The following is a 251,482-nucleotide window of genomic DNA, read 5'->3' as shown; positions in this document are numbered from 1 at the left end:
CTATGGGTGAGATATATGAAGGATCGATATGGAGGTTTAGTAGTATCAGGCTGTGTGCGTTGATACCACTTCTCCACCATGTATAAATGTGGGGTTGGGTGGTAAATAAAAGGGGTGCTATGTGCCCCTGTTATTATTGGCGCTACTATCTATAAGATAGCGCGCCGATATGCTAGGCAATGTATGAACAGTGGTACTGACCATTCAGACGGCTGCAGCTGTCGTTGCCCTATCGCCACAGCAGGGACGGCACTGGCCTTGGTGCCTGCTGGGCTCTGGGCTGCACATGAGCTCTTGCGATGCCTGCGAGATCTGGCACATGCCCTGTGGAGCCGTCCGGGAGGTGAGACAGCGCATTAACACTATGCTGATGCTCTGTGGGCCCGATACAGCAAGGATCACAACTGCGATTATGCACACAATCGGCCGATTGTACCGTTCTGCGTATGCAGTGCGCATGCATGAACCAGCCACTGCGATTGGGACTGCGATCGCAGTAAATACGCAGACACATCACAGTGTGATTGACAGGAAGTACCGTTTGGGGGTGGTGAAGAAAGGGGGTGGTCTGGGAAACGCAGGCGTGCCAGTGCGTTTAAACGTCATTGCAGGGGCGTGTATAAATTATCCACTGCGATGCCATACGCAGCTTGTGTACTCAGCGTGTGACGAGGTTAGCAATTCTTGAGTAAGGTCAGAGCTTGTGCAAGTGCGTGAGGCTGCGATGGTTTTGCAGTCTTGCTAGGCATTACGGATGTGTGTAAGGTAAGATGGGCACCCTTATGTAGTGCTGCAACCACAGCGATCGCAGAGAATGAGCATAATTGCTATTGCATTGGAAGTTGCGATCCGTACTGAATCAGGCCCTCTGTCAGGGATCACCGGAGGAGGGAGTTTTCACTCAGTAAAGAGGCGAAGCAGTCAGAGCAATAGAGGCATGATCCATGGCGCTATAACACATCTCCCCTATGTATCTTGCCTTTTTTTCACAAAATTATGTATAAATTGCAGTAGCTGCATAATTGTATCTATGTACTAAGGGATCTATTTAAAAAAGGAGTTAAAGCGGCATTAAAACATCACCACTTTTTGCTTCCCTTTTATTTCTATATTTCGATTTTTTTTAGGTGCCGGGACAGACCTAGACCCGTATTCAATTTGAAGCGTTAAGTCCGGATCCGCGTTAAGTTACCGCCCATGACGTCATTATCGCCTGTTTTGGTTTTACCCTGTATTCAATTTGAAAGACTTTCCGCCTAGGCGGAAAATCAATGCAATGTAATAGGCGGTAAATATCGCCTATGAATAGCAGGCTGAAAAAAGTGCAGAATTGGGATTTTGGGGTGCAACGTTGCGGGAACCCCCGTGCAGCCTTCAGACAGTCCCCCAAAGGTAATCTGTGTCAAAAAAATTTAAAAAAAACTTAAGCACACCCCAAAAAATTACTTTGAAAAAGGGGGCAAAAAAAAATGTTGGGGTACAAACTTAAAAACTAGCGAACATGACTCTGGGGGGGTCCCCAAGTATGCCCCAGGTGTTTTTTTGATTGCAGGTGTTTGCGGCAGGTGGATTTTTCACAATTTTTTCAACTTCACTTTTTCAACTTTAAATATGCTGACCCCCATTTTGAAGTACCCCAAATTTACTGGGATAAGTTATTTTCTGGAAAAAATACTCCTAAATACTATTCTGCATCAGGTATAGACAAACGCTATTTAGCAGCTATTGAGCCCATTTAAAAACACCAAATACCTTCAGCAAGCCAAATCGGGGGATACCATAGTGAACCCCCATGTCAGAGCATCATTTGGGGGGGTGACAGGCTGATTTCCCCAAAAATGACTACTTTCCGCTTGTTACAGTATCGCCGGGAGCCGTTTATGCGTACTTTGAAATTGAATACGGGGTAAAGCGTGCACGCGCGCTATACTTTAACGCCTACAAAACAGGCGAAGTCGGCATTAACTCCGGGCCGCGTTAAGTTAACACGGTTCGGATCAAATTGAATACGGCTCCTAGTGGTAAAGATCTGTCTTGTGAAGGAGATAATAGAGCACAGTGCGTCTTTCGCCTTTGTGAAAGATGGCATCTACCCTGTGCACATGCGCCTCCCGACCAAAGTGTCCTGGGAGTGCAATGCAGTATGGGAGAGAGCAGGAAAAGAACAGACTCTTCCTACTTATCTCCCCTGAGGACGCACATAACGCCACGCTGAAATGCGTTATGTTACAGAGAGAAGCTTAGTTTCTCTCATATTATAAAATAAATTTTTTGCACAGCCTCCATTTAAACCAAATGAGTTATTTCTCCCAACTTTTCTTTTTTCTAAATAGTGACAAACAAAAGTAGAAGCTTTCTCCAGCAAAAATTATGAAGAAAAGCCTTTATTTTATGTACTACTGTAAATAGACCCTTAATAGCCTAATGCTGGATATTTCACAGAAATATCCTGCAAAAGACTAATTAGCCCTGCAAACCGCAGTCCCAATTATTTTCAATAAGGACTACAGTCTGATCATTGGCATATAATGGATGCAGGGTGTGCAATGCACTCGGGCCCCTGGGTACAGGGGGGCCCACACTGCACCCATAATTATACTTACCTCTTTGGTAGTACAGTACAACAGAAACTGAGAAAATGGTGCTGCAGACATTTACCAGGTGTTTTGCACATGTGCTGTCAAGTAGTTTATCTGGGATCGTGGCATGGGGGTCATGTACCCGTAGACCTGCGTATGTGCAGTAGATTCTAGCACAAAGCCAGAGGCTACTGCATTGCCAGAGAGGAGGGGGGCCCGCACGGAGCCTGCCCAAGGGCCCACTCCTCTCTTAAACCGCCTCTGAGTCTGTATCCTATGTACCAAACTCTAAAAAGCAAAGCTTTTCAGAGTTTGGATCCATTGGGTCAAACTCCGCTCTGGGCTAAACCACAGCCTCTGTCCGGCTCTGGAAACTGACACTGTGTGCAATGTCAGATTCTCAGGAGGAGTCTTTCAAAAAATTGTGCCTGACAACCTGGTGGTCTAGGGAGGGATTAATGAAGGGAAGGCCTCATAGAGGGCCTACCTGTCCAGTGGTAGAGGGTGCAGTGAGGAGCTTCATTAGCTCTTTCTACTTCAGGGTCCATAGGGTATCCACAGGATACCTTGGGGTATAGGTGTGACGTCAGTCGCAGGGCACCAAAGAGTTAAGCTTTCAGCCTCCCAGGATGCACTAGGTCCCCCTCCTATACCCCGCCCCCGGGCCAAGGCACCTCAGTTTAGTTTGGTGCCCGGCCGGCGTCGGGTGCACCTGTCGGAGTGGGGGCTAGAAGAGCCCCTGAAGCTTTCTTCAGTGCAGCTGTGGCTGCACATCTGGATGTACAGCATGGACAGTCAGTCCTGACGTCCATGCTGTCTTCCCTACACCCCCGCCGGTACCAGAACGCCGGTACCGATCCGGGGATGCTGGTGAGCATCTGGGGTCACAGCTAGCGGTGACCCCAGATGTTCCGGACCATGGCCGGATCCAAGGGGGACAAAGGTAAGCAGCGGGGTCCCGCGGTGGGTCCCCGCTGGTCACATGGTCCTAAGTCCCCAGGCAGGGGGCTCCCTGGGGACTGGCTGCAGCGTGGAGCCAGGTACTGAACCTGCGCTTTCCACTACCCCCTGGGACAGCGGACCGCAGCAGCGCTGCGGCGTCCCAGGGGTTAAATGCATGCCAGGGGAGCGCGCCTTCCCTGTCTCACAGCCGGCGCCTCCCCCGCTGCACACAGCCCTCTCTGCACTGTGCTGACTGGTCCTGTGTCAGCGCTCCTCCCCCAGGCCAGCTTCTCTCTGCTCCTCGGCGGCCATCTTCTCTGCAACGCATGGTGAACGCTGCTGGAAGCCTGGAAGGAAGCATCGTGGTCTGGGTCCCCCCGCATACCTCTCCTCCGCTGTGGCTCAGGTCTGTGTATGCAGCGCTGTGTCCTACAAGGCCCTGTGTCTGTGTAGTTGAGTGATCAGCGCTGTTAGTGCAGGAATTGTTATTTCTCTGCATTGTATGTGACTGTGCTAGCGCTGCTGCCTGTAACTTTATCTTCTCAAAACTGTCAGCTTTATTACTGTCCCTGTTCTTTCTGCTAAAGCCCTTGCAGTGCGGTGCTGCAGGGTGGTCTCTCACCTATTTAATACTTAATTGGTGAGAGAGGTCACATACGTGGTGCCATCATGTCTGAAAGTGATTTTCCCCTCCGGCTACAGTGTACCACGTGCAAAGTACCGTTAGCGGAGGGGGAGGGTAGCGCGGAGGGCCTTTGCCGGCAGTGTTTGTCCATGGCGCGGCCTATTACGGTTACAGCACCGGTACAGGAGCCGCCCTGGGCTTGTTTCGCTCAGGCGTTAACAGCTTTAGTGGGCCAGTTTGCTCCGCAGCCCGCGTTTACTCCGATGGGTTTGTCCCAGCAGTCTGTGGTGTCGTCACCCATGCAGGGGTTCCCACGACAATTGGTGGTACCCCACACTCTCCCTATTTCCCCGCTCCCGGGTTCTCAGGAGCCAGCGTGGGTTAACTCCCTGACGAGTTCTGTACAGCACTTGTCGGATGTGTTGCAAGGAGAGTCTGTGATGCGGCCTCATAAAAGGCCGGTGGCGTCTCTGTCCGCTCCTTATGAGGATGACGAAGGGACGTCTGATGATGGGGAGATTCTTAATCCTTACGATCAGGAACCTCTTCATACTAAGGACGCTGATGCTAAGTCCAAAGTATATATTCCTGGACTTATTCGGGCGGTCCGCACAGCCTTGGTGATTGAGGACGAAGTTCCCCCAGCGGCTAAATCTAAGTGTGCCTTTTTCAAAGATGTGAAGGGCGATGCCACAGTCTTTCCTCTTTCGGGTCAGTTGGTGGACCATTTAGAGGAGGCGTGGAAACAACCTGGCAAAAGATACCAGCCGCAGAGACGCCTGGCGGTGGCTTATCCGTTCGCGGATAATTATTTTGCTAAGTGGGAATCCCCTCCACAGGTGGATTCTCACGTGACCCGTCTTGTCCGTAGTGCCACATTGCCGATGCCATCCATGTCCTCCCTTAAGGATGCTACGGACCGCAAGGTAGAAATCTGCCTGAAGTCCGCTTATTCCCTTGCAGGGGGGGCAGCACGGCCGGCTATGGCCATTTGCTGGGTTGCCAGAGCGATGGAGCGCTGGGCGGATTCATTAGAGGCTTCTTTTGAATCCGACTGTCCGGCCGAACAGGCGGAGTTGATTGGCAATCTACGTGATTCGACCACCTACATCAACGAGGCGGCTCTAGACATTAGTACTCTGGTGTCTAGAATTTCTTCAGCAGCGGTAGCTGCTCGTCGCACCTTGTGGCTGCGATCCTGGAAGGCGGACGCAGATTCCAAGAAAGGTCTGGAAGCGTTGCCGTTTACCGGAGAAGTTCTCTTCGGTCCGGATCTGGATAAGATTGTGGCCACGCTGGCGGCAGCCAAATCTGCTTGTCTCCCGTCGGCCGCTGCTCCTTCTGGTTCTGGACCATCATCCTTTCGGTCATCTAGGGCCCAGGGCAGGCCCAAACCACAGTCGTTTCCTCGACAGGCTGGCCCTAAGAAATCGGTCAAGCCCCGGAAACAGGCATGGAGTACCAGACGTCCGGCCCCCAAGCCAGATGACAAGCCTGCGGCCTGACGGTCCGGGCCTCCCTTTGGGGGATCCCAGGGTGGGAGGCCGCCTGCTGCAGTTCTCCCGGTGTTGGTCGTTCACTACGACAGACACTTGGGTTCTGGAGGTGGTCTCCCACGGGTACGCCCTCTCCTTCCGGCACAGACCCCCGGCTCGATTCTTCACCACGGGTCTACCATCAGACCGGAACAAGGCTACGGAGCTGCGGAAGGTATTGCACACTATGCTCCAGGCTGGAGTTATAGTGCCTGTTCCATTCTCCCAGAGGGGCCAGGGTTTCTATTCAAATCTATTTTTGGTACAGAAACCCAATGGGTCATATCGTCCGATTCTCAACCTCAAAGCACTCAACAAGTCTTTGCGGGTCCCGAAGTTTCGGATGGAGACCCTACGGTCCATCATTCTGGCGCTGGAACCTGGGGACTACATGGTGTCATTGGACATACAGGACGCTTACCTGCATGTCCCTATTCTTTTGCGCCATCAAGAGTTCCTTCGGTTTGCAATCCGCAGCGACCACTTCCAGTTTCGGGCGTTACCTTTTGGCCTGGCGACAGCACCACGTGTTTTCACCAAGGTGATGGCGGTCATGGCGGCTTCTCTGCGGCTGCAAGGAGTCCGCATGTTGCCGTACTTGGACGACCTGTTATTGGTGGCAGGATCTCCAGAGCTCCTGTTACACCACTTGGACCTGACCATTGCACTGCTGCAAGGGCACGGCTGGCTAATCAACTGGCAGAAGTCCACTCTAATCCCGTCTCGGAGGATTCTGCATCTTGGAGCCTTATTGGACTCGGGACAGCAAAGGATCTTCGTGACGGAGGACAAGATCTCTGCTTTACAGTCAAGGGTGCGCAGTTGTCTGCACAGCCGCCGGGTGTCCTTACACTCGGCGATGAGGTTACTGGGCTCCATGGTGTCGGTGTTCGACATGGTGGAATACGCCCAGTTTCACTCCAGACCTCTGCAGCACCTGATCCTGTCCAAGTGGAACGGGCTGCCTCAGTCTCTGAAGTTCCAGACGATTGTGCTCACCCCGGAGGTTCGCCTGTCCTTTGCGTGGTGGTTAAAGACGACCCACCTCAACAAGGGACGTCCGTTCTGGGTTCCAAATTGGGTCCTGTTGACAACGGACGCCAGTCTTCAGGGCTGGGGAGCAGTTTCGGGTCCACACTTGTTCCAGGGCAGGTGGACACCGACAGAAGCGGAGCTTCCAATAAATATCTTGGAACTCCGTGCGGTCTTCAATACTCTCCTACAGGCACAGCGGTTTCTCCAGGGTCACCCGGTGCAGGTCCAGTCGGACAACGCTACCACCGTGGCCTACATAAACAGGCAAGGAGGAACTCGCAGTCGGCCGGCTCTCGTAGAGGTCTCTCGGATCCTGGTTTGGGCGGAGCGCAATCTTCCGGCCATATCAGCGGTCTTCATCCCGGGAGTGCTAAATTGGGAGGCGGACTTTCTAAGTCGCCAGGACGTTCATCCAGGGGAATGGTCCCTGCACCTGGACGTTTTTCAACTACTGGTGGACAGGTGGGGTCTTCCAGAAATCGACCTCATGGCGTCCCGGCACAACAACAAGTTGCCGGTGTACAGGTCTCGCACAAGAGACGAAGGGGCGTCTCTGGTGGATGCTCTGTCCGTCCGGTGGACGTTCCGGTTCGCATACCTGTTCCCTCCGGTCTCCCTTCTTCCACGGGTAATCCGGAAATTCAAACAGGAAGGAGGGACGCTCCTGTTGATAGCTCCCGCGTGGCCCAGACGGCACTGGTTCTCAGACCTTCAGGGTCTGTCCGTGGACAGTCCTCTGCGGTTGCCGCTACGACCGGACCTTCTGTCTCAGGGTCCTTGCCTTCACCCGGACCTGACTCGGCTGTCTTTGACGGTGTGGCTGTTGAGACGGCCATGCTGAGGTCCCGGGGGTTTTCCAGCTCTGTGGTGCGTACCATGTTACGAGCTCGGAAACCGTCTTCCGCGAGCATATACCATAGCGTGTGGCATACGTTCTTCCAGTGGTGTCGACCGAGGGGTTATGCACCGCGGGAGTTTCGTCTGTCTCGGATTCTCGCCTTCCTGCAAGCGGGACTAGATCATGGGCTTCGCCTTGCTTCTTTGAAGGTACAGGTTTCGGCCCTATCTGTCTGGTTTCACCGTAGGATTGCTACAATCCCGGATGTGCGCACCTTTATGCAAGGTGTTCTCCGTATTCAGCCGCCCTTTGTTCCACCTGTGGCGCCTTGGGATTTGGCTGTGGTCCTGAGGGCTCTCCAAGGACCGCCGTTTGAACCACTGGGCTCAGTGGATATTAAATGGCTAACAGCTAAGACTGTTTTCCTTCTGGCCATTGCTTCGGCCAGACGTGTTTCTGAGTTAGGGGCTCTTTCTTGTAGACCCCCTTTCTTGGTTTTTCATGGGAACAGGGCAGTGCTCCGCACTCGGCCCGAGTTTCTTCCCAAAGTTGTTTCCCAGTTTCATGTTAACGAGGAAATAGTTGTTCCGGCCTTTAACTCACTGGGTCTTTCCGTGGGTGAGGCCTCTTTGGATGTTGTGCGGGCCTTAAGGACTTATGTTGACCGCACTTCTTCGTTTAGGAAGTCGGACGCTTTGTTTGTCCTCTATGGCTTCCGTAAAAAGGGTTGGCCTGCTTCAAAGCAAACTTTGGCAGCCTGGATCCGTATGGCTATTTCTGAAGCTTATCTTCATGAAGGTCCCTCCTTCTCTGAAGGCTCATTCCACTAGGTCTGTGGGTCCTTCGTGGGCAGCTCGACGTGGTGCCTCGGCAGTTCAGATATGCAAGGCTGCTACGTGGTCTTCTGTCCATACCTTCGTGAGGTATTACAGGTTTGACACCTTCGCCTCTCAGGATGCTTCCTTCGGGCGGCGGATTCTCCTTTCTGCACAGGAGCGTCCCCACCCTTAAAGGATACTGCTTTGGGACATCCCCAAGGTATCCTGTGGATACCCTATGGACCCTGAAGTAGAAAATATGAGATATGGTAAGAACTTACCCTTGTTATCTCTATTTCTACGAAGTCCATAGGGTTCCACAGGACTCCCGCCCTGTCGCACCTGCGCTGCAGATGGGCTTTGCTCTGGTCACCGGTTTTCCATCTCCCTCTGGTGAGAATGTGATTCTTGTATGTGTCCAGATCTTTGTTCTCTCTCTTCCTTCTCCTCCTCCGGCCTATGGCTTGGTAACTAACTGAGGTGCCTTGGCCCGGGGGCGGGGTATAGGAGGGGGACCTAGTGCATCCTGGGAGGCTGAAAGCTTAACTCTTTGGTGCCCTGCGACTGACGTCACACCTATACCCCAAGGTATCCTGTGGAACCCTATGGACTTCGTAGAAATAGAGATAACAAGGGTAAGTTCTTACCATATCTCATATTTTTACTTTCCCATCACTGCAGCACTCTCCGGTCCTCAGCCGCATTCGACGCCGCTGCTGGAGCTCTTTTCTCTTGAGCCCGGAGTCTTCTGGTTTCTGCAGTGGCTCTGGAGCTCTTCTCTCTTGAGCCTGGCTTCATCTGGCCTCTTCCGCAGCCACTGGAGCTCTTCGCATGATGTCCTCGTCCTTCGCCTGCCACCGCCGAACTGACATCAGATGCCGCGGGTGGAGCCAGCCACGGCAAGGCGAGCTGCGATTTGCCAGCGGCGGCTGCTTTCTATTGGCTGCCAGTCCGTGAACTGTGCTCGGTGCACGGCCGGCGCCAAATTCAATTTGTCGCCGCTCTTTATTGGCTGGTGGTCAGCAAGCTGCACCCAGCTCTCACCCGACGCCAAATGTCACACGCTCCTTGTCCGTGACTGGCGCTCGGAACAGACACAAGGTCCCAGCGCCGACCACTGATGTGTGCCGCTGGCCGGGACACATCTCATCAGACTGCAGGACTTCCGGCGCTGGGATCAAACACTTTATCCCCCCCCCCCTGCGGGCCTGTCAGAAGGCGCCCACTACGACAGGGACTGATATGAATGGCCACATATTCACTGTAAAGAACTGCAGAATATGTGTGCACTATATAAATAACTGGTAAATAAATAAACATTACACTGCACATAGTGCCCTTGATTCACATTACACCACATAGTAGTGTCCCTTATTCACATTATGACACACAGTAGTGCCCTTTTACACAATGCCCACAGTAGTAGTGCTTTTACACATAATGCCCACAGTAGTAGTGCCCTCTACACATAATGCCCAGAGTACTGTCCCTTAAACACATAATGCCCACAGTAGTAGTGCCCCTTACTCATAATGCTCACAGTTGTAGTGCCCTTTACACATAATGCCCACAGTAGTAGTGCACCTTATACAATGCCCACAGTAAGTAGTGCCCCTTATACAATGCCCACAGTAGTAGTGCCCCTTATACAATGCCCACAGTAGTAGTGCCACTTACACATAATGCCCACAGTAGCAGTGCTCTTTACACATAATGCCCACAATAGTAGTGCCCCTTGTGTAATGCCCACAGTAGAATTGACCCTTATACAATGCCCACAATAGTAGTGCTTCTTATACAGATGTGTCCATATACATCTTACTTCATTACGAGTTAAACAGCCCTTCTAGTCGCGTGATGCCGTGACGTAACTAGGTAGCTCTGAGCGTCTTTTTTGTGTGACTTTTTACCTTCAAATGCATCAGCGATGCGAATAGGACGCACTGATTACATTGATATGCGGCATGTGTGCGTATCTGTGCGCGAAATGCTACGTTACAGGGTCATAACTGCTGACACTATAATGTAGCATTTCGCATGCAGATTCACCGGCAGTCGCACACAGAATATAGGCATGCCGCATATAATTTTAATCAATAGAAGCTGCTTGTGCGTTCTACCCACATCGTTGTGCGCATACGACACATTAGAAGGTAATAATTTGCATGAAAAAATGGTCTGCACTACCGAGTTGAACGGCGCTCATAAGTTATGTGTAACGCGACTTGTAGCGTACGGAGGTAAGAATATGTGGACACATCTGTACATAATGCCCACAGTAGTAGTGCCCCTTATACAATACCCACAACAGTAGTGTCACTTACACATAATGCCCACCGTAGTAGTGCCCCTTATACAATACCCACAGTAGTGCCCCTTCTGCAATTCCTACAGTAGTAGTGCCCCTTATACAATGCCCACTATAGTAGTATCCCTTACACATAATGCCCACAGTAGTAGTGCCCCTTATAAAGAGCCGGCCCTAACCAATGGCTGGTGCCCCCTAGCAGATAATCCCACCACACTACACTCTACAGACACTCTCCCCCACCTCATCATACATGATACTCAGTTTTCACTTACCTTTTAGGTGTTCTTTCCTTTACTTTTTTTCTCTTCTTTCTTTGTTTAGGAGTCTGGAAGGTGATGGGGCAGGAGGTGACAGGGGCTGGAAGCAGAGCAAGGTGATGGAGGAAGGTGATGGTGCCTGGCAATGAAGGAAGGTGACGGGAGGCTTCTGGGCTGAGGATGGTGATGAGAGGCTGAATTTGAGGAAGGTGATGTGGGGCTGATGACTAAGGATGGCTGGCTGCAGACACCATTCCCCTTACCCCTGAGGCATCCACAGCACTATCATCAAGAAGACCTTGCACAAAAGACGGAAGACAAGAACTACAGCCTGAGAGACAGTGTGGTAAGCCATAGCGTATTTTTACTTTATTTAAAGGCTGGCATATATTTCAGTGTATATATATATATATATATATATATATATATATATATATGTTAATATAGTTTGGTACGTTTTATTTTCAACGTTTCGGGGTTACATTCCCTTCATCAGGATACACACACGGGACGGGAGGCGCAGGGGGGGGGGGTAAAACATATTCTTGCACCTGGGCCCACCACTCTCAAGTTCCGACACTGGGGGGAGGCATTACATGTATGTGGCATAATGCAATATAAAGGGCATTACATGTGTGGCATAATGTATTAGGCATTACATGTGTGTGGCATAATACATTATAAAGGGCATTACATGTGTGGCATAATACATTATAAAGGGCATTACATGTGTGTGGCATAATATATTATAAAATGCATTACATGTGTGACATAATATATTAGAAAGGGCATTACTTGTGTGTGGCATAATATATTAGAAAGGGCATTACTTGTGTGTGGCATAATACATTATAAAGGGCATTACATGTGTGTGGCATAATATATTATAAAATGCATTACATGTGTGACATAATATATTAGAAAGGGCATTACTTGTGTGTGGCATAATATATTAGAAAGGGCATTACTTGTGTGTGGCATAATACATTATAAAGGGCATTACATGTGTGTGGCATAATATATTATAAAATGCATTACATGTGTGACATGATATATTAGAAAGGGCATTACTTGTGTGTGGCATAATATATTAGAAAGGGCATTACTTGTGTGTGGCATAATGTATTAGAAAGGGCATTACTGATTTTGCTCCCTCCCTTTTACCAACTGTCCCTGTCACCCAGTGCTATCACCCTCTCCATGTCATCACCCTCTCCCCGTCACCTACTGCTGTCACCCTCTCCCTGTCATCACCCTCTACCTGTCACCTACTGCTGTCACCCTCTCCCTGTCTTCACCCTCTACCTGTCACCTACTGCTGTCACCCTCTCCCTGTCTTCGCCCTCTACCTGTCACCTACTGCTGTCACCCTCTCCTTGTCTTCACCCTCTACCTGTCACCTACTGAGGTCACCCTCTCCGTCTTCACCCTCTACCTGTCACCTACTGCTGTCACCCTCTCCCTGTCTTCACCCTCTACCTGTCACCTACTGCTGTCACCCTCTCCCTGTTACCAAATGCTGTCACTCTCTCCCTGTCTTCACTCTCTACCTGTCACCTACTGCTGTCACCCTCTCCCTGTCATCACCCTCTACCTGTCACCTACCGCTGTCACCCTCTCCCTGTTACCAACTGCTGTCACTCTCACCCTGCTGTCATCCTATCCCTGTCACCAATTGCTGTCACCCTCTACCTTTCATCAATCATTGCTGTCACCCTCACCCACTGCTGTCACTCTCTCCGTTACCCAGTGCTATCACCCTCTCCCTGTCATCACCTCTTTCCCTGTGACCATCTCCCTGTCGTCACCCTCTCACCACCCTCCCTGTTACCCACTGATGTCACTCCCTCCCTGTTACCAACTACTGTCACGCTCTCCCTGTCACCCAGTGCTGTCACCCTCTCCATGTCGTCACCCAGTGCTGTCATCCTCTCACTGTCACCAAGTGCTGTCACCCTCTCCCTGTTGTCCCCCAGTGCTGTCATCCTCTCCCTGTCGTCACCCAGTGCTGTCATCCTCTCACTGCCACCAAGTACTGTCACCCTCTCCCTGTCGTCACCCGTCAAAAATCCCCGCTGTGCAGGTAAAGGCTGTGCAATTAGATAGCCTTTTTCTATCGCCGAAAAGTCAGGATTATTTCACAAGGGGCGGCAAAATTTATATCCGCTTACCAAAAAAATTAGGCTCGGGCCGGCCCTGAGTGCAGCATGGTTTCACCAAGATGATCAGTTGAGAGAGATATCTCTCTCTATTCCCAACTCTGAATCAGGCCCATAATGCCCACAGTAGTAGTGCTCTTTACACATAATGCCCACAGTAGTAGTGCCCCTTATACAGTGCCCACAGTAGTAATGTCCCTTATACAAGGCCCACAGTAGTAGTGCCCGTTATACAGTGCCCACAGTAGTAGTGCCTCTTACACATAATACCCACAGTAGTAGTGCCCTTTACACATAATGCCCACAGTAGTGGTGCTCTTTACACATTATGAACACAGTAGTAGTGTCTCTTAAGCTTAATGCCTAGCGTAGTAGTGCTCTTTACACATAATGACCACAGTAGTAATGCTCTTTACACATAATGCCCACAGTAGTAGTGCCACTTACGCTTAATGCCTATAGTAGTGCCCTTTACACATAATGCCCACAGTAGTAGTGCCCCTTGTGCAATGCCCACAGTAGAATTGACCCTTATACAATGCCCACAATATACAATGCCCACAATATACAGATATGTCCATATACATCTTACTTCATTACGAGTTAAACAGCCCTTCTAGTCGCGTGATGCCATGGCATAACTAGGTAGCGCTGAGTGTCTTTCTGTGTGACTTTTTACCTTCAAATGCATCAGCGATGCGAATAGGAAGCACAAGTAGTTTCTGCTGATTAAAATGATATGCGGCATGTGTGTATATCTGTGTGCGAAATGCTACGTTACAGGGTCATAACTGCTAACACTATAATGTAGCATTTTGCATGCAGATACACCCACAGTCGTACACAGAATATAGGCATACCGCATATCATTTTAATCAACAGAAGCTGCTTGTGCGTTCTGTTCACATCGCTGTGCGCATACGACACATTTGAAGGTAATAATTTGCATAAAAAGATGGTTTGCACTACCGAGTTGAATGGCGCTCATAAGTTATGTGTAACGCGACTTGTAGCATACGGAGGTAAGAATATAAGTGGACAAATCTGTACATAATGCCCAGAGTAGTAGTGCCCCTTAAACAATGCCCACAATAGTAGTGTCCCTTACACATAATGCCCACAGTAGTAGTGCCCCTAATACAATACCCACAATAGTGCCCCTTCTGCAATTCCCACAGTAGCAGTGCCCCTTATGCAATGTCCACAGTAGTAGTGCCCCTCAGTGCCAGATTAATGTCCACATGGGCCTGGAACTGACATTTTTGAAGGGCCTATTGGTGTGACTAGTGATGGGGGGGCAGTGCTTGTGGGCAGTATCGTAACAAGGTACCACTGCACCACTGTGTTGCCTGCACTGGCGCCAGCTCCAGTAAGTAGAGCCCTGGACCCTGAGGCAGATTTGTTGTAGTGCTAGTGGCTGCAGGGTGCCGTTCCAGGGGGTTGGGTACGGAATGCCGGTGCTCGGAATCCCGGGGATCATAATCCTGACGCAGGCATCCCGACAGGGTTATAATACCGACACTTGTTGGTTAGTATTCTAAAGGTGCCTACACACATAGGAATATTTTACACGATTTGGCCGATTTCGACGAATCGTGACGACAAATCGTGTAAAAAATGCCCAAATTGTGAATGTCCACTCACGATCGCGATGCCAATGCGCGTCTCCACTCGTCGTATATTGCATCTTCAGATCTGCCATGCTGTAGGGCAGATTTGCCAATCCAGGACACGATGTGGTGCCGATCATGAGTACTTTTTACTCACGATGTATCTCACGATTCATCGTACGTCGCATATTTTGAATGACAGAGCCCTGTACACGCCCATTCACCATCTTGTGCAGCATCGTGGATAGAAGGAGAAGGACGCACGATTGAGCCTGCACACATGAAGTCTGGATTTCTGCACTTTGGTGAGTATTGGTACAGTATTGATGCAACCCCACTGCCCACCAATGTGTGCCACCCACCTACCCACCAATGTGTGCCACCCACCTATAAATGCATGACCCAGCCACCACCCGCCAAAATGAGGCGGGCGGTGGCTGGGTCATGCATTAACCTCCCATGTCCACCAATGTGTGCCACCCACCTACCCACCAATGTGTGCCACCCACCTACCCACCAATGTGTGCCACCCACCTATAAATGCATGACCCAGCCACCGTCCGCCGAAATGAGGTGGGCGGTGACTGGGTCATGCATTAACCTCCCATGTCCACGAATGTGTGCCACCCACCTACCCACCAGTGTTTGCCACCCACCTATAAATGCATGACCCAGCCACTGCCCGATGATGAAATGAGGCGGGCGTTGGCTGGGTCATGTATTAACCTCCCATGTCCACCAATGTGTGCCACCCACCTACCCACTCACTGCCCACCAATGTCAAGGGCCACCTAATAAATACCTATAAAATATGAAAACACTACAAATATATTAAAATTTTATAAACAAATATATTACACCAAGATAAATACATTGCAACAACATAAACAATTCTATTACAACAACATAAAATATATTTCAACAGCATAAACAAATATATGACCTTTGTTTATGTTGCTGTAATATATTTGTTTATGATGTAATATAACACCATAAACAAATGTATTGCAAGAACATAAACAAATACATTGCAACAACATAAACAAATCTATTACATCAACGTAAACAAATATATTCAAAATCTGTAAAAAAACATATAAAATACAATTAAAAACAAATGAAAATCCTGTAAAAAAAACATATTACAATACAATTAAAAACACATTACATTCCTGTAGAAAAAAACACATATTAAAATACAATTAAAACACATTAAAATCCTGTAAAAAAAACCATATTAAAACATCCTTAAAACTGTACAAATAAACATTAAAAATCACAAAATAATCCAGAACCTGCGTACGGTCTAGATCAAGGAGAAGAAGAAAGTGGACGATTCAAACAGTAGAATGCGTAAAATGGATGACCCAACAAAGATAAATTTCCAAAGGCTCGTGTATGAGCTATTAATAAGGTCACTAAATAGTAATTTACATGGGTCAACTTACATTACAGACCCACTTCTGTATTCACCTGCCCCAACCGCCTCTGTGAGGCCCCCCCAGCCCAGTTGGAGGTTACTCCCCCACCCAGTACCTCACCCACAAGCCAGACTATTTATACAGCTCTGCTGGAAGCAGAGGATGATTTGCCCCGTTATTTGTAAATGTTAGGTATTTTTTTGCATTATTGTTGCCTGTACTATCACCAAAGTTTATCACTCCCAATAGGTGCTGTATGGTATTCGGTGGTGATGACGCTGATTGGACAAGGTCACTACACACATGGCGCAAGTACAGATTGATGGAAGCCGGGGCCACAATCTGTACTTGTGCCATGTGTGTATTGGCCTGTTCAAACTGGCGTCTGACCCACCATATAACATACAGCAGCCTACTTATAGGGATTGATAAAATTTGGTGATAATGCTGTTTTCTACATTTTATATACATAATGTAAAATAGATATATTTAAAAAAAAACTAAATTTTTTTAAATTTAATACTGTGTAGTGTTGTTGGCACAGTCTTGTTTATGCAGCCTTATTGGCTGTCAACAGAGTTATATAAAGAGTAAAAAAAATCACCCCAAAAAATAAAAACTTTTTTCTTTCACAAGAAACAAATGTGTAGTGTTTTTTTTTCTTACCTTGCAATACTGGTACTGCGGCACTTTAACAATAGCCTTGCAGGTCTCTGGGATGATGACACCCAATGCGATACTCTCTGTATGATAGGTCAGTCGCTGCGATGCTCTCTGTATGATATGTCAGTCGCTGCCATGCTCTCTGTATAATATGTCAGTCGCTGCGATGCTCTGTATATGTCTGTCACTGCGATGCTGTGTATGATATGTCAGTCACTGCCATGCTCTTTGTACGATGTGTCAGTCACTGCGATGCTCTGTGTATGATATGTCAGTCGCTGCGATGCTTTGTGTATGATATGTCAGTCACTGTGATGCTCTGTGTATGATATTCGCTGTTCACAAAATATATCTATATGATATGTAAGTCTCTGCGATGCTGTCTGTATGATATATCAGTCACTGCCATGCTTTCTGTATGATCTGTCAGTCACTGCCATGCTCTCTGTATGATATATCAGTCACTGCGATGCTCTCTATATGATATGTCAGTCGCTCACTGTGATGTGATGCTCTCTGGACCTGATTCAGACCCGCTCGCTAGATGCGTTCACTCGCTAGATGCGTATGCAAATTCTGCAAGGCAGGCGATCGCACGGCAAGGCATTAGCACGTCCACTATGTCTTGGTGTGCGATCTCTTTGTGTATGCAGACTCCCGCCAGCCTGCCTTAAGACGCCCACTTGCGCACGTCATCTCCAGGAAGTGTATGCAACCATCGAGTGCATACGCAGCACTTGTAGTTGACCATACCTTACCGCCCTGATGTGAGCGTTTTCTCACACTTTTGAAACTCGACCAATGTAATAGAGACCGAGAACATACAAACTCGCATGTTTTTTGGAGACAAAAAACTCTTATGATTTAAACTCTCATCCAGATGTTTTCCTATTTTGAAGATACAACTCGACGATTGTAGACAGATGTTACTGCTAAACTCTCACATTTTCTAAACTCTATTACATTTGTCCCAATGTGTTTTTTTCCAGTGGCAGCCAGTGCATGTGTTTTTTTCCCGTGGGGGACAATGGGGGTCATTCAGACCCGGTCGTTAGCGCTGATGCGCTCGGACCGGGTCGATGGCCCCCTACAGAGCATGCGCACGACGGCCCCGGCGTGCGCATGCGCGAGACCTGCTACGACCGACAGCGCCGGTCCTAGCGGGTCTCGATCCAAAGGGGGCGAGCTGTCGATGTTGATTGACAGCTCGCCCCGTTTGGAAGGCGGGCCGTGGGGGTGGCAGCCCAAACGGGGGCGTTCCCATGGGAACAGTGGAGAGCTTCCAGCTCAGACAGAGCCGAAAGCTCTCCGGGGCTTACGACAAGGGAGACCCTACCCTAGGGTCTCGTCGTTAGCCCCGATGGTCTTGACCATCGCGACCATCACCTTAGGCGGTTGTAAGGCTGTGGGTGTTAACCCACAGCCTTACCACAGCAAAGGAGGACGTCTTGAAAATTCAAGACGTCCTCCCCTCATTCAGACCGACCGCACGCTCTGTGCGACCGGCTCTGAATGAGGTCCAATGTGTATGTTTTTCTCCCGTGGGGGACAATGTGTATGTTTTTCTCCCGTGGGGGACAATGTGTATGTTTTTCTCCCGTGGGGGACAATGTGTATGTTTTTCTCCCGTGGGGGACAATGTGTATTTTTTTCCCGTGGGGGACAATGTGTGTGCTTTTCTCCCGTGGGGGACAATGTGTATGTTTTTCTCCCGTGGGGGACAATGTGTATGTTTTTCTCCTGTGGGGGACAATGTGTGTGTTTTTTTCCCAAGTGTTAATTGGCTCAGTGTTAACCCTCAGTCTCCACCTGTCTGAGACATTATCCTTCTTGGGGGCTGATTCAATTGTTTTCTCGCGCCCGCCACTAGATGTAAAAATAAGTAAAACAACCCACCATGGAGAGCAATATCTTTAAAAAGATACGTATAATATTAAAGTCTGTAGAATGTAGGAATCCACAGAAGTTCAAATGCCAAAGTAAATTTTGGTAGAAAGATAACCTCAAAAACAAAAAAATAATGAAATAGAATATAGTGTAATTCTATATGACAATAAACAATCAATGACATATAACATATAGGGGTAAAATTACTACAGTGAGAGTTTTTAGAAGTGAGTTTTAAAAGTGATGTTGCCCATAGCAACCAATCAGATTCTAGTTATTATCTTGTAGGAGGTGCTAGTTAAATGGTAAGTAGAATCTGATTGGTTGTTATGGGCAACATCACTTTAAAAACTCTCACTTTAGTAAATTTACCCCATAGACTCTTACCATATCTCTGAAATCTCCAAGCATGTCAAAAAAATTCTGGGCCTGATTCAGAGCTGCTCGTAAGCGGCCGCTCGTTCGCTCCGAGCGATGTTCGCACATCTGCGCATGCGTATGGGTTGTAATGCGCATGCGCCAACCAGTCAGTGCGGTCGGAAATCGTGTGCTCGCAAAATAGCGAATGCCTGCTAATTTGAGTGACAGGATGAGGCGTTTGTGGGTGGTAACAGGGGAAGTTGCTTGAAAACGGGGAGTGGAGATCCGAACGCAGGCGTGCCAAACTGTCAAAACGGGCGTTTTAAGGGTGTGCATAATTAACAAAGCAGCGTCATCGACCACGTCACTTGGTTGTCTTTTAGCCTGAACTGCTCACATGATTGCGGTAGGAAAATGCTACCACAAGAATAGCGAGCAGTTCATACGCCTTTCGATGTACTCGATTAATCTAATAAATAGCGGAGATGATGTATGATGCGAGCGGCCAGGGGGCGTCTTTACAAAATAGCGAGCGCATGTTTCGTTTGCTCGTTCAGACATAGAGGCGTCAACAGACCGCAAAGTGCGAGCGCTCTATTTAAATATCCAGCCCCTTTTTCTGAACGAGCGAGCGTAAATAGTGTCCGGCTCTGAATCAGGCCCTCTGTCTGGTCAAAGAAGTCAGATATATTCTGCAGGAGACCTCCAGTAAGATTCATCACATCAACCTCATGAGAAATGAAAAACCATCATGGTGCAGTATAACGGAAAGGTGGACAAATGTATTTTTTTACCTAAAAAAGGCCTGATTCAGAGATGGATGCTAATGCCGCCAATGCTGCAAATTTGTACACAGCGCCTGTGCATAAATATTCAAATGCGGCAGTCGGGATTTATATCGAGATGTCCACTGGCTTAAACGACTGCATACAAAGATGCAACATTGGTCGTAGATCAGTTGATAACCCTATGGTTACGCAGAATGGCCGCGGGAACCGAGACACCAGAGTGGTAGTGATATGCATGTGTTTGAGCCGCCACGCCCCCTCATTACCACCCACAAATGGACCCTCCCTTTTAATCAGTTTGCGAATAAATCCTCACTGTGAGCGGGAACAGTAATGTAAGTGCAGTGTGCATCAGCCACAACGTGTATGTGCAGAACTGGTCTTGTGACTTTGGTCACAGTGCCCCAAAAGGTGCAGCATGATTGACATGTTGCTGGTGTTTTGGGGCATCCTGTGGCATACTTTCTGACTTTGGCAATTCTGAACCTGGGAGAGGAGGAAACAAGTGGGTGGAATGGGGCAGAGCACTGCTATACGCATCGTGACCTCTCCCCCTTGATGGTTTGCTGGTATTAATGGTTTTATTTGGGCGGAACATGGCTGAGCAACACGAATGATGTCATCGCAGACCCCCTGCCCCCAGAGATGGTTTGCTGTCATTAATGTCTTTTCAATGCTGGGAACAGGGCCACGATGACATGATCTAGAGTGAATCACATCATCATCACCTACATCTTGCCCACAACATAGTCAGTCGGCGGGATACGGGAGATTTGTCCACTTTACCAGGATCTAATAGACTCTCCCCCAATTTCGGAAGTTTCCTAAAAATTTTCAGAGAGTGGGCAAGTATGACCTGAGGGTTACTCAGAAGTCCGATGTTCATGCAGTTGATCTGATACTGCGTCTACGGAATGCAACAGATCACAGAAACCGGCAGTGGGCAGCTTTTTACTTAAGATGCCTCCTGCAGCTTTTGCATATTTTAGCACAGCCACTGCATACAAAGGCACAATGGCTGTGCCAATATCGTAAATCTCTGATCAGGCCCTATATCTGAGCAATTGACTTATGAGGGCATCCAATTAGACGAGGAGGTTGCAATGGCAATGTTGCATTACCCTACACTAGACTATGATTTCCTAGTAGCAGCTTTAGAGTCATGCACTGCCAAGCTATCAACAGAAATTGTACGAGCCAAGCTACCTGATGAAACTAATGCTGAGAATTCCATTCTGTTGTACAGGGGTATGAAACCTTAAAAGGTCCAAGCTCAAAAGCTTTAAATGTCACAAAATGGGACATAATGCCTCGGAATGTAATGCAAGTAAACCAAGTAGTATTTCATCATTCAACTGTGTTAGAAAGAATGATTTAGCATTGAATGCAACAGACAGTCACTGCAAAGATTGCTGGTACATGGACTTAGGAGCCACAAGGCACTTCAGTTATAATGAAAGTTGGTTCAAGTCACGAAAGCCATGTGAACCTGTAAACGTTAGGGGAATAGGAGATGAAGTGCCTGATTCAGAGGTGGATGCAGTGTCGATGTCAGAAGCAAGTGGCTGATATTTTCAGTGTGTGCATTTGTCTAAGCCGCACTGCGCATGCGTCCCAGTGGTTACTGTAGTAACCTGCAGAATGCATTGGGATGCAGAGAAAGGCAATTTTAGTTGACGTTCCTGGGTGGTAACAGGAGTGGCTAGCCAGATGCAGGAGTGTCTTGGTCAACAACTGCAACTTTTTCTGTAGTTGCAGTGGCCATGTTTAGACAGACAATGGTGTGCTCGATGTGTAACCGATGATGTGTCTCAATAGGCAAAGCAGCAGATTAGCGATACAGCCTGTTGACATCGCTGTACGAATCCCATCGGCTACATCATTAGCAAAAAGACACTAGTGTAAATTTACTAAAAGTAAATTTTGGGTCGATTTTTATGTCTATTAAAGTCACCTTAAGATGCTTATTTGCAAATATTCGATTTAGTTTTTTAGTTCCATTTAGAAAACAAATGCAATTTGAGTCAGTTTTGGGATTTCTAAATGCATTCAATTTTGTGATCCATTTCAAAATAGATTGCAAATAGATCTAAAATAACGAAGCTTAAATCATCTTTAAAAAAAAAAAAAAAGCATACCACTATGATATGTATGCTTCTTAGGGGTTAAAATTAAAAATGTAAAAAAAAAACCAGTGTGTGGTCCTTTTAGCCTGATGTGGTCATGGAAAATTACAGCGTGGTGATCCTCCTATTTTCGTTATCTAGCACCAGGCTGAACCAGCCAGCACATTAATGCCACAGCAGGAGGACACCCAACGTGGGGCCCTTCTGCTGTGGCCGCAACTAGGGGGGAGGCTAGAGGTGCATGTGCACCGGAATGCAGGGGGTGAAAAAGGGCTGACCTGACTCACGGTGGCTGCAGATTGAGAAAACGGGCATCCAAAAATGTCCGCCGCCTAAGAGGAGACAGATCCTAGAGGTCCTTACTGGACCTCTAATGTCTGTCTCCTCCTTGGCGGCGGCCATTTTTGGATGGCCATTTTCAGCAGATTCCATGTGGACTAGCCGTCCGCATTGACTTTGCTGAAAACGGCCATCCAAAAATGGCCGCCGCCGAGGAGGAGACAGACACTAGAGGTCCTGCATCTTCTCCCGTGAAACCCCCTGGCAATGAGCATAAATTCCCTGGCAACGAGCATGAAACCCCCTGGCACCGAGCATGAAAGCCCAGACAAGAAGCATGAAACCCCCTGGCAATGAGCATAAACCCCATGGCAACAAGCATGTAACCCCTGGCAACTAGCATAAACCCCATAGAAATGAGCATGAAACCCCCTGGCAAGGAGCATGAAACCCCCTGGCAAGGAGCATGAAACACCCTGGCAACGAGCATAAACCCCATGGCAACGAGCATGTAACCCCCGGCAACGAGCATAAACCCCATAGAAATGAGCATGAAACCCCCTGGCAACATGCATGAAAGTGCAGACAAGGAGCATGAAACCTCCTGGCAATGAGCATAAACCCCATGGCAACGAGCATGTAACCCCTGGCAATGAGCATTAACCTCATAGCAATGAGCATGAAACCCACTGGCAACGAGCATGAAACCCCCTGGCAACGAGCATAAACCCCCTGGCAACGAGCATGTAATTTTAAAATAATTAGAAGCCTTACTGTGGGGCATAAAATGGTGTCGGGCAAATATGTAAGTGGCACTTTGGTAATAGGCATTACAGTGTGTGGCATAATGTGTAATGGGCATTATGGTATGTGGAATAATGTAAGTCACTATACCAGGGACATTTGACTAGTCCACTGCCTTATGGAGGAGCAAGGACAAAATCCAGGTATGGGAAGGGAGGGGGCGCAAAATTGTTGCCTTGCACCGGGTGACAGATATCCTAGTTTCGCCCCCCCTGCTTCTACCGAAGCATTATGCAGCCCAAAACTGGTCACCCTGGGCTGGCAATCCTAAGAAAGTGCCCCCCCTCCCAAAAAAAAAAAAGGGTCCCCCCTCCCGAACATTAACTGCAGGGCCGGTGCAAGATATCTGGGTGCACTAGGCAACATTTCACCCATCACCCCTGCTCCATCCAATTTATACTATGCCACATAATAGTGATGCTAATTTATAAAATGTCACACAGCAAGCCCCAAAATCATACTGTGCCTCATAACACTGCCCCAAACTCATAATGTTATGTTCTACATATACAGTATGCCACACAGCTGTACCCCCAATTAATAATTATTCTACACATCAATGCCTCCAATGCATAATATGCCACACGCTTATGCCCCAATACATAATATGCCACACATTTGTGCCCCCAATACATATGCCACACAGCTGTGCATCAAAGTTATTGTTTGCCACACAGCCATGAATTATGCCAAACAATGCCCCTAGTACTTATGCCACACATGTGCCCCAAATTCTTATATGCTATAAAGCAGTGCCCCCAATACATTATGCCACACATCCAATCCCCAGTATATTTATGACACACATCTGTGTTCCAATATATGTCAGTACCCATTCCCCCCCCCCCACATACACACTCAACCTGCCACAGGGCCGGATTAAGGTCTGTGGTGGCCCCTGGCAACAAACTTGTGGGGGCCCCTATATACCACCGTTTCTCATCACCCTAGGATTTTTTTTTCTTTCTATTCACCTTAATGCCCTTCTTGCAATGCCCACTGTAGAAGTTCCCCTTAGGCAATGTCCCCAGTAATGGTCCCCCCTATGCAGTGCCCCTTGTAGAAGTTCTCCCTATGCAGTGCCCCCTGTAGTAGTCCTCCCTATGCAGTGCCCCCTGTAGTAGTCCTCCCTATGCAGTGCCCCCTGTAGTAGTGCTTCTTATGCAGTGCCCCCAGTATTGGTCTTCCCTATGCAGTGCCCCTTATATAATGCCCACAGTAGTGGTCCCTCCTATACAGTGCCCCCAGTAGTTGTCCCCCCTATGCATTGCCCCCAGTAGTAGTCCACCCCTATACAGTGCCCCCAGTAGTAATCTCCCCTATGCAGTGTCCTTTATATAGTGCCCCCAGTAGTAGTCCCCTCATGCTCTGCCCCCAGTAGTAGTAGTCCCCTATACAGTGCCCCAATAGTCCCCCCATGCTCTGCCCCCCAGTAGTAGTCCCTTATACAGTGCCCCCAGTAGTAGTTCCCCCCCATGCTCTGCCTTCAGTAGTAGTCCTCCCCTTACAGTGCCCCAGTAGTAGTCCCCCCATGCTCTGCCCCCAGTAGTCCCCCCCTATACAGTGCCCCCACTAGTAGTCCCCCATGTTCTGCCCCCAGTAGTAGTCCCCCAGTATACAGTGTCCCCAGTAGTAGCCCCCGCTATGCATTGCCCCTAGTAGCACCCCCCCCCTATACAGTGCCCTCATGAAGTGGCCCCCCTATCAGGGATGCCTGTAGCGCTCCCCCCTATGCAGTGACAGTGCTGCCCCACACGCACAAAAAAAAAAATAAAATCTTACCTGAATCCCCGCTCCTGACGCGAGTCCCGGCTCTTCTGTTGCACAGATGGGAGAGACGTCAACGTCATGACGTCTCTCCCATCATCACCAGCTGCGGGGGGGGAGCCGGAAGGCGGAGCTCATGAGTAAGCTCCAGCCGGTTCCCTCAGCTGACGAAGCAGCCAATGAGAGTCTGTGTGACTCTCATCGGCTGCTATAACATACACACAGCTGCCGGCGGCTGTGTGTATGTCACTGTGTAGTGTGGCTGCGCTCACTGCGCGGTCTACACTACACTACACTAGCGGAGGGGACACTAGCGGTGGGCACAGACAGCGCACCGCTGCTAGTGGGGGCCTCTCCGTGTGTGGGGGCCCAGGGACGACCGCCCCTGTCGCCCCCCCCCCCCTTAATCCGGCCCTGCCCTGCCAGCACTCATTAAACCTACACACACATAGGGGCATATCCAATTAGCCGCGGGATTTCATTTGCGGCTAATTGACAGGCAAAAGTCCTGCAACGCGGGGTTTAGCTATTCAATTAAATAGCTATTTCCCTGTGTCATTAGACCAGGACTCCCGCGCGAGAACACACTGATTCCGCGAGAACTGCAAGGCCTCATGCTGATTTTACCTCGCACCTACATGAGGTGCGAGGTAAAGTCAATCAGCGGGGACTTGCGCGCAGGGTTTCAGGAACTCCCGCGCGTGGAATCCCCACTAATTGAAACCCCGCAGCTAATTGGATATGCCCCATAGACCAACCCTGTCAGGATTCAATAAAACCACCTTCACACACACTAAACCAACCTGTCTGGGACTAAAAGAGACATCCTTTTTTTGTGTGGACTCAGCGGTGCCCTCCAGTGGCAGACGCCCCAGACAGCCGCCTAAAGCTGCCTAATGGTAGCACCGGCCCTGGGTGGACGCAGGGGTAATTAATTATCTATATAATAATATTGTTCTTCACAATGGAACTACAGGTACCAGCCAGCTTACCATTTGTAGAACTAAAAGTGCCAGCAGGCCGGGGGCACCTGTACCCCCACTGCGAAAAAAATATTTAATAAACCAGAGTACTCACACTCCGAATATTGTACGTCTTTATGCATGCTTCCAAGTTGCACTGCACATGTGTCCCAGTGGTTACTGCTGCAGCCCGAAAAAAGAAAAAGGCATTTCAGTGGGTGTTTCTAGGTGGTAACGGGGGTGACTTGCCAGTCGTGGGGGTTTGTTGCACTGTTTTTGGCAGCCATGTTCAGACGGAGATTCTGCGCCCCCATAGGGCTGGCGTAATGTTTGATGGAGCGACCGATGGTGTTTTCATATTCTCCACCATTATCAGACCTTGACACTTTTATTCTTTAACCTGCCTGGGGGTAACACTAGACTCTTGTATTCTGCAATTTTACTGGTAACTTTAATTTTAGTTTTCAGGAAGTATATGTATGTCATCATAGCATCATCTATAAGTGTCATGAAGTAACAGTTTCCACTCATTGACTCCATCTCCATTGGTCCACACACATCCATGTGCATTATTTCCAATGGTGCTTTAGCTCTGGATGCTGACTTTGACTTTTTTTTCCCTGTCATACTCTAAGCACTAAGAACACTGACAATCAGAACCGTAATAATAATCTCTTCAATATAACATGTCAAGATACCCGAGTCCACGGCAGCTTCTCCCAAGTGCTAGCATTTTTCAAATTTACAGCAAGAATCACCAGCTCTGGATGGTCTCCAGAGCTGAGACCATCCTCAAGATTCTCAGCCAGTGGCCGAGAGCCTTTGGCGTTGGGTCGGAGTCCTCAATGAGTAGAACCGATTTAACGGCCCTGACCAAAGCCTCCACGTCCATCAGAGATAGCGACTCCACATGTACAGGGGAAGCCTCTCCATCTGAGGTGACTGAAACACTAGCTTTGTGGTCAGAGGAAACATCTGAGTCAGACATGGCTGCCAATAAGGGAGTAGAACTGTGTCATCTGGATGGTCTACGTTTGGACATCATATCCCTGTCCAGCAACTGCATCAATCCCTGCACCGACTGCATAAAGGATTGCATCTAAGAGGGTTCCACACCAAACTGCTGGTGGTGAGGGGCGAGGTATGCAGGAGAGGGAGCCGGAGCACGCTGGGAAAAATTTTACTTTTTTTTTTTTTAAATAATCTTTGATTGGCCCTTTTTTTAATGAGATATTTAGTATTTAAAAAAAAAACAACATGAAAATCAGGGGTTCCTGTCACAGACTAAATGCAATGCATCCCACACCCATGCAGGCTGCTGCATGAACATTTGTTCTACCTGCTGAAAGCAATATAAATTGCTTTATTCTGGCTGACTGACCCCCCTCTTCTCCGTCATAAAGCAGCTGTCAGGGTCTGAGTGTTTCTGAAGTCATTGGCATCCTCCAGGATGCGGGTACTGCTGCTCAGCTCCTCCAGTCCACATAGCTTTTCTTCACAGGAATGCCGCAGAGGGAGCGAGCGCATGCGGCATGACGTGACGTCGCATTCAAACAAGGAATGTAAGAGTAGATATGGCCCTCCCGGTTCGGCGCAGGCAATGCAGGACACATAACCTGTTGCTGATCGTGCGGACGCTAATTATATTAATCAATATGGCGGATTGGCGATCAGGCTAATGGGTGGTCCGGTGCACCCCTGGACCAGCCCTTAGTTTTGCCTATGCTAACATAACACCCAGAGCTATTTTTCTGTAAAAATAGATTCAGTAACAGTGGGTGAAGCTAGTGGGGGTGGGGCTATAGAAAACAATTACGTAAATATAGTTGCTCATTGGTCTGTTTGTTTGTCTGTTAGGTTATGCATTCGGACACTCCTGCACCGTTGGGGTGAAACAAATGTGAAGTGGTCCAGTTGGATCCTGGCCAGGTTTTAGGGGGGTTAGGGTCCCGGTCGGACCTCCCGTTGGTGTATGCTGGGCAGAACTTTTACCCAGGGAGCTTGTTCTGAGCCTTCCACTGGATGGATTTGGATGGAAATTTTAGAGTGGTAACATTGGATCTCAGAAGACATATAAGGTGGTTGAGGTCCCGGTTGGACCTCCCGTTGGTGTACGCTGGGCAGATCTGGACCTTCCACTGGATGGATTTGGATTAAAACTTCATAGAGGGGGGGTGGCAGTTGGTCTGGGATGCCTAACTTAATAACTGGCAAAACTTTGACCCGGGGAGTCTCTTCTGGGCCTTCCACTGGATGGATTTGGATAAAAACTTCATCGGGGGAGGCAATTGGTCTGAGATGCCTAACTTACTAATGTGAAGATTCAAACCCAGGCAATGGTGGGTGTTTCAGCTAGTATATTATATATACATATATAGGGATGTGGTTGACATCCCGGCGGTCAGGATGCCAGCACTCAGAATACCAGCGCCAGAATCCCAATGGTAAATGTTAGGGTTAGGCGGAGGTTTAGGTCTAAGGTTAGTCACTAGGGGGAGGGTTAGGGCTAGGCTGCGGGTTTTTAGGCTGGTTGGGGGGTTAGGGTTAGGCTACGGGAAAAGTGGGTTAGGGTTAGGCTACTTACCTTTGTTGGGCATCGGGATTCTGACTGTCAGGATGCTGCTGTCTGTATTCTGTCCGCCGGGCATCCTGACCGCCTGGATCCCATACCCAACCTCATATACAAAAAAAAAAATACAAAAAAAAATATATATATATAAAAGCGAAAATTTGCCCTTCTGTCTTTCTATACAAATCCACAGTTTACAAGCCAAGATTGTGGAATTTTACATACGAGTGTATTAAAACACGGCGTAGGCAACTAAAAAACTTTGAAATCGAAATGAATTAAATACGTTTTTATACGCAGAAAACGGAGTCGCTGTAGATGGTCATCCTGGTATCAGAGCAACAGAAGCTCTTAACCGTGTTTACACTGTACAGCCGACAAATTTTGAATGCTTCTATCTCCCCATCAAATATCAGGATTGCATGGGACAGATCAGCAGGATTACACAGTGCAATTGGCAGATTTGCACAGCAGGATACCAGGATTGCACATTTCAGTTTAGCAGGATCCAGGATTGCACAGTGCAGATTAGCAGGATTGCCCAGCACGATAACAGGATTGCACAGTGCAGGTTTAGCAGGATTACGCAGCAGGATAGCACCATGCAGATTTAGCAGGAGTACACAGCAGAAAAACAGAATTTCATAGTGCAGGTTTAGTAGGCTTACCCAGCAGGATAGAACAGTGCAGATTTAGCAGTAGTATGCAGCAGAAAAACAGAATTGCACAATGCAGATTAGCAGGACTGCCCTATATGATATCAGGACTGCACAGAGCATGTTTTAGTGGAATTGCCCAGCAGGGTAACAGGATAGCACAAGATTCACTATGAAGCACACATTAACAAGCAGCCAAAGTACTGAGGCCTCTAGGAGGAAACGACTTCATGCGCTAGCTGTCGGTCATAATGGGCAAGAAGTGTCAGTCAGCTGAGTTGTCTCTTCTGTTCAAAAAGATACTTATGGGTATTCTATTAACCAAAAATGAAAAAAGAATGGAAAAGCGAAAATTTGTCCTTCTGTCTTTCTATACAAATCCACAGTTTACAAGCCAAGATCGTGAAATTTTACATACAGGCGTATTAAAACACGGCGGAGGCAACTAAAAAAATGTGAAATCGAAATTAATTACTGTTCATTTTTAATTACTTAAAAAAAACACTTTTTGCATAGCATTCGCCCTCTACAGGTCAGGTACGGAATTAGAAAAAGATTTAGCTTATCTACTATTTTTTCACGGCATATGGGTAGGGCCTCAGAGCAAGCGTTTTGTGTTGTCATGTTTTGTCATGATCTTAATGTTTATTATCAAAGAGAGCTTTAGCAGGTTTTGCCAGCATTCTCAGCTCTCTGACTATACCAAATTATGCAACAACATTGACTTCTTTCTTCGAACTGTGTCAAAATGATGACTTTTCAAGGACCCTGCTGTAGTGTGAGCTGCCAAAATATTACACATGGAATGCTTCTCGAAAAGTTTTTATGTGCAGAAAACAGGGAGTTGCTGTAGATGGTCATCCTGGTATCAGGGCAACAGAAGCTCTTGGCCGTGTTTGCACTGTACATCCGACGAATTTTGAATGCTTCTATCTCCGAAATTTGCTTTACACCATTACAGGTCCTACTTCCTTCGAAGACCTTAGGACTGTTGATGGGGAAGTTTGTCACACTTTGGTTGGTTGGAGGATAATGTGTAAACAAACATTCTTAAAATCCTGGGCAACGCTGGGTACTCCAGCTAGTATATTTTTATATATATATATATATATATATACATACACATATATATATATATATATATATACACATATATATATTATATATATAGTATTAAAAAATAAGGCACTCAAAAGAAACTTTAAAATAAAACTTATCTTATGGAAAATACATTTTGGCCCAGGATATTACATCATAGTTAATGAGAGGTTCAGTAGCTGAGTTCCTGCTGAAAAATAGCAGTGATAATACCCAATGAGGATTAGGAGGGTAATAATCAGAGGTTAAGGGAGAATGGCTTCCTAAACCCACAGAAGTGTTTGCTTTCAGAAGTATCTCACCCTCTGAATATAGCAGTGGTGTAATGAGAAAGCTGAACAAGTGGGACAGCCTTATTCCTATTACACAGTGCTTGTTATATTCTGCAGGACAATTTGTGGTATTTGAATCTTTGGATTGAGTCCTTCTTGCACTTATTTGGTCTATGACAATGTTTCACAAACCCAGACCTCAGTCAGTTTGATTTAACCACCTGTGCTGAAGCAGGGATATCCCTAGTGAGTGGGCCATGAGGCCAGGTTTGGTAAAAACTGATCTAGTAGTATTTATTTAAGTGATAAATTGGTACACTTGCCAGTCTCTGCTTTCTCCCCTCCTGTGATAAATATGATACCACATTTCTACAGAAGGCTACTGATTTGTTCAGCTTTGTTGACTGTTCTGGTCTTTCGCCTTGGAGGAATCAGCTACAGATAATCAGTTTGGACTTGTCTTTCTGATGGAGGGTTTGAAGCCACTGGCTGTGCATAAGCTACCTATGGCACATGGCAGTCAGGAACATGCATGGGCAGTCATGGGGGACGGTCACTGTAACAAATCTTCACAAAGAATATTTGATTTGGTTCTGTGTAAGTTGGATCAGCCAATAATATGTATATAGAAACACCATACTATTCCTTTAAACTGGGACAATCATAAATTGTACAGGTGTAATTCATGTGTGTCCCAGTTTAAAGGGATAATATAGTAAGCCCATATATAGGTGGTTTGTGGATTAATGAACTAAGGCCCTCATTCAGAGCCGTACGCTCTGAGCAGAGCGCACGCTCTGAATGAGGGCCGGGCTCCATTTTCATGGAGCGTCCTCCTGGACGCTTGTATAGCTGTGGGTCACCACCCACAGGCTATACGAGCGTGCTTTGTGATGGCCGCGATGGTCGAGACCATCGCGACCATCGAAATTGCGAGCCGGAGCCTGCGGTTGAGGTTTTCAACCGCAAGCTCCGGAGTGATTTTGGCTCTATCAGAGCCAAAATCACTCCCACTGACATCACTAGTGATGTCAGTGGGCCGGCTTCTGACGGGAGGCGTTCCCGTGGGAACGCCCCCGTCAGGGAGGCACGCCCCCGGCACGCCCACCAAAGGGGGCGTGCTGTCAATCAACATTGACAGCACGCCCCCTTTGATCGGACACAACGAGCGAAGGACTTTCCTTCGCTCGTCGCGTCTGGCGCATGCGCACGACGGAGCTCCCTCCGTCGTGCGCATGCTCAGTGCATAACATCGACCCACTTGCGAGCGGACAGCCGCTCGCGAGTGGGTCTGAATCAGGCCCTAAGAGTTTATAAAAGTATTTCACAGTATTTTACTATAATGCTGCTGCCACTTTTGACTCATTTACGTTATAATGAGCTTGTGCAGGAGCTCCAATATTACCATTATCTCAGTGCCATTAGATAGGTACGCATGAGCCAGAAGATTTAGATTTTAAATAGTTCAAAACTAGCTCATATCAAACAAAGAAACATGACTGTAATAGGAGCTAGCAATCTAATTCAAAGAACCTAGCAGTGCATACCTAGCAGTGAGGAAGCTTGAGGTACTGCAACATGTGGGTATAGAATGTCGACACCCACATGCTGTAAGGTGAGATGGGAGTGGGGGAAGGACTATATTATACACTCCCAGTGAATAGACCCCTCACTCTCTCTGCAACTACACACAGATACACCCCTGGCTATTCAAGGTACTCTGTATTAACCTTTTGTCACAAGCTGCTGCGTTGCAAACGCAGGACGAGGTGAACACAGGGCGATCGTTCGCTGAACTCCTCTTACCAGCTGTTCATCATCCCTGGCCCGATCTGGATTGGCTCCTGTGGCTATTTCCTACTAGTGCAAAGGCTGCTCTAATGCCGGTGATAGAGTTTTTGTGTTTCTGGTTCTGGCATTGTCTCCTGTTATCAAGTCGAGCTCCAGTTCTCCTGTCTATATTGTTATACTGCGGTTTGTGTCATCCAGGTGGCACAGTTCGCATACCATCTACCTGCTGTTTGTGTCATCTATGCGGCATGGTCTGCATACCTGTCCTCTGCCGTTCTTGTCTTCCAGGCAGCACGGACAGCACTATGTGTCCAAGAGTGCACAGTCCTGCGTACGCTGCTTGTGTCAACCGGGAAGCACAGGCCGCACTCCAGCGTCAGCTGCTTATGTCAACCCGGCGGCACAGGCCGCACTACAGCGTCCAAAGTATGCAATCCTGCGTACCAATGCCTGTCTCTCTTCTGTGGCAGTAGACCTTCATCTGCCGCATCTAGCCAAGTCATACTAGCCCTCAAGGCTGCTGCACAGCCCAAAGGCCATGTCTTGTCCTATGGCCCACAGGCCACAGCAAGCCAAGACATACCAGCCCTCAAGGCTACTACACGGCCCAAAGACCGCATCTTGTCCTACGGCCCACAGGCCACAGCAAGCCAAGACATACCAGCCCTCAAGGCTGCTGCACAGCCCAAAGACCGCATCTTGTCCTACGGCCCACAGGCCACAGCTAGCCAAGGCATACCAGCCCTCAAGGTTGCTGCACGGCCCAAAAGCCGCACCATGTCTAGGGGCCTACAGGCCCATCAAGCCAAGGCATATCAGCTCTCAAAGCTGCTTCACGGCCACATCTAGTCAAGACATACCAGCCCTCAAGGCTGTTGCTGGACTAATACCCTCAAGAGTCACACATCTGCTACCAAATAACTATCTCTGTAATAACTCTTGCCATGAGGCTCCACCCCATCCCCCACCCATAGCAACACAAAGACACCATCATGGCTACCTTGCCATAAGGCTCCACCCCACCCCCCATACATAGCAACACAAAGACACCATCATGGCTACCTTGCCGTGAGGCACCACCCCACCCCCCACACATAGCAACAAAAAACACACTAATATTTATCTATTTTCTCTCACTATATCCTATACACCACACTTGCTACACACACATGCTTCACATATACACATCCATACACAAATAATTGTTTTCTCTGATAGATTGCCATCCACAATGTATCTATAGATTATCTCGCTGGAAGTGCAAGAGAACATTTATCCCTTAATTATACATACAGTACATCATATCCCCGTACACACACGCATGTACACTTCTCACACTACTTTCAGCCGTGTGCCTTCTTTATCTCACATTCTTATACACACGTACACAGAGAAGAGCAAAATTATGTAATACTTGCCTACACCTTTCTTACTTACACACACATATATATATATATATATATATATATATATATATATATATATATATATATAATCTGCACGTACACCAAGAAGAAGGATTAAATAGAATCTGCATTGATGTTTATTTAGCAACTGCATGGGGTAATTCATTACTGGGATTAAAGTTAGAAATTCACTTCTGAGTTATTTACTGTATACTGTATTATCTCTTTGTATTATTCGCATGTAAACCATCTATTAACTTGCAATTCCCGTTTATGGAGTAAAATTATTTTTATATCATGTACATGGTCTTTAGATAACAGTATGATTTCAAGGTTTAATTAATATGCAATAATACATTATGTTTAAGATAATTAGGTGACTTGATAGATTTGTCATGGGATATTTGGGCGGTTTCGGCCCAGTAAAAGCTTTCATGTTTATCTCACATGGAGCTTTGGTTGTTATGCCTAGCATAACAATGGCAACCCTCTGTCTGGGTTTTCATGATAAGAGATGGAAAAAGTAAGAAGACTGCATGAAAAATGAATAAAGTAATCTAGGGGGTCACAGATTGTATAGCTGTGGGTGACCACCCACAGCTATAGCTAGCGGCCAGGAACATGGTCGCGATGGTCAAGACCATCGCGACCATCGGGCTTGCGACGAGACCCTTGTGGTAGGGTCTCGTTGCCGCAAGCCCTGGAGTGCTTTCAGCTCCTATCAGAGCCGAGAGCACTCCCACTGACATCACTTGTGATGTCAGTGGGGCCGGCCCCAGACGGTAGGCGTTCCCATGGGAACACCTCCGTCTGGGCAGCCACGCCCCCGGCATGCCCACCAAAGGGGGCGTGCTGTCACTCAACATCGACAGCACGCCCCCTTTGTAGCGAGACCCGGAGCGACGGCTTGCCCGTCGCTATCCGGGTCTCGCGCATACGCACAACGGAGCCGCCTCCGTCGTGCGCATGCGCACTGGGCCAACATCGACAAGCTTGGTTAAAGGCAGTTGCACTGCTGTTAGGTTTGCAAGTTGGATTCATAAAGTACTGTGGGCCTGATTCAGAACCGCTCGCGAGCGAAGGACGCTCGCAAGCGGGTCGATGGTGGCCGAATGCACATGACGGAGGGAGCTCCGTCGTGCGCATGCGCGAGACCCGGCGAGCGACGAGGAATACGTCGCTCGGGGTCTCGCACCAAAGGGGGCGTGCTGTCGATGGTGACTGACAGCACGCCCCCCTTGGTGGGCGTGCCGGGGGCGTGGCTGCCAGACGGAGGCGTTCTCATGGGAACGCCTACCGTCTGGGGCCAGCCCCACTGACATCAGTAGTGATGTCAGTGGGAGTGATTTTGGCTCTGATAGAGCCAAAATCACTCCAGGGCTTGTGGCAGCGAGACCCTACCGCAGGGTCCCGTCGCAAGCCCGATGGTCGCGATGGTCTTGACCATCGAGACCATCATCATGGACGCTCGCATAAGCTGTGGGTGGTAACCCACAGCTATGCGAGCGTCCAAGAGGCTGCTCCATTTTTAGGGAGGATTGTTCTGATTCAGAGCGAGCGCTCTGGTCAGAGCGTTCGGCTCTGAATCAGGCCCTATTTTCTGTGATTATGAGACAGCAGAGACACTAAAAATCACTATGGCCCCTATTTGCTGCAATCCTAAATGCAGTTGTAGTGTGATATTTTCAACAGAATTCGCATTGCGAAGTTAGGAAACAGCACATGGATGTGATAATAAATTAAATGAAGCTCTGTCCCTGCGAATCCCGTCTGCACAATTCTCTCTATTTTACGGAAAAAATGTGCACCACCACACCCCGCGCAATCGCCTTCCTCCCCTCCTAACTTTGCTGATCGGTGCTCTGGTCAGCTGGTCTCCGGGCTCCTGCACTGTGACCCTGGTCAGCTGATGTATGCAGCAGCTGACCATGGTCACAGTGCAGGAGCCCAGAGACCAGCTGACCGAAGCCCCAGAGGACCTCACCGGAGCACTGATCACCGGTCCCTGGATGCAGGCATTTTATTTTTACAGTAATCAGCTTGTGGTCTATTTAGACCACAAAGCTGATCACAGGGGGCCGGCTCTGCCTGTCAGAGTAGAGCAGGAGTCGGGGAACTGAGGAAACCCTGGATAACGCCATCTGAAGGTGGAGTTATTATCACAGGGCTTCCTCTGGTATTTTTTCACAATATATTTTTAGTAAATCTGGGCAGATCACATTTCCCATTACAAGCATGGAAAATGTGATCTGTTTACTAAAAATATGTGATAATTAGGGTTTGGAGTAGAATTTTGCAAATTCTACTCCAGTTGCCCTTTAGTAAATTCATTCGATACTAAAATAATGTGAAAAGGGTTTAAACACCCGTTTCACATTTTTTTAAATGTAAAAATAATGGCCCTGATTCAGAGCTCGCTCTGAATCAGGGCCCACCTCCATAAATATGGAGCGTCCTCCTGGACGCTCGTATAGCTGTGGGTCACCACCCACAGCTATACGAGCGTGCAGGATGATGGTCGCGATGGTCTTGACCATCGCCAGTGCGAGCAGAAGCCTGCGGTTGAGTTTTTCAACCGCAAGGCCAGGAGTGATTTTGGCTCTATCAGAGCCAAAATCACTCCCACTGACATCACTAGTGATGTCAGTGGGGCCGGCTTCTGACGGTAGGTGTTCCCTTGGGAATGCCTCCGTCTGGCAGGCACGCCCCCGGCACGCCCACCAAAGGGGGCGTGCTGTCAATCAACATCGACAGCACGCCCCCTTTGATCAGACACAACGAGCGAAGGAAAGTCCTTCGCTCGTCGCGTCTCGCGCATGCGCACGACGGAGCTCCCTCCGTCGTGCGCATGCGCAGTGCACACCATCGACCCACTTGCGAGCGGACAGCCGTTCGCGAGTGGGTCTGAATCAGGCCCAATGTTTATAAATATGCCCCTATATCAGAAAGAAGTGACCAGGAAAGAAACCTATAATGCTGGAGAGAAAAATGTCAAGTACACTCCATTGGCTGACCCGCATAAAATCATTGTACCTCCACTTCACATTAAGTTGGGCCTAATAAAGAATTTTGTGAAGCCCTGGATAAAGAAGGCCAGACTTTCAGTTATCTGAAGAAAACTTTTCCAGAAGTTAAGTGAAGCAAAGCTAAAAGAAGGCATATTTGTTGGCCCGAAATAAGGAAACTGCTTACGGATTAAATATTTAATGCTAAATTGATGGAACTGGGGGCCTGATTCAGACCCGCTCGCGAGCAGGTCGATGTTGGTCCAGTGCGCATGCGCACATCGGAGGCGGCTCCTTCGTGCGCATGCGCGAGACCCGGATAGCGACAGGCAAGCCGTCGCTCCAGGTCTCGCTACAAAGGGACAAAAATGGCAGCTGCTCAATCAATCTAGCAGTACTAATCAGGTGCATGAAAGGGAGGGGTCAGACTAAGTAGAAAAAGGAGGGGGATTTAACCCCCTATTGTACCTCAGCACACTGAATAATACCTGCAACAATATATGAAGACTATATGGTCATAGAAATTCAGAGATATTAGTTGCATGCATTTGCAAATACATGGGAGGCTGCTGGGCCACGTCACGGCTTCTCTGTTACCAGCAGTCCCTAACACTAAGGGGTTCACGTCCGGGGTGCAGTGCACCCCAAAAAACGTCCAGCCCAGGACCCCCCCAGGGCATCACACGAAAATGGAAAAAGAGTGACAGTGCAGTGTAAAGTATAGCTGTGTGTGAGTAATCATTAAGTGTGGAATGAGAGGTTAAAATATATGTGAAAAAATACATGAATAATAAACAAACATAAAAGGTGATGTGAAAAGCAACTATGTGTATTAAGTGGTGATGCCCTGAGGAGGCCCAGCCAGACCAGTCCCAGGGGCCCTACGCCCAAACGCTCACCCCAAATGTAAAATATACCAATTATAAGGCCTCATGATAAAGGCACATATATAATTTTGTCAAATGTAAGGCCTCATGATAAAGGCACATACATAAATGCATCCAAATTGAGAGCCAGCTTACCTGGGAGTCACCCCTGGGAACTCCAACTAGCACTACTAGAACCAGCATGCCCTACTAATGCTGGCTCCTTCATGCAACTCATAACAAACAAACAAAAATGGCAGCTGCTCAATCAATCTAGCAGTACTAATCAGGTGCATGAAAGGGAGGGATCAGACTAAGTAGAAAAAGGAGGGGGATTTAACCCCCTATTGTACCTCAGCACACTGAATAATACCTGCAACAATATATGAAGACTATATGGTCATAGAAATTCAGAGATATTAGTTGCATGCATTTGCAAATACATGGGAGGCTGCTGGGCCACGTCACGGCTTCTCTGTTACCAGCAGTCCCTAACACTAAGGGGTTCACGTCCGGGGCGCAGTGCACCCCAAAAAACGTACATTTGGGGTGAGCGTTTGGGCGTAGGGCCCCTGGGACTGGTCTGGCTGGGCCTCCTCAGGGCATCACCACTTAATACACATAGTTGCTTTTCACATCACCTTTTATGTTTGTTTATTATTCATGTATTTTTTCACATATATTTTAACCTCTCATTCCACACTTAATGATTACTCACACACAGCTATACTTTACACTGCACTGTCACTCTTTTTCCATTTTCGTGTGATGCCCTGGGGGGTCCTGGGCTGGACGTTTTTTGGGGTGCACTGCGCCCCGGACGTGAACCCCTTAGTGTTAGGGACTGCTGGTAACAGAGAAGCCGTGACGTGGCCCAGCAGCCTCCCATGTATTTGCAAATGCATGCAACTAATATCTCTGAATTTCTATGACCATATAGTCTTCATATATTGTTGCAGGTATTATTCAGTGTGCTGAGGTACAATAGGGGGTTAAATCCCCCTCCTTTTTCTACTCGCTACAAAGGGGGCTTGCTGTCGATGTTGAGTGACAGCACGCCCCCTTTGGTGGGCGGGCCGGGGGCGTGACTGCCCAGACAGAGGCATTCCCATGGGAACGCCTACCGTCTAGGGCCGGCCCCAGAGCAAGAAGTCCACTGGGACTTGCGGCAACGAGACCGTACCACGAGGGACTCGACGCAAGTCCGATGGTCTTGACCATCGCTACCATCATCCTGGCCGCTCGCATTAGCTGTGGGTGGTCACCCACGGCTATGCGAGCAGCCAGGAGGCCGCTCTAAAAATACAATAGGCGGGCACTGATTCAGAGCGAGCGCTCTGAAAGAGCGTCCGGCTCTGAATCAGGCCCTGAGTCTGGTGCTTGGTCCTCTTTCAATGCTGCTGTTCATAGATTCTAAGGAAACAGAAAATAGATCAACTAGATGTCCATCATGAATGACCTATTGCAGTGGTTTTCAAACTTGGTCCTCAGTTAATTTTTTTCCAGGTCACCCAGAAGGTGCACAGGTGTATTCATTACTCACTGATATATTTTAAAACATCTACAGGTGGAGCTAATTATTTCACTTGTGATTCTGTGAGGAGACCTGGAAATATGGACTGTTTGGGGCCCTGAGGACCGACTTTGAGAACCTGTGACCTATTGGACAACTACAAGAATATGGGATGTAGAATGTCACTTAAAATTAACTTTTTCCCTGACAACCTGGATTAGTGTAAAGGGCCCCATACATCAGCGATGGATTGCCGCGATCCTGCGATGCTGCAACCCAGCATTGCAGGATCGCAGAAATCCAACATGCTAGATTTTCACGCTTTGACGATCACGCTCAACAAATGATCGTGATTGTTTAAATCGGGGACATTTAACATGTAAAATTTTAGCGATCCTGTGACGGATCGCTGAACATCGATGGTGGGCGGTCGGCGTTTCCACCCGGAAGATCGGCATTTCCGATTGCATTGCTACATCGTGACAATCTGTCGCAGATGTATGGGCACCTTAAGTGAAGAACGGGGAATGTTTTCACCAAGACATAATGACAATGGAGCATTGCTACCAACGACGCTGAGACCCTGCAATGATGTGGGACTACTGCTGGAGACCAATGGGACACATTACAAACGGAAAGCGTCAACATCCTATTTCTCTAAAGCAAAGTGACTTTACATTTTATCTTTTATTAACAATTACATTAAGGCTAATTTGGACTGTTAAGAGTTTCTGAAACTTAGTTTCTGCAGTTTTTAAGCGTTTAGTTTTATTAGTATTTTATAAATGAATACAATGAGAATATTTAAATGCTATAGATTAATAAAAATTTTAATTATCTTACTTTTTTCAGATATAGCTATTACCGCTTTTGTTATTTGTGTGTATCGAATATATGTGAAGTGATTGAGAAAATCTGATTTTTTCCACTGAATTCAGCATCCCTAAATTAGATAGAAACACATATTCACATGCCAAATGCAGAGAATGTTTTACATTTTGTCGAATAGTGTTGTAATTTCCTCCCAAACACCAGCTTATTTTTCCAACCGGCAAACTAGTAGGCTGTTTGGAACATTATTATCCTGGTATATAGGCAGCATATGGAGGACATGTATTATTGCTGCACTTAGGAGCTGATTCAGACCCGCTCTCTAAGAAGCGTTCGCACGCAGCCAGCCGATGTTTGCATTCTGCGCATATGTACGCATCGCAATGCGCATGTGCGAACCACTGCAAGAGATCGGGAAGCGTTCGCTCGCCCAGCATAGACAGCCCAGCTGATTGAGTGGCAGGTCAAGCCGTTTGTGGGTGGTGACAGGGGCAGGCCACTAGAGACGGGGGAGTGGAGGTGCAAACGCAGGTGTGCCTATGTGTCTCAACGCTGTTTCAGAGGCGTGCATAATTAACATTCATCGTCATAGTACACGTCACCTGGTTGAAATACACACTGAAGTGATCGCAGTGCTTGCGGCAGGGTATAGTCAACCTCAAGCGCTGCGATCGCATCCGATGGTGCTCGATGTAACAATGGTTTCATGCACTTCCAGGATATGATGTGCGCAAGTGGGCGTCTTATGAATGGTTGGTGGGCTTCTGCATACACAAAGTGATTGCACGCCAAGACTTAGTGGGCATGCCAATGCCTTGCTGGGCGTGCACAGGATTTGCATACGCTGGGTGTGAGCGAACGGGTCTGAATGAGCTCCTTAATTTACTGCTAAACCTCTTCCTTATCGAAGGAAAAGCAGGAAGAGAGAAAATGGCGCATGAGTGAGGATATTGGAGTGGCTGCTTTGTCAGGTACTGCTGGACTCTCTACACATGCCAATATGGAAAGGTATATTTCCCCTTCAGTATTAGTGACATGGAGTGAGGACGGAAATGCGTTTCCATGCCCATACAGTCCACAAAAAAAAAAAACTTGTCCCCTTGCAGTCTCGCTTCGCTCATCACAGGTTTATATTCCCCCTCTATATCCACGTGGATAATAGGGAAAGACTTTGGACAGTAACTGATTACATCAGGGTACAAAAACTGAAGGGGATATATGCACTTCCATACCAATATGTGAACAAAGATCAGAAACAAAAGTTTGCTTATTGATTTTTATTAATAGCTAAATGATTCCCATCACCATAAAACAGTACGGCAGCAACAAAATCGCTAGCGGTTTGCTCTACATTATCTGCTTCCATACATATGTATACTGGATGTAAGGGTGACATAAAGCTTGTTATAGCGCATCTGACACCACTACATTGTACATCTCCCCCTAAATGCTTACAGCTGATTACAAGCTCATGGCCCCAAAATTATAAATTAATTAAAAAAAAAAACAAATTGGATCAATATGCAACATGTCAATAGATGTTGGAAGACTACCAATCCCGACAGAATGAACTAGTACATGATCTGAGGCTGAGCTTACATCTACACCCCTCTGCTGGTGGCCTGAAACATAAACATTCCCGGAACCCTGTACAAAACCCGGTTATTGGCGCCAACGTTTCTCTTTCTATAATAAAATCCACTTCCGCCAGCACATACACCTGATATACATCTCTGCCAGCACATACACCTGATATACATCTCTGCCAGCACATATACCTGATCTCTGCCAGTAGTACCGGTATAATAAACCAACAACAACACGGTGAATATTAAAGTTGGGCAACATCAGGCACAAACCCCGCCCCCTAAGATATAATCACGCGTGACGTCATTTCCTTGCGCCGTGAGACTACACAGCTTTCAAAATGCCTTTGTTGAATGACATCACATCTAATATGGCGCCGTCCACGGAAGAGCCCACGCTTGCAGCACCTGCCGGTTACACAGGTAATATAATGAGGACAGTTATCGGTTTTAGCTCTGATTACTGTACATCAGTACCAGAGGTGTTCTCACATCAGTCTCCTCTCCTGTTTGTTTTATTGGACGTAGGTTATTGTTAGCAAAATGGAACTTCTGGTGGAGCAGTGGTAAAATGTGTTTCATTCGTATCGTGAACTATACGTATATAAAAGTTTATGGTGATCTAATTCCACCTGGAGAGTGTGAATTAAATGATACCTAAGTTAGAATGGAAGACATGGGGGTAGATGTACGAAGCCCAGAAGCGGTATCGGCGCACGTGTGAAGGGGCAATAAGGGGAAGAAGTGCAATCAGTGCACGTTATAAGTGCTGATACCACTTCTCCCCAATGTATTATTGAGGGGTTCTGTGTTACATTACAGGGGCGCTGCTATCTACAAGCTAGCAGCTCCAATGTGCAGTGCAATGCACTGACCGTTCCAACAGCTGCAGATATCGATAGCTACAGCTGATGTTGCCCTGACACCACAGCAGGGACAGCACTGTCCCTGCACCGGCGGCTGCCGGCACTGGGCTGCATGCAAGATTTTGCGATGCTTGCGAGATCCCACACATGCACATTGGAGCCGGCACTAGGCTGATACGCTGTGTGCTCAGGCAGAGATCGCCGGAGGGGGGGGGGAGTTTTCACTCCCCCACTCCAGCAAGTGAGATGTTCATACATATCATCAGTGCTTCCTGCTTCGCCTCGGTAAAGAGGTTTAAGCAGGAATAGGTATAGCGGCACGATCCATTCTGCTATAAGATATCTACCCCAGTGGCACTAATAGTTCATACATTGCCCAGCATATCAGCACTGCATATAACGCCCCTGTCATTTAACAGCGGAACCCACTTTAATACATGGGGGAAAAGTGGTATCAGCGCACATAACGTGTGCTGATAACACTCCTCTCCCATGTCGCCAGGTAATACACCTGCACCAATGTTCTTCAGCAGGTAGGCAGTGCTGGTTTTGCTCATGGGAAGGTGGAAGTGATTAATTCAACAACAGGATATTGGGGAATCAGGCTAATTGTCCTAAATGGCATGTCAAACCAAATATGGGTATGGAACAGGAGGAACTCTGTTAAAAGCACCCACTAATCCCTTGTTCATTTTAATTGTCTTAAAGGTGGTCTGATTTCAGGTTACAAGAGGCACCTGTGTAACAAGTACCGATTTGTCATGTTGGCTTATGAGCTCTGTAAGCCTTCTAAAATTGCATTGCATTGTAAATGTTGTGTCAATACTATGAATTACATATTTATACTTGCTTCCAATGCAATAATTGAAACTTGAAGGATAAAAATCCAGTACAATATATTCAGCTTTGTAATTAACTACACAAATCCTTATTTCCTTATTTAGCCATCCCAGTAAAGTTCTCAGAAGAGCAGAAGGCGCACCACTGCTTGTATGCGAAACAGTACAAAGCTAGAGGGGAACTGGATAAAACACATCCACAGAACCGTACACTATTTGTAATAAACATTCCAGCATACTTGACAGAGGTGAGAATTTAGAGCTATGTTGATTATTGTCTTTATATGACATACTAGTTTTCATTCTAGGCTTTATTTAGAGCAGAGTGCTGATAACTGAGGAGGGCACATTTACATTTTTAAGATAAATATAGCTAAAGCTATACAATGCACAGCACATATATTAACCCATGCAGTTATTATACACATATGTGCCCCTATTGTATTATATAACCCCACATACATATAGGACACCCATATAACACTCCGTATCTGTACCACAAGAAATATATGTTCAGTCTAGTTTAAAGAGAAGCTGTGTCATAATAATAATCATAATAGTATTAATAGTGTCCTTGCTTGCTGTAGCTGGTATAATCTTTAGGATTTTTAAAACAGAAAAGTTTGGCAAAGGGTTAAATTATATCAATAGTTCCCCTTTTCCGAAGGGGAGGGGTGACACAGGTCATTAGGATCACTGCAAAAGACTGTTCCACTGGGGAAATAAGCAGTTTATACTCACTGCTTACCCCATTCTTTTATATTCACACTTTCTCTGAGTGCCGTGTTATATAAGCAGTCGCTGTAGTACTATTATATACGGTCCTTCCTCTGGGATGCTGTTTGGCCAGGGCAATGTCTCATAGACACTGTGGGGGCGATTCAATTGTTTACATGGTTGCTATTTTTTTAAGGCGCCCGACGGACCAGTTCAATTGTTGCTCTGTCTGGACGAGATAGCCGCCGCCGCCGCCGCCGGCATGTCTGTTTGCACCCTCAGGAGGGTGCGAGCAAAAATATGTGATAAACTTGTGGTTAGGGTACCCTAACCAGGACTTTAGACGGGTTTAGTAGTTTTACACGTCTATATCCGGTCTAATAGGCCGTGAAGATGGTGATAATTAATGGGCGCCCCGAACAATTGAATTGCAACACTGGGCGCCCATGAAGTATCGCCGTCCAAACAACAATTTAATCGCCCCCTGTCAGACACTTTCAGAGGGGCGGAGAATAAACACAACATTGTAACCTGTGCTGTGCTCCGTCTTCTATATTCCCTTCTTGCAGTGCTATGTTTATCGCAGAAGTTCATGTAATAGAATCCTGCTCAAGAAAAGCGCAGGGCACATTCTTATATTTACAAAAACGAGCAGAGCATGTCGCCTGAACACCAAAATTGTGAAATTGAAGTTTAATCTGAACAGTACTGTGAAAAAACACTACACTGGTGACACATCATACAGTGAAATTTAAGCAAATATTCACAGTTTTATGATAGTTGAATTGTCCTTGTCTTTTGACTTCTGTATTCTTCTAGAAAGAGTTATCTAGAATTTTCAGTCACTATGGCCACGTGCAATCTGTGGAATTGGTTGATAAACCAGGTCCATCGGTAAAAGACCATAAAGTGGTGTCAAAATACTTTCATCGGAAAGCACCAAAGGTAAGGCTAATAAAATCTTCATATTTATATTAAACGTACATTTTATTGAATATATAGACACCGTAAAACAAAAGAAGTAAGAGGGGATTTGTAAATTTCTGTCGAGGTAGGTTAAGGTAATGCTAACTGCAAACTGCTTTGGGTGGGGGTGGTGACAGGAAGAGTCAGACAGCAAAGAACAGAGCTTGGAGAGTAGGAAGACAGAGTTGGAGAAGTTAGACATGTCATAGAGGTAGGAAAAAGCAAAGGCCAATGGAACAGCCATCGTGGTGGGTGGGGGATGACTTCCACTGAGAGGTAAGGTGTTTGAAAGTGGTATATGTGCACATGGATGTAGAAGTTCTAGAGAATAAAAGTGGGCCAGCAAGATGGCAGAGTTGCTGAGGAAGAGTAATGAGGGACCAGAAAGGGAGGAATCGATACCCGCTATGTGGAGATGACGTGAACCTCAAATGAAGAGGATAAAGAATTAAGGGGGATAACAGTGTAGACCTCAGCGGGTTAATGGCAGAGACCATGTTTGTGAGTGCTGACAGAAGTAAAAGGATAGGTCTGGAGAAGGCTTGTGTGCCTGGAGGTGGCAGATAGTGCAGGCACCGTGTCAGAGAGGACAGCAGTTGTCTGAAATGGGATGGCATATTGCAGTCACTGGTTGTTGAGGGGTACCAATGCAAGTTTGAGCATGGTTGACACAGTCAGCAGCAAGTCATGTAGGAGGCCTGGCATCCTGGATGTCTTGTCATAAGCCACAGTCTATGTTGTCTGTACTCCAAGATAGCCATAGGGAAAGCAAAGGATTGCTGGGGCTGAATGGGCAAAAGGGCTACAGGCAGTAGGTGGAAGAAGGCCTGGGAGACAGGACACCAGGGCAGTTCAGGATATGTCAACACATCTAGGATGACTAAGCCAAAGCCACAGTGTAAATTGTGGTTGCGAACTCACCTTGCGGCTGGTGGGCTGTAGAGCGCACCTGAGCTTCACTGGTGATCCAGTGTCCCTGTGGAGAGCTCACTAGGCACACCCACTGAGTGCAGCAGAAGGAAATCCTTAAGCTACGTAGTTAAATGCTTCACACAAAAGATAGTTTAATTCATGATCTAATTAATACAAAACAAAAAAGTAGACTAAACCAAGTATTATTTTAGGAGGAAAAACAGGTTTTTGTTTGAATGAATGGTGGAGAGATCACACTTTGTGAAGTTTATAGTTCTGGACAGTGTCATAAAAATCAATATATAGTATTCTGGCACTTCTAAAAATTATTGCATCCCGCTTACCATAAATAATGTATTCCACACTTTAAACATAGACAAAGCACGTCAAATGGTAAACAATGGCGCTGTAATGATAACAAATATATAATAAAAGTCCAAACAGCTTGAAAATCCCTTCTGGTTCATTCTTCAGCAGCAGCCCTCTTGGTAATTATACTTACAAAGTGTAATGGAGCATACACACGGTCAGATTTGTCAGATCTGTCAGATGAACGATTTTACCAAAGATATGAACGATTTTTGACTGCATTAAAATGAATGGAATCGTCCAAGTCTGACTGCAAACACATCAGATGTCAGATATCGTTGATTCAGCTTGGTTCACAAGGCTGCAATCGCACGCACGCACCCGGCCGCTGCAAATGAATGCAATCGCAGCACTATACAAAGCCGCCCACCACATTATCAAGTCGCCCACGTCCCTTTACTTTCGCAATGCCTTCGCAAGTGTGCAAATTCATCGGACCCATACGAACTGTTGGGGTTGATCATGACTTCACTCACAAATTGTTAAACTTCCTGTTGGTATTTACAGCTCAGGCTGCGTATGCTGCTGCAGGGGCTTAATTATGCACGCCCTGTAACAGAGTTCAAACGCACAGGCACACCTGCGTTCGCCCGACCACCCCAAATGATCACTTCCTGTCAATCACTGTGTCATGGGATTGCGTGCTTACAGTGATCGATTCCCGATTGCATCGGTCGGTTCGCGCACGGCGATGCAGGCGCAGAATGCAAATATCGGCCAACTGCGTGCGAAAGCAGCGAAAGCAGCCTTGCGAACCAACCTGAATCAGGCCCATAATACCAAGAGGGTTTCTGCTATGATGTTGTTTATTTTTGAAGATTAATCCAGAACGGATTTTCTCAATGTCTGGACTTTTTTATGTTATGCTTGTTATTATTACAGCGCCATTGTTTACCATGTTATGTGCTTTGTAGATTTGCACAATGGGAATGATTCAGAGATGGACTCAGTGTGGATCGGTGCTGCGACTTTGTACACAGTAGATCTGAGTATATATGCTAATGCAGCAGGTGGCGTCTTTGTAAAAGGACGCCCACTGCTGGCTTCCACAGATCCAGTGACTATCTCCAAAGACACAGCTCGGATCCACTGCGTGAACATCGGCCAGCCATCTGACATCTGAGTTAGTGTTACCGTTAGGTTTTAGCGGGGCGCCGCGCCCTGCCCTATTTCTAAAGGGCAAAAAAACACCCTTCCCTGTGGCCCAGCGCCCCGCTGAAACAGCCTGTGGTTGCTGTCCCCACCCGCGGGCCGCAGTTTCCCGCGGGTGGGGGAAAACAGGTGTAGCGGTCACCTCCAGTGAATGGATGCCGGGTGCATGTGCCCAGCATTCAATCACACTGAAAGCAGCGCTTGGGGAAGCCCAGCATGTCCGTAAGTGCCGGGCACGCCCCCAAAGTGACGTAGAGGGGACGTGTCTAAAGACACGCCACCTTTTCATTGGCCAATCCCCCTTTTTTGGGTGTGCGCGGCCCTTCCTGGCGCTGGACCTAGAGTGAACACTATGAGTAACCCTCAGGTTACTCAGTATATCCAGCAAACTGCGCCACAGGGCCAATGAAACTGTGACCGAGGACGCAGCCATGGGCTTCGGCACACCAAGAAACTGGGCCAACTCACCACCAGTTTTTCCCCGCCCCCAAATGGCTGCAAGCTGTCACCCGATGTCTGCAGCCGCTACGTCCAACGTCACAGGACCAGATCTGAAAATCGAATTACCGTCCACCTCTGGATCAAACCCAGTGTGCCTACTGCGTACAAAGATTTTTCGACCTGTGTACACTTCTAGCTTGTGAAGGTGTCTCTTTAAGGTGGAGTGAGTGAAGTGTTCTGGGAAGACTATCAAAGTCCACAGTTGCATATGCATATTATGCATTGTGCTCTGAAATTAACTCCTTTTTTTTTTTTTGTTCATGTATTTTGGAACTGGTTTTCATGTCCTGTAAAAATGTTTTTTTCTTCATGTCCTTGACAAAGGTCTTTTTCAAGTTATTTATTCATTGCTATGTGAATGCATGGTAGCCTATTTAAAATGCTGAAATTGTAAATGCTGTATTCAGAGGTTAGAAGTCTATGGTGTGATCCATGTTTTTGAAATTTAAGCTGTTTAGTTTTAATGCTTTTTTCTTCTTCAGGGTCCACAGGGTTGACCTTGGGGTATAGCTGGATCTGGATCCACGGGCACCACACAGTTAAAGCACTGGGTCCATCCTCTATATCCCGCCCCCCGAGGCACAGGCAGCTCAGTTTAAGTTGGTGCCCGGCCGGAGTCGGGTCGCCGTTAGCGCAGGGGGGCTGATTAGCAGCCCCTAAGCTTATTTTATTTTAAGAGTTTTAATTTTATTTTATTTCTTTTTTAACTCTTCAGAGCGGCAGCGTCTGACTGTCCATTGGACGTCCAAGCTGCCGCTCCTACACCACGCCGGCGCCGCAACGCCAGTACAGATCTGGGGTTCGCGGCGGGACCCCAGAGTCTGTACTAGCTGGGCTCTGAAGGAATCCCAGGACTGCTGCCGGATCGCCGGGGAACAGGTAAGATCGCTGAGCACCGCTCCGAGGGTAAATGCAGTCTCTTGCCTTCAGTCTCTGGGGACAGACCGGAGGTGCTAGCAGTGTCGGCGGGCTCTCCCTCTCAGGAGGCATAACCCGCGTGTCCACTAGACCACCAGGGAGTTATGACGGCAGCGGGAGCTGGCGTCCCGGGGGTTAATTGCTAGTCAGGGGGGGCAGCCTTCCCTGTCTAGCGGCTCCTCCCCTCTGCTCAGCGCGCCTTTACGCTCGGGTCTGGCGTCACTGAGCTGCTTCCTCCTTCGGCCACTCCTCCTCTGAGGTCTCCGGTGGCCATCTTCCCTGGCGCAGACCTCTCCATGCAAGTGTGTGGACCGGTCCCCCTGTGTACCCCTCCCCTGCTAGGACAGTGTACACAGCACTATAAGCTCTCCCAGACACTGAATCTGGGCAGGTTGATTGTAGTGTAAAGGTGCAGTGAGTATTGAACAACTTTCTACATTGTATGTGACTTTTGCTAGTGCTGTCTGTGCTTTATTTCTAAATACTGTCAGTCTATTCCTATCCCTTTCCTTCTCTACGGCCCTAGCAGGTGTGTGTGGGAAGGGCTTTTCTCTGATCTAACTTATATAATCTGTAGTATTTGTGAGGTCTGTTACATACAGTTGCGTGCTACACAGTACCATATGTGAACCTGTGTGTTGCATGCTTGTGGGTGTGCCAGGAGTGAATCACTGGACTTCCCAATAGTGTCGAGATATATCTGTGTGTATGTGTGTGTGTGTGTGTGTGTGTGTGTATGTATATATATGTATATATATATATATATATATATGTATGTATATATATAAATTTCTGTTCTCCTGCAGACGCTGTGTCGCAGGGGTGAACAAGGAGGATTTATCACAGGATGGACTGTGTGTGAGGTGCCATCAGTTACCTGGTTCCTCTAACCCCCCAAATTCTGGACAGGACCCTCCTTGGGCGGTATTTTCTCAGGTGCTGACATCCATCGCGGACCATCTGGCGGTCCCGGCTGCTCTCCCCCATATGGGGTTACACCATCCAGCCATCCTCCCCTCTCAGGTTATAACGCAATTATTTCAGTCTTCCCCTGGGCCTTAGACTATTAGTCCATATACGGGGTTACCTGTATAAATTCAGTCTCCTCCAGTGACTCAGCAGTCCGTCATTCCCTTTCAGGGACTCCCTCAAGTGGGTCAACCACCTTGGGTGGATGTGTTCTCCAGTTCAGTCCAGAGTTTGGCGGCTTCATCCTCAGCCTTTCAAACTATGCTACAGAGTGACAAGCCTCAGAAGGCGTCTTAAACGCCCTGTTATGTCGTCTCAGTCTACGCAACTGTCAGACTCTTATGCGTCCTCGGATGATGGGGAATTGCCTGAGGACTCCGACTCGGATTTCCCTGTCCGGGAATTGGAGACTAAATCTTCCATTAATGTGCCGGCTTTGGTAAGGGCGGTGCGATCCATTCTTGATGTAGAGGATGACGCACCGGCCCCTAAATCCCAATACCCAAATTTCAAACAGGCAAAAGTGACTTCGGCTGTTTTTCCTCTATCTGATCAGCTGACTGATCATATGGCGGAGGCCTGGCAGTCACCTAGTAAAAGGTTCCAGCAGCAGAAACGTTTAGTGTCTAGTTATCCGTTTCCTGCAAGTAATTGCAAAAAGTAGGAAACTCCGGCTTTGGTGGATTCTCATGTTACTCGCTTAATCAAGAGTACTACCTTGCCTATGCCTTCCATTTCATCCCTAAAGGATCCCACAGACAGGAAGGTGGAGACTTGTTTAAAATCAATCTAGTCTCTCTCAGGGGAGTTGGCCATCACGTCCATGGCCATCTCTTGGGTGGCTAAAGCCATTGAGAGCTGGGTCAATGTACTGGAAGATACCTTTTTTGAGGAAGCTCCGGAGGTTCAGAGAGCTTTAGTGAGTCAGATGAAGGATGCCGCTTCCTATATTGGCAAAGCGGCTTTGGTTGCTAGTCTTCTGACGCCAGAGTATTGGCTGCAGCTGTGTCTGCTCGCCGGTCTTTGTGGCTACGATCCTGGAGAGCAGATGCGGATTCCAAGAAAGGCCTGGAGACCTTGCCCTTTAATGGAGAGATATTGTTTGGCCCAGACCTGGACAAAATTGTAGATACCCTGGCAAAGTCTAAGTCAGCTTTTCTACCATCGGCGGCTGCGCCTTCTAAGGCTAGGACCTCTGCTTTTAGGTCCTTTCGAACTCAGGGGAAGTCCAAGGGTCAGTCCTTCCTGAGGCAGTCAGCAACCAAGGCTGCCCCTAAACCAAAGAAGCAGGCCTGGAGCGCTAGACGCCCTGCTCCCAAGCTGGAGGGTAAACCTTCAGCCTGATGGAACGGGCCTCCCTCTGGGGGATCCTAGAGTGGGAGGCCGACTTCTTCAATTCGCCCAGTGCTGGTGCACTACCACCACGGATGCTTGGGTACGAGAAGTGGTCTCTGAGTGGTACGCCCTTTCCTTTCGTCACAGACCTCCCCACCAGTTCTTCTGCACAAGTCCTTCTCTGGACGAGACCAACGCCTTGCAGATCCAGGGAGCCATAGAGTCCTTGCTGAAAGCAGGGGTCATTGTTCCAGTTCCACTTTCTCAACGCGGGATGTGTTACTACTCTTCTCCTGTTTCTGGTTCAGACACCCAATGGGTCTCATCGGCCTATACTCAACCTAAAGTCGCTGAACAAGTTCCTCAGAGTGCCCAAATTCAGGATGGAAACTTTACATTCCATCATTCTGGCTATGGAACCGGGGTCTGGGATGCCTACCTCCATGTTCCTATAGCGCCTTCACACCAGCGGTATCTGCGGTTTGCTATACGTCAGCACCACTTCCAATTTCAGGCTCTGCCCTTTGGCCTCTCCAAGGGTATTCACCCAAATTATGGCTGTCATGGCTGCCCATCTGCGGAGCCACGTATCTCGACTACCTCCTATTGCTAGCAAGCTCTCCGGAGGTACTTCTACAACATCTGCACCTGACTATCATTTGCCTGCAAGTGCACAGGTGGCTGATAAACTGGAAAAAGTCCTCCCTGATTCCGTCACAAAGGATGGTTCATTTGGGAGCCCTTCTGGATTCTCGTCAGCAAAGGATCGTCCTGACTCCGGAAAATCTTTCCTCCCTACAACTACGAGTACGCAGTTGCCTGAGGAGTTGTCAGGTGTCTGTCTGTTCACTCGGCTATGAGGGTTCTAGGATCCATGGTGTCGGCGTTCGACACGGTGGAGTATGCCCAGTTCCATTCCAGGCCCCTGCAGGTTACCACACCGGATCCGGACTCGGATGCTGGTGCTGTCTCTGGAGGTGCGCCTGTCGCTAGCTTGGTGGCTTCAGACATCTCATCTCACCAAGGGTCGCCCCTTTTGGATCCCGGACTGGGTTCTGCTCATGACAGATGCCAGTTTCCGGGGTTGGGGTGCAGTGACTGGTCCACTTTCATTTCAGGACCGTTGGAATGTGGAAGAGGCAGTTCTCCCGATCAGCTCTCTGGAACTTCGGGCCGTGTACAGGGCCTTCCATTTGTTGGGTCACGCTCTTCGAGGAAGGGCTGTGCAAGTTCAGTCCAACGCCACCACGGTGACTTACATCAACCATCAAGGGGGGGCTCGCAGTCGAGCAGCGATGTCAGAGGTGTCATGCATCCTGTCTTGGGCGGCGTGCCACCTTCCGGCCATCTCTGCAGTCTTCATCCCAGGAGTCCTCAATTGGGAGGCGGACTTCCTCAGCCGTCATGACGTGTATGTCGGGGAATGGTCGCTTCAGCCAGAGGTGTTTCAACTACTTGTGGACAAGTAGGGACTGCCGGAGGTGGACCTCATGGCCACCCGACACAATCACAAGTTGTCCGTGTACGGGTTCAGGACAAGAGATGCCGACGCAAGCCTGGTGGACGCGTTGTCGGTGAAATGGACCTTTCAGTTGGCGTATCTATTTCCTCCGATATCCCTACTTCATCGGGTCCTTCGGAAATTCGAACAGGACAGCGGCACGCTTCTTCTGGTGGCTCCGACTTGGCCCAGACGTCCTTGGTACTCCGATCTTCGGAGCCTCTCCATCGACGCTCCGTTACTTCTACCTCATCATCGGAACCTGTTGTTTCAAGGTCCCTGCCTTTACCTGGATCTGGGTCATCTGTCTTTGACGGCGTAGCTCTTGAGACATCCGTCTTAAGGTCCCGAGGTTTTTCCAGCTCAGTCATCAGCACGATGCTGCAGACGTGTAAGCCTGCTCCCGCCAGGATTTACCACAGAGTATGGCATACTTATTTTCAGTGGTGTGAGTCAAGAAACTACGATCCTCAGGTGTTTTCTAGGATTTAGCGTTCCTTCAGTCTGGTTTGGACCTAGCCTTACGCCTAGCTGCTTTGAAAGTTCATGTGTCTGCACTATCTGTGTGGTTGCAGCGTAGGATAGCTCAACTGCCAGATGTCCACACATTTTTCCAAGGTGTTCTCAGGATTCAGCCTCCTTTTGTTCCTCCGGTGGCTCCTTGGGATTTGGCGGTAGTACTTCGGGCCCTTCAGAGTACTCCATTTGAACCGCTAGAGTCGGTGGAACTCAAGTGGTTGACTGTTAAGACTATTTATCTCCTGGCGATTGCTTCGGCCAGGAGAGTGTGAGAATTGGGGGTGCTTTCCTGTCGTCCTCCATTTCTGATATTTCACCAGGACAAGGACGGTGCTTCGCACTTGTCTGGGTTTTTTTCTTAAGGTGGTTTCTAAATTCCACATTAATCAGGAAATTGTTGTGCTGGCCTTTCAGACACCTGACCTCTCGGTTGGTGAGGCCTCCTTGGATGTGGTCCGGGCTCTCCGAATTTATGTGGACCGGACTAGTTCCATTCGGAATTCGGATTCCTTATCCTCTTTGGATTTCACAGGAGGGGTTGGCCTGCCAACAAGCAAACTGTGGCAAAATGGCTTAGTTTGGCTATTTCTGACTATGCTTGCCTGATCCAGCCTCTGTCAAGGCTCATTCTACTCAGTCTGTGGGCCCCTCATGGGCAGCTAGCCGTGGCGCCTCGGCTGTTCAGCTGTGTAAGGCGGCCACGTGGTCTTCCGTCCAGACCTTACTGAGGTTCTCTATGCTTTTGCCACCTTCGCCTCTCAGGATGCTTCCTTCGGGCTCTCAATTCAGCACAGGAGCATCCCCGTCCTTAGTTGGACTGCTTTGGGACATCCCCAAGGTCAACCCTGTGGACCCCCTATGGACCCTGAAGAAGAAAATGAGAGATATGGTAAGAACTTACCTTTATCTCTCTTTCTTCAAAGTCCACAGGACGCCCGCCCAGACGCACCTGGCTTCATATGGGCTGTGTGGCTGGTCACCGGTTTTTCGTCTCCCTTTCTGTGAGTATGGTTCTTGTGTGTTCCAGTCTTCCTTCGCTCTGTTTTTCCGCCTCTGGCCTCGGCTACTTACAAACTGAGGTGCCTGTGGCTCAGGGGCGGGTATAGAGGAGGATGGACCCAGTGCATCCTGGGAGCTAAAGCTTTAACTGCGTGGTGCCCGTGGATCCAGATCCAGCTATACCCCGTCAACCCTGTGGACCCTATGGACTTTGAAGAAAGAGAGGTAAATTCTTACCATATCTCTCATTTTCAGGCGTTAACAAATGCAATAAAAGCTCTTTACATGTCACTGGGAGATCTGAAAGTGATAAAATAAGGCAACCAATTATCCAGAAACTATATGTACCACTTTAAGACTGAAACTTAACAGAAGTAACCAAATAAACTCCATGTTTGTTTTAAATGATTACAGTATGTACATCTGAAACCAGCTTTCACAGTTAAAACAAAACCAACAGTAAATTCAATAATTATAAAATGATATGTCAAGCCATATTAATTTATTGTAATTTTTTTTTTTTTTTAACAGGGCTTTAAAGTGGCCTACATAGTGTTTAAAAATGCATCTAGAATTCAAGCGTTTCAGTCTATGAAAGTCCAGACACCGTTGGTTATTTCAGGAAAAGACCATTTAGTAAAAACTGGCATACATAGTGAGTTTGTTCTTTTTACTTCTTCAGTGTGAAAATTACATTATTGTTCTTTCTTTCTTTTCAAGTAGTGAATTACATCATCCGTCTATGGTTCAAACATGAGAATGCAAAGCCAAGAAAAAAGTTAATCTATTGTAGCTCAAAACCATGCTCTGATTGCTTAGTCATGGCAGAGTATCTGAAGCTATGTCTGATGGCAGAATCCCTAGTATCCTCATATTTACCAAGTAGCCCCATATGTCTCTCTAGATATTTTATTAGATCTATCTTTTTCAGGCTCAGTGGCAGCCCTGACATATGGTTTTAATCCTTGGTCAACTGAGTATAGACAGGAAAAAGTTTACAACCCCCTGAAGTTATATTGTGTGACCTTTCATTTCATTTCCTAACCCTTCAGCTGAACAATTTAGGGGTTTTGTTGGAGTAGACTTACCTGGTGCAGAGGATATGGGTGGCCCCGTTGTTGCTTCCAGGCAGACTGCCCACTTGGGTATAGGGTAGCTCCTGGGGACAGTTCTCTGCTACTGGAAGTAGTAGACACGGCCTGAATCAGCAAAGACTGCTGATGCAATCGCGCACGCAGGTCTGCTGCAAAAATATACTAAGGCTTGCAATTGCAAAGCACTCACACGGACAACATGCAGATGTCCACTTCCCCTCTCTTACATCCGTAATACCTTTGCAAACCTCCTCAAACATCGATTACCATTGACCCCTCACGCAGAATTACAGCATCAACGACCTTACTTATAAATTGCTAACCTCGTTGCATGCAGTGAGTACTCAAGCTGCGTATGCAGTCGCAGAGGCTAAATTATGCACGCCCATGCAACGGTGTACAAATAGACAGGTACTCCTGTGTTTTTCCGACCACCCACCCCTGTCACCACCCCCAAACGCTCACTGCTTGTCACTCATACTGTGAAGGCTCTATGTGGTCTCTGTGATTGCAGTGGTACCTTCAAGCACGCACACAGCGATGCATGCGTAATACGCAACAATCGTCCGTCTGCGTATACTTTAGCAATAGCGATCCTTACTGAATCGGGCCCACAGTACAGTAAGTAGATATAACAAGCTTGTGCTATGCAGGTTACTCCAACCCTTGGAGCTTGAAGTTATCCCAGTCCATTCCAACTCTGAGAGGGTCCTCCTCTTTCTGTTGAGATCTGATCTTGCCACCAGTCAAGAGACTTTCTGATGTTCTGTATCAGTCTTAGGACATTGATACAAACGTTTCTGGCTTGCAATACTACTGTCTGAGTACCTCCTAGATACCGATCTCTCAAATGACAACTTGCCCATAAGATAATACCTATGACAGAGGAAAACCTTCATAAGGGCGCATCTGCACAAAAATGCAATACAAGGTTATTGAGTGAAAAGGAATTGAGACTTCATGCAAACATATTGGCGGGGAGAGCAGCGTGATGTGCAATACAACAGTTTGAACTTCCATTACAGCAAAACACATAAAGGTCTTTTTAGATGCCAGGATGGTCGTAGCCTTCATAAAATGACAAGGAGGTTCAAAAGCATGATGATAAAGATAACAAGAATGATGATAAAGTTATCTTTAACTTCATGTAGAAGGAAAGATTAAGTTGTCTCATTACCTCAGTTGATATCAGATCCACCCAGAATGGGAATTGCACTAAAAGACGTTTAAGCATTTTTTTTTAGGATTTTTCAGATAGCCCTGATTGAGAAATCAGAATACCAAATTGGAAACATTCTACTCCCTGTGATTGAACTTTATGTGCTGTAGGTGGCGATGGACTCGATTTACTAAAATGAGCTGGTCCCACAGGACGCGACAAGCTGCAGCCTGTAGAATGTCTGGGTCTATATCGCAGCCAGTGTTGCTGGACAAGAGATGTAACCTTTTCCACTGAATGGTGATTGATGGACAATGTTACATGCAGTCTCTGCTGAGCCTTTCACGGCTCAGTAGACTTCGGGCTCTCTAGCTGCCTTTTACTGCAAATAGCGGTCTGCTGCTTGTTTTACCTGCAGGGCGATTCTCCTGCTGATGCACGGAACAGCTACACGATTTCAAACAACAAACTTTGCAAAAAAAACAGGATTTTAGTGGGTCTTAAGTTATAGGGTAAGGCATTGCTACTAAGCAATTACATTTTCATATAACCACTATTTCTTAACAGACCAGTTTAAAAGGAAAACATTTAAAAGCATGTGATGCACGGGACTCATAGAAAATAATTATTCACTGCCGCTGTTATGTGCCACCAGACTTGTCAGACATTCCTAATCTGTTCTGACACTATAGAAAAAGAGAAAAATACAGTTAGACCTTTTATCCAGACAATTTATGACAATATTCATCCAAGCTCTGAAGAAAATAAGAAGAAGTGATTTGGACAGATAGACCACCTTCAGAGTATATGGTTTTGTTTCTGAAAGAACTCAGTGACAAATTCAACAAGGCGTTTCACTGGAAGTATTCTGCCACCTCACATGGCAAGGGTGTGGTTGATGGCATAGGAGGAAGAGCCAAATCAATTGTGAGGAAACGGTAATGAGCAAAAAGGCCAATGCCCCTATTGTGCAATCTGCAGAACTTGTGAAGTCATTGATGCCAGCCACAAGAGTCTTATACATTGGTGAAAAAGACATTCCACGTAATGATGAGATCTGGAAACATGCAAGTTACATGGAACTAAGGGCCTGATTCAGAGCCGCTCGTAAGTGGCCGCTCGTTCGTTCCTACCGATGTTCGCAGAACTGCGCATGCGTACGGATTTTAATACGCATGCGTGAACCTGTCAGTGCGGCCAAAAATCGTGTGCTCGCTAAATAGCGAATGCCTGCTATTTTGAGTGACAGAATGAGGCGTTTGTGGGTGGTAACAGGGGAAGGTGCTTGAAAACGGGGAGTGGAGATCCAAACACAGGCGTGCTTAAAGGTCAAAACGGGCATTTTAAGGGTGTGCATAATTAACAAAGCAGCGTCATTGACCACGTCACTTGGTGGTTTTATAGTCAGAACTACTCGCATGATTGTGGTAGGAAAAACCAACCACAAGAATAGCGAGCAGTTCAGACGCCTTTTGATGTACTCGATTAATCTAATAAATAGCGGACATGACGTATGATGCGAGCGGCCAGGGGGCGTTTTTTTCAAAATTACGTTAGCATGTTTTGTTCGCTCGTTCAGACAAAGAGGCGTGAACAGACCGCAAAGAGCGAACGGTTCATTTAAATAGCCAGCCCCTTTTTCTGAACGAGCGAGCGCAAATAGCGTCCGGCTCTGAATCAGGCCCTAAATGCACACCAAGTAAAGAAGTACAGGTGTATGCAAATGCAGTTTCATCCAATAATGAATTTCAATTTCAAGTCACTGAAAATGAAATTGATAAAGGAAACTGTTTGTTGGTAACTTACAATGGACAGCAGTATTCTGGGGAGGTGACACAGGTTATTGGGTCTGAAGTTGAAGTTTCAGTAATGATTCAGCACAGTAGAACTAAACAGTGGAAATGGCCAACACAGGATTATAAGGTGTTTTACACCCAGGACAACATTGTAAGAAATACAGCCTCCAGAAGTTGCCTATGCAAGAGGGTATTACTACTTCCCAGATTTAGGTTGATTTGTGTGATGCACGGGACATTTCTGTTTTTCTCTATTTTAGAGCAAAGCTAAACAATTATCTTAATTTGTACATGGATTTTAGTTACATATTCAGACTACAAAGATGAGCTGTGGTGGTTTTATTTTGTGATGATTATTAGTACAGTATGAAAATGTTGCCTTTCGCAGTGATGCATGGGGCGGAGCTACTTAGCATATTTAAATGTTAATATTTCTGTGCATATTTAAGCTATATGGCAGATTTCATATTTAATTTGAAAATACCGCATATTGGGTAGAGTGAACAAAGATAAGGTACTTCCAAACAGTTGCAATTTACAGAACAGTGTGCTATGAAAACTTTGTTATAATTATGATTTGTAACTTCTACATTGGTGTAATGAAAAACCTAAATCTAATCTAAAATGTAGCTTAGGCTGGGTACACACCTAAAGATTTTCTGTCCAACTAGTTGATTGGTTGGAATATAAATCTGGTAAGGAATGGGAGTAACTGATGATCAGCAATTTACTTCTAAATGCCAGAAAACAGATGAAAATGGTCGTCAGACAAGTTTGTTAAATGTTTGAACTAAACAGTTTGTTCAAACAGTTTTTGTCCTTTTTCCGGCGTTTGTGAGCAAATTGCTGATTGTCATTTGCATTCATACGCAGGGCCGTAGGGAGGGTGGTGCGGCCGGTGCCTCCGCACAGGGCGGAATCCTTCCAGGGTCAACGGCCACACAATTTCCGGCTCCGGAGGTCTGTAGGAGTTGACCTCCTGCAGTCGTGCGCGGCGCACCAAGAAAGCCAGCTGGAGGTCCCGTCCACCCTCCTCCCCCTGTATGGAAAGGTAAGCGCTCAGGGGGAGGAGGGGGGCGGGAAGGGAGCGAGAGGGGCGGCAGTGCTGCACAGGGCGCACTGCCGTTCAGCTATGGCACTGTTCATACATTACCAGATTTTCATTCCAACCAATCAACTAGTTGGATGGTTGGACAGAAAGTCTTTCGGTGTGTGTACCCAGCCATATGGTGCATACACACGGTCAGATCTATCAGACGAACGATTAACTACAAACGATGAACGATTTGACAAACTATTTCATGAACTACGAACTATTTTTGACAGTATTAAAATGAATGAAAATCAACCAAATCTGACTGCAAACACATCAAATGTACGATATCATTATCTGACAAATGGGAACGCGCATCGTTCATCATTGCATGGACACATGTCAGATTTGTTTCAGATATGAACGATTGAACGATTTTTAACATTATTGTACAAATCTGAAGGAAAATCTGACTGTGTGTAGTTTCTTATACTTTGGAATGTGTCCATTTAATAAATATAAACAAATTGCTGGTTAGTGAAATTTTATTTTTTGTAGTTTCTGTTCACTTTCTGGAGAATCGCTCTACATCTGGTTAATGAAGAGTCACGCTGGGGCAGTGGCGGATCCGGTCGATGGCGCACCCCAGCCAGTTTACAACAGAGTGGCTGCAATGACATCAGTATGGCCATTGCCCTTTCCCCTCACAGCAGTACAGTGGCTGTGCCTTGCCCTCACCTCTCCTACTATAATGGGTTTGGCTGATGGAACTTAGGGATCTAGTGTATTTTAACAGAATTTATTTAAATGGAGTAAACGCTAGGGTGGAGGGAGGGGTTTCAGGATCTGAGTTTGCTACCAGCCATTGGCGACATGTTTTTGTATTTTAGAAAAAAAACGTACTTCTGCCGAAGCAAGTTCTAGGGAGCGGTATGGTCAAATCGGGTTTTCTGGAAACCAGTGGCATATACAGTAAGGTGCATAAATATTGGGACATTGACAGAATTTTCTAATCACCTGATTTGGATGTAATTACCCTTAAATTAAATCTGAAAGTCTGCAGTTAAAGCACATCTTGTTTGTTTCATTTCAAAACCATTGTGGTGAATAGAGGCCAAAATATGAAAATTCTGTCAATGTCCCAATATTTATGCACCTGACTGTAGATGCGTCCTCATACATCTAGCCTCCATACGCCCCGCAGCGCGACTTGCCTGACGTGAGGCACCATGTCCCATGCTACTCTGCTAGTGTTGAGGGTCTTATTTTGCCAAAAAATGCGTCTTAAGTCGCAATGTGATGCGGCTAGGATGCACCAGCAGACTGGGCTGATTAATTTGATATGGCACTTGTTATGTGAGATTGCACACGGTGCCCCTTCTTTCTTAAACCACCAATGTCGGAAACTTATCACCGGAACAGGCCAGTACGTGTTGGGTTAAAGCAGGGGTGGGCAATAAGCGGCCCTCCAGCTGTTGTTGAACTACAAATCCCAGCATACCTTGCAACAGTTTTGGCATGGCCAAATAGCAAAACTGTGGCAGGGCATGCTGGGAAGTGGAGTTCTACAACAACTGTGGGGGGCCACTTATTGCCCACCCCTAGGTAAAAAGGGTTGGCACAGGTGTGCTCTTTGGCCCAGGAAGAGCATGCTGGATGACTGTTATGCTGGGTACACAAAATGTGTATCCAGCACGATATCACCGGCGACGGGACCCTGCATGCGTCAAGTGCATACACACTTGCCAATTCTGGGTCTGACGGGTGGGGTTGCCTGCCATGCAGCATGGCATTGTTAGCGACATCCCCTGTCGGCCCTGCAGTAGGGTCAACGGGCGATGTTGCTAGTGACCCATGGGAGCGCGCATATTATAGTTACACACTAGACTATGAATCCGATATGATGTTCTGATCCGCGGGATCGGACGACATATCGTCTCTTGTGTACTTGGCTTCCGGCTGTAACTCATACAAATCTATTCCTGCCTTCAGGCACTCACAACAGACCAATGTAGATGAATAGAAGTCTGACACACTGTAGAGGACAGATAAAGACTGCATGGCCCATACATTTTATTGTGTATGACAGCTACAAAGCATTTGTCTCCTCCACTGCTAGTGCTCCAGCTGACAAGACACAGCACAGATGGATGAAGAACAGTGTGGTGGTGGGGACTAATAATGTAACTCATAAGTTAAATTACACATTTGTAATGGGTGGGAGCGGGTTACATTTATTGTAAGTGTGGATGTAGGGGGCTTTCTGAGGTGTATATACGGGGTATGTGGAGGATTCTGATTGCAATAATTGGGCATGTATAGGACATAAAAAAGGTAATTGTGGGGAGGTCTGAGGTGCATTACATTGGGACCCAGAAAAAGTGAGCTAGAACCCCTTTTTTTTTTAATGGTGAACACATAATTATGAACTTGGCGCGAACATTGTACGTGTCACTGATACTCAAAAGCAGAAGGAATAGACGTTTTAACAACCTTGTAAATTCAAATATAAAAAAGGAATGTAGCAGAAGTTATAGTAGGGCCTTGCATGTCATGGTTTGCAGTAGCAAATCCTAGAACAACCATAGCAGCTACCTCTTTGACTGAACCTTCTATATTGGGATAGTCCTGCACCCAAATCGAGGTAGCCGTCTCTTATTGTATGGATATTTCTATATTCGTGCAAATTCAAACTGATAAAAGCACCAAATACTAGGATACCTGAAATACTGAACTGACTTGCAGATCGGTCTTGCCTTAGTACGTTTAAAGTAATGATATCGGCACTTATTGTATTATTGGATACAAAATTATTTATAGATCTAGCCAAGAGATTATTTCAAAAGAATTTGCTCTTGTATAAAACCTTTTGTGGCACCTTGGGATCGCATTATTGTTTTAGAACTGTTAACATTATAGGTTTTGAACTGCTAGATAAAGTATGATTCAAGTGGTCTACACTCAGAGTAATAATCTTGGTAGCAATATGCCAGAAAAGTGGGTGAAGTTCATGCTTCATGGTGCAATGAACCATTTCTGAACGTACACTGATATAAAGTCGTGCTGCAAACAAACCTTTTGCCTAAAGTAGTGTCCAAGTTTCAGATCACCAAAAAAATTGTACTTCCGGCCTTGTGTCCAGAATAAATAAGAGGGAAGAAAAATTGTGTACATTTCATCTGGTTAGATAAATATCTTTTAGAGCAAAAAATGCCAGAGAAACATTCGCTTTGTACTTCTTGAAGGTCCACCTCAGGTTTAAGGTCATTACGAAAAGTCCCTAGCAAGATTGATCAGTGAAGTCATCTCACAGGCTTATAAGTGGTAAGGATGTGAGATGCCAGAGATATTGTAAGAGATTGCATTGTACAAGAGCAGCGAGACCACCTGGATTCATAGGGCATAAATGTTAGCAGGTGATCTTTGCAAATCAGCTGGGTAGTCATTGCTTCATATAGTTTCCAGACATCCACTAGATGTGATTACATCAGAAGGCCCTCAGCTTGGAAAAAAATAGTTCAAGGAGTAGGCACAAGAACAAACTAAAATTTTTGTGGGCTGTCTCCTCCCCCTCTAATGCCCATAGTGCAAAACACCTGTTCCTTTTTTTTTGTGTCCAGGGAGTGGGCACCACTTTTAATAAAATGCTGAGTTATTTTGTTTTAGATGTTGGCAGATCATCCTTTGCAACTGCCCATCAAAACCAGATTTACTCAGTCAGCCATGGCCTGTTATTCCATTAGGACTCTGTTGGCTTTGACGCCATAGCTGTTAAAGCCATGATCCACCAAGTGTAGGGCCTCTCTAATTGGGTCATTCAGGCCATGATAAAGGCCAGAAAGCCATCCTCTGCTGCAAATTACAATCGCGTTTGGAGGATTTATATCTGGTGTGAATGGAAGCGCGTCCATACTTATGAATTCAACTTGGCTGTTATTCCTGCAGGAAGGCTTGGACAGTGGGTTGAAACTATGTACTCCGAAAGTTCAGGTTTTGATCCTTTTGAGTCTTTTTCCAAAGCAAGTTGGCTGCCATCCTTCAAGTTCATACTTTTTTTTTCAGGGTGTGCTTCATGTGAAACCAAGCTTTGATCCTATGGTTGTTCTGTGGGATCTCAATTTGATCCTGTCTGCACATCAAAAGCCGCATTTTGAACCTTAGGATGTTGTGAATCTCAACTTTCTGACCAGGAAAGCTTCTATTTTGCTGGCCACTTCATCTGCCAGACAAGTCTTGGAGTTGGCGGGTTTTTCTTACAGGTCACCATTTTTCCCGTCTTTCATCAAGACAGGGCAGACCTTCTTTTCAGCCAAAGGTGGTCTCTTTGCTTCATCTTAACAAGGATTTTGCGATTCCTGCTCTGAGTGATGACTTGTCTTCTGGCAGCAGGGATGCTCTGGGTCTTCTTTATGTTGTTAGAGCCTTGATCTACGTGGAAAGATTTGCGGTATATGGTAATATGGACAACCCCCATGGTGCTCTATGATGCACACAAGAGCGGTTGCTGTGTATTCAGATGAATAATGGTGACCATGTTTCGAGGTGGGTCCCAATCCAGATAGCCAGGAGGCCAATTCTACTAGATTGGAGAGAAGCACCTCTTGTCACGGTGCCTCTGTTGAGCAATTATGCAAGGCAGCCACCTGGTCCTCAAGCCATACTATTACAAAATTCTACAAATGTTATGTGTTTGTAGCAGAGACACCAGTTTTGGGCATAAAGTTTTGTCAGCAGTTGTCCCTAAGGGGGCATCTTTGGAATGTCCCCTTGGTATCCAGTTTGCCCCATATTGGATGTCAGAGAAAATAGGATTTTTGGTACTCGCTGGTAATTCCGTTTCTCTTAATATATCTGGGGAAATCTGCGCTTCCTCCCTTTCTGTGTTACTCTGTTTTCACTCTGTTGATTGAGTGTTCTTGGTATGTGTGTTATCTTGATCTCCTATGGGCTTAAATCAAAATTGAGATACTTTGTACATTAGGATGTAGAGGGGGAGGAGGCAGACCATAAACAAATTTAGTTTGTTCTTGTGCCTGCTCCTTGAAGAGTGCCCTCTACACCCCATGGTATCTCCAAGATGGATTAAGAGAAACAGATTTAACTATGAGTACCAAACATCCTATTTTTTTGCAGGAATTGATCTGTGCTTCATAGGTTGACTTTGATTGCTTTTGTACATCCCATACGTCAGGGCTGACATGTCTGAAAAAATAATTAAGCAATTTATATTATCCGATAGTTGTTTATATTATCTGATAGTTGAAGACAATAAGGGAAAGAGTTGTGCTGCATACCTTCTGCGAGGTATCAACTTTTGTCTACTTAGCTGATCAAGGATTAACCTATACATCAGGTTGCAAAAGAGTGCTTCAAAGTAATGAACTTTAAACCTATTTTTAATGTATCTGGCGTTAATACCCCCTGAATCTGCCTGAGGGAACCGGTATGAAATACCGCCGGGCGGCCTGGCCGACAAAAGCAGAGTTCCCGGCAGCGGAAGCCCGACAGCGCTGGAAATTCCGATCGTCGCTAAGGTAAGTATAAACTAACCTAACCCCCTAACCACCCTTAGGGGTGCCTAACCCTAACCCCCCCCTTCCCCCGCTGCCTAAACTAAGTCCCCCGGGGGCGTGCCTAACCCTCCCGGGGGGGTACCTAACCACCCCGCAGCTGTCTGCTCGCGGCGCCCGGCATCCCTTTGATTGGGATGCCGGGCGCCTGTCTCCCGGCGTAGGGGGAATGACAGGCGTCTAGATATAGACGCTCGGCATTTCACCCTCGCCGGGATATGACAGTCGGGAAGCCAGCTGTCGGTATTAAGGCAGCCGGTTTCCCGATTGTATACCTGCCTGAGGTACATATACCACTAATTCATAAGCCCTGTCTTAACTATATTAGGATATGGATGCTTTTGTCTTACAATCGTATATAAGAAACTAAGCGCTGGAAGGAGTATCTCTTCAATCGCCACTAAATCAGCCGTTAATAGGTAGCCAACCCAGTACTAAAAACAAAGAAAAACTTATACAGCGATGTAGTGGTGAGAAAATGTGTTACAGAATCATTGAATAAGAAGTCTTATTTATTTAAAAAGCAATAGATATCTATATTAGCATCCTACTCAAAAAGAGCAGCTTATTGATATACATGTAGTGATCTTATATATCCTGGATATCCATTTTACAAATGAAATTAGTAAATAATTATATCCAATAATTCCAAGGCTAATATTGTATTTTAATAGTTCTTTTTCAAGCCCACTGTTGTAGGAAACCATGTATATTGTATGTACACATATAATGTCCAGGTCAGCCAATATAATCAAGCCGATTAAAAGAACATCTATTATAATTTTGTGTATAATCACATATATGTAGGGACTAACGGGGCATCTGTATAGATTATATTTGTGGCTCCGATAATTACACCACTTCTCTTGGAAAGTTTGTCCCCACAAATATAGAAAATTGCAGAAATAAATGAAAGTTAATTTGCTAATACAGTCGGCTTGCGACCCGCCATGTACTTCAATGCAGTCACTCACCGCTGGTATCCAAGAACTGTGGTATATTGTGGGGGCCGGCGGAGCTGGCTTGCGACCTGCCAAATGTGGCTTCGATGCGGTTGCACCCCATCCCTTCTGGTGCTGGATCCCTATTGAGCGGGGTATAATAAATATTTAGCAATCTGACGGCATAGCAGTTAATGTCCTCCGGGACAGTAGCGCACAAGTTTGTTCCTCACAAACGTCTTTGAAGAAAAGTATCCAAGGATGTAGCAAAATAATAACAGGTTATCCTTTGTAACTAATCATGGAGCAAAAAGAACTGTGGCCTCCCGAGCAGACCTCCTGACGTGTTTCTTTCGATGAGCCGGAATTTTTCAAAGGAAATAGGTACATGCTGGGTACCTTTCAGATAGTACTTATATGTGTTCCTTGATTGATTTAATGATTATTATTGGATATAATTATTTACTAATTTCATTTGTAAAATGGATATCCAGAATATATAAGATCACTACATGTATATCAATAAGCTGCTCTTTTTCAGTAGGATGCTAATATACAGTAGATACCTACAGTAAGTGGATTTTTTTTTTTAGAATTTTTAAATAAATAAGACTTCTTAGTCAATGATTGTGTAACATATTTTTTCCCCACTATAGCGCTGTATAAGTTTTTATATGCATTTTGTCTTACACCTTATAGTAACCAAACTATTCTTTGATTACATTTTGTGCCAAAATAAATCTGTATTTTACCCTGATTATTTTTCCTCAGAGTGGATAGAAGATTACAAGGAGTCTCTCAGTGACGTTGTAGAGCTCCAAGCTGAAATCGATCAATATATGCAGGAATTCGATAAGCGAGTGGCACAGGTAAGTCAGTTGTTCATAAATCATTTTCTTCAAAGTAGCAAAAACACACACAAAGATCCCCCGGGGGTAAAGAAAAAAAATATGAATTATATAATTAATAAAATATTAATATGTTATAAAAAATACTAATAAATAAAAGTGATAGTTCTGAATAAGGACTAGTGATAAGTTCCTAAATGACTTCCAAGAAAAATATTAATAAATACTAAAGCTGTGGTAATAAAAAAAAATATTACTGATATGCCACAAAAATGAAATGTTATCTAGACACATTTAAGTACAAATCCAATAGCCATGCTGCAGAAATGGTCATTAATCATTGAATTAATAGGACAGTATCCAAAGTGTTCAAAAAGCGGCCATGGAGATAAATATGCTATGCTATGCTGTGCTGTCATTTAAGAACAGTTCTTGGGGAATACAAGTCCCAAGGAATGGTGCACTCGACTGTAACAATGATTAAATCTGGACTACTATAATGGGATGTGTTGTATATTACCAGACGAGTCTCCGCCTCTTTAGACAGTTCCCAGGTCCAGTGCATGGCACAGTGCTCGGGAATCCCCACTGCTGCTAGCAGATATGGTGAGTCACTCTAGCATTGTTGTATACAAACAGAGTGCTCCAATGCCGGCTATGAGATTTTATATGCCAATGGAACTCTACAGCTATCGAACTGTAGAAACTTAGAAGTGTGCCCAAAACCTTAGATACGTTTCGCCCCCTAAACATGTAAGTTTTATTTAAGAGCTGTAGAATATGCATCCGGTCTAAGATACCATTCTATTTATACATTGTAAACATTCAGAGGGTGTATATATAATGTATTCCCTACTGGAAATAAAAAGGATATTAGAGATTGCTCTAGTCATTTTTAATTCTCTTGCCTTTGACGCAGATTCAATTAATCAGCTATGCATGTTAACTGATCTAAGCTGATTTCTACTCGCAACCTGTGGTTGTGGAATACCTTATTTTAGAACAGTGGATCATTTATATCCTTATGTATCTAATGACAAAGAGTTACATCGAGTTTCAAATACTTTTTAAAATTTCCCAACACACAGGTTAAGGATCAAAGGTGCACAGTATCAAAATAGAAATTATAATAAAAAGGCTGCTTCACGCTGATAGGTGAGATTCTCAATGAAGACTTCATGGAAGTGGTAAAATCTTTTCACACATTTGTAAATCGATAAACACCAGCATGTGTTGTAGCACCTCTCACACCTGCCACAGTGCCTTTGGGATGTCCAGTATACCATGATGATGATAGAGGTTAATAAAAATTAGGTTACATTTTCTTTCTAGGCGTACTGTTAGGAACCGAGTACAGCTAACAAAAAGCACTTTTCTCTCCTGGATAGAAAGAGGAAAAAGAAAAGGAAGAAGAAGGGGTGCCAGATGAGGATGGCTGGGTAACGGTGACTAGGAAAGGACGCCGTCCAGGTTTAGCACGGACAGAAACGGTGAATCTTCGGCTGGCGGAAAAAGAAAAAAAGAAAAGAGCCCAGAAGGAACTATTGAACTTCTATGCCTGGCAACACCGTAACAGCAAGAAAGAACGTACGTGTTTATCAGGGTTTCTATGCTCTGCCCTGTCTAAGGCCTTTCTGAATGGGAATGTTGTCTTTCTTACCATCTATGAATATGTTGCTCTTCTTTATAGAGCAATAGAATAGTGCAGTGGTTCTCAGGACCCCACACAGGTCCCCCAGCAGGAGCACAGGTGTATTCATTACTCACTGACGTTTTAAAAGATTCACAGGTGGAGCTAATTATTTCACTTGTGATTCTGTGAGGAGACCTGGAAAAAAAAGCACTGTTTGGGGTCCTGAGGACCGAGTTTGAGAACCTGTGGAATAGTGCAAAACTATTGCTTAGTAATTTAATTAACTTTTGAACCAGTCATCCTAGTTATTAGTGTGCGCTGGCAACATATATATACAACAGCCAATAATTCCTATGCACGCATGTGTATACAGCCAGTGGGCAACTGTAGGGAAACTGATTATGTACATATTCCAAGTCTGCAGGTAGAATGATACAGATTGTATGTTCATGACATTTTATCAGAGATTAGGGGGTCGTTTCAGTTAGGTGCGAGTGGGGCGAAGTGCTCATCCAACATCATGGAAACATCTGCAGCAGCAGCACCTCATCTCACTCCGGCTTGCCAGATTTTTGTATGCAGCCCTATGGAGCTGTGAACATCAATTAATGAGTCTGGGGCTACCATAAGTGTGGCTTATTGCCGCACTTACACTGTGAGCCATCTTGTGTATATGTCATTTCAAATTGTCAGTTTGCAATGGCCAATGTGTAAAGGAAATTCTGGAGCTCTTCCAGAAAGTTTCCCACAAAAAACCCTGTTAAATTAATTTAAAAAGAGTCTGTCCAGTCTGTGTTGTAGCTTACAGTAACCAATTAGCTGTTTTTCTAGTTTAGAAAATGAAATGTAGCAAGTGTGTACATAGCATAGAGGGATAACTTACCTTCATACCTTATCCTTCATGCTGCAGCTGGTAATATCTCACACTTTTTATACTCGGCCAATGTAATAGAGTCCAAGGATGTGCAAACTCATCCAGATGTTTTCCCACTTTGAAGATAAAACTTGACCAATGTGAGAGTTTACTGCTAAATTCTCACATTTTCTAAACTCTCACCCTATTACATTTGGCCCCATATGTTTAACTGCACATATATCCGAGCAGTATTCTAGCTCAACATCCCTCACTTTCCTGTGCACCACTATGCAGTGAGGTAAAATTGGTGATGTTGGTGTTTCTTTCAGACAGCATATCAACAAGATTTCAATCCACCCCACGGAATGTAGAGTAAACAGATATCTGTAGTGTGGGTACATTTTTATTTGTAAAGGTTGAGTTTCCCACTTCCAAAATGCTTGGGCCCAGGGGTATTTTGGATAACTGAATATTCCGTAGTTTGGAATATTTGCATACCATGATGAAATATCCTGGGAATAGGACCCCAATATACACACACAATGCATTTATGTGTTATATACACCTTATACACACAGCTTGCAGATAATTTTACACAATATATTCAATAATTTTGTGGCTCAAACAAAGTTTTGAGTACAGAAATAAAATTAATTTGTTTCATATACACCTTATACACACAGCCTATAGGTCATTTTATACAATATGTCATAATTTCTGCCTTAGACAAAGTTTGTGTACATTGAACCATCAAAAATCAAAGGTTTCTTTATCTCAGTCATGCCAAAAAAAATCCGTATTTCGGAATATTCCGTATTTCAGAATATTTGGATATGGGAGACTCAACCTGTACCAACATTTTGGTCTGCTAATAGATTTTCTCCAAGAGTCAGTGTCCGAAGAAAATGCCACTGTTCATTTTTATTCCACACAAGATTTGTGGGGGAAAAAAATTATTCACATCTGTTGGAACTTAAGTATAGGGGGTAAATTTACTAAAGTGAGAGTTTTTAAAAGTGATGTTGCCCATAGCAAGCAATCAGATTCTAGCTATTATCTTCTAGGAGGTGCTAGTTAAATGTTAAGTAGAATCTGATTGGTTGCTATGGGCAACATCACTTTTAAAACTCACTTCTAAAAACTGTCACTTTAGTAAATTTACCCCTAAATCTACTTTTTGATTTGACCTTGAATGGGCAGTAAACTTATTGCTTCTGTGCATTATCTGAATGGATGTTACCATGGCAAATAACACACCTATATAAATAGTAGCAGTCAGTTTTCATGCAGCAGGAGTGTTTGCGTTTCTACCTACCACAACAAACTAATACTGAAAAATGAAATTCCAAATCCTAGCTGTGCACGCCTGAAATCGGCATATTTTCAAGATATACATTTTTAATATTGATGCACTTACTTACCTTTCGTGATTGAGAGAAATGTTCCCAGTGTATAATTATCTAAGAGGAACAGCGTTGTAAATAAGGTAATTTAAAAAAAATATTATTATAGTAGGGACTAATTATCCTGTCTCTAGAACAAGAAATGATATACAGAAAACAGCTAGTTGAATTTTCTGGTCTTTTTGCAGATCTTGCTGAGCTACGTAAGAAGTTTGAAGAGGATAAGCAGAAGATTGCACTGATGCGAGCTCAGAGGAAGTTCCGCCCTTACTGAAGGACGACTGGCAAAAAATGTTACTGGACACTGTATTCAGCCTGTCATGAATACTATACAAACTGCTGATAGGGCCAAGAGGCCAATAACAACATTGATCTAATTGTTGATGCTGGAGATGTTATAGAAACTTTTAAAGCTTCTACAAAATAACATTTGGTTGTAATTAAATCCTGTTTCTAAAACTACTTCTTGTTTCACAAACTTACTTTTTGTCCAGAGCTCTTAACTTTGTGTCTAGGACATTTGGCTTCACAACCCAATTTAAGTTTTCATTAATAATTTACTTTAAATAGTGCCTACAATACCTATAGTATTGCTTAAATACAGTCTGCTGACTTTTTATTGGTTGTACACAGCATGTTTTGTGTCCCCAGCTATAGTTTTAAAAATGTTTGTACTGTCCCTCCATCTGGGACTCTCCTTCCATTTCCTACCTATTGAATGGCCCACAGCAATGTGTGTGTACCAGAACAGGGGAAAGCCAGCGTTAATCATTGCTTTATTTCACCAAAATATAAATAGTTTTTAATACCAGTGAATGCAGATATTTCATCATTGACCATTTGGAAGCTTTTTTTACTTTCCTACAAAATTATTATAAACAATAATTACAGATATTGAATCAATAATTGAGTAATAAACAACCAACATATTTTTAAGTGTTGTATTTTTGTGTCATAGGGCCAAGTATAAAATCTTTCTCTGTTAATAAAATACTACATATACAAAAAAAGAATGGCATTTCAGAATTGCAGACCACTTGTAGACTAAGATGATGCTGTACATGCACATGTTAAAGTTGCGAGTGAATATATGGTCTGTCAGACAGGCAGTCACTGACTATCTTGAAAATCTTCTCTGGCTCATTCAAGTGAACAAAGTGATTCCCATCCACCACAGTAGATTGAAAACGCTGAAAAGAAATACATGGAGTAAAGTAATAGGACTGCTACAACTAATAGTTCCTTTTACAAGCATAGTGGTATTAATAACTAATAGTGTACATGGCTTCATAGGACTTTAGGCTTTAAATATCTGTGGAAGGAGACAGGTATGACGTTTTAAAATGAACATAAAGTTTTGCATTTGTCTGTCGCAATAAGTACTGCCATGTCTTTGTACATTTAATAACACGGCAACAGGCTCAATATTCTTTTAATATTAACAATCTTGAAGTAAAAGATGATCGGGATAATGTGTGGAATTACCTCCAAGTTTTCTTTGAATCCAAGTATTAAAGCCTGTCCCATATCTGTATAAACTCCTCGCATTAAATCAGCTGCCATTCCTTCATTAGCCCTGTAATAACAGAATGTTCAGGTTACTTTAAAGGTTCCTATACAACACCGTGCAGCTTATCGGACAGATGGTATGATAGTACTTATCTGATACAACTTGCTCCAAGGGGCAGATTTACTAAAGTGTCTAAAACAAATAAGTGGTGGTGTTGCCCATAAGAAACCAATCAGATTCTAGCCTTCATTTCTGTCTTGCATTATAGAAAATAGAAGGATTGGCTGCTATGGGTAACACCATCACTTTTCTGTCTTAGAAGCTTTAGTAAATGTACCCTCAATTCTCCACAAGTTCCTGATGACTAAAATACACAACGGATGAGTTAGTACACATTACAAACGGTTCTACTATCATGTTACATGTTTTTCTGTTAGTAAAAAATGGTTACATTTTCTGCTATGTCCTAAAATTCTTGTGAATTGGGAGAAAGGATATCTGAATATATATTATTTCATGCAGTAACAGAATGGAGTTTTCCTTATGACTAACTGACTTGAGAACGAGAACACTGTGTACTAGATTTGTAATGTATATATTGATAAACCAGACTGGCATGTGCACATGTAATGTTAGGTACACACTTGTCCAATCCACTGCAGATCAGACTGCTTATACAATCCCACTGCAGACCTGCTCGCAGACTCTACATCCAATCCTCGCTACTCGCTTGTCCAATTTCTCAAAGATCTCCAAACTGTAGCTGCTGAAAAAAATGCATTAGACTGTGGAGGAAAGGGGATTTATTAATGAGGAATTTAATTATAATAGTGAAGAGGGGGAGGTTGGGAATTAATAACCTGATTATTGGATGGGAACCGGATTTCAGGTTTCCAAAAAAAAAACAACATACAATGGCGTGGGGTTCCCCTGACACCGGGGCATAACCAGCCCCGGGCTCTTTGAGTTAGTCCTGGTTCAAAAAAATACAGGGACCAAAACATGTAATTTGAACCAGCACCAGGCTCCACTAGCAGGGGGGGGTAATGCCACAGCCATGGGACAGACTTGACTGGGTCCCCAGCCCAAAGCATTCATTCCCCCCCTAAGTAGTCAGCTCAGGGCTGGGATTCCTGGGGAAGTGGGGACCCCTCAATACAGGGGATTCCCCTCTCCATGGCACCCAAGGCCAGGGCTGAAGCCTGGGTCTATCCCCGACACCCCTGGGCTGTGAGTGATGAGTTGATAGTCCATTAGTAACAGTGTAATACTGGTATTGTCTTTTAGAGGTGGAAATACAGGTCCCAGCAAGCCTCCCCTGCATGCTGGTACTTGGGAGAACCACTAGTACCAGAAAGCGGGGCATTAAGGGCTTGCTGGTACCTATAGTACCCCTGTAAAAGAAATCTTAAAAACAAAACACTGAATGTTTTAATAATTTATTTTGCTGCACCTTCACCTGGGGAGAGGCGGCCTTTAAGCTCTTTTGCATGGCCGCCACCCATCCAGGACTTCCCCGGCATCTTTGATCTTCAGGAGTTCTTCTTCGCTCCTCCTCTGCAGTCAGACTGACACTCGCTGCCTTGCGCTGGTTTATATAAGCCAGCATATAGGGGTGGGGTGATGATGCAGCCATTTTGAATTTAAAAAAATGGCACCGCGCTGCCATTTTTGAAATGGGAAGTTGCGCCGTCGCCCGCTGACTAACTCTGCAAGGTAATTACTTAGCAACCTCCCGCTCCGCTGCCATGCCAAACGCCCGTCCCAGGATCTCACCGGATGGTGTGTTGGGCTACCAGGACCGGAGATCAGTCGCCAGCTCCAGTCTCCACAGCCTACAATATTGGTCACCTGGTCGGCAGTCAGGTCTTCTCATTTTTAAACATGCTTAAAAACTAGAAGACCCAGACAGGTGACCAGGATCTGGTCTGTGGATCTGTCGGCATAGGGTACACACTTGTCTAATGTCGGGCAGACTCGTCGGATCTCCCGAAGATTGGACAAGTGTGTACCCAGCTTAAGGGTTGTACAGGAAGGTAAGAGAAGGGAAACAAACCACCTGCAACACAGCTGCAAGAAGCCACACCCTGGGGGAGATGTATTATAGTGGTACGGATTGCGTTGCTATAGCTCTTCCTCCTTCGCCTCTTTACCGAGTGGGGGATTGAAAATTCCCCCCTCTAGCTATTCCTACCAGAGTGCATCAGCCTAGTGTGCTGTGTCTTACCTTGCCCAGCACATAACCACACACATTAATACATGGGAAAAAGCTGTATCTGCAGCACATAATGTGTGCAGATATTGCTTAACCCAGTAACGGAGTATCATACATCTACCCCTATATCTGCTGTGAGTTCATGTTATCTTCCATCTCATGCACCTGCATTCTATGTTGTGTCCCCAACTGAACCCATGCATCTTTTCATTTGCTTTTTGAAGCAGTTTCCACAGCTTTTCTTTAGAGAAACCATGGTGTATAGCTGGGTGCTGGAGGATTTTGGGCACCAAAGTTACTTTTGGGACAGTACAGACTTATTCTGCGCCCTGCCCAGTGCGTCCAGTTTTTCTTTTTTAGTGCCCTAGGTGCTAGGCAAGTTCTTATCAGGTACTAACTCAGCTGTTTTTTTTTTTTTTTATTAATTTGTTTTTTTGTTTTTAATTTTTAACTGGGCTGTCAGCTGAGCTGTTTGTTGCTGGGCATTTCAAAACCATTGTGGTGGTGAATAGAGGCCAAAATATAAATATTCTGTCAATGTCCCAATATTTATACACCTGACTGTATTCTTACATGTAGAATTTGCTGTGAGGACAGTTTTGTTATTACTATCTGTCTGTTTATTCTGTACATCTCTGTTCTTTTCTTTTGAAACCATTCACTCATATTGTAAATCTTTAAGGTATTAGAATTTCACTGCATTACAGTTATCATAGGTACTGTTATCACAACAGTATTGTTAATGTGCTATGCTGGCCATACACTAGTACGATGCAATTCATCATACGTTTTCCCTTGAACTCCCCGGCAGTCCCGATGGCACAATTTGGTGCTTTTTAACACACATGATCTGATTACAAAAGCTATGATGGGCTGCACATCTGATCATACGATACGTTTTAAGAGCGGCGGAAACGCGCATCGGATCGTATCCTCCCTAAATGCTACACGATTTCGACACTATTCATTGTACAGCGTGTTGATAATCAGGCAATCGGCCGGAAATCGCGCTAGTGTGTTATACATGTGCTTCACCCTGCAGCCACCGGGTTTAGTGAGGGGTATGGCAGCCTGTTTCCTCTGGCAGCTGCTTCTCTTTGCTGCCACCAAGTTCAGTGAGGGGGAGGCACAGATGGCAGCCTGTTTGCTCAGCAGCTGTGATTCCCTGCAGCTGCCGGGTTTAGTGAGTGGGAGGTGCAGCTGGCAGAATTTTCCCCGGTGGCTGTTTTCTCTGCAGCTGTCGGGTGAGGGGTGCCTCTGGGCTGCCAATCAGCAGTGATCGGCGCCAGCTGGAACAGGTGCAGACTAGAGGAACCTGGAGGTCCCTGTAAGATGGGTGGCTGCAGGAAGATTAGCTTCCCGCAGCCGCCCATTGGGCGGTTTTGACCCAGGCTGGTGGATAATTTAATAGTGAAAACTATAAACCACAGTGAGGAGGGCTGTGCGGTGCAGGGAACAGCAGTGAGAAGTAGTGAGTAGTGCTTCTCCCTGCAGCCGCTGGGGTTTAGTGAGGGGGAAGCACCGCTGGCAGAATTTTCCCCCGGCAGCTGCCTCTCTCTGCAGCTGTCAGGTGAGGGGTACCATACACCAGACCAACTTTCCTCCAACCATAGTTGGTTGGTTGGAATGAAAATCCAGTAATGTAATTGTCATTGGATAAAATGACAATCAGCAATTTGCTCCCAAACACCAGAAAACACGAAAAAGGTTGTTCAGGCAAGTTGGTTATATCCGTTTGGTTTAAACAACTTGTCTGAACAACAGCTTTCATCCGTTTTTCTGGTGTTTAGGAGCAAATGGCTGATTGTCATTTGCTCCCATACATTAGTTGGATGGTTGGAGGAAAGTTGGTCTGGTGTATGGCCAGCTTTAGTGTTTTAAGTACAGTGCTTTCTCACTACTTTTGATTGTTGTTCTCTGCACCACACAGCCCTCCTCACTGTGGTTTATAGCCTTCACTATTAAATTACCCACTTTCCTAGCATGTTCGCATCAGATGCGGCCACACCAGACTGCGCTTTCCCTGACATAGTTGCATCTCATGCGACCAGTCAGAAACACCCAGTGGGTGGATGCGGGAAGCTAATCTTCCTGCAGCCGCCCATCTTTCAGGTCCCTCTAGTCTGCACCTGCTCCAGCAGATCGGCAGCCCAGAGGCACCCCTCACCCGACGGCTGCAGAGAGATGCAGCTGTAGGGGAGAAATTCTGCCAGCGGTGCCTCCCTCTCACTAAACCCGGCTGCTGCAGGGAATCGCAGCCGCTGGACAAATAGGCTGCCAACGGCGCCTTCCCCCTCACAACCCTGTGGCTGCAGGGAAAAGTAGCTGCCGGGGAAACAGGCTGACAGCGGTGCCTCCCCCACTCACTGAACAGTAATCATGCCACCCTAAGTCTTGGGCAGCCAGAAAAGGTAGTTTCATATCTGTACTCTGCTTAGGGATGGCCATCAATGTTAATTAGTTTGGTTCTCTGCCATCGATGAATGAGAATGTTTTTTTGACTTTGAGTGGTAGGATGGAGTTAGCCACACCCACCGGTGGTCACTAAGTCCTGCCCCCATTTTTGACTGGCCCGCAGCAGAGGTGTCCATCGAGGGGCGCAAACCATCGATAGTAACCATTGATGGACATGCTACCGATGGCCATCCCTAGTGCCTATTTTCCCCAGTCAGTCCCAAACATTTTTACTATCGATTATTCTGATACATCGGAAAAAATTTAGTTTATGCGGAACTCAACAAACATCGATGGTTTAAAACAATCAGCTATTGATGGTACAGGTCGATGGTCATCACTACAATATACCATAAAAAATTGCTATTTTTATGGTATACTTTACAAAAAATTAATTATTTACATCTTTTTTTTTTTTTATAAAATAGTGTTGGATGAGTTGTAACTCTAAAACAATCATAAAAAAAAAATAAAACTATTTCTGAGCGGTTTTTAGAAACAATATTAGCCAGTTAAGTGGTTAAGGGTACCATGGTTTCTAATGAATGCTGGCCATACACCAGCACAACTTTCTTTTAACCATCCAATTAGCTGGTTGGTTGGAATAAAATTCCGCTAATGCATGGGAGCAAATGACAAACAGCCATTTGCTTTCTAACACAGGAAAACTGATGAAATCCGTTGTTCAGCAAGTTGTTTAAATCAAACAGATTTAATCAACTTGTCTGAAAGACCGTTTTCACCTGTTTTCCGGCGTTTGGGAGCAAATGGCTGATTGTCATTTGCTCCCAGACTTTACCAGATATTTAAACCAATCAACCAACTAGTTGGATGGAAGTTGGTCTAGTGTATAGCCAGCTTAAGGGGAACTCCTCCAAGGCTGTCCCAGAGAAGGGTGCTTCTGACCACAAGTCCCTTTTGTGCAAAAAATGCCAAGACAAGAGTGGTAGTGCTCAAGACAAGGGCGGGCTATATGTTTCCCGCTGCGGTGCAGCAGTCGAGGCTCCAGGTATCGGTCCCTTTGCCAGAGTCAGCGTGGGCCTCCACCCTGTCACAAGCCATGTTAGAACTAGCCAGGCAATTAACTTTGTCCAGAACATCCTCTGCAGATCCTTCTGTTCCTGTTATGATCTGTTGCAATACCTCTCTTCCTACAGTCCTGGTGCTATTCCAGTCTTCATCCCTACTGTATCACTTCTGCTGGTGCTCCTAGCACTCCATGTGCTGTCTCTCTGCAGCTGGAGGTAACTGGCTAAAGAGCTGCACCTGTGACTCCTGCTTATTACCTAGCTTCTCTGAGCACTCAGATCATTGGTTCATGCTACCAGAGACTGATCCTAGCTCATGCGGCAAGTGGACAAAGCCTGCTATCTTGTTCTACTGCACTGTAAGCCAAGTCTGTTATCTTGTCATATTGAACTGCAAGCCACGTTGTTATCAGGGACTTATGATGAGGTCAATGAACTGGCTAGTATCAGAGCCAAATTTACACACACACAAACACACATTTTATAATTTTATATATATATATATATATATATATATATATATATATAAAAATAGCGGCCTCATGAGTATTGCCTGGCTCCCCGTCTAGCGGGGTAGCCAGGTTAACATAAAAAGCGGCAGGTAGTGCAGTAAGTAAGCTGAGAGGAGACAGCCAGCATTAAGGCTGACGCTGCTCTCTCTCTCTGTTACTGGTATAAATACTAGCTAAATCCTCTCCTCTACAGACTGCTCCGATTAGCGGGGCAGCCAAAACAAAGACTGCATGTGCCCATGTTAAAAACACTAGCAGCAGCTAGAATAGCAAAGGCGCGCAGACTAATTAAGTTTGGGTGCCATAGCAGGGGGGCGGAGCCTAGCTACGGTGTCCTGGTTCCTCCTCTCGGCCATCAGCGCTTCCCTTGGGGGTGCTGCGGCCATTAAGGCACATGCTCTGTGGCTCAGCTGGACAGGTTCAGTCACCAGAAGGTCCCCGGCACGAATCCAAGCATGGACATACAAATTGAAAAATTAACAAGCAAGACCTGGGTTTAGATCCCAATCAGGTCTAACGCCACTCTTTTATTTTCATTGAAGAGAGGCTTTACTTGCTGCAATACTACTACAGGAAACTGACTGCCTACCTGAGACTGTAAGTAAGGGATTAGGCTGGTCAGGAGACAGCATTTTATGGCACTGCTAGGAGCGCTATTTGGACTCTCTCCTGCCTCTTTGTATATCAGTTTTCTTCTTTTTACCTTGTTCACTACACTTTACTGTTTGTGTGGGGTCTGTATGTATCATGACTAAATAGGACACTAAGGTGTCCCAAAAGTTATTACCTGCAAATAGTCTGAATTTACAAGGGCAGTTATCAAACTCCCTAATGTGTGACACTCCTGTATATCATCTCAGGAACGTCAGATCCACCGTCTTGTATGGCGCAGGTTACCATGCCGGGTTCAGTACCCGGTATCTCCACGTTAACATGGAGGGTGTGGTGGTTGGCATTGCTGCTACACAGCAAGTTGCTTCGATTCACCAGAGTTAATTGTGTGAAGTTTGTTTATTCTTCACGTGATTTAAAAGAGTACCTGATATAAATAAAAATTTATGTCCCATCTTTCTGCTGTGCTGGAGCCTGAGTCAAGCTCCCATTCAGCACCGTCTATACCCCACTGTCTATGCTCTCCAGTGTCCCCTAGTGGATGAAGAATATATATATACTGTATATATATATACTGTATATATATATATATATATAAATATAAAATGAACCTGCCCCACTTGCACAGATCTCCCCTTCACACAAATTCCCGTAGCACAGATCCACCTCTAGCACAGAAAATCCCCCCCTAGCACAATAGATTTCCCCCACACATACACACAGCTCTCCCCCTAGCAGTGGACCCTCCTCACCGTTTTCTCATTTGTGTGTTTCCTCTGTCTGCATATTCCAATTTCCTTCCCTTCCCTATGCTACTGAGCTCTGATGCTCGTACTTCCTGGACTGGTCACCTGATCGTCAGAGGCAGTGGCGGAACTCCCGGAGACAATGGAGTCATTTGCCGCCAGGCGTCAGCCCTGAAGGGGGCACCTGGCTCCATTATCCCCGGGAGCTGCATGGAGAAGGAGCGCCGCTGATCGGCGCTCCACCTCCATTGGCGTAACTACGGAGGGTGCAAGGGGTGCGGTCGCACCCCTGCACCCTCCATTTGCCGGGCGCCCAGCTCCTATCCTCCTGGCGGTAGCCGGAGGACGGAGCTCCCTCCGTCTTCCGGGTCCCGCAGTGTACTATGGGAGTGATGTCATAACGTCACTCCCATAGTGCCGAGGAGCGGACTCCGGGGACGGAGCTCAGGAGTGAGCTCCGTCTTCCGGGTCCCGCAGTGCACTAAGGGAGTGACGTAATGACGTCACTCCCATAGTGCCGATGAGTAGACACCAGGGATGGACGGCAGCAGCACTGGAGCGGGGATAAAGCTAAGTGTTTGTTTTTTTTGTGTGTGTGCACGCGCGGTGGGGGCCATCACTACTGGGGGCAACTACAGGGGCTCACCACTGGCGCAACTACAGTTGCCTCACTACTGGGGGCAACTACAGGGGCCTCACTACTGGGGGTAACTACAGGGGCCTCACTACTGGGGGTAACTACAGGGGCCTCACTACTGGGGGTAACTACAGGGGCCTCACTACTGGGGGCAACTACAAGGGGCCTCACTACTGGGGGCAACTACAAGGGGCCTCACTACTGGGGGCAACTACAAGGGGCCTCACTACTGGGGGCAACTACAAGGGGCCTCACTACTGGGGGCAACTACAAGGGGCCTCACTACTGGGGGCAACTACAAGGGGCCTCACTACTGGGGGCAACTACAAGGGGCCTCACTACTGGGGGCAACTGCAAGGGGCCTCACTACTGGGGGCAACTGCAAGGGGCCTCACTACTGGGGGCAACTACAAGGGGCCTCACTACTGGGGGCAACTACCGGGGGCTCACTACTGGATGTACTGCATAGGGGGACCATTACTGGGGAGCACTACACAGGCGGACCACTACTGGGGGCATTATATAAAAGGAACTGCATAAGGGGGGCGGTGGCAGCTGGGGCTGGCATAGGTGCTGGGTGGTGGTACATTTTAGTTTGGGGGGGGGCACCAACATTTATCTTGCCTCCGGGCACCTGGGATGAAGTTACGCCACTGGTCAGAGGTGTCCACAGTGAGGCATGCCTTCATTAGCTTTTTTTCTCTGTGTTTTATTGGCTGCTTTGTGGCCCAGCTCCAGGCAATGTCTAAGCAATCAGAGGTTAAGCTGAGCTCTACTGCCTCATCTCGTGTCTCTCCCTGTATTTCCAGGGAGTGCTGCAATATTGGTGAGTTTTGACTATAAAAATGATTATAATATTTATATCTTTTTTGTTTTATTCTAATCATTTTTATAGTCAAAACTCTGCAGTCTGACAGGGTGTATGACTGCACGTCTCTGGTTGTTATCCTGTTATCCTACCCTGCAAGTCAAGCCTGCTACAGTATACTGCACTGCCAACTAAAGCTTGCTATTTTCTCTGTTATCTTGTCATATTGAACTGCAAGCCAAAGTTGTTATCCTGCTAACCAACCAAACCTGCCATCTGGTTATCCTGCTCTGCAAGCCAGATCTGCACTCTGTTGCATTGTGTGATCAGTATCCTGATTCTGTTTGTGAACCCTGCACTTAAAGTATATCCAGTGTAACCCTGGTCTGTCTCTCCCACAAGTGTGAAATAAATCAGCTGTTGTTTGATTTCATTTGTGCATTTGCTTCTGTTGAAACACACACACTTGCAATGGCAGTTTGAAATGACTCATGAATTAGTGAGTCCTAACAGTTCCAGGATCTTTCAATTTCTAGCCTCAGTCTGCTCAGTGCAGGTTCTAGTTCAGGTTTCCCAGTCTTTACAAATGCTGGAACCTATGACTCTCAACATCCTTCAAAGCGTCCCCTACCAACCCCACTTCAGTCAGGGAATGAATCGGACTATAAAGTTCTCTCACCTGTTGAAAAAAATTATCAACAAGACTCTAATTTAGAGATATCGTCACTTCAGAAGTAAGACCAGTTAAGTAAATGTGGATGCTTTGATAACCACAGTTAAATCCACGCTGCTTATCAAAGACTCAGAAGACACTCCAGCTCAGGATCCATCTTTGTTTATACAGTACTTAAAAAGAAGAAAACTTTAACCTTTCCTTCCTTCGTACAACTGGAAGAATTTCAAGCTGAACCCTGGACTCTCCCGAATAACTGTTCATAAAGTGTAGAGGGCTAAATGGGAAACCCCACCCCCGGGGGAAGCTACCATTGCTAGACTGGCTAAAGCTACCACTCTTCCTCTTCCTAATATGGCCTTCTTTTAACCACTTAACTAACAATTTTTTGTTTTTCTAAATACCGCTCAGAAATTATCTTTTTTTATGAGTGAATTAGGTGAATAACATGTATTTCAACTTATCTAAAATGATTTCATTTTTAAATACTTGTCAAAACGTTTTTTTCAAACATCGGAACATTAGATCACCACCATCAGAACATTGCGACCATCGTGATTTCCCTTTTCAAAGTGGCTTCAGGCACCAGGTACTCTTTAGGGTGTGAGGGGAGGTTAATCTTTTACCCAGCGGCTGCTTATCTCTGCAGCCTCTGGGTGGGGGGTCCTGCTGTGCTGACCGATCATCAGCAGTGAACGAAAGCATGCAGACACTGGGGGAAGGTGCAGGCAAGAAGGTCTCTCTGAGAGCAGCAGCTGCTGGAAGATTATCTTCCTGCAGCCGCCCTCACTGTTTATCTGACTAGTCGAAATATTGCGACCAGATCAGATAACGCACTGGCTAGTGTGGTCGGAAAAATATGACTATGCCAGGCAAGTGGTTAAAGATGCCATGAACAGAGAACTTTTAAAAACATTTTTAAGGCTATTTTTTCAGAGGATGGTGCATTCATGCGCCCAGCGCTTGCAGGGAGCTTGGATTTCCAAAGCTTTGGAAATATGGGCAGATTTTCTCTATGACGGCCTCCGTTCAGGTACTCTGCGCTCTGAACTATTGTCCACGGTGGATAATATCTGGGAAGCGTCAGCTCATCTTGGTGAAGTGGCCTTAGATTCTAGTCTTCTTTCGGCTAGAGTCGACCGTGAATCCAAAAAAGCTCTCAAATCTCTCCCCTTTAACTTTTGGGGACAAAACAAGATAACATTATCGCATCGAACGCTGCCTTCAAACCTTCCTTGGCCCAAGTCTTACACTGTTCGATCCTTTCGTTCTCATAGATGGCCTCATTTTCAGCCCTCCTTTCGAGAACAAAGTACTTCCTCTCATGAGGCCAGGATCAAAGGTAGACAATCCCAGACTGGTGGCAAAGTGCCTGCAGAAGAACCGTCTGCATGACAGGTTGGACTCCCACCTTGGGAACTCTTACAGTGGGGGGGGGGGGGGGGGGAGCATCTTCAGTTGTTTTACAAGGAATGGTGGTGCGAGGCATTTTAAGAAGCGGTTATGCCCTGACCTTTTGTTTTTTACATCAGGTCTGCCTCGCAACCTCAGCAATGCGGTGGCCTTACAGGATTGTGTCAAATCTGTTCTAGACTCAGGAGTGATCTCCCCTGTGATTATACCTCAAAAAGGTTTCATTTTTTTACTCCAACCTGAGCCAGATGGCTCCTTCTGTCCTATACTGAACCTAATATCTTTGAATGTTCATCTCATGGTCCCCAAGTTTAGGTCCATTATGTATGCTCTGGAGCTAGAAGATTTTCTAGATGTAAAAGATGCTTATTTGTTCATTCTGATTTGGGGCGGTCACCAGAATTTCCTACACTTTGCTGTCCTCTCAAATCACTTTTGGGCCTAGCAATTTGGCTTATCAACAGCCCTTTGTCACCAAAGTAATGTCAGCCGCCCTGTGGTTGCAGGGGTCCCGGATAATGCCTTATCGGGAATATCTACTTGCAGCACAGTTGGCAGACATCCTGCAGGAACACGTCTAGTATACTGAAGCACAGAGGGTTTTCCTCCCTCAGGACAAGATCATCTCCCTTCAGACCTTGGTTTGGTCTCTGCTCCAGTTAAGACAGGTGTCGGTACACCTCTGCATGAGGGTTCTCAGTAAAAGATTCTCGACTCGATATGGTGGAGTTTGCACAATTCCATTCCCAACATCCCCAGGCGGAACTTCAGGCCAGGTGGGACGGAGCTAACGAGCTGATCAAGTTCCAGTTTCTCACTTTGTCATTAGAGACTTGTCTCTCCCTCCTAAAATGGCCACCTGGAAAAGGGTCATCCATTCCTTATTCCAAAACGGACTCTCTTTACGACGAACACCAGCCTCTGGCGTTGGGGAGCAGTCACTCTAGCAATGACATTTCAAGGCAGCTGGGCCATTCAGGAGTCCTGACTCCCCATCAACATATTGGAACTCCAGGCTATTTACAGAGCTTTGTGTCAGGCTTGGGTCCTTTTTCAGTGTTGTCCAGGCAAGGTTTGTTCGGAAAATGGCACTGCCATTACCTACATTAATAATCAGGACAGCACAAGAAGTCTCCAGGCAATGCAAGAGGTGCGCAGGATTCTTTAGTGCGTGGAACGGTTACTCCTGGCTTTGTCTTTGGTCTACATTCCAGGGGTAGACAACCGGAGGCCAACTTCCTAAGACATCAGGATATGAATCCAGGAGAATGGTCTCCCCACCTAGAAGTCTTTCAACAACTGGTGGACCACTGGGGCTATCCATCCATAGATCTGATGGTGTCCCGTCCAAACCGCAAGCTAGCCAATTATGGATCCAGGACTTTTCTGGCGGATACCTTATCAGTTCCTTGGACATTCACTCTCCTGTATATTTTTCCTCTGGTCATTCGGAAGGTAAAGCAGGAAGACTGTACAGCCATCCTGGTTTCTCCGGATTGGCCGCATAGGGTGTGGTGCGCCAATCTCAAGAGTATGTCAGTGAAGCCCCCTTGGCTACTGCCCCTATGACCGGATCTTCTCTCCCAGGAACCGTTCCTTTATCAGGATCTTCCACATCTTGCTTTAATGGGATGTCTATTGAGACAGCCTTCTTGAAGGCCCTAGGTTTCTCAGATGCGGTTGTTCAGACTATGCTTTGTGCCAGGAAATCAGTTTCAGCCAAGCTGTACCAATGGATATGGAAGGCTTACTTCATCTGGTGTGCTTGTCAGAAATACAAGCCAAATGTGTTCTCTTTCCAACGCTCTGTCTTTCTTACAAGACTGATTAGACATGGGCCCCATTTATCTTTTATAAAGGTTCAGGACTCTACCTCCACTATTTACTTTCAGACGTATTTCAGTTCTTATGGCTGTTCAAACTTCCCTACACAGTGTACTTCACATCCACAGATTGCACCCTTGGTTCTTCAAGCCCCCCCCCCTTGATCCTTTAGGCTCAGTTGAATGACATGGAAGACTCTTCCTTTTGGCTGTATCCTCAACCTGTCCGGTCTCAGAGTTGATTGAGTGTTTTATCTCACAGATCTCCATTCCTGGTTTTTAATGCAAACTGGGTGGTCATGAGGACTACTCAAAGTTACCTTGAGCTTGCGTCTCATTTTCATAATAATCAGGAGGAAACTGTGGTGCCATCGTTTTCTGTGGTGACCAGGGGGATTCTTACTTGTTCTTACGTTCTTTGGACGTAGTACAGGCTCTTTGTATCTATGTTTCTAGGTCTCAGAAGTTTTGCTGCACAGACACTTTGTTTGTGCTTTAATATGTGGTCTCCACTCTTACTCATTGGTCCATGGAGCTCATTTGTCAGGCTTACCCTCCTGCTGCCCTTCCAATTCTGGACTTGGTAAGGACCCACTCGACCCAGTCAGTGGGAGCCTCCTGGGTGGCTTGGTGTGGTGCTATGGTGAAGCAGGTTTGCAGGGCCTCCACCTGGTCCTCCATCAAGACCTTCATCAAATTCTATAGCCTTGATACATTCAACTTTAGGGGCGCTAGTTTTGGGAGTAGGGTTCTGCGCTCAGCTCAGGATTGCTCCATACATTAGTGGATAGTTTTGAGATGTCCCCATGGTTTATTCAGTGTCCCCCATGGCTGAAATAAAAAACTAGATTTTGGTTTTCACCTGATAAATCTGTTTCTCTGAGGCCAAGGGGAACACTGGATGCCCTCGCATATGATCCCGGTCTAGTGTGGGGGTGGTGTTCAGGTTGTGGTGCTCCAAGTTTACTGATCCTTCTTTGTGTGTCTGTTGGTGTGCTTGATTTCTTCTCCTCCATCTCTATGTCCTTTTGTCAATAAACTAGCTGCCTTGGGCAGGGGGTGGAGGAGCCACAGCTGTCCCAAAACTTAACTTTTTAGTGCCCAGACTCCTCCAGCACCTAGCTATATCCCATGGCTTATCCATATGCCATATTTAAAAGGGCAATATAGTAAATGCAAAATGAGAGAGAGAACGAGAGAGAGAAGGAGAGAGAAGGAGAGAGAGAATGAGAGAGAGAACAAAATAAATATCTAATTAGAGCAGTTTTGTGTTTAGGTTTTAAACAAATCTCCTGAAGTGTGAGTTCAAATATTGATGGTCAACAAAAATAAAATGTTTTACTCAAGAGAAGTATAATGTCTCTGAGTAATTAGATACTATACATCTCAGTTGTGTGACTAAATCAATATAGTCAGAGTAACCACATATGCAGTTGTGTAAACCAATTATCACAACCCATTTGTGTTTTTAAATCTTCTCTTAAATGAAAACAAAACTAATTCCATTACATCAAACTGATAACAAAAACATTTATTTTCCAAATATTGTTCTTTAAAATGGTTAATAAAAAAAATAGTCTATACTGTCATAGTACTAAATGTGTATATTTAACAAAACAAGAGATATGGTAAGAACTTACCTTTGTTATCTCTGTTTCTACGAAGTCCATAGGGTCCACAGGGTTGACCTTGGGGTATAGCTGGATCTGGATCCACGGGCACCACGCAGTTAAAGCTTTGCTGCTCCCAGGATGCACTTGGGTCCGTCCTCCTCTATACCCCGCCCCCGGCCACAGGCACCTCAGTTGGTAAGCAGCTAAGGCCGGAGGAGGAGACTAAACAGAGAGAAGGAAGACTGGAACACACAAGAAACCATACTCACAGAAATGGGAGACGGAAAACCGGTGACCAGCCACACAGCCCATATGAAGCCAGGTGCGTCAGGGCGGGCGCCCTGTGGACCCTATGGACTTCGTAGAAACAGAGATAACAAAGGTAAGTTCTTACCATATCTCTTGTTTTCTACTTCAGGGTCCATAGGGGGTCCACAGGGTTGACCTTGGGGATGTCCCAAAGCAGTTCAACTAAGGGCGGGGACGCTCCTGTGCTGAAAGGAGTACCCGGCGCCCAAAGGATGCATCCTGAGAGGCGAAGGTGTCAAACGCATAAAACCTCAAAAACGTCTGAATTGAAGACCAAGTAGCCTGAACAGCTGAGGCGCCACATCTAGCAGCCCAAGAGGGACCCACAGAACGAGTGGAATGAGCCTTAACAGAGGCTGGCACAGGTAAACCCTCCTGCACATAAGCCTCACAAATAACTGAACGAAGCCAACGGGCTAACGTTTGCTTGTTGGCAGGCCAACCCCTCTTGTGAAAACCGAAGAGGACAAACAAAGAATCCGACTTCCTAACCGAAGCAGTCCGGTCCACATAGATTCTAAGTGCCCGGACCACATCTAAGGAAGCCTCACCAGCAGAAAGATCAGGTGACTGAAAAGCTGGCACAACAAGTTCCTGATTAATGTGGAACTTTGAAACCACTTTGGGCAAAAACTTCAGGACGCGTGCGGAGCACTGCCCTGTCCTGGTGAAAAATCAGAAAAGGAGGGCGACAGGAAAGCGCCCCGAATTCTGAAACCCTCCTGGCAGAAGCAATTGCCAGGAGAAAAATGGTCTTAAACGTCAGCCACTTGAGCTCCACCGACTCAAAAGGAGGACCCTGCAAGACCCTCAGTACCACCGTCAAGTCCCACGGAGCCACCGGAGGCACGAAGGGAGGCTGGATCCTGAGAACACCTTGGAAAAAGGTGTGAACATCTGGCAGTGTAGCAATCCGTCGCTGAAACCACACGGACAAAGCAGACACATGAACCTTCAGAGAGGCCAGGCGTAAGCCGAGGTCCAAACCTGACTGAAGAAACTCCAAGATTCTGGAAACCCGGAACACCTGCAGATCATAGTTTCTGGATTCACACCACTGAAAGTAAGTGTGCCACACCCTGTGGTAAATCCGCGCGGAAGCAGGCTTGCGTGCCCTAAGCATGGTACCAATGACCGAACTGGAGAAACCCCTAGACCTCAAGACGGCTGTCTCAAGAGCCACGCCGTCAAAGACAGCCGACCCAGATCCGGGTAAAGGCAGGGCCCTTGAGACCACAGGTCCCGACGCTGAGGAAGAAGGTACGGAGCGTCGATGGAGAGGCACCTCAGATCGGAGTACCAAGGACGTCTGGGCCACGCCGGAGCCACCAGCACGAGCGTGCCGCCGTCCTGCTTGAATTTCCGCAGGACCCGAGGAAGCAGGGATATCGGAGGAAACAGATACGCCAGGTGAAACGTCCATTTCACCGACAGAGCGTCTACCAGACAGGCGCCTTGTCCTTGACCCGTAAACGGGCAACTTGTGATTGTGACGGGAGGCCATCAAGTCCAGCTCCGGCAGCCCCCACCTGTCCACGAGTAGCTGAAACACCTCTGGGTGAAGCGACCATTCCCCGGGATGCACGTCGTGACGGCTGAGGAAGTCCGCCTCCCAATTGAGGACTCCGGGAATGAAGACTGCCGAGATCGCTGGAACGTGACACTCCGCCCAAGCAAGAATGCGAGACACCTCCGACATTACTGCCCGACAGCGAGTTCCCCCTTGGTGGTTGATGTACGCCACCGTGGTGGCGTTGTCGGACTGCACCTGAACCGCCCTTCCGTGAAGAGCGGGGCCGGACGACTGCAGGGCCCTGTACACAGCCCGCAGTTCCAGGATGTTGATGGGGAGAAGTGCTTCCTCCGCGGACCAACGACCCTGAAGCGATAATGAGCCGGTCACTGCCCCCCAACCCCGGAAACTGGCATCCGTCGTGAGCAGGACCCAGTCCGGGATCCAAAAGGGGCGCCCCTCGACCAGATGTGCTGTCTGAAGCCACCAAGCCAAAGACTGTCGAACCTCCGGGGACAACACCAGCATCTGAGAGCGGATCCGGTGAGGTAATCCGTTCCATTCTGATAGAATCAGCCCCTGCAGAGGCCGGGAATGGAACTGGGCAAATTCCACCATGTCGAATGTCGACACCATGGACCCCAGAACTCTCATAGCTGAATGGACCGACAGGCGGCAACTGCTCAGGCAACTGTGTATCCGCAGCTGCAGGGAGGAGACCTTCTCCGGAGTCAGGAAAATCCGTTGCTGACGAGAATCCACCAGGGCTCCCAAATGAACCATCCGCTGTGATGGAATCAGGGAGGACTTCTTCCAGTTTATCAACCACCCGTGTGCTTGAAGACAAGCAATGGTCAGGTGGAGATGTCGAAGAAGCACCTCCGGGGAGCTCGCCAGCAGCAGAAGATCGTCCAGGTACGGCAACAGACGTAGACCCTGACCCCGAAGGTGGGCAGCCATAACTGCCATCACCTTGGTGAACACCCTCGGAGCCGTGGAAAGGCCGAAAGGCAACGCCCGAAATTGGTAGTGATGGTTCAGGATAGCAAGCCTCAGATACCGCTGATGTGCCGGTGTTATGGGCACATGGAGATAGGCGTCCTGGATATCGAGGGAGACCATATAATCCCCGGGTTCCATCGCCAGAATGATGGAACGTAACGTTTCCATCCTGAACCTGGGAACTCTGAGGTATCTGTTCAGAGACTTCAAATTCAGGATAGGGTGATGAGAACCATTGGGTTTCTGTACCAGAAACAGAGTAGAATAGTACCCCGTCCCGCGCTGAGACTGCGGAACGGGAACAATGACCCCTGCTTGTAGCAAGGATTCTATAGCTACCTGAATCTGACCAGCTTTGGTCTTGTCCAGAGAAGGACTCGTACAGAAAAACTGGTTGGGCGGACTGAACCGAAAAGACAGGGCATACCCCTGAGAGACTACTTCTCGAACCCAGGCATCCGTTGTGGTATTGTGCCAACACTGGGCGAATTGGAGAAGTCGGCCTCCCACTCTGGGGTCCCCCAGAGAGAGGCCGTCCCCATCAGGCAGCATGTTTATCCTCCTGCTTGGAAGAAGGGCGCCGAGCACTCCATGCTTGCTTCTTGGGCTTGGGTGCGGCCTTGGTTGCCGAATGTCTCGGGAAGGACTGGCCCTTGGCCTTACCCTGAACCCGAAAGGCAGAGCTCCTTACTTTAGCCGGCGCAGAGGCCGAAGGGAGGAAAGCCGACTTGGACTTAGCCAAAGTATCCACTATTTTGTCCAAATCCGGACCAAATAGTAAATCACCATTAAATGGCAAGGCCTCCAGACCCTTTTTTGAATCTGCATCAGCCCTCCAGGACCTCAGCCACAGGGAGCGCCGAGCAGACACCGCTGCAGCCGACACCCTAGAAGTGAGCAGGCTGGCATCCAAAGACGCTTCCCCAATATAGGAAGCTGCATCCCGCATCTGTCCTACTAACGCTCTCAGGATATCCGGAGCCTCATCAGGAAAGGTATCCTCCAAGGCATTGGCCCATGCCTCAATGGCTTTAGCCACCCAGGAGATAGCCATGGACGGGCGAGCCACCGCCCCGGAAAGAGAATAAATGGACTTTAAACAAGTCTCCACCTTCCTATCCGTGGGATCCTTCAAAGAGATAGACGGCAATGGCAGCGTCGCGCTTTTGATCAAGCGGGTAACGTGGGAATCCACCGCCGGCGGAGTCTCCCATTTCCTGCAATGAGCTTCAGGAAAAGGATAGTTCGCCGCTAACCTCTTCTGTGGATGGAACCTCTTACTGGGTAATTGCCAGGCCGCCGCCATATGATCCGATAATTGATCAGACAGGGGGAACACAGTTGAAGTCACCTTGGTCTTTTTAAAATTAGGAAACTTCGACCTAGGAGCCGGCGCATCATCCTCAACATGTAGGATAGCCCGCACCGCCCTAACTAAGGCTGGAACATTAATGGAGGACTTAGCTTCCACCTCCTGCCCCATGGCATCAGAGTCAGAGTCCTCATGGATTTCTCCATCATCTGAGGACACTTCCGAGTCCGACAACTGCGCAGCTAGTGAACTCACCACAGGACGTTTAGACGCCCTTGGTGGCACATCACCTTGCAACATGGACTGAAACGCCGAGGATGAAGCCGCCAGACTCTGTACGGAGCTGGAGAGAACATCCACCCAAGGCGGAGGAGACGTCGGAGCAAAACTCTGCAAAGGCACTACAGACTGACGCGTCCCTGGGGAAGACTGCACATACACAGGCAGTCCCGAGTAAGGACCCACAGTCTGGGCCCCGGGGGGAGACCGCAACATTTGTGGAACACCCGGGGAATGGGGGATGGTGGGCTGCGGCAACGCCCTAGATGGGACCGCTGATGGGACCGATAACCGGTCCGCAATAGACGCCAGCACCTGTGAAAACATCGCCCAAGGAGGGTCCTGTGATACAGGGGGGTTGGAGGGGCCCTGTACCAGCTGGCACCGCCCGCACAGACCATCCTGAGATAAGTCCTCCCCATCAACTCCAGCAGCACAGCGTCTGCAGGAAATTAGCACAGGAGCCACAGAGCGCTCAGTCTCCTCATCAGACATGATACCGTAAATCACAAGAAATAGGTATCACCAGAGGATTACGGTTTTAACACCCGCGCACTCACCAGTATGCGACACAACAGCCCAGATATGGTACTGTGTAGCACACAACAGTATGTGACTGACCCCACTAATACGTGTTTTATATAAGTGAGGGTCTCAGAAACAACGCCCTTCCCCCACACACCTGCCGGGCCGTAGGAGAAGGAAAGGGATAGTTATAAGCTGACAGCAAGGAGAATAAGTCACAGACAGGCAGCACTAGCAATAGTCACATACAATGCAGAAAAGTTAGTACTCACTGCACCTTCCGCTACAATCAACCTCCCAGATTCAGTGTCTGGGAGGGCTATAGTGCTGTGTACACGGTCCTTTAGCAGGGGAGAGGTACACAGGGGGTCCGGTCCACTTGATACCGCCTGGGAGTCTGCGATGTGCCAGTAAAGATGGCCGCCGGAGACCTCAGAGGAGGAGTGGCCGAGAGATAAGAGCAGCTCAGCGACGCCAGACTGCTAGTTGAAAGGCGCGCTGAGCTGAGGGGAGGAGCCGCTAGACAGGGAAGGCTGCCTCCCCTGGCTAGCAATTAACCCCCGGGTTGCCGGTCCCGCTACCAGCCTGCTACCCTGGTGGTCTAGCGGACACGCGGGGTATTCCTCTATAGAGGGGGAGCCCGCCGCCGCCGGTCTGTCCCCAGAGACCGGAGGCTTCTGACTGCATACAAAGTATCCGCGGGCCGCCGCACGCGGCGACCCGCGGCTTACCTGATCCCCGTCGCATCCGGCAGCAGTCAAGGGAGTCCCCAGAGCCCGGCTAGTACAGGCTCTGGGGTCCCGCCGCGATCCCCAGAGCTGTACTGGCGTCGCGGCGCCAGCGGGGAGAAGGAGCGGCAGCGTGGACAACCTAAAGGACAGTCTAATGCTGCCGCTCTAAAAGTGTAAAAAAAGTAGAAAAAAATAAAAAAATTTCTCTTTTAAAATAAAGCTTAGGGGCTGCTCCTGCAGCCCCACTGCGACAGGGTGACCCGACTCCGGCCGGGCACCAACTAAAACTGAAGTGCCTGTGGCCGGGGTATAGAGGAGGACGGACCCAAGTGCATCCTGGGAGCAGCAAAGCTTTAACTGCGTGGTGCCCGTGGATCCAGATCCAGCTATACCCCAAGGTCAACCCTGTGGACCCCCTATGGACCCTGAAGTAGAAATGTAATTAATGCCTTTGTAATAGAAATGCTCTAGTTCCACTATTTAGAACAGGGTTCAGCAACCCCCAGCACATGGAACTGGCACTCTGGAGGGGACTGCCCTTTCTGTCCTGGAACGATAAGCAGACCCATGGTGTAACACAGATATGAAAGCTGTAACTATAGTTCGGATCCTTTCACTCTCTATGTTCTCAGTTTCTATTGTGACGATCTGACTGCTGCAAGTTGTTTGCATACCAGAAAACTTGTAGCCATGTAGGTAGTTGTAAATCAGACTGGGCAAAATCTTGACACCTATACAGATAGGTGATCCACCTAATAAAGAATGCCCAAGCCAATGTAAAGTGGCTTGGGCATTCTTTATTACGAAGTGCATTACAGTAAACTTGAACAGTTCACATGGAATGAAGAAAGCAGTTTGCTCCTGCACTTCCCTGGTAAGATGGAAAATACCTGCCGATAGCCCTTACTAAAAACAAGGATGTAGAAGTAGGATGCTGCACCCAGTCTGTGTAATAGCTCAGAGAGGTAGTGCTGCATATATAAGCTATCGGTAGCCCATGCAGAACTGCGTGGTACATCTCCTTCTTAGGTACCAACACAGCACTTGATGTATAAAGGTACAAACACCCCCAAGGCCATCATTCATTAGCATGTTATGTATCTTGGGACTCACCCTTTATTAGGATTGCTTTATTGACCAAGACCCCCACCACTCCCCCCCCCACACACAAATGATGAACATGACACTCACATTATAATATGGACTTCAGCCTTAATGTCCTTCATGATCTGCAAACACTGCTCAATGGATAGAGGTGCTGAATTATTCTGAAGAAATATACAAAGGTAGATGTAAGAGCATTGTTTCATGTACAGGTGTTTTACCCCACAAATCATTTCACTATCTCACTGCATCACTACTCTGTGCTGTAAGGAGAACCTGTTCACACTGTGTCTTTTCATCATCAGCACAAATTTGCATCAGCACTATTCTTGAAGCTGGATAGATCTCTGCATATGCTCATATAGCCAGCATTTCTGTCTACACACCCAGGGAACACTTATCTTACATGCAAATGCTAAGTTATACTCGCTCAGCCGCAAGTGGAGATACAACAGAGATCTGTACAACTCTGATTTGCCCATATGCATATGCAAGCTGAGATTCATATACTAAAAACCATGAGATCTGTCCACATGCAACTCCGAATCAGACCCTGTGTCTATAACAGGAGGAAACACTCCATCAATTTGTCACCTATCACTGATGTGCATGATCATTAAGGAAAGAGAAAACTTTGGTACATCACTGTCAGCTAACATTTTATTGCCATCCTTTATGCTGCCAATGTACTGTAATTAACACTTTACTTTGCTGCATAAATATATATTATATAGTACAGGTCTTACCACAGTGATCCTTATATCCCGGCTGAAAATCACACCTATAGCAGAGAGGAAAAATAAATGGCTGTCTAATTTTCAGCAAAAACATCAATCATGTAGCAGGAATTATAATATGTGTAGATGTTAAATTAGTAATAATAGCCACATTTTTCCAATACACCAATTGGCATATAAAAAACATGTTTATCTAACAAGTTTTGTGAACTTTTCATAACGGCTATTATTGAATAAAACATAATACATATTCCTCATTATCACTGGTCAGAGTTTTGGTTTTTATTGTTTTAAAATTATATTTGACACATAACCTTGCGTCATAAGGACAAAATAGTAATGAGCTTTGTCAGCCAAATGGTAACATGCATTTTTTTTCAATTCCGGTTTTTACGTGTCAGTTATGGATTACATCATCCCGTAGGCAAAAAATATTTGGTATACAATCACATATTTATCCAAAAATAGAAATATGGCCTGTGTACATTTTACTGTTAAAATGACCCAAAATGCTCTACAACAATAGATAGTGGGCAAAACAGAGTGTGTGTGTATATATATATATATATATATATATATATATATATATATATATATATATATATACATACAGTCAGGTGCATAAATATTGGGACATAAACACCATGTTTATGGGATTTTTCACCTAAAGTTGGAAGTCCCCTGAGTGCCACCTAATTGACTTGGCTGTATATATATATATATATATATATATATATATATATATACATACATACACAGTTAGGTGCATAAATATTGGGACATTGTCAGAATTTTCATATTTTGGCCTCTATTCACCACCACAATGGCTTTGAAATGAAACAAACAAGGTGTGCTTTAACTGCAGACTTTCAGATTTAGGGCCTGATTCAGAGCTGAACGCTCTGAGGAGGGCTCGCTCTGAATCAGGGCCCTCCTACCTGTTTTAGGAGCGTCCTCATGGACGCTCGCATAGCTGTGGGTTACCACCCACAGCTTATGCGAGCATCCATGATGATGGTTGCGATGGTCAAGACCATCGCGACCATCGGGCTTGCGACGGAGACTCTGCGGTAGGGTCTCGCTGCCGCAAGCCCTGGAGTGATTTTGGCTCTATCAGAGCCAAGATCACTCCCACTGACATCACTAGTGATGTCAGTGGGGCCGGCTTCAGACGGTAGGCGTTCCCATGGGAACACCTCCGTCTGGCAGGCACGCCCCCGGCACGCCCACCAAAGGGGGCGTTCTGTCAATCAACATCGACAGCACGCCCCCTTTGGTGCGAGACCCGGAGCGATGGAGGGCCTGTCGCTCACCGGGTCTCACGCATGCGCACGACGGAGCTCCCTCCGTCGTGCGCATGCGCAGTGGGGGAACATCGACCCGCTTGCGAGCGTACTGCCGCTCACGAGTGGGTCTGAATGACCCCCTTAATTTGAGGGTAATTGCATCCAAATCAGGTGAACGGTGTAGGAATTACAACGGTTTCTATATGTGCCCCCCACTTTTTAAGGGGCCAAAAGTAATGGGACTATCAACTCAAAAGCTATTTCATGGACAGGTGTGGGCTATTCCCTCGTTATTTCATGATCAATTAAGCAGGTAAAAGGTCTGGAGTAGATTCTAGGTGTGACATTTGCATTTGGAATCAGTTGCTGTCGACTCTCAATATGAGATCCAAAGAGCTGTCACTATCAGTGAAGCAAGCCATCATTAGGCTGAAAAATCAAAACAAACCCATCAGAGAGATAGCAAAAAACATTAGGTGTGGCCAAATCAACTGTTTGGAACATTCTTAAAAAGAAAGAACACACCGGAGAGCTCAGCAACACCAAAAGACCCGGAAGACCACGGAAAACAACTGTGGTGGATGACAGAAGAATTATTTCCCTGGTGAAAAAAAAACCCTTCACAACAGTTGGCCAAATCAAGAACACTCTCCAGGAGGTAGGTGTATATGTGTCAAAGTCAACAATCAAGAGAAGACTTCACAAGAGTGAATATAGAGGGTTCACCACAAGATGTAAACCTTTGGTGACCACAAAAACAGGAAAACCAGATTCTAGTTTGCCAAACAACATCTAAAAAAAGCCATTACAGTTCTGGAACAACATCCTATGGACAGATGAGACAAAGATCAACTTGTACCAGAGTGATGGGAAGAGAAGAGTATGGAGAAGGAAAGGAACTGCTCATGATCCAAAACATACCACCTCATCAGTGAGTGCCGCCATTGTTTGTCGCATATATATATATATATATATATATATTTATTTTTTTGACACACACGTTGCAAAACAGAGAAACAGATATAAAAGGGTAGAGAGGAGAGTGCGACAGCAGTGATGGGTATTCTAATGCTGATAATAAAGGTAAGAGTTGGGTAGACTCTAGTAAAGAGGTGGGTTTTCAGAGAGCATTTAATGATTTAAAGCAGAGTTTCCCAAACTCCGCCATTACAGTTCAAGTTTAAAGAATATTTATGCCTAAAGAATATTTATGCCTGAGGTTCTAATTCACCTGTGCTCAATAATGGATGTCCTTAAAACATGGACTGTAATGGCAGAGTTTGAGAAACTTATTTAGAGGCTTGTAGAAGAGTCTGACCAGGTTCATAAGGGATTGCTACCAGTGGGTACCAGCATAGGAAATGTCTAAGAGAGAGGTGGCGACAGACTGAGAAGGCGACTATTTCAAGATGAGGTTTAATATATAAGAAGGGCTAGTATTGAGGTTTCATAGGTAAAGGAGAGTAATTTGAACTGGATTCTGGGGGTATGGGGAGCCAGTATCGAGATTTGTGGAGTGCTTCAGTAGATGTGAAGTGGGAAAGAGGAAGGTTGGTTTTGACTATAAAAATAGAAACAATAAAAGAAAATGCTGTCACTTTTGCAAGCTCGGATCCCATTACATTCCCGTGAATGTCAGCGAGGAAATTAATCCAGTGGTTTAAACGCGTGGGAAAAACCCACTGATTCCGTGGAATTAATGGGTTAGCGCGCGTGAACCCCTGGTTTACCACGCAGGAAAAAGGTTAATTGAATAGCTTTTGCGCATATGGCACAATCAATTAGCTGTGGAGCATATCCCACAGCTAATTGAATTCCCCCGTTTGTGTAAAATTGTATCCATTGTTCATCTAGCTGTGTCTCCATAACTTGTGTCTTATCTAACTAGGGTATATTGTTGGCCATAAACAGACAATTGACCTGATATCACAGTACACATGGTCCAGAACCAAAACTGTTAATGACCCTATTGAAATATACAAAATTATTAATGAGCATGTTAGTAAATGTGGTTGTAAAATGATTGTAGAGGTAAGGTTCAAACACTGAGAATAACAACTGGAGCTGGTTCAATAAGGTTTCTTTATTAACACGCAGATGGTTTGTTCTCACACAGCAAGAACGAACTGACCTAGACAATAGCATGTTAACCCAAATGCGTTGGCAATTGCCTCTGGGCTCTCTTATCTATAATACAGAATACTTACGTACAAAACTAATAGCAACACCTGGCTTATTTAAACAAGCAATGCCAAACTAAATCTCGGTACTATGATTATTCTATTGTTACTAAATAACTGAACAGGTCTCCTCTGGTTACTTTTAGCATGTAATCATCTTCTGACCACATTAACAGGTCATAATGACGGTGCAAGCTCGGATCAGCGTGGCCAGATGTCTTCATTTTTTACTTCCTATGTGTATGGCCAAATTGGACATTAAGCCTAATGCCTGGTGCTTGTGTCTATATCAGAGGTTCCCAAACTCCGCCATTACAGTCCAGGTTTTAAGGATATCCATGCTTGAGCTCAGGTGACTTAATTAGTACTTCAGTCAATTTGATATAACCATCTGGAACCCAGCATGGATATCCTTAAAACCTGGACTGTAATGACAGAATTTGGGAACCTCTGGTCTATATACTAGCAAGAGTAACCTACAAGCATGCACTTTTATTTATATTGTGTGTACATGTGTATGATTGTACCTGCAAGTCTGTTCTGACTATGCAGTTGATTTGTATGCATTCAGCATAATAATGTGCATGAACAAACATAGAAGTGGTCCTGTGAAAATGTGCATGTTCATATGTGTGTCTATTGTGAAGTTTAGATGCAGCTATGTTTATAATACACTGTAAATGACAAGGTAACACAATGCTAGTTTGGTATTTGTTTTATGTTTCACTATTATGGTATATGTGCAAGTTTAACTCTGTATGTGTTATCGTTGCTATCCAAACATAGAAACATCGAATTTGACGGCAGATAAAAACTCCTTGGCCAGGGTTGCACGATTTAAATCGAACGATTTAAATCAAATGATTAAATCATCAGGGTTGCACGATTTAAAACAAACGATTTAAATCAAATTATGTAGCTGTAGCACTGGATCGTGCACAAAGACGCAACTGCACTATCAGTGAGGTCGTACAAGTGTGGAAGAAGCTGTTAAATGATCTTGAAGAGATTGGACACCACAGCAATGTAGTAAAGATGGCAAAGGCAAGAGCTAAAATTGCACTCACAGATGCCCACTTGCTGGCTAATTTACTTGATCCTCGGTACAGGGGAAAAAAGCTTAGTCCTGCTGAAATTGAGTCTGCTATAGAGTTTGCTCATGCCAATAATTGTCAAATTATGCAGGTCATCATCAACTTTCGTGCATCCATTAAACCATTTGCACCATACATGTTTGAAGTGGACACTTTACGCCAAGAATCTCCTTTAGCCTAGTGGATGTCCTACGCAGCTCAACTTCAGTTAGACACTTCTGTAGTAAATCTTCTGAAGCAGATGTTCACCGCAGTTTCAAGTGCAGGAATTGAAAGGATTTTTTCAACGTATGGTTTTGTACAATCCAAAACGAGCAACAGATTGGGAAATGAAAAAGCAGCCAAGCTAGTTGCATGCTACAGAGCCTTTTCTGTTGAGGACAAACGTGAGGACATGGACAAAGACATGTACATGTTTGACTCAGACTCAAACAACTGATTGAGTGAAATTCAGAGCCTAATTGTACTTCTTGATGCAACTGTTTAGTGTGTATATATTCTATTACTGTGTTCATTTTGTTACTGTTCTCACTTCAAAAATTGTTCATTTATTACTAAAACAAAAGTTTAAACATCTAAAATTAAACAGTTTACTTTTACAAAAAAATTTTATAAAAAAATTCTATTGAAATCCAAAAAATCAGATTTAAATCCAATAAATCCAATTTAAATCCAATAAATCCAATTTAAATCCAATAAATAAATTTTTATGCAACCCTGCCCTTGGCCCATCTAGTCTGCCCTTTGAGTTAATGTGTTGGGTTGGGTTGGGTACGAGATGCTGGCGCTCGGGATCCCGGTGGTCAGAATCCCGACACTGGCATCCCAACAGGGTTAGGATACTGACACCTGTCTGTCAGTATCCTAACCCTCCCCCTCTCCCTACCCTCCCTCCCCGCTGCCTAAACATAACCTCCCCCTCCAGTGCCTAAACCTAACCTCTCCCTCCAGTGCCTAAACCTAACCCCCCCCTTTAGTGCCTAACCCTAACCCTCCCCCTAACTGTTGGGATGCTGGCGCCGGGATTCTGACAGGTGTCGGGATTACGGCACCGGCATTCTAAGATCCGGCATCCTGTCGGTATTCCGATTGTATCCCAATGGTTTACCATACGGGAAAAAGGCTAATTAGCTGAATACAATGTGATTGCATTACGATTTCTTAATATGCAACTTTTTTTTTTTTTTTTACTATAATCGGCACAGTTTATCTACTTAATCGTGTGTGTATGCCCTCATATATAAACACGTTGCATGGTAAGCTTGTGCGCTTATGCATGTTATTTTGTGTGTCATTGGACGTGTGGCTATATAAAAGATCTATTTTAAGTTGCTGGATCGTTGCGTACGCTCACCATTGAATAGCCCCAATTCCGTCTACACACCTATAGCACACTTATCAAATGCACCACTGCCACCCAGTTACACCCATTTAGCTGTAAGTGGCTCTGGAGGGCCAGCAGAAATGCGTAAGTACACCTCAGCGGAATACACAATGCAAAAAAATCACAGATGCATGTGAATCTCAATCCCTATATTGCAACAGCAGTTTAATGTTTTCCATATCCAGACTATTAAAGTGAACAAACAAGGTACGTTTATTGCAGTGAGATAAAAGCACCAAAAGTAGTCTGGGGCATGGAAGTGGCCATCTGTCAACCGCATTTACCAACATGCCCCATAATAATCTGATTCTTTTCAAATGGATTATATGGCATCACAGTTGAATTTGGGCTACATACGCTGCTATAATCAGCCCAACAGCACAATAATGGCTCCAGTACTGCAGTGTATGTGGACAGCATTACAATGTAGCCGGTTTGACTAGAGGTAGAATGTCAGTTGTCTGCTTAATATTCAGAGGAATGGCTGTTTTTTTTACCACAACAGCAGACTCTCAAATATTTATCCATATTCTAAAGAAAAGTAAAATCATACACCCTAACATGTTACTTCACACTAACATATAAATAAATAAAAAGACAGACTCCCAAACATACTTGCCAAAACTGTAATGGTGCATACACATGGTCAGATTTTCCTTCATATCTGTACAATAACAATTTTAAAAATCGTTCAGTCGTTCATATCTGAAGGAAAATCTGACTTGTTTGTCAGATGAACGATGCGCGTTCCCGTTTGTCAGATAACGATATCTGACATCTGATGTGTTTGCAGTCAGATTTGGACGATTCCATTCATTTTAATACAGGCAAAAATCGTTCAATCGTTCAAATCGTTGGTAAATTGTTCAATCGTTCATCTGACCGTAAGAAAATACCTTATGCACCATAAGAAAACATACACATTTACAATAAAAACACAAACTTTCGCACACAGTTGTTTACCATTGCTATTAGAATTACTGTAGTAACAATTTTATACTAGTTAATTGTGTCAATTTGCTAGATACATTTGTTTGTGTTTGACATATACACAACATATCATTTTACAGGTTGAGTCTCCCACATTCAGAATGGCATTTTGGATTTCAGAATATTCCGTATTTTGGAATAATTGCATACCATAATGAAATATCTTAGGAATGGGACCCAAATCTAAACACAGAATGCATTTATGTTTTATATACACCTTATACACACAGCTTGAGGATAATTTTAAACAATATTTTCAATAAGTTTGTAACTCAAAGAAAGTTTGTATACATACATGAAATTCATTTATGTTTCAAATATACCTTATACACACAGCATGAAGGTAATTTTATTCAATATTTTTAATAATTTTGTGCTTTAAACATAGTTTGTGTACATTGAACCATCAAAAAAACAAAGGTTTTACTATCTCAGTCATGCTAAAAATAATCCGTATTTTGGAATATTTGGATATGGGAGACTCAACCTGTATATGATTACTTCATTTAAATATTACTTTTGCTCAATAAAGTTATCAATATGCTACATCCCCATAGCAAACTAGGCAATCTGTGGCTTGCCAGCAGATTTTACACTACAAATGCCCTTGGCTGACAGGATGTGCTGGGGCTTTTAGTTTCAAAATAACTGGCGTCAAAGACTGAATAACTTTATGTATCTTACAGTTTATGTGAAAACAGGTTGAGTCTCCCATATCCAAATATTCCAAAATAAGGAATATTTTTAGCATGACTGAGATAGTGAAACCTTTGCTTTTTGATGGTTCAATGTACACAAACTTTGTTTAAGGCACAACATCATTAAAAATATTGTATAAAATCACCTTCAGGCTGTGTGTATAAGGTGTATATGAAACAAATGAATTTCAGGTATGTACACAAACTTTGTTTGAGCCACAAAATTATTGAAAATATTGTACAGGTTGAGTCTCCGATATCCAAAATGCTTGGGACCAGGGGTATTTTGGATAACGGAATATTCCGTATTTTGGAATATTTGCATATCATAATGAAATATCATGGGAATGGGACCCAAATATACACACAGAATGCATTTATACACGTTATACACACAGCCTGCAGGTCATTTTATACAAGATTTTCAATAATTTTGTGGCTCAAAGTTTGTGAACATACATGAAATTCAGTTATGTTTTATATACACTTTATACACACAGCCTGAAGGTAATTTTATACAATATTTGTAATATTTTGTGCCTTAGACAAAATTTGTGTACATTGAACCATCAAAAATCAAAGGTTTAATTTTCTTAGTCAAGCCAAAACAATTCCGTATTTAGGAATATTCCATATTTCGGAATAATTGGATATGGGAGACTCAACCTGTGTAATATTACCTTCAGGCTCTCTGTATAAGGTGTATATAAAACAAATGCATTCTGTGTTTACATTTGGGTCCCTTTCCCAAGATATCTCATTATGGTATGTAAATATTCCAAAATACGGAAAATTCTGATATCCAAAATACTCCTGGTCCCAAGCATTTTGGATATGGGAGACTCAACCTGTATTGCAATAAGATAACTTTTAAATAGATTATGGGGCTGATTCAGAGTTGCAGTCAAGTCGACTGCAGTTGCGTTTGCCTTGTGTGCAGGAAAGTAAATGTGAAAATATGCCGGTATACAGAGTGGCAGGAATCTATGTGGCTTAATGCCCCTATAAATCTGTTTGATGAAATACAGTAGCCGGCATCATTATCACTACGCACTTTTCACGAGTCCTATATCTGGTGCAAGAGATCTGTCTGAAATCAGACAAATCTTTGTGTATAGCCCACAATTCCGCCCAGTGACACCCAAAAAGTCCCTAATCGCCAATAGATGTATGCGTTCATACACGGAACATGCACAGTTTCAAAAGAAAATCCTCTTTGTAGGTAGTTCCCACAAATATGGGTATGTTTAGGGTGATTTTCATTCAAGGAAAAGGAGAGCGGAGTGAGTTTAGGATTTTAACCTTTAGAAGTTTTTTTTTTAATTGTTGTTATTTAATCCTCTATTACCACTGCAAACACTGACTTAATTACAGCATGAACTGTGATTGTTTTTGGAAATATTGTAACCTAATGGAATATTTTTTTCCGGAGTTTGTGTGTATTCCATAAGATACATAATCATAACATATTTTTTAATTATTATAATGTTTTTGGAATCATTGCCACTTTTATGATGTCACTTAGGAGAAGGAAAAGAAGACTCTTTGTTGGAGACACTCTAAAAGTAGTATGAATAAATTAAAACTTAACTTTTATTTTATAAGATTTTAGAATATAAGGGGGAAGAGGTTATTTTTCAACCTCCAATAATATTTAAATACAGCCAATAATTAAAAACAAACATATAAATCTATATAGTTCACTGCCAATTTTTGTTAATACAGGCAAAAGGCGCTTATTGTAAGTGGTTAGTTTCAACACATTATATTTATCTATTATTGATTATTAAAAAAAAACATCCTGTGTTATTGAAAAAAATATACCAAAGAAACCTTCCTTCTAATTTTGAAAAAATATTAGATAAACATATCTACATAGATTCTAGTATACTTGAAGGAGTATTTTGTCAGATGGTTTATCCTGCATATATACTGTTATAGGAGAGATCATTGTATCCATTTTGTACCAATATGTTGCAGTGCAGTTGCTAGCAGAGAGACAATTAGTATCAATATGTTGCAATGCAGCAGCTCAAAAGCTGACAGAGAGACAATTGTTATTCATGTAGCAAAAAACAGAAAAACAAATCCCTACAGTTTTTTTCACTCAGTGGATAGAACACAGTCCTGCTGAAAGAAATATATTGCATGAAATTAATCAGCAGTAGAGATATATTTTAGTCTCAAAAACTGGTAATGCAGAGAGCATTGTAGTCACCACATTTATTAGGTATGTACTAATTGCTCACGGCAGAGCTTCACCCTGCTTAGTGAGCAGGAGGGTCAATATTTTGACCAGAAGGAGGGCATGGCGCAGTGCCCCGCTAAAACAGCCTAGCGGGAACGCTAAATGTGTATAGTTACTGACCTCCAGGCACAGATTTGGTCCCACGTTGCAGGAGTACTTTGGCAGTCTCAGGATTCAGTGATGGGTTGCCATCCAATAATCTGCATAAAACACAATCAGATGATGAAGCTATTTATAATTTAGGGTAGTAACATTTAAAAGGATATTACATAGGAGTAAATGTACACTGCATTTTCTGCCCATTATGAAGCCGTGATCTCTGCTGTAGAATACAATGCACACTGTAGTAAAAGACTGATGCCCTTCCTAAGATTTTGCCCGTGCAGCCCCCCTCTACTGGAATGAGCTTCCTCGCTTGATCAGGCTCTCCCTGACCTTGCAGAGCTTCAAACATGCACTGAAAATCCACCTGTTCACCAAAGCATACCCTTCCACCACATAACCATGTTACCAGGTCTCTGTCCCTCCTGCCTCAGCCATCTCTACCTTGCTTACTTCCTGCACTCAGGTCCCCCTCTGCACATTCATGATTCATGTCATCTGTCTGTCTCCCCTCTCCCCTAGATTGTAAGCTCCTAGGAGCAGGGTCCTCCTCCCCAGTGTCTCACAGCCTTCTTCTCTAGCACTTCTATGACAGCCTTCACCTTCAGAGCTGTACTGTGTATGGAGAATTGTGTTGCTAATTGTTACTTGTGTTCAGTTTATATTTTGGTTACTGTATTGTAATGTCATGTTCTGTGTACTCTTTACTGTATGTACGGCGCTGCGGACCACTTGTGGCGCCCTATAAATAATATGTAATAATAATAATAATATCACAGTTATGTGCTTCAGAGTAGACCACATCACATGCAGCACCATAGCAGAGCAGCTCTATTTCCCCCTAACTATAAAGTATGCAGCATATTTCTTTCTGGAAAACCAATACCTGGAAAAAAGGATTTATATCTGGATAAATGCAGTGGTGGATTTTATGGGAAACCATCTAAGCATAGTGAAGGCAAAATAATGAAATCATTTTTTTTAGAGAGCTACAGCTACAGCAGTGAATTTATTTGGGCCACTACTTTGTTTAAAAAATGCAGCAATTTTGCACCCGAAGAGACTACTTAAAAAAACTGTTGGAGTTGAAATCAATGAACTTTATTTCCAAAGTAGGTGTAGTCAGATGTAAGCCACTTAGCATGCATTCAGATGAGCTCTTTGTAAGAATTTGCTCACATAATGGGCAATGGGCCTGATTCAGCACGGATCGCAATTGCTACCGCGTACGCAGATCGGCTGATTGTTGGGTACTGCGCATGCACCGCATTACGCATGCGTCGCAAACGCACTGTGATTACGCATGTACACAGAAATCCATTGCAGACTGAGTGACAGGCCGTGAGTGTTTGGGGGTGGTGACGGGGGACTGGATGCAGAAACACAAACCTGCCTGCCTGAACGCCGTTACATGGGCATGTATAAATTAGCCACTACAATTGCTTACGCAGCTTGAGTATTCACTGCATGCAATTTCTGCAACGGGTCAGACCTGCTGTAATTGTGCGAGACGGGCCAATGTGTTTCGATATTACCGATGTATACACAGGACTGCGAGGTATTATGGATATGAGAAAGCTGTAGTGGGCGTCTCTATGCTGGTTGAGCTGTGGCAGGCATTAGCATATTTCCACAGCTGCATTGGATGCGATTACGCAGTTGCGAACACAACTGCGATCCGTGCTGAATCAGGCCCAATGTACATGAGAAAAAAAAATCATGTGCGCTGATTAGCAAGATTGTATACCCTGAACAAACAGGCTGCTCACACAGCAGGATTTGCACCTGCTATACCAATTTAGACAGAAAGAAAAGTGGAGCGCTAGTTGGATCCAGTGACCACAATGTTTCCAATGTAGAAAAAGTATTAAACTAACAAATGAGTAAATAAATCTGCATTAGCATCGCATGGATACACTTTTCACACATAAGATGAGTACAATGTAGAAAGGGTATGTGGATCTAAAGGGGCACAATGAGATTGAATACTGAACCTCTGAATAGGTCTCTCTTCTTTATGTGTGGCTCTACTATATCATTCACTCCCTAAAATGAATATCCTCTGGTCATAAAAATTGCATCCTCTATCGCAGGAATAAAAGTTCCTTATTGACAGCAAAGATAGTCAGAGATATGCCCAAATAATTGACGGAGTTTAGTACAGTCACCTGTTACCCTCTATGCTGCTCACGAGATCCCAGGTATCTGCCGCTGGTAGTAGTCCTGGCGGTGCGCCGGGTGCCGCTCCCGTATATTTGTGCGGCTGGGGGCTGAGACACCGTCCGGTGTCTATAGACTACAGTAACTCCTTGTAGGACTGAACTGCTTTTATAAGGTGAAAGTCCTTAGCGCTCCGTATCAGTCTATACTGTCGAAGATGAATAATTGGCTGAGACAAGTAACTCATTGTTATTTTAATACATTTTCTACATTGGAAACATTGTGCTCACTTGATCAAACTAGCGCTCCACTTTTCTTTCAGTCAAATGTACATGAGACTGCCTAAGGTTGGTATTACATGGTTATGTGTTGTGAGAGGTAAAGCACTTATGTGACAAGGGAGTTATCTTTTTCATCAATTACAATGCGTAATGAGAGAGCTGAAAAGTGAGTCAGCCTTATTCCTATTACACATTGCAGTGTTATATTCTGCAGGACGATTTGTGGTATTTGAAACTCTGGATTGAGTCCTTCTTGCACTTATTTGGTCTAGGACAGTGTTTCCCAAACCCAGTCCTCATGGCCAATTCAGTCCAAGTACTAAAATGATCCATGCGTGAGCACAAGTGGCTAATTATTACCTCAGTCAGTTTGAATTACCCACCTGTGAGTTTTTAGAAGTGGAGATATTGCCAATAGCAACCAATCAGATTCTACTTAACATATAACTAACAGCTTCTATAAGATAATAGCTAGAATCTGGTTGCTATGGGCAACATCTCCACTTCTAAAAACTCTTCCTTTAGTAAATGTACCCCTTGGTACACTTGCGGGTCTCTGCTTTCTCCCCTCCTGTCATCAATATGAAGACCTTTTCATACCACATTTCTAAGGAAGGTTACGGATTGGATCAGTTTTGTCGACTGGTCTGGCCTGGTCTTTTGCCACTAAACTTAGCAAAAGCCAAGTTTAGTGCGGATACAAAATTACACAGAGAATTTCTGAATCAAGGGCCTGATTCAGACCCACTCGCGAGCGGCTGTCCGCTCACAAGTGGGTCGATGTTCTGGACTGAGCATGCGCACGACGGAGGGAGTCCTTCGCTCGTTGTGTCTGATCAAAGGGGGCGTGCTGTCGATGTTGATTGACAGCACGCCCCCTTTGGTGGGCGTGCCGGGGGCGTTCCCATGGGAACGCCTCCCGTCAGAAGCCGGCCGACTGACATCACTAGTGATGTCAGTGGGAGTGATTTTGGCTCTGATAGAGCCAAAATCACTCCGGAGCTTGCGGTTGAAAACCTCAACCGCAGGCTCCGGCTCGCAGTTTCGATGGTCGCGATGGTCAAGACCATCGCGGCCATCAAACTGCACGCTCGTATAGGCTGTGGGTGGTGACCCACAGCTATACGAGCGTCCAGGAGGACGCTCCATTTTTATGGAGGGCGGCCCTCATTCAGAGCGTGCGCTCTGCTCAGAGCGTACGGCTCTGAATGAGGGCCCAAGTGTGAAATTCACTTTGAGCTCAATAATTTCCCTACAGAGAAAGCAAATCTTGCGTACATCAGCTCTCTGGCCAGTCATCCCACCTTGTCCACCAGCCCGCTCCATCTGCCGGCCTGCACTCTGCTGTGCTGACAGCCCTGCACTGTCAGCCAATGAGGCACAGGTAAATGCTAAAAAAATTATATTTATTCTTAATATGGGAACCAGTTTGACTTGTTGTTTTTTTTTTTTGTGGGGGGGGGGAATGTGGTAGCAATGTGGCATTTTTTCTGTAGGGGTCAGCCAGTGGTGGTTTTTTTTGTGTGGGGAGCAATGTGGTTTATACTTTTTCTGTGTGGCCAGCCACACAGAAAAAGTTATTCCTGTGGGGGGCAATGTTTTTTTTTTTGTTTTGTTTCTGTGGGGGCCAATGTATGTGTATGCTATTCCTGTGGGAGCCAATGTATGTGCATTTTATTCCTGTGGGGGCCAATGTATGTGTGTGTAGGTGTTAAATGTTCAATCTCTGTCCTCACAGGCTATAAAAATCTTTTATACTTAAAGTCAGCTCAGTGTCTCAATCCAAGGCATGCAAGGTGGGCTTTGTTCTTTTCCAGGTTTGACTTCAAAGCATCCTAACATCCTGGTTCACAGAATTACAAGGTGGATGCCCTCTCTAACTCTGTGCTGATAAAGATCTCTGCCTTTAAAAAAAAAAAAAAAAGTCCAATCATCGATCCTGTGTCCTCTTCTACCACCAACATCATTCCTACTTCACCTCTAGGGAAAATTTTCATAGTTTAAACTCTTCGCAAGAAATTGCTTCAATGGGTCCATGTTTTACGATTTTCTGCATGTTCTGGGATCCAAACAACTCTATTGGTGGCCTAATCTCAAGTAAGACATCCAAGAATTAATTGTCAATTCCCTAACAACCGTGGACTCATCTGTCAATGGACTTTATTGCAGATCTACCAGTTTCTAATGTGTTCAACACTATTTTGATTGTAGTTGACCGATTCTCCAAAATAGCTCACTTTATTCCTCTCACTGGACTACCCTTCGCTTCTAAACTGGCTCAACTGTTCATAAAGGAGATTTTTAGACTCCATGGCTTGCCTTCCGAGATTATCGCTGATAGTGGGGTCCAGTTTGTGGCCAAATTCTGAAGATTCTTGTGTTCAGCTCTCCAAGTAAAGTATTCATCTGCCTATCACCCTCAAACCAACAGTCAAACCGAGTTGAATCAGTACTTGGAAACTTTTCTTCACCTCTTTTTCTCGTCTTCTCAAAACAACTAGAATGAACTTCTACATTGGGCTGAGTTTTCACACAACAACTAGTATCATTCTTCCTCTGGGTCTACTTCCTTTATCACGGTCTATGGACTTCATCCTAGGATACCAGAGTTCCAGCCTCCTCCTTCTGTTATTGTACCTGCTGCAGATAATATGTTTAATCACTTCACTAAAATTTGGAGAGACATGTTTTATTGTAAATGTCAGGCCATCCCCAGTCTCAAACAAGGGGACCGTGTCTGGGTCGCCACTCACAATCTGAGACTCAAAGTACCCTCTATGAAATTCTCTTCTCGCTACATTGGACAATTCCTCAGAGAGTCATCAATCCAGTCATTTACAAGCTCGAACTACATTCATTCCTTTGGATCCCAAACTCCTTTCACATATCTTTGTTGAAGCCTTTATGTGCGCCACTATGTTGGACTCAGTCACCTGCTCTCTCTCAGCCAGTCAGTGTGTCAATCCTGCTCAGTTGACTGCAGCATCCAACCAAAACTCACCAACCACTATAAAAAGCCAGTTGCCAGTGCAACGTTGATTCATCAGATACCAAAATGGTTCACAGCAGTCTGCAGCCCTCATTGGCTTGTTCCTATCTTAGTCAGCGCAGCCTGTAATCTGTTCCCAGTCCAGTCCAGTATTCCGATTCCAATCTGGTTCAACAATCTAGTCTCAGTTCGATCCAGTATTCCGGTTAGAGTCCGGTTTAGCAATCCAGTCTAGTATTCTGGTCCCAGTCCGGCTCAGCATTCAGATCCCAATCCAGTCTAGTATTCCGGTGCCAGTCTGGTTCAGCATTCCAGTTCCAGTCCGGTCTAGTATTCCAGCCCAGTTTAGTAATCCATTTAAAATCCATTGTAGTAATCCGGTTCCTGCATTCCAGTTCTAACCGGCCATTTCCACTAGGCCTGTTCCTCATCATGCTATCCTTGTACTCAAGCTAGCTTCTAGAAGGAACCTAATTAAGCCACCAAGCTTCCTGCACACAGGGGGGTATCCAATTAGCCCAGACATATTTTCGGGGGTGAAAAACAGGTGGTTTTTTTTGCGGATAATGCCAGTTTCTAGACCTTTTTTTTCATCAACGTATCCTATTTGTTCGGCCGAACAAACAGTATTTTTCGGACAAAAATACAAAGGGTCCGTGATAAATTTACGGACTTAAGTGTTTTCGCCATTGCAGAAACGAACACACAGCACTTTTCCGGGGGTATATTTTTCGGGGCACATCAGGTCCCGAAAAAAAATCCACGATACGTGCTGGCGTCAGGCCAGATTTTTAAGACTAATTGGATAGCCCCAGGGGATGTATTAGCTCCCAAATAATGTTCAGGGCTAAATGGATACCACCCAAAGCAACCCAGCTCCTGACATACAACTCAGACCGGGGTTCAGACAAAGCCTCAGGAGTGACAGTGGGAGAAAAGATGTGAAAATTCTGACAATACAGACAACTAAGTATTGATTGACGGTATAAACAATGTACTAAAAGTTAATCATTACAAATTGAAAGGACAGCAAATATCCAAGTATATTGTGAAAATCAAACTGGTTTTTAATAGAGATGGAAAATAAAGTATACTTTTCTCAAAACAACACCTAGTTCACTGCTAGACTAGGCACTAACAAATAAAGAAAAGAAATTGTATGTACAGGGGAGGGGAGTTTAAGTCAGTTACATCATTAGACTTGAATTTTTTTTGTAAAATATCAACATCTTTAGTCAGTCAATTTCAATAAAATATATTTTAAGCGAGCTACAACTATGAATTTTACAAGTGCATAATTTAGTCAGCTCAGGGAAACACTGAAGCTTGTAGACCATAAAAGTGTAATACTGCTGCACACTCATAATATATGGCAAACACATTTCTAGTTTACAAGGCAACCAAAGTAATTAATAAGAATGTATTGGAGGCAATGGGAGATAAAGTGTATTGAAATTATTTAAAATTAAATTAATCAGGTTAGCAGAGACTAAATGGGAAAATCAGATAGCAAGAAATAGAAAGTTTGATCTTTTAAAATTGATCAATTATTGATCTTTTAAACTCATCCGTATTCAGAAGGAAAATACAGGAAACAGACTTTACAAACCATTAAATGTTCCTGGTCTAAGCATGGACTGGATGCCTTTTTTAGAAGGAATTTTATTTAGAATAAATAAATAATCAAGGACAATATGGGCCTGATTCTGAGTCACACCCTATACCGATATGCACGCAAACGGTCAACGTTTTAGGTACAGCACGTGTCTGAGTCGCACCACACATGCGTCTCGACTGTTACTGCACGGAGATGCAGGACGAATCTGGACGCAGGGAGTTTGGATTTTAGTAGGCGTTCCTAGGAGGTAACTGGGTGGCAAGGTAGACGTGGGCATGTAGCAGACATCGGCTGTGACTAAAGGTGCACAACCGCTCACACAGTACTCAGACAGAGAAACTGCACCTGCCATAGGGCTGCTGCAAGTTTTCATGACGCACTGAAACGGATTTGCACCGCCGCAAGTGGCCATCAGTTTTGAAAAAAACGGCTGCGGCATTAGCATAAAGACGCAGATGCGGCTGCGTGCCTCCCAGACCGAGGCCCTATGGGTGAGTGAACAACAGAATCTAATTACACATTTTTGGGCTTGATAATCACTAGAAGAAAACTAAGAGCACGTGCACATAGAGACTCTCTATATATGTACATATATAGGCGTTTTCTGCTATGCACTCTTCTTATGAGCAATGCAAAATATACTTCAAACTCATCAGTTCCTGAATGAGCCATTACTTACTAAATGTTCATTAACCACTTGTTTCAATGAGCACTAAAGGAAAAAACCTCCTTAAATAAAATACCTAATAAATAATGAATATACAGAGATGAAGCAAAAATATCACATATACAAATGAACACATGAAATGCATATAATGATTTTCAGGTAGAATTATAAATATTAACTTACAGCAAGTGTAAAAAACTATCCACTGGTACATACCTCTGCAGGGCTCCTTCAGGTGTATAAACCTTTTCTCCATTTACACCCTCTAACCGAGAATAATGGAGGATTGCTTTTTTCAGGTGGCTTATTAGCAAGTCCTGTCAAGAAGAGATATAAAGTAGGTGTCAAGACTTGGTTTCTGCAGTCATACTGGCTGATTCAATTAGAAGTGATGTGCCACAAAGCAGGGAATCCAGCCATTTCATGCTGTGTACATACCCATATATTTGCCCATTGGGGGAGACTGAACAGCACAAGGTTTCCTGCTCACCTCTATGTGTTGCAAGAAAAAACTAGCGGTGTTACTGATCATGTTGTGCTGTTCCACATTGCAGCCATGCCGCTATAGATTGTCCCTATGCAATCAGAAGACATCAAAAAATGCCATGCCATGCAATATAATAAAAATAAACTTGGCCGGGAGAAACCTGTAATTTCTAGCAACAAAATGTTTCATGAGGGTCACATTTCTCTGTCTGAGGATTTATTTTTGCTGAATTCATCTGGGAATAGTTAATAATAATAAAAAAAACTTTTTAACATCCATTAATAAAGATTGACATGTCGTTTAAGTCAATAATGTGAGAAAATCCTAAACAGATTTCCTCATGGAAACAGGTTTCCTCATGGAATTGGACATGTTTACACGTTATTTAAGCTAAGACTGAGAAGTGGTGCACAAAATGTTGTATTTTTGGTACATGACAACCCTCTAATGCCAACTTTAACACAGTAGATTTAAGCTCAGACTCTCATCATCTGATCCAAAGACTCAGGCAATATTATCACTTTGGTATAGCCTATTTTTGGGTTATTTTTTATACAAATGATCACTTCTGAATCATCTTTTTAGGTGATCGCCTAAAAATCACAAAGGGGCTTAAAAGTCCTTCAATCCATGAGCAGGGGGTGTTTTAAGTGGAATCTCCTGGAATCTTCAAAAAAACACAATGGACTTTGTGTGACAGGATGAGTTTACTTTTATCGGTTATCAGTTCATAGATGTTTTCACTCGACTTGTGCCGCGGGTTGTAGATTATAGTCAACACAAGGCTTCTGTGTTGACGATCCACGATGATACAGATTTGATACTTTGGCGGCTGGGTTTGGTCGCAGGGTCCTGCAAGTTTCTCAACACCTAACCACCCTTGAGGACAGCTTTTGGATGTCCCCAGTCTAACTCCAGTGTCACCCAGTGCATGAAGGTGAAAACTGGATTTTAATATTTACTGATAAATCCCTTTTTCCGATTCCATGGGGACACTGGACTCCCTCCCGGCTATTGTGTTGCCATTTTCTGTGTGTGCTTGCTATTGTCTGCTGTTTGCCAGCGAGTGTGTTTTTACACTTGTGTTCTGCATTTTGGTCCTGTTGGTAATTCTCTCTTCTCTCCGTCTCCACTATGGCTTGGATAATCTTAACTGAGGCCAGCGGAGTATAGAGGGGGAGGAGCCAACTTTAATTCTTGAGAATATTAAAGTGCCAGGCTCCACTCATCACACGTCTATACCCCCAGTGTATCTCCAGTGTTCCCCTTGGAATCGGAGAAAGGGATTTATCGCAAAGTACCAAGTGATACAACTCAATGCTTTGGTTTGCTCTGCAGGGAATGTGTGCACAGGATTCAATCTTGCAGTATTAAATTGACATTTATTAAGATATTTCCATTTTGTAATTATTATAAATGGAAAGGTATGGCTCCTTTTCTTAGCTCTAAACATATTCTGTAATAGTAACTTTTTATTGACTTTCTCAATCTCCATCATTTTATAAATTTGATTTAATTAGACCTACAATAAAGTTTCCTTTGAAACTTCTGCTAATTCCTTACACAAAGAATCTGATAAGTAAGAATCAGTACTCATCACTGCGAAAGAGGAATCTGCCAAAATAGGTCTCCTCCATTTAATTAGTTCTACCATATGTAGATACAAGTGCTGTAGCTCGGTGTCAAATCATGGAAATGTCTTCTTCACTACCGCCAAACAGCACTGCCCAGTCAAATAATTACTATGGACACCTGCAAAGTGGTTTGGGCTTTGATACAGGTCTCAGCCCTCTGATCTGCCCCTGGAAGGAATACTAAACAGAGCCAAAAGAATGCAATCCAAATTAAGCAGAGAGCAGTGCAAAAAGTAACAGAGCAAATCAACAAATCAGGAGCTGGCTTAAGGTAGAACAAGCCGAAGCCAGGAAATACCATAACCAACTTGGAGAAGCACCAGGAAAAGTAGAGGCAAGAAGACACTTAACAGTGAACAGTTTAAATAGTATTTCAGGTTCAAAACTCCCGCCACAGACATTAGTGGTCACATGACTGCAAGTCCATAGAGGGACACAGGAGTACTGTAGCGGTTGGTCCAATTACTGCAATGCAGACACTGATGCTAGATTACAGTATAAATGTAACCAGCCTAAACATCCTTCCGGAAGTTACTTTTTGTTTTTTTGGCCAGAGATTCTCCTTCTTATCATAAGTAACAATGTTCATGCCTTAAAATAATTGAAATCCTGCTTTGGGACACCTTTTCTTCCACTGATGCAGGGCAGTACTGGTGTCCAAAGGCCAGCATACAGAGGATGAACACAGGTGTCTCAGTGGCGTAACACCACGAAGTTGTGCACAGCACACACCCAAGTGTGCCACCTTAAATGTGCCATGTTAAGAAATGGTGAAGTGTGATGGAGGATTTCTCTTTGTAAGACAGTGTCTCTCCAACAGAATCTGGTCCTCACACCTATTCTACGGTTTGTACAAATATGTGAAAGCACCAAGTCTTCCGTATTGGAGTACTTTTCTCCTTCAGCTCCATGTGGTCAGCAATAGTTAGTAGGTAAGTCCTTAAATATGCAAACAACAACTAGCATTATTCTTAGCAAAGGAAAGGAAAGAAGACACAGGTAGGAGGGAACACAGGTAGGAGTGGCCTTATATAACCTCCAGGTGGGTCTTCTATACTGTCGTGACTCAAGTGGAAAGAAGGTTTAACTCTTGATATGTGCTGCCATGGGGGAGGAGGAGGAGGAAAACTTTAATGAAAAGGGTGATTCTAAAATTATATGAGGATGGACTTGTATATGATATTAATATTTTTGTATAGTGCATCTTTTCATATTACCCTTCCTGCAATCCTATGCAAACGTCTAGTATGCAGAGGCATCTCACGAGACTGAAGAGTAGGCGAGCATCTCAAAATGTGTTGGGTACTGGGTCTAGGCACACAGTGAAAAGCCAAGATATGTGGTGCATAATCAGTGTGCTTCAGAAATGATATTCTATTTGACCTTATTTAATCACTTCAAGCTTTCACTTGTGAAAGTGGGCAGAAGAGCAGGACATGTATCAGGTGTATGACAGGAGACAACTGATATTTGCATTGCACTCCCCATTGTTGGTTTTAGGTTTATCCTAAGTGGTTTTAGCAAAGACTTCTTTACATGAAAATATGTGTTCTGCATTGGAGACGGAGCACACTTTCTCTGAGTTTGTCTTTACAAAGTTGCCAGTTAGAATATTGGCTTGTCGGCACACCAGAGAAGAAGCAAAAACACTGCCGATGAACCTACTGAATAGTAAACCTTGCTTAACTCTATTTGTCCAACTATACATAAAATAAACATTCCATTAAAAAGAACAGTTTGTCCAGAGTTATATCTTCTATAACCACTTGTACAATAACACCAGTCAAAAAGGTTTGTGCCTGATAATAGTATTTATAAGTATAGTGCACCCACCTGCTCCAAAAAATTTAATAAAATAATAATAAAAGTGAAACGTTATGCAATAAGAGGATGGGCAGGCAGACCGTGTTTTTACTTTGCAGCTAACAACTACAACACAAATTCATGAGAATTTGTAACAGACCACCTCAAACTCAGGTTTCCCAGGATCCTCCTATTTATTTTTAGTGGTTGATTGTTTCTTGACCGATGCCTGCCACCTGGATTGTATAGCCAAATCATCTGATTAAACTTCTATGTATGTTCCCTTTATATAAAAAAAAAAAAAAAAAAAAAAGTGTACCTCAGTCTCCACTGTCTTAATCATTGATTGTTGAAATTTCAATTATCTATTGTTTATCTGTAACTATTATTATACTATTGTATTGCTGGAATTAGTCAGATACATTACTGGTTTAATGGTTTCTCTTCTCTATTACTGCATTTGCAATACTTTGTCTTGTATTTTCGTTTTGTATGTACTGTAATGCCTCAATAAAAGTAAAAATAAATAATAATAAAAAAAAGTAGTAGCGTATAACACAAAGCGTATTTCTCAGTTATCCAATAGGGACACTGGAAACCATGGCGTATAGCAGGTGCAAAAAGAATATGGGTACTAAGGCGCCCGATGATTAAGTATCCAACTCGCAGTGGGGGATACTTTGCACCAGAGCAATTCATCATTGCTCCGTGTGGGACAGCTCCTCCGAAAAGCAGCTGTCCCCGCGATTAGTAACGCAGCTACATCTGTAGCTGCGTTACTTACCTCTCGGCACATTTATGCATGCGTGACCCAAGGTCACGCATGTGCAAAGCCACTGGGGAGGTAGTGAGGAGGAGGCAAAGGGATCCGCTCGAATCCCTCTTCGCATCCCCAAACTCCTTCCCCACGGGAAGGAGCGGGGATCCGAGAACAAGCGCCATCTGAAGATGATGCTTGTTCTCACAAGCAGAAAGCTGTCGTACCCCTGATGATGAATGGCCCGGTAACCTAAATATGCAGAAACTGCCGTTTCCACATGGTTACTGGGCCATTTATCGTTTGATGAATAAGCCCCTAAATAGTTAACACCTTTGCAGCACAGGCTCCTCCCCCTCTAAACCCCACCCCCTTCCTCTTGACGTCAGTTTTGCTTTAGTGCCTTAAGTTTCTGGGGCGGGCTGTACACTGCGATAGTGTGAGCTGACAGCCCACCTTCGCCATGGGACTGCCAATCCAGAGTCACAGCACTGTAGCCAGACAGTTGCCTTGACTCAGCGGACTCCAGAAGAGACGCAGCACTGCATGGACCCGGGGGCCAGCAGAGGAGTCCCTTGCAGCTTACCCCCACACTGCATCCGCGCCACTTTAAGGTAAGTGGTGTCTGCTGACAGCTGGATGCCATATATGAATAGTGGCTACCCTGCCTCAGTAGTGGAGGATACCAAGTCGGACAGTCGAGTGACAGCCTGGTTTACCGTAGCCCTTAATGGACCACCAAGGATATAAGTTTTTTCTCATATAGTATATTTAGCAGAACTGGCTGCCGTCTCCCTGACAGCACTGCTCTGGATGGTCAGCCCATGGGAGGGGTTTCTCTCTACCTCTAGGCGTGCTTCTCCTCAGAGATTGCCCGCCCAGCATTCACTCACCAGATGCCATCTTTCAGCCCTCAAGCTTCTGAAGTTGCAGCTCCTGCACTTAAATTCTGGCAGCCAGGTTTTTCTCTTTCAGCCCTCCCTTACACCTCACAATACAGTGGGCTCGATTCAATTCAGCACGATGCTGAATAGCCCTGGGAGGGAGCTTTCGGAGCTATTCAATTCACCGTGCTGTTTGGACCGACAGTTGCCAGTGAAGTAGGAGAACGGCAATTCTCTTGCAACTTGACCTGGGTGTTTAGTTGCAAGAACTGTCATTCTCCAACTAAACTGGCACTTTTGTCTGATTTCTCCTCACACCCTCAGGGGGGTGTAAGAAGGAATCTTTTAGTCGGACTAAACAGCCCGGTGAATTGAATAGCTCCAGGAGCTCCCTCCAGTGGCTATTCAGCACCGCGCTGAATTGAATCGAGCCCATTGTGCAGCTATAGTGTTAGTCTCTGTACAGTCACTAGACTTTTGTAACGTTAGACCTTTTGTGTCTTGCCTTGTCTGCATATGTGATTTATGTGTGTGTGTGACCCATATCATACCCTGTTTAACTTGATCTGGTAAATAGGAGCCAAAAACCCTACAAGTTGTACTATTATCTATTTTACGCACAAATTCATCCACTGCCTCTCATGTCATGTCCTCTCTGACAAGGGAGGGTCTGGACATAAATATTTTTCCTGCAAACAGTTCCTCAACAAACTTCAGGGTGTGGCACAGGATTAGGGGGGGCCTCTGTGAGGCGTGTTTTGCTGGGCAGCAGCGAGCTAGTTTCAGGGTCCCCTTCCGAACAGGCCTGGGCCAATACGCTCTCTAAGGCTATGCTGGAACTATCCCAACAGTTGTCCTTCTCTAGACAACCTTCCACAGGGGCGTCCCAGGGTGCTGCTTCTCAGCCACCCTCGGTAGAATATCCGTGGGTGTCCGGGTTATCCCAGTCTTTCCCGAGTTTAGTACAGGTTTCATCCTCCCTACAGAAGATGTTGGACCTGGCGGTAGTCGAATTCTCAGTTGCAGGGCTATAATTATGAGTCTAACGTATTAACTTTGTAATAACAGCACTTAATGTCTCCTCCCCCGGAGTCGGAGCGCAGATATCGGGGCCAATACGCTGAGAGAAATCTCACAGTGTATGCCCGCGATATCTGCGGGCTGACAGTCTGCCAGATAAAATGTCTGTCGGTCTGACATGCATTTTATCTGGCAACGTATGCCCATCATTATTAATAGTTACATGGGTTCTCAACTCCAGTCCTCAAGTACAACCAACAGCTCATGTTTTGTGGATTTCTGTTATTATACACAGGTGAGTTCATTTATTTTGCTGGGCCAGTAATTGTCCCACCTGCTTCCACAGACAAAATCCTAAATACATAGGATGTGATAAATTCAATAAAATAAGAGGTTAATTAGACTACACTAGACAGGTAAAAATAAATGTGTTATTTCTTACCGAGTGAAGAGGAAAGAATCCATAAGAATCCAGAAGTACTAGGTGCTTGACTAACTCAGGAAATGCAGAGGAAAACTACAAAATATTCAGGAATGTTTAAGCACAGGAACACAAATGGAGACATACTATCTGAACTATCATCATGCATAAGGCCACATTTAGTTACAACTATAAGTGTTACATGTGTCCACTGAATTAAGCATAATCAAATCATTATCAAAGTGCATGATATGTAGTCATTGGGGCTGATGCAGAGGTGGACTATGTCAGTTTCTTGAGGTGGGGACAGGAGAAGGAAGAGGCGATCTAACGTAGACAGTGTACAGTAAGGGCATGTTCTCGAGAGTTTAACCAGATGTATTTAAAAGTATTCTCTTATTGAAGCTCTATAGCAAATGTATATTTTCGTTTACATTTTTTTTTTTTGTCAAACGTGGGTATAAGTTTACAGTATTTTATTAATGCCTGACGTAAAACCTGATGCATATGCTCATGGTGCAGAATTGTACGCATGTGTGAACAATTCATTATTTTTACATAAATGCATCGTATAATGCATCAGCCCCATTGTATTTAAATCACTGCATTGTATTCAAGAACATATAAATAATATAATGCATCACATATTATATATTATGTTATACAGGTCACAGAAACCTGAGGCATAACATACAACAGAAGGTGCAGTATTCCATAAGAATATACATGTTTTCCTAATGAACACTAAATGATGACTATAAAACTCACTGTTAGATTATTTATAGGTGGTTTTACATATATCAATATTTCAGATTCAGTATGTATATACTAGAGTAACAGCACTGATTAACAACAATGAAACTGAATATACACAAAACATATTATCACTATTATTGATTTGTAAGGTCCCACAATGTACACAGGGGGTCATTCAGACCCGCTCGCAAGCGGGTCGATGTTGGGCGAATGCGCATGCGCACGACAGAGGGAGCTCCGTCGTGCGCATGCGCGAGACCCGGTGAGCGACGAGAAATACGTCGCTCCAGGTCTCGCACCAAAGGGGGCGTGCTGTTGATGGTGACTGACAGCACGCCTCCTTTGGTGGGCGTGCCGGGGGCGTGGCTGCCAGACGGAGGCGTTCCCATGGGAACGCCTACCGTCTGGGTCCGGCCCCACTGACATCACTAGTGATGTCAGTGGGAGTGATTTTGGCTCTGATAGAGCCAAAATCACTCCTGGACTTGCGGTCACCGAGACCCTACCACAGGGTCTCGTCGCAAGCCCGATGGTCGCGATGGTCTTGACCATCGCGACCATCATCATGGACGCTCGCATAAGCTGTGGGTGGTAACCCACAGCTATGCGAACGTCCAAGAGGCCGCTCCATTTTTAGGGAGGAGGGCACTGATTCAGAGCGAGCGCTCTGGTCAGAGCGTCCGGCTCTGAATCAGGCCCACTATCCACATATCAGACAATGGGGAAAAACAGGACAGACATAAAACAGGACCATACAAGATAAGACAAATATATGCAGACATGAAAGGGTAGAGATGGCCTAATATTCTAATTGGCAGGGGGCACAGCTGAAACATGAGGAGCACCTGTGGAGATTAGGACATTTGTGTGGGTGCATTAGAGGGTGCACAAGGGCAAGTAGAGTAAGTTCTAATAAAGAGATGGTTTTTCAGAGAGAGTTTAAAGATTTGAAGGCTATGGGACCAGGAATGGTAGGGAATTCTAGAAGGGATAACAATAGGGTATCAGGTCGCGGCCATCAGCTGCTGAACCCTCCGGCTCCCGGCTGCGACCATTAGATGCTGCGCTCCCCAGGTCCCGGCCGCCAGCTGCTGTGGCTCATAGCCTCCAGCGGCGGCTGGCATCCGCTGCATCATATGGCCCCCAGCCACGGCAATCTCCCTCCTTACCTCTCCGCAGTATCCACCAGTGGCTGTCCTCTCCAGGTCCACACTGCGGGTCCAGAAGCTTCTTGCTCAGTTTAGGCTAGGGGTGCCACCATGTTGCCTTGATCACTTGACACTGCAATAACCAATAGCTGGCTAACTATAAGTCAGCTGAAGCATTTCAGCCTATCCCAGTTCAGCAATGGGGTTATATATAGGATCCCTGGACCAAGGAACTTTGCCTTTGCAACATCACTTCTTGTTTGTTACATCCTTAGGCTCCAGCACTCTAGTCTGAAGTTTTCTCTACAGAACGTCTGCTGTTTCTAACAGCTGGACCAGTCGTCACCGAGTCCACCTCGGCAACCAACACCGTTACCAGCCGGTCCGGGTCCCATTCAGCAAGTCTCAGCTGATCCAGCTCACCACTCTGTCTCTATCTAAAACACTGAGTTCATTCCGAGGCTAGCACTCTTGGAATATCCTGCTCATCCCTACTCACTAGTTTCAGCGCAGCATTAGTAACTCTGTGCCTACTGAGAACCACTTATGAGAAGAACCTATATCCGGCCTCCTCAATTCCAACATCCCGCTACTCCTCTCCCAAACCCTGAGCCAGTAAGGGAACCACTTCTCCTAGCTTTGTGACATAGGGGAAAAGGCTTGTAGGCAGGAGTAAGAGGTGGAGACCAGAAACAAGTGCACATCAGACTTAGGTCTAAAAGGCAAGAGGGAGAGTATTTTGAGATTATATTTTAGATGTATGAAGGGTTGGAGTTGTTGAGTGCTTTATATGTAAAGATGAATAATTTAAATTAAATTCTGAAGGATAAAAAGGAGGCCATAAAAGGGATTTGCAAAGTGGTGCAGAGAGAGAAAGATCATTCTGTGGCATTTAAGGTGGATTGAAACGGGGATACATGTGGGAGGGAAATTAAAGACAGGAGGAAGTTGCAATAGTCAAGGTTGTAGATAATGAGAGAATAGAGAACGGATTCTTAGCATCCTGTATACGAAAAAACATTTATAGACCCTTAAGACACAAGCAAACGCTAAATATCCAAAACTGTATTAGGACCTAAAGAGGGGCAGTAGGTGAAGGTCCCTGGTACCACCTTTTTATTTTCAGATCCCAGACAATGGGCATGGTCAAAACTGAAGTAGAGTAACAACCATTTTATTTGTCAAGAGTCTCCTCATGCACCTTACATGCCCATTTATATGCCATCAGACTCCTCCACATGATCATTTAAATTCCATCAGACAGCCCTCACCCTGACATGCCATCTGAGTCCACTCATGCCCCTTTATATGCTATCAGACCTCTCCACAATGCCTTTTATATGCCATCTGTCCACATGGCCCTTTATATGCTATCAGATAATCACATTTTATGGGCTAATCAGAGTTTGGGCTAATAAGCAGGGTAGATAAATGTCAGATGAGGTTTATTGCTGCATATGTTATCGTATTTTGTTTTAATATTTAATGAAATAATTTTACAAAGCTTTATAGAGTCTATGGGAAAATATACTAAAGATTGTTTTTAAAAGGGCAATAGAAATACACTCAAAAACATTTATTATGTGTGTATTACTATTGAGATTATATAGATCTTTGCTTTGGATAATAACATGTAACTGGTTAATCTCCTGCAAAATTTCACACCCACATAGTAAAATGTACATATTGTCTTACCAATCCACCAATAACACCACCTACAGTAAATGTAAAAGTAAAAAAAAAAAAAAAAAAAGAAACAGAAGTTAAAAAATATAATCTTTCGTTCGAAATGATAGCCTGGTCATATGTTGGCTTTTGTAGCGAATGAAATTCTTACCCATGCTGTGTGCTAAAATCGAGAATTTTTTCCATCCTAAAGCTGAGAGGAGATTCAAAAAAAACAAAACAAAAAAAAACAGTATGTCAGGAGTGGGTTCTACAAATCAGGTGTGGGAGGCATGGCATTATGTATGCTCTACAAATATTTGGAGAGCAAGAGCGAAAGGGTGAAAACAAGACAGGAGACAGAACAGGAGCCATCTAGAGCGAAAGAGAGAGTGAGAACTAGAGCGAGAACAAGAGCATGTTTTAACACAGAAGTTTATAAGAAATTATTTGAGGTTTTAAAAAAACTGGTGCCGGTTTGTTTGGGATGACAGGACCACTCTATTTTATCACTTATACCACTGAAAAATAATAAGCCGTACTTACAATTTTTTCTAAAATGAGCACAGCTTCTTCATAATAAATGTATATCTTTATTAGCTCTGATGAATAAGCAAACACAGTGCTGAAAGCCTGCCAATGTACACTCAGTGGACACATTTTTAGGTCCATATTTATTAATGTAATGGGACATCCCCTCTTTTCACCCACAACAGACAGAATTGTTCATGGCATTGAGTGCTGGGAACATTTCTTAAAAGATTCTCCTCCGTGTTGACATAACAGCTTCAGGCAGTTCTTAGAAATGCTACATCCCCCGTTCCACCCAAGAGTGTTTATTCTTAAACTGTTGTCTCTTTATTTACATTTTCCCTTTGTGAACTACAGGTCTCAACTTGCCCAGGCAGCCATTTTTGTCAACCAGGCCTTAAAATCCATTTTTTTTTTTACTATTTCTACCATACAAACTGGCCATCGGGTACAGAGAGTAGCCCTGGTGCTATTGATACCATGGTTGTTTATACCCTCGTGAGAGGCCAGTCTAGAACCATGTTGGTGGGATCCACACACTGCAGGTACCTGCTCTATGGATCCCCCAGACCAGGGTGACAAAGCCCAGTGCTTGCTAGTCTGAAATAAGGGAAAACTGCTCATCAGTTTTTCCCGTGATTTTGGGATAACCCATGGGCTTATCTATAATGGGTGCAGAGTGTGCAATGCACATGGGCTCCTGGGTCCAGGGAGGCCCACCCCACACACCCATACATTAAACTCACCTCTCCAGAGATGATGCCACAGTTAACACTGAAAACATGGTGCGGCCTCCATTTTCCCGAAGATCTGTCCCGAAGGACAAACTTTATCGTCTAGTGACATGTATAAATAGCTTTGTGTGAGACATAGGGACTGATGCAGAGTTGAATACAAGTCCGTTTGCGGATTACATCATATCTTTTGAGAGTGATGCATGTACGTAAATACACATTTTCAGATGTATCTTTTGCACAGAGTATAGAGTTAGTGCACGTGTTCACTGACCAGTATCAAACCAAGTATGCAGATAGGGTAGGCCTGTTTGCAGATACGGGTGAATACACACATTTAGTTCTGTGAATGCAATATGGGAGAAAATAAAGCAGGAATGCATTCAACTCTGTAACAGGCCCATAGTGTAGTATGACACAATTACACAACCTTAACAAGGACACAAAAATATCTAGCTGTAGCTCTGTTTGTTAGGATATCTATAGATCGCCAACCCTAGAGAAAAACTCTAGATGCACCCCAGGAATTGAGTCCTGCTACACCAATACACTTTTTTAGAAACAAGTTTTAATGTGACATGGACTAGTTTGCGTACTTCATGCCTAAATATTTACATAACTAATGGTGACCGCGGTTCTCAAACTATTAATTTCTCAACTTACTTGTCACTACTTTATGTACGTCAGTCACATAGTCCAAATGTTGATACCTAGTCCCATGAGGCAGGTGGGAGGATAGTCCATGCCCTGAGAAATCCAGAGCTACATAGTGATATTCTGCAAAAGAGCCAATTGAATAATGCATTTAATAGTAAAGCTGCATACACACACAACGATTTTGTTACCAACGATTTTATGAACGATTTTCTGTCAGATTTTTTAAAGTGTAATGAACGATTTTTTTGAACTACTAACGATTTTTGCATATTCCCTTAATGAAAATCGTTGAGTTGACAAGTCTGACTGAACTACAAATGTGAACGCGCATGAACGATAATCGTTCATCATTTGACTCAGAAAGTTAACGATTTTTTTAAACGATTATCATTAAACGATATTGTTTAACGATAATCGTTCAAAAAATCATTGTGTGTGTATGCAGCTTAAGGCTTACAACTAAAATTCTTAGTCTAATTGTTGAACATTGTTAATAGAATGTTTAGTTGCACAGTAATAGTATTGCAAGATATGCAGGCTACCACTTTAGGCTTTGATGAAAGCTGCTTGGTCTGACAAGTCTTACATTAACTATTGTTAATAGAAAAAAATTACATATTTTATTCATTCGGTTTAACTTGACATGGCACAGAATACATATGGGCGGTTTGAGTTCAACCAGGGTATTATCTGGGGAATGAATAGGGAGCGCTAATCCTGACTGGATAGAGAATGTGGGAGGAAGTAAAATGCTAAATATGAAATGGACAATAATGTAATATTCTATACGAAGTGTTATAATATAAACAATCACTTCCCTTCAAAGCTGGCTTCTCTCTTGCCAGTCATGTGATGTCAAATTAGTGATAATGCATTTCACTCATATAAAAGACAAAAATATATACAAAATAGCATAAAAAGTTTCAACAATGTATTTCTATTAAAAAGGATATGCCATAATGTGATAAATTCATAACAGCAAAAACTTGAGTAACATTGGTAAAAATTGGTAAAAAATGGAGGCATTACCAGAAATATGTAACTAAGGAGCATGTAGATAGTGTAGAGTTGGAGGCTCCGGAACCTCAGACTCAGCTTCCTCAATGGCACGATTCTGCAGCGCGATAACTATTTCCACCAATGTGGCCAACGTGTATCAAGCTTAGGGCAGTATGATAGGGGTGGGTTGTGGATGACTTGTATAGTTTGGTGAGGCACTATTTCCAGGTCAAAGAGGTCCATCTCTTGGTCATGGAACGCAGGTGAGACTGTATTGGAACGCACAGCATTACGCCAGAAGTAACATCTCCTCTCCGTTCCAATCCCAACCAACAGAGTTTCGGAGGTTTTGTTTGGGTTTTGCTATGGCATCCAATCCAATGCAGTTACTCCGTCCTGTGTTTGGACCGCAACTACTTCCTATGTATGGACCGCAATTTGAAGTGTGGTCCGTACTCGACTGTTATCCTCTATTTGGCTGCAAATAGAGTGTGCAATGATTATATTTGAAATATTAAATAAATATAAATGTTTATAAAAGGTGCTTTATTTGACTATGCCAAGGTAAGTATTGAAGTGATTGAAACGTTCTAAATATCCATTTGGCTGGGTAATATAAAATGGTGAGTATTAAAAACAAGAACCTTCATATACCTCCGTAAAATATGTTTAATATCAACTCTCAATTAGATAAAACATGTGAAATGTATACAAGTATCTCTGATAGCGCCGGGCGTCTTTTTTTACCAAAAATGCGTCCAAGTCGCAATGTGATGCAACTAGGACGCACAAGTGGACTTGTAGTCTGTCTATTAGCCTGAGTCTGTATATTAGCCACTACGGAACTTGGAATGAGAAAAGCTGCGACCACTACATTGTAGCACTTTACATATACAGATTCAGAGATTCAGTTGCACATAGATATACAAGTGTCACATATCAAAATAATCAGAACAGTCTGCTGGTGAGTCCAAGTCGCATCACATTGTGACTTAAGGTACACACTATACAGATACTTTATATATGCAGATCGAGTGATCTGCAGATGATGGTCGTTCATACACACTGAACAGCCATTATCTGTGCCTGGCTGCGGGTCCCGTCCAGTCGATCGCACAATATATCTGTCAGTGTGAACCCAGCTTAAGACACATTTATAGCAAAAAAGACGCAAAAAAATGCCAAGTGCTAGCAGAGTCTCATGGGACCTAATGCACAGAGAGGGGCTTTTTAACGCGACTGCAGCAAAGATGTATAAGGACACATCTGTATAAAGAAAATTCCAGATTGCTTAAAACGCCATGTCGAAGCAATATGATTGGCTGAGACCAGATCTCAAGTTAATATCGGGCGACGCCATTTTATGTTGCCCCTGATGACGCCATCTTGCGTCGTCAGCATGAAACCATTGTGTGCGATGCTAAAATGCTATTATTAGCATCGTGCGACTGCATTGCTACCGCATATTGTTAAAAGTCCAATCATACCCCATACGCACATTAAATCATACATATAAAATATACAAGACGCACAGCGCACAGTTGCGCTGTTTATTAAAACACTATGCACATAAAACGCACCACGCATATTAGCGACTACACGCAATATCCTTACACTTACACATACCAAAACTTATAAAAAGGTTCCCTAAGCATTAAGGTTAATATTAGAGGTTTTATACGTTATCAAGTCTATTGTGAAATACATATATTTGGTATCTAAGGTTTAGTACATGATAAGCAGACCATGTTTGGTGCCATTCTAAACCACTGTTTATTTGCAGACGTCCAGTTCCATCGGCAAGGAAATTGCAACATGCGTTTGCAAGTTATGGATCATAGAGAGATAGGCATTGAAATGTACTCTGTAATGTAATGTTTATTAGTCAGTTTAGACTTGTTCTTCAGTGGGAAAACGCACACAAAGAGCTGTTGGAGGGCTGAACTATTACAATACAAACTGACCTATGAACTGTATCGTAACAGAAGAACCAGGAGGAAGAACCAATGGTATCATGCCAACTCGTTCTATTGTATTGCCTATCTCTGCAAGGGTACATATGCAAGCACTCTAGAACTGGTAGTTAGCATCTTTCTTTCTGTTGGCAGAGGTTTCATAGTTGATGCCAGGAAATCTGGATCCAGAGCGCATGCGTATGTATCGACTGTTTGTAATTTGTATAACCTTTGGGCTACTTGTGTTATAGATCTAGGCGTGCAACTATATGCTTTTATGTGAATAATATCTTTTTGTGCTTTGGAACCACAATCAAAATCTGGAAAACAATTATTTCTTGTGCGTACGTGACATTAGGGTATAAAGATTAATAGGAATTCATAGTTGGGGGCTCGTCCGGGATGAAGTCAAGCTACCACAATTCACACGGTAACACACATTTATCGATCTCTCACCAAGGGGTGGAGGCGCTATACGTAGGAAAGAACACATTACCTTCGAAAACCTGCTACCACTTGATGCTGAGAGACTGCTATCCATTATTGTGTGAGTTAAAGGAGCGCTGACTAGGATCTAGGAACAAGGAAGGAAGAGTTGTTTTCTTTCATTGTTAAAATTTTGTGTTAGAGGGTAAGTCGCACAATAGCGTACGCATATTTCCTGTATTGCTGCCACGTGTTCAAATGGTCATTGTATGTATAGCGTGATTGCTTGTTAAACCTCTGAATTATACCGCTATATTAAGGAAAAAAGGTTTTTATTTTCTGCGCAGAAAAGGTGTATGTAATTGAAACGTGTGATTGCAAAGCGGAGGCTACTGTCTGGTTAAGCCTAAGTGTGAAGTGGAGGCTACTAATTGAAACTCGGTAGGTGCCCGACGGGGCCGTACAAACTACTGGGCCAGTGTACAAAGCAGGTACATTGTGGTTATCGAGAAACTGAGGGATTTCTTGGTCCGGCACCCATTAATCGCAAAGTCCATTGATCAGTTAGATTCTTTGGGCAATGTGATCAAACCGCATGGTTATATAAACTGTGATTGTGAAGTGGGTTGTTGTGGGAGTGAAACTGTTGGCAAGGTCAGGAGTTACTGGAACTTCTAGATGCTACCAGCGGGAGTAAACTCAAAGTAGGAAGCGAGTGGTGAAGCTTGGAGTTAAATTCATCACAAGTAAAATAACTCTCTAGGCGGTTATTTTACTCCTCATTTATGCCCAACGGACTAGATCGCCTAGTGGGGAAAGTGGTGCATAGCGGGAAGGAGCGAGCGGCGGAAACTCGGGTTTAATATCGTTGCAGGTAGAATAATTTTCAATAGGTGGTTATTCTGCACCTCGTTGTGCAAGCCGACTGTAAAGCCAGGCATGCCGACTGTGCATAATGGGAGGGAGTGCGTGAATGTAGCGCACTGAAAATCGTTCACCAATCGAAATTCTCTAGAAATTGCTAAGCGTTTTCTCAGATGGGTGCGAAGCAATCTCTAGTAATGGTCGATGATGTGCTGCTGATGGAAGCGCCGACTGGATTGGCCAGGTATGTTATGTTTAAAAAATATGGTGCGTACTGCGATATATGGGTCAAAATAACCAAGAAATGTAGAACACCTTTTCCTAAGATTTTTAGCTTTGATTCAGAGGTTCTGAACCATGTCAGAGACAATATATGTTTAGTGAAGTCTCTGAAGAAAAGTGTAAAGTTTAGTGATTGCTTGAAGTTGTGGCAGCACAAGGGGAACATGTGGCTTAGTGTTGTGCAAGTGATGCAAACTAGCGTTGCATGCACGATGCAAGGGAGCGCGCATGCAAACAGCGCTGTGTGTGCGCCGCAAAGTAGCGCGCACGCACAGCAAGGTAGTGTTGCAGAAGGTAATGTTAGTAGCGCACATGCACCACCACCGCCTTATGCGGATGGGGGTGAAAGTACAGTCGATCTAAAAAATCATAAAAATGTAACAAGTAACTTGTGCTCTCTCCTAAGAAACTATAAGGAACATGTTTATGATGCAGATGATGAACCTGTTGTGATGTCCGCTCTTTCCCATGTTGCACAAATGTTAAATGTACCACCACAGCAAGCATAGGTAGCTGCCCCGCTAGTACCAGAAATGGAGGTAGCCCCACCAGTGTAGGAAGTATTAACACCCGCTGTAACAGTAGCGGAGATTGCTAATACCATACGTAGTAGCAATAGGCTGAACCCTCAAACAGGTAGTAAGGCCAAAGGTAGCAGTGTGGCAGGCATCCATCCCGTCCGGACAATAACTGTTCCCAATGGGAATCCGGAAGCACATGGTGTAGTGGCCAAAAGGATGTAGCGATGCATTGTCCATGGACAAGAGCAGAACTACTTTCCATAATGACAGATTTCCCCGACCCTAGGAAAGAACAAGCAAAGTGCCAGAGATTTGTAAAGGATTTAGGTAATGCTCATGAGCGAACCAATAAAGATTGGTGAGTGGTATTACGGGCTTGTCTTCCACACAATACTGACGTGAAAAAGTTTAGCACGGCCTGTGTATTGGATGGAGATAGTCCCATAACTGATGAAGGTAATCAGGACAATATAACCCACATTGTCACCCAATTGGCTGTATTTTTCCCATTAATTGTCAACTGGAGTAAAATCTTCACGATCAAGCAGAAAGAGGGAACGCCTCCGTTTGGGCTGCCACCCCCCAGCCCGCCTTCCAAACGGGGCGATCGGTCAATCAACATCGACAGCTAGCTCGCCCCCTTTGGATCGAGACCCGCTACGACCGGCGCTGTCGGTCGTAGCGGGTCTCACGCATGCGCACGACGGCGCCGTCGTGCACATGCTCTGTGGGGGGCCATCGACCCGGTCCGAGCGCATCGGCGCTAACGACCGGGTCTGAATGACCCCCTTAGTCTCTTCCTCAAAGCCCGATCGTGTCATACACAAAGAGGAAACAGAGCAGGCTTTCCTTAATCTTAAAGATAGTCTGACAAGAGCACCTGCATTGGGAATACCGGATTATGAAAAACCTTTTGATTTGTACTGAAGGGAAGCTGACGGTTGCGCAGCAGGAGCCCTCACACAAAAACATGGTGATGCCAGTAGGCCCGTACCATACTACAGTGCACAATTGGACACTGTGGCAAGATCACACCCAACATGTTTAAGAAGTGTAGCAGCAACTGCTCTATTGGTCAGTAAGAGTGAGGATGTAGTATTAGGCCATGAGATGATTATTTATATATATATAAGCCAGTCCTGTGCTGCACACCTGAGCCCGTTCCCTCCCCCTGAGCGCTTGCCCAATAGCGCTAGGAGGCGGGCTCAGGCTGTGCATAACACACGCATCGCCGCCAGCGCTGGCGGCGATGCGTGTGTTAAACAGCAGCCAATGAGAGTCAGATAGACTCTCATTGACTGCTGCAGCACCCACTGCAAGAGCCGGACGGTAATGGGAAAGACGTCATGTGACGTCATGACGTCTCTCCCATTATGCTGAGCGCGCCAGCCCGGGAGGACTGGCGGCGGTGGCGGGAGCGGTGTCGCGGTCCAGAGCAGCAGCGTGGATTCAGGTCAGTATGTTTTTATATATATATTTTTTAAAACCTGTCAGCACTACTGGGGGCACAATGGGGGAGGGGGGTGGCTACTACTGGGGGAACCTCTACTGGGGTGGGGGCACAACGGGGGCTGGTGGCTACTACTGGGGGCACCATTATTGGGAGGACTTCTACTGGGGGGGAGCTATTACTGGGGGCACCATTATTGGAAGGACCTCTACTGGGGGGGCTATTATAGGGGCACTTAATCGGGAGGGGGAACCTCAACTTAGGACCACTAGTTGGGGGGGAACTACTACTGGGGGCATTATAAAAGGGGCCTACTGCTAGGGGCACTGCACTGGGGGGACCACAACTGGGGGCAATAACAGGAAGGACCACTACAGGGACCACTGGATAGGGTGGGTCACTACTGGGTGCCTGCATCAGGGGGACCACTACTGGGGGCACTGCATGGGAGGGGGGGGGGGGACTACTGCTGGGGGCACTATATAAGGGGCTTACTGCTTGGGGCACTGCGGGGACCACTACAGGGGGCACTATATAGGGGTGATCACTACTGGGTGCCTGCATAAGGGGGACCACTACTGGGAAAACTGCATGGGGAGGAACTACTGCTGGGGGCACTATATAAAGGGCAGTGCATAGGGGGGGACTACTACTGGGGGCACTATATAAAGAAAGGGCACTGCATAAGGGGATACCACTACTGGGTGCACTGCATTGTGGGGACTGCTACTGGGGGCACTGCATAAGGGGGAACACTACATAGGGCACTGCATTTGGGGGGACCACTACTGGGGGAACTGAGTAAGGGGAACTAATTGGGGGCTGTATAAGGGGGACCACTACTGGGGATACTGTATAAGGGGCACTACTATGGGCCTGCATAAGAGGGACCACAACTGCATACTGGGGGTACTGTATAAGGGGTACTACTGGGGTTAAGGTGCATATGGATAGGAATGTTCAGCTTGAAAATAAAGGGGTGTGTCATGTTGACACGCCCCATTTTTAAGTGACCACGCCCATTTCTTTTTACATGTGCGCCGAAGGCGCGCATATTTCAGTGTGTTGGGGGGGTGGCTCCCTTTTCACATTTGCCCTGGGCTCCAAATACCCTAGTTACACCACTGCCAGAAATGTCTCCTCAGCTAGGTTCACGAAATGGGAACTAGCTCTAATAGCACCTGCAAACATCACCATTAAACGGTGCAGTACGTTAAACCCAGCAACGTATCTACCATATGTGCCTCCAGATGCACAAAGGGTGGAGAGAGGTGAGTCGCTGATGGAAGGTGAGTTTTGCAAGTATACTGATGCACATGATTATATGGAATATTTAAATTAGACCTTTACTGCAAGACCTGACATACGTGATACACCTTTAGAAAATGTAGATGTTACATTTTACACGGATGGGAGATGCCATAGACAAACTGACACTGGAGAGTTACGTACAGGTTACGCTGTCGTAAATGACGAAGCCATCATAGAAGCCGAACCCCTTGGTCCACCTCACTCAGCACCAAGTTGCGGAGCTGGTGGCACTAAGGAGAGCATGTGAATTAGCAAAAGGCAAATCTGCTAATATCTACACTGACTCTAGGTACGGCTTCGGGGTAGTACATGATTTTGGTGCTCTATGGCGTCTAAGAAATTTTATGACAGCAGCAGGCACACCAGTCGCACACTCAAAACATAGGACTATCGACAGCTATCCAAATGCCTAAGGCAGTGGCCGTCATTAAGTGTAAAGCCCATACATGTGAAGAAGATCCGGTGTTACTGGGCAATAACAGGGCAGACGAAGCTGCCAAATGGGCAGCAGGTTTAAGAGTAAACATGCCAATTAATCAAATGATGATTGTTTTCCAAACGATTGATATGCACAAATTAACTGAGATGCAAAATTTGTGTTCCATTCAGGAAAAGGCAGTCTGGAGATTCTAGGGATGTGAGCAAGAGTCCTCTGGACTCTGGAGAGATGGACAAGGTAAGCCAGTGGCACCCAAGGCATATTACCCAAGCTTGGCTGAGGCAGCGCACGGTCTGACTCACCTGGGAAAGCAAGGTATGTGCAAGTTGGTCAGGGCGTATTGGTGTGCACCAGGTTTCTCTTCCCAAGCTGAAAAGAGGGCAATGTCCTGTTTGACATGCTTGGAAGAACATTGGAAAAACAATACCAACCCAGCCATCCCACGTTCCTCCGACAGACGGACCTTTTCAGGTAATACAAATTGATTTCATCCAATTACCACCCTGCAGCAATCTCAAGTATGTATTAGTTTGTACAGATTGTAGTGTTTTCTAATTGGGTTGAGGCATATCCAGCTGCCACTAATACTGCTGTGTTTACTTCTAAAAAGATTGTTCAGGAGTTTGTATGCAGATACGGTATCCCTAGAATTATTGAAAGTGATAGGGGTACTCATTTTCACAGGTGATGTCTTCAGAACCTGTGTAAGTTGATGGGTATTAACAGTAGACTTCACACCAGCGCCAAGGTGGAGAGGATGAACGGTACTATTAAAAATAAACTGAGTAAGATCATGGCAGAAACTGGACTGGAATAGCCAGAAGCCCTACCACTAGTCCTTCATAGCATCAGGACAACTCCCAGATCCCCTCCTAATCTGTCCCCCTTTGAAATACTGTTTGGTAGACAGCCTCATTTGACATCAAGTCCACAGGAAGATTTGAAAGTAACAACGAGGTAACTGTAAGGTATCTTATAACAATGAGTAAACAGTTGAAGCAGCAACAGCAGAAACTGAAATTGTTGTCACATGATATGCCAGAAACAAACTAACTGTCATGATGTTGAATCTGGAGAATTTGTTATGATCAGAAATTTCTTGGTTGTTTGACCGATCGGTGGGAAGGTCCGTATCAAGTGTTGCTGACGAGTACAACTTCCTTGAAACTGGCAGAGAGAGATACCTGGGTCCATTCCACTCACTGTAAGAAGGTCAACCAACTGGTGGAGAGACAAGACGGGGTCGAGGCAGATAACGTAGACCTATCAATTGCGAGCCTGTTCCGGGAGGGTTAAAAGTTGCAGTGAGACACCTGAGCTAAAGACATTTGTTGATTACTGTCCCAGAAATGGAGTGGTGTGGTGGGGTTACGTTTGTGTCTTCTTCCAGAGTTTTCATCATCCTAGTTTGTTTCGGGATTTCTGGTTTCTGTGACAGAGGACAGATGACGGAGAGAGGAGCTGATGGTGATATTGATGGAGTGGAGTTGGGAGAAGGAGTGCTAAACCAATCGGGGGAGTATCTGACCAAACCCAGTACAGTAACTGTTAAGAGATCTGTTATTTTGGAAACTCAGAGACAGTGTGAAGGTCTATCGTCTGAGGACTATTGTATGTGTGAGTTTTGTGGGTCCCTAGTCGTTGAGAGATGCATCCAACGGTGCCAGCCTAAGTATAACCCGTACTGGAGCGGGTATCCTTTAGAGGATTATCATACCATGGTGGGCAGAGTTTTAAACCAAACTGACTGTTGGGTGTGGTCTGACGTGCCTCAAGGAAAACATAATGTAGGGTTAGTGCCATTCCCATTGAATGTCTCTGAGGTTTTAGAATTGCGAAGAGGGGATACATTGGATGGAAAATTTCTTATGTCCAAACCACCTCATTTTAAACTCCACCAGCACCAAGTAGATAGATCACTTTTGTTTTTGAACATCACCAACTCCAATGAACCAGAAAGTTGGGAGGTGACTGGGAATAACCAGACGATGACCTTCTCACTAAGAGCTGATAATGAACTTATACATTTTGAACTTTTACGCACAATTAGACTAGATGGAAGACACTTCCGGTATAAATATACACTAAGGGCCTGATTCAGAGCCGCTCGCAAGCGGCCGCTCGTTCGCTCCGAGCGATGTTTGCCCACTGCGCATGCATACGGATCGTAATACGCATGCGCGAACCAGTCAGTGCGGTCGAAATTCATGTGCTCGCAAAATAGCGAATGCCTGAAAAATTGAGTGACAGAAAGAGGCGTATGTGGGTGGTAACAGGGGAAGGTGCTTGAAACGGGGAGTGGAGATCCGAACGCAGGCGTGCTTAAAGGTCAAAACGGGCGTTTTATGGGTGTGCATAATTAAAACAGCAGCGTCATTGACCACATCACTGAGTTATTTTATAGCCAGAACTGCTCGCAAGATTGTGGTAGGAAAAACCAACCACAAGAATAGCGAGCAGTTCATACGCTGGTCGATGTACTCGATTAATCTAATAAATAGCGGACATGACGTAGGATGCGAGCGGCCAGGGGGCGTCGTTTTCCAAAAAATGACCGCAAGTTTTGTTCGCTCGTTCAGACCTAGAGGCGTGAACAGACCGCAAAGAGCGAACGGTTCATTTGAATAGCCACTCCTATTTTCTGGACGAGCGAGCGCTAATTGCATCCAGCTCTGAATCAGGCCCTAAGTTCCAAGAGTACCAAAGAAATGGTTGGTAGGGTACCAGAAGGGTATTGTGCCAAGATATTACAACCAGAAACTTGTATGAGTCAAATAGGAGAACCTGAAATAGGATCACTTTCTAGGGAAATGTGTTTGACGATAATGATGTTTACTATCCCTTATGTACTCCCTGATGATGTGTATTTTATATGTGGAAGGAAAGCGTATAAGTGGCTCTCTCCGAGTTCAGAAGGTTTATGCTACCTAGGAAGAGTAGTTCCAGAAGTTATGACCCTTACACATGGTGAAATGCTTGGTATCCATAAAAACACACCATCTCCATATCTTCATACGCATTATGAACATCGTGACAAGAGAAACATGATACCTGGTGATGTACATAAAGCCACACAGTTGATTAGTGAAACAACTGGCTTTCAAGTTTTAGTAGCATTGGATCCCACCAGGATTGCTCGGGGTACTTTAAATTTCAGCTATATTCAAGACCTTGCTAAATTAATAGATAATATCACCGAGATGTATGATGACACGTTTAGGTATACAGGTAGGGAGTTGCAAGCTTATAAAGAAAGAACTTGTGCAACATAGACTAGTGTTAAATTACTTAACATCTGTCACTGGGGGATACTGTGTGACTTTGGCCACCCAATTTGGTGTCAAGTGCTGCACATACATTACAAATAGCACTAGTGATCCCAGGGAGGTAATAGACCGGAAAATGGATGAAATTCTGCAGTTAAAATGGGAATTTCAGAAGAACCATAATGCTTCACCGATTAAAGTAGAGGAGAAGGTAGAAGAGTGGTTCACTTGGTTGAACCCTGTGAAATGGTTCTCCGGTCTAGGAGAATGGGTCCAGGAACTGGTTGCCACTGTGGGTAAGCTCCTGATCCTTATACTGATTGTCATCTTAGTAATTGGCTTAAGTGTCAGGTGTGTTCCTAATGTATTGAAGTGTGGAAAGTGCACAAGGGCGAACCAAGAAACAGAGATGATGGTGATGAGCAATAATATTATGGATACCAAGGTCAAGGAAGAACTGTATTACAACCCTGAACTAGAATGTACCATCAGATGATGTATAGATTAAGCCATGAATGAAATGTATTATTAAATGTTATCTTAAACATCCTAAATAATGTAAGTCCCTATCCCCTTCAAGACTTCCTTTATAGGTTAGGTGCATCCCTACATCAATCCCATGATCTTCCAAGATCCGCAGTGTGAGTATAAGGGTAGTTTTATGTCCCTCCCGGAGACACATTATTGATGGTTTAATAACCACATTGTTCCATCCCATAATATAACATTAGATAATGTGTCACAGTGTAAGACTAAAAATAAATTTAAGACCAGAGTGTGATAGCGTATTGTTTGCTATCAAAGGGTGGACTGTCGAAGCAGGATGATTGGCTGAGACCAGATCTCAAGTTAATATCGGGCAACGTCATTTTATGTTGCCCCTGACGACGCCATCTTGCGTCGTCAGCATGAAACCATTGTGTGCGATGCTAATATGCTATTATTAGCATCGTGCTACCGCATATTGTTAAAAGTCCTACCATACCCCATACGCACATTAAATCATACATATAAAATATACAAGACGCACAGCGCACAGTTGCGCTGTTTATTAAAGCACTATGCACATAAAACGCACCACGCATATTAGCGACTACACGCAATATCCTTACACTTACACATACCAAAACTTATAAAAAGGTTCCCTAAGCATTAAGGTTAATATTAGAGGTTTTATACGTTATCAAGTCTATTGTGAAATACATATATTTGGTATCTAAGGTTTAGTACATGATTAGCAGACCATGTTTGGTGCCATTCTAAACCACTGTTTATTTGCAGACTTCCGGTTCCATCGGCAAGGAAATTGCAACATGCGTTTGCAAGTTATGGATCATAGAGAGATAGGCATTGAAATGTACTCTGTGCCATTTTTTTGCCCCAAAAAAGGCGAGAACACATAGGGCCGCGAGTTTATCGCGGCTCCTATGTGTTAACGGGCGAATTATCCTATTAATTTGCCCGAATTAGTAGGATAGGGATTAAAAAAAATATCGGCAAAAATCAGGGATTATCGGCGAAAAATTCCCGTTTTTTGCTGATCGCAGGGATTAATTAGCGCCCGAACAATGTTCGGGGCTAATTGGATATGGCTCTAAGAATGATGTAGTGTGAACTGGAATGGAGTATAATTCATATCGTATGGATAAGGAGAATCTTCTACAACAACTGAGGGTAATAGGTTGTGTGTCTGTGGCTGGATGGAATAGGGACAGAATGCAGTGTTAATGTTGAGTCTTACGATAAATTCTACATCTACAGGAACCATTTTACTTTGAAGTCCTGGTTTAACACATTAAAATAATGTTTTTAGTCTATAATTACATCACATCTCTGCTTTGGCTAGCATGGCTTCCTCATTTCTGTCTCTCCAATTCTCTTTGATATTTTATACGGCCATTCATTTTTTAATGGCTTTTGTTGAGCAGTCATGTTTATCTTTTAAATGGTTAAACAATGTATATGTGGTGAGACCTCTGAATTCTGCACGGATGTTCACTGATGTGTGTTTTTAGGGCTCTACTCGCGCTTCCAACATATAGTAGTTTGCAACTGCATTCTATTAAGTAAATTAAATTTAAAGGACACAACTGACATCTTATGTAAAATTATTAATATCAATTGGGAAGAACACATGTTGTTGGTAATGTCCGACTTGGCAGCATTATATGCGAACAGTCCACATCAGAAAGGACACTAAGCGGTGAAATGGTTTTTGGACAACAGAGGAGAGAAAAAGAAAAAAAAAGTTATTAATAGAGGGAACCAGTTTTATCCTACAAAATAACTATTTCTTCTTTGATGAATAGTACTACATCCAAAAACCGGAACAGCAATGGGCACCCAGATTGCCCCAAGCTATGCCATCTATTCATGGCATATTGGAAAAACACACAGATTTGAAACAACATAGCCTTTGGTAAAAAGTTGGTAGCCTGGTATCGTTTCACAGATGACATTTTGTTTCTTTGGAAAGGACCAAAAGAGGAGATAAGCATCTTCTGCAAGAATTTGAACAATGATTCTATATTTCACTAAGTTTAGATCTGGAAATTTATATGGAGAATGGAACACTGGAGACCAAATGCTACAGTAAATCGACTGACGCAAATAACTATATTGCTACTAATAGTGAACATCATGTCAGTTGGCCCAACAGTGTTCCTAAGAACCAGGTTAAGGAGAAACTGTAGTAAGGATGTAATTTGTGAAGAGCAAATGTCAATCATGGTGAAAAGAATGAGTGAAAAAGGATACAAAATACACAAGTTGTTGAAAACTCAAAAGGAAAAATCAAGCTGGATAGAAAATCACTATTAACAGAAAATGTCACGAAAAAAAAAGGAAAAAATGATTATGAATGGGCCTTCATTACTCGGTACACGGCCTCCATTCTCTTATAGGGTTCCATCATACAGTGACATTGGCATCTCCTTAAAAATACCCAGTACTAAAGATTATCATTCCAGACAGGCCAAAGTTTTTTTTACAGGAGAACTCCTAACTTAAGAAACAAATTAACAAGTAGTACACTCTCTGTAATCAATACACATACAGTGACGACCAAATGGTTCCATAGGTGTGGAATAATGTGAGGCATTAGAACTCTGAATACTAGTTCTCAGCATGTGCTTAAAAATGAGATTCAACAATTAACCACATGCCACACAAGTAACAATCTACTTAATAGAATGCAGTTGCAATCTACTATATGTTGGATGCATCAGTTGATTCCGAAAAACTCGCCTCAGTGAACATCTGCACAATATTCAGAGAGGTGTCACAACACATTCACTGTCTAATCATTTAAAAAATAAACATGACTGCTCGACGAAAGCCATTAAAAAATGATTGGAATAGAAAATATATTAAAGGGACTTGGAGAGACAGGAATGAGGAAGCCATGCAAGCCAAAGCAGAGATACGTTGAATTCAATTACAAACATTACATCCTAATGAATTAAACCAGAACATCAAAATGAAATGGTTCCTGTAGATGTGAAATTCATCATAGGACTCAAATTAACACTGTATATTATTCTGTCCCTATTCCATCCAGCATCAGACACACAACCTGTGACACTCAATTGTTGTCACACCACATAATTCTTAAGAGTTTTTCTAATTCTTATAGTTTCTTTTCCATCAATGATTATATGAGAGTCCATTACATTATTAGTTTATACATATAGATATGCCTTATCCAGTTCATCCTTTTATTTGATAATTTTATATATATTTATCATGCCTTATTTAGTTGGTTTCATGTCCTGTACATATTACTTGGCTACATGGAGGTTTATACATCTTTATACATCTATGCTTCAGTCGCACTAAAAAGCCCCTCTCGGCGTGCCAGGTCCCATGACACTCTGCTAACGCAGGGCTTTTTTTTTGCCGTCAATGTGTCTAAGGGGTCAATCCAATTCCACGCCGGCAACAGCACTGCATCTCGCACCCCTCATGGCCGGCTCAGAGCCCGAATTCACATAATTTTACTTGGAGCCCTATGGGGCTGCAGTCAAGTGCACCCGTTGTCGCAATGGTTCATGCCTGCGAGTACATTTTGTGGAATTGGTCTGAACCCTAAGTCGCAATGTGATGCAACTTGGACACACAAGCAGACTGTTAAAAAGCAGTATTAAAAAGTGAAAGTTAAATTTAGGATTGTTTAGTTTGTCCCATTACTTTTAGCCCCTTAAAAAGTGGAAGGCACATATAGAAACCATTGTAATTCCTACACCGTTCACCTACTTTGGATGTAATTACCCTCAAATTAAATCTGAAAGTCTGCAGTTAAAGCACATCTTGTTTGTTTCATTTCAAAGCCATTGTGGTGGTGAATAGAGGCCAAAATATGAAAATTCTGTCAATGACCCAATATTTATGCACCTGACTGTATGTCATCCACAAGCCACCCCATCCTACTGCCCTGAGAAAGAGCCTATGATCCATATATATTGCCCTACGACAGGACGACATATCGCCACTGGTGGAAGTGGTTATCACGTTGCAGAATCGTGCCATTAAGGGATTCGAGTCTGGGGTTCTGAAGCCTCCAATTCTATACTATCTACATGCTCTTCAGTTACATCTTTCTAATAATGCCTCGATTTTTTACCAATCTGACTGAAATTTCCACGGTTATGAATTTACCACATTATGGAAAATCCTCGTACATATTGAATTACATCATTGAAACTTTTTAAGCTATTTTGTATATATTTTTAGCTTTCATATGAGTGAAATACCTGATCACTATTTTGACATCACACAACGTGGCAAGAGAGAAGCCAGCTTTGAAGGGACATGATTGTTTATATTGTAACACTAAGTATAAAATATTACATTATTGTCCATTTCATAGTTATCATTTCACTTCCTTCTACATTCAGTCATGATTAGCACCCCATATCTGGTTATCTTTTTGTTCATTTGTATACACGGGTTATAGGGTGTAACCTTAACCAAGATTAAGGCAGCTGTATATCCTGTATGCACCAAGGTTACCTTCCTTAGCTTCTGTTTTGCATTATCATCTGGGGAAGTTTGTAGGATTTCCTAATTTTAATTTCACTTAATGAGGGATATACTAATATAGATACATCTAGCAGTATAACATGTCCTACAGCTTTTCCCAAACTATATTAAATTGCATATATCATCATGTATATTGTTTGCAAATAATCATAGGAGATATCATTGAACAATGTACATTTTTACTTTATTTGTCCATATTCCCTTTGTTATCCAAATAGTATAAAATTATTTTCACTTAACCCCATCGCTGCTGAGCCTATTTTGGGACTATTTAGGCTGGTAACATGCCAACATCAATATCAGTAATAATTATGAAGTATCCGCACAAATTATAGGGTGATTTGTGAGAAGACTGAATTTCCTGAAAATAGCATTACTATACACTTTACTCTCACAATGTAATGATCATCTGCCCAAAATGGCCAATAAAGTGCTTATATATTGAAACGGAGAAACATTGAACAAAACAAATGTACTTTTTTTTCTTTTAACCACCAGCAAGAAATACTTTATGCTTCTTGCTTCGGCATTAATCCCCCTTTCCAAAACTGCAAAAAGCTGGTATCTACATACAATAAAACCTGCACTTGAAATTTATGATGCATTTGTTTTTGTTTTTTTTCGTGTTTGATTGAAATACCTGAGGCCTTATTCTGAGTCAGTCTTAACGTTAATCTTAATTTGCTATTTTTCAAAAAGATCATTACCACATTTTCTGTAAAATCTGTTAAAAGTAATATGTTGATTTTATACTAGTAAATATTATTAAAAAGTAGTGGCTCACAAGCTTTGAACTCACCTTGTGGAAGCAAAGGAATAAGTCTATCGAATGTGTTGGCATTATCTAACCAGCCATGTAGACAGAGAACAGGGCGGCCATTAGGTGGGCCCCAGGCTTTGGCTGCTAGGTGTCCCCAGGGGACTTTGAAGCGCAATTCTGAAACAAGGAATAGAAAAAAAATATATAAAAATGTACACAGTTACTAATGCAGTGATTTAAGTGGAAAAGATGGTAACTAATCTTAACATAAAATAGGAACATCAATTCTATGTGTCTGCATATTGTCACAAAATGTCTAGCAGCACATTTAGAATAAAAGAATAATTGCAATACTATTAACTGCATTATAATAAAAAAATCCTCAATTAATACCAAGGAAACACCTTGATGCAATAAAAAAAATAGGGTTGCTACAATACATCTAATACTCCTTTTCCACTAGCAGCAATAACCCGGGTTATTGCACATGAGTGTGCAGCAACCCAGGTTACTGCGCAATGTGAAAAGGCAGGGATGAAATAAGCCAGGTCGAGTGACCTGGCATTTCAACCCTGGTCAAGAGATGGGTTGAACACATGTTCAACGCTGCTCATTATGCAGTGTGAACGCGTAACCCGGGTTGATGCGACCCGGGTCTCATTCTTTGCTTAGGAAGAGCCAGCGCTTGGAGAGAAGATCATCTCAAAGCACCAGCTCCACATGTGATGCCGATGATGTCATCAACCCGCCATTAGTGCCGGGTCGGGCCACCTTCCTGTATGGGTCTCACCCGAGTGCGACACGCCCATCAGATGGAAAAGAGGTATAAGATGGAAAGCAACACTATTCAGGAACACAGGATATTGTTTCTTTTTTGCACTCCCTTCTTCTGTTGTGGCTTTCCAACTTTATTTCTATTGTACATCCTGGAAGAGAACAGAACTCATCTCTATTCCTACGTACCATCTTATCTGAATGGACTCTGCCTGAAGACAAATCTGACTTCCTTAACCCAAGTCCCTATTATTGCTGGTACTTGGCTTCGCAGAGGCACAAACACTTTGTCCCCAGGTTGAAATAACCAGACCTAGGCCGTATTCAATTAGACACGAAAAGCCGAGATCCACGGAAAAGTATCGTCGGTCTTGACTTTTTGTGTGGCAGAAACTCATCTCCGTATTCAATTCCACCCTCTTTTCGCGTAGGCAAAATATTCGCCTCTGAATAGCAAGAGAAAAGAAGTACAACCTTTTTATTTTGGTGTGCAAAGGTGGGGAAACCTCTCAGAACCCTAGGGACAGCCCCCCACAGGACAACTGTGTCAAAAAATTCGGAAAAAAAAGTTAACACCCTATAAAAGTACTTTCATTTTGGGGGCGAAAAACTAAAAAGTGGGGGGACAAGCATAAAAACTAGCGAAATAGACTTTTTGGGGGTCTGCAAGGATGGGGCAAGTGTTTTTTTGATTGCAGGTCCATGCAGCAGGTGCGGTTTTCACGTTTTATTTTAACTTCACTTTAGAGACTTTAAAATATTATTGCACCCATTTTCAAGTACCCAAAATTTAACAGGACTACTTAATTTCACCAAAAAAACCTGCTATAAGAAGCAACTAAAAAAACTTAAGTACCCCAAATAGCTTTATTAGGGCACATCTACCCCTAATGCTAGTGCATCTTTTTGGGGGATCAGGCTGATTTCCCCATTTCTGACAGCACTTTCCGCCTGTTCCGACTTCGCAGCTTGTTGTTTTCGCGTGGTTTTGAATTGAATAGGGCGAATAGCGTGGACACGTATGATAAGTTTCTGCGTCCAAAACACGCGATGTAGGTGGAAGGTCAGGCAGGCGAAACTTTATCGCGGACGCAAAACTAATTGAATAACGCCCCAACACTGAAATGTCACAGTTCTGCCACTGTTGTTTTGTTCCTCTCCTAGATATTGTTGCACTACAGGAGCTATGCTAAGCAACCTGTATTGCATGTGCATAGCAAACTGAACCAGGTTTCATTAACTTGGTGTCAGTTGCTCCCACAAATCTTTTAACATATCCAACATTCCTCTTGTCTGCATCTCATACAGCAATACAAAAGCTATTATTCTTATAGAAACTTGGTGTACATCTCGTACTGCAAACATTTCATAGGATTGGAGAAATCTAATTTCTTCTGTGCCATCACCTTTCTTAATATGTGTTTCAGTGGTCTACCAAGCCTTCAGCCTTTCATCCATAACAGTTGACACACAATTCATCAACTTAGACATAAATAGTGTACCCTGGTCTGTCTAACCAACTTGGGTATTAGCAAGCATATGAACATCAGTAGCAACTTTAGCTATGGTACTAGAGCACTGGTCTCCAACCTGTAGCTCGCAAGCTACCGGTAGCTCACCTAGCTGCAGTACTGCTGAGTCAACTAGGAGGAAGTGATCTCTGATGTGTGCTCCCCCGTGGCATCGACGCCATGGGTGGAGCCACAGGGAAGCACGTCAGGTGATTGCCGAAGCCTCTACAGCAATCACCTGTTGTGCTTCCCCATGATTCCACCCACGGCGTCTAAGCTGCGAGTGACTCCCACCCTGCCCTGCCGGAAAATCACACAGCAGCCCTGCTTATATCTTTTGCTCCTCTACTGCATGTACCTCCTTGGAGCCGGTAATTAAAATTTAAGCACAGGCACATTTCACTTTTATTTACAAACTACAACAATATCACTGTAATAATTAAATACATTTTTATATTCTATGAAACATTTTTTTTTTTTCATTTTGATTAAATGACCTTCAATTGTTCGGTTATTAGCCAGATTATTTTTTTCAATCAATTTTAGTAGCTTTTCAGGGATGTTTCATTTTTGTAAATGAGCTCACACCTCAATTAATGTTGGAGACCACTGTACTAGAATGTATTTTTTGTAGCAGTACCTTCTCCAGATAGCAGTTGGCATAGTCTACCAGCTGACTTTACCAGTAGATCAAAAGGGTCCATATCAATGTGCTCAAAAGGGACCATGGTATACACAGGCTATAGGTATCAGGGGTAAGCAGTAAAGAAGAGACAGATTGGGAATGCATGGAAATATCTCTTAATTACCTCATATATCCCTGGCCAGAACCTACAAAGCACTCATTTGCTTTTTAAGTCTTCCCCAAAACATTTATGGGAATGTGCCATTTTTTAAGTTGAGAAGTCTTCTTTACCCCATTAACCTCAACAACAGCTATGTTCACTAGCTAAGGCAGCTTCATTGAGCTGGTCTCAGGCAAATTCCTGTAAAATATGGTGCTATCCACACCCTGGCAGCATCACTTCTTACGTCACTTGTTCGAACAGATTTTATGTGGCTTAATCAGGTAGTCTACTGGGGTGTGGTAGAATAGTCCTACATGAAAAAGGTTGACAATGTTTAGATAGACACAAGATGTTAGACAGAAAATAGGTCATCAGGGACAAAAGGTCGACACATTAAAGGTTGACATGTACAAATTGTCAACATGGTCAAAAGGTCGACATAAAATGGTTGACACAAAAATAGTGCCACATGACTTTTTTTTCTAGCCCTTATCTTACCCTAACCCTCCCCTTGGTGCCTAACCCCAACCCTCCCTCCTGGTTCCTAACCGTTGGTGTAGGTGCCTGACCCTAACCGTCCATTCTAGTGTCTAACCCTCCCTCTTGGTGCCTTACTCTAACCTTCGGGTAAGTGCCTAACCCTAACAGTTGGGGTAAGTGCCTAACCCTAAAAAGCAAACAAAAAATATGCCCATTCTGACCCTATCGACCTTCTTTGGTGTGTCAACCTTTTGTCCCTGTTGACCTATTGCCTGTCTAACATCTGGTGTCTATCTTGACATTGTCAACCTTTTTCATGTAGATCTATAGTCTGACATCCAGTCTACTGATAAGGCAGTTTCAACTGAAAAGCTTTCTCTTCCGTCACTTGCTCTCATAGGATCTCCTCAAAGTATGGGAAGCCCCATCGTAAAATAAGGGGAATGCCAGCTTGACACTACAGAGGTTTCTACAGTGAAAGTCTGATACAGGACAGTGATTGGCAATAGAGTTCTTATATAGGTTTCAGTGGTTCCATGTGCCGATGACCCAATGTTTTGGTAGTAGTTTGTTCCCAGCCTTGAGAACCACAATGTTGGAACCAAGGGCAAGTTGATTTCCTGAACTGACTCAAGTGGGAACTACTATCCTGTCCATCATTATGGTCACCAGAAGTAATTGAGACTTTCCTGTAGCCGGATTCATACAGAGATGAACTGGACCAAAGCAGGAAAAGTTACAGTCAGATTAGCCCTGTCCTTTGGACATTGGGCCCATAGATGACCCATATTTCCATATTTGAATCACAGATAAATTAATTTTAAATGCTGAAGCCCTTAAGATCTGTGCATTCTCAGCTGCATCCCCTTTTGGATGTAGTATGGGCTGAGTAGGGAATGCCAGTGATATTTCTCATCAAGTGTGATCACTCCCCCCAGGCACAACGTAATAGCAGCGCGTGTGCTGGGCTGGGGAGAGAGGCTGCTGCAGTCAGTCCACTCTCCCCCTGCCCAAAGTACCGCAGCAGGAGTGCGGGGCTGCAGGAGGAGGGCCCCCAAAAGGACCCTCCAACAGGCCTGGATAAAGAGTATTGTTTTTCAGGGCTTGATGTGGTTAACACTTACTGTAAAACAAAATAAATGCACATTAATAGCAAAAATCCACCAAAACCAGTCCAATGGGAGTCAACTCATAGTCAGCAATGTCTCTCTCTCTGTGAGGTAGATTTTGAAGTAATGAAAAGAGTGGAGAAGTATGCCAGTGGAGAAGTTACCCATGGCAACCAATCAGGTTCTACCTATCAATTTAAATTTACTTGATTAATGCAACATCAAAGCTGATTGGTTGCCATAGGCAACTTCTCCACTGGAACACTTATCCACACTTTTCACTGCTTGTATACATCTACCCCTGTGTAGTTTTTAAACCCTTATCGCATTCTCACATATCAAGGGCTGCCCTTGGACCTCCCCCAACCTACAGCTCACTTGCAGGCACCTCACAAGTGTGTGGCAGCAGCATGTCTGTTAAGCTGCATTTGCAAAGATGCAACAACCAGGATACATATTACAGTACACAACAGTCATGCTTACACAATATTAGTAATGTTGAAGGAAGTTTCCGATGTGCACGAGCGAGACTCCACCGGCAGTACAGACCCACAGTCTCCTCCCTTTTCTTGTGTGTGTCAATATGTCTTCAGCTCCTTGTTTATGACACCCTGCGTTGATATCAGGTGATATGGTGACGTCCGGTTGATACGTGTACTAACACTGACTTACTGTTTACTATCACTGTGAATAAGGGACTTTCTCCCATTCCCACCTCCAAGGTTTTCCCTGTGCTGCTCTCTACCACTGGAACTCTCTCCTACTCTGCAACTCCTAAATACCTGTGTGATTTTATCACTCATTGTTGTATGCATTTTGGATACAGTGATTAGCATGCATATTTTATATTTCTTTTTTTTATCATGGCTGACATCAATTTAATGGGTGCCAGACTGTAGATAGACAGTAATTAGTTAGACACTGTCTAGATCGACCCCAGATGTTAGACAGTCAATAGATCGACAGGTACAAAACGTCGACACACTAAAGGTCGACATGGTCAAAATGTCAACATGAAAACGGTTGACACTAAAATGATCTACACTTTTTTTTTTTAGGTTTAGGTTTACGGTTAGGCACTTAAGATGAGCCAGTGTCCGTCATTCCCTACCATCCAACGTCATTCCCTACCATCCAAGTGGGCATGGAGGGGGAATAAATCCATGCCCGCAGCGTGGCGAGCGAAACGAGCCCGCAAGGGGCCGAATGGTCTTTACGCTAAAAAAATAATAATAATGTGTCGACTATTTTCGTGTCCACCTTTTGACCATGTCGACCATTTGTACATGTCGACCTTTAGTGTGTCGACCTATTGTACCTGTCGATCTATTAACTGTTATAGATCTATTAACTGGGGTCGATCTAGACATTGTCTATCTAATTACTGTCTATCTCTTATACCACACCCGTTTCCTGTATCAATGCAATTTTTACAATGTGTTATTACCATAATTTTGCTGTGACTGCTGGATATTCCTATGAAGATCATCTCTCATAGATTTGATTTATCTTAATATTTTGCCACATGGGAATATATATTCAGGAATTTTCCTGAAGATAACTTCTGGATTTCTGCAATTCCATACGTGTGATTTATGTTGTTTATGTATACACGATTGTGTTCATAAGTCTTTGAATGCCCTAATTTTTACTATGATATAAATAAGTTATATTTTACTATATAGGTTGAGTGCCCCTAAAACCCGAGTGTACCGAATACTTTTTCTTTTGTCGCTTGACAAGATTAGCAGTGTACCATTTACAATGGGCATAAAATGTATATATACATAGTTAACATATAATACAAGGGTGAAGCCTTGGGATTTTGCTTCTACGGGGATACACCAAAAGGGTATAGCTGCGATAATTCAAGAGCTGGTAGTTTGGTAGCGTGCAATTGAGTACATGGATCATTGGTACAGTTTACAATAAGGTACACAGTGGTTTGGGCACTATAGCATGCAACGAGAGGCACTGATGTGTTGGCACTATGGGAACAGCACATAGCATGCAACGAGAGGCTCTGACGTGTTGGCACTGTGGGAGCAGTGCGTAACGTGCAATGAGAGGCTTGATGTGTTGGCACTGTGGGGACAGCGCGTAGCGTGCAATGAGAGGCACGGATGCATTGGCACTGTACACACACATATATACACACCCATACACACACATATACATACACCAGACTGCAGCAGGGGCACACCACGAATTTAAATATGAAAGCTAGTCATCAAACTAACAACAGGTAGTTGTGCCAACGTTTCAAATGCTTTAATGCATTTTTCATCAGGATTAATAGGTATAATTAAGGTGGATGCCAGGATGAACGTGGTCCAGTTAGAGAAGGAGATAGGAACCTCATCAGGATCCATCCACTCGATACTCCACGAAAAGCTTGGCTTGAGCAAAGTTTCTGCACGCTGGGTACCCCATCAGCTGACTCAAGAGCAGAAGGAGGCTCGGGTGACTTGGAGCAGCAACATGCTAGCCAGGTTTAATGGCGGTTGCTCACACTCTGTCTGGGAGATCATCAGTGGCGATTAATCCTGGATCTACAGTTTCCACCCTGAGACCAAACAATAGTCAGCCCAGTGGACCCCAGTTGGAGGTGCACCACCACAGCGCAGCATGGCCAAGCAGATGGTGGCTGTTTTCGTGGCCAGGACCGGTCATGTACCTACCGCACCACTCGTGCAGCAGCGCACTGTCACTGGGGATTGGTACGCCAACCAATGCCTGCTGCAAGCCATTTGCAGGCACCGTCCAAGAACTCGCACTCGTGGCGCCCTTCTCTATCACGACAAGGCACCTGCACACAAGTTCAGGAAAGTGATGGATTTTTTGACCCATGAACGCATCCAAGAGTTTGGTCATCTGCCATAAAATCCAGACCTGACCCCCTGTGACTCCTTCGTGTTTCCGCAAATCAAGCGCAAGATGCATGGGATTTGTTTTGAGTCACCGGAAGCTGTAGTGGAAACCTTCACCAAGATATATCATATATTAAGATCTTGAAAACAGTTTAGTAAAAACTGAAACGTCGATGCACTTTGTCGTCTTATGAGCTGTTTTTATGCCTGAGTGCCGCACCTTCTGTTATACATATATCTATTCGTGAGGACACCAGCAGCAGCTATAGGAAGTCAATGGGAGTGCCAGACCATGGATTGCTTTATACACATACACACTGCCCGATCACTGTGGCCAGCAGTGATGGGGACACATGGGGGCAGAGGTGGAGTTTGCTGCTTCTCTAGTGTAGATTCTGCTGCACAGAGGCCGGTAGAAGGGGGTAGGGGTACCGCCGGCTACCTGATCACTGCTGGCCAGTGATTGGGACAAAGCAGCAGGAGCTATACTCCTGAAGATGTCCCCAACGATTACAGCGGGACGAAGCGCGCTGGTTGTGAGAGACAGATAAGCTGATTATTTTATTTTTCATTGTACAGGTCTTTATTGTTGTTGTTAATTTTATTAAAGTGTGTGTTTTTTGTAATATCACACGATTGGAGACTGTTTCCTTTTTATCCCCCTACTCCTCTACGTACCTATGGCACAAGGGAGACATCTGTGGGAGGTGCAGCATTGTACCTGAATATGATCCAACTAATGTTGGTACAGGTTGAGTCTCCCATATCCAAAATGCTTGGGACCAGGAGTATTTTGGATATTGGAATATTCTGTATTTTGGAATATGTGCATACCATAATGAAATATCTTTGGAATTGGACCCAGATCTAAACACAGAATTAATTTATGTATTATATACATCTTATGCACGCAACCTGCAGGTCATTTTATACAATATTTTCAATAATTTTGTGGCTCAAACAAAGTTAATGTATATACATGAAATTCATTTATGTTTCATATACACCTTATACACACAGCCTGTGTGTTTATTTTTAATAATTTTGTGCCTTAAACAAAGTTTGTGTACAATGAACCATCAAAAAACAAAAGGTTTCACTATTTCAGTCATGCTAAAAAAATTCTGTATTTCAGAATATTGCGTATTTCGGAATATTTGGATATGGGAGGCTCAACCTGTACAAGCATTATAAATGTATTTTTCACTATTTCGTGCAGGTCACCTAAAGGCACGTGTTGTGTGCTAACTACACTCACTAAAGGTGTACAGAAAGGAAAGTTATATTCATTGATTTTTCCCTGTTACTGGTTCACTCTTTTTTTTGCCTGAGAGCACAGATTTATATTGAGTTATCAACATTACACTATTGTGTTTTTTTTTTTCTCCCATTCATCTATATATTCAACACGGGAGCATTATATGAAGATTTTCTGAGGAAACCCTTAAAGTTCATAAGTACATCGGACCTAATAACAAACTTTTGTGATACACCTTTGTGCACAGAAGGCGCTCACTCCTCACCTTATTTCACATATATATATATATATATATATATATATATATATATATAGAGTCAGGTGCATAAATATTGGGACATTGGCAGAGTTTTCATATTTTGGCCTCTATTCACCACCACTATGGCTTTAAAATTAAACAAACAAGATGTGCTTTAACTGCAGACTTTCAGATTTAATTTGAGGGTAATTACATCCAAATCAGGTGAACGGTGTAGGAATTACAACAGTTTCTTTATGTGCCTCCCAGTTTTTAAGGGGCCAAAAGTAATGGGACTATCAACTCAAAAGCTATTTCATGGACAGGTGTGGGCTATTCCCTCGTTATTTCATTATCAATTAAGCAGGTAAAAGGTGTGTAGTTGATTCTAGGTGTGACATTTGCATTTGGAATCAGTTGCTGTCGACTCTCAATATGAGATCCAAAGAGCTGTCACTATCAGTGAAGCAAGCCATCATTAGGCTGAAAAATCAAAACGATCCCATCAGAGAGATAGCAAAAACATTAGGTGTGGCCAAATCAACTGTTTGGAACATTCTTAAAAAGAAAGAACGCACCCGAAAGACCATGGAAAACAACTGTGGTGGATGACAGAAGAATTATTTCCCTGGTGAAGAAAAATCCCTTCACAACAGTTGGCCAAATCAAAAACACTCTCCAAGAGGTAGGTGTATATGTGTCAAAGTCAACAATCAAGAGAAGACTTCACAAGAGTGAATATAGAGGGTTCACCACAAGATGTAAACCATTGGTGAGCCTCAAAAACAGGAAGACCAGATTAGAGTTTGCCAAACATCATCTAAAAAAGCCATTACAGTTCTGGAACAACATCCTATGGACAGATGAGACAAAGATCAACTTGTACCAGAGTGATGGAAAGAGAAGAGTATGGAGAACGAAAGGAACTGCTCATGATCCAAAACATACCACCTCATCAGTGAAGTATGGTGGTGGTAGTGTCATGGCGTGGGCATGTATGGCTGCCAATGGATCTGGTTCCCTTGTATTTATTGATGATGTGACTGCTGTCAAAAGCAGCAGAAAGAATTCTGAAGTGTTTCGGGCAATATTATATGCTCATATTCAGTCAAATGCTTCAGAACTCATTGGACGGCACTTCACAGTGCAGATGGACAATGACCCGAAGCATACTGCAAAAGCAACCAAAGAGTTTTTTAAGGCTAAAAAGTGGAATGTTATGCAATGGCCAAGTCAATCCCCTGACCTGAATCCGATTGAGCATGCATTTCACTTGATGAAGACAAAACTGAAGGGAAAATGCCCCAAGAACAAGCAGGAACTGAAGACATTTGCAGTAGAGGCCTGGCAGAGCATCATCAGGGATGAAACCCAGCGTCTGGTGATGTCTATGCGTTCCACACTTCAGGCTGTAATTGCCTGCAAAGGATTTGCAACAAAGTATTAAAAAGTGAATGTTAGATTTAGGATTGTTTAGTATGTCCCATTACTTTTGGCCCCTTAAAAAGTGGGAGGCACATATAGAAACCGTTGTAATTCCTACACTGTTCACCTGATTTGGATGTAATTACCCTCAAATTAAATCTGAAAGTCTGCAGTTAAAGTACATCTTGTTTGTTTCATTTCAAAGCCATTGTGGTGGTGAATAGAGGCCAAAATATGAAAATTCTGTCAATGTCCCAATATTTATGCACCTGACCGTATATATATATATATATATATATATATATACATACATATATATATATATATACACACACACATATATATATTCCAAGGTGTCCACACTCCAGTATGACAAGAATACCGGCGGGGTGCTCAATTTAAAGGCAGCAGAACTGTCCATTTATATACAGATAAAATAATCGTCACTCACCAGATATATGAAAAAAGACTTATTTATATATGCAAAAACAGGTTTTGAAATACCCATAGCAGCAAGATACAGCGGTTCAGTCCAGTCGACGTTTCGATCCCAATCCAGGATCTTTATCAAGACCTCAGCAACCATGCAACAACAATTCCTAATGAGCAGCCAAGTGCAGGATATACACCATCACCATACTAGCCCTAAATACCCCAAACAATTAACACAAGGTGCCACCCCCAGCCGCACAGCCTGCTGGGTAGCAAAAATAGTACAAACACAATAATACCATTATATTCTTCGAATAGAACCACTCCCTTTAGGTAGAGTGTTCCTAACTGTGTGCAGATCATACAGTAAGACCAGCGCTATGCACACCAGCGCTAAAGGTATATTATTAAAAACCGTGATAACCGGAAGTGACATGCGTTCCACTACCGTGGAACGCACGCCAACACCGGAAGTCACGTGTCCGGTCCACATTAGGAAGCAAAACTCAGGTTAACGGTCATCTTGAAACTAAGGGGACGCGACCACCGGAAGTTACATGCGCTCCATCACCGTGGAACGCATGCCAAAACCGGAGGTCACATGTCCGGACAACATTAATGGTCAAAAGTCAATTTAGACTGTGTGCCATCACATTGGAACGCATAGCCAATGTGTAGCAAGGCCTATATAGGCGCCATCTACTGGATTACCAGCATATTGCACATAAGCAGGGAAGTTTTCTTTATTAATATGTTGCTGATAAATTTGAGATATGGTTAATCATTATGGGTAAATAGCATGGCTATTACTAAACACCAAGTGTATATTAAAAAAACAACAACAATAATAAAACCACAATACTGAAAAAAATAAGAAAAATAGAAAAATTATATAGAAAAACTAAAATGAAAAAGACATACAGATATCAGTATCCTCAAAAGATCAAAAAAATAAAAATAAAAGATTCTTTAAACAAATGCAAAAAACAATATATTACTTCAAAAAAATATTATAAGAGTTGGACTCGTTAAGTCCTCTAGGAGCCAATGTATCAAGGTAGAAAATCCACCTAGCTTCACATTTGCGCAAAGCTAATTCCCGATCTCCGCCCCTAGCAAGGGCTGGTATGTGGTCAATTAACATGCACTTGAGACTTGCCACAGAATGTCCCTGTTCAAGAAAGTGGGTTGCCACTGGCTTGTCTGATTTTTTCTGCTCAAGCGCCATTCTAATCGTGGAGCGATGGTTCGCCATTCGTTCGCTGAAACATCTCTTTGTCATCCCCACACAGACAAATTAGCATATACACTACAAAATTCATCATGAAGTGTAGTCGATGTTTGATCTTGATTCTTTTTCCACTGTGTGGATGAGAGAAGGTACTGCCAGTCAGTAGTGATCTACAAGTAGTGCAGTCGGCACATTTAAAGCAGCCCATTCTCATAGATGGAAACCAAGAAGCTGTAGTTGTTGCTGGTTTTAATGTAGGTCGCATAAGCATATCCTGTAAATTGGGACCGCGTTTGTAGGTGCATATTGGTAGTCTTTTGCCAAGTGCACCCAAATCAGGGTCGGTTGCAATGATCGGCCAATGCTTATTGACTATTTTTCTCGAATAGTTCGAGGTGGCATCAAACTTGCTGGAAAAAAGAATTCTGGTAGGGTCAATTTTAGAACCCCCAACAGACTTGCCGTCTGCGTGCCGTTTAATAGCCTTATGTAGACATCTCTGTATAGTTGTGCTAGAGTATCCCCTGGCCAAAAAACGTTCGGACATCTCAGTATCCGTAGAAATTGAGAGATCGGCAAATTCTCTTTTAGATGACTTGGATGTTGACTACCCGAGTGAAGAAGGGTATTCTGATCAGTGTCCTTTCTATATAGGGTAGTCCCAAGAACATCACCTTCAAGAAACACTGTGACATCCAAAAAATGCATTGTCGTTGGATGAATATTACTAGTGAACTTAATGGGGGTAGCCAAAACCATTAAGATAATGGACCATGTCCATGAACTGGGTTTCTGTACCCGACCAAATCATAAAGAGGTCATCTATAAACCGTCTATAAAATACTATATTGTCAACAAAATTTGGCAAGATATGTGTTTGTTCATACCCCGCCATGTACAAATTGACGTACGCCGGAGCAAGATTCGACCCCATGGCGGTGCCAGTGTTTTGTATATAAAAGCTACCGCCATACTGAAAATAATTATTGGTCAAGACCAAATCAGTGAGTTCAACCAGAAACTCAACTGGTGGGCCACAATGATCAATATTAATCAACGCCTGTCTAATAGCATGCAGTCCACCTTCATGTGGAATTACAGTATACAGCGAAGATACATCCAATGTGGCCAACCAAATTGGTCCTGCAGGTAAACTCACTGATCTCAAATTTTTTAAAAAAATCATCAGTATCTCTTAAATAGCTAGGCATCTGTACTACCGCCACCTGGAGAAAAGAGTCAATAAATTGAGCCACTGTCTGTAATGTTGAATTACGTGCGGAGATTATCGGTCTCCCTGGTGGGTCTACCAGTTGCTTGTGGACCTTGGGAAGGGTGTACAAAATAGGGCACACTGGGTGTTCCACCACCAAGCAACTGGCAACCCTAGCATCAATCCACCCCTGTTGACATGCACGTTTAATAGTTGTATCAACTTTATTTTTTACCGAAAGCAGCGGGTTCACAGCAACTTTAGTGTAAGTAGAAGTATCAGATAGTTGGCGTAGTATCTCATTATTATATGCAGTCCAATCCTGGACCACTGTTGCCCCGCCCTTATCGTCCTGTCTCACAACTATTTTGTCATTTTTGATCAAAGACTAATGCCAATTTCTCAGCAGGGCTCAAATTATCATATTTAGGCTTACTGGTGACAAGCGCCATATCCTGTTCAATGAGTCACAAGAAAGTTTTGATACTAGCATTAGTGCTGAAAGGATCAAAGCTGCTAGGAGATTTAAATAATTGATCTGGTACGGTATTATTATTCCCAAAAAACATACGTAGTCTCATTTTTCTACCAAGTTTATAATGATCAACTGTACATTCAAACCTGTCATGTGCTAGTGTGGGTACAAACGAAAGGCCTAACGATAACACCTCTAACTCAGCATCAGACAACTCATAGCTAGAAAGGTTAAATACTGTATCTAATACCGGCTGCCCCTGCCTCTTCTTCTTCTTGTGTTGCCCTCTCCTCGTAGGAAATCTAGACCTCCTCTGGTAGATCCGGTCACTCTGCCTAAAAAAGAACCACTGGGAGGCCTAGATTCACTGGGATTTCTTTGATTAGGGTCTATAGTTTCACCCTCTGAGTGGGACTGGGATGATGAGGAATCATAGAAGCGGGGTGTCTGTGTATATGCCCTCTGGTGACGTCTAGATCTATTGCCACCCACCTCACTCTTTAGCCATTTGTAAACCTGATGGTTAGCATAATCATAATTGACAGTACTCAATTTTTTCCTCTTAAAGGCTATTAGCTCTTGTTGGAAACCATTAATTTGTTCTGTAATTTTATCATCACTCCAGTTATTTGTTTTGTCAGCAGATAACAGTCGAAGTGAGCTTTCATTAAACACGGCAATTTCTTGACGTATCTTAACCAATTCGGTCCCCACCTCCTCTATGACTAAAACCATCAGGTCTAGTGAGCACTTATTAAGCACTCCGCACCATTTTGTGCAAAATGTTAAATTATTACGGCCTAGGGTAGGTATGTTGTTGACCCTAAAACCTCTAGGGATCTTCTTATTTCTGAAATAGTCAGATAGAAATTGACTGTGTAATAAAAGCTCAATTTCACGTTTCCTAAGCCTTAAGCCTCTATGAAATAAATCCTTAGGGGTTTCATCAGGAAGACAAGAAAATTCCGTGTGATTAAACAAAACTTTATCGGCATCATCGTCAGTCAGTGAAATGACATTAGTCTCAATAGCACTGAACATAGCCTCATCAAGCTCACAACCATGTCCCGATGCCATATTGCTACTCCCAATCCAATATCACACATTATATTCAAAAAACGACAAACAACACAAAAACTACAAACACATACCAACCCAGTTCATGGAGACAGGATAGACATATATTCCAAAGGCTAACCAAAACATGAGACCTTGCACATGAGAGATAACAAAAAATTATATATCAAAATATATTAAAAATAATCCTTAGAAAAAATGTGATGCTGAAATACGTCACTTGGCAGTTCAATGTTCCATATACATGATCAATTTAGTGCATCCATAATAAAACGAGCAGGGTGCCAGACAAAAATCGAAACTTATATTGAAGCCAGGATCAATTGTATATTCCAAGGTGTCCACACTCCAGTATGACAAGAATACAGGCGGGGTGCTCAATTTAAAGGCAGCAGAACTGTCCATTTATATACAGAGAAAATAATCGGCACTCACCAGATATATGAAAAAAGACTTATTTATATATGCAAAAACAGGTTTTGAAATACCCGTAGCAGCAAGATACAGGGGTTCAGTCCAGTCGACGTTTCAATCCCAATCCAGGATCCTTATCAAGACCTCAGCAACCATGCAACAATTCCTAATGAGCAGCCAAGTGCAGGATATACACCATCACCAGACTAGCCAGACTAATACCCCAAACAATTAACACAAGGTGCCACCCCCAGCCGCACAGCCTGCTGGGTAGCAAAAATAGTACAAACACAATAATACCATTATATTCTTCGAATAGAACCACTCCCTTTAGGTAGAGCGTTCCTAACTGTGTGCAGATCATACAGTAAGACCAGCGCTATGCACACCAGCGCTAAAGGTATAATATTATTAAAAAAAACACGATAACCGGAAGTGACATGCCTTCCACCACCGAGGAACGCACGCCAACACCGGAAGTCACGTGTCCGGTCCACATTAGGAAGCAAAAATCAGGTTAACGATCATCTTGAAACTAAGGGAACGCGACCACCGGAAGTTACATGCGCTCCATCACCGTGGAACGCATGCCAAAACCGGAAGTCACATGTCCGGACAACATTAATGGTCAAAAGTCAATTTAGACTGCGTGCCATCACATTGGAACGCATAGCCAATGTGTAGCAAGGCCTATATAGGCGCCATCTACTGGATTACCAGCATATTTGCACATAAGCAGGGAAGTTTTCTTTATTAATATGTTGCTGATAAATTTGAGATATGGTTAATCATTATGGGTAAATAGTATGGCTATTACTAAACACCAAGTGTATATTAAAAAAACAACAACAATAATAAAACCACAATACTGAAAAAAATAAGAAAAATTATATAGAAAAACTAAAATGAAAAAGACATATATCTGGTGAGTGCCGATTATTTTCTCTGTATATACACACTATATATATATATATATATATATATATATATATATATATATATACATACACATGTACATACACACTGTTCGATCACTGTGGCCAGCAGTGATCGGGACACATGGGTAGGCAGAGGCAGAGTTTGCTGCACAGAGGATGGTAGAAGGGTGTGGCTTCCCTCTAATATCTGCGCTGCTAGAAGATTACCTCCCAGGCACGTGGTTAAACAGGGTAAAGTTTAAGAGTAGTTAGGACTGCATTTTTAGTGCTGTGAGATGGGTGTGATATGATTTGCCGATAGTCATAATGTTGACATATATCACATCGACACGAGAATGTCAACATGATCATAACATCGACAATGACCATGTTGACATTCATCATTTAGACACTAATGAAATGTTGGAGAAATGGAATGGTTCCAGCGCTATCTTGAGATCTGTGTTGTTGATAGATTTGATCTTGTTCCCGGTGTATTCCGAAATTTGTAAAAAAAAAATATAAAACTAATATCGTGTGATATTGTTAACTGAAATATGTTATATTCAATGAAATTGAAAATCCACTCAGCATTTGTAGATGGTGTATGAGCGTTGGACCAATTTCCGCCGTGGTCCTACAGTGGTTGCGAGATACAACGTTGATCCGATGTGTTCTTGGATCAGTCAGGAACGGTGTCAGTCATTAGGAAGAAACAAAAGTAACATGCCTCTATAGTGCAAATCAGTAAACCCAAAAGAAGTCCTACACAATTCTGTAGTTTACTCACCTTCTGTGGGGTATGATATAAGCCTTGGACATTTATTTTTAACAACCGATGTCCGTCGGTTATATGGGATTTGTGGTCCTTGGATCCAAAAGACTGATTTATGAAAAAATCTATTTGCTGTATTTTTTTTATAAAAAATACTTTTATTGGTCCATAATTGGTGTAACCTAATTTACATCAATAATCTAAAAGGACATATAAGATACACGATAAAAAAAATATATATTCTAAAAAAAATATATATATATATATAATTTTTTTTTTAAGAAATAAAATATGCTAAAAGAATTAATGAAGGAGTGAAGAGAACCAATGAATGGTTACCTAACAACGCGTTTCGCAGATCCTGTGTCTGCTTCCTCAGGCTGGTAGTAGAGGAATGAACAACCTGGCCTTTAAATAGGGAACTTTAAAGATGCTAATGATTATAGACAGGTTGATCTTAATTGAATGATAGAGAGAGAGAAATTTTTTTTATTAAACACAGAAACTAAAACATGGTGGGATATCGCCACTCTACAGAAGTATCTAGAAGTCAAAGGATACCAAGGGGTTTGAGAATTCAGAAACAAGCCTCCTTTACTCTCGAGGATGATACTGACAATCAATTCAGAGATAACTGGAACAACACTATCAACCAATGTTTCTTCGACCTAATGAAACTGATCAATTACAAAAAAAACATGATTACCTAAGTTAGATAAAGACATCAATGATACCAGAAGTATACTAAATCCCCATGAACACCAAGGAGAGTACCAAAAATTGGAGACAATGACATGGGAAAAAAGTTAAAAAAGCTGAAGAAGACATAAAACAGATAAAAAGGAGAAAATTCCAAAAAGACAAACAAGATTATGAAAATTCAGTTGGGGCTAACAGAGAGATGATTGCAGTGGAAGAGAGTGAGGACAACAACCTGAAATTCAAATTTGATAAGGAATCTATCCATGACTACAACAGAAATAGAGATAAAGGCTTAAGACCATCCTCTTCAACATTTTCACCGGCAGATTGGAGGATAAAACAAAGAAACAAAAGAAATTACAATACCTTCTATCCTACCAATGGGTATAGGACAAGACCTCAATACCAACAGAATGTTCACTTTCAACATAAAGGCGATAGGAACTGGAAGAACTATGGCTATAACCAATATCACCAACATTACAACCCTGGTTGGGTGAATAGAGGATATCAGGAACACACTCGACAGAGGATATACAGAGAATGTATATGATAACCATAGGAAACGACCCACAAGCTCCACCTCTCATTTTTTGGAGGAAGACAGGAGATCCAGCACAAAGATCAGATTCTCACCACTTCAAGAGAAGATAGCAGTAGCATCACCATTAAGAAGAACAATAGAAGAAGAGGGACAAAGGGAAGACACATTTCATCCAAAAAAGATAAAACAGAACACAGGAATTTTCAATTTGAGTGACATGCAACTGAACCCAACACATCTCCCTACTAAACAGAGGATTGGGTTTTGCCCATCACAAAATGTCAATTCCTTTAATGCTTATATCGATGTCCACAAATACACCAGAAATCTTACGTTGAAACGATATTTTCTAAAGAATGACGCTTCTTCTAGAAACTATAATGACAAATTAAAAACTAATATCACAACGGAGGTAGATCTTTTTAAGCACAGTCAACTCAAACCCAAGTCAACATTCAATCCGATATACTGCAAAGGCAATTTTTTAGAAACCTTCAATATCATGGTATTAAAAGATATAGAAGATTTGGAACACATGGATTTTTCAAAGAAAATCAAAAATCTAAATAGAAAAGAAAGAAACACACTAAAAGAGCTAGCTAACAAATAATGAGCAAGTAATAATAAACCCACTGACAAAGGGGGGAGGGTACTGTTATCATGAATACCAAAGACTACTATCAAGAAACTGGAGGTCTTCTAAGGGACACAGCAACCTACAAGGTTTTGGATAGAGACCCAACCATTACCTTTAAATGTGAGCAGTAAACAATTCTGAAAAAAGCATTAGACCAAGGAATATTACAGAAATCAGAATTTTAATATATGTATATAGCTCACCCACATATCCCATATTTCTACAATTTACCCAAAGTACATAAGGACCAAGTACACCCACCTGGTAGACCTATAGTATCGGGTATAGATTCCTTAACATCTGGGCTATCGAAATATGTGGACATTTTGTTTTACAACCCTTAGTAAGTACCCTCCCCTCTTATTTGAAAGATTCCACTGAAATCATCAATATTCTTAAAAACATTACATGGGAGAATGGATACATTTTATGTACGGCGAATGTATCTTCTTTATACACCTGCATTAGACATCAACGAGGTGTATTGTCTACAAAATTTTGTCTTCAAGAAGACAACAAATTGCTTGAAGACCAGGTATCTTTTATTTTGGACAGCATTGTTTTTATTTTAGGTCACAATTATTTTTAACTTTTAAAAGAGTTTTATCTACAGATCCAAGGCACGGCCATGGGGACCAGGTTTGCACCCAGCTACGCTAATTTATTCATGGGTCATTGGGAACACAACAGGATATGGAATAACAAGCCCTTTGGTGCAAACCTGGTCCTGTGGCGACTTTATATTGATGATATTTTTATATGGAAGGGAGATGAAGAAATTTTAACACAATTTTTATCATATTTAAACAACAATTATGTAAATCTGAAGTTTGAAACTACTATGAGCAGGAAGAATATTATTTTCCTAGATCTGGACATATACCAAGAAGGAAAAATAAAAAACAAAACTTATTTTAAACCGGTTGATTCCAACAACTATTTGATGCCTACCAGCTGCCATAATCCCCAATGGATACACAACATTCTCAAAGGTCAATACAGACGCATTAGAAAAAACTGTACAAACCTGGAAGTATATAAACAACAGGCTTCTTTTCTCTCTGAAAGATTTAAAGAAAGAGGCCATCCTAAACCTTTGTTGGAAAAGTGCTTGACTGAATATGAAGCTCAGAACAAACAGGATCTGTTATCAAGTAATACCAACAAAAATACCAAGAAATAATTCTCTATACCTTTTATTAATGGTTACAATGACCAGTCTAGAAAGATCAAGAAAATCATTAATAACCATTGGCCCATCTTGCTCTGTGATCCGATCCTGAAGACTTACCTCCCCAAAAAACCACAAGTAATTTTCAGAAGAGCTCCGAACATCAAAAGTATCCTGGCACCAATAGTACCACCATCTATGAATAAAACTTCATAAAACTGGCTCAATATTCGAAGTAAAGGTTTCTTTCCGTGCATCTCCTGAACCGCATGCAAATATGGACTTAAGACTAATAACTTTATTTTCAATGTCACCAAGAAAGAATACTCGATCAAACAAAACATCAACTGTAATTGTGATTTTGTTATTTACTTGCTGGAATGCTCTTGTAAATTACAGTATATCAGCAAAACTTCAAGAACACAGACGAACAGGATTAAGGAACATATCTTGAATATAAAGAAGTGCCTCTTTACCCACAGTGTCTCTAAGCATTTTCTACATGTCCATTCCAGTAACCCAGAAGGGCTAAAAGTTATTGGTATAGATGGGATCCATCTTGGAATAAGAGGAGGGGACAGACAGAAGAAACTTGCACAAAAAGAAACATATTTGATTTACCAAATGAAGACCCCGTCTCCCCTTGGATTAAACATAGATATTGATCTTGCAGTTTTTCTTTAATCTTCTTGGTCACAGTTTATAGACTTTCCCAGTTATTAGCATCTATATACGACTCTTTACATGTAAAATATATGAACTCTGAACTTTCTTTTCTTCCAGATTGCTGCTATCTTTATGTGATATACTGGGAAATTATTGATTGACATCTCTTTTGTAATATCATCATCAGCAAATGTATTTGATTTTCTCTGCCTTGACATGTCTCAATTGAGAGCATATGCATCTGTCTTTAAGCACTTTCTAAAAGATTGATTGTTAGATTTTGTCCGCAGTTTTATCCCCTTTCAGCACTAATGCACTTTTGAGCATTTGCACATTTTTCCTACATTACTCACACTATCTACATACATTTTCATTACCATATAAAACACATTCTTTACATTAGATCAGCAGCCCTTTTTTCATACTTTTCTCCATTTTAATGCACGTTTCTCCTTGAACATCTGCACACTTTACACTACACTCACTTAACCACACTTTCATCTAACCACCCACATTCTACATCCATTTCCACATCATTGATTTGTTATTATTATCCATATCGACACGCTAGTGACACATTCTTTTATGTCCAAATTACATCACATCATTCCTGACCTGCGTTATCAGCCCAGTTTAAAGCATCTCCCCGACCCGGTCTCTGCTCCGCAATGAGCATCATGGGTCTCCTAGGCAACCTATCCTCATCATATGACCATTCAGTGGAGTTCAGCTGTTAATCACGATGAGGTAAACACAGCCTCACTCAGATTTCATCCCCTTCGCGACTAACTCCTGCTGACAGCTCTGCAGCAGCATTAAAGATCGGCTTCGCACAAATTACTCAAGTAAGTCTGCAATGCTTATCAATGAGCTGGTCCTCCATTTTAAGAACTTGGCACTGAGATGGGATATCACGATCTAATCATCTCCATTCTCTAAACCACGTCCAGAATCAACTCCTCCCATTTAGATTCTTGTCACTTTTTTCGTTTATTTACACATATTATCCTCATTTTTTTTCTAGCAGTCATGCAATTATTAGATGTGCAGTGACAATGAACATAATCATTTCAACATTTTACCAATATTATTTGCTTTTTTTTTCTCTCTCTATCATTCAATTAAGATCACCCTGTCTATCATCATTAGCATCCTTAAAGTTCCCTATTTAAAGGCCAGGTTGTTCATTCCTCTACTACCAGCCTGAGGAAGCGGACAGAAGCTCTGCGAAACATGTTGCTAGGTAACCATTCATTGGTTCTCTTCACTCCTTCATTAATTCTTCTAGTATATTTTATTTACTTAAAAAAAAAAAATTATATTGTAGGACTTATTTTGGGTTTACTGTTTTGCACTATGGAGGCATGTTACTTTTGTTTCTTCCTAATGACTGACACCATTCCAGAGTGATCCAAGAACACATCGGATCAACGTTTTATCTCGCCACCACCGTAGGATCACAGTGGAGATTGGTCCAATGCTCAAATACAACCTACAAATAGTGAGTGCATTTTTAATTTCATTGAATATAACATATTTCAGTTAACAATATCACACAATATTAGTTTTATATTTTTTTACATATTTCGGAATACACCGGGAACAAGATCAAATCTATCTACAACACAGATTTCAAGATAGCGCAGGAACCATTCCATTTCTCCACAATTACTCTCTGGGGGCACTGTTGAAAGGCCCCTGTTGTTCCCAGGTGCACGTCTGAATCTATTGGATCTTACAGGGAATTTTGCGCTAGTCATACACATCTCTACTAATGAAATGTTGATATGTTAGAAAGTCAATATATTGTCTGGTAGCCTAGCGGTGACTTACCTGCAGTAGCTCCAACGTGGCTTCCGTGGCCCAGCGGTCAAGTGAATACCACTTCCAGGTCAGTCCCCATATCCTCCAGCGTTCCAGTATGTATTCCGTAGCCCTCCTGCTACTGCCTAACCCTAACACCTGTGCCCCGAAACTTAACCCTAACCTCTCTGCCAAACCCCAACGCCTGCAGCCTAACCCCAATTTCGGCATTCTGAGAATGTTGACATGTTGACTGTCGACTTTTTAACAATGTCGATATCATAACTATTAACCTTATGAATGTAGCCATTGTAAATGTTGACCTAATGACTATATCACGACTATAACTAATTTATTAGCAATTCACTGCTTAGAAATGTCTCCCAGTATGAATAAATTGCATTTTATCTTAGGGGACAATTCAATTAGGAGGGGGAAGGGGGGAAATTGCAGTTGGAACATAATAGAAACGCTGGCAACGACACAGCAATTTGCCCTCCTCGAGGCCCTCTCTCACCCCACAAATACCGTAAGTGCTTACAGTATTTCGTGGGTGCGAGGATCTCGCACTTATTTGGATTGACCCCTTCGAATTTAACTGCATATTTACAAATAAAGTCTTTATTTTCATTGGAATAAAAAAAAAAATCATGAACAATGACAATGAATGCAGAAATATAAATGCCATTAGTTTTACATGATCCCAAAAACAGGATCAATGACATAAGATATTTACCTTTTAGCAGAGCGGACATGTCTTTGCAGTCTGAGCTGTAAGATGAAACAGCAAAATGTAAGTGTATGAAGTTAATTGTTAATCATATTGTACTTGTCTGACCCTGGATCTGGACTATAACCTACACAATGTGTCAAAATCTGTCAGAATGCAGTCTACATATGTTCATACTACTATACAATATACTATGTTAATTAAATATTCTTTACAATTACAGTGCATTAAGGATTAAATTAATAAATGCATTAAGTATGCAAATTAGCTTTACAACCCAGCTCCAAACAAAATAATATGCAAACTTTATATGTAGTAAACCTCAGTCTCATTTGCTGATTCCCCTAGTTACATGGTAATTGATCTCTTATCTTTTTGACAATTCCACTACACACTGAAGTCTTTATGCAAAAATTATTCTAACTTGTGTAACCATTTTACAGCCATTTGAGGAAATATCTATTCTCCAAATAGATCACATTTTTGTGGCACAGTTTAAATAGGTTTTGTAATTCATAACAAATACATGGGGGCAACACTTACAAATACTGATGCTGTTTGCAGAGCATACGTTAGCACTACACATGCTCCAGAAATGGGCACACAGAAGTAGGGGCTATGTAGAGTAAGACATCCTGAAGGTATTTACACTTATGATGAGAAAGTCGGAACTGGGGTGTGAAGGGGCGGTTTCAAGTAGACAATGTACAGCTAGAAACACAATAAACAATTGCCTTGAGCACTATATTAGGCTTCTGAATCAGTTTGTAATATAGGGTAGCTAAAACTGTGTACAAACATAGCGATGTGTACCCAGCGCCGATGTCGCCGGCATCGTAAAGTGCATACACACTTGCCAATGCCAGGAGCGGAAGCGGGGGGGAAATACTTCCAATCACTCGGAAGTGCATGTCAGCGACGTAGCGGGTACACAATGGCCGATGTGCCTGATATGTCATTTGATCAGCCGGTTTGGACAACATATCGTCTAGTGTGTACCCGACATAAGGCCAGCAGCTGCAAAGTGGGTTGAGTCACGAATAGGTATTCACTATCTAGTGTTACCAGTACATAATTCCAGTTACTACAAAAGCAAAGGCACTGGAAAATGGCGGGGGAGGGGCACCTTGCGACCAGCAATACACAGCTAAAATACTTACAGTGGCAGCATGCAGGTCATTTATGAATATTGGGACTGAGAGACGCTAACAGTACAAGGTTACATACCACATATTTCAGCTAATGAAGGGACCTCATTATAGTAATTGGGAGAAATGCATCTTGTGTCTGAAAGTACAGTAGCTTACTCAGTGAGCGTGATACTGCGGACATGTGTCTGGAAGAGTAGCTAAAGATAGGGATGGCCATCGACGATTCTAAATCATGGCTGATGTTGAATGCTTTTACCATCACTGGCAAAGAGCCAATGGTTCTTAGCCATCGATGGTTATTATTTATTTTCTTGATGAAGCGGAGCTTAGCCCCGCTAAGCCACACACCCATTTTTGATTGGCCTGCGGCCCACCGTTCCCTCAGCAGCGGTGGCTATCGAGGTTTGCAAACCATCCATGGTTTGCCATAGAAGGTTTTTGTGCCATCGATGGTAATTACCGATGGACACCCCACCGATGGCCATCCCTAGCAAAAGAGAAGTGTCTGGGAGTTAGTTATTCCTTTTTTCCACCAAAAAAAATGGGTCCGACCTGGGTTTTCAGACATGGTTCTAACCCAGATCAGACACCGTTTACACAATACCATCGATCTGGGTTATTAACAGGTCAGCCTCGTTCACAATGAACCTCGGTCTGCCCTGCTAAACTTGTGAGGTCATATAAAGTGGGAGGTGACTGACCCACAACCACCAATCAGCTCATTTTAGGCATGACCCAGGTCGGATAACCCAGGTTGCGCCGTTTAAACTGCACCATCAAGTCCATCCTGGGTCCGACCCTGGTAGATACCTGGGTTGGATTGCCAGGTCACTTGACCCGGGTTATTTTTCAGGGACCCTGTTATACTGAGTTGCGACCCGGTAGACCCAGCAATAACCCCGGTATTTGCTCTGGTGTAAAAGGGGTATTAATGACATCTATCACAGTTTGAGAACTCCCAGAGGCGAGTGAGGGTAGTTTGACACTGGCACTTCATATTAGGAAAATAGACATGTCACACGTGGAGCCAGTAGCTGTGGGGAATAGGAGAGTGCCAGAGCAGGAAAAACTGCAGTGTATGGGTAAAAATAAGAAAGATGTAAAGTATGATTGGACCTGGTAGAGGGGAGATAGTTGAGTAAAATAACTTGGGGAGTTCATGCAGGAAGAGGTAATACTGGAGTTTGCTGGTAGAGGTAATTTTCAGGAAAGTCTTGTTGACTGAGGGAGAGCATTCCGCCGAGTAGGTGCAGCTTGGGGAAAGTCCCTTAAGCATGAAAGGCAAGCATAGAGATGCATATCTGGTACAAATGACAGGGATCTAGGTGGGACATAGCAGGAGGTAAATGAGGAGATATAGGTTATTTATTTATTTATTAATTTTTACTTATATATAGCACCAACATATTCCTTTGCACTCTGCAATTGGGAACAAAACATTAACACAACAGTAATAAAACAAGAGACTGGTAATGGCAGACAGACAAGGAGGTAAGAGGGCCCTGCTCACAAAATTACAATCTATAGGTTGGTTGTAGCTTGTTTGATAGCCTTATAAGTAAGCAGCAGTATTTTGTATGGAATTCAGTAAAAGGCACATCCAATCCAGGCACTGACAGAGCAGTAGATCCCAGTTTGTGAAGGACGTCAGCCTCACAGCTGCATTCAGAATAGATTGTAGAGGTAAATAGGAGACTATGGTAGCAATCAAAGTGGGCATAATGGGTGCATAAATGTAAGTTTACTTTTACAGTGTGTTGCGTGCGACATGTGCGGATTCTGGATATGTTCCTTAGAGGTATGTAACACAATTTTTTTTAAGCAAATCAACAGAAATAGAAATGTCAGGTTAGCAACTACAGTTGGCTGGTAGCAATATTATTAACACTGTTTTTAATATTGCATTAACATGGGTTAACACGGATAATGAGAAACCTGGGGAGGATAAGTAAATTTGGTATTATCCACATAAAGAGAATGCTGAAATACAAAAGAGCCGATTCGTTTTCCATGAGAGGTAGTATAGATCGGGAAAGGAAGAGGACGTAGGCCTATCTCCAACCAACAGAGCAGGGGGATCTCAAACCTGGTCCCCAGGACCCCAAACAGTTCATGTTTTCCAGTTCACCTGTGGATCTTTAAAAGGTCACAGTTGGTAATACAGCTGTGCACCCGCTAGGAGGTCTGGAAAATGTGTATACCCTTATGTCCTCAGGACCCCTATGTACTAAGCCTTGAAGAGAGATAAAGTGGACAGAGATTAAGTAACAACCAATCAGATTCTAACTGTCATTATTCAAACACAGCCTGTAAAGTGACAGTTAGGAGCTGAATGGTTGGTACTTTATCTCAGTCCACTTTAACTCTCTCCAAGGCTTAGTACATAAACCTCTGAGTTTGAGAACAACTGCAATAAAGTAAAATACAGAGAATCGAACACTGAAAGAGCAATTTGATAACCAGGATAGGACAAGTGTAAGGCAGCCCTAAAAAATGTAGCTCTTGTATGAGAGGAGAGTTGTCAGCAGGATCAAAAGCAACAAACAGAGCCAAGAGGAAACGAAGCGGGTAATGGCGTTAGACATAGCAGTGATCAAATCACTAATCACTTTAGTCAGTGCAGTCTCTATGGTATGTATAAAACAGATTCTGGACTGGAGTGGGTTTAATAAGCTGACCGTGGTGGATATAGGCAAGTCTTTCAAGCAGCTTACAGGGAGCAGTGTAAAAGGTTATTCATTTGGGAGAGAGATTTTGGGACAGAATTGTGTTGTTTTATTTTTTATTTTTTCCCCAGATTAGGAAGATGCGCTGCATTATGAATATACTACACAGATAACAGTAGAATAAAAGACAATACATATCTTAGGTTAGGTGGAGACGAGCCCTGGACACAGGGCTTGAATGAATTGGGGGAGAGGTGGCAGGGTAGGAAGATAAGAGAGTAGGTACTTTATCTTCACTTGTGGGATCAAATGAGGAGAAGGTGCCAGAATGTTCAAGAAAGGAATTGAGCAGGATGCTGGCTAAGGAAAATTATACAACTACATGGTGGTATCAATTTGGTTCATGATGTAGGGAGCATAATCTTTTGCGCTGATAGTCGGCTTGAAGTGGGAGTGGCAAGAATGTATTGTAAGATGTATTACAAAAGCACTTGGGGTTAGAAGCTTCAGCGTGTGAAAAGGCGGTCATTGCAGTTAATACTGGGGGAGTCAGTCTGGGATATCCTGGGTGGCAGGACCGGTCTTCAGTTTTGTGAAAAGTACAGGATATGGTCAGATATTAAGAGTGTACTGCTAGAGTAGAGCAAAAACAGGGCAGCCTTAGTGTTTTAGCATTACATCAGGACGTAACAATCTGAGTAAGTAAAGTCTTGCGACAGTGAGGCACATGGTTGAAGTTCTTGCAAACGCTCGTGCAGGGACAGCGGTTGCAAGAGCTGCTATCCCTGCAGAAGACATCCTGGCAAAAAGAAACAAAGTTGTCTCTTGGTTTTCGGGAGACACTGCCACAGTTACTGTCAGCTCCCAAAGTCTTTGTTATTCGTCTCCCACAGCCTAAGTTTTTGGGAGTTGACAGGGCACACATGTGGAGTGTCAGTAACTGTGGTAGTGTTTCTCGAAAACAGAGAAATTTGTTTCTTTCTGCAGGGGCAGCAGTTCTTGCAACCGGGTTGGGTATAGGATGCCAGTGCTCGGGATCCCGGCGGTCAGTATACCGACGCCCTAGCCCTCCCCCCAGTGCACAGGTTCTCGAACTCAGTCCTCAGGACCCCAAACAGTGCATGTTTTACAGGTATCCTCACAGAATCACAAGTAAAATAATTAGCGCCACCTGTGAATCTTTTAAAATGTCAATAAGTAATGAATACACCTGTGCACCTACTAGGTGACCTGGAAAACATGAACTGTGTGAGGTCCCGAGGACTGAGTTTGAGAACCACTGCCCTAGTGCCTAACCCTCTCCCTAACCGCAGTACTTACCGTTGGGATGTCAGCATCGGGATTCTGCCAGATGTTGGGATTCCGGCAAAACCATTCTAAGCACCATCATTCCGATTGTCGGGATATTCACCGAATCCCCTTGCAAACGCTGTCCCTGCACAAGACACCATGCGGGCAGCAGCCTAGGGTACCAAGCAGGCATAATACAGTAAAACATCATTCCCAGGCTTATCACCTCTCACAACAGCGGTGTCATGCAGCATAAGGACATCAGTCTTGAATGTAGTGGTCTAGACTGGAGCGAGGGCGTGCTCTTGTTAGACATCATTAATGGTTTGTTCAGTTAGTGCAGAAGGGAGTCTGGCAGTAGTAGATCGCAGTGTGGGGGCTTCGGTCCTCGCGTGGCCAGATGACTTCGTGACGTGGGAAAGCAGTGCGCAAGGCATAGTAACTGGGGAGAGCCAGCAGAGGTTTGCAGAATTACCCCCAGTTAATGGATGCTCACTTGGATCCAGTTTTGGATGGTTGGACCACAAGGGTGGGCGTGCCAGGTATGGATGCCTATGGGACAGGCGGCTGGTTCCTAGGGAGTGCAGTTGCAGTGTCTACCAGGTAGGAAGATCCTGCCCCAATGATTGAAAATGGTTTAAGGATTGTGTAGCCTTTGTCCACTTCTTCATTACTTATTTTAATGATTGCAATAAATAAAACTATGACCTAATTATTTTGCCACATACACGTCTTTCAGTCATTTAAAGTGTGGGTATGCCAGTGTGGCGCATGCAGGTCAGCTTCTGCAAACAATATCCTTTCTGGCATAAGTTCCCCCAATTGAGTAGTTGGATTCATAGCCTGGAATCCATGCAAACATGTCTTATTCTCTGGTACAGCATGTGATAAACTTCATAATGCTGTACCAAATGATCAAGACACGTTTCTATGCATGCCATACTACAAACCTTTAATAAACTATTTATTTTGAAGCAGTGGTACAGACTACTTAATTGGGTGAACTTGCGTCACAAAGGACATTATTTGCATTTGGATTCTGATGAAGAATTTCTGGAATTTTCTTCTCCTTTCAAGGTAGCAGAAACCACCAATCGTTTGGACAAATTCACATTCACATGGAAATTCAAATGAATAAGGCGCTGGTCTGCATATTTCCACTCAGGTCGGCTTCTGCACCTTATTATCAGTTATTGTAAAGTTACTAGGAAGCACTGATTGTTTCATAACTATTTTATAAACTATCTAAAAACAAAAATTGTATATGATGTTGAAAGCAACTCTGATGTTTTTAAATCTCTTACAAATCTAGATGCACTGATACTTATGCAGTAATAACATTTGTATGCTACATACAGTAAGGACGTGTAAACGCATTCAATACAGGCCTGCAGAAATCCACTGTTTGTGGGTGCCACTGGCTGGTGCGAATAGCTGTGCTGATCATGATGACCATAGTAAGGACACCTGCAGTGGCTCTGATTAGGTTAAAAAAATATCCGTATTTTTAATACAGTTAATGAAGATATACAGATATGTAATTCTAAACTGTTCACGTATTTTTTTTTCCTTTCCACTGAATTTGATATATCGACCATTCAAAAACATTTTCTAAATTTTGATGCCTGTGTTGAGTACATGTTGCCACTTAAAACGTTTCATTACAAGTATTCTTTTCAGTCATATCTTTAGTTAATGCCTGTCAGTAAAAATCCAGAAGAACCTACATTCCTCACCAGTGTGGATAAGCCCTATATACTATAAGGGATACATTCCCCAACAGCGGGGATTTTGCCGTTCACAATGCCGACGCCTGAATCCCTACACTTATCGGAATGACCAGCGCCGGGATCCTGATGGTAAGTACTGGTGTTATGGTGAGGATTAGACACTGAGGGGGGAAGGATAGGTTTAGGATTCAAGTGGGGGGTGGATGTTAGGTTTAGGCACTAGGGGGGAGGGAGGGTTAGGTTAGTACAGTGGTACTCACACTTGGCTCAGGACCCCTGGAAAATGTGCACAGGTGCAGTCATTACAGACTGACACATTTTAAAAGATCCACAGGTGGAGCTAATTATTTCATACCCTCTAACATTTCACATCTAGAATCCGGTACAGGGGTGTAGCCATAAAGGGGGCATGTCCACTGGTGCTGTACCAGTGTACCTGGGGTCTGGAGGCAGCCAGCGCGGGTTGGTTTAACTTCTGTACATCATCGCTGGGGTGATTATGGCAGCATCAGTACAGACTGCTTTGCAGAGAACCACGGGGGGAGGAGCAGAGCCACCTGTCACTCAGCAGCGCTAAGGGAGTCCAGTGTCCCTGCAGCGCTGCTAAAAGTATTGAGAACTCGGTACAAACGGTACAGCCCGTTTGCCGGTACAGACCTTTAAAAAACTGTACTGTACTGGTTAAAACGGTAAAGTTGGTTGTTTCACTTGTGATTCTGTGAGGAGACCTGGTAAATATGCACTACTTGGAGTCCTGAGGACAGAGGGTCTCATTCAGACCCGCTCGCGAGCGCTGTACGCTCGCAAGCGGGTCGATGTAACCCAAATGCGCATGCACACGACAGAGGCGCCTCCGTCGTGCGCATGCGTGAGACCCGGCGAGTGACGGGGAAGCCGTCGCTCGGGGTCTCGCACCAAAGGGGGCGTGCTGTCGATGGTGATTGACAGCACGCCCCCTTTGGTGGGCGTGCCGGGGCTGTGGCTGCCCAGACGGAGGCATTCCCATGGGAACGCCTACCGTCTGGGTCCGGCCCCACTGACATCACTAGTGATGTCAGTGGGAGTGTTTTTGGCTCTGATAGAGCCAAAAGCACTCCGGGCTTGCGGCAGACGAGACCTTACCACAAGGGTCTCGTCGCAAGCCCATTGGTCGCGATGGTCTTGACCATCGCGACCATCTTTTTGGCCGCTCACATAAGCTGTGGGTGGTCACCCACAGCTAAGCGAGCGGCCAGGAGGCCGCTCCAATTTTAGGTAGGCCGGCCCTGATTCAGAGCGTCCGGCTCTGAATCAGGCCCAGAGTTTGAGAACCTGTGGGTTAGTATATTTACTTACAGCCATCAGGACGGTAACCTGGTCGGGATGCCAGCATCAGGATTCTGTCCGCCGGGATCCCGTACCCAACCCATACTATAATAGCCATGCAAATGTTATTTCTGTCCATTCAGTAGTAGTTACCAGTGAAGGAATATGACTCCGCATCGATGGGAACAAGATAACTACCTAACCCTATGTTGTGGGAGGTGAAAGGTATATCTGACATTTCAGAGTTCACTTCACTAAAGGTCACCTGTGGCCGGGTAAGTCTTAAAGGGATACCATACAGTAAAAGAAAAAGCACTATATGGGGAAATCGTGTGATGCCTGAAAAAGAATCATATAGCTAAAATGGGGAATGATAATCGCACATATTCCTGCACACCCCTGTAAGTATGTATGATCCCATTGTATCTGGGATCTGACTCCCAGTAACAGAGCACAGTAGGGGCGCCGCGCAGTCACACGTACCGGCTTCACTTCTCATCGACTGCGTGACGTAACGTGATGCGCGCGCTACGGTTCCTGACCACAAAACAGCTGGGTACGGTCAATGCAGATACACTTTTGGATCTTCTGACTTGGGGCAGGCAGGAAGAAGTCACGCAGTGGGCGGGATGTGGTCACGGGACCGGGTGACGTTTTTGTGTGTGTACGGAATGTTCGGCAAGGAAGCATAGCAAACTAGGAGATGTTCCACTTGGATGGTAGGGAATGACGCTGGCCACTGGCTGATGACGTCAGGGTCCTCTCCGTGAAGGGGATTTAGACATTACTACCGGTAATGTCTAAATCCCCTTCACGGAGGGGACCCTGACGTCATCAGCCAGTGTCCAACGTCATTCCTTACAATCCAAGTGGCCCTGTAGGGCCACTTGTAACATCTCCTAGGGGCCCATTTATCAAACTGCATTTGAGGTAAAATTCGGGGGTTTAAATCAAATACTAAGTATCCCCCGAATGTATGAAGGAGGGACCGCAGCAGGTATCTCCGATACCTGCTACGATCCCTCCATTGCCGCCGGAAGCCGCCTCCCCCATAGGTTTCTATGGGGGATGCGATGCTGCCAAATGTATCAATATCGGGAATGCAAAGCATTCCCGATATTGGCACCAGGAGCTAACGCCATCTGAAGATAGCGCTAGCCGCTGTGTCCTATGGGCACTTACCCGCATTTCTGCCGGCAGAGGGTTCTTCCAGATCCCTCCTCTGGCAATGGGCGCCGCTCATGTGCAGTCCGCGGGACTGTGCATGCGCAGCAGCCCGGAAAGCGCTCCGGCCACATCGCAGGGACGGGCTCTTTTCGGAGCCCGTATCCCTGCATGTGCCGGGTCATACATTTGGCCGCTATGATTGCATTTTGCAATGCGATTATGGGCGGTACTGCATGCCCTAATCGCATTGCAAAATGCGATCCTTAATAAATTTTCATAACTTATATATTGAGGTCGACTCGATTATGGAGATATGGAGCGTATTCAATTAGGTGCGAGAATAGCACAAATCCCGCACGTGCAGGGTTTTTCCTGCAGGTACTGGAATTTTGCTATTCATTTAGATGCAGGGGTTTTTTTGAGCAGCCCCAAAACGCCAATTTTTCGTAAAATCCATATTTTTAGGAAAATTGGTCAGGGAATGTTCAGGCACCCTGGAAGTTTCCAATTAGCTTTATTAGTACCTTAATTACTCACCTTCCTTCAGCATCAGGAGCCGGATCTTCTGCAGTAGGGTATGTGAGTGTTTGTAATACCCCTTACACCAGAGATAAGACCCAGGTTAACGCAGGGTTAACCCGGGTAGCTCCTTGGTGTAAAAGGGGACAGGGTTGGATTTTTTGGTCGAGTGACCCAGCAATCCAACCCAGGTAACTTGCAGGGTTTAACACGGGAATGACCTGTGAAACCCTGCAGTGTAAACGGCGCGATCCGGGTCACGATGACCTGGAGCACGCCACATGCCAGCTTAAGTGGCGCTTGGAGATGACGTCATCTCCAAGCATCCACTTCCACTCCGGAAGAGCCTGGTCACTGCAGACCCAGCACCGGTGTGAACGGTGCCGACTCGGGAATTTCCTGTGTCGACGCCGGCTAAATTCCAGGGCTGATCTGGTTTGGAACCCTGTTCCAACCTCCGGGTCAGACCCAGAATTTAGGTATAAAAGCAGTATGAGTGTATCAGTGACTCCCAGCAGCCCCCTCCCCAGTGACAAGATGAAGAGGAGGCCACCGGTAGCAGCGTACCACCGGACACCAGTCTGAAAACCCTGCGACCACTTTTTTGTTATTTTTTTTATTATTGGATACAGCGGGAGCACACATAAAATCTGGTTCCTGTGCCCACTTTGCCACCCTATTTCATGCCCAAAACCTTTGTGGGACAAGCACAATACAATTAAAATGTATGTAATAGACACTCCTTTATTGCTTATACAATGTAAGCTTAGCAGTCCAATTTGATTTAATTGTTTTAACATAATTGAACACAACATGTTCTGCATAAGAGGCTGGAGCACAAATAAGACGCTTACTTCAGACTTACGGTTCTGGCTGCATGGCGTGAGCATCTCACACCTGAAGCTCCGCCATTATCCCGACTAGAAAACTCTTATAAAAGCTATTTGATAGCCTCCACTGGGGATCCCCCCTTGCGGTTAACCTCTCCCCTGCTTTATGGAGAGATCCTTCCCTCCCGCGCCCGCTGCTAAGCCGCTCCAGCCGACACAGGAGAAGCGCAGAGCAGGAGATAACATGGCGCCAGACCCTGACACTGAAACAGCCTCCCCAGCACATAAGAGACCTGCGGCTGCAGCGCAAGATGCCCCATAGGTAACAACTAGATCTACCTCTCCTATTTCTTATAATGAAGTGGTTGAAGCTATTAAATCCACTATGGGTCCCCTCCTCACCAAAGCTGTAAGTCACATTACTGTTCAACTGCAACAGCTGTCACACAGAGTGTCAGACACTGAAAACAGAATAGGATCTCTCTCCCATCACATGGCTGAGGTACAAGGCTCCATGATCAAACTGGAAAAAGAAAATCTCAAGCTGAAAAATAAACTTGATGATCTAGAAAATAGATCACAAAGAAATAACAAGGTTAATTATAGCTTAATCCATCAAAGGTCAGGCGTTGGCACAATTTGTCCGTTCCACGCTCCCGTCTATATTCGGCATTGCTGAGGAATGCAAGGATCTCATCATAGAATGGGTGCACAGAGTAGGCCCCTCTCCTAGATCCACAGAAGTGAGACCTAGGGTCAACATTATTCAAATGCTTGAACTACCTTCATAAAATAGCTTTTTGGAGCACCTCGCGGAAGAAGCGAAATATCACCTGGGAGGGCCATAAATTATACCTTTTTCAAGATTTCTCAGTGGAACTGACGTGGGCTCAAAAGGCTTTTTCATCTATTTGCTCTCAATGAATTAAAGATCATAAAAAATTTGCGTTGATCTATCCTGGCAGACTCCGGATATTTGAACAAGACTCTTCTGTAGACTTCACCAACTCAGATGATGCGCAAGCTTACCTCTGGGAAGCGGCTCAGGAACGCGGCAAGGACATTTCGGACCCTGTCTGTTCAATACAGATCTGACTACAACAGTGTATCCTCCCTTTACGACTCCCTGTCATGTCGATGAGGTGAAATGTCTTCATATAGTGACATTTTTCCTAAACATTTGTCTCGACACATGACGGCTTCTCCTACTCACATCTAACGGTTAATTCAGGTCAATAATCCACCTTTTTTCATTTAAATATGTAACCTCCGGTTCATTTATCTTTTAATTTCCGATTATCTACCGTTTTAATTGGATTCCTCCAGTTCGTAATAAATCCACTTCTGTTTGCGTGACACATTTTAGAAGTATAACACTCGTTCATAGAGCGGGTGAGGCCCTTTAGGCTAATTCCCTCAAGATTTTGAATAATCAGGGTAGCGGCTCTGAGCTCAGCCTGGAAACTCCCCAACTTTAGTTTTTTATGTATTGCCCTGTTTACTAGGAAGTCCTACAATTGGGGTATACATACCTACCCTATTTGAGGGATGTTACTTTTACTATTGTTTTGCATTACATTGTTCCCCTTGTCTAGTCTTGTTTGTATCCCTTCCTTATTTTCTTCTCCTTCCCTTCCCTCCCCTGGTCGGTGTGCTCATAATTATGTTCGCAGTGATGCATGGGGAAACTTCTCAGATAGATTAACCTTCCTATTACAGATTCATGAAGTCTCAACTAAACATAGGATTGTGGAATATAGGAGGAGTCAACTCCCATGCCAAAAGGCATAAAAGATTACTATATTTATCTAAACAAAACATAGATATAGCGTTGCTGCAGGAAACGCACCTGACTGCCTCTTAAAAATGTAAATTGAAATGATGCAGTGGTGTCTAGTAGCTTCAGCTCCGCTTACATCGAAAAAGAGAGGTGTTGTTATCTTGGCTAAACGTTCTTTGCAAATAAAGGTTTCTTCTGTCATCTCTTACCGAGGGCAGATATGTTATAGCTGAGATGTCATATAATAGCCTCCCTTTGGTTTTATGTAATGTTTACACCTCCAATATATACTCCAGACAGTTCTTCCAAAAGTTGCTAGCTAAACTTATTACACACAGTAATTCTAGATTGCTAGTGGGAGGAGAATTCAATTTAATATCGTCTGCATGTCTTGATATATAGAAAAATAATAAGAGCGCTATGGGTGTAGGTGGCACTGTAGAATTATACATAATAAAAAATAAATAAGAATAAAAGTAAAATAAAAATAGGGAGAAAGAGAAGAAAAGAGAGAACAGCAGAATATATCAGTTACGATACAAATATGTTTATAGCTCTTTTTAGATGTGTTAGTGGAGACCGGATATTCGATCCTGGTGAGAAATAAAAGTCCAGATACTATCTTTCCCTACCTCTAAGCTGGTAGCGGCAACTTGGTGCCTCCACGCTGATTCTTCTTGTCAGCGTTCCTCTGTAGTGTGACTGGCCTAGCCGGCCGATGGTAAGGTCGCTTTTGCGAGCCGCGGGTGGGTGGTATGCAGGTAGAGCCGCTAGATGCAGTCCTCTTTTGCCGGTCTCCACTGATAGGCTTCCCGTTTTTTTTTTCCAGCTATATCACTGATTGGCTCCTTAACCGATGTCTATATATTGACATGGAACTAGATGCTGCCCTATTCTCCAGCTGCTTTATTGCACTCTCAATGCCAAGATATTGCCCTTCATCTTTTCTCCCATATCATCTTTAAAGTTTGTTATTTATGACTACAGGCAAAATACCTGACTTCATAGGAGTTCCAATTCATCACCCTATATTCCTCTTTGGGGTAATCCCTCATTCCCATCAAATCTGTCTAATTCAACCTTCAGAACTTGGCATGTAAAAGGCCTATCCATTACTGCCAAAGTCTTTGATCCTGGAGGATCCCTACTCCGGTTTCTCTGATCTCAGACAACAATTCAACATACCAAATTCAAATTTTTACAAGACACTTCATTTCTTCTATTCCTCAGGCCACGAAAGAGATGGCCTCAAAAGACCCAATATGCTCACTGCTAAATAATACCCTTATTATACCGTACAAAACCAGATATCTTTATACATTGTTGGTAGACCTTTCTTCCAATACTCAGAAAGAAAGAGCGTTCTCTCTCTGGAAATCAAATTGGCCAGATCTGGGAGATGATGAGGATTTGTTCAGGCACTACGACTCCACCCTGAAAATATTACGCTCCTCATGCCTACAAGAGGTCCATATTAGGACAATCTTCAGAGCCTACATTGCTCCTATTCAAAGACAACATTCTAACACTTCATATTCTGCAGAGTGCCGAAGTGTCATGTATTGGCTGCTGGTTTCCTGCACTACATGTGGGAATGCAGAAGTGTCAAAAACTTTTGGCACAAATTGATAAATTATTTAAACTCAATTTGCTCAATCGCATTGTCCCCAGATCCCAAAGCCTGCATTTGGTCAGATTTTTCAAATTGGGTTTTAGGCACACAAAAGAAACTGTTGATCCCATTTCTCACAGTTAAAGTTACAATAGCAAAGAAAATAATTCTATGTCACTGGACAAAATCCTCCTCCCCTTCAGTTTCTGAAGTTAACATAAAACTTCTCCAATTATTATAGATTGACAGAAGGGACACTTTGCCTGATATATACAGGAGGAGCAGAACAATTTTACTCTAAATTGTGTTATTAATAAAGGTGCATACACACACACAACAATTTAGTTAATGAACAAATTTAGTAAACGATTTTCTACCTTGGAAAAATGAACTAAAATCGTTTACGAAAGTTATTCATTTACTATGTTCAGTTAAATGTAATGAATGATTTTTATGAACTACAAACAATTTTTGCATATTAACTTAATGAAAATCGTTGAGTTGACAAGTCTGACTGAACTACAAACGAGAACGCGTATGAACAATAATCATTCATCGTTTGACTCAGAAAGTGCACGATTTTGTTAAATGATAATCGTTCAAAAAATCGTTTTGTGTGTTTGCACCTATAGACTCGTTAGACCCTGCTTCCCGAACCCACATTCTTAAGATAAATCCATGGATTGGTTCTTATATAGACAACTCTCAGACAATGCGCGTATAGACTTGTAATATGTTTCCTGCACTGTTTATTCCTATTCCACTTAGGACAGATGTAGACATTTCATACATATTTCCTTTGACTATAATTATTTACACGTTTCCATTATTCTCATTGTATTTTTCCAACCTCGGATGGCTGGCTGATTGAAAGTTCTCCAATCACTGTTGTAATCTGCTGTTTTTTTATTGTAATCTCTTCAACACGAGCACATGACCATTTCCTCCCTCCTTTTTTTTCCCTCTCCGTTCTCTTTTCCTTTTGTGTCCTTTCCTTTGTCCCCCCCCCCCCTCCCAAGTCATTTCAATTTGATATCTTTCCAGATCGTATCATTATCAAGATAGATGGGTTTAAGCCAGCACAAGATTTCTATTGTATTCCTTCCATCCCATGACAGCTGTGTATGACTTATGCATTATGATCTCCAGATTAATATCAAATTTGAGATTTGCTCACTTATTGCTGGTCATACATATGTTATCTCTCTACTGTCATAAGTTTTTTTTATAGCCTGAATGTACACTGGCTTAATACATGTCTGCTCACAAATGCTTGTGTTTTTGAAAACTCTCAATACAACAGATTTACAAAAAAAAAAAAAGATGCTAACTTCAGCCTCGTAAAAAATCCTGATCTGCAGCATGAATATCCTTTCCTGGTTCCCAGCGTCTTCATTTCTACTGCGCATGCGTCAGCTTTAAGGGAGGCCTTACCCACACATGTGCAAAAATATCGATCTTGGAGAAAATAATCATTATTTTACTGATTGTCTGAATACAGACATGGCAATGCCATATTGATCTTTAAGATCTATATGGGCAAACCAATTGGCCACTCCTATCCCAAAGTTCACGTTCACAGGCCATGTCTGAGTGGGAGAACAGGTAGCCATGGAAACTTTACTAGCCATTTAGAAGGTTTTTGTGACTTACACATTGATGTACAATAATTCTTAGTTCTTTGCCTATGTCGTGAACAAATTAAAAATATATATATTTTTTCATCAGTAAATACCTTATTTTTTTTTACACTACTTACCCCTTCCTATTCAGTGCGTAACCCACATATACCATACTCAGCACTCTCAATGCCACCACCATACTCCGCTCGTTATCCCAATGCACCCACGTGTAGCAATCCCCACCGGAGAGGCTTATTAGAAGGGGCACCCCCATGCACATCCTCCTCATAATCAGCATTTACCCCATCTTCCCCTTCCTAATCGTACCGCCTCACGCGCTCTTCTATTCAGCTTGCACCCCACCTTTTTGGCTACTAATCCCATGCCCCTACCTAATTATCTTGTAACCCACATATCCGCTCTAAATTAACTTCTTTCCAAAATGTCTCTCAATCAAGTACCCAACGAGACCTCCCTTATAATCGCCTATTCCCCTGTGCCCAATGTTCCTCTCCTAATGAACTGATGTCCCACATGTTACCTTCTTAACAGACTGTACTACACATACCTCTTCTAAATTTAGCTAGTACCCCATATACTCTCTTAATCAGCTAATCACCAACATGCTCAATCCTAATAAACTACCCCACATGCTCCCTCTATAGGCAGCTTGTACATCACATACTCTCCCCTAATCAGCTAGAACCCCACATGACCCTATTAAAGTACACCCTATTTTAATAAGCTTCCTAATCAGATACTAACCCCCAAGCACTCCCTTAAACAGCTGCTACCCCACATGATCCACCACCCCCAATCAGTTAGTACCACACATGCCCTCTGTAAAGTCAGCATATAACTCACATACCCCCTTTAAATTCAGCTTGTAATCCACATACCCGCCCTAATTAGGTTGTACCCTAAATACCTCAGAATCAGCTTATACCCCTCCTATTAATATTGTACCCAACATACCTCCTCCTTATTGGCTGCTACCCTAGTGTCCCTGCTGAAGTCAGATTGTAACCCAAATACTCCTTGTAAAGTAATACCGTATACCCGCTCTTAATTAGCTTGTACCTCAAATCACTTACTACCCCTAAACCCTTAGTATATTATATACCAAACTATATTAAATGTCCAGTGTTTTGAAGTAACTTCATGTGGCTACAAACCCTGTGATGTGTATTTGCACCTTACCATCATCTTGCTAGAACACAAGTGTTCATGCCAATCACCGAAATCCTGTGACGCCAGTCTAAATCACGTGACTACATTTAAGATTTACATTTGGTGAACATAAATCTATATAGCACAGTTGACAATCATACAACATATATATCAGAGCAGAGCCTCCCCTGTCATACTCCTGAGATTTGATATAAAAATGATTAGAATAATACAAAGAAGATATTTTTAATTTATAAACATCTTTGTTTGCTGTAATCATTTTAATAGTTAACACTCACCAGCTTTGTGGAGTTCCCTGGGACTGCAGGGAGACGAGAGATGAGGCAGCAACAGCTCAGCCTTGCTTCTGTATAGTCACTGCTTGCAGTGCTGGGAGCGGGGCCACACTACAGGCAGTAAGCTGCACATAAAGACTTAGTAGAGGCATGCCTCCGAGTTTGGGGACATGCCTTGAGCACTGATTGACACCTTGGATGTGTTATGTGACCAGGAAGTGCACTGCAGTGTTTAGAGATCGAATCTCAGGTCAGCAGAAGCAAGAGAAGACATAGGTAGGAAAATCAATGGCCACTGAAGCTTAGTGTAGTGAGGGAAGAGTTACAGTGAGTAGGGGGAGACACAGGCTCCCATCAGTGAGTAGGGGGAGAGACGGACCCATCTCCATGTGTGCCTCCCCAGCCATTAACCTCATCGCACATCACTCACATACATACAATTGTTTCCTTATGTTACAGTACACACTTAAATCGCCTGGCCCGTATATCGAGCTACCGATTTGGCAAGATTGCACACTTACCAATCGGCCCCTCATATGTTGTCTGGCCATACATTACAACTGGGCGGGCAAATTTGTGAGGTCAGTATCAGTGGTTCAAGCGGCCACAGTACAGCTTCATAAACAAATTATATATATATATACATATACACACACATATACATACACACACTTCTTATCTATAAGTATAGGAATGTTACAACCAAAATACTGTACATTCATATATATGCAATTAGTAGCACCCCTGATCAATCCAGAAAATTTGGAAACGTCCTTAACAACAAAAAGGTCTTTTGCCGACTACAAGGGATCCTTTTTTTTTTCGCTTTGATGCGATGCTATCCGCTAATATATAGGACCCTATGCCAAACGGACGGTAATTATGACCAATACTGTTGGACATCCTCTCTAAAGGCTGCATTACATTATTTTAGGTTATTATAGGAACAGGACTTACCTCACCAGTCATTCTACTTTACAGTAGATTGATCAGGGGGGCTACTAATTGCATATATATATGAATGTATTTTTGTTGTAACATACCTATACTTATATTTTTATCTATTATTTTATAATAATGTCTTATTTTTATTAATTGTGGTACATCAATTTCATTCCTTCCTCAATTTAGCGCTGGTGTTGTGCATATATATATATATATTTATTTATTGCTTGTTGGAGACTATCGCCATTTTTAACAGCTGCTTTAGAATCGCAGCCCTGTGTAGCGCCTGTTTTAGGAAATACTTTGGTTTTCCTATACAATTATACAGTACCGGTTCAGTTGGTGGGTTGCCCGTACACACCGACAGTTGCGTACAATATATTTACAAGATATATCACATCTGCCATTCACAGATATATTGTGTGTACACGATCTGACGCACTTAACGATATATCATTCGTCAGCTGTACAAACAATATATTGCATCGTGTATTACCAACATAAGTTCTACAAGTTCTATTTTATTTTAGATTCTTTTCAGATGTATTTATTTGACAGTTTTTAATTGAAACAGATTAATAGACTTGTTTTGTTTTAATGATAAAAGCTAAATATTTCCTAAAACTCTTCATCTGAGTACATCATAGGAAACTAGTTACTTTTCCCTACCCCATCAGGAATGTTGGAATATACACCTCAGTTGTAATTCTGTGGAAATTATTGCAATAAAGTACACTCACTTGAGAAATTATACTGAATGGACATCTATTATACAATGTATGAGTCTAGCAACTGTGCAGTAAGAAGTAGAAGGGAGGCCCCCTCCCAGCTCTCACAGAAAAGCAGCACATCACTGCCTCACTGACCATAACACATTTCTGACAAAAAAATGTAAAGATATGTCCAAATTATTTCATAACTCAATGACCAGACATTAATCTTCACCAAAGAACTTGAACATGTATCTTACCTAAGTAGCCACTTCAAAATCCAGCACAGTGAGCAGACATGCCAGCCTTGACCCCGAAGGAGCATTAAGCACTTCCTGCCAGTAAAATGCATTGTACAACATATGCTTTCTTTTTAAAATGAGCCACTCTTCTATACGTATGAAGCTCTGGAAAGTGATATAGTGCAGAGTGGCTCCCAACTATCATTTTTCAAACAAACACAGTCTGTAACATGACAGTTGGTAGCTGATTGGTTGGTCGTTTATCACACTGCACTTTATCACTTTCCAGAGCTTCATACATCTGTCCCTCTATTATCTATATACTTTTTTATATTGCTAGGCTTGTCATATCATCCATTTAACTTGGGACACATGAATTACACAGATTCTGTGGCTGGCTGACTTCTAGGGCTCTATTTACTAAGCAGTATTAGGGGACAGAGTGAAAAGTGATAAGGTGCCAGCCAATCAGCTCCCAATTGTCATTTTTCAAACACAGCCTACGAGATGGCAGTTGGGAGCTGATTGGCTGGCACCTTATCACTTTTCACTCTGTCTCCTAATACTGCTTAGTAAATAGAGCTCAAAGTCTCCATTTAACCTGGTTTTAATCAGCCACAGAACCTGTGTAATTCACATGTGTCCCGAATTAAAGGGATGATACAGCCATCATTACCAGTGCTCATTTACACCAGCTCTATCCCTGGTCCAAGAGATCCATTTGAAAACAGACATATATTTGCTATGTAAAAATGAAAGTAAGGGCAGCGCCAAAGGGTGCCCAATCTCTGCAATTTAAGCGCTAGTGGGTTTCCTAATTTAACCCAAAGGAAATAGAACTAAAAAACAGGAGTGCATCTACGGAGCTGATAAGGGTACTTTATATATGAAAACTTCATTGAGACACTTCCGCTATATAAAAGTAGTCCCTTACTCTCCATGAATGGGAGCCAAGCAATATAGGAATGCTAAGATATGTCAACATCCTATTAGCCAATCATGAAATCTGGTCTGTAATTGGCAAAATATAACTTATGTTAAAATTGTGAATTATAAAACTAAGTGATGCGTATAAAAATCCTATGAAATCATAAATAGTGAGTTAATAAAAAAAAATGTATAGTACCAAATGTTATCCTTCTGTATTCAGCCTGTTCATTTCTGCCTAAGGGCCCCCATACATCAGCAATCGATTGTGTATAAAAATCTGCAATGTATGAACTTCACAGATCGAAGATTGCAACCAAAAAGTGATTGGAATTGGTAAATCAGATTGCACATCTCTGCCTAGCTCACACCCTCTCTGAGCTTGACAGACGCTGGATCAGCGTCAAAACACGTAGGTGATCACACCCACATCCTCCAACACACATGGAAAACTGCAGCTCCAGCCACAGTGTGAATCTCTGGGCCTCCGGACAGGTGCACATATTGCCACTTCTCATCATCCCTGTCAGTGTGCTGTCCCTCCATGGCAAAGACCCACCGGGAACGCAGCCCTTGCATGGCTACACTCCCGTTCCCACACATGCTGATAGAGCTAAAGCTGGGCATCCACTATACAATTATCTGTCAGATCTCTGTCCAATCTGGCTGGTTGGAATGAAAACCTGGTAATGTATAGGAGCAAATGAGAGTCGATCATATGGTTTTAAACACTGAAAAAAGGACAAACATAATTGTTCAAATTGGTTATATTTGTGTGTTTTAACCAATTTGTCTGGACAACCATTTTTGTTTTTTTAAATATGTGATACTTGTATTGTTTGTATAGGTAAATTAACCACTTTAATGAATAATAATGAATAAAATATCAAAGTACCGGTAGTTTAAACATAATTTAATTGTTCTAATATTCTGACATTTATTGCACTGGTGTCAGTGCTGTTCTTTTTTTTTAACCTATTTTGATATAGTGGGACTGCCTATCCCACACAGCAGCAGAGGCAGTTGCTAAAATACTCTCACCTGCGCCATTTTTTAATTTCCCCTCTGAACTTTGCCTTTGTGTAAACTTCCAGTTACTACTTGGTTATGTCTTTTCAGCCGCAAGCAGAGATGCATGCTCTTTGCTCTAGATCACAGGTTCTCAAACTCGGTCCTTAGGACCCCAAACAGTGCAGGTTTTCCAGGTCTCCTCACAGAATCACAAGTTAATTAATTAGCTCCACCTGTGGATTTTTTAAAACATGTCAGTGAGTAATGAATACACCTGTGCACCTGCCAGAACTGGAAAATGTGAACGGATTGGGGTCCTGGAGGACCAAGTTTGAGAACCACTAATCTAGATTTACCACACAATGAATTAATGCAAGATCTTTCTGCAAACCTAACTTGCTTTCACTATACATGGGCCCCATTACGTGCAATATGCAATCTCACTTCACAGTATTATAGTGTGTCATCATATATAGCAGATAATACTATGCCAGGAAAAATCAGGCAGAACTTTAAAGCCAAGGCTAGATTATTCATATGGTTAGCCTGAAGAGACTGATGTCCTAAGCTTTCCCCTGCTACTACACACTAACGCTAGTACTGAATAGGGAGATAGGCAGATATCAAGACTCCATTTCATAAGTCTTTACATAGTATGTAGTGAAACTTCCTTTAATGACAAGGGGTTAACATTTCTATTGATTTAAAACAATTGTAGATTTCATGTTATATTTAATGTATTTGTAAGTTAGATTAATGCAAGATGGTACAATTCAAACCCTAATTATAAATAAAAGCAGAAAACATCAACACTGCTGATCTAACATCTGAATATTACCAGACAGCCTAAACAGATAACACAGAACCATTATAATGAAAGTCCGTAAAATAATAAGATAGGGCAACATGTAACCTCCAAAGTGGTTCAAGTAGATTTTTAAAAAAAGAAAAAAAACCAACAACCTTGCTCCATCTTCAAAGACAAAATATTTGTGGTTTACAGATATATAGCAAAGCTTGGAGAGAGATAACATGGAGAGAGAAAGTACCAACCAATCAGCTTCTGTCATTTTATATGCTGGGTTTGATAAATGAATGGTTGATAATTTATCTCTACCTACGTTCTCTCTCTCCAAGGTTTGCTACATCTCCTCCATAGTACTATAACTACTCTGGTTATGTTGCTCTAAGCGTTCCCAGCTTTTATTTTACACTGTATTTTTTTTATAAATGTATTATTATCTACAGTTCGGCACAAGAAAGTCACTTGATAGCAATAATTAGAAAAGAAAGAAATTATCATTTTAATTCTGCTGCTTGCACCAGAGAAGCACAAGAGCATGGTCTATACAAAGTAATTTATACCATTTCAAATGTATCTTTTTTTCCAGATATGTAATATGTTCCGTGTTTTAAACCGTTTTAATTTTACCATCTTAATCTATAATCTGTACATGGAAAAAGTATAGTGTTCATCTAGCTGGTAAACAGTGGCTCATGCTGTGTTATTATGCTTATAGATTTATACTCATCTTCCGCACCTAGAAACAATGAACTCAGATATACACATTTGGAAGGTTTTTTTGTGGCAGTCTGTAACACAATGTACATACATACATACATACATACATACCATGTGCTCTGTGACTTCAGATGTAAAGAAACGCCAAATACTGCTGTTGAACAGTGTCTAACAACAGATCAGTGGCATTTCGCAAACCAAGATGTTCAATTATTTGTGATATCCACATAGAATATCAGAGTTATTGTCACACTGATTAACGAGGATCTCCACCTTCATTTTACCTGTATGATGTGGTAGCATTTACAGAAACTAGTGCAGCAATATTATAATCTCCCCGGCAATTCTCTAGATACACGTGTAATGAAGTTGAGACAGCAGATATAGATATACGCAAACACATACAGACACATACGTGTATGTATATTACATGATATAGATATACGCACACACTGACATGTATACACACACACAGACATATGTGTATGTATTTTACATGAGATAATGCTGTAATCATGATTGGAAGGGGGGCTTCCTGTTAGTAATCTCAATAAAGACACTGCTGCCAAGCACTTTTGTGCAGAAATTGATTTCTTACATTGAATAATAGAATGCACACAGTTACACTGCAAATGCGAGCGACATGGCAAACATCTCAAAATGTGTAAATTTATGGGAATTACTGGCTTTTGTGTAAGGCAATTTGTATTTTAGGTTTCTGGTCCTTTTATGCCAGGGGATGCTGCCCTGTAGTCAGACATTACACTACTTTGCATCCCTCCTAAGCTACATAACATGTCAATCTGTCTAATTTAGAGTCCCAGGAGACACAAATTAATGGCGGAGAAAGGCTACATGCAGGAACACAGCGCAGATGAGTCAAGTTGTATTGACAAAATCACTTGTAATGCACAATACAAAAACCTACCAATAAAATGAAGTTGGATATCCTCTTTAAAGAATATAAACAGCATCAAATTTATAACTGGTAAAAATGTAGTCTTTTCAAATACACTTAAGAACCCCACCTTCTTTGGTGTATCCAGTTGCTCTTTTAAATCCATTGTGGGAGATCACCATATTTTACATTTACTTTAGACAACTCAACAAGTTTTTCTTTTAGTAGAAACAGATTATTGAAGAACTTTAAACACGGTATGCGACTTCCTTTACATTTAGTTGCCCATGATAGGAAAAGTAACCATATCATGCGTTTTAAGAGTCCTTGGGCGAAGGGGAGAACTAGAAATGTGGCTAGTTACCACGGAGGATAAACTATACTATTATGCAGTGAAGAGGCTTGATTGTCCAATACCTACTGCCTACTTCCTTTCAACATGAGCTGATGAGCAGCACTAAACAAAATCTCAGGGAAACAAAATAGTCATTGTGTCCTAGAGTCTCTGGGTCCATCACTGTATTGGTCAAAGACAGAGAATCTCCAAAATCTCTTCTATTGCCACCTCATTTACTGTTGGTCTCATCAGAGCTTTATCTTGAAAGCAGTTGGCTGGACTACTGCCGATGACCCTGATGATTTAAAGAGTGCTTTTAGGATGGTGTCTGGATCCACTTCAGCTGGTGGGTTGGGAGCAGCATTGGAGGACGAGGTGTTATTTCTTCGCATTTCCCCTTCTTTCTTAGCGGTTACAGGTGTGTCACTTAATCGCCTAAAAAGAAAATCACTATAAATACTTAAATCTAAAATGAACCAAAATACAAAATAATGGCGCTCAATAGGTATGTAGCAGCATAGGCCCCTAGCAGCACAGGTCAAATGAGGTGTCCAGCCTCACACAACATGGTAAACATATGAAAAGTAACCATGCACTTTAGGGCTGCTGAAATGGATGACAATATATCAGAGTTGAAACTTATTAAACATACATTGTTGCATCAGTTTCTATATGAACAAAAAAAAAAAAAAGTATAATCTCTGAAAAAAAATAATAATTATTGAACTCATTATGCAGATCTATATACGCAACATAAAAATTCCATCAGATATAGAAGAGAGATAAATTCATAATGTTCATTACACACTATGTAAATGTTCTTACCTGCTAAATCGGTTTCTCTGATCCTATGGGGGACATTGGAGACACCTATTTGGAGGTGTCTAGGCACTAAGGAGTTAATGATTAGGGCAGCTCAGGCTCCTCCTCCTCCTCTATACCCCGCCCCTTGCCCAGGCCAATCAGTTTATATCTAGCAAAATCCCGAAAGGTAGAGAAGTGGAGGAGAAGAAACCAGGCACACAAGCACATTCACAAGTGACCTGGAATAACACAAAACCCGAACACAACCCAGGTAAACCAGGAGTGGACGGGAGGGTCCAGTGTCCCACAGGCATCAGAGTGAAGGAGATTTATGTTCATACCAGGTTAAATCCTTTTCTTCAAGATCCATAGGAAACACGGACAATGCTGGGGAGTAGTTATGTGCAGAAGAACTGGGCACCAAATCATTAACATCTTTGACATCACGGCAGCTCAGCCTCCTTCTCCCCTATACTCCGGCCCCAGCTGCAGGCAGGCCAGTTAATTTAGCAAGTCCAAGGCAGGAGCAAGGATAAAGGAAGACTGGCACACACACAAATCCAAACATACCGAAGAGATGGACATGGGAACCAGAACAAACCCCTCACAAGCCAGGTGCGTCAGGGTGGGCGCACTATGGGCCTGATTCAGACCCAGATGCTAAGTTGCGCTCGCTCTGAGCGATGGTCGCCCGTCTGCGCATGCGTATAAGTCGCAGTGCGCAAACTAGTACAAGCGATGGGATTTTGCTCGCTCGCCCTGAAAAGACTGCCCAGTGGAATGATTGACAGATAGCGCCGTTTGTGGGTAGTAACAGGGGAAGGTCCTTATGAACGGGGGAGTGGTGCTGCGAACGCAGGAGTGTCTAACCGTCAGAACAGAGTTTAATGGGTGTGCATAATTTGCAAAGTAACGTCATTGAACACGTCACTTGGTTATTTTTTACCCTGAACTGCTCGCAGTGCTTGCAGGAGCGTAAGGCTACCTCAAACGCTGCGAACAGTTCCGATGGCTCTCGATGTTACCGATTAATCCTTTAAATACCGGAGATGACGTGTGTTGAGAGTGGCAAGGGGGCGTCTTTGAACACTTGCGAGCGCAATATGTCGTCGCTCGCATAGACATAGAGGCGTCCTTACACTGCAAAGAGCGAGCGCATGATTTGCATAGACGGCCCCTTTTTGACAGTGAGCGGCCGCAAATAGCAACCGGGTCTGAATCGGGCCCCATGTCCCTTATGGATCTCGAAGAAAAGGATTTTAATCAGGTAAGAACATAAATCTCCTTTTCTTCACTTCCATAGGGGACACAGGGACAATGCTGGGATGTCCCAAAGCAATTCCCCTAAGGGAGTAGACGCTCCTGAGCTGCACTGGGAACTCTCCGCCAAAATGCCACGACCGCGGTGGCAAAGGACCAAGAAACTACCTTTGGAACGTAGCCTAACAGTGTTCGAAGAACGATCCGGTCAGAGTGAAAGAGCAGAAATGGAGAGCAACACAACAGCGAGCGCAAGTCCGACACTCTCCGGGTCGACGTGATGGCCAGAAGAAACACTGTTTCCCACGTGAGCCAGCGAATCTCCACCGACTCTAAAGGCTTGAAGAGAGAAGACTGAAGAGCCCTAAGCACTAAAGACAAGTCCCATGGAGCCACCAGTGGACAAAGGGGGGTTGCACATGGATGACTCCCTGAAAGAGGGTTACGAAATAGAAAGAGTACTGAGAGGGCTGAAACCGGAACCTTCAGGGACGAAAGCCGAAGAACCAAATCCAGGCCCTCTTACAGGAAGGAGAACCCAGGAGAGACGAAAGGACCTAGAGTTAAGGCCCCTGGCCGAACACCAAGAGAAGTAAATCCTCAAACCAAGTGATAAATCTTAGCTGAGGCGGGTTTGCGGGCACTGAGAATGGTGCGGATGACAGACCTGGAAAATCCCTTGGCCTTCAGGACAGATGTTTCAAGAGCCACCCTGTCAAAGCAAGACGGGCCAGTTCCGGGTGGAAGCAAGGGTCCTGAGACAATAGATCCAGCAGCAGAGGAGCGTCGATGGAGAGGCCTTGAAGATCCTCGCACCAAGCTCGCCACAGCAAATCGGGAGCTACTAGGATCATGGTGCTGCCTTCCACTTTCAATTTGCGGGAAACCCGCAGAATAAGCAAGAGAGAATATGTATACAAGGCAAAATACCCACTGAACCACTAAGGCGTCCACCAGAAGAGCTCCTGAATCCCTGGTTCCAGGACAGCACCTTGGCAGTTGTGGTTGTGTTGAGACGCCCATCAAGTCGACATCCGGTAGGCCCCAGTGTTGAACCAGAAGCTGAAAGACGTCCGGATGCAGAGCCCACTCGCCCGAGTAGTCTTCTTAACGGCTTAGGAAGTTAGCTTCCCAATTCTGAACCCCTGGAATGAGGACCGCCAACAGAGCCAGAAACTAAAGCTCTGCCCAGATGAAAATGCAACACATCCTTAATGGTGCCACAACTGCGAGTGGCACCCTGATGGTTGATGTAGGCAACGGCGGTTGTGTTGGTGGACTGAGCCTGGACCAGACTATGCTGGAGGAGCAAATTGCGCTAGACACAGAGCCTGAAAGACTGATCGAAGCTCCAGAATGTTGATCGGAAGGTGGCTTTCCTGAACCATCCATCAACCCTGAAAAGACTGCTGGCGAAGCATTCCCGATATTGGAACAAGCAACTAATGCCATCTGAAGATAGTGTTAGCTACAGTAGCCTATGGGGACTTACCGCATGTCAGCCGGCGGAGGGATCTCTCAGATGCCTCCGCCGGCAATGGGCGCCGCTCATGTGCAGTCCACGGACTGCGCATGCGCAGCAGCCTCCGGCCGCATCGCAGGAACCAGTCACCCTGCATGTGCCGGATCATACATTCGGCCGCTATGATTGCATTTTGCAATGCGATCATGGGCGGTACTGTATGCCCTGTTCGCATTTTAAAATTCGATCATTAATAAATGGGCCCCAAAATGTGTTATAACTTTGCATAAACACTTATTTTTGTTTCAGAGATTATACTGGACTTTTTTTTGTTGATCCCAAGAATACAATGTTCTATCAGTAAGTTTCGATTCTAATATATTGTCATCCAGTTCAGTGGTCGCAGAGCGCATGATTACTATAAATATAATTTCTAAATCAGTTTCTTTCCTCTGCGACTGCCAGCCTGGTGTGAGATCAGCACTTCCAATAGGCCTCTACTTGTACCCTCCTCCTTAGGGGCAAGTCTCTATGTTAATCTGCTGCAGGTCCAGTGATCATTTCCTACACTGCCACTCTATGCCATTCTATGACAGTGCTATGTTGAAAGTCAGTGAGCTCATCATTATGACCCATTCTACTGCAAATGTTTGACTATAAGATTGCATTGCTGTATGCTAGCAATGGGTATGGCTGAAATGGCCATACACCAGTTAGATTGTATATAATAAATATGTATATATATATATATATATATATACACATATACACACACACTGCCACCAACCACCTAACTAAACCCAAAACTATTTAGTTGCACTCAAATATATTTAAAGGTCAGTATTGTCTGTTTTACATATGTAGTTGTTTTCCAAGGGGAGCGTGTATCTGCACAAGAGTAAAGACGTGGACAAGTGGAGAAGTTGCCCATAGCAACTAATCAGCTTGTAGCATCAGCATTTACCAAGTATAATTTATAAAGTGACATGTAGAAGCCAATTGGTAGCTATGGCCAACTTGTCCACTCATTAGGTGGTTTGCGAAATATGCCACCTTGTCTCCTTAATAACAAAAATAAAATCACAATACTTACAGCAGAATGGGCTGGTCTGATGTAATAACACTGCCATTCAAATGAAGATTACATTTCATTGGCTGTCCTGAAAACAAAACAAGGAGGTCAGTTAGGCGAGAATCACTATATAGGGGGCAATTCAACTGTCAGTGATGTGTGGTCGCACACATTGTTGAGAATTATAGTAGAGCTCATGCCTATTTCGAAGTGATCGAAACTGCAGCCGGGAGGTGCCATTATTCTGTGTGTTCTGACAGTACATCGCACGCAATTGAATTGCCTCCTCAAATCTTACCCCCTTTTTTTGGAAGTGCAGTTTTCGGGCTATTTATGCATATACTTCTATATCCTCCTACAGATACATAACAGTTTGCCAGCCCTCGGTTTTCATTAAAAAAGCAGAATGTTCAGGCTTGAGGACCATGTGCCTGATTTAGAGTTGGGAATAGAGTAAGAAATAGCAAGTAACTGTGCACCTGGACAAACCATGTTACAATGCAATGAATGCAAATACACACATTTTTTTCTTTGCATGTGGGTAAATACTGGCTGCTTTGGCATAGTGCTCTGTATTAGCTGCCCAGCATTCTAATTATGTAAAACCGCTGGGCAGCGGCGGGGCTGGGAGCCGGGGGATGTGCAGGTGATTACTCACTGCGTGGTCCCCGATGGAGTCTCTCTGCAGTCAGCACTTCTCTTCTTCTTCCATGTTGAGAATGTGCTGTGGCGGTAAGGAGCTGTCAGTGCTTTTCATATAAGCGCTGTGCACTCCTTCCTGCCTTCTATAAGGACAGGGCGCCAGGTACCCAGACCCCACCTTTAGAGAGGTGGCGAAGGGTACCTAATATAGTCTAAAGTGTACAAAATAAATAAACCTAAATAAAAGAAAATAATAAATATATATGTGCTGCTGGATCACAGCAGATTGTGACCAGCTCCATGAGGCACATTTTCTAAACTGAGGGCTGATGGGGCATAGAGGGGGAGGAGCTTCACACTTCTAAATTATTTAAAGTGCTGGCTCCAGTTATCCACGCCTCTATACCCCAGCGTAAGCACCTCCAGTGTCCCCTAGTGGATGAAGAGAAATTTAGATTTCAGTTTCAACACTCCCCTCCCAAAATTTAAATCTCTCTGCACATTTTAAATCTTCCCCACCAAGATACACAGATACTTGCTCTTTCTTACTCTATTCCCAAATCTGAATCAGGCCTTATGATTTACAACTTTTTTTTCTGTACATATCTGTGGAATCCCACAAATGCAAGTGATTAAATTTAACTGTACGACAAAAACTTGCCATAGCTAATAAGTAAAGATGTAATTTGTGTTGAGAAAAACAAAGTATGCATATTGTGGTACATTTTGCAGGAAACTAGGCAAAATCTAATCTTGGAAGATCTAAGTCAGTGCTGTCAAACCTGGGCCCTTCAGCTGCAGTGGAACTACACATCCCAGAGTTTTGCTATTAGGGCATGCTAAAACTATGGCAGGGCATGCTGGGGATATGTAGCAGCAGCTTGAGGGCCAGAGTTTGACACCACTGATCTAGGTAAACTGCAAAGACATTACCTTGCATCAGAAATGCATCATAGGTATATTTTTCTCCAGAGTTCTAAACATTGAAGTGTTCTTGTCCTATAATAGAGGCAGCTACTTTGCAACCTGAACCAGTTTTATGAACAATGAAGCCTATTAATATTAATTCACTAGAATCGTGAAGCACGCAGTGGCACTGAAACAGCTACTCCAAGGCTCGCCTCAGTGGTTTTTACCCAACTTACCATCTAAATATCTGTTGTTGTATTTTTTGTAGGCACCAACTGCATCTTCCTTTCTGACAAACACAACTTCCGCAACACCTGGGCTCAGTAAGCGGGCACGCTTCAGGGCTCCACATACACAGAATAACTCCTATAACCATTAGAAGCACAAATCATTCATTGAATTTGCAAACAAAACAATTGTTGACTTGAAATAAAAAAATATGAGATATGGTAAGAACTTACCCTTGTTATCTCTATTTCTACGAAGTCCATAGGGTTCCACAGGATACCTTGGGGTATAGGTGTGACGTCAGTCGCAGGGCACCAAAGAGTTAAGCTTTCAGCCTCCCAGGATGCACTAGGTCCCCCTCCTATACCCCGCCCCCGGGCCAAGGCACCTCAGTTAGTTACCAAGCCATAGGCCGGAGGAGGAGAAGGAAGAGAGAGAACAAAGATCTGGACACATACAAGAATCACATTCTCACCAGAGGGAGACGGAAAACCGGTGACCAGAGCAAAGCCCATCTGCAGCACAGGTGCGACAGGGCGGGAGTCCTGTGGAACCCTATGGACTTCGTAGAAATAGAGATAACAAGGGTAAGTTCTTACCATATCTCATATTTTCTACTTCAGGGTCCATAGGGTATCCACAGGATACCTTGGGGATGTCCCAAAGCAGTATCCTTTAAGGGTGGGGACGCTCCTGTGCAGAAAGGAGAATCCGCCGCCCGAAGGAAGCATCCTGAGAGGCGAAGGTGTCAAACCTGTAATACCTCACGAAGGTATGGACAGAAGACCACGTAGCAGCCTTGCAGATCTGAACTGCCGAGGCACCACGTCGAGCTGCCCACGAAGGACCCACAGACCTAGTGGAATGAGCCTTCAGAGAAGGAGGGACCGGTAGGCCTTCATGAAGATAAGCTTCAGAAATAGCCATACGGATCCAGGCTGCCAAAGTTTGCTTTGAAGCAGGCCAACCCTTTTTACGGAAGCCAAAGAGGACAAACAAAGCGTCCGACTTCCTAAACGAAGAAGTGCGGTCAACATAAGTCCTTAAGGCCCGCACAACATCCAAAGAGGCCTCACCCACGGAAAGACCCGGTGAGTTAAAGGCCGGAACAACTATTTCCTCGTTAATATGAAACTGGGAAACAACTTTGGGAAGAAACTCGGGCCGAGTGCGGAGCACTGCCCTGTTCCCATAAAAAAAACCAAGAAAGGGGGTCTACAAGAAAGAGCCCCTAACTCAGAAACACGTCTGGCCGAAGCAATGGCCAGAAGGAAAACAGTCTTAGCTGTTAGCCATTTAAGATCCACTGAGCCCAGTGGTTCAAACGGCGGTCCTTGGAGAGCCCTCAGGACCACAGCCAAATCCCAAGGCGCCACAGGTGGAACAAAGGGCGGCTGAATGCGGAGAACACCCTGCATAAAGGTGCGCACATCCGGGATTGTAGCAATCCTACGGTGAAACCAGACAGATAGGGCCGAAACCTGTACCTTCAAAGAAGCAAGGCGAAGCCCATGATCTAGTCCCGCTTGCAGGAAGGCGAGAATCCGAGACAGACGAAACTCCCGCGGTGCATAACCTCTCGGTCGACACCACTGGAAGAACGTATGCCACACGCGATGGTATATCCTCGCGGAAGACGGTTTCCGAGCTCGTAACATGGTACGCACCACAGAGCTGGAAAACCCCCGGGACCTCAGCATGGCAGTCTCAACAGCCACGCCGTCAAAGACAGCCGAGTCAGGTCCGGGTGAAGGCAAGGACCCTGAGACAGAAGGTCCGGTCGTAGCGGCAACCGCAGAGGAATGTCCACGGACAGACCCTGAAGGTCTGAGAACCAGTGCCGTCTGGGCCACGCGGGAGCAATCAACAGGAGCGTCCCTCCTTCCTGTTTGAATTTCCGGATTACACGTGGAAGAAGGGAGACCGGAGGGAACAGGTATGCGAACCGGAACGTCCACCGGACGGACAGAGCATCCACCAGAGACGCCCCTTCGTCTCTTGTGCGAGACCCGTACACCGGCAACTTGTTGTTGTGCCGGGACGCCATGAGGTCGATTTCTGGAAGACCCCACCTGTCCACCAGTAGTTGAAAAACGTCCGGGTGCAGGGACCATTCCCCCGGATGAACGTCCTGGCGACTTAGAAAGTCCGCCTCCCAATTGAGCACTCCCGGGATGAAGACCGCTGATATGGCCGGAAGATTGCGCTCCGCCCAAACCAGGATCCGAGAGACCTCTACGAGAGCCGCCCGACTGCGAGTTCCTCCTTGCCTGTTTATGTAGGCCACGGTGGTAGCGTTGTCCGACTGGACCTGCACCGGGCGACCCTGGAGAAACCGCTGTGCCTGCTGGAGAGCATTGAAGACCGCACGGAGTTCCAAGATATTTATTGGAAGCTCCGCTTCTGTCGGCGTCCACCTGCCCTGGAACAAGTGTGGACCCGAAACTGCTCCCCAGCCCCGAAGACTGGCGTCCGTTGTCAACAGGACCCAATTTGGAACCCAGAACGGACGTCCCTTGTTGAGGTGGGTCGTCTGTAACCACCACGTAAGGGACAGGCGAACCTCCTGGGTGAGCACAATCGTCTGGGACTTCAGAGACTGAGTCAGCCCGTTCCACTTGGACAGGATCAGGTGCTGCAGAGGTCTGGAGTGAAACTGGGCGTATTCCACCATGTCGAACACAGACACCATGGAGCCCAGTAACCTCATCGCCGAGTGTAAGGACACCCGGCGGCTGTGCAGACAACTGCGCACCCTTGACTGTAAAGCAGAGATCTTGTCCTCCGTCACGAAGATCCTTTGCTGTCCCGAGTCCAATAAGGCTCCAAGATGCAGAATCCTCCGAGACGGGATTAGAGTGGACTTCTGCCAGTTGATTAGCCAGCCGTGCCGTTGCAGCAGTGCAATGGTCAGGTCCAAGTGGCGTAACAGGAGCTCTGGAGATCCTGCCACCAATAACAGGTCGTCCAAATACGGCAACATGCGGACTCCCTGCAGCCGCAGAGAAGCCGCCATGACCGCCATCACCTTGGTGAAAACACGTGGTGCTGTTGCCAGGCCAAAAGGTAACGCCCGAAACTGGAAGTGGTCGCTGCTGATTGCAAACCTGAGGAACTGTTGATGGCGCCAAAGAATAGGGACATGCAGGTAAGCGTCCTGTATGTCCAATGACACCAAGTAGTCCCCAGGTTCCAGCGCCAGAATGATGGACCGTAGGGTCTCCATCCGAAACTTCGGGACCCGCAAAGACTTGTTGAGTGCTTTGAGGTTGAGAATCGGACGATATGACCCATTGGGTTTCTGTACCAAAAATAGATTTGAATAGAAACCCTGGCCCCTCTGGGAGAATGGAACCGCCACTATAACTCCAGCCTGGAGCATAGTGTGCAATACCTTCCGCAGCTCCGTAGCCTTGTTCCGGTCTGATGGGAGACCCGTGGTGAAGAAGCGAGCCGGGGGTCTGTGCCGGAAGGAGAGGGCGTATCCGTGGGAAACCACCTCCAGAACCCAAGTGTCTGTCGTAGTGGTCGACCAACACTGGGCGAACTGTAGCAGGCGGCCTCCCACCCTGGGATCCCCCAAAGGGAGGCCCGGACCGTCAGGCCGCAGGCTTGTCATCTGGCTTGGGGGCCGGACGTCTGGTACTCCATGCCTGCTTCCGGGGCTTGACCGATTTCTTAGGGCCAGCCTGTCGAGGAAACGACTGTGGTTTGGGCCTGCCCTGGGCCCTAGATGACCGAAAGGACGATGGTCCCGAACCAGAAGGAGCAGCGGCCGACGGGAGACAGGCAGATTTGGCTGCCGCCAGCGTGGCCACAATCTTATCCAGATCCGGACCGAAGAGAACTTCTCCGGTAAACGGCAACGCTTCCAGACCTTTCTTGGAATCTGCGTCCGCCTTCCAGGATCGCAGCCACAAGGTGCGACGAGCAGCTACCGCTGCTGAAGAAATTCTAGACACCAGAGTACTAATGTCTAGAGCCGCCTCGTTGATGTAGGTGGCCGAATCACGGAGATTGCCAATCAACTCCGCCTGATCGGCCGGACAGTCGGATTCAAAAGAAGCCTCTAATGAATCCGCCCAGCGCTCCATCGCTCTGGCAACCCAGCAAATGGCCATAGCCGGCCGTGCTGCCCCCCCTGCAAGGGAATAAGCGGACTTCAGGCAGATTTCTACCTTGCGGTCCGTAGCATCCTTAAGGGAGGACATGGATGGCATCGGCAATGTGGCACTACGGACAAGACGGGTCACGTGAGAATCCACCTGTGGAGGGGATTCCCACTTCGCAAAATAATTATCCGCGAACGGATAAGCCACCGCCAGGCGTCTCTGCGGCTGGTATCTTTTGCCAGGTTGTTTCCACGCCTCCTCTAAATGGTCCACCAACTGACCCGAAAGAGGAAAGACTGTGGCATCGCCCTTCACATCTTTGAAAAAGGCATACTTAGATTTAGCCGCTGGGGGAACTTCGTCCTCAATCACCAAGGCTGTGCGGACCGCCCGAATAAGTCCAGGAATATATACTTTGGACTTAGCATCAGCGTCCTTAGTATGGAGAGGTTCCTGATCGTAAGGATCTAGAATCTCCCCATCATCAGACGTCCCTTCGTCATCCTCATAAGGAGCGGACAGAGACGCCACCGGCCTTTTATGAGACCGCATCACAGACTCCCCTTGCAACACATCCGACAAGTGCTGTACAGAACTCGTCAGGGAGTTAACCCACGCTGGCTCCTGAGAACCCGGGAGCGGGGAAATAGGGAGACTGTGGGGTACCACCAATTGTCGTGGGAACCCCTGCATGGGTGACGACACCACAGACTGCTGGGACAAACCCATCGGAGTAAACGCGGGCTGCGGAGCTAACTGGCCCACTAAAGCTGTTAACGCCTGAGCGAAACAAGCCCAGGGCGGCTCCTGTACCGGTGCTGTAACCGTAATAGGCCGCGCCATGGACAAACACTGCCGGCAAAGGCCCTCAGCGCTACCCTCCCCCTCCGCTAACGGTACTTTGCACTTGGTACACTGTAGCCGGATGGGAAAATCACTTTCAGACATGATGGCACCACGTATGTGACCTCTCTCACCAATTAAGAATTAAATAGGCGAGAGACCACCCTGCAGCACCGCACCGCAAGGGCTTTAGCAGAAAGAACAGGGACAGTAATAAAGCTGACAGTTTAGAGAAGAAAAGATTACAGGCAGCAGCGCTAGCACAGTCACATACAATGCAGAGAAATAACAATTCCTGCACTAACAGCGCTGATCACTCAACTACACAGACACAGGGCCTGGTAGGACACAGCGCTGCATACACAGACCTGACCACAGCGGAGGAGAGGTATGCGGGGGGACCCAGACCACGATGCTTCCGTCCAGCGCTTCCAGCAGCGTTCACCATGCGTTCTGGAGAAGATGGCCGCCGAGGAGCAGAGAGGAGGCTGGCCTGGGGGAGGAGCGCTGCCACAGGACCAGTCGGCAGCATGCAGAGAGGGCTGTGTGCAGCGGGGGAGGCGCCGGCTGTGAGACAGGGAAGGCGCGCTCCCCTGGCATGCATTTAACCCCTGGGACGCCGCAGCGCTACCGCTCTGCTGCGGTCCGCTGTCCCAGGGGGTAGTGGAAGCGCAGGTTGGTCGCCTGGCTCCACGCTGCAGCCAGTCCCCAGGGAGCCCCCTGCCTGGGGACTTAGGACCATGTGATCAGCGGGGACCCACCGCGGGACCCCGCTGCTTACCTCTGTCCCCCTTGAATCCGGCCATGGTCCGGAGCATCTGGGGTCACCGCTAGCTGTGACCCCAGACGCCCACCAGCATCCCCGGATCAGTACCGGCGTTCTGGTACCGGCGGGGTGTAGGGAAGACAGCATGGACGTCAGGACTGACTGTCCATGCTGTTCATCCAGTTGTGCAGCCACAGCTGCATGAAGAATAAGCTTCAGGGGCTCTTCTAGCCCCCACTCCAACAGGTGCACCCGACTCCGGCCGGGCACCAAACTAAACTAACTGAGGTGCCTTGGCCCGGGGGCGGGGTATAGGAGGGGGACCTAGTGCATCCTGGGAGGCTGAAAGCTTAACTCTTTGGTGCCCTGCGACTGACGTCACACCTATACCCCAAGGTATCCTGTGGATACCCTATGGACCCTGAAGTAGAAAGTATAAGTATTTCCTAAAATACCTTTCAAAAGGGTTGTAATAATAGTAGGCACAATGTAATTCAACCTGCCACATTCCTTCAAAAAGGATGGTTTATTTTAAAAAGATAATCACCCAACCATAGAGGAATCCTATCTGCTTTAGAATCTTAATTGGCAAGTAAATACTATTTGCAATATAGATATCAAAGGCTGTATAGCACCAAGCAGAATTATAAGTATAGACACTTTTTATTTAATTTAATATATGTCCATTGTCTTCTTTCAACCCTCTGAAAAAGGCTGACATGTTAGGAAGGAGGCGGTTCTCTTAACTGAGCAGGCAGAGTGCGAGTGACGGTTTGGCACGCTTGATGTGCAGCAATGCACCATAGGGACTGGTGGATTCAAACACAGCAACTGACATGGCTTCAGGTCTCAGCCTTTAGGCCTATATGGGATCCCATTACCGACACCAGCTCACAGAGTGTGGAGATTTAGTACCTTTTAAAAGAGCTGCAGTGTAAAATCAACTTAAGACTGTACAGCATCTGAAAGTTTTCATTTTGGTGCTTTTAATTTTTTTAACATTCATTTTAAGTAACAAATTGGCTGCTCCAATATGCCATCCACACCACTTCACCTCTTCTGATGATGTCATTGTAGGTTACATGCACAGTTCCACTACAATGGAAGTACTTGGCCATGTGTGATGACATCCTATGCAGAAAGCACCACATATGATTAATGGCATAACAGTTGGAAAAGAATGGTGGTGAACAACAAGCTCATATCTGCATTGTATTGCCCATTGTTAACAGTTACATACAAGCGTGCGGTGTATAAGATGTATGTATATAGTTAGACTGTAAATCTCATGAGCAGGGCCCTCTTGCCTCATGTGCTTTCTTTCCCTCGCTTATACACATCATCTCCTCACTTAACAACGGCACCAGACCTTTGGATTCTGCCACCCTGTCGCCTATTTGGGCATTAAGGCTGCTGATGCAGCAAGGTTTCTAAGCCTTGCCCATGTCCAGCGATGTTTTGTACTATAAGTCACTGTTTTTCTTGTTTTGTTCATACTGTTTTTATATTTTGTAAAGCACTGTGGTCCCCCTGTGGTGCCATATAAATAAAGGATAATAATAAATAATATGTACTTGAAGACATAAATTAATTCTTTGATATATACATACACATATACATGGTGACTTTAGTTAGTTATAAGATATACATATTTGCATACTTACAGTTTTGATACAGTAAGTTTTGAGCAACAGATCTGAGAGTTGTATATTATGTAAATAGTGGAAAAGACTGGCGAATGTGTGATTTTCAAGAAAGTATGTAGAAAGGGGTAATTAACAAAACTAGGAACAGTGTATATATACATAGAATGTATAAAACATATTGAATACATCTCTATTTTGGTACTTGTAGTGGTTCAGTACAATATTTATTTCCACTTTAAAAATGCAAAAACCTCTGGCTATGGCTTTTCAAAGTGAACAATTGTCGGCAGATCCGGCCATTGTATTTAAAATTGTAATCATATTAAATTCAAACTCAGGCACTGCTGACAATTGGTGGCTTTTCCTAGTAGTAAATATACCCTTATATTTCTTTTACATAGCAGTTGTAAGTTATCTATTGATAAGGCAACTTCCGCTTAACACTGGATCATTAGATTGGTCTTGCAAAACAAACATTTCAGCAAACCGCTTTGCAAAGTATGTCTAGGAATTTATACAACAAGCAAAAGGGAGCTGGTTGATGCCCATGACTTAACGGTTTGGTGGCCAATAGTGAATTGTGATGGACCAGAAGTGCCACAAAAGTTACATGAGAAACAGGCTTACTCTGTTTGTAATAAAAACAAACTATGTCTATATATTTGTTTGTGATAAAATGCACCAGCAGTCATATTAACAGTGTTTGTAGTATGTCGAAGCTGGTTTAGTGGCTGAGACAGAATCAGTGTAAAATTAGCTTGGAGCAACGCCATCTTGCGAATGGCAACCAGACTCCATCTTAAAAATAAGAATCTGCAAGACGCCATTTTGCGACCAGCGCCATTTTAAGTTACAACTCACGAGCTAAGTACAGATGGCAATGTTTTTGATAATCTTTTTAGAAGCCATGAAAGGCCCATTCTGGGGAAAACCTTGCATAGAGAAATACCAAAACAAACACAGTATCAGTTAGCAACTAGAAAAACAGCTTCTTGAGAAAAGGAATTGGAAAAAAACAATACACCAGAAACTGTGGGTGTTTTTGCATGTAAAGGGAGAGACCCCACATGTGGATAGGTGTAGCTGCGGCAATTGTAATATGGCCCAGACACTTGAATTTGACTGAATGAACAATGGTAAGAAATCTGCTCTTTTAAACTCACTGTCAGACAGGCTGGCACCAGCACTGTTGGGGGTCTCCACCCTGTTTGAGAGTGAAGCTCACTGCCCATAACACATTTGCATTGCAGTTTAAACAAATGTTAATAAGAAATGAGAAATATATATACAGTCAGGTGCATAAATATTGGGACATTGACAGAATTTTCATATTTTGGCCTCTATTCACCACCACAATGGCTTTGAAATGAAACAAACAAGATGTGCTTTAACTTCAGACTTTCCGATTTAATTTGAGGGTAATTACATCCAAATCAGGTGAACGGTGTAGGAATTACAAAGGTTTCTATACGTGCCTCCCACTTTTTAAGGGGCCAAAAGTAATGGGACTATCAACTCAAAAGCTATTTCATGGACAGGTGTGAGCTATTCCCTCGTTATTTCATTATCAATTAAGCAGGTAAAAGGTCTGGAGTTGATTCTAGGTGTGACATTTGCATTTGGAATCAGTTGCTGTGGACTCTCAATATGAGATCCAAAGAGCTGTCACTATCAGTGAAGCAAGCCATTATTAGGCTGAAAAATCAAAACAAACTCATCAGAGATATCAAAAACATTAGGTGTGGCCAAATCAACTGTTTGGAACATTCTTAAAAAGAAAGAACGCACCGGAGAGCTCAGCAACACCAAAAGACCCGGAAGACCACGAAAAACAACTGTGGTGGATGACAGAAGAATTATTTCCCTGGTGAAGAAAAACCTCTTCACAACAGTTGGCCAACTCAAGAACACTCTTCAGGAGGTAGGTGTATATGTGTCAAAGTCAACAATCAAGAGAAGACTTCACAAGAGTGAATATAGAGGGTTCACCACAAGATGTAAACCATTGGTGAGCCACAAAAACAGGAAGACAAGATTAGAGTTTGCCAAACAACATCTAAAAAAGTCATTATAGTTTTGGAACAACATCCTGTGGACAGATGAGACAAAGATCAACTTGTAACAGAGTGATGGGAAGAGAAGAGAAGGAAAGGAACTGCTCATGATCCAAAACATACCACCTCATCAGTGAAGCATGGTGGTGGTAGTGTCATGGCGTGGGCATGTATGGCTGCCAATGGAACTGGTTCCCTTGTATTTATTGATGAAGTGACTGCTGACAAAAGCAGCAGAATGAATTCTGAAGTGTTTCGGGCAATATTATATGCTCATATTCAGTCAAATGCTTCAGAACTCATTGGACAGCGCTTCACAATGCAGATGGACAATGACCCAAAGCATACAGCAAATGCAACCAAAGAGTTTTTTAAGGCTAAAAAGTGGAAGGTTATGCAATGGCCAAGTCAATCCCCTGACCTGAATCCGATTGAGCATGCATTTCACTTGATGAAGACAAAACTGAAGGGAAAATGCCCCAAGAACAAGCAGGAACTGAAGACTTTTGCAGTAGAGGCCTGGCAGAGCATCACCAGGGATGAAAACCAGCATCTGGTGACGTCTATGCGTTCCAGACTTCAGGCTGTAATTGCCTGCAAAGGATTTGCAACAAAGTATTAAAAAGTGAAAGTTAGATTTAGGATTGTTTAGTATGTCCATTACTTTTGGCACCTTAAAAAGTGGGAGGCACATATAGAAACCGTTGTAATTCCTACACTGTTCACCTGATTTGGATGTAATTACCCTCAAATTAAATCTGAAAGTCTGCAGTTAAAGCACATCTTGTTTGTCTCATTTCAAAGCCATTGTGGTGGTGAATAGAGGCCAAAATATGAAAATTCTGTCAATGTTCCAATATTTATGCACCTGCTGTATGTATGTGTGTATATATATATATATATATATATATATATATATATTATATATATTAAATCCATCATAAATAGAATTACATGACGCACATTAGCGAATGCACAATATCCTGCATGCGAACGCTGTTTATTAGCTGCATGCGTGCACATCTGCCCCAAATCAGATAAACCTAAATAGCGTCTTTTCCCAAACCCCTAATACTTACACAATGCACACTCACATAAAAGGTTCCATAGCTTTAAAGTATAAGATCCAAGTTTTATTCATTTATTACAAATGCTGTGAAATAAAGGCTATTTAGGTATCTAGGGTTTAATACGTGATAAGTAAGCCGTGTTTGGTATTATGCTGAGCTGCACTTTCTCAACAGCTTTCCGGTATCATCGGTGTGAAGATCGCAACATGCATTCTCAACTTATGGACCGTAGAGATATAAAGCACCAAAATGTATTTTGTGAAACTAACAGCTTAGATTTGCATGCAGGGGGAATAGAGGAGACAATAGGCTGTCGGAGGCTGACCTATGTCCATTTGAATCAACCAGTTAAATATCCTGTAACAGATGCACCCGCACTGGGAACCAATGGGATCAGCAACAAACCTCTCTATTGTGTTGTCTGTTTCTGTAAGGGTATAAATGTGTGTGTTGTGACCCCAGTCTGGAGTCTTCTTGCTGATTGACGGAGGTTTCTTGCTGATGCCGGTATCTGGTCCAGAGTGCGTGCGTATGTATAACTGTATCTTGGGTCTGTATAATTCTTTGCTCTAAATTGTACTTAGATCAGCGTGTAACTGATTGTACTTTACTTGAATAATACTTTGTGCTTTGGAAACACATGTTCAAGGTCTAAAGTCTTTATTTTACTGTATGACTGCGTACGCAAATAGCGTAAATTTTAGAGGTTTATAGGCAGGTTTTTAGAAGGTATAGGTAGGAGCGTATAGAGGTTCAAATTCAATATCCTTAAGTATTACAATATTTAGGAAACTAATATAGCCTGCCCTAAGCAGTAAAAGAGGAGATGCAATTTGTTACTTTGGTAAACATTGCGTAAATTGTAGAATTTACACGAATCATTAAAAAAAAAGTAATATTATTGCATATAAGTGTAATGTAGTTCTACTTACCACAATATCTTCCTCTGTGACCCTTGGGTGCAAATTGTTCACTGTCATTTTAGTGCCTTCTAGGGGGCTGAAAGCAGACTTTAAAATAAAATGGATGATAAAAAGGAATCATTCAAAAACGGTTGAGTAAATTCTGCACAGCCCAGCATGCAATTAATAACTCAAAAACAATTAAAACATTATTCAAAAGGAGTACAAATGGATTATTATTAGATTATATTGTGTATGCATGCAAGGCTATCCAGTTTGTTGGTGCAAAATGTTGTTGTATTTTAGCTGGAACATATCACAAAAACCGAACTGCTGTAAGCTGGTAGAAAGTGTTTCGTTTTAGAAGATCTATGTATATCACAGAAAAAAAAAAAAAAAAAAAGACACCAAACACGTTTGGCACAAAACATACCGAATCTAATATATTGAAGCATATAAAACAACGGCAACATCAGAACCTCATTTGCTGGTCTGCAATTTAGAATGTTATTAGTGCCTAAATGTGTAAGTATGAGTGTATTTGTGACACACACCTAGGAAGTATGATCACTCACGGGGGAGATTTGGATTGGAAAATTCATAGCAAAGAATATGGCACATTCTGCATAAAGGTCTATTAGTTATTGGGGGTTGATTTCCACATCTGCCCCTGAAACATTAGTAATCTAATGAGAACACGTACATTCACAACAGCTGGTCTGCATGCTTTACCAGCTGATCAGTGGGAGGGTATGCTGGCACTTGTAGTTGCACAACAGCTAGAGAGCTGTGTTGGCCATGCCTGCTATAGAATAAATAGAGGGAATATGATGTATGGCCTAGGTTATAGTAATAGAACAATAGTCATGAACCATTGATTTGGTGAGGATTGTGCTAGCTGTATAAGTGTATACATAGAACCATTGGTTGTGGCCTCAGACTGCAGCAACTTTGCATTATGAACAACAATTCGGGCACATTTCAAATAACAGGTTATTTCTTGAATATAAATTTAGGAAACATATTTGTGCCCTATATATGTTAGGAACACTGATTACGGACAGAAATGCAGGTCAGTCTCACCTCTGTTGGTGCTGGTACAGCTGGTAGTGCCTCCTTTGTAACAAGAGTCCGTGACATATTGGTCAACGCTTTAGTCCGTAGTAATGGTACTGTTGGAGCGGGCTGTGTAGCACTGGGAGCTGTGTAAGTATCATTCTGTACCACTTTAGTGAGCGGTAATGTTTGACCAAGTGAAAATGAGCTTCCCAAAGCTCCTGGCTATAGGAAATATATAGGAAAGAAAACCCAGTTTTCAGAAGTTACATTAAATACAAATAAATGTAAAAAAAGCGAATCACTACTTAATATTTGTCAACTGGACTGGGTACCTATACCGAATCCCACCAACTCAAATGAGTCAATTTATACGGCACCGAAACCCGGGCAGGAATGTCAAATACCTGAAGGACATTGGTAACCTGTACACACAATTTCACATACAAGAAATGCTGGCATTTGAAGCCAAGTTATTGGGACTGGACTTCTCATACACTCACGACCACTGACATACAAAGCAAAATGAAGTTGACAATCTTGTAACAACGGCACATGACAAGGTCAGGGATATATTATACCCCTTTCAAATCGCTAATGGCGGGTAGCACCCGGAATTTGTGCACGCGTCGATCCCGGGTGCGACCCGCCTGAGAACACTTTCAGACTGGCGGCCGTGTCAATGACATCACCGCCATCGCTGATGAGCCGGTGCTTGGAGAGGAGATCATCTCCAAGCACCGGCTCTCCCTATGCAGTGAACGGGACTCGGGTTATTTCAACTGGCCCCTTTCACACTGCACAGCAACCCGGGTTGCTGCGCGCTCATGTGCAGTAACCCAAGTTATTTGATGGCAGTGTGAAAGGGGTATTAGATGGCAAGTCTGGCATTAGGCAATGAGAGACCCTCTTGTGAAATTACAGACTACAAGGAGTTTATAAGTAGTATCTTAAGATCGGCCCACCAGTGCAAAGAGTAAATAGCACCTATCCTAGGGAGATTTGGAAGTCCAGACATTCAATACTTTCAGAGTGGCTCACTCAAAGTAGTAGATGAACACCCTGCCTTTGGGTTTCTAAAAATGTGGGTAAATTTGTATGTGTGCTTATTATGATGACAATTATGATAAATTAACTATTGAGTAAATAAATCCCTAGCAAACTGTAGTGCCCTTCTATTGAAAACCTGTATTTTTTTCTTAAACGTTGGTCACAATGTACTCTAAGTCACATCACTAGATGTCCTGTGTGGGATGAAGCTGTAGCTGCCCCTGCTCAGTAAGGGGCCTATGTATTAATAATTGCGGCACTGCCATGATTATTAACAGTCAGTATCGCAACGGATAATTTGCGTTTGAATGAAAATATCCTTGTTATGTACAAAGTATAACAAGGACAGCAGTATCGATAAACACTGCCCCTGCGAATTACATTCCTGGAATATATAAAACATTTTTAAAGTCTCCCCCGGGGAAACGGACACTGTGCATGCGCACTGTGAGATGGTCAGGGGCTGCGGGACTACTCCAAATATGCCTCCATAAAAATAAAGCGGTTTAAACCAACAGGGTGACACTTTTGGAGTTTGGTACACAGGGGTCAGATCGTAGTCCCCAATGATAATTATAGGGACTTCAATCTGCTCCGATAGCTTTTTGCAGGAAAATTCTGTGAAATCTCCTGCATAAGGCTATTAGTACATCACAGTGACACGTAACGATATTTTGAACTATTTGTCATTAACGACGTCGTTATCGTTAGAACGATGAACGAAAATCGATCAAGCGCCCTCCAGTTTGTAGTTCATTTCAGACTGTCCAACAGAACGATTTTCATTAAGGGAAGGAACATTTTTTTTTTTTTTTGTAAAAATCGTTCATTACACTTCAAAAAAATCGTTCACTTTTCAAGGGAAAATCTGACAGATAATCGTTGGTTACAAATAGTTACGTGTGTACGCACCTTTATACTTGCAACTTACCCTTTTCTGCAAAGTGTTTGTAGCTGTGATTTTCATCTGTTTGGTAGGAATGGGAGCAATTTCCATCTCATCATCATCGTCGTCATCAACATCATCCTGAGAGGAGGCCTGCTAACAGACATATAAAGCTCTCGAGTAAATGCACAGACCAAGTATAGACAAATGTACATTACAAACCAATAATTTTACAAAATCTACGCAGAGAAAAAAAAAAAAAAAGACATTATGGTTGTGGTGACATGATGTCACACATACATATAATACATTTTTCTCCCTCAGGCATTAGATTGTCAGAGCACCAATGCCCACAAGCACTGCCATTTGTAAAACACCACAACCCACGTATCTCGGTTCAATATATAGAATGTGGTCAATTTACTGTGGGCAGGATGTAATATCAATTATATATTTGAATATCAATTTGTACACCCGCCTCTACCATACTATCACTTACACCAGTGTGGACTATATGGTATTCACTATACACAAAGCTGAGACAGGTTATAACTGGTGCCTGATGATTCCACAGCATTGTGACAACTACTTTAATAAAAGTTTAAGAAAATATTTTAAAGGCTAAATCTCAGAACCCACTATATAGCTAACGGTATAGCTAACGGTATAGCTAACGGTATAGCTAACGGTATAACTAACGGTATAGCTAACGGTATAGCCAACGGTATAGCCAACGGTATAGCCAACGGTATAGCTAACGGTATAGCTAACGGTATAGCTAACGGTATAGCTAACGGTATAGCTAACGGTATAGCTAACGGTATAACTAACGGTATAACTAACGGTAGGCTGTTTTAGCGGGGCACATCACCGTGCCCTGCCCGATTCTAAAGGAACAAAATGTGCCCTGCCCTCTTAGCGGTGCCCCGCTAAAACAGCCTGCGCTCTGCCATTCCCACCTGCGGACTGCAGTGTTCAGCGGATCACCGCCGGCTGAACAGATGCCGTTCGCATGGCCAGTGGGGGTCATTCAGACCCGTTCGCGAGCAAAGGACGCTCGCAAACGGGTCGATGTTGCCCCACTGCGCATGCGCATTACGGAGGGAGCTCCGTCGTTCGCATGCGCGATACCCGGACTGCGACAGCCAAGCTGTCGCTCCGGGTCTCGCACCAAAGGGGGCGTGCTGATAGAGCCAAAATCACTCCAGAGCTTGCGGCAGCGAGACCCTACCGCAGGGTCTCTGTCGCAAGCCCGATGGTCGCGATGGTCTTGACCATCATCATGGACGCTCGCATAAGCTGTGGGTGGTAACCCACAGCTATGCGAGCGTCCATGAGGACGCTCCTAAAACAGGTAGGAGGGCCCTGATTCAGAGCGAGCGCTCTGGTCAGAGCGTTCAGCTCTGAATCAGGCCCAGTGTTCGCAAATACGCGTTATAGCACATAATTTACCCGGGAGTTGAAGGTGGGAGCTCAAAGAAAAATACGCTGTGACCACTCAGCAGCGCTGTCCTGTGCTGTCAATCAGTTTCATGCTCCAATGGTAGAGGAAAGGGAGGAATGAGAGTGTGATTTCCCACCCTCTGCTCTGCAGTCTGCACAGGATTTAGATCGGCATCATGCAGCCTGCTGTGTGTGGCCGGGGGCTAAAAGTGCTAAACTGTGCCCTGCCTCCTTGGACGCGTCCTGGCACCCTGCTCAGCCCGCTGTCCTCGATGGACCAGCGGCGTCCTACCTCCCGGTCAACTGGCTCCCTTCCCGCTGTCAGCTCAATCCGTCTGCCACACACTGATTGGACAGCACGCAATGTGAGTCACTCGCAGCTTGCTTTGAAAGGGTTTAGGTGTTTAGTCTGGAGCGCTCAACGGGCACAAGGTTGTTGGTCCGGAGGTCACTCCAGGCACAGTGTGGCGGCTCTGGGCTGGGCCATGGCGGGAGCTAGCAGGAGGAGAGAGGCGGCAGTGATTAGAAGATGCTGCGCAGCAGCCGGGGCTTGCTGTTCGGTGCCAGAATCCCTGCTGTGCTGCTGTTGTATGGTGTAATGGGGCATACACACGGTCAGATTTTTCTTCAGATCTGAACGATAACGATTTAAGAAATCGTTCAATCGTTCCTATCTGATGGAATATCTGACATATCTGTCAGATGAACGATTTGAACGACGCGCGTTCCCGATGGTCAGATAACGATATCTGACATCTGAGGTGTTTGCAGTCAAACTTGGACGATTCCATTCATTTTAATGCAGTCAAAAATCGTTCATCTGACAAATCTGACCGTGTGTATACTCCATAACTCTCCCTGCAGCAACTGCTCACACCAGATGCAAGCAGCTCCAACTTCAATGAAACCAGCGCCAAGTATGTGTGCTACATCTTCAGCACGGCACCCTGCCCGAAATAGATCCTAGAGTTAACACTAGGGAATTATGCCCGCGGAAGATGCCAGTGGTAGGTGGCGGGACCGGACGTGGCTGGGGGTGGAATAGGATGAGGCTGCAGCCTGCCATGAGCAGGAGTATATACAGAGATGAGTGTATATAGTGCCACTAGGGGTAATGCAGGTCAGTGGGAAGAAACAGAGGGGTAGAGCTGGGGAACTATATATATTGTGTTAAAGAGGTTAATACATGCCTTTGCAGATTACACGGGGAGGGCTGGGACATTATGGCCCCCATTTACTAACGAGTTCTATCACCAAAACGAGTGATAAATGTCACTGTGTATGATAAATGGTGCTCCAGCCAATTAGCTCCCAACTGTCACCTGTTAGAAAATTGACAGTTGGGAGCTGATTGGCTGGAGCACCATTATCATACACAGTGACATGTATCACTCGTTTTGGTGATAAAACTCGTTAGTAAATGAGGCCCTATAAGTGCAATGTCAGTGTGGGTAATACAGGCCACTGGGTAGTAGCAGGAGTAGAGCTGGGGATGTTTATATACATGTGTAATGTCAATGGGGGTAGAAGAAGAAAGTATATGTCAGAGGAAGTAGAGCCAGGGTGGTGTGTGTTTAGAATATAAAGTCTGAGAGCATGTTGTGGATATGATGGCCATATTAACAATATGGGATGGTGTGATGGCATGTGTCAGTGATCTGATGGGCATTAAATAACAATATTGGGACACAGAAAAGATTAAGTAGGACCCCAAAATTTTAAATGATGGGTTCCGGGGACCTGCATAATTTCCGTCTCAGCACGATCACTGATGGCATCTATTCAACATGAGGGGAAAGCTTGGCATGCTCCGTAAGTGCTTGGCATGCCCCAAGTGTGACATTTTGGGGAGTGTCACAAGGACAAGTCCTTCCCCGCTCAGTCACACCCCCTTTCTGGAACACTCACGTCTTCAGTGCGCACAGATAATCAGTCCCCAGACCCTCAGCGTCCTGCCCACAAGCTAGCAGGGACACTATAATGGGATAATATATATATATATATATTATCCAGCTGTCAGCTACAAGTGTGGTAAAAAGCAGAGTGTTAGTCACCTGGGGTGGAAGAATTCCCCGATTCGGTATCAAAGCTCAATGGTGAAGCATTATTTTGCACTAAAGTTACTTCCACAGGCATGTTTCAAACAGGAACAAGTGTTCTGGTTGTCCCTTCCCAGCCAGCTTGCCATAGTAGGGGACAACACTGCTGTCGCTAGCAATATAAAGCAGAGCAGCAATGGAGTATAGGGAGAACTGTACACTTCAGGTAAGTAAATCTCTGTACTAAATTAAGTTTTGGGTGTTATAGTCTCTATAAAAGAAATTGTTGTAATCATAGTGGAGATTTCCATTCTGAATCGATGAGGTTAGGTCAATACCCGATTCCTATGCAGTACTCAGATGCAAACCGTAAACGAAAGTTACCAGTATACAATGGAAATAATAATGCTGAAAATAGTCGTCTTGGGATCCACAGTGCCTCCCAAAGTACAGAGGTGTCCTCATACATTGAGTGTCTTTATGCCATGCGGTGGAAGATGCCCAGTGCGACTGGGGTGCTAAAAACAAGTAGCATATCGTATTTTTCTTTAAAATTTGCATGTTTGTCTCATTGCAGATGCAGCAAAAATAAGATTTTGGTACTTACCGATAAATCTCTTCTATTCCATGGGGGATCCTGGAGTCACACTGGGTATAGATGTGCGATGTGTGGAGCCTAGGACTTTAATTATTTTAAGAATTTGGGTTGGCTCTTCCCCCTCTATACCCCAGTGTCCTCAGTTAAGATTATCCAAGCCCGAGTAGAGACAGAAGGGACCATACCAACTGGGTCCAGAATGAACCCAACCAAAGTTCGCAACAACCACATGTTGCAGAAAAGAAACCTTAAACAAAAACAGGTATGCAGCAGCAAGCTAACACACATCAGCAGTGAACACAACAGTGCCAGGAGGGCGTCCAGTGTCCCACACGGAACCAGAGAATGGAATTTAGCGGTAAGTAACAAAATACTATTTTCTCCTTCATCCGCTGGGGACGTCTCAAAGCTGTCCTCTGGGATGGGAAAATTACCAGCACCCTGCAGCCAAACCTAGCTTACGTGAACGCTTCAGTATTAAACCTATAAAACTTGACGAAAGTGTGGACCGAGGAAGAAGTGGCTGCTTGAAAGAGCTTAACAGCAGAACGCCGCACAGCCCACGAGGCCTCAACCAACAGAGTATAGTGTGGGAAAATAAACCCAGGCCATTAGCGACATAGGCCCCATGGGTGACCATACGGATCCACATGGAAATGGTCTGCTTGGAAGCAAGCCAATACAGATTATAAGCATCATGGATGACGAAAAGATTGCCCGTTTTACATAAGGAAGCGTGCGAGCAATATACACCCTAAGGGCTCGAACCACAGCCAAAGAGTGGGAAGAGGCATCAGCAAACGAAAGGACCGGAACCACAATAGGCTGATGTATGTGGAAACCTGAGACGACCTTAGGTAAAAAGGAAGGCTTCATACAGTGCTCGGCCCGGTCATCATGAAAAAAAAGACAGGGAGAACAGCACGACAGACACTCTCCCCGAGCTGATGCAAGGGTCAAGAGTAATATGGTGTTCCATGACAGATATTTCAGATTCACCTCTTTGAGGGGCTCAAAGACCTCAGACTGTAAAAAAGTAATACTAAGGTAAGGTCCTATGGAGCCGTAGGAGGAACAAAAAGCTGAACATGAAGGACCCCCTGCAGAAATGTTTGAAGCTCCAGAATAAAAGCCAACTGACGCTGAAAAAAGATGAACAATGGCGAAAACTTGCCATTGAAGATCGGGATCCACGCCAGCCTGAAGTAACAGGAGGAGACGGGAAAGAGGTCGTCGGAAACAGTGCTCACACCAAGAGACGTAGAATCGCCAGATACAATGATAACGTACTGCTGATATAGGCTTCCTGGTCCTAAGCATAGTTAGAATCACGACATCTGGAATACCCTTATGCCTTAGAATTGATGCTTCAATAGCCACACTCTTAAATGCAGACAATGTAAGGTGGGGTAAACGAAGGGACCCTGTTGAAGCCGATACGGCTGAAGCGACAACGGCCAAGGATTGTCGACTAGCAGCTGAATACCCGAAAACCAAGCTCAAAAGGGGCCAATCCAGAACCACCAGTATCACACGTGCTCTCGCGCTTGATACGCTTCAAGACCCGAGGAAGAGGAGGAAACGGAAGAAACAGATACACGAGATGGAAGCGCCATGGAATGGACAGTGCATCTGCCGCCACTACCCCCAATCCCGCGATCTGGAACAATAGCGTAGAAATTTGTGATTGTGCCGGGACATCATGAGGTCTATGGGTCAGATTCAGCAGATTCCCAATGGTCGGGAATCTGCATAGGCGACTGACCCGCATGTGCAGAAAGGGTCCTGAATGTTCTTACGCAGACTGCCAGTGATTGACAGTCTGCTGCAGTTTGTAGGCGGGGCAGGAAGAGACCAGGATCTCCGTCGGCTAACTGAGATTTCCTAGCCTCTCTCTCTTATCTGCGGCGGCCGGCTTGCGTGACCCCATGGGTCACTTAGCCAGCCGAGATTCTCAGATTATACGATCCTGCGTTGTACAATGCAGCTAGGATAAATAATGCATGCAGGAGGCGTGATGCCTCTTGCTGCATTACCATAATTGCAAGGATAGAATTGCAAACCTGCTTGCTCGTGCAGCTTTGCAATTCCGTCCTAAGCTGAGTCAGGCCCAAAGTCCAAACTATCCCAACGCCGGACCAGCTGCTGAAACACATCTGAATGAAGGGCCCATTCCCAGGGGTGTAGATCCTGGCGACTGAGATCCACCTCCCAGTTGTCGACCCCGGGAATGAACATTGCAGATATGGCCAGAACGTGCTTTTCTGCCCACTGTAGAATGCGTGAGGACTCTCGTGTGACCAGATGGCTCAGAGTTCCCCCCCTGGTAATTTATATATGCCACAGCCGCTGCAGTGTCCAACTGTAATCATATCAGACAACCTTTGAGAAAATGACATGCTGCTTTTAAAGTAGGTCGCTCTGAGCTCAAGAACATTTATTAGCAGAAGTGCCTACTGGTGAGACCACCGACCCTGAATCGGAGCATGTAGAAACACAGCCCCCCAGCTGGGGTTCGTGGTTACAAGAATCCAATCCTAGACAACAAAAAGATGACCCACCCAGAGGTGATAGGCATTCAACCACCACAGAAGGGAAAGACGAGTCTGAGTGGACAGCCGAACAAACCGGTGTAACTTAAGGTGGGACACTATCCACTGGGAAAGTAAGTCCAGTTGAAATGTTCAAGAATGAAGTCTGCCGAAATGGATTGCCTCAAAAGGAAGCTACCATTTTTCCCAGCAAGCGGATGCAGAAGTGAACGGATACCAAACACTTTCTGAGCACCACCCGGACCAGGGATTGGATTGTTTGTAACTTGTCTGGAGGAAGAAAAACCCTCCGTAAGGGTGTGTCGAAAATCATGCTCAAGAACATAAGCCGCTGGGACTTCGTTAAATTGACAATCTACCCATGGGCAGTTCGAACGCAATGTGTCAGTCAACTGATCCCTCAGAATATACACAGACTGTCTTGAGAAGAAGGTTGTCAAGGTAGGATACCATGGGTTACCCCCAAGGAACGAAGGTGAGCCACTGTCACCGCCATCACCTTTGTTAACATCCAGAATGCCAATGAAAGTCCGAAAAGGAGGGCCTGAAGTTGGAAATGGGAGTCCAGAATTGCGAATCGCAGGAATCCTAGATCTAGATAAGGTACCCAAATCGAAATGTGCAGGTAAGAATCATGAATGTCCAAGGATACCAGAAACTCCCCTGGTTCCATGCCTGCGATCACAGATTAAGATTACATCTTGAACCTTTGAAACAATATTTAAGGATTTGAGATTCAGAAAAGGCTGGATGAACCATTTGGCTTTGGAACCACAAAAATCTTGGAATAAAACTAGAGTTTGCTGATAAACTGGGACTAGGACCACCAGGAAGCAAGGAGTTTGTCCACCGCCTGTTGTAAAGTCTTCTGCTTTTGTGAAAAGGTTGGGAAGCAGGCAATGATAAAATTAGCTATGGGGCAAGGTTAGAACATAACTTGTAACCTTCCTGAAGATTTCAAATCCAAACATCGGAACAAGTTTAAAAACAAACGTCTTTGAAACTAAATAGGCAAGCGCCGACCATAGGAGCCCCCAAGGTGGGACGGAAGAATTTATCCTGGCTTATCCGCAGGCTTGGGATCTGGACGAAAGGATGGACCAGACAGATGACCCCGTAACTTCCCTCCTCTAGCAGCTAACGAAGCTCCTCTTGTCTTGGAGCGAAAGCACAATAAGAGCGAAAAGACAGACCAGGATAGACCAGTTGGGTAGCTGCGCATGAGGGCAAAACGTTACTCTTATCCCCGGCAGCAAGGGCAATAATCTTGTCCAGCTCCCCATGAAATGGAAGTGCCTCCAGAGCGCGTTTGGACTCGGCATCCACCTGCCAAGCTTTGAGCCACAAGGCACTACGACCAGCCACTCCTGAAGCAGAGATCCCTGAACATACCTGTCCCGCATCAAGAGCCACGTCCCCAAGATACATTGCAGATTCTTTGATATGTTCAGCTAAAGGGATCAGCTCAGTCTGGAATACATTAGAACGAAGACTGTAGACTTACTGTTCTGCCCACTTTTTCTACCACTTTGTTAACCCAAGCAGACATCAGGACTGGCCGAGAGCGATCCCAACAACATTGTAAATAGATTTAAGGGTAGATTACAGTTTCCTATCTGATCATCCCAACGGTAAGTGGCACCTTGGACAGGACTAGTCGTCATTTTTGATAGAAGAGAAACGTATGAATCCACCAAGGGCGGAGTTTCCCACTTGGATCAGACGGGAGAGGGTAGAGAACAAGTAATTGCCTGGACATCTGAAACTTTGTATCCAGATGGCAACTGTTCTTCTAAAGGGAAGAGGGAAAAGTCACCAATATCATCTTCCACTTTTTAAAAAGTTAAGTTCCCTAAGATTCCACATTTTTGGAATCGCAGAACTTAAGTACCTGGCGGACAGCCTTTAGCAAGGCTTCCACCCCTTGTGCATCACTAAATTCCACCTCAAGAAAAGAGGCAGCCTTGCAATCAAACGCATCAAGGAATTCGAATAAGAGTTCCTCCTGAATCTAGAACGGAAGGGAGCAGTCTCTTTTGGAATGGCCATCTGGCGGAATTGTTCAGAACCACTAGAGGAGGATTCCAACATCCGCTCCAGAGAGGAAGAACTTGGACTAAACCTTGTACGGAGCGTCCCCGGCGTGATAATTCAGACATCAATCCTGCCAATGTAGACACCCAATACGGCGCGTCCGCTGGCAGAGGAGCACGTGAGCAGAAGCGGACTAACCCCCTGACTCACAGGTGGCATAAACCGCCCCCAATTTGAATGTGCATGTGGGAATTTCATCCTACATTTAGAGCATACAAACACTTTTTGTCCCTTTGCCAGATTGGACAGACAGGTGCTGCAGGACCCTTCCCAGTCATGTTGTGAATAGGGAAGGGACAGTGGACACACATAGCAGGCTCTTCACACCAAATAAATAGCTGGAGACACAATATACAGAAGCTATAGAGAGAGAAGAAAAGGTCACCTTGGGCTATCCCAACTACATTAGAAGGAAAGGCTGAAGCCTAGAATACAAACTAAACAGTGGTCCATACATCCCCACAATCCCCCCAGTACACTCACAGACCCATCCTGCAAAAAGGATGAGCGCCATCAGCAGGTATCCTGACTGGAAAGCTGCCGCACTACTGCTACTGCAAAGTGTCAGGAGGCCATGCCCCTGGAGGAAGAGATGGGAGAGACTTGCTTCTTCCCGGGCTGACAGGCTGGCTGGGAACAATAGAAAATGCCCAGACAGAAGTGAAACCCCTAGGCACCTGAGTGAAGGAAGCCAGATTGGCAGGCAAAGCCACTTAGCCCCACCACCAGCCATAATCCATTGCGGCCAATTTTAAATTATGGCGGGGGACTAGCCTTCTATGCTAAAAGGGGGTCTCTCCACTACAGACAGCACTAAATCCCATCCATGCGCTGCATCCTATATGGATGTGGGCAACCGCGACTTCATTATACTTACCGCTGCCTCTGACTGTCTGTGCGCAGACACCACACAGAGTCCGGTGAGGCTAGGGACCTGGACACACACCGCAGGTGGCTGTGGAGAGTCCCTCCAGTCCCTCCACAATGCAGGCAGACTGCAGGAAAAGGAAAAGGTTGAAACACAGCCCAAACTAACGCCTAGCTCCATCAAGCACAAACTTAGGCCAGCGGGATATAGAGGGGGAGGAGCCAGCTCTAATTCTTAAAAGAATTAGAGTGCCAGGCACCATTCATCACCAATCTATATCCAGTGTCTCTCGGTGGATGAAGGAGAAAAGCTGCTTACAGTGTACTAGAGATGCTTGACTGCAACTTTAATTGCACAGAAATTCGTATAACACGTACAAATTGCAGATGAAGCATGACAGAACGTGGCATAAGGAAAAGTTGGATTCTGGAAACGTGTTCCTGGGAGGAACAAATCACACATCACCATATGGCAGGTTGTCAGATGCCTAGGAAACCCTGTACAGATGTGTATTATTGTCACCTGTAAAGTTGGCAGAATGTAGAGAGAATGATATGAGATCAGTTTTGTTTTTTCAGAATACTTTATTTTGAGTGGTCAGTGAAAATGACAGAAATGAGAATGATAACACTGTGGTATAGAGAAATGAGGCACACATAAAACACAAGGAGAATGTCACTATGCGACGAGGTCTAGGTGGATAAGACCCCTGTGCAAGAGCTTCGGCTGTCCCCGAAAGGTAGGAAGCTGCCTCCCTAACGTGCCCCACCAGATACAAAAACTCTCCTCTGTGGTTACCCGAACTAAGCCTGTCCTCCAATGCATTAGCCCAGTGGCTAACAGCCTTAAACTGGCCATACACGGTGCAAAAGGCACCGTGCGACGCGACGGGGGATCCCACATATAGGACGGTCCTAACACACAATGTGATCGATTGGCCGACCGCCCGATATGCCGGCTCCCCTCTCCCCCACCAGCATAGCGCTGCATGGGATTGCACATCGCATCCCGATTGACTGATCCTGCAGTAAGATCAGGGGGTGCGATGTACGACCCCATGGGTGCACGCTCAGTCCGACATCAGGCCTATACACTGTGCGATATAGCAGCCAAATTGTACCAAACCGTTGGATAGGCTGCTTTATCGCACTGTGTATGGCCCGCTTTAGCCACCCAGGCAGACAATCTGGCAAGACGAGCAATAGCACCAGCATTAATATATATGGTCTTAAAGTTCTCCAGCTTCCTATCCATAGGATCCTTAAGGGAAGCAGTGTTCGAAATAGGGAGAAGAGATGACTTGATGAGACAGGCAATATGGGCATCATCTGGAATAGAAGACTCCCTGGCCTTATCCGCAGCTGGGAGAGGGTAAACGGTAGCAATGTGCTTAGAGACCTGAAAGCGCCTACTGAGGTGAGCCCATGCCTCCGCTAGGAGGTCCTACAGTTGCCCCAAATGAAGGAATTCAGCTACTACCTTCTTCTGACGTTTGAATACCAGGACCTTGGATTTAGTAGGCTGCTCCAAATCCTCAACCAGGAGTACAGATTTAACTTCCCTGATAAGAGCCTCTATATCTGTAAGAGACATAGGGCCTGATTCAGCAAGGAAAGCACGGATGCTGACGCACGCACCCGTCTGCTACGAGAATATGCAAATCAATGCATACGCGGATACCGCAGCACAAGATGCAGACGCCCAGCCCCATGCTATGCCGCCCATCTCCCTTTACTCACAGCCTGATCAGCACGCAAGATAGCGTAAACATCAGTAACATCGAGAACCATCAGACCCATTAACATAATAGTGGTTGACCTGACCTGCCGCAGGATTTTGTCAGCTTCCTGTGTACAGCTTACGGTATGGCTGCGTATGCCACCACACTGCCTTAATTATGCACGCCCCTATAACGCCTGTGTTCGCATGACCACCCCCCGTCACCACATGTCAATAAATATCGTAGGGGTCTGCGTACACACCATGTAGTCTGCGTACTGTAACCCGATTGCACTGGCTAGTTCGCGCACACGCAGTGCGATGCATGCACAGGAAAAACATCAGCCGACCGCGTGCGTTCTCTCCTGTGCGTTCCTTGCTGAATCAGTCCCATAGAATCCTCCGGGGCCGAGGAAGTTTTAACCTCAGAGGTGACAGACGCTAGCCTCATGGTCCATGGAAGAGTCAGAACCTCCCCCTGAGAGTGGTGTAGGGCTCTACCGTCTAGCAGTGCTATCCCTGTCCAGCATCTGTTGGAAAGATGCTGACACTTGTGCCAACCCCTGCACGGACTGAATAGAAGACTGCATTCATGGTAGTTCTACACTAGGTAGCTGTGGAGCTGGGAAAATGTTAGTCTACCTACAGATACGTTCCAGATTACCAACAAGGGGAGCTAGACAAGCAAGCCAGTTAACCAACTGAGACATTACTTGTGTCAACATAAAGCCCAAGCCGGTTCCTGACTGGGACTGAAGGAACTTCCCTGTTGTGGAGCCGTAAAGAAACGACACAAAGGCCATCGTGATCTGGGTCCTGGGGAGAAAGTGGGTTGAGTACGGGATGCTGGCGCTCATGATCCAGTTGGTCAGAATCCTGATGCAGGCATACCGACTGGGTTAGGTAACAGACACCTGTCGGTGAGCATCCTATCCCTACCCCTCCTCCCCCACAGCCTAACCATCCCTCCCTGCTGCAGCCTAACCCTCCCCCTAAGCCCAATACTTACTGTTGAGATGCTGGCATCGGGATTCCGGCGCCGGCATTCTGAGCACAGACATCCCGACAGCCAGGATATAAACTACATCTCGAGAGATAACGTTAACACATTTTTTTACAAGCACCCACCTCCTTAGGAGCTTTATTCTTGGAAGACATATATATATTATATATTATATATATATATATATATATATATATATATACACACATACACACACACTATGTGATGATCTTCTGTGTGCAGTAGGTGCAGCTGTCTTGATGACGGTCCCTGTGTGGACCGAAACGTCGACTATCATTATGGTGATATTTTAGTGAGTTTGTAATAAAGATGCGATTTCTCCTCTACAACTACCTGGTGAGTGCCCTTAGATAGATAGAGATAGATAGATAGGTAGATAGATATATCTCTCATCAACTTACCAGGGGTGTCCCCAAGGTGATCGGTATCAACAGCAGGGCATACAGAAGCAGAGGTAGAAAGTACAAAAAACACTCACACAAGCCACTCAATGCTCTGAACAAGTGGGCAAATAGTGTTCAACAAACCAGCTATAAAACCAGGAAGGAGCTATGGATATAACCTGGCTGCTAGAAGCGAGTTATATGAGAAGGCAGGAGCCCAAGCATCTCTCTCCCTGAGCTGTGGCAGGCAATATAGAAAATGGCCGCTCAGCGTCTCAGAGGAGGTGGAAAGAAAGGAGGCTTAAGCCTGGGACGTGTTGTCTGCAGAGAGGAAACGCACCCATGGTTGGGTGAGGGGTCAACAGGAGGAGCCTACCTCCCCCGCCTGGTGTGGACCCCTAGGGTAATGGCCATCACCGCTATTAAGCAGAGTCCTATTCATCAATATCCTGGTGGTCTAGTGAGAGGCGCAGAGACTACAGGTGCCTCACTACTAGCACCGGCGGTGGTCTCCTGCCGTGAACCGCCGTGAATGCTGCGAATGTGCAGCTCTCTGCCAGCAGGGAGCCCCACTTACCTGCATCCACCAGTATCCAACTGCAGCATGCGGCTCTGGGACCTGTGGAGACCACTGCCCACGTCACTGACCCAGTCGCCTGTGCTGCGGCCACCAGCGCTCGGGTTGATCGAGCAGCGGTGATGGCATTCTATAGGTCGTCGGCTCAGTTAAAATAAAAGGAAATAAAAGTCATAGGCGACCACTTAAAAATAGCCCAGCGTGCCCGCTCCTGCTGGCACCAAGCTCAAACTGGCTGCCAGTGGCTGGGGGCGGGGTATAGGGGAGAGGGAGCCTAGGCTGTTGGAAACTTAAGTTTAACTTCTCTCCGGACTATACCCCAGTGATAGCCCTGTGCCCCCTAGTGGAAGAAAAATAAACATTCCTAGCTCTTGAAAAGGCCAGGTGAAGAACTCCACTGTATCTAAAGCTGGCCATACACACTACAATTATCGGGGCGATCCGTCTGATATCGGCGGATTGCCCCGATAATTGTAGCATGTGGGGGAGCAATCGAGGGTTAAATATTGCTCAGTCGGGCATGCCGGATTGTCCAGCATGCCCGTCCGATACGATATTTACCAGTAAACTGTCGGCCACATCGGGCAGTGTATGCCCAGCTGCGGCCGACAGACAGACATTTCCTGTGTTCCTTCCTAAGGAAGGAAGCGCGGATGTCGGGCTGATACACTGTGAGAGAAATCTCACAGTGGGTGCCGGCGACATCTGCAGCTGGCAGGCTGCCAGATAAAATGTCTGTCGGTCTGACAGACATTTTATCTGGCCGTGTATGCCCAGCATAAGGAAGGCTGCTGGCATTTAACTCCAGGTTAAGAGCCCAAGATGCTACATGAGAGATAAATGGAAGCTATATGCAGTACTGCTTGTAAAAAGGAATGGACCTTTGGTAATAAGGCCAGTTTCTCTGAAAGAAAAAAAACAGTAGTGACCACTGTCCAATATTAAATGTTGAAGGTACACCTTTCGCTGGTGTTCTCTCAACCAAATGAGTGACTGGTTACTCTACACAGATGATCTGATTGGAGAGCCACCAGCGCTGTGTAATGTTTTTAGAGGAACTATGGAATGGCATCTTACAATAGATTACAATTACCATTAATGCAGTTGAGTTCTCCCCTCATCCCCACTAAGTAAATAAATTAAAAAAATATATATATCATACATTATTCATGAAAAACATTTTGGACAAGTGACACACCCTGATGGAAAACTGCATCAATAACACGCACAAGGTCCAAAAGGACACATCCACAACCCCATTTCTCAATGCTCTGTATCCAATGTGCAGTCCCGATAATTCTTCAAGGGAAAAGGGCTTCTGTAGTAGGAACGCAATGCTAATTTATTTTTTTCTATTTTGTTTTAAATTACAGTGTGTTAAATATGTTGTAAAAAAAAAAAAAAAACGGAGGGAAATAGAATGATAAAATTACCTGTTTTACAGGCTGGTGGTTGACCACATTTATTCGCATTCCTTTGACAGAGTTATTTAGACCTGAAGTGGTCTTGTGTTGTGGAATCTGGAAAAGAAGAAAACACTTGATAGGTAAAATGCAGAATCACATTTCATGCAGCAACAATCTACAGTCAAAACTTCTAAAATTCCTCGTGGGATGTAGTCAGCATCCCGGCGTGTGGGATGCAGACGGTCGAAATACCGGCACCAAAATCCCGACAGCGTCCAGCAACAGAATCCTGACCACCGGCATCTTGAGGTAAAGTGTCAGGGGTTAGGGGGGAGGGTGAGGCTTAAGCAGGGAGAGGTTAGGGTTAGGCACCGGCGAGGGGGAGGTTAGGGTTAGGCACAGGGGAGGGAGCGTTAGGGGTAAGGGTGTCGGGATTCTGACAAGCGGCATCTCGACCACCGGGATCCCACACCTAACCCATTCCTCGCAAAGGGAACAGAGAAACCTACGAGAGTTAGAATTACCACTCAGTTTGTCTGGTTTCCATTATTTAGCCCTGATATTACATAAATGTTCTAATCCTACAATTGGAACCATGTGCACATGAATCTACAGTTACATCATGACCAGAGCATGAGAGAGCGGGCGCGAGAAACACAGAGCGAGCGGGCGCGAGAAACACAGAGCGAGCGGGCGCGAGAAACACAGAGCGAGCGGGCGCGAGAAACACAGAGCGAGCGGGCGCGAGAAACACAGAGCGAGCGGGCGCGAGAAACACAGAGCGAGCGGGCGCGAGAAACACAGAGCGAGCGGGCGCGAGAAACAGAGCGAGCGGGCGCGAGAAACAGAGCGAGCGGGCGCGAGAAACAGAGCGAGCGGGCGCGAGAAACAGAGCGAGCGGGCGCGAGAAACACAGAGCGAGCGGGCGCGAGAGCAAATGCTGAAGTGATTATACAGGCTGCGGTCATTATTGTTCCAATGCACAGCATTATTATTAGTGCCAGAGTACTCTGCAGCATCAAAGAGCAGGAAAACAAAATACATGTAGGCATGAAATAGAACTAGTAATAAATAAAATGAATATATTTTGGAGTTGCCTGCTGTTTCAGAGCCTCTTAAGTATTAAATGTGTTCCAACTCACGTGCTAATTGTTCTCCCCTCTATGTACCCTCATTTTAACTCTCTACTATGCTTTCCCGCTCCCTTCCAGTTTTGTACACCCCCAACCAGATTTGAAAACCACTTACTAAAGATTATTGATGTGAATAGAACATGTGAAACGAAGATATAACTGTTTGCAATTTTTCCTGATAAAAGTATCATTGCCCCTGTGACGTGTTATATGCTTACAGTGCCTTGCAAAAGTATTTACCCCACATGGCTTTTTACCATTTTTGTTACATTACAAACTGTTATTTATTTTTTTTAATCTGAATTTTATGTGATGGATCTGCACAAAATAGTGTAATTTGGTGAAGTGAAATGAGAAAAATATATATAAAAAATAATCTTTATAAATAAAATACTGAAAATTGGCATGTGCATATGTAATTACCCCCTTTGCTATGAAGTGCCTCAAAAGTTCTGGTGCAACCAATTACCTTCAGGAGTCACATAATTAGTCCACCTGTGTGAAATCTAAGTGTCACATGATCTGTCAGTATAAATACACCTTTTCTGAAAGGCCCCAGAGGCTGCAACACCACTTATACCCCTTTTACACCGGAGCTAAAACCCGGGTTTTTGAAGGGTTAACCCGGGCAGCTCCCTGGTGTAAAAGGGCAGAGGGTTGGATTGCCGGGTCGAGTGACCCGGCAATCCAACCCAGGTAACTAGCAGGGTTTAACACGGGCGTAACCCGTTAAACCCTGCTATGAGAACAGCGCACGCCGGGTCACGATGACCTGGAGTGCGCTGCTAGCCGGCCGATTGGTCCAGCTTCAGTGGCGCTTGGAGATGACGTCATCTCCAAGCGTCCACTTTCACTCCGCAAAAGCCGGGTCTATGCAGACCCGACTGCAGAACTTTGTTCCAACTACGGGTCAGACCCGGAATTTAGGTGGAACAGGGGTATAAGTAAGAGGCATCACACCATGAAGACCAAGGAGCTCTCCAAACAAGTCAGGGACAAAGTTGTTGAGAAGTACAATTCTGGGTTGGGTTATAAAAAAAAATATCCAAATCTTTGATGATCCCCTGAAGCACCATCAAATCCATCATCATCAAATGGAAAGAACATGGTACCACAACAAATCTGCCAAGAGAGGGCCGCCCACCAAAACTCACAGGCAAGGAGGGCATTAATCAGAGAGGCAGCATAGAGACCAAAGGTAACCCTGAAGGAGCTGCAGAGTTCCACAGCAGAGACTGGTGTATCTGTGCATGTGACCACAATAAGTCGTACACTTCATAGAGCTGGTCTTTATGGAAGAGTGGCCAGAAAAAAGCTATTACTTAGTGATAAAAACAAGAAGACACAATTTGAGTTTGCCAAAAGGCATGTGGGCGACTCCCCAAATGTATGGAGGAAGGTGCTCCAGTCAGATGAGACTAAGATTTAACTTTTCGGCCACCAAGGGAAACGCTATGTCTGGCGCAAACCCAACACACCCCATCACCCCAAAAACACCATCCCCACAGTGAAACATGGTGGTGGCAGCATCATGCTGTGGGGATGTTTTTCAGCAGCAGGGACTGGGAAACTGATTCGAGTCGAGGCAAAGATGGATGGTGCTAAATACAGGGATATTCTTGAGCAAAACCTGTTTCACAGCCTGCCTGCGATTTGAGACTGGGACGGAGGTTCACCTTCCAGCATGACAATGACCCGAAGCATACTGCTAAAACAACACTCGAGTGGTTTAAGGGGAAACATTTAAATATGTTGGAATGGCGTAGTCAAAGCCCAGATCTCAATCCAATTGAGAATCTGTGGTCAGACTTGCAGATTGCTGTTCACAAGCGGAAACCATCCAACATGAAGGAGCTGGAGCAGTTTTGCCTTGTGGAATGGGCAAAAATCCCAGGGGCAAGATGCAACAAACTCATAGAGACTTATCCAAAGCGACTTGCAGCTGTAATCGCCGCAAAAGGTGGCTCGACAAAAAAATTTACTTTAGGGTGGTGAATAGTTATGCACGCTGAAGTTTTCTGTTATGTTGTCCTAAATGTTGTTTGATTCACAATATAAAAAAAAAAACACAACTTCACAGATGTGGGCATGTTCTGTGAATGAAATGATGCACACCTTCACACAATCCATTTTAATTCCAGGTTGTGAGGCAACAAAACATGAAAACTGCAAAGTGGGTGAATACTTTTGCAAGGCACTGTATATATCCGTACTATATGAATGTATAGCAAAATGAAGGAAAAAGGAAAATCTGTACCATGCATGATTTTTAGTCAACATCTAAGAAGTCTGCAGTGGTATTTTCTCTGAATTATATATACACAGATACATACGTACTTTGTTGGGGTGGCATATGCAATGTAACAAGAGTACAATACATATGATTACAAAAGAAATCCAGATTATTGTTTTCTACAAAGTACACCTAAAAATGAATATACAAATTGAGCACATGTACAACAAATATACAGTGTGAAAAAGAACAAGTTTTAAATTAGTTAACGAAACAACATTAGCAAAACTTTTAATTCATATGGTGCCACACCACTTGCCTGAATGGTCTTAGTGATGTTTAATGTGGTTGAACCTTGTGCCATAGGTGACTTAACAGCTACTGTAGGTGCACTCCTCTTTAGACTTATCTTTTCACGAGCGTCCATCACTTTGACGGGCTTGTCTCCTGCCTTGATCTGCTGCTTTCTAGAATTCAGCGTTTCTCGGGCATCTTGCACTTTACCCTTAATGCGGAAGCGGGCATCTTTGGCCACCAACTTTTCACGGGCATCTTTTATCCCTAGTTTTAGACGTGCATCTGTCACACCGATTTTCTGACGAGCATCAAATGTTCTCTGAAAACTGGTGGCAAGGGGACGATTGCTTACAGATGGTTGGAGCCTGGATCTCATACTTCCTATACCTCCCCTGTTACTGACCCTTGGTAGGAAGAGAAACAATTTTATTTAGTTAAAACTTCCACCGATTCACATAACAATACTACTATAATCAATTCCCCGATATCGAGCAGTGTGTGCATTGTCAATAACTGCCCATAATTCCTAGGTTTTCCTGTCACTATAACATCCTCCTTGTGGGCGGACATATCGCACAATCGGTGTACTGGAAAATCAGTAGCTTCTAATAAACAATTGCAAAATGTGTAACACATATTGGAGCTTTCAATTTGGCAAAAAAAAAATAAATCGCTGTTTGTCGACCCAATTAAAAAAAAACCGGACAGAGTGTACCCAGCTTGACTCTCCAATAACTGTATCAAAATATGTTAACTGAATAACATGCATAATAAAGCAGAGGATTGTAGTTTTAAGGAAATATAATTCCACAGTTAATTCCTTGTGTTATATCATTAAAACTCCTCAGATTAATAATTTTAAACATGTAGCGCATTTCCTAAAATCTGCTGTTAATATACAAGCGCATTCAGAAGAGAGAACCACGTCACTCCTTAAAACTGAACAGTTTGGATGCTCTTCAGACAGATTGTGTCCTTTTTAAATAGTAAATGTCTGTCCTTATGGTAAAAATAAAGATCTTCCAATCGTGTGATGGATATATTTTAGCTTCCTTTTATTTTGTCAATGTACACACTTTATAAACGCCATTTCCTATAGTACATGGCACGTTCCTCGGCTCACTGCCCGCATCTGCAGACAGAACTTCCTAAATACCTATAGGAGGTAGATTCTGGCAAGTAATGATCCGGTGAGGTCGGCGTGATGTTATTAGCATAACGCTACTAAATCAGACATTCACCCTGCACTCCACTGAAAGTACAGGGTGCTTCACTCGCTATTAGCCCCAAAGGTTCTCTCATAACTTTTAAAGTAATTGGCGTAATTTAGTGAAATTTGCCCCACCTCGTGTTTGTGTGTTACGTGCCGATATGAACCGGTACACAGCTGAACAATGCATGTTGAACTGAGTTGATAAAGATTCATATCGGCACGTAACATGCAGACACATTGAATGTGGACGCCACAGTACACAACCCCACGGTCAGAAACAGGAATACCTACTGACTAGCAGTGGTGGCTCCAGAGGTGTGGCTGCAGCGCAGTCCAAATTTCATATAGGGAAACCACATCAACTGGCATCCTCACTGGCAGTTGGTGTGACTCCCCTATTTGAATTTTGGACTGCGCTGCTGACTAGGGTGGTAAACAGCTGGCCTGGACGCTAATGGCGAATACTTTCAACACTTGCTATGACTTCCTCATGTTTCTCATAGTCTGTGTAAAATTTCACTAAATTACACCAATTACTTTAAAAGTTATAAGAAAAACTTTGGGGCCACAATCGAATAAAATGGGATGTAGTCAGCATCCCGGCGTGCGGGATGCCAACGGTCTAAATACCGGCGCAGAAATCCCGACAGCTTTGGGATCCCATCTCCGGTGTCCCGACCGCCGGCATCCCAAAGGTTAGTATCGGGGGATAGGTTTCAAGTTAGGGGTTAGGCACTAGGAGGAGGGTTAGGGTTACCCATTAAGGGGGGAGGGTTTTTTTTATGGTGCGGGTAGGGGAGGTTAGATTTAGGCACTGGGGAGGTTAGGTTTAGGCATTAGGGGGAGGTTAGTGCTACTATACTTACATATGGGTGTCAGGATTCTGACTGTTGGGATGGCACTGTCTGTATTCTGACCAGCAGCATCTCGACCGCCGGGAATCCATACCCAACCCAAATGAAGCACTCTGTATAACATCACACAGATTGCTATATTTTTATTGACAAAATAAAATGAACCGATAATTCAACCATCACACAATTGGAAAATCTTTTATTTTTAGCACAAAGACTGATTTAAAAGGGATAAACACAAATCTATGGTTCACATGTGCCTAAAGAAGCACATCCACATGCAGACTAGGGAAAGACAGTACGATTATGACATCGTAATCATACAGTCGTTACCCATCCCCTGCAGTGCCTACACTGAACTATTAGTCATCCCTCATCCCCGAACATGGCCAATCTGTCATTATCGGCAGATTGACCAGCACGTTCAGGTGATGATTGTTGTCGGAGACGACCTGCGGAAGCGCGCATCGCTGGTCGTGTCCGACATTACAGTGCACGATTTGTGCATGATTAATGAGCGATTGCACGATTACAATGTTGTAAAAGCTCATTAATATTGCCTAGTGGATGTGCCCCTTAAGAGCAACCAACCTGTTAATTTATAAGCGTTTCCAAATTCTTACTAGTATCACCTGCTTCAAAGTAGAAAGTCCCTACAATAGTAAATGTGAGTAACATGCTTATTAGGACTAATCTCTCCTTTATGGTGCATACACACAGTCAGATTTAAAGGACGATTTAAAAGATAACGATATCGTTTGCTCGTTTAAATCGTCCTTTTTGCGCCCCCAAACGATGCGCGGGCACAGATCACCGCCCGTGCATGCAGGCCAACCTGGACGCTATTGACCAGGTTAGCCTGGTTACTATAGGGACCCTCAATCGTTGATAGAGAGTAGTTATAGCATTTGGGGGAACGGTGCATGTGCTGGATGTTCGATAACAATCATCCAGCACATGTAGGAAGATCAGACGATAGCTGATCGTTGTCTGATCTGACGTGTGTATGGTCCATTATAGAACTACCGTAGGAGATTATATTAAGATGAACTGACCCTCACGCAAAATAGTAGCATTAGCCACATAGAACCACTGATATGACTATATGAATACAGAGACAACACACACACAGCACAAGGGATAGTTACACACAAACACACCTTAAGGGCTGTATAAAACAGATAGAACTATGGCACTGTAAGTGTTGTAGAACCACCTCCCCCAGCATGCCATTGCAGCGTGCACTATAGGACATGTAGTGCACATCTGAACCATATAAGCAGATCTGTAGTTGACCCCACGGCACCTTGGCAGACCAAACAGGCAGTACATATTATATAGGCCCAATCACTCCCCTACTGAGTGGCAGTACACAGCCACCAATCATCACCCAGCGCTGTGTACACCGACCACTGAGCGGGCAGCACTCCGGACCGCGCCGCCAATAGCATGCCCGGGGCGGCTATAGGAAACGCTGCAATTCGCACCTATGGAGACATGATAGAGTAAGATAAACCCCCCCCCCCTTACCTGCTGTACATCCCGGTGCCCGCGGTCATTCCCCGTTTCCTGATCAGTTCATCCAGCGACACGTCAGCCATATTACTCCCACCACACAGTCCCACACCACCACCGCCGCAGCAACTGGGATGAAGTGGGCGGAAACACGTTAACACGTCATCAAGTACGGTGAGCGTAGCGTTAGTTAGCTACCATCATGCATTTCGTCAAAACATCATTTACATATATTGTGTACACTGTTTATTTAGCAAATAACGCTTTAGTTAATAGCTAATTTATATAAACTAAACAGGGTAACCGAATATCTGACTGTAACATACTGATATAACGCATTGATAATCAATCAGCTCAACTCGCCCTAATATGTGTAACATTGTATAACAGGGTGATACCACGCGTCTGGCGGTGTTGCGGTATGCCTTAAACTAATGAGTAAGGAAAATAACGAGCTGGGGTAACGCCTGGTTCCTCACTACACATGTGAGAAGAATTTTTGAACGGGTATAGGTCGCCCCGTGGAGGACCTGCCTACTTTGCGGGACCTTCAGGTGCTGTGATCTTCCCGATCCCCTGAGCGAGTTAAAAGAAAGATAAATTGAAATGTTTAATCTTATATTTTGGTTGTTGTTTATGCTTAGTAGGTTCATTTTATTTGTGTGATGGTTCTAGGGATCGCCATCGCTGGTGCTACAGAAAAGTCTCCCTGCCCAAATCTCCCACAGTGAGGAGCTGCTGTGTGTTGTCAGGTGGAGCTCAGGGGCAAACAGGATTCTTAAAGGGTGGGTTTATATATATATATATATATATCTAATATCGAAAATGTGTCCTTCTGTCATTCTGTCCTTCTATACAAATCCACAGTTTACAAGCCAAGATCGTGAAATTTTACAAACAAGCATATTAAAACACGGCGGTGGTAACTAAAAATTTTTTCAATCGAAATGAATTACTGTTCATTTTTAATTAATTGAAAAAAAAAAATTTTATGCATAGCACTCGCCCTCTACAGGTCAGGTACGGAATTAGAAAAGGATTTAGCTTATCTGCTATTTTTTCTTTTCTATCTCTACTATCTACTATATAAAAGCCAACAGTTTTGCCTCTGTCTTTCTATACAAATCCACAGTTTACAAGCCACAGTTTACAAGCCAAGATCTCTCATGGTTCTACACCTAAACCACCACACTATTAATGCTCTCACTCCATGCAATCATCTCTAAGACTACTACATCCTTTACTCTCCCTGCAGCTCATCCTTCTGTACATATTGCTGCCTCAGTACTTTCCTCTTCTCTTACAAACACATATGAGCTTTTAACTTATCTAAACACATTGACAATAACATCCACAACCTCTCGCCATAACAAACATTCAGTCAAATCCCACAAATATATTTATATCTCGCTCCTGTTGCTTCTATTAGCTGATGACATATCTCCAAATCCAGGCCCAACCCACATGCCACACCCACAACGAACTATAAATCCAGCTAACCTCATAAACATTGCGTGCCTCCCTTCACCATCCAAGTCACTAAAATGTGCCTTATGGAATGCACGCTCTGTCTGCAACAAACTAACATCCATCCATGATCTCTTTATTTCAACTAACCTCAACCTTCTGGCAATAACAGAAACATGGCTCACACAATCAGACACTGTCTCCCTTGCTGCACTTTCACATGGTGACCTACACTTCTCACACACCTCCAGGCCTGGCAATTGTAAAGGAGGTGGAGTAGGAATATTACTCTCCCAATCTTTCACATTCACAGTTCTCCCACAGGTACCTTCACTCACATTTACATCATTTGAAGTACATTCTATCAGGACTTTCACCCCTTTCTCTCTGCGAGTTGCTGTTATCTATCGCCCGCCTGGGCCACCGCAACAATTTCTGGAACATTTTTCAGCCTGGCTCCCTCACTTCCTATCCTCAGACATCTCCACCATCATTATGGGTGATTTCAATATCCCCATTGACAGTCCACAATCTCCTCATGCCTCCAAACTACTCTCTCTAACCTCCTCTCTTGGCCTCTCCCAATGGACTGACTCCTCTACTCATAAGGAGGGCCACTGCCTTGATCTTGTATTTACCAGACTATGCTCAGTTTCTGATTTCACTAATGCTCCTTTCCCTCTCTCAGATCACAATCTTATCACCTGCACACTTTCCTCCATTACATCAACCTCAATGTCAGTGAAATCAACCAAACCTCCTAAAACCCGCAGAAATATTAATGTGATTAACTTTCAACAACTATCTAACTCTCTACAACAACGACTCTCACCAATTTCTGCACTCACTTCTCCTGAGACTGCTGCATCACAGCTAAACCAGATTCTAGTAAAAGCCCTCGATGAAGTAGCTCCAGCTACCCATCACACTCCGCGTAGACTTAGACGTCAATCGTGGCATTCTAACCTAACAAGGCATCTACAAAAACTCTCACGTAAAGTAGAACGTCAGTGGCGAAAGTCTCGCACTCCAAGTGACTTCCTCACATATAAGTCTATCTACAACTCTTATCGTACTGCTCTGGACACTGCCAAGCAAATATATTTCCAATCTCTTATCTCTGCTCAAGCCTCTAACCCCAAGCGACTTTTTAATACATTTAAACTGCTTCTTACCCCTCCCTCACCCAAGCCACCTGCTGCTATCTGTGCACAAGATCTTGCTTCCTATTTCAAGGACAAGATTGATAATATCCGAAATGAAATGTTATTCTCTTCCACAGCTAGTGACCTACTCAATTCCCTACCTGAACCCTCTGGCACATTCTCTTCATTTGACCCCACAAATGAAGATGAAGTATCTACACTCTTCTCATCCTCCTACTCTATTACCTCTCCTCTAGATCCTATACCCTCACAAATTAGTAAAGCTCTGTCTCCTGTGCTCATCCCAACCCTAACTAAAATCTGTAATCTCTCTCTTTCTACTGGCACCTTTCCATCACTGTCAAGCATGCAGTGATTACTCCCATTCTGAAAAAACAAAATTCTGACCCTAACACTCTCTCTAATTACCGTCCTATCTCCCAGCTCCCATGCCCCTCCAAGCTACTGGAGAGATTTGTCTACACCCGCCTCACACACTTTCTTAACACTCACAACTTATTGGACCAACTTCAGTCTGGCTTCCGTTCCCAGCACTCCACAGAGACAGCCCTGACTAAGGTAGTAAATTATTTGGTCACTGCCAAGGCTAAAGGCCATTACTCGCTTCTAATTCTTCTAGATCTCTCTGCTGCTTTTGACACTGTTGACCACTCTCTTCTCGTACAAACATTACAATCCCTAGGTCTTAAGGACACAGCCCTTTCTTGGTTCTCTTCCTACCTATCTGATCGCTCTTTTTCTGTTCATTTTTCTGATTCTGCCTCCTCTTCGCTACCTCTATCAGTTGGAGTACCGCAAGGCTCTGTCTTAGGTCCTTTGCTATTCTCAATCTATACCACCTCTCTTGGCAAACTAATCCGCTCTTTTGGATTTCAGTACCATCTGTATGTGGATGATACTCAAATCTACCTATCCTCTCCAGATTTATCACCATCTGTATTGGTCCGTGTCACTGAATGTATTTCTGCCATTTCATCTTGGATGTCATCTCGCTACCTGAAACTTAATATTTCTAAAACAGAATTAATTATATTTCCACTGGCCAATAACAGTTACCAATCTGATCTCTTTATCACTGTTGATAACTCAACAATCCACCCCACCCCACAAGCTCGCTGCCTTGGTGTCATCCTTGATTCTGAATTGTCCTTTGTTCCCCACATTCAATCTGTTTCAAAATCATGTTACATACATCTAAAAAACATATACAAAATTCGACCATATCTCACACAAGACACTGCAAAAACTCTAATCCATTCACTCATTATTTCCCGCATTGACTATTGCAATAGTCTCCTTACTGGTCTTCCCAAAAACAGGCTATCGCCATTACAATCCGTTATGAATGCAGCTGTGGGGCTTATCTTCCTTGCCAAACGTTCATCGTCTGCTGCCACGCTCTGTCAGTCCCTCCATTGGTTGCCGGTTTTCTACCGTATTCAATACAAAATACTGTTACTTACACATAAGGCCATTAACCGAATTACACCAACATACATCTCTTCACTCATCTCAAAATATCTCCCAACCCGACCTCTCCGCTCAGCACAAGATCTGCGTCTCTCATCCCCATGCATTACTTGCTCCCATTTACGGTTACAGGACTTTCTTCGGGGCGGCACCCACTCTATGGAATGCCCTACCACACACAATAAGACTTACCTCTACTCTTCAATCCTTCAAGCGTTCCCTGAAAACTCACCTCTTCAGACAAGTTTATCAGATTCCAGAACCTACCACATAACCTTCATAGCTTCCATGTCTTATTAGATCCCCTCTCACAGTCCACACATAACCTCACACATTGTCTTTCTTTCACATACTCCTGACATTCTGCCGACATTCCTGTGTGACTGGATCATGCAGCCCACCAAGAAACTCTGCATTCTGGCCAGACCAAATTGCAATATTTAGCACCTATCCTTGTGTATCAATGCCTATTTCCCTATAGATTGTAAGCTTGCAAGCAGGGCCCTCTTACCTCTATGTCTGTCTGTTATTACCCTGTTTTGTTCTATCAATGTTTCCAATTGTAAAGCGCAGCGGAATATGCTGCGCTATATAAGAAACTGTTAATAAATAAATAAAATAAAGAAGAATAAAAGCATTGTCCTGTTTGGTTTATTGTTAGATGCAGATTTGGACACCATTCTTCTTGGGACATCTGCAAGGTCAATAATAAAAATATTAAAATGTTATTGTTGTTTAATTTCATAATTTGATTTTATAACATGCATTTTGTTACATACTAAGGAATTATGGAATTTTATTCTTTATCATATAATCTAAGTCTCTGAACATCATTTACTATGGCTCTCATGTGGAGTTTACACTACCTTTTAAATGCTGTATGAATTTATAACCACTATTGATTAGGGATGAGCGGGTTCGGGTTCTCCGAGAACTGAACCCACCCAAATTTCGGGGATCCGGGGCGATCCGAGCCAAGCTCGGATCTCCCTGCCTGCCCTGGATCCCTCACCCGAGGCAAAAACCTCGCGATCCCGCTGACGGGTCGCGAGGTTTTGTATTAAGTGGGCTTAACGCTGATTGGCTGAGAGAGCCATCTGTCACGGCTCCTAGCCAATCAGAGTTAAGGCCATTTAATATGCACACCTGAAGCAAAAGAAGATGGTGCCCGCCATCCCCTGCTGCCTGACACCACCGGCACCCCCCGCTGCCGACACCCTGCCGGCAACCCCAGTGGCAGCATCCCCCACTGCCGACACCGCCGCTGCCGACACTCCTGCCCCATGTACTGAGGACACCGTCAGTGACCCCCACACTGCCGACACTGCCAGCATTCCCACACTGAGGACACCACCAGCACCCCTGCACTGCTGACACTGTCAGCACACATGCACTGAGGACACCGCTGGCACCCCCGCTCTGCCAACACCACCAGCACCCTGCCTTGAGAACACCCCTGCAGTGCTGACACAGTCAGCAAACCTGCACTGAGGACACCGCTGGCACCCCCGCACTGCCGATATCACCGATACCCTTCACTGAGGACACTGCCAGCACCGCAGCACTGCCATTCCACATACTGAGGACACCGTCAGCAACTCCCGCACTGCCGACACCGCTGGCATCCCCGCACTGCCAACATTGCCGGTATCCTTCACTAAGGACGGTGTCAGTACCACAGCACTGCCATTCCATGTACTGAGGATACCGTCAGCAACCCCTGCACTGCCGACACTCCCACACTGAGGACACCACTGGCACCCCTGCACTGCTGACACTGTCAGCACACATGCACTACAACAGTATGTCAGATATTACGCACAAGCATAAATTCAATAGTAATGATTTTTTTAGCACAGATCTTAAAACCAAAGACCTACCCGAGAAGGGAAAGGGATTTTGTGCGAAATTTCTAGAATTTGAAAAACTATGTATTTCAGAAACAAAACAGTGGTGGGAGATCACCACCCTTGAGAGATATATTGAATGTGACCTTATACCAAGAGGCCTTCAAATACAAAATAATCCCACTTTTTTACCTATAAATACTCATTTCTATAAGGAATGGAATCAAATACTGGATGAAACATCGACCAGACTAATTAAATTGATTATTAAAGATAGGCGTGAGTCCCTGTCAGATATACAGGAACGAATAAAAAAATATGAGAATGAATTCACACCTGTAAAACTTATGGAGGATTACAAGAAACTAATCAAATTCACTAACAACAAGATAGATCAGCTCGAGGGAGATATAAAGGAACGCAAAAGAAGAAAATTCTGTAGAGACTTGGATGATAAGAAAGCAGATGCCCCACAGTGTGTAGAACCAAGCATACCCCGGAGTTCAAAGCGTCTCCCAATGTAGAAAATCTCAAACGACAGAACAATGTGAAAAGGACCCAGAAGGACCATCTACTGAAAACACCACTGAATCCATCTAAGGACCGAATTTATTTACCCTACAACAAGCTAAATTTTACCTATAGGAATAATAAACAACAGAGGGAGTATTCAAGAACATATAAACCTCAGCTGACACAGAAACCTTTTGAAATGGGCAAAAAAGAGGCCCAAAGACACAATGAACAGGAAGCACTCCAACTGAGACAGAGAATCACCAACTTGGAGAACATCCCTTTAGAATGTGCCAGTCTAAAGAAAAGAACAAGGAACGACTCAACAGAAGATTTTTTAGAATTTCTAGATTCCATGAATGATACAGACACGAGTCCCCAGGTAAAGAAACCACGAAAAAACTCAGAAAGAGAGGAAGAAGAGGAACCGGAGTAGAAAAAAAGAAGAACATTACGACCAGTACAGGGAGTGGAGGAAACACTACTACAGATGAAAAACAAAGTGGGATATTCAACCTAAGCAGTATCCACTTGTCCCATGAACAATGTGAACTTTTAAAAAAAGGATTGAAATTTGCACCGCAGTCACTACCCAACAAATTCAATATGTATATTGACTTGCACAAGTTTATGAGAAAAATCTGTCTTAAGAAATACTTCCAGAAGAATCCGATCATTAGGAATTCTGTAGAAAAAGGGACCCAGGAACAGGTCATTCAGCATACAAATTTTAGACCACCCAGTAATTTTTATCCTAGTCACATGAAAGGTTCGACCTTAGAAACATTCCAGAAACTTGTAGAAAAAGATATCGATGAATTACCTGAAAAACCAAAAATCAAAATGAACTTGAACAAAGAAGAGAAAAAAGCTCTTCAAGAACTCAGAAACAATAAAGAGATCATCATCAAATCAGCAGATAAAGGGGGAGGACTGGTGATTATGGATAAGGAGAAATACCTGCTTGAAAATTAGAGACTTTTATCAGATTCTGCAACGTATGAGAAATTAGAAAGAGATCCCTTGAAAGTATACCAGAGGGAGTTGAATGATCTCCTCAAGGAAGGCTTGGACCTGGGTATTCTTAACAAAAAAGAATATGAATTTCTCAACATAGCAGCACCGAGAACACCAGTTTTTTACCAACTTCCCAAACTACATAAGGACCCAGTTAACCCACCAGGGAGACCCATCATTTCAGTTTTTCAATCACTCACTTCAAATCTTTCTGGTTATGTCGACACTTTTTTACAACCTCTAGTTGTCCAACAGAGAAGCTATATCCAAGACACCACATCTATATTACAACAATTCAGCAATATCACATGGGAGGACTCTTACTATCTGGTAACTTGTGATGTTAAGTCACTGTACACCTGCATCCGACATGCAGATGGCTGTGCTCACACCTATCACTACTTGAATCATCTCTCCAACCTTCCAAATCAGCAAATAAGTTTCATTATGAGCAGCATAGAATTCATACTAGATCATAATTATTTTTGGCACCAAGAGCAGTTTTTCAAGCAAGTAACAGGGACTGCAATGGGTAGTCGTTTCGCACCAAGTTATGCGAATCTGTTTGTAGCGAAGTGGGAGGATGATTACATCTGGCAGAACAACCCATTTCAGACACATGTCAAGCATTGGAGAAGGTACATAGATGATATCTTCTTCATTTGGGATGGAGAAGAAACGACACACAAGATTTTTTGCATATCTCAACAATAACCCATTCAACTTGGAATTTACGCATAACTATAGTAAGAACAGTATACAGTTTCTGGATCTAGAAGTTTACATAAAGGACAACACTGTACAGACCCGGACGTTTTTTAAGAAGGTAGAGTGCAACAATTATCTCCTCTCCTCCAGCAATCATCACCCTAAATGGATAGGTAACATCCCGGGGGGACAACTTCAAAGAATAAAAGAAATTGTACAAATGATAAAGACTTCAAAGAACACAGCGCCTTCCTGAAACAAAGATTTCTAGAGAGAGGCTACTCTGAGAAAGTCATAGATGACAATTACAAGAAAGTGGAGAGACTCAAGAGAGCAGATCTTCTACTATACAATAAAAAGAAGGTTAAGAGTCCGCCAAAGACACTATTCATTACCCAGTATAACAGCTACACTAAAGGATTGACAAACAGCTTGAATAAACATTGGCATCTACTGGAACTTGATCCAGACTTGAAAGACATAGTCACGACCAAACCTAGAATTGTCTATAAAAAAGCGCAAACCCTACAAAGTCTTCTCACGACAAGTTGCATACCCCCAGACCTTCCAACACTCACCAACAAACAGAAGGGTTTCCATTTCTGTTTGGACTGCAAAGCATGCAGAGTAACAAGTAGCCATTCTACCAAACCCATCACCAGTTTTTGTTCCAATACCAACAAGAAAACTTTTGCTATCAAACAAAATTTGAGTTACAATACAGAGGGTGTCATATACCTGTTACATTGTCCTTGCGGCCTCCAATATGTGGGCCGCACTATAAGGAAATTCAAAACAAGAATTGGCGAGCACATTTACAATATACAGAAAGGATTAAACACACACAGTGTTTCGAATCATTTTCTCACACACCACCAGAAGAATCCAAAAGGACTAGGATTCATGGCAATTAGAAAAATTGAAAAAGATTGGAGAGGAGGGCACTTTGTGGAAAAAATCTCAAGATCAGAAACAGAGTGGATTTACAATCTAGGAAACTTATACCCTAAAGAACTTAATGTAGATTTTGATCTGGGAGCTTTTTTTAAAAATCTAACATCATATTCTCTCTTATATTTCATGCTGCTACCAGTTACCAACACTTATTTCCCCTTTTTTGATTGAATATCTATTTTGTGCATTTACATTCATTTATTATTCAATAAGACCTTTTTCGTCTTGTAGTATACATCTTACGTTCCACTTTATTTTCTGCTGGCACCAGGCACCAGGATTATTTCTACATTTTTAAGTCCAAGAGAATTAGTTTCCCTTTATTAGCGAACAGGACTTCAGCAATAATTGAGACAGAGTAAGAACAATCTGCTGATAATATCATTTAATGTTGTTTGGCAACAATCCGTTTTTTTATCATTTGTTTATTTCCTATTTTTTATTTTTATTTTTTATTCTTTTTTATTTATATTTATGTTTATTTTTATGTTTATTTTTATATTTATTTCTCACATATATTTTGTTATACTTTTAATTTCACACATTTTTTAAGATTTTATATATATGCAATAAAAAATTTTTTTTTATGAGAACACTTTCTCTCCCCACTAAAAACCCTGGCTGCACGCTTGAATGGGACAATTAGTGATTTTGAGTGACAGGAGAATGTAGCCAATTGCAACAGCCCTACAGGGTTAAAAGGAACAACGGGAGCACACCTGAACACACCTTGAAAAAGTCTGTATAGATGAAACGCGTTGGTGTTACTATCCCATTCTCACGTTACCACTTGACGAGTACTGACGAGCACTTGGAGCGGGAGCTGTGATCAAGCGGCGTCCGGAGCCAAGCTGCACAGGAGCACGAGTCATTCAGTGGAACATCATCCCTTCAAGCAGCCGACAGAAACTACCAGCGCCTCCGACAGCGGTAGAACATCAAGAGGTCACCGCGCAGGACACAGGATCGTGCATAGAGAAAGGTAGGGTCAGACCCAAGCCCCGTCCACCCGCATTCGTCCCTCCACGGCTGCCACAAGGATCCTGAGTTTTTTAAACACCACACACCTTATCACGGAAAGTGCTTTTAAACATTATATGTGTTATATGTTTGTTTGTTCGTCTTAGTCCCAACATTGCTGGTCCTGTCATTAGTATTTTCACGCATCACATATAGATCCCACTTTTTTAGTCGGCCACTGTTCTAAATATTTAAAAAAATTTATTTACATGTTGTGCATACCTCTACACATTCTGACTCCAATTTTTCATTTGTTCTACACGCAAGCGCTTCTATCTTAAATAATTCTCTATTGCTGATTGGTCAGTATTCTGACCTTCCATAATAGATAGCTGCTGCATAACACCCTGGGAGCGCTTGATTTTAATTGTTTGGACACATGCACTGAGGATACCGCTGGTACCCCTGCTTTGCCGACACCCTGCACATAGTACACTGCCAGCACCCCCACACTACTGCCCCATGTATTGAGGACTCCATCAGGGACCCCGCACTGCCACTACTCCCACACCGAGGGCATCCCTGCACAGCCGACACTGTCAGCACTCCTGCACTGTACATCCGACACATTTTGAATGCTTCTATCTCTGAAGTTTGCTTTACACCATTACAGGTCCTACTTCCTTGGAAGACCTTAGGACTGTGGATGGGGAAGTTTGTCACACTTTTCGTGAGGCCTGCCTAAGGAGAGGTTTGTTGGAGGATGATATGTAACCAAACATTCTTAAAATCCCAGGCAACACCAAGTACTTCAGCCAGTATATATATATATATATATATATATATATATATACCAAATGTATGACAAAGGGCGCTAATAATGATTTATAATCTGCAAAAGTTGAATAATCTCAGTCTATTCTTTTTGGTGATTCAATCATTTAGTAGAGGAGGATACGATGATGACCCAGAAGTCTTGTTGTCCTCTCTGAAACTGTATGATTCCATGCTGTAACCTTTGTCTGGAAGGAATTTATTCCGTGGATGACCTTTTACTAGAAATGAACCCTCGCACCAAGGGAAGAACACCCAAAATATAATGAATCAACCATTCATATGGACATGAATATATTTATTCCAGTATAAAATCTTTTTTGATAAAAAAAAATTTCTTTACAGGATATTCATCATAACATCAACAATGAAGCACAGCATTTGTTTTACAAATATTTTTTAAAAAAGGTTTCCCCACCTTTGTATTCTTTGGTTCACAAATTGTGGGGACCCAAAAACAAACGTGCCCAAAACTGAACCCAATGCGTTTCGCCCTAAAAAGGGCTTCCTCAGGGGTAGTTTTAACACTATATTATAATAATAAAAATGGGTGTTAGACATAATAGTGCGAGGTAACTATAATAGATTTAAATATTTAAATAATTTATGAAGACGAACATACCATAGGCATAATGCCTCACCAAACAGGTAGATGGAAATGTTCTGAGATCCAGACCTCAAATATTCTGGAATTCAAAACCTTAAAAGGTCTATACAGAGCCTGTAATTTAATAGAAACAATTTCTCAGGCTTGTAATAGTTGAAAATACAGTACTACTTTGTCTGATTTATCAGATACTCAAAAAAAGATTAATTTCCCTGGACAAGATGATACAAATTTTTGATAGTGTATCTATAGGACCATATATTCACCAGATAGATACCTAGAAATAAGTCAATAAGGGTGTATGAGCGACTTCTCTTCTCTTATAGGGTAATATAGATATCATTACTCTCTTGTAATCATTTAATGAAGGAATATACAGATATATAAACAACTCTTCTCCTATAGAATAGTAAAAACAGGCAGTATGGATAGCATTGTTCTCTTATGATTGCTTAGTAAAGGATATATAGATATATAAACAACTCTTCTCCAATAGGATAGTGTAAATAACATTACTCTCCTATAATTACTCATTTTATATGTTCCCAGTATATAGTTTATAATTAGGTAATTATAACCCTTACCACAAAATGGGTTATATATAAATAATTAGCCTGAGTTATAGGTACATTATTTACAGTGTTCACAACATAGTTAAATTATGGGCATTCAAAGATCAGTAATTCCAACATTTATAACATAATATACAACATACATATAATTATTTTAATCGCAAACATTATGAAGAAGCAACTGTGGCCTTACCTGGACCTGTAAATTCAGTCCTGACAGCAGTATTGAGCACATGGTTAGTATAGTGCAAGACTTCCTATTTATTCACCTGAGCTTAGTGACCTCACTTCCTCCAGTAATTAATTCCCAGTGACATTAAATCTAATAAAGTGCTTTATTTCCTATAGTAAGCATATTGCTTTATGTTACTTAACCTAGCTTGCATGTACGCTATATATTTTTCCCTATTGCACTACTCATTCCGATAATGTAAAGTTTGTATTGGCCTAATTGGGTATATTTACCCATCAAGCCTTCCGTGCGTGTCAACCGCTTTCTGTAATTGGCGGCGTGCGTTCCAAGGGAACTAGTCACGTGGTCGCTAGTCCACGATCGTGTTCCCTTGGCACTTAATCACGTGGTCGCTAGTCCGCGATCAGGTGGTCTACCTCGTGTGCTTATGCACACTGCTGCATCATAGAGCTGAAAGCTCTACATGGATGCTAGGGGAAAGACAGGGATTCTCCGTCTGCAGCCATTTTGTATATGACATAATCGTCTTAAGATGATTAAATTCTCCAAGGCGAGGGCTTTATATTAACTGATAATTTAGAAAAAAAAGATTTTTCCTTAATACTGATACACACATAGAGAGAAATTCTCTGTTGTATTGTTATCGAATCAATCTATTGTTGATAAACCTAGATCTTATAACGGCGGCCATTTTATTGGAGATAATGTTATTGTTATTATTGCAACATATGTCATGAGAAATATATTTTCATGACATATACTATATATACATATATGATTCTTCTTATATACTACTGATCTTATCTGAAGGGACAACTATATAACATTACTGATTAAATTTTATATTTGGACCTAATAATGGGCTGGTGAGAATAATAGTGATTATTTTAGTGTTTAAAAATAAATAAATCTCTCTATAACGCCGCTGTGCAACTTATTTAGTGAACTAATATTATCTTTGTTTGATACTAAAAATTAATGAAATGATCCATCACTATATCTCTATTAAATATCCTATGTGTTATAAATTTTCCATTAGTGCTTCACAATTCATTCATTAGTGCCTTTGATTCTTCATAATGCTTATCGATTTTACAATATTTAAATCCCAAAGATATTTTACATAACTATATTTCATATTTTAACATTAGTATATTATATAGTAACAATACTCAGAGTTAGATGTCATTTAATTATTCCTAATTTTTAACTTGACAAGGATCTATTATTCTCCTCGTCACGATATTATTTAAATGTTACCATTGGTATATTTCTCCCTCAACCTCAAGGAGTGTCTGAATTATTCTGGCCTATTTTTTGAAAATAATGTGTTTCAAAATAATAGCTGTTAGATGTATTTCTTATTTATTATTCAGATAAATGCAACCACATCAATATTTTCATTTAGACCCTTGGGGTACAACATGTCTAAAGTGTATATCCAAAAGGATTCACTTTTGGATAACTCTAATTCTCTACTCCCTCCTCTTGTATTAGCCCGAACATGTTCTAAGGCTGTAAAAGTTAGACCTTTTGTATTTGAATGATGCATTTCTTTATAATGTCTAGGTAGACTATGTGTTAGAACCTTATTACGGATATTCCGCAAATGCTCTTGAATGCGGATTTTTAGAGGTCTTTTTGTTTTTCCCACGTATATTTTCCCACAGCTACATGTAATTCTGTATATTACAAATATGGTATCACAAGTAATGACATCTCTGATGGTGTATCTTATATTAGTATTAGTTATATTACATGAGTTTTTCTCCATAAATTTACAACATATACATTTTCCACACGGGAAACATCCTGTTCTTTTCGTAAGGAAATTATTACCTCTATCCGTTTCTTTTTCTACCACTTTTTTTAGTCTACTTGGTGCTATTAGACTTTTCATATTTTTTGCCCTTTTATAGATCATTCTTGGTTCTGGGGGAAGTGCAGGACCCAATACGGGGTCTTTTAATAATATGGTCTAATGGCGTTTGAGGATATTTTTGATTTTGTGGTTCTCTCTATTATACTGAGTGATAAAAGGTCTAGCTTGTAGCTTTATTTCTTTATTTTGACCATTTTTTTCTTGTAGGAGAGTGTTTCTATCTAAATTAGAGGCTTTTTTTATTGCTTCTAATATCTTATCCTTATTATATCCTCTCTCTTCAAATCTTTCTTTTAGCATATTTGACTGTTCCCAAAAAAGACTTTCATCGCTACAATTTTTTCGAATTCTTGCGAATTGGGCATAGGGTACATTATTAAGCCAAGATGGTAAATGGCAGTTTGAAGATGGTATAAAACTATTAGCATCTACTTCTTTAAAAAAAAGTCTTTGTTTCTATTCTTCCATTTGGTTTACCTTCTAAAACTACATCTAAATAATCAATGACTTCTTTATGTTGTTTGTAAGTGAATTTTAAATTGAATTCATTTTCATTTAGATATAATAAAAAAATTTCAACACTAGTTACATCCCCCTCCCAAATGAAGATTAGATCGTCTATGTAACGACGAAAAAAAAATATGTTATTCATTTCAAATTCTGAACCGTAGATGTATTGTCATTCCCACTGTCCCATCAGAATGTTAGCGTATGATGGGACAAATTTTGTGCCCATCGCTGTTCCTTGTTTTTGCAAAAAATATTCTCCCTCGAATTCAAAAAAGTTGTGTTCTAAAATAAATGCGATACTTTTTAGGATAAAATGTCTTTCTTTATGGTCTATCTGTTCTGAAACTTTTAATGTGTCCTCTATTGCTTGTATCCCTTTACAGTGTGGGATTGAGGAGTATAAGGCCTGCACGTCTACTGTGAGCCAAAGATATGATGGTGACCATGTTAGATCTTTCAATCATCTAATCAAGCTTGTAGAATCCTTAAGGTATGATTTTAATTCTCTTACATAGGGTTGTAGCTTTAGATCCAAATAGTGGGATAAATTTGAAGTTAGGGACTCTATGCCCGAAATTATCGGGCGACCTGGTGGTCTCTCCTTATTTTTATGTACTTTGGGTACATGATAAAAAAGAGCCACTTTAGAATCCTTGATATATAAGAAATCGAACTCTTTTTTACAAATAAGGCCATCTTTATATGCTGAAGTTAAAAGTTTGAACATTTCTTCCTGATATTCGTTTGTAGGGTTTATAGCAAGTTTTTCATATGTGTATACATCATTTAAAATTCTGTAAGCTTCTTCTAGATATGCTGATCTATCCTGTAAAACTATAGCCCCCCTTTATCTGCTATTTTAATCACTACATTTGTGTCTTTTTTCAAATGTTTCATAGCAGATTTTTCTTCAGGATTAAGATTACTTCTACTCCCAGTATTAATAGTTTTCATCTTTTTGAAATCTTCTCTAACATTTTCATAGAATATATCTAAAAAACTACCCCTAGACTCTACCGGGTAAAATTTAGAAGGTAATGACACCAATGGTCCAATGGTTCAGAGTTAGGTTTATAATCGAGTTTCGGTATAGGGTTTTTAAGAAAATGTCTTTGTACTGTTAGATTACGAATGAATTTATTTAGATTAATAAATAAATCAAATTTGTCTACATGAGAGTCTGGGGCAAATTTAAGACCCTTTTCTAATAGCGAGGATTGTGATATGGAAAGTGTTTTTTGGGATAAATTGATGATCCCTGTTGTCCGTTTTCCTGGAAATTGGCTCGTCTTTTTTGGGGGGAATTTCCTCCCTCCCCTCTTTCCTCTCCTCCTATTCTTAGGATTCTCTTTACACCCTGTGGAGAATCTATCCTCGTAAATAATTCCTCTTTTCTTTGAGTATTGGGGAATCGGGTTCCTTTTCTCCCCTCTAAAAAGTGGGAACGATATTCATTAAATACTGGGGATGGAGATCTTAAATTTTCAAATCTATTTTTGTGGTTATAGTCTCTATACTTTTCTCTTATAAATTGGGGAGAGGAGTAAGAAGAAGAATTTCTTCTTGATTTCATTTTTATTTGCTGCCATTCAGATCTTCGATGAAAACGTGGTTGTCTTTGTGGAAGACTTTCCCATCTATTTGATGTTCCAAAATGAGTATCTGAATGCCCTAATTGTGGGCCATTTTCACGTAATGTAGAAGATATCCAATTATGGACTTTTCGATTATCATAATCTTTTTTGTCTCTTAGAAATTTTCTTTGTTTAGTTGATACTATATCATTTTCAAGTCTATCTAATTTGTCTTGGAATTCTTCTACATCTCTTTTGAACTCTTCACTTTGTTCAAATTTTGTCACGAATTTTTCAAACTTATTCATATCTTTTTCTATTCTTACTAGGTCTTTTTTCCTCTCTGATATAATCAAACCCATTAATTCTGCTGAACATTTATCCAAAATTCGATACCAGTTTTATAGAAACATTTCGTCTTGAGATCCAAAAGTAGGGGCTTTTGATAGTCTTAAACCTCTTGGTATTCTACCTACTTCTAGATACTTTTCTAGTGTCAAGATATCATACCAGCCTTTTAATTCTCTTATGGCTAATTTTTCCATGGTTGAGAGATACCCTGAGTAATCATTATCATCATACTCTAGTTCTAAAATTTGATCTTCATCTAAAAAAATTGATCTACATTTTTGTGATCTTTTAGTTCGGTCTCGAAAGACAGGCATCACGACCAGCTGCAGTTGAGGCTACTAACAGTAGAATAAACCACACAAAGACAATACCTTCAACTTGCGCTTTAACAATAGAGTGTATAGAAAATAAATACCAGTACTTAAATAAGTTCACAAGCTGCTCCCTTCACAAACTCCCCTGTTAGAAGGATTGGAAAAAACACACCAAATGTATGACAAAGGGCACTAATATGATTTATAATCTGCAAAAGTTGAATAATCTCAGTCTATTCTTTTTGGTTATTCAATCTTTTAGTAGAGGAGGATACGATGATGACCCAGAAGTCTTGTTGTCCTCTCTGAAACTGTATGATTCCACGCTGTAACCTTTGTCTGGAAGGAATTTATTCCGTGGATGACCTTTTACTAGAAATGAACCCTCACACCAAGGGAAGAACACCCAAAATATAGTGAATCAACCATTCATATGGACATGAATATATTTATTCCAGTATAAAATCTTTTTTGATTAAAAAAAATTTCTTTACAGGATATTCATCATAACATCAACAATGAAGCACAGCATTTGTTTTACAAATATTTTTTAAAAAAGGTTTCCCCACCTTTGTATTCTTTGATTCACAAATTGTGGGGACCCAAAAACAAACGTGCCCAAAACTGTAGCCAACGCGTTTTGCCCTAAAAAGGGTTTCCTCAGGGATAGTTTTAACACTATATTATAATAATAAAAATGGGTATTTGACATAATAGTGCGAGGTAACTATAATAGATTTAAATATTTAAATAATTTATGAAGACGAACATACCATAGGCATAATGCCTCACCATGTGTGTGTATATATAGATATAAAATATATCTATATATATATATTTTATATCTATATTATATACACATCTCGGATAGCAATTTTTACCATATTCAGACTCATAATAAGCCTGGCTTAATATCAATACGTAGAGATGTGCGCCGACCCTCAAGTTTTGGTTTTGGTTTTGGATCTGAATCTGGTTTTGGATTTTTTTCCTTTGTGTTTTGTTTTTCGGTTTGGTTTTGGATCTGGATTTTTTCTTAAAATATAAAAACAGCTAAAATCACATACATGGGCCTGTTTTTGTTCCTACAGTATTATTAACCTCAATAGCATTTATTTTCAGTCATTTCCAATCAATTTTGACCACCTCACAATATTATTTTTTTCATCTAGTTAAGGACAAAAGGTTGCATCCAGCTAGCTGGCTGACTAAGCTAAGCGACACAGTGGGTGGCACTAACATGTGGCAGTTCAGCTTCCACGTTCCAACACAGATACAGTGTGTTATACAGTGTGGGTTGGATACACCAATAGTGCACTTACTGTGACATCAGTGTCGGCAGTGCGGGGTTGCTGGCGGTGTCCTCAATGTGAGAGTTCCAGTGGTATCCTCAGTTTTGGCAGTGTGGCGGTGTTGGCAGAGTGGGGGCTCTGGTAGTGTCCTGAGTGCATAGTGCCAGCAGTGTTGGCAGAGCGGGGGTGCCATCGGTGTCCTCAGTGCAGTAGTGCTGACAGTGTAGGCTGTGTAGGGATGCCCTAGGTGTGGGAGTAGCGGCAGTGTGGGGTTGCTGACGGAGTCCTCAATACATGGGGCAGTAGTGTGGGGGTGCTGGCACTGTCCTTAGTGCAGGGTGCCGGTGGTGTCGTCAAAGCAGGGGTACCAGTGTCCTCAGTGTATGTGTGCTGACAGTGTCGGCAGTGTAGGGGTGCCAGTGGTGTCCTCAGTGTGGGAGTGTCAGCAGTGCGGGGGTTGCTGACGGTGTCCTCAGTACATGGGATGGCAGTGCTGCGGTGCTGGCGGTGTCCTCAGTGAAGGGTACTTGCGATGTCGGCAGTGCAGGGGTGCCAGCGGTGTCTTTAGTGCAGGTTTGCTGGCTGTGTCGGCAGTGCAGGGGTTGCTGATAGTGTCCTCAGTATGTGGAATGGCAGTGCTGTGGTGCTGGCAGTGCCCTCAGTGAAGGGTACCAGCAATGTCGGCAGTGCGGGGATGCCAGTGGTGTTTTCAGTGCAGGTTTTCTGGCTGTGTTGGCAGTGTGGGGGTTGCTGACGGTGTCCTCAGTACATGGAATGGCAGTGCTGCGGTGCTGGCAGTGTCCTCAGTGAAGGGTACTGGCAATATCGGCAGTGCGGGGGTGCCAGCAGTGTCCTCAGTGCAGGTTTACTGACTGTGTCGGCACTGCAGGGGTGTTCTCAATGCAGGACGCTGGTGGTGTCGGCAGAGGGGGGGTGCCAGTGGTGTCCTCAGTGCATGTGTGCTGACAGTGTCAGCAGTGCAGGGGTGCTGGTGGTGTCCTTAGTGTGGGAGTGCTGGCAGTGTCAGCAGTGTGGGGGTGACTGACTGTGTCCTCAGTACATGGGGCAGCAGTGCAGGGGTGCTGACAGTGTCGGTGTCGGCAGTGGGGGATGCTGCCAGTGGGTGTGCCGGCGGTGTCCGCAGTGGGGGGTGCCGGTAGTGTCAGGCAGCAGGGGATGGCGGGCGTCATCTTCTTTTGCTTCAGGTGTGCATATTAAATGGCCTTAACGCTGATTGGCTGAGAGCCGTGACAGACGGCTCTCTCAGCCAATCAGCATTAAGCCCGCTCAATACAAAACCTCGTGAACCGTCAGCGGGATCACAAGGTTTTGCCTCGGGTGAGGGAACCGGGGCAGGCAGGGAGATCCGAGCTTGGCTCGGATCGCCCCGGATCCCCGAAATTCGGGTGGGTTCGGTTCTCGGAGAACCGAACCCACTCATCCCTAATCAATAGTGGTTATAAATTCATACAGAATTTAAAAGGTAGTGTAAACTCCACACAAGAGCCATAGTAAATGATGTTCAGAGACTTAGATTATATGATAAAGAATAAAATTCCATAATTGCTTAGTATGTAGCAAAATGCATGTTATAAAATCAAATTATGAAATTAAACAACAATAACATTTTAATATTTTTATTATTGACCTTGCAGATGTCCCAAGAAGAATGGTGTCCAAATCTGCATCTAACAATAAACCAAACAGGACAATGCTTTTATTCTTCTTTGGTGTTTTAGGTGTAGAACCATGAGAGATCTTGGCTTGTAAACCGTGGCTTGTAAACTGTGGATTTGTATAGAAAGACAGAAGAACAGAAGCAAAACTGTTGGCTTTTATATAGTAGATAGTAGAGATAGAAAAGAAAAAATAGCAGATAAGCTAAATCCTTTTCTAATTCCGTACCTGACTTGTAGAGGGCGAGTGCTATGCAAAAAATTTGTTTTTTAATTAATTAAAAATGAACAGTAATTAATTTCGATTAAAAAATTTTTTAGTTGCCTCCGCCGTGTTTTAATATGCTCGTATGTAAAATTTCACGATCTTGGCTTGTAAACTGTATATTTGTATAGAAGGACAGAATGACAGAAGGACAAATTTTCGATTTTATATAGTAGATATATACATACAGTATACACACACAAGCATATACTGTATATATTATATATACACATTCATATAGGTATCCACACACATACATATGTAACAGAAATTACACACACACACACACACAGTTACCTGGCAGCAGCTGCT

At 43.9% G+C, this 251,482-nt stretch overlaps 3 protein-coding genes and 1 non-coding gene across 7 annotated transcripts; 2 read left to right on the top strand and 2 right to left on the bottom strand.

The window, feature by feature from the left end:
• The first annotated feature begins 41,665 nt into the window (after window positions 1-41,665).
• Window positions 41,666-71,191, top strand: RRP7A (ribosomal RNA processing 7 homolog A). The gene is made up of 7 exons (XM_088468021.1): window positions 41,666-41,782; window positions 43,170-43,312; window positions 44,601-44,726; window positions 54,454-54,577; window positions 66,287-66,384; window positions 67,752-67,950; window positions 70,444-71,191. The coding sequence occupies exons 1-7, from the start codon at window positions 41,701-41,703 to the stop codon at window positions 70,527-70,529; spliced, it is 858 nt and encodes a 285-aa protein (XP_088324147.1). The 5' UTR covers window positions 41,666-41,700; the 3' UTR covers window positions 70,530-71,191.
• SERHL2 (serine hydrolase like 2) lies at window positions 71,015-173,401 on the bottom strand. 3 transcript variants are annotated; one of them, XM_088468018.1, is made up of 14 exons: window positions 173,184-173,400; window positions 169,696-169,838; window positions 164,565-164,599; window positions 141,358-141,495; window positions 124,012-124,125; window positions 122,256-122,297; window positions 122,114-122,133; window positions 118,536-118,610; window positions 111,725-111,825; window positions 103,812-103,891; window positions 93,821-93,855; window positions 93,162-93,238; window positions 71,741-71,831; window positions 71,015-71,445 (listed from the first exon to the last, which is right to left on the bottom strand). In XM_088468018.1, the coding sequence occupies exons 2-14, from the start codon at window positions 169,710-169,712 to the stop codon at window positions 71,326-71,328; spliced, it is 945 nt and encodes a 314-aa protein (XP_088324144.1). In that variant the 5' UTR covers window positions 169,713-169,838; window positions 173,184-173,400; the 3' UTR covers window positions 71,015-71,325. The 3 variants fall into 3 exon arrangements, with proteins under 3 accessions (XP_088324144.1, XP_088324146.1, XP_088324145.1); XM_088468020.1 differs by lacking the exon at window positions 118,536-118,610 and having other exon boundaries at window positions 173,184-173,401; XM_088468019.1 differs by lacking the exon at window positions 169,696-169,838.
• Window positions 173,402-186,811: 13,410 nt separating this feature from the next.
• POLDIP3 (DNA polymerase delta interacting protein 3) lies at window positions 186,812-231,157 on the bottom strand. 2 transcript variants are annotated; one of them, XM_088468016.1, is made up of 9 exons: window positions 231,014-231,157; window positions 227,439-227,820; window positions 223,781-223,867; window positions 209,096-209,206; window positions 207,142-207,339; window positions 206,089-206,166; window positions 194,674-194,803; window positions 192,908-192,974; window positions 186,812-188,723 (listed from the first exon to the last, which is right to left on the bottom strand). In XM_088468016.1, exons 1-9 carry the CDS (start codon window positions 231,082-231,084, stop codon window positions 188,537-188,539), a joined length of 1,311 nt encoding a protein of 436 aa, XP_088324142.1. In that variant the 5' UTR covers window positions 231,085-231,157; the 3' UTR covers window positions 186,812-188,536. The 2 variants fall into 2 exon arrangements, with proteins under 2 accessions (XP_088324142.1, XP_088324143.1); XM_088468017.1 differs by having other exon boundaries at window positions 209,096-209,203.
• Window positions 231,158-231,419: 262 nt separating this feature from the next.
• On the top strand, window positions 231,420-231,569 carry LOC148532256 (U12 minor spliceosomal RNA). Its single transcript, XR_015877761.1, has one exon. It is a non-coding gene; the product is annotated as a U12 minor spliceosomal RNA (small nuclear RNA).
• The last annotated feature ends 19,913 nt before the right edge of the window (window positions 231,570-251,482 follow it).

The sequence above is a fragment of the Taudactylus pleione genome, unplaced genomic scaffold (assembly GCF_031769625.1).
Source record: "Taudactylus pleione unplaced genomic scaffold, aTauple2 ptg000080l, whole genome shotgun sequence".
Classification (NCBI taxonomy): domain Eukaryota; kingdom Metazoa; phylum Chordata; class Amphibia; order Anura; family Myobatrachidae; genus Taudactylus; species Taudactylus pleione.
This window is presented reverse-complemented; position numbering and strand designations above follow the sequence as displayed.

Bases quoted from the DNA above. Each gene is read 5' to 3' on its own strand.
- RRP7A (XM_088468021.1), top strand. From the start codon at position 41,701: ATGCCTTTGTTGAATGACATCACATCTAATATGGCGCCGTCCACGGAA. The intron at 54,578-66,286 runs GTGAGTTTGTTC...ATTTTTCCTCAG, and splicing joins AGTAAAAACTGGCATACATA to AGTGGATAGAAGATTACAAG. The intron at 67,951-70,443 runs GTACGTGTTTAT...GTCTTTTTGCAG, and splicing joins CCGTAACAGCAAGAAAGAAC to ATCTTGCTGAGCTACGTAAG.
- SERHL2 (XM_088468018.1), bottom strand. The intron at 122,134-122,255 runs GTAAGAATTTCA...CATTTACTGTAG, and splicing joins GATTTTAGCACACAGCATGG to GTGGTGTTATTGGTGGATTG. The intron at 103,892-111,724 runs GTATGTACCAGT...TGTTTTATGCAG, and splicing joins CCTGAAGGAGCCCTGCAGAG to ATTATTGGATGGCAACCCAT.
- POLDIP3 (XM_088468016.1), bottom strand. From the start codon at position 231,084: ATGGCTGACGTGTCGCTGGATGAACTGATCAGGAAACGGGGAATGACC. The intron at 194,804-206,088 runs GTAAGTAGAACT...TAATGGTTATAG, and splicing joins TCACAGAGGAAGATATTGTG to GAGTTATTCTGTGTATGTGG. The intron at 188,724-192,907 runs GTAAGTATTGTG...TTTTCTTTTTAG, and splicing joins TCAGACCAGCCCATTCTGCT to GCGATTAAGTGACACACCTG.